Here is a 288,358-nt window from a genome sequence, read left to right on the forward strand (position 1 = left end):
AGAACTCCAAACTTCGTAGTTTGGGGAAAGCGGTGGTGGTGCTGCCTGAGGAAGGAGGGCAGTTTTCCGGAGTGGGAAAGGAACAATTTCGAGAGGATTTGAGATTGGGGAAACATGAGGCTAATTTTAGTGCAGGATTCTCAGAGTTTGTAGTTCTTGGTAGTGTTACTGAGTAATTAGAAATATGTATTTTCCTTGGTAGCTCAGATGGTAAAGAATCGGACTACCAATTGTGGAGACCCGGGTTCGATACCTGGGTCGGGAAGACCCCCTGGAGGTGGAGGCATGTCAACCCACTCCAGTTATTCTTGTTTGGAGAATCCCATGGACAGAGGAGCCTGGAGGGCTGCCGTCCAGGGGGGAGGGTGTGTGTGTGTGGCGGGGCGGGGCGGGGCGTGGGGAGCGCCGGGGTGTCGCACAGAGTCAAACAGGATTTATGGGCTAAACAAGGCGACAACAATCTGCCATTCTAGAGAGGAGGGGCTGGCCACTCACTGAGTAGAGGGCCGATCAGTTCAGTCACTCAGTCGTGTCCGACTCTGCGACCACATGGACTGCAGCACGCCAGGCTTCCCTGTCCATCACCAACTTCCGAAGTTTACCCAAACTCATGTCCATGCCATCTAACCATCCTATCCTCTGTCGTCCATTTCTCCTCCTGCCTTCGATCTTTCCCAGAATCAGGGTCTTTTCCAATGAGTCAGATCTCCGCATCAGGTGGCCAAAGTATTGAAGTTTCAGCTTCAGCATCAGTCCTTCCAGTGAATATTCAGAACTGATTTCCTTTAGGATGGACTGGTTGGATCTCCTTGCAGTCCAGGGGATTCTCAAGCGTCTTCTCCAACACCACAGTTCAAAAGCATCAATTCTTCCGCACTCAGCTTTCTTTATAGTCCAACTCTCACATTCATACATGACTACTGGAAAAACCATAGCTTTGACTAGACAGACCTAATGGGAAATTAATTCTCCAAATAGTGAATAAAATGGGAATAAAAAAGATGTAGAAAGAATATGGATATGAATCCTGACTTTACTACTTAATTCCCAGGGGATTATGGACAAGCTACCTTACAGCAGCGGTCCCCAACAGTTTTGGCACCAGGGACCAGTTTCATGGAAGATGACCATGGGGACCATTTGGCACCAGGGGACCGGTTTCTGCAGAAGGGGTTGGATGATTCAAGCGCATTACATTTATTGTTCACTTTATTTCTATTATCATTACATCATCTCCATCTAGGATCATCAGGCATTAGATCCCAGAGGTTGGGGGCCCCTACCTTACAAGATTGTGTGAGAATCAATTTAGCTGACATCAGCAAAAATGGTACAAGGTCCATCCCTACCCCAAAACAATTTTGGGGGACTGTGTGTGGGAGCAACATGTGGGAGCTTAGTTCCCTGACCAGGGATTAAACACTTATCCCCCTGTAGTGGAACCTCGGAGTCTTAATCACTGGACCACCAGGGAAGTCCCAAAACAGTTTCTTAAATTTATTTTTGAAACATCTTTTAAAACTTGACAAAACCTGTCAGAAAGTACCTTACCAGATCCTAGAAGATAGTCAAAGGTTTACAACAAACAAGCAGATGTATAAATGTTATAGACTGGGGTCCTTGGACTCTCTTTAAAATGTTTGTTTATATATTTTTTTAATCTTTGGCTGCACTGGGTCTTCGTTACTGCGTGGGTTTTTCTGTAGTTGCGGCGAGGGGGGCTATTCTTTGTTGGGGTGCACAGGCTCCTCATTGTGGTGGTTTCTCTGGTTGTGGAGCATGGCCTTAGTTGCTACAAGGCATGTGGGATCTTCCTAGACCAGGGAGGGTACCGGTGTCCCCTGCATTGGCAAGAGGATTCCTATCCACTGTATGACCAGGGAAGTCCCCTTGGACTCCTTATCGATAGAAATTGATGAGGTCAGACTTGTGCTGCAGTAAGAGGACGTGAAAACAAACATCAGGTGCCCCTGCTCCAGGAGCTGGGGCGACCTGGTTCTTTAAATAGGGTGAGGGTAGGAACTGATCCGAGGAGGCTTTACTTGGGTGGTTTGCCCACCCTTGCAAGGATCCTGCACAGGACCCTTCTTTTGCTCTCAAGAGCGCAGGGCTGGAGCAGGTGGGATTAGAGCAGGTAGCTGGCAAGGGCTGCAGCACCAGTCAGAGCTGCGCTGCCTCTGATGCGCTCCTCAGCAAGTGCACCTATGCCTCCCCTACCCGGTTTAGGGGTCTGAGCCTGTTCTGTGCCTCACAGTCTTGCAGTTGCCTCAGGTGCTGCACCTTTACCCTATCATGGAGCTATGGGTATGTGCTGGGCTGTGTGCTGGGGCAGTCCCAGGAAACCAGCCAGAACCCAGGCAGCGTCGGTCTGCTTCCCCTTGTTTCTGGAGTAAGCAGGCTTGTGCATGTCCCTCACAAGTGGATTCTAGGGTTCTTATAGCCTTTTTATTCCACTGGTTTTCACGCCACCTAAGGGGGTATGTCTTCCCAATGTCAGACACCAGGACTAGGGTGCCCAATAGTGGCTAAAACCACCCCCTCACCAGGAAAGGTCTTCAGGCCCATGATGTCATCTCTCTCCTCTTCTGTGTCCCCTTCCAGGGTGCAGGTCCTGAGCCAATTACTTCCCTTCCTTGATTCTGTGTGTATCTTTCTTACAGGCTTGGTTTTACAAGACTGTCTGTCTCCAATTTGTCTTCAGTGAGGATTGCTCCACATGTAGATCTATTTTTGATGTGTTTGTAAGGGTAGGCGAACTTTGTGTCCTCCTAATCTGCCATCTTGATCTCCCCTCCCTGGAATCAGTAATCTTATTTCTGAAGGGTAAATGTGCTGCTTTAAAAATGTGTAATAAAACATTTAAAACCCATAGAATGCTGCAAGTTGATCTGAAGCATAAAAACCCATAGAATGTGTCAAGAACCATCACACAATAATTACAGTAAAGTCTTAACCATCATTGTATTGCTCTGCTGTGATCCCAGCAGATTCAGGCTAGAATCCTCTTTATTTCTACTCCGAATTATTGCTTGGACATTCTAGAATGTAGTGCAGGTGATAATCCCTTCATTGTTTAGACTCACAGGTTTCCATGACCTTTTGCTGCAAGCCCAACCCACCAGCACTAGTTCTGTCCATATTAAAATGACAAGATTTTTTTTTTTTAAAGATGTCTTTCTGCATCCAATGTAGTTGTTAGAAATTTTGTTACTGAGGTAACATTCTGGAAATCTGAGCCTTAGGACCTTAGTGAGGAACTCTACTTCCCACAGGTAAAGTGGGCTGTGGCTTTTCTTGCCTTTGCTTAGAGGCTGGGTACTCGAATCTCTCAGGTCCCTCCATCCCCTGCTGGGGTCACCCGGTGTAGCCTGGACAGCATCAGCATGGGAAGCCTCCCATAGCCAGGCCTGAAATTCTGTCCTTTCTGGACAGAGCGGTCACTCCTATCATAACTAGCAAAGAAAATTCCTCAACTCTCTGAAGATTTTTCATGCCCAATTAAAATAGTATTCTTACCAAATGACTTGAGAATTACATATTATTTTTATATCTTGCAGAACCATCTGACATGACCTATTGAGCTGGACTTTGGCAGACAAACTGAGTTCATCAACAGTTGGAAGTCATAAAATTGAAAGGGCCTTGATGGATTTGTTTATGGTATAGATGTGATGATGGCTTCTTGGGTGAGGACTTCTCTAGACTCATCAAGTTATATGTATTATATATAGCTTTTTGTATGTCAGTCAGTGTGGTGGATTTTAAAAAGTGAAAAAATTTCCTAAATTTTTACCACATGGTAAGTGTCATACTTTTACATATATATATGTATTTTTTACTATTTATGTACAGCTGTGTCAAGTCATAGCTGTGGCATGCAGGGCTCTTCCTTGGCACACAGACTTCTCTCTAGTTAAGGCCCTAAGGGCTTATGTATGTGAGATATTAGTTTCCTGACAGGGATTGAGCCCACATCCCCTGCATTAGAAGGTGAATTCTCAACCAACCACTGGACCACTAGGGAACTCCCTAGACATATTCTTTTGATCTAACATTCCTGATAATTTTATGAAGCAGACACAGTTGTGTCCCAGTTTGCATGGGGGACGGGTTCCAAGACCCCCACGGATACCAGAATCCCTGAATGCTCAAGTCCCTCATATAAAATGTATAGTGTTTGCATGTAACCTACTTAGATCCTCCCTATACTTGAAATCACCTCTAGATTACTTATAATACCTAGTACATGTAAATGCTATGTAAATAATTGTAGTGTTCAGGCCTACTGTTAGTTGCTCAGTTGTCTGACTCTTTGTGACCTCATGGACTACAGCCTGCCAGGCTCTTCTGTCCATGTAGTAAATAATTGTGGGTGCACAACAAATTCAAGTTTTGCTCTTTGGAAATTTGTGTAATTTTTTTCCCTGCTGTTTTTCCAATCTCTGTTGAGTTGAATCCGCAGACGTGGAACCACAGTTAGGAGAGCCAAGTGTGTTATTAACATCCCCATTTTGCAGATGAGAACAGTTTCTGAGAACAGAACTCCTCTGATCCCAGGCTGCCTGACTCCAAAGCATGGGCCATTGGCCATTATATTACAGTGCCCTCTTGCCTCCAGTGATGACATAAAAGATTGTATCAGAATGGATAATTTGTGGCTAAAATCCCTTGTGGGAGCGCTTAGTCTGACTTTTCTCTACAGCAAGACTTGAAGATGCAATATTTTTCATTGTCTGGTAGTTCCTCCCCTCTCCCCCTTCCACCTTGTAATGGATTTTAAGAACCTTTAAAATTAGTGGGCACCTGGGCTACAGGTGAACATTTATAAAACATTGATCTAAAAGTCAGTTAAGACTTGAATGTAGTAAAAGACTAATTTATTCAACCAATAACCAATGTGATACTTGGACTGAATTAGAATAAAAATAGAATAAAATATAGGCAAAGAAAGTAGGAAATATTTTAACTATTTTAAAAAGATACACACTTGAAAAAAAATAAGACTTTTGGGCAAGCTTTAAGCCAAAGGACTATAATAAATGAGGATGAGCATTTGGTTCCTTGTGTGCCATCTAGCTGTTTGACTTTGGAAGTCTTGGGCTTTGACTTCATCCATAATTAAAAAAAGACCAAAAAAAAAAAGAAAACCATGATTTCGGGAAGAAGGACTATTTTTGAAGTAGCTAGCAAAATGCTTTAGGGAAGCCCAATTTTTTCGAAGTGTCTTTAAAGTAATCTTTAAACACATATATGTATTTATTTATTTAGCTGCACCAGGTCTTGGTTCGGAGAAGGCAATGGCACCCCACTCCAGTACTCTTGCCTGGAAAATCCATGGATGGAGGAGCCTGGTGGGCTGCAGTCCATGGGGTCGCTAAGAGTCAGACACAACTGAACGACTTCACTTTCACTTTTTACTTTCATGCATTGGAGAAGGAAATGGCAACCCACTCCAGTGTTCTTGCCTGGAGAATCCCAGGGACTGTGGAGCCTGGTGGGCTGCCGTCTATGGGGTCGTAGAGTTGGACACTACTGCATCGACTTAGCAGGCAGGTCTTGGTTGCAGCATGTGGATTCTTTTAGTTGTGGCATGTGGGATCTAGTTCCCTGACCAGGGATTGATCTGGGCTCCCTGCAGTTAGGAGCATGGAGTCTTAGCCATTGGATCACCAGGGAAGTCCCTGTTTTTTAAAATTATCTTTAACTCAATGGTAGTGTAATAGGAAAGAACTTTCATAGTCTATTACAAGTTAATCACTAAAAAGATGTTGCCTACCAGCTTCAGTCAGTTCAGTCGCTCAGTTGTGTCTGACTCCGAGCAACCCCAAGGACTGAAGCATGCCAGACTTCCCTGTCCATCACCAACTCCTGGAGGTTGCTCAAACTCATGTCCATCGAGTCAGTGAAGCCATCCAACCATCTCATCCTCTGTCATACTCTTCTCCTCCTACCTTTTATCTTTCCCAGCATCAGGGTCTTTTCCAATGAGTCAGTTCTTCACATCAGTTGGCCGAAGTACTGGAGTTTCAGCTTCAGCATCAGTCCTTCCAATGAATATTTAGGACTTATTTCCTTTAGGATGGACTGGTTGACTCTCCTTGCAATCCAAGGGACTCTTGAGAGTCTTCTCCAACACCACAGTTCAAAAGCATCAATTCTTTGGTGCTCAGCTTTCTTTATGGTCCAACTCTCACATCCATACATGACTACTGGCAAAAACCATAGCTCTGACTAGATGTACCTTTGTTGGCAAAGTAATATCTCTGCTTTTTAATTTGCTGTCTACGTTGGTCATAGTTTTTCTTCCAAGGAGCAAGAAAATTTTAATTTTAATTTCATGACTGCAGTCACCATCTGCAGTCATTTTGGAGCCCAAGAAAATAAAGTCTGTCACTGTTTCCCCATCTATTTGCCATGAAGTGATGGGGCTGGATGCCATGATCTTAGTTTTTTGAACACTGAGTTTCAAACCAGCTTTTTCACTCTCTTTCACTTTCATCAAGAGGTTCTTCAGTTCCTCTTCGCTTTCTGCCATAAGGTTATTATCTGCAGATCTGTGCATCTGCATATCTGAGGTTATTGGTTTTTCTACCGGCAATCTTGATTCCAGCTTATGCTTCATCCAGCCCAGCATTTCGCATGATGTACTCTGCATACAGCCTTGATGTACTCCCTTTCCAATTTGTACTCCCTTTCCAGTCCTTTGTTCCATGTCCTGTTCTAACTGTTGCTTCTTGACTTGCATAGCGGTTTCTCAGGAGGCAGGTAAGGTGGTCAGTCTGGTATTCCCATCTCTTGAAGAATTTTCCAGTTTGCTGTGATCCACACAAAGGCTTTGGTGTAGTCAATAAAGCAGAAGTAGATGCTTTTCTGGAACTCTCTTGCTTTTTCTATGATCCAACAAGATGTTGGCAATTTGATCTCTGGTTCCTCTGCCTATCAGCTTAAATTATACATAATGACTCATCTCTAGGAACACTGCCTTCCAGGTAATTGGTATTAAGCTAAAATACCTTTGTTTAGCTAAAGTACCTTTGTTTTTGTAGAACTCGTACCAAATATATATTTTCCCCAATTTCAAGCTTCCTGACTAGAAACATCCTGACCAGGCCCAGCCCTGAATGACTGCAGGAAAGAAGAAATTAACACATCTCCTCCAGATGCTGAGGGGAACCAGGAGTAGGTGACTTTACCGCCCTGCCCTGCCTCTGGAGGCTTTTAGTGCAAAAGAAGTTGGAAGTCTAACTCTGCCAAGATGGTTCTTTACGGGCCCAAGTACACCATTTTCTCTGTTTTCTGGCTTTTGGAATAAAGTTATCATTCCTTGCCCCAACAACTGTCCATTACTGCCCTGTCCTGTCCTGCAGGGCCAGCAGTAGGCGCTAGTTTGTTTTCTTATACCGGTTATTACAAATGGCACTTCTTTTGATTTCTTTCCCTGGAGAAGGAAATGGCAACCCATTCCAGTACTCTTGCCCAGAAAATTCCATGGATGGAGCAGCCTGGTGGGCTACAGTCCATGGGGTCGCAAAGAGTTGGACACTTTAAATATTTATAAACAGGCACAAAGCCCAAGTTGTGTACACAATGCTACCTTGCATTGCTGAGTCCGCTTCTATGCAGCATTCTGCGATGGCAATTAAGAAAACAGTTTTCGAGCTTTGCACGCCAGTGTTCAAAATACTTATTTTCAACACTGTGCACACGGCCAATTACGCATTAGGCAGCAAAGATAAGCGATAAAGACAAGCAGTTAATTCATCACAAGGTTGTCTCTGCCATGAAATAGTATGGCTGACTGCCTTTACTCGGTCCCGCCTGGCAAAGACAACAAAACTCTAAGAAATCTAGGCAGAAAGGCTTCCTCCACCGATCAGAGCATCCGCAGCCTCATGTTTCCGGGGACGAGGAGACTCACTTCTCGCGAGAGCGCTAGCGAAGCTTTCAAAGGCCAAGGGAGAGGGTCGCTCGGACCCGGAAGTGCTCTGCAGCAGCCATCTCCCCGCTGTTTAGCAGCCCACTACTCCGGCCCCGAGCCCACGCCTGGGCGGAAGGTGCCAGGCCGCGAGCTCCCACTAACGGGTGTCTTCCGGGCTTCTCTGGGAGTTGTAGTTTGCGTGTGTCCGACGGCGCGCTCGCGCAAGCGCAGGGGGACCGAAGGAACTACAGTTTCCAGGAGCCTTTGGGTCTGCGGGCGGAGCGGCGGCGGCAGTGGCGGGTGGTTTGTAAGTGCAGCGTCTCCCCCGCTCCGGCTCTGGCTTGAGAGGCCTGAGGGGCCCCGGCCTCCGAGCGGGACTTCTCGTGGGGAGGGACTTAAGGAGCTGGTTAGTTTGCCGTCCTGAATCCAAGCGGGCCGGCGGTGCGCGGAGGGACCGGCTCGGCCAGTGGGGGCGCGCCACTGGGCGCGGAGGGGCCGTGCAGGGTGCCCTGTCCGCGGTTATTCAAAGCTGTGGGTTTGAAGATTTGCTGTGGGTCGGTGGGTTTCAATGACGTGTTCTTTGGGAGACCGGAAATTCACCTCCCTAAGCAACAAATTGGTTTTCAAGACCTGAGGGTGGGTTTGAATTGTTTGCGTCTACATTTTCTGCTTCGCGTTGCCGAGAATTTGACTCCTCCCCCGGTGCTTTAAAGAAAGCTTGTGTAGCAGTTTTTGGAGGTCTTAAGGCTGTCTGTCTGTTTCACACAGATTTTGATAATAGGAAAATCCGAGTTCACATGCTGATAGTCCTAGGCATTTTGCTGAGTATGCTCCCTTTACCAAGGCCTTAGTATCAATAATAAATAACAGGTTATGCTGAAAAAACAGGATTTCTGTGCATCATGCTGACAGTAAATATACTTTCAGGATCATCGTAATGAAATTGAAATGGAGCAGTGGAGGTTTCTTTTATAGGTGGAGGAAAGATGTATTACCCAAAGCGGGGTCCACCTGCTCACTGCTCAAAGCCAATAAAGAGGCAAGTTTTGTGGAAAGAAGACAGGACCTTACCCACCCCCTCTCCATTAGGTGGATGGAGGCACCTACATGGAGAAACAGCACAGTTGGCTCTGACAGTCATCTTGAAATCCGTCATGACGGTCCTCTGATTGGGGTCATCTTGTTTGTTTTAAGTACAGTTAATCTTCAGTTTCAGAGTCGGTTTGTTCACATTTTCTCAAGGCCAGGTCTCAGAATTGTAGCAGCTGTGTCATGGCTAGTGTCTGGTTGGTCATCATGGAGTTAACGTCTTCCACCTGGTGGGAGTTTCAGTCTCTCCAAGACCGCTCACCCGAATGGCTCGCAATATTATCACTAACCCATGACAAGGAACTACAGGGCCTTGATTTTGCTTAATGACTTAAGCTGTTACTGTTTTGTCCTGTTTGCTTTTCTTTACTTCTGCTTTTCCTTCCTTCTCTGATTGAACTTATTCTTTGGCTGAAGTTTTTCCACAGACAAAAGGCAGGCTGAGGACCCCTGGGCAAGGATCACAGGGTGTTTCAGATGCAGACGCCTGAGTGTTGCATCACAATGGTGATGCCCCTTATCAGTGCATCTAGACAAGTCTCAGAGGGAAAATGCACTTGTCAGTCTGGGAGGAAAATTTTCTAGCCTTTTTTTTTTTTTTTTAATAAAATTTGAGTATAGTTAATTTACAGTGTTGTGTTTCAAGTGAATAGAAAAGTGATTCAGTTATATATACGTACATATTCCTTTTCAGTTTGTTTTCCTTTCTAGGTTATTACAAGATAGTGTAGTTCCCTGTGCTATACTGTAGATCCTTGTTTACCTGTTTTATGTGTAGTCGTGTGTATCTGTTAATCCTCATTTCACTTCAGTCGCTCAGTCCTGTTGGACTCTGTGACCCCGTGGACTGCAGCACACCAGGCCTCCCTGTCCATCACCAACTCCCAGAGTATACCCAAACTCATGTCCATTGAGTCAGTGAGGCCATCTAACCATCTCATCCTCTGTCAGCCCCTTCTCCTCCTACCTTCAATCTTTCCCAGCATCAGGGTCTTTTCACATGAGTCAGTTCTTCACATCAGGTGGCCAAAGTATTGGAGTTTCAGCTTCAGCACCAGTCCTTCCAATGAATATTCAAGACTGATTTCCTTTAGGATGAACTGGTTGGATCTCCTTGCTGTTCAAGGGACTCTCAAGAATCTTCTCCAACAGCACAGTTCAGAAACGTCAATTCTTTGGCACTCAGCTTTCTTTATAGTCCAACTCTCACATCCATATGTGACTACTGGAAAAACCATAGCTTTGACTAGATGTACCTTTGTTAGCAAAGTAGTGTCTTTGCTTTTTAATATGCTGTCTAGGTTGGTCATAACTTTTCTTCCAGGGAGCAATCATCTTTTAATTTCATGGCTGCAGTCACCGTCTGCAGTGAGTTTGGAGCCCCCCAAAATAAAGTCTGCCATTGTTGCCACTGTTTCCCCATCTATTTGCCATGAAGTGATGGGACCAGATGCCATGATCTTCGTTTTCTGAATGTTGAGTTTTAAGCCAACTTTTTTACTCTCTTCTTTCACTTTCATCAAGAGGCTCTTTAGTTCTGTTAATCCTAAACTTCTAATTTATTCTCCCTCCATCTGCTTTGGTAATTATAAGTGTTTTCTGTGTCTGTCTGTTTCTGTTTTGTAAATAAGTTCATTTGTATCATTTTTAAATATTCCACACATAAATGATATCATTTAATCTCTGGATCCATCTATGTTGCTACAAATGGCATTATTCCATTCTTTTTTTATGACTGAGTAATATTCAATTGTATATATAGACCACATCTGTATCCATTTATCTGTCAACGGACATTTAAGTTGCTTCCACGTCTTGGCTGTTGTGAATGGTGCTGCTGTGAACATTGGGGTGCATGTATCTTTTCGAATTAGAGTTTTCTCTGTATGCCCAGGAGTGGGATTGCTGGATCATATGGTAACGCTGTTGTTAGTTTCTTTAAGGAACCTCCATTCTATTCTCCATAGTTGCTGTAGCAATTTACATTCCCACCAACAGTGTAGGATGGTTCACTTGGTAGATTATGAACACAAAAACAAAATGCCACTAATAATGAGAGGAATGCCAAAATAGTGATGTCAGAGACCTCTAGGGATACAGATAAGAGACTGCCTCGTGGGCGGGAAGGTAGTTATAGGAAGAGGAGGAAGGGACAACAGGAGACGGTGCCAGATAAAGCCTTGGGGTGGTGGTGACTTGTTCTGGAACTAGGAGGAACACTGCTTCCCTGGTTGGGCAAAGAAGCAGTATTGGACTACAGTCAGAAGCATTGAAAGTGGTTAAAGCGGGTAGTAGTGGATATAGATAGTGACTTGTTTTTCTTTCTTTTTTTGTTTTTCTTTTGGTAATCAAATAACTGAGACGAGCTTTAACTCCCTTAGGTTTTTTGTTGTTGTGTTGTGCTCCTTCGTGTCTGACTCTTTGTGGCTCATGGACTCTGGCTTCTCTGTCCATGGAATTTCCCAGGCAAATACTGGAGTGGGTTGCCATTTCCTCTTCCAGGGGATCTTCCAGGGATCGAACCTAAGTCTCTTGCAAAGGCAGATTCTGTACCACTGCGCTACCAGGGAATCCTGCTCCCTTAGTTTTAGGTCTTGATTGATTATCACTTGTGTAAATTGATCCATAACTGATTGAATCAGAGGGAACTTTGATTTTTGATCCCCTCAGTGTGGATTATTTTGAGGACATTTAAAAAAATATGTAACTAATTCCTTGATTGCTTTGCTAAAGTCTTTTATATAAGAAATACTCAGTAGATTTTTGTGCTAGGTTGAAGTTTGGGTAAAGTAGCTTGTTTTCTGTCTTCTTTCTGCAGGTGTTGGAAATTAATAACTGTTCCATCTTTTACATTATTTAAATACGGTACTGCCATTGGACCAAAATGTTTCTGATGCCAACCTCTTCAGAGTTAAACAGTGGGCAGGACTTCTTAACCCAGTGGATGGCGAATCCTTCTCGGGCTGGGGTCATATTAAATCGTGGATTTCCTATTTTAGAAGCAGAGGAAGAGAAGCCAGCAAATGTGAACTTTTCTACCAGCTTTCCTATTAAAGCCACAAAATTTTCAAATAGTTTCAGCTTTATAAGGGAAGAAGATTCACTTCATGAAGAACAGAAATTGGAGCCTAACAGCCCGTACAAGTTACAGTCAGATAAACCTGAACCACAGAGAGTCTTTGCTTTAACTAAAGAGGGGCCACAGCTAGTGGCACGTCAGGATGCTCCTGGACAATGGGAAGATAGCAAAAATGAGTTTATCGCAGATCTTTTGAGTGAATTAAAAGAAGTGCCTTATAAAGACCCACTTGTTAAAAAGCTTGAACAGGTAAAATGGGGTTTGACCTGATATGTATGTGTATGATTGCACAGTTATTGCAGGTTTCTGTTTACAATGAAAAGTCATCTGTTCCAGGTCTTTGTTTATCTTTTACTCATAATATCATACTTTGAGGTGAAACATTAAAACATGATTGATATGTAAGATACAAATATAGCACTTAACAGTATCTTCCTACCTCATTTTGTAAAAACTAATTTAGAAATGATTGATCAAATATTAGTTGATTTTAAACGGACTGATACCGATCCTACTTTAAGAATCAAAGGATTCATGTGGTTTTTGTTTTTTTTTTTCTCAGTTGAGAGTTTATAGAGTTTTGGTGGCAGATTAAGTTACTTAGGCATCCATCTTTGGAACTCTTTATTAGAGAAGATATGAGAAGGGAGCTGGGAGGGATTAAGATTAATGTTAAGGAGCAGAGGTCCATAAAGAAATAGTAATTTTAATTAAGTTAATTTTATGTCTAAAAAGCTGAAAGAAGAGCAACAGAAGAAGCAGGAGCAGCTGAAGAGGCGGCAGCTCGAGCAGTTGCAGAGGCTCATGGGTGAGCAGGAGGAGCTACTTGCCTTGGTGTCTGGGCAGCAGACACTCCCAGGTATTATTTACTGAGGCCTTTGGTCAGTACCATGGTAGGCAGTTATACATGTTTCCTGTCTTTAGTTGTTTGACAGGTTATTTCTACCATTTCTCTGTTATGTTGCCAACTCCAATTTCAAGCCAGATAGACAACTATGGGACGGTAGTGGTGTAATATAATACAGATGAGGGATCTGTGCCATTCTGGAACATGTGTGCCGTACTTAAAGACATTGACATTTATTTATAAAATAAAATCTTAAAAAGACCCAAAAGAATAAAAGATGCAGAGCTGAATTTGACCTAGGGCTACTGAGGTACAACCCCTGCCTGATGAATGAAAAACTGATCAGGGTCATAAAAGTGTGTATGTGTAGAAGCCATTCTGCTACGCTAACGAGCCATAGCAGAAATACTTTCTGGAGTAGTACAGGACAGCTTTTCTGTTGAATGCTAGATCAGTTAATTTGAAAGCATGATGTACTTACGGGGACAAGCAAGCAGTTGGAAGTTGATCTGGAGCAGTAGTTTTGAAAGTTTTTTGACCAGATTGCATAGTAACAAAAACATTTAAAATCATGACTCATAATTTCGGAGAAATTTCATGAATCAGTTCTTAATTCACATGCCTGGAAGGTAGCAAGGACATTTCAAAATGGTTTGTGTCCCATGGTCTGAAAAACAGTGGTCAGGGGCAGTGTGCTTGCTTCTTGGTGCTGCCTTTTAAGAGACACACTTTGCTGATTAAATGGAGCACCTGTTCTGTTGAGAGGCTGTCCTAGACGTAGAGAATACAAAGAAGAAAGATCTTGGTAGGTATGCATACAGATGTGGTTGGATGGTACCTTGGGTGTGGTGGTAGCACTGGTGACAAGGAAGGCAGCAAATGAAGAATGGCTCAGGGAATTCAGATGTTTATCTTAGACAATATAGAGAATATGGTGTGTATGTGGAAATAACTGAGTGGTTCAGGGTTCTTTTATGGAGGACAGAAAAATAATAATCACTATCACTTATAAAATAGCCTGTGATAGTTTTCTGGTAGAAATAGCATATGGTAGAGCAATAGGGAAGCAGATTTTAAAGTTCCTAGTGTGAGAACTACTTCTATGGAGTTATGTAACAGTTGTTTTTAGTTCTCAACATTTTTTGGTCAGGACCCCATAACACTCTTAAATTATTGAGGACTCCAAAGAGTTTGTATTAGTATATGGGCTATAGCTATTGATATTTACTGTGTTAGAGATTAAAACTAGGAAATTTAAAAACTAATTTATTTAAAATAACTGTGTGCTATAAATAACACTTTTTAACAAAAAAATTTTTTCTAAAAAGTAGTTGAGAAGAATGGTTCAGTGTTTTTGAAAATCTCTAACTTTTGACTTATAGAACTCAGCTGATTCTCATATCTACTTTCGCCTCCCATCTCTTCATTTATGTTGTTTTGGTTGATGTATGTGAAAAAAATCCAGCCTCACAAGGACATGTGATTGGAAAAAGGAGAAAGCTTTTTCAAATAACATGGTTATTTCTTTGATATTCCACCAAACTTAACAAGTGGTCATTTCTTAGCTGTTATTCACTGTATGGAATCAATCATATTAATGAACTTTCTATGCTCTAATTACATTAAAATACATTAAAGTATCTTGACATTTTGGATTCATCATCCGTGCTTTGGTGAAATCGTGCATTGGTTATTTGGAAAATAATAGTTCTCTGAGTGAGGTAGGTTCTAAAAATATTGATGTATTTCATTATGAAGTATAAAAATTTATATGTATTAATGCTACCACAGATATCATCATAAAAGTCTTGAAATATAAAGCTTTCAAGCTCAGGGTGATGGACATATTTTCCAACATTCTGATTTTTACTTGAAAGTTCATACTTTATCATTGGCAACAAATACTGTCAGTTTCCTTGAAATGTATGGCTCAGTTGTCTCATTTTTGAGAAAGTGTTCTGCGAAGTACTGTGGTTTAAATCATCATAGTTCGTCATTCTTTCAAGTAGAAATAATCCCTGAAAGATCAGTTAGTTGAGCTTATGGCTGAAAAAATTTCACAGCCCATGGCTTAGTTTACAGCGGAAGTGATTTATGCACACTTCTCATTTTGTCCTATAAAATGTTCAGAAGACATGAACTCAAGAGTTAAAATTTAACTAAAAAATTAATAATTTTCCTGCTTGCTTTGTCTGGAACATTCTTCAGTAAAGCTATTGTTAGTTTTCGAGCTGAGAGTGTGGTGGTGAGCACAGTGGATACTGCTGTTCTGCTTTTGAGTGAGGTCCCCAGGAAGCTCCCTCAGTGCATGTGATCAGGGTACACGTCAGCACAGTGAAAAGGCAGATACTGTCTCAGTAGTTCTGAAGATAGCTTGGACGTTGGTGGATGCCCTGACAGAGTCTTGGACACTGGGAGTGTACAGACCACACTTTGAGGACTGCTACTTTGGGATTTTGCTCTTCTGTCAGAGATGTCTTTAGGCTGAAGTGGGATGACCATTAGTCAAAAATATTTAGATGGAAGAATATTGTTATTAAAGAAGGCAGGTTGAATCTGATACTCAGTGAGGACCTACCTGACTTCCAGTTTTATTTGTGGGCTAGGGGTGAAGCAGAGGGTATAAGACATAGGTGGCATGCCTTTTATGAAGTACTTCCCACTATGTCTTATTTTTTTGGCCATGCCACATGGCTGGTGGGTCTTAAGTTCCTGGACCAGAGATTGAACCTGCATCTCCTGCAGTGGAAACACAGAGTCATAACCACTGAACTGTCAGGGAAGTCCCCCCCTCCGTGTGTCTAATTCTAAGTTTAATTGAAACAATCTGGGAAAACAGGAGTAGTAAATTTCAAGGGGCTGGTACAGCAGGCAGGATAGCTAGTATTGCCATTTATTCTCTAAGAATTCTATCTTCGAGATACATGGAAAGGGAATCTTTTGTCTGTTTACTGGGTGATTTCAAAAGCAGAGACTTAAACAGAACAGGTAAAAAGCATTACAGGAAATTTAGGGACTACAGAAAAGTACAAAACAAAATCACCCATCATTCCACCACCTGAGGTCACCAGCATCTTAATGGGAACATAAAGGAAAAATGTTTTCATGTGTTGTAACGCAGAGCAGTTATTGATTGTGAAGGAACAGTTCAGATTATTTGTAACTGTCTGCACCGGTGCTCTGCATTTAACTGTTTGTCACAGGGCTTAGAGTTGACAGCTCCAGGCAGTGCTCACGGATGGAGGGTGAACGATGCCTTCCACAGTTAGGCCAGCTGCAGCTCTGGACTGTGAACACTGCACGTGTGTCGTGGTGTAAGTGCACTTTCAATCAAAAGTATGCAAAAGTCACTTTGGACTCTTAAAATTTCATGACTTTGTTAAACATAGTTTCCTAATAATGAGGGAAAAAAGTACTTTTCTCACTTCGGAGAAATCATAGGTGCCATTAACAGGTAGAACAGAAAATGTTATAGAAAGTCATCAGTTTTGTTTATTTTCTTAATGTAAGGTTTAACTCCACTGCCTGATGACCAGAGCCAGAAAAAGTATAGACCTCCGGGAAATTCAACCACTGTAGAGAAAACCACGCCCTTCTTGCCATCATATATCTACCAGAATCAAAGCCAAGAAAAAAAACACCCTTCTAACATTTTATCGAGTGAACAAAACGACTTCTGTAGAACTACTCATCAGGATTTTGTTTTAACTTCAAGAAGTGGTGCTTCTCCCAGCGTGTTTTATGAGGCACAGTGTCAGGAAGCACTTGTGAAAAAAAATGATTTGAAGGAAGAAAATGATAACTATTCTAAAGGTGAGTTACTTATCTTTCTCTCTTCTATAGTTAATGGACAGTGTCACCTAGTTGTTCTAAGACCAGGCAAGTCCTGCATATTTTTCTCCTATTCGTGTCTTTTTTTGTCCTCCTAAATATTTGTGTATTTATTTGGCTGTATTGGGTCTTAGTTGCCACATGCAAACACTTAATTGTAGCATGTGGGATCTAATTCCATGATCAGATTTGAACCCGGACCTCCTGCATTGTGAGTGCAGAGTCTTAGCCACCAGACCACCAGAGAAGTCCATGCTACGTCTTTAAATCAGAGATCCTAACTTCTGTACAGCCACTGAGCCTGGTTTGGACACAGAATTTGTGACTTTCCAGGAACAAGTTGCAGATGACTCTTGTTGACTTCAGACCTTGTCGTGGTAGCAGCCAGTCTTCAGAAAGGGAGGAAGCGATTTCTGTGTGGATCATTTTTCTCAAGAGCTTAGGAAAAGTTTGAAATCGATTTAAAAAGTGTGTGTTGGTGGTGGGGGATAGGATAGAAGATGTGACAGGTGAACAATAGATTAGTGATGGGACTTACTACTTGTAAGAGAAATCCCTCCAACCCCAACACCCTTACTGTATCTCTGTGTTCCCAGCACCCGGTACGCTCCTGCCAGAGCACTGGTTCTTAGTGTCTGCTCGTTCCAACCTCACTGAGTGCTCAAGGCATTTCTAGTGTAAAGTCCTGTTTCTGTGCTCACTCCCTGGCCTTTTTTTTCTTTCCATATTTTGTAATCATAGAGTGAGTATTGTGTAATAAATTATGTTCTTTTCCCACTCCATGTGGAAAGTGCTCATGGCACTTTCTGTAGCCTTCATAACCATAATTTTAATGTTATCATTATACAGATCATCAAATAATGTCTTTATTTCATGTTCTTTATAGTAGGACTGAATCATTTCCAGTATTTTTAATTTTAATTTGCTTTTCAACTTTAATGGTGTTTTTATGTATATGTTCTTTAGAGTCAGATATAGAAAAACACAAATGATATGACAAAAAGTCTTTACTCAGTACTTAGTATTGGGCACCTTTTGTGGATAATATCTTATTCCTAGTTTAGAGTAATTTCTTGGTATAAAAAGGTCAAATGTCTTTTCCTTATTTTTTATACAGTACATTCCCTTAACCTTTTCATCTTTATTTGGTGGCACTGTGCAGCATGTGAAATTGCCCTAACCAGGGATCAAACCCTTGCCCCTTGCAGTGGAAGCATGGAGTCTTAACCACTGGACTACCAGGGAAGTCCCACTGACCGTTTATTTTTGGCAAATTTCAAACATCCAGAAAAGTTGAAAGACTGCTGCAGTGATGACCGTGTACCCACTACCTAGATGCAGCAATTGATATTTTTCCATATTTACTTTGTCTATATTTGTATGTTATATATATCTGTATCTATACTTAAATTTATCTATTTATATCTGCACATATTGATAGTTTGCTCAGTCATTTCATCTCAAATTATATGGAGACGTTATTTTATATAATTTCAAATATCTGGAAAAAATTAGGACATTCTTCTATATAACCACAATACTATTAATATTTTTGTATCCAGGGACCTTAACTATGGAAATGCAATTTAGAATGCTCCCTGCGATCCCAAAATTGCCTCTTTAAGGTGTTTTTTAAAAGTAGGATCCAGTCAAGTTATTGTATTACATTCAGTTGCTACAATTCTTTGAGTCTTTTATAACTTAGAAAATTTCTCCCCCTTAACATTAACTTTTTGAAGGATGTTGTGTTTTAATTAGGGTTTTTTAGTTTTCTTTATCATATTAAAGAAGTCCTTGAGTGTTTTAAAATCTTTGGTGTACATTGTTTACCTAAATTTTTTTTTTAAGCATAGTAACTTGTAAAATTCTCACATTTTAAGACTTTAATCTGCTCTTTTTATTGAACTAAATTGCTCCTAATTTTTATTCTAGGAGAAGGTATTTTACCATGTTTGGAGAAAATGACGGAACAGATTCAGGAAGGGAACGATACGAACTTAAAAAAAATTGGTGATTCCTCAGAAGTGGTTAATATTGAAGAAAGGTATCATTCGCGTTGAAAGGAATTTAATATGAGTCATTATTATTGGTATTTTGTTTGAAAGATCCATAGTTTTCTTGTTTTTGCTTGGACGTGCTTTTAAGTATAGGATTGAAGATCCAGCTTATTCCATATTGTTAGCAACAGTAAGAGGTTGGGAAGATAATCAGTTAAAGTAGCCTTGACGTTGTATTGGGAGAATCTAGCAGTTTTTTCCAGAGAAGGCAGTGGCACCCCACTCCAGTATTCTTGCCTGGAAAATCCCATGGATGGAGGAGCCTGGTGGGCTGCAGTCCATGGGGTCACTAAGAGTCGGACATGACTGAAGCAACTTAGCAGTAGCAGCAGCAGCAGCAGTTTTTTCATCTAAAAAACTAATATTCTCTCAAATAGGTAAATCCTGTTTTGGAGAAGAGAAAGATCATATATTGGAGTTTCACATATGGTATCACTTATAAATAATAATTGAGTGTGGTTATAGAATATTAAATTTATTTTTATATCAAAGATAAAATCAATAGTGAGGTGGTTTATTATTTTCTTAAATAGTTTAGTATATGTTATGGGATGCTAAATGACTTGTTAATATTATTAAGGATCTTAAAGAATATTTATTTAATGAACTATTCTTGGAAACATATCTTAGTTATATAATGAATATGTTACTTTAAAAGTTAGTCTGAGGTCAGTAGGTGGACTTCAGAGGGGCTTTTTCAAATCACATATAGAGACATGTATTTCTGTATTTGGGAGATGGAGTGGAATTGTAGCTTTTAATAGATTCTCAAATGGAATTTGTGATGTTGGAAAAGGTTAGTTCTCAGAGGTGTCTATCAGCCACACTAAGTGTAAAGTATTCACCACATCATGGTTTTCATGTTACATAACTTTATTTTTATGATTAGGCCTATTAAAGCTGCTATTAGAGAAAGGAAACAAACTTTTGAAGATTACTTAGAGGAACAGATTCGGTTGGAAGAACTAGAACGGCAACAAAAACAGCTAAAGGTTAGCATTTCTACTATTTTGATCAAGTTATCTAAGGCTTTAGAGATTTGTTTATAATTTGCTTAAAAAATAGCTTTGAGATTACTTGGATATACCAGAATTAATTCAAATATTCTTTTATTTTAGGAAGCAGAAGGATCTTTGCTTATCAAAGCAAAACCAAAACAACCATTCTTAAAACGAGGAGAAGGTTTAGCCAGATTTACTAATGCTAAATCTAAGTTTCAGAAGGGAAGAGAAAGTAACCTAGTCACCACTCAGAGCATTTCAGAGGACCAGCCTGTGTTTAAATCAGAGAAACAACAATTCCAGCGGAAAACTGCTCTTATAAATAAAGAAATCTGTACAGAGAACCTTCCTGTTAAAAAGCACAGTAAAGTCAGAGCCAAGTGTCGTTCTCTCACACTCAGTCAGAAGCCAAAAGTGCTTAAGAGTAATAGTAGGAAAAGTCTCTCTCCATCAGGATTGAAAATGCCAGCAGGGAAGAAATGTGATGGGCAATTTAGAGAGCAGATCAGTTTAGGAAAAAAAGTGGAATCTAATAATAAAGAAAATGTACCTGAGTGTACAAAACCTTGTGATGTTGGTGGCACAATCTGGAATAAGGCACGCAGTAAAGACAGACTTCCCACTTCCACAGGACTCATCAGCTGTATGGCTTCTCAGAACCCAGCAAGTGAAAGTTTGAAAGGGTCAGAATCTTCTCTTGATGATTCTCTTCAGAAAAAGTTAGAGAATTGGGAACGAGAAAAGGAAAAGGAAAATTTGGAATTAGATGAATTTTTGTTTTTAGAACAAGCTGCTGATGAAATATCATTCTCCAGTAACTCCTCATTTGTACTGAAGATCTTAGAGAGGGACCAGCAGAACTGCAGAGGTCGCCGGCTGTCTTCTACCCCTGTCAAAAGTGTGCGGGAAGAGAAGACAGCAACACTGGGTTCTGTTAGTCAGCATAACCAAAACGAGGATCCGGGCCGTGCCCAGTGTGGAAGCAAGGCTGAGTGCGAGGTTGCTGCCAGACGACGTGATTCAGTGTTCTCACCTGGAGCATTGTGGGCGCCGTCCTGTGAAGTCAGGAGGAGAGTGTACCAAACGAACCCTCCTGAGAGGCAAGCCAGGTGGAGTGCAGGCGATGGTGAAGGTGTTACAGACAGTGATCACAGCACCGATTTGGAGGAACAGCTTGACGTCACTATAAAGCCATCATCTGCGGGTAAGGAAAGGAGTTCCAGCAGCAGAGAAGATAGTCCGAAAGTCTGTGATGATAAGGGACCTTTTCGGGACACCACGACTCAAGAGGAAGAGAAAAGGAGAGATGTTGATTTAGATTTGTCTGATAAGGATTATAGCAGTGATGATTCTCTCATAATAGAAAGCTTGAAAAATAAACTTTCTGATTCCTCCAGAAGACACTCATCTATAAGTGTGAATAAAATTGACTTTGATGATGAAAGAACTTGGACTGACCTTGAAGATAATTCATTTAAACATGATGGTGTTCTTGGGAATGAAGCCATTTATGGGACTCCCCAGACAACCTGCCCTAACAAGAGTGAAATGTGTGTACTGGACAAAACGATAAAAAGGAAGGTCGTGCCAGTCAAGAAGGGAGAAGACTTGGGCAAATCCAGTAGGGGCCCAAGCCCTCCTCCTACCTCAGGTCTGATGATGGAATTCTTTCCTTCTCTGAAATCAAAGTCAAAGTCACACTCACGCTTGGGAAATGATCCCAAGTTAGACACAAGTCAAGACCACCCACCTGGTATGTTAGAGTATTGTAATGAAATGTTGTTAAGTTTAAATTTATTTTATCAGTATGTTGTCAGAATGTTTCTTAAAATCTTAATCTTTCTAGATGCTTAGTAGATACCTAGTAGGTGTTTGTTAAGGTTTGATTTCTTTTGTGAGCTTAAATAATGTAATAGTCACACACACACGTGCACACGCACACACTAGTATAAGAGATTTGGAAGAATTGTGATTGCAGATTTTTTCAAATTTTAACCTGTGTCTTCTTGCCAAGGCTTTAAAATTAATTACTGTAAGGTGAGATAACGTTTAAGTTTCTTTAATAACCAGGGGCTATTGGGCTTCCCTCATAGCTCAGTCGGTAAAGAATCTGCTTGCAATGCAGGAGACCGGGGTTTGATTCCTGGGTCAGGAAGATCCCCTGGAGAATGAAGTGGCAATCCACTCCAGTATTCTTGCCTGGAAAATCCCATGGACAGAGAAACCTGGCAGGCTGCAGTCCATGGGGTTGTTAAGAGTCGGACATGACTTAGTAACTAAACCACCACCAACAACCAAGGAATACCCAACTTGTGGTTGGTGCTACTGTTACCTCCACTTGTGCACACCATTTTAAATCCGTTTTTTTTAATGGTCTCATGCATTAATTTGCTAAATATGATGAAGAAGAAATAGAGTAAAATCCGAGTTTCCTCTCTTCCCCAGCCCCAGACCTGGGCTCCCAGAGACACCAGCTTTCCCATTTCATTTGTGTATTCTATGAAGATTCCATGCATATGAAAGTGTATGTGTGAATGTTTATATAATTTGCCTTTCCACACAAATGTAAACACACTTTGTATATACTGCTCTGCTCCTTGCTTGTAATACATTTTGAAGCTTGTACTAATACACATCTGTCTCATTCCATTTCATGGCTGTAAAGTATTTAGTTGATGGGATAGACTTTCTAAACTTATATTGAAAACAGTTTTCCATTCTTTTATGTAAATTATAAACTCGAATGTCTAGCAAAGCATGGGTGCTTTAAAATATAAGCTATTTTTTAAAAATAGTATTTTTTGCAGGAAGTTTGGAAGTTTAAAGTATAGAAGCAAAAGTGTTTAAACTATCCTAAGGTAACTGATGTATTTCTTTACATTTGTTTTTCCTATGTATTTTTAATATGGTAGAGACATATAATTGGCTTATCCTTTTTGACCAGATGTATGCAGTGCTTTGGCCATATCATTAAAACTGTTTGTGTACTTTAAAAATGGTTGCAGAGATATTAATGTAGCATAATTTTATTTAGTAGTTTCACGTTGAACATTTCAGTTGTTTTTCACTATTAGAAATAACACTGCAATGCACATTTTTGTGTAGAATGACTTGTATGATTTTATAAGTTCATTCTTTAACTAGATTTTTAGAAGTGGGTCAGAGGGGAGATACATATATTTTAGTCTTGTCATATAAATCAAGGTTATTTTCCAAATGGGTGGTTGAAGGACAAAAGTATAGGCTATTCTGTTAAGTAGCATATTTGATGTGGAAAAGGTCTTAATTTGTATTTCTTTTATTGGTGGGGGATAAACTTTGATTTTGGTGTTGATAAGTGCTTTAGATCTCTTGTGAATGCTTATTCATGTTCTTAAGCTGTTATGTATATTTGTTCAAAAATTTATTTGAATGACTTTTAAAATATGTAATGTTAATTTGTCATCAGATTGTTTTTTGAGGTAGAATGATTTGATTCTTCAAGTTTAGATTGCCCCATCTGTAAAGTTAGGCCATTGTAAATTTTTCTGTCTTTTAGAAGTATTGTTCCTAATGCTTTTCAATAATACAGGTATTGAGAATATTTTTGGCTCTTAGTGTAATAGCTAGCTAGTGTTCTGCTGCTGAAAGCATTTTGTGAAGTTCAGTATTTGTGGCTTATCTTCTAGGTGGCAATGCTCGATCTCAAGTTTTGAGAGAGAAAATTATTGAATTGGAAACAGAAATAGAAAAATTTAAAGCTGAGAACGCATCTTTAGCTAAACTTCGCACTGAACGAGAAAGTGCCTTGGAAAAACTCAGGTAAGTGGGGGGAAATGTACAGTGATCCAGTTATATCTTTAAGATTGTATCTCAACTATTTGAAACAATTCCTGTTAATTTAGCAAGAGAAAGAAGTGAAATACATACCACAAAAGAATTTAATAAATTTAGATAAAATGACCTATTGTGGTCAAAGGTGTGTTAAAAGGGGAATTCTCTTAGTGATGAGGTCATAAACTGAAGTTTTGTCTGACAAGCAGTTTGGAGCTGTGAATTCAAGCACCACCTTGGCCAGTGTATTATGTTCTAGGGCTGCTGTGACATAATGCACACAAACTGGGTGGCTTAAAACAACACAATTTTATTTTCTCACATTTCTGGAGACTGAAAGCCTGAAGTCGGGCATCAGCAGAGCTGTGCTCTCTCGTCTCTTCTCTTGGTTTCTAGTGATCCTTGGCCTTCCTTGGGTTGCAGCTGAACATGGGGTTGTTTCTGCCTCTGGGTTATTGAGAATAGTGCTGAGGAGCCACCACGCTGTTCCACAGGGGCCACGCCAGTCATGTCGTGCATATTTTACCAGTTTGTGTCATGTTCACCATGCTGGTCCACAGCGGCTGCGCCGGTTACGTTGTGTTCATCTGCACGAGCCAGCTCTGCATCCTGGGGATCAGTCATGGTGTGTTAATGCCTTTACTGTGCTGTTGAATTTGGTTTGCTAGTTTTTTTTTTTTTGAAGAGTTTTACACCCTTATTCATCAGGGACATTAGCCTATAGTTTTCTTTTCTTGTGTTTTTGCCTTTGGTATGAGAGTGAAAACTAGCTTCACAGAATGAGTTTGGAAGTGTCCCTTCTTTTTAAAGATTGGTATTAATCCTTCTTTGAGTGTTTGGTGGGACTCACCTGTGAAGCCACCTGTCCTGGGCTTTCCTTTTGTGGGAAGTTTTTGATGACTGATTCAGTCCTCTTATTTGTTATTGGTCTGTTCAGGCTTTCTCTTTCTTCTGGGTCCAGTTTTGGTAGGTTGTATGTTTCTAGGAATTTGTCAATTTCTTCTGAGTTATCCAGTGTTTTGGAATATAATTGTTCATGTGTGGTCCTTTTTATTTCTGAGGTATCTGTTAAGGCCTGTATTTCTCTTTTTTTCTTAGTCTGACTAGGGGTTTGTCTCCCCTAATGCGTGTGTCATTCTTTTAGTCACATCACTTAAGTCCTGTAGGCTTTCTTCACTCCTTTTCATTCTTTTCCCTTTTTTCCCCTCTGACTGGGTATCTTCAAGTCACCAGCCTATGTGGTCGCAGATTTTTTTTCTTTTGCTTGAGTCTGCTTTTGAAGTTCTCTGTTGCATTTGTCGCTTCATTTCTTTTATTCTTCAGCTCTATAATTTCTTTCTTTTTTAATAATTTCTGTTTGTTCTTGTTTTGTTTTACATGTTGTTTCCCTGATTTCATTGTTTATCTGTGCTCCCTTGTAGCTTACTGAGCTTCATAAAACAATTACTTTGTGTTCTTTGTCAGGTGGTTTGTAGATCTCCATTTCTTTGGGCTGGTTACTGAAGCTTTATTAACAGTTTCCTTCGGTGGTCTCATGTTTACCTGATTCTTACTGATCTGTGTAAACTTGTGTGGATGTCCTTGTATTTGAAGGAACAAACACCTGCTTCCTGTCTCTAGAGGCTGTTTCTGGCAGGTAAAGACCTTGTCCTTCTGGACTCCTGGACTGATGGGTGCCTCCAGGATCACGGTGGGATTGTAGCTGGCTCACTGTGCTGGATCCACAGTGAAGGGGTTCACCATTTGATAGGCTTGTCGCCAGGGTTGCAGTCAGCTGTGGTTCCTGCCAGATCCCCAGTGGACAGAACTGCTTCATGGACCACAGTCAGGCAAGACTGAAGCCACGTCATGGGCTGCCTTCTGGACCACTGCTGGGTCTGTAACGGGAGGTGTGTTTCCAGAGGTCAGCACAGGTGTGGCTCCTGCCAGGTTCCTGAGCATCTTCCCACTGGGCCCCCGGTCCGACAGGACTGCCTCTGTACCCAGAGCAGGGCTGGAGCTGGGTCACCGGTTTGTGTCAGGATCTGTAGGCAGGACCATGGTCTGTGGGTCTACTTCCATGGGCATGGGTGGGCATGGCTCTTCCTGCCTCCTTTGGCAGTGGAGCTGTGTGTAGTGCAGTCAGTCAGGTTGCCATTTGGTAGGTCTGCATGGACCTGCATTCTCAAAGTGCTGTCCTTGATCTCAGGCTTCACCAGGGTTTCCCAGTTACCTCCCAGGGTCCTTGAGTTCCCACTTTTGTCTGTAGGTGGTGATCAGATTGTTGTTTGTGTGGGAGCATGTGAGTCGGGACCCCTTATTCCACAGTCCTGCTGTTGTCGCGCCATGTGCTCTCAGCACAGCATCCAAAGACCCTGGGTTATGACAGCCCCAGACCAGTGTGCTGCTGTGCTCAACACCAGAGTCCTCACCGTGGTCCCAGAGACCATGACCTTTAGTGGTCCTCCCAGCCCCACCATGTTTTTGACATTCTCTCCTACTGTTCTGTCTCTTTAGCCACACTGGCCTCCTGGCTGGTCTTTGAACACGAGTCATGTTCGTACCCTGGGGCTTTTGCACACAGAGTTTCCTCTTCCTGGAATACTCTGTCCAGATATCTTCATGACCGATCTCTTCCGGTCCCTCAGATTTCACTTCACATACTATCTCAGCAAGGTGATTCCATCCGTAATTTCAGTCCTCTGACCTCCATATTTTCTAACCTCATTCCTTGCTTTATTCTTAACATTTCTAGCGTTCCATATATTTTACTTTTTTATCTTTATTGTCCTCTGTTGCTCCCACTAGAATGTAAGAAGCTTTGTAGGACTAAGGATTTTATTTTTCTCACTGTGGTTTCTCCAATTCCTAGCATAGTGCCTGAGTCATAGGTGGTTCCCAGAAAATGCTTGCTGAGAGGGGCTTTACTGAGTTGATTGTTGTTTCACTACTGTTGATTGAAGGTGGAGTCACCGAAACCAGCAGCTTCTCCATTCCAGGCTGTCACTGGGGCTTCATTTTGTGCCACATGTGGATCACTATATCGAGGTGGTCTCCTTAGATGATAATGTGGTTTGGTCATTTTAGGAAAGAAATTGCTGACTTTGAACAACAGAAAGCAAAAGAATTGGCTCGAATAGAGGAGTTTAAAAAGGAAGAAATGAGGAAGTTACAAAAGGAACGCAAAGTTTTTGAAAAGTATTCTACAGTTGCAAGAACTTTCCCAGATAAAAAGGAACGTGAAGAAATTCAAGTATGTCAGTTATTTATATCATATTCATAAGTTATTAAAGGTGGCAGTCTTGTAAGAATTTTAGAATTATTTGTGTCAAAGAGAAATTGGGTATCAATGTATTAATCATCCATTGGCTCAGCAGATAATCGAAGATACCAGGAATACCTTCTGTAGTCACGGCTTTTCATTTTAATTTTTATTAAATTTTTTACTCTTTGGCTATGCCATGGGGATCTTAGTTCCCCAACCAGGGATTGAACCCTCACCCCCTCCATCTTAACCACTGGACCTCGAGAGAAGTCCTGTACTCTTGTCTTGTGAAGAGTAAAATATGTCAGTTCTTTTCTTACTAAAGACTTTCCCAGAAAAGACTACGATAATGACATGGATAAATTCAAAACGTTGATTTTGAATTCCTTTTAACTTTACTGAGGAATAATTGAAATATATAGCTATGTGTTTAAAAGTATACTGTGTGATGATTTGATGCACATATACATTGTGAGATGATTACCAAGGTCAAGTTATCTCTGAGTGAGTGGGTGTGGAGAATGCCGAAGATCTGCTCTGAGCAGCTGTCTGGTGCACAGTGCAACTTTGTTAACCAGTCACTGAGCTGTACCGAAGCCCCTCAGAACTTACACTCTTCTTGCAGCTCAAAGTTCATGTCCTTTGACCTCCCTTGCTCCATTTCCCCTCCCTCCAGCTCCCGGAAAGAGCATTCTGCTCTTGGAAGTCAGCTTTTCCCCACTAAAATTCTATGTGTAAGTGATACCATATAGTATTTGTCTGCTGCTGCTAAGTCGCGTTAGTCGTGTCCAACTCTGTGCGACCCCATAGACAGCAGCCCACCAGGCTCTGCCATCCCTGGGACTCTCCAGGCAAGAACACTGGAGTGGGTTGCCATTTCCTTCTCCAATGCATGGAAGTGAAAAGTGAAAGTGAAGTCACTCATTTGTGTCTGACTCCTAGCAACCCCATGGACTGCAGCCCACCAGGCTCCTCTGTCCATGGGATTTTCCAGGCAAGAGGACTGGAGTGGGTCGCCAGTGCCTTCTCCGATAGTATTTGTCTATTTTTGGTTTATTTGGCTTTGAATTCTTAAATTATTTAGGTTTATGAGTTACCATTTTAGAATAGTTTATTTTTGCTCATGATAACTGGTTACCAGTTAGAAATTGCTCACTTCTTGGTTGCACCCCACTGTTTTATAAATAGGAAGTTCAGGGAGGTAATGACCTTGCTTCATGTGTTTTCATGGCACAGAACTGGCATACGAGCCTTGACCTCACCTGGGCCCTGGAGTCTGTCTCTCTGACGTCGAACCCTGGGAAGGGCCTTGACCTCACCTGGGTCCAGCCTCCGTCTCTCTCTGAAGTCACACCCGGGAGGGGCCCCTGAGCCCTGTTCCTTCCCCTGTTGCCTTTGCTGCTCTGTTGACTGCTGTGAGGCTGTGATAGGGGTGGGTGTTCAGGCCCACACGTGTTCACGAAGTGGTGGGCCGCCTCAGTCGGAGTGAGCTTGTGGGTGGTGGCGATGCTTTCTTGATTTGACTTCCCTCCGTTCTCAGTCACTCCCCGTAATTTGTACCCACATGGGTGCAGGTGGCTGATTTCTGTTTGTACAATTGCAAGTAGCTTCCTCAGACATTTCCAGGAGTTTCTTCACTTAGTCATTCAGTGCATCTGAAACAAGTCATTTTCTCAGAACCAGTTCTCAGGAATTTCAGATACACCCAGTTTCAGTCTCAGGAATTTCAGATAGACCCAGTTTCAGGGCTGGGAGTTCTGACTTCATTTATTCCCTTTGTCACTGCTCTTCCTTCAGTTAGTCATGGATTCCTCTTCACCAGATAACCCCACTTGTCTCTTTCTATTTCAGTTAATATCTTAGTTTAGATCTCAATTACCTCATGGCTTCTTTGTGATGTCTGACATCCCCTGCCCCCCGCCCCCCTCCCCTGCCCCCTGCCTCCTGGAATCTTATTGATGGTATGAGGTGGGACTCCAGCTTGAACCCCGTTCCTTTTCCTGAGGAACCCGATGTTTCTGAAATGTGATTCGCTAAGTCTTCCCTTTTCTGCTCTTTGTGCTGGGCTAGTGATCCTAGTTTGTTGATGTGTTGTCTCTCCTGTTGCATTGTTTTAATTCTAGTAATGGTGTTTTTTTTTTTTTTGGAAAGGTTTTGAAGCGGCAGGTATCTGATTTACAGGAAGATCTGAAAAGAAAGGAAGCAAAGTGGTCCAGTACACATGGCCGTCTTAGAAGCCAGATAGAAATGTTGGTCAGAGAGAACACAGACCTCCGGGAGGAAATAAAAGTGATGGAAAGGTTCCGACTGGATGCCTGGAAGAAAGCAGAAGCCACAGAGAGCAGCGCCAGGATGGGTCAGTGTGTGACCGCCTCAAAGAAAGATGGGTTCTTGGTAGGTTTTGTCACCTTGTCTCTGTTGTCGTTTAGTCTCTCAGTCGTGTCCGACTCTGTGCGACCCCATGGACCGTAGCCCACCAGGCTCCTCTGTCCGTGGGATTCTCCAGGCGAGAATACTGGAGTGGGTGGCCATTTCCTCCTTCAGGGGATCTTCCTGACCCAGGGATTGAACTGCGTCTCCCATGTTACAGGCAGATTCTTTCCCACTGAGCCACCAGGGAAGCCTCTGTCACCCTGGGGAGATGCTGACTATTTGGGGAGTTGGATTCATAGAAAGATATAGAGGGTGGGAGCCAGGGCCAGGGGAGGGGAGGAGGAGGAGCTGCTGTTTCCTGGGTACAGACTCAGTTTTGCGAGGTAAGAGCTCGAGATGGTGCGACTGCACAGCAGTGTGAGCGTACCTAAATACTGAACTGCCTTCAGAAGGTTGAGATGGTAGTTCTATGTGTATTTCACCACAGTTAAATTCTTCTTTTGTGCATTGTAAAGATTTCAAACTCATTTTTATGATTCTTTAAAACCACTGTACCATGAAGGAGGTCCCACTTTTAATCTTTTTTTAAAAAAACTTTTTGTTTATTTATTTATGGCTGTGCTGGGTCTCTGTTGCTGTGCACGGGCTTTCTCCAGTTGCCGCGAGTGGGGGCTCCTCGAGTTGTGTGGGCTGACTGCAGCGGCTTCTCTTGTGCATGGGCTCAGGGCGTGCAGGCCCAGCAGCTGCAGCCTGAGGACTCAGTGGTTGTGGCTCAATGGGCTCAGTTGCTCTGTGGTGTGTGAAGTCTTCCCAGACCAGAGGTCAGATCTGTTTTCCCTTGCATTGGCACATGGATTCTTAACCACTGGGCCATCAGGGAAGTCCCTCATTTTGATAATTCTTGTAGAGGAATTATAACACAATAGGCAGGTAATCTCAGTTAAAACAGGGTAAGTAAATTTTATGCAGAGATCCTCTTTTTTCTGTGCATATGATCCTTTTGAAACAACTGTTTTTTTACTTATCTATATTCACGGCTGTGATATGCAGACACTGAGGCACTGGGGATCAAGCAGTGAACAAAACAGACTTCTTGTCCTCTTGGAACTTGTATTCCAGTGGTGGGAGAAAGATGAGTGTTGGACATGGTGTGTGAGGTTGTGATGAGGACTAAGGAGAAAAAGCAAGGAGGTGGGATACCTGTTGGGGGAGGGTGTTGCAGTTTTCTGTCCAGCATCTGGGGAAAGCTCTCCTGAGAAAGCAAGGTTTGAACAACAGCCAGGAGAGGGCGCAGTGAGCCAGGATAAGTCCGTTTGGGAGTCCCGAGGCTAGAGGAGCCCTGTGGCTGGTGTGGCTGGAGCAGAGTCCATCCTGGAGAGCAGAGCAGAGTGTGAAATTAGAGATGGGCTGGGAGTGGCCGGTGCAGCTTTCCTTAGGCCTTAATCACTTCCCAGAGTGCTGCCTTTTCTTCTGAGTGAGATCTCGAACTCTCAGAAGGATGCATGGGAGGGGCGGCCCCCCTGCTGCAGACGTGAGAGTGGACTGAGGTGTGCTGCGGGCACCATGAGGAGCATTGGGGGACTGTGGTCTTAGACTGGTGGCTGAGACTGTGGAGCGGTTGGGAAGGGTGGAGATGTGGGTGGGATTTAGTGATAAACTGGGTGTGGGGTATGACAGCAGGAAAGTGGGCTTCCAAGTTGAGGGTCATTTTTTTGGGGGGGGGCCATTTATCATGAGTCCCCTCAAAAGAGAGTACATGTTTCTGGGAGCGTGGATGTTAGGAGCTCAGGTTAGGTCAGGTGAGTTTGAATTGTCTGCTGGACATCAGGTGGACACGGGGTGGAGTTGGGTGTGTATCCAGAGAAGGTCAGGTCTGGGCTAGAAGTTTGGGGCCCTCAGAATGTGTGGGAGAGACCACTAGGGCTGAAGGTATGGATGGTGAGGAGAAAGAACCAGAGCTGAAGTGGGGAGGTTAGTGTGGTGTCCTGAGGGCCAAGTACAGCAGGCAGAGAGGCCTGAGCCTCAGAGGCTGCTGCTGAGTAAGGTGAGGGCTGAAAGTAGATTCTTGGATTTGCCAGAGGAAAGCCTGACTGGGTGAGAGAGTGAGAAGCTTCAGACAGAGTGTAAAGCTTTGTGCAGAAGTCTTATAGTAAATACAAGGAAATGAGGTAGTAGCTGCAGGGGAGTTTTTTATTTTTGTTTTAAGATGGGAAAATTAACAAGTGTTTATGTATTAGTAGGACTGAGTAGGCGGAGAGGAAAACCTTGAGGAGACCATGCGAGGGTTGTTGAAGCGGTGTCCACACGGAGAAGGGCTGGGGTTTGAGGGGTGGGAGCACTGGTGTGGACGTCTGTGCCTGGTGATGGGGCGGCTCGGGGGTGGACCCATAGCTGCACGTGGGGGAGCCCTTGGTGGGAAGTTCCCCCAACCCTTTACCTTTTCTCAGAGGAGTGGGAAGCCTGGCTCTCTGCTGAGAGAGGGGATGGAGGAGGCTCTGGGAGCTTTGAGGGGAGGGAGGGACGGGAATTCGGGGTCCTCAAGAGCGCAAAGCCAGGGGGAAATGTGGTCTGACTCCACAGAGGTTAGAGATGGTATGTTTCAAGTAGGAATTGTTTGTTATTTTTGCTTATTCAGCTTTTCGAGTGTAAATGGTAGACAGTTAGCAGAGGTTATGTCAGCCCAGTGAATATCAGAGTGAGGGGGCGTGAAGTTGACAGTATATATAGCAAGAGTGACTGCAGTGAACCATGATTTCAGTCTGCTCAAGAAGGGCAGAGGTTTGGGGAGATGCAGGAAACACGATCAGTGGATCGTGGGACCCTGCATGCTGTAAGCCCTGGAGGAGGGAGGGTGTCAGCGGGGTGAGCTGGGAGGACAGGATGTGGAGTCAGAGGGTAAGATTCCCCCACTCCCAACCATGTTATTATGAAAGCTGAGCCAAACAAATTTGAAAGAATAGTATGATGAATACCTGAACACTTCATCTAGATCCAGTCATTGTTCCCTTTTGCCACATTTCCATGTAAAGTGTTTTGCTGAACCATTTGAAGGTAATGGCAGAAATTGTGGCATCTCACCTCTAAATACTTTGGCACTTTATTAAATGGCACTGGCTTTTTGAATGATTATTATTTTGTAGGTTGCTCTGAAATTGATACTTTGGCAGCTCTTAATAATTGCAGATGTTGATAATGACTAGTTCTCCTTTGTCCACTGGAGTACCTAGCTGAGGTGGGAGAGAGTGGTCTGGAGGCGGCAGCTATGGCATTATCTCCTGACAAGCAGGGTACGTGGATGAGACTGACTGGGCAGGAGAGAAGGAGATCTGGCTGGAGGAGGAGATGGGAGCAAGGAGGACATCTCCCTTGACCCCTAACCCCGGGGGGTGGGAAGACAGGGTGTGCAGTCTCCTGGTGTCTGACCATGAGTTCCAACCCTCTCCTCTGACCGCTCTGGTAACGTCACAAAAACTGTTTCACATTGTCTGCTGTGCCTCACTTGAGGAGTGAATGTATTTCCAGAGGTGGCGTGTGAGGATGTGTGTAGTCCATTCCTGGTAGCAGCTGGTTCTCCGGCCTGTTCACTCAGTATACATGAAAACAGCATAAATTGAACACACTTAAAGTATTCCCTTTGCAAGCTGAGTTCTGTTACTTTCTTTCCTTGTACTAATGTGTAGACTAAACTAATTTTATATTCAACATTTTCTCATACTATAGAATTCATCAGTTCGATTTCAAAAGAGTCAGATTTCTTCAGGAACCCAGGTAGAAAAGTACAAAAAAAATTATTTGCCAACACAAGGTAAGATAGTTGCATGATCTTTTTATAAAATATTTTAGAAACTTAAAGAGTGGAGAATTTACACCAACTTAATAGAAATAAGATATTGTAAATATAATTGAAGCCCCTGTGTATCCTCCTTCCAGTTAATTTGCACCCAGACCACATTCCCTTTCTTATTTTTCATTCTTTTAGTACATTGTGTCCATAAATCAACGTAGTATTGTGTCATACTCCATCTGTCTGCCATTTGCTTTCTATTTTAAGACCTACCCTCAGTAATACATATAAACTCCAGCTGTACATATTCCATGTATATTTGCCACAGTTAAGCTGTCTTGTTGATGGGCATTCACGTTCTCCATGTCTGTCACAGAATGAATAGGACAAGTCTTGGTCATGTGAGCTTCTCTCAGACACATGTCAGGGGTAGGATATTGGGTCACATCAGGTTTGTCTCAGTTGAGGAGATGTTTGGGTTCGATCCCTGGGTTGTGAAGATCCCCTGGAGAAGGGAATGGCTACCCACTCCAGTATTCTGGCCTGGAGAAATCCATGGACTGTACAGTCCTTGGGGTCGCAGAGAGTCGGACACAACTGAGCAACTTTCACTTCCCTTTGCAGTTTTTTTTTTTTATTGTCAACAGAACATGCTCTTTGTGCTTGCTAACACTTGATCCGCTTAGACTTTAATTTGGCCAGTGAGATGGGTGTGAAATGATGAGTCACTGTCATTTTAATATGCATTTCCCTGATTACCGATGAGGTAATGTGAGCATCTTTTGATATTTAGTGGACATTTGAGTTTCCTCTTGTGAACTGCCTGTTCATCTCTTTTGCCCGTTTAAAACTGTGTGTGTGCTTGTCAGGTTTTGCATATTAAAGTTAATTATAAGCACTGCCAGTATCTTCTGCCCATCTATATTTAGCTTTTTGGTTTTTGTTTCTTTATACATGTGTTTTCCCTTTTAATACTGAATTTAATCAAAAAAATGGTTTTGCTTTTTGTGACTAAGAAATCCTTCTCAAACATCAAGTCACAAATACACTATTTTCTTCTATGAACTTTTGTTTTCACAGCTGGGTTTTTAATCTGCCTGGAAGTTTTAGAAAGTATTTCTGTAAATTAAATTTATAGAAATGGATATAACGTATGTGGTTTGAAAATTATAAAGGAAATATGAGTAACCACTGCCCACAATAAGAATTAGCAACACCTCAGAACTGCCCCCTCTGTGATCATATTACATTGCTTTTCCTTGAAAATAGTTTCTACTTTCATAGGTATAGTCCTAAAAAAAAGTTTTACTTTTTTTGAGCTTTCTGAAGAGTCAGTCATGCTGTATGTATTCCATTATATTCTTCTTTCACTATGTGTTTTTGAGATTCAGTCTTGTTGATCTAGTTCACTAATTTTCACTGCTAGGTAGTATTAGTATTCCATTTATGAATATATTACAGTTTGTTATTTTTCTGTTGATGGTTAAGTTTTTCTTAAGTTTTGGGATGTTAAACAATGATGCTGTGAACTTTCCTACTCATTTCTGGTACACATTCATTTCTCTAAGACATATACCTAGGGCTAGAGTTAAACTGAGTAATTTGTAGGAATATCTTTAACAGATATTGCCAAAATATTTCCCAAAGTGATTTTACTCTCTCACCAGCAATGTAAGTGCTTGCTTTGCTCCACATCTTGTTATTACTTGATTTTCAGAATTAAATTCATGCCAGTCTGTTAGGAGTGTATCTGAATCTCATAGTTTTAATTTGCATCACCATTACTAAATATGTTGAACACATTTGCCTGTGTTTAGTAGCTGTTCAGAATTCATCTTTTGAGAAGAAATTGATGAGATCTTTATTTTGTGGAGTTGTCTTTTTCTTTATTGTTCGTGGGAGGGTCCCCACATCCTCATAATCCTGTAACAGTTTCATGTATTCCAGGTATCTTCTCCCAGTGTATAGCTTGTTTTTTTACTCTTAATATGTTAAAGATATAAAAAGTATCTTTTTAAATTGAAATATATCTGACATATAACATTGTATAAATCTGAGGTGTACATCATGTTGATTTGATGGATTTAGATATTGTGACTGTCAATGTGTCCATACCTAGCACCTCTATTAAATCACATAATTATGATTTCTTTTTTAGTGGTTGGAATAATTAAGATCTAGTCTTCTTAGCAAGTTTATGATTATAGCATAGTATTGTTGTTCACTACACTGTGCTTTCTATTTCTAGGACTTATTTACAGCTCACTGCAAGTTGGTATACCCTAATTTCCACCTCCTAGCCCTTAGTAACCACTGTTTTATTCTCTGTTTTAATGTGTGGCTTTTTGAAATTCCACATGTACGTTATACCATACAGCAATATTCCCCGGTATATATGTACCACATTTTCTTCATTCATTCATGGAAGGGCACTTTAGGTTATTTCCATATCTTGACTGTTGTGAATAATACTGCAGTAAACATGGGAATGCATGTATCTCTTCAATATCCTGTTTCCATTTCCTTTGGATATATATACTCAGAAGTGGAATTGCTGACTTGTTTGGTAATTCTGTTTTTAATTTTTTGAGGAAATGTGCATACTGTTCCCTAGTGGCTGTACCAATTTGTATTCCCACCACCATTGTACAAGGGTTTCCTGTTCTCCACATCCTTGTTACCTAACAGGGTAATACTTGTTATCACTTGTCTGGGTTTTTTTTTTTTTTGATAGCCATTGATATGCATTTCCCTCAAGATTAGTGATGTTGAGCATCTTTTCATGTACCTCTTGGACATTTGGATACCATGTTTAAAAATATTGTCTAGTTAGTTCCTCTGCCCATTTTTTTTTTTTTTAAAACAATCTCAAATTTTTAGTATATGTGCTGCCGAAGCAAGCACATAAATTCAAATTTTTATTGTCTCCTTAATAAAACAAAACATGAAGCTCAAAACTGGTTCACTTGGCCCTTTCTCTTATCTCTTCCCAGCCCAAAATACTTGCATCTCTTAATAACGAGCATTCTCTTAGTTAGATCTGCAGTTGGGCTCAACACCCCAACGTATTCAAGCCTTGGTACAGTCTTTGTAGTTTTAGCCTTCTTCTGGAAAATCGGCTTAGTCTGCCCACCGTAGCCCCTCTGCTTCCTGTCATAATGCTACTTTCCTTGGGGATGCAGAGAATCCTTGCTTTTCTTCTACTGGGTCACTTTGTGGGGCTGGTGCTTGCCATACTTAGTTCAGCAGCTTTTAGGAATGTTCACCATGTTTGCGAGAGTGCTACCAGCACAGAAAGCCCTCAACCCATTTTTAAATTGTATTTTTTTGTGTTTTTTTAATTATTGAGTTGTATGAGTTCTTTAGGGCCTCCCAGGTGGTGCTAGTGGTAAAGAACTCGCCTGCCAAGGCAGGAGACCTAAGAGACATGGGTTTGATCCCATGGTCGGGAAGATGCCCTGGAGAAGGGTATGGGACCCCACTCCAGTGTTCTTGTCTGGAGAATCCCTTCGACAGAGGAGCCTGGTGGGCTACAGTCCATAGGGTCACAGAGTCGAACATGACTAAAATGCACTCATGAGTTCTTTATATATTTTGTATGCTATGCTAAGTTGCTTCAGTCGTGTCCGACTCTGTGTGACCCCATAGACGGCAGCCCTCGAGGCTCCCCCATCCCTGGGATGAATCCCAGGCAAGAATACTGCAGTGGGTTGCCATTTCCTTCTCCAATGCATGAAAGTGGGGAACACATGTATGCCTGTGGTGGATTCATTTTGATATTTGGCAAAACTAATACAATTATGTAAAGTTTAAAAATAAAATAAAATTTAAAAAAAAAAAAAAGGATATTTAAAACTTAAAAAAAAAAAAAAAAAGAAAAATGAAAGTGAAGTCACTCAGTCATGTCCGTATATTAACTCTTAATTTGATAGATGGTTTATAAAAAATTTCTCTCATTCTGTAGGTTATTTGTTGATTGTTTCTTTGCTGGGCAGAAACTTTTAAGTTCGATGGTTTTTGCTTTTGGTGTTTGTGCTTTTGATGTTATATCCAAGAAATTATTGCCAAGACTGTTGTTAAGGAGCTTCTTTCTTATGTTTTGCTCTAGAACTTCTACAGTACCAGGTCTTATGTTTAAGACTGATCCATTTTGAGTTCATTTTGAGTGGTGTGAGAGAGATCCAATTCCATTTTTCTGCATGTGTTCAGTTTTTGCATTGCTTTATAAAGAGACTGTGCATTCCCCCCGTTGGGTGTTCTTGACTCCCTTGTTGAATATTAGTTAATTGTATATGTAGGGGGTTTTCTATTCTGTTCTATGGGCATTTACATTAGTTGATTATTGATATGTAAGGACTTATGACTGCCATCCTATCGATTGCTTTCTTTTGGTTTTCTATTTCCATCGTTTCTTTTTTCCCCCGTTTCTGCCTACCTCTGTAAACATTTTTTCCCATGGTGGTGTGCTTCATCTCTTGTTTTGTTGTATTTGTGAATCAACTCTATATTTTTGCTTGCGGTCACCATGTGACCTACATAAAACATCTCATAGATAAAACAATCCGCTGTATGCTATTAGCAACTTATCATTATAAAGGCTCCACCACCCTTTTATGTTTTGATGTCACAATTTGCCTTTTTTATGCTCTGATTTCAGTAACATTACAGTAGCTCGAGTTTTTGGTTTTTTCACAGCACTGCACAGCATGCGGGATCTTAGTTCCTCCAGTAGGGACCGAACCTTTACGTCCTACAGTGGAAGTGCAGAGTCCCCACCACTGGACTTCCAGGGAATTCCATAGGTGGTGTTTTAAAAAATATTCTTTTCCTTTAAACGTTATACTATAATTAGGTGAATTAGGTTCTTTTTTTTAATCTGACTGTACATGTTCACGTTTATTACCAATGTGTTGTGTACTTACCTGTTGTCTTGTTGCTAGTTTGCATCTTTTTGTTTCTACTTGAAGATCTCCTTTCAGCATTTCATGCAGTGTCTTATAGGTCAGGTGATGCTGAACTACCTCAGTTTTTGTCTGGGAAAGCCTTTATTTCCCCTTCATATCTGAAGGATAACTTTGCTGGATAAAGTAGTCTGGGTGGGCAGGTTTTGTTTCATACTTTGATATGTCGTTTTCCTCTCTTGGCCTGTGGGGTTTCTGCTGAGAAATCCACTGAGAGCCTAACACTGTGCCTTCATAAGTTACTTCTTTTTTTCCCCTGGCTGCCTTGAAGGTTTATTATCATTGATTTAGGAAGTTCTCACCTATTCTTTCTTTAAATAATGAAAGCTCTGATTTCTTCAAACTCTGTGCCCCTTTCTGCCGCTCCTCTTCTGGAACAACAGTTAATCAAGTATTTGCCCTTCTAGTGGGAATCCAATAGCTCTCGTTGGCTCTCTTAGTTTCATTTCCTTTTCTAGCTGTATTATTCTTGAATTTGTGTTTCCCAAGTCACTTGTTCTTTCCATCTGGTCTGCTGTGCAGTAGATGCTCTCTGTTGCATTCTTCACCTGTCATCGGATTCTTCACCTCCAGAATTTGAAGTAGCAGATACTTCCTTAACAAAGCTTTTATGACTTCATTGGTTCCTTCAATTCACCAGGCTGGCTGCTAGAAACCTTTCGTTTTCCAGGAGGTAGGGCCATAGTTCAAGTTTGTGCTTCCTTCCCTGTCCACAGATTGACTGTGGCCTATCTTCTGAGCACTCCAGCAGACACACAAGGAGCTGGCAGCAGTGGAGGTGTGGGTTCAGGATCCTGAGGTGCCTGTGGGCCCAGGGGGCGATCCTTGAGTGGCATGTGTGGACCGACGGTAGACAGCAGGAGCTGCATCCTTCCGTGCCCATTATGTGCTTACCTGCTCCCCTCCTCTTTTCCTGACTCCCCCTAGTTGTGGAGGCCCGGGCCCTCCTCAGAAGTTCAGCTGCTCCTGGAGAGAAAGCAGCTTCTGAGCCACATGGCAGGTGGCTGGGCAGCCGCTTCCACTCAAGCTTTCTGTGTCCTCCTCTGGAGAGGTGGTCTGCCACCACCACACAGCTCAGGTCCACGCACTGTCCCCTGGGCTGGGGGCAGCTCTCTCGGGTTCCCCTCTGCTCTGCGTATAAACTCGTCTCTGTCCTGCCCTGCTAGCCTGCTCGTCTACCCTGGACGTCTTCAGGTCCACTCTCTGCAGGTTTTTCCTCCCATAGTGAGTGGGGATGGGGCGGGTTTGCCGAGTCCCTTGGGTCCACAACTCCTACTGAGGTCTGGTCTATCTTCAGATGCACAGGTGGGCAAGAATCCCCCCAGATCCCTGGGTGTAAGGCGCTGGGGCTCTTTTGTTCAGTTACAAATGTCAAGTTGTTAAGGGGAAAGAGGAATGGCTTAGCTGCCGTGACGCTGATGTCACCTTAAAAGTTGCCCACTTTCTTTCTTTAACGTAGTTGAATTTCACTTCTTTATGGGTAGTCCTCTCGCCTATAAAATGAGGATATTAGTCTCTTCGGTGGAGGGTGGTTACAGGATTCAGAGGTGATGTTAACACAGAGCTCAGACTGCAGGGTGGTTTTTGTGCCTGTGACGTGGGGGAAGTTGGTCATTTAGCCAAAACCTGTGTGTGCTCCTTGATTCCTTTTCTCTTTACTCCCCACCCCCCTGCATTCCCATCCATCCTTAAACGCATCTCCTCTGATGTTGATGTTTTTCTGAATCAATTAAGTAGGTTGAACCGTATGAAATTACTAGTACCTGGCAACTTGGGATCCTTGGGTCTGTTATTTGACACAGCACACACACTGCCATCTCCACAGATGCCCACAGCCTGCTTAGTGGGCCCTCTACCTCTGCTCTTCTCCATTCTTGGAGCATTCAGGATCCATTCTGGTTTTTTACATTTAAGTCAGATCCTGGCACTTGAGCTTGAAACCCTTCAAATTTAGGACTACTATCCATTGGTATATAGGAAGACAGTATTAGAACTTTAGTGCCTTTTTAACCTAATTTCAGTTTGTTGTTGCTGTGGTGTCTATGTGTGAGCACGTACACGCATGTGTGCTTATTTTATAAATTGTGTACTCCTAATACACAGTATAATTGGGTGTATTGGTCATGATCTAGAAAGTTTAGACCACAGCCATTAGGTCTATCCAGTTTCTTTTTCAAGCCATATTCTCTGTCTTTCTGGATGCTTCCACTCTTTGTTCTCCATTTCTGCCCTCTTAACTAAAGCCCTTGTCTGCAGAGCACCTTCAGGTTTATCTGTTAGGTTGGTTGAGCAGTTGTCTCTTTGTCCAGAAAGAGGTTGTAAACTTTCAGAAAACGGATACTGTCTTTGTCTTTCTTGGTCATCAGGACTTAAGTATTTGAATAAGCATCTGAATTTATATAATGAAGAACTAGGAATTAGTAAAGAAAAATACTAAAACTTATCTTAAATAACAGGTAAAGAAGAGTGAACTAAGGAAATGTTTGACCACAGTATTGAGTAAACTAAAATCTTTCAATTAAATAATCAAACTAACTCTGACAGTAATATTCTAACAGGTAATCCATCTCAAAGATCCAAGTCTGAGCCTCGTGATTTAGGCAGCTCGGAGAAGGGACAGGTAAATCTTTGTTCTTATATATTCAGACATATTTCTTAGGCTTACAGTTGATGAGTGAACTGGTTTAAGTTTCCATTTATAAAGGAAGCTTTTTACTTAACATCATAAAGGTTTTCTATACAACACCAACACTAGCCATAGAATCCTGTAATAGTGAAATCTGGCTTTTGGACATAAGTGTTAAGTTTTAGCTGCTTGAGATTTTTATTACATGTCATATAGCACAGACTAAGAGCCTCCTGTCCTTATAGACGGCCTCACCCAGGGAGCTGCCTGAACCAGTGAACTTTCCAGATCCTGACTATAAAGAGGAGGATGAAAAAGAAGAAATTGAGGGAGAAATCAGCCATCCTGATGGAAAGGTTACTTTTTTTTTTTTTTATAAAAAATAGACATGGGTTAAAATATAGTTGAAACAGATTCTAAAATCATTGACTGTTGAGACTTGATGGGGCTTAAGGTCTTCAATGCTTTGGCTCATGTCCTCAGGCTGAACCTTGGGACTCCTCTGAAAACACTTGATAAATGAAAATGCATTTAGTTGCCATTTCTGAGAGATGCAACAAGAGGAGGAGTACAGTCTCATTGTTTAAGCTTCTTGTTCTTTCCCCAGATACGGCTGAAAGCCTTGGTAATCCCTAGTACTCGTAAAAGCCTCAGTTCAGTTCAGTCGTTCAGTTGTGTCGACTCTTCGCAACCCCATGAATCACAGCATGCCAGGCCTCTCTGTCCGTCACCAACTCCTGGAGTTCACCCAAACTCACGTGCATTGAGTCGGTGATGCCATCCAGCCATCTCATCCTCTGTTGTCCCTTTCTCCTCCTGCCCCCAATCCTTCCCAGCATCAGGGTTTTTTCCAGTGAGTCAACTCTTCACATGAGGTGGTCAAAGTTTTGGAGTTTCAGCTTCATCAGTCCTTCCAATGAACACCCAGGACTGGTCTCCTTTAGGATGGACTGGTTGGATCTCCTACCCCTCCTTAAATGTTTCCTGGATTAGCTGCTTCTCTGCCCCAGCCCAACAGTATTATTCCTGTGCTTGGGAAAGGTTCTGAGTGGGAACAGCCTGGCTGGGTGCTCCAGTTAAAGAATGAAGGACAAGGGAAGGGACAGAAACAGGGTTTGTAACTGAGGTGGTGGTTAGGGGATTTTTCCTTAGGTTTCTAGAACATGTACTTTTTTAGGCTCTTTGATCCACTTTAATAGAAATGAGGTTGAAGTTCACTGAATTGTGAGGAATGAGTGAAGGACAAAGACCAGCAATCAGAAGGAAGTTGTTACCTCTATCCTAAAGTAGTTTTCCTGTACACTCTTTCAGTTCAGTTCAGTTGCTCAGTCGTGTCTGACTCTTTGTGACCCCATGAACCACAGCACGCCAGGCCTCCCTGTCCATCACCAACTCCCGGAGTCCACCCAAAGCCATGTCCATAGAGTCGGTGATGCCATCCAACCATCTCATCCTCTGTCGTCCCCTTCTCCTCCTGCCGTCAATCTTTCCCAGCATCAGGGTCTTTTCAAATGAGTCAGCTCTTCGCACAAGGTGGCCCAAGTATTGGAGTTACAGCTTCAACATCAGTCCTTCCAGTGAACACCCAGGACTGATTTCCTTTAGGATGGACTGGTTGGATCTCCTTGCAGTCCAAGGACTCTCAAGAGTCTTCTCCAGCACCACAGTTCAAAAGCAACACTTTACTTTCGGGTAACAAATTGTTGATGAGGAAGGGTTTTCTATTTTAGAAGAGGAATGAGAAATTAGGATATCACCAGTGTAGAAGGTCTAATGAAAGGAAGGGTCTTGGCAGCAGTCATCAGTGGCTGCTGAAACCTCAGATGAAAGGTTGACGGGTCTTATGCCGCTGCCCAGTTAGTGCTGAGGTTGTGAGGCAGCCGCATACTTACTGATTTCTGGACACGCTGTCATACAGAGCCCACTGCTGTACCTAAAAGGCACTCGTCAGAATAATTCACCTGGAATGTAATCAAGCCTTGAGAGTAACTACTGGGTTTTTTAAGGAAAAATAGGATATGAGAACATGTTAACTGACAGAAAAATAGAAAAGCAATTGGCCAGACCCAGAATGTGGTCAGTACTATATGTTCAGTAACTTCGTTCTTTCAACAATTGGCATTAAAATGGGGAAACGAAGGGACCATTAAAAATTGAGATCAGAGAGACACATCAACCCAAGTGTGTGTGGACCTTGTTTTCATCCATATTCAAGTAAACCATACAAAGCCTTTTTTTTGGGCGAATTTATGAAAAACAGTGTGAAGGTTATGATATAATGAGGGAATTACAGCTTGTTAGGGATGATAATAGTTTGGTTACTGACTGTTCCAGGAGAGATTTGTTGAAGTGTTTAGAGCTGAAGTGATAATCTGAAGGTTGCCTAAAAAAACAACTGAAAAGTTTGGGGGGAATAGGTGACTTAAGAATGGACATGATGTGCTAATAGGTGAAGTTGATTGTTTTGAATTGGAACTTTTCTCTCCGAGAAATATTTTAATTTTTATCATGAAAAATATCAAAGTAGGCAATTTATAAGAATTAGGGACGTTTTTGTCACGTGGTCTCAGGAAATTTTTGCTAGTTTGGTTTTCTTTTTTGTAGATAGAGAAGGTTTATAAGAATGGGTGCCACGTTGTGTTGTTTCCAAATGGAACGCGAAAGGAAGTGAGTGCAGATGGGGAGACCGTCACTGTCACTTTCTTCAACGGTGACATCAAGCAGGTCATGCCAGACGGGAGAGTGGTAGGTTTCCACAGGTGTTTTCTCTGTAGCATAAACACCCCTGAAGAAGCGGCAGCGCTGACTCCTTGTCTTTACAGGTCTACTACTATGCAGCCACGCAGACTGCCCACACCACATTCCCAGAAGGGCTGGAAGTTCTACATTTCTCTAATGGCCAGATAGGTGAGAACCTGCTCTGCCCTCTCATTCTATTAAATTCTTCCTTCCTTTAAAAATAAAATATTTATAATAACCCCCTTTCTTACAGAAAAACATTTCCCAGATGGAAGAAAAGAAATCACATTTCCTGACCGGACTATCAAAAACTTGTTTGCTGATGGACAAGAAGAGAGCATTTTCCCAGATGGTACAGTTGTCAGAGTACAACGGTATGTTACCTGTCAAGTTGGTTTCTAGTTTTCAACTTTCAATCAGTAATGAAGTTTAAAAATCTTAAACTTTAATAAGTCATTCAACATTTTAGTTGAGTTCAGAATCTGAGAGCAGGTAAGATGTGTTTGCAGCACTTTAGAATTTTAGACAAGTTTGAGACCAATGGATTCTAACATTTTGCTTAGTCTTTAGCCTAGAGATTTGAAGGATGTCTAAAGAACACTTCACGAAAGGAGGATGGCAGATACTTATTTAGAAATAAGTTTGGTGAAATTTGAAAACGGTGAGTGAGACACAGAAGGGAAGCTTCCCTGTCAATTTTTAAGAATAACTGGACTCTGTATTTTGATTTTCTGGGTCTCCCTGTCCCAGCCTAAGCACTTTACTCTTCTGGCCTCTCTAAGCCAATTCCAAATTAACAATTTCTTTCTTTATCCTTCTGAATGTTAAATTTCTTGAAGTCAGAGATGACTTCTTTAATCCACAGTGAAGAGTTTGTGAGATCCAGTCCTGTTTTTAGTTTCACCCTCCTTTCCTGGAGTGTAGCAGTTAAGTACCCATTAACTTGAATTATGTGATGTAAACTTGGCAATAATGTAGGAACTCCTTATGGTCATGACTTTTTCCCTTAATGTGGTCTGAAATCTGGTGGTCTTTATCTGGTGCTCAACTAAAGAAAATTTGAGGAAAAGCTTATGTGTACAGTATAGATTTCAAAAACTTCTCAATTTTGACTCTTATGAAAACTTCCCTAGAGCCATCTATTTAATCTCATGGCCAGTCTTTTCTCATCTATACTCAGACATATCCCATGTTATTAGTTCATTCAGGATTATCATTTTTAAATTGAGGTGTAACTGACATATGACATTAGTTTCAGGTGTACCACAAAAATTTACTAGATATTTGTATAGCAGAATGATCACAAAAGTCTAGTTAACATCCATCATCACACATAATTACATGTTTTTCTTGTGATAAAAACTTTTATTCTCTTAGCAGTTTTTGAATGTGCAATTCATTCAGGGTAATTGTGCTATTTTTGTTTTTCACTTATAGCAGTGGTTTTCAAACTTCAGGGTGCATCTGAATCTGGAGGGACTGTTCAAGGGCTTGTTGCTGGGCCCCACTCAAATAATTGGCATTTCTAGTGAGCTCATGGGTGATGCAGACACCATAGGGCCACACGTTTACTAGAGCAGTGGCTCTCTAACCTTTGTATGTGGCAGAGAGCCACATATGTGTTCATATGAAATTTGAGAAATAACCAAAATAGAGAAAAACATTCTGTGTTGAGAAGTTGACAACTTCTCAACTTTGCACCCTAGCTTTGTTTTATAATGGGACATTATCCTTAAAATAAGGACCAAGGATATTCTTGGAGAAGGAGTAACTGCCAGATTTCTCCTGCTGTAATCTTCATGTTTTTATAAAGGAATTAAATTCTATTTAAAATTTACAGAGATGGCAACAAAATCATAGAGTTTAATAATGGCCAAAGAGAACTGCATACGGCCCAGTTCAAGAGACGGGAGTATCCAGACGGCACTGTGAAAACTGTGTACACAAACGGGCATCAGGAGACCAAGTACACATCTGGTCGAGTAAGAATGAAAGACAAGGATGGTAATGTTCTCATGGACACAAAACTGTCATGAAACTCAGTCTGACTCAATGTGACTCATCATGAAATGACACTAACTTGATTTTCTTGTTAAAAAGAAATGTACATTTCTTGTGGATTCTGTGGTTTAATTTATATATTCTGTGTGTGTGTGTGCATCTGTGTGTGTATATAAATAAATAGAAAAGACTTTGGAGTATAAAACTTCTTGCTTTTTATGTTTGAAATGAACAGGGCAGCTTTCATTTTTAATTCACCTCCCTTGTCTCCTATGGTCATAAGCAGCATAGACTTTAATAAGGGGATGCTTTCTGTGGTTGGTGATGGCTATGAAAACCAGGAAGTACAAGAAATACAGTATCACATAGTTTTTATCACACAGATTTTCCTACTGCCTGTCAGCCCTATCAAGGTTATGCTCAGAAACATCACTGAAGGAGGAATCATTTCTCCACTCACTATTACTATACTCAATCAGTGCTGAAATTAAAGCATTATAATATCTACCACCAAGGTCAAAGAATGCGAAGTGAAAACGGAATATAGAAGTAAGTCAATCAGTCAAACAGGTAGGAAGAGTTCATTCTGCTAGTGCAGATCTCATGGGAGGAGAAAGCAGCTGTAATGAGGGTGATACCTGGTCAAAACAGGACACGTGAGAAAGGCGGGGCCTGAGAAACAACCAGGCAGTGTTATAAGTTTTCAGAGAAAATAAGGAATTATATTTACGTAACCTCAGGATTTAGAAAAGCTGGTTTTAGAAAAGGCGGATGAACCAGAGATCAAATTGCCAACATCCACTGGATCATGGAAAAAGGAAGAGAGTTCCAGAAAAACATCTATTTCTGCTTTATTGACTATGCCAAAGCCTTTGACTGTGTGGATCACAAAAACCGTGGAAAATTCTGAAAGAGATGGGAATACCAGACCACCTGACCTGCCTCTTGAGAAACCTATATGCAGGTCAGGAAGCACCAGTTAGAACTGGACATGAACAACAGATTGGTTCCAAATAGGAAAAGGAGAACATCAAGGCTGTATATTGTCACCCTGCGTATTTAACTTCTATGCAGAGTACATCATGAGAAACGCTGGGCTGGAAGAAGCACAAGCTGGAATCAAGACTGCCAGGAGAAATATCAATAACCTCAGATATGCAGATGACACCACCCTTATGGCAGAAAAGTGAAGAGGAACTAAAAAGCCTCTTGATGAAAGTGAAAGAGGAGAGTGAAAAAGTTGGCTTAAAGCTCAACTTTCAGAAAACTAAGATCATGGCATCTGGTCCCATCACTTCATGGGAAATAGATGGGGAAACAGTGTCAGACTTTCTTTTTTTGGGCTCCAAAATCACTGCAAATGGTGATTGCAGCCATGAAATTAAAAGACGCTTACTCCTTGGAAGGAAAGTTATGACCAACCTAGATAGCATATTGAAAAGCAGAGACATTACTTTGCCAACAAAGGTCGGTCTAGTCAAGGCTGTGGTTTTTCCAGTGGTCATGTATGGATGTGAAAGTTGGACTGTGAAGAAAGCTGAGCATCAAAGAATTGATGCTTTTGAACTGTGGTGTTAGAGAAAACTCTTGAGAGTCCCTTGGACTGCAAGGAGATCCAACCAGTCCATTCTAAAGGAGATCAGTCCTGGGTGTTCTTTGGAAGGAATGATGCTAAAGCTGAAACTCCAATAATTTGGCCACCTCATGCAAAGAGTTGACTCACTGGAAAAGACTGATGCTGGGAGGGACTGGGGGCAGGAGGAGAAGGGGACAACAGAGGATGAGATGGCTGGATGGCATCACCGACTCGATGGACATGAATTTGGGTGAACTCTTGGAGTTGGTGATGGACAGGGAGGCCTGGCATGCTGCAATTCATGGGGTTGCAAAAGTCGGACACAACTGAGCAACTTAACTGAACCTCAGGATAGAAAGCCATTTTTGTTTCTGGTTGGGGGGTCCATGCTGTACAGCTTCTGGGATCTCAGGTTCCCCAACCCGGGAATGAACTCAGGTCACGTCAGTGAATGTGCCAAATTCTAACCCCTAGATCACAAGGTCCACCCTTGAGAAAGACTTTTAAATGAGATACAGCACAAATCTTAAAGGTTAATGAGTCAAAAGTTTGTCCAAAGATACCCCAAAAAGAAAAGTCACAGACTAGGAAAAGATACACATATCTGACAAACGATTAATAACCCAAATACATTAAGAAGCCTTACTAGTTAAAATTACAAAAGATATGAATGAGCAATAAGCAACTAAACCAGTGAATGCATATGACAAAAATGATGTATCTCTTGTATCATAAACTGGCTAATAATGGTCTGGCCACACTGCATGTCAGCAAGGAACTCAAGACTACTAATGGTAGAGTTAGTTTGAAAAACAATTACCTCAGGACTTAGTAAATTGCATTAGTATATTCACTGGAAAACCACTCATAGGTACAGAGAGGGTCTTACTGTAGAATAACTCTAATTGAGAAAAAACTGGTAACAACCTCAAGATCTAACAGAATAAATTATGTGCATAGAGGGATGTAACAATGCAAGTGAATATAACAGCTATGCATATCATTGTGGATAAAAGACTCTTAAGTAGGGGGAAAGGCAACTGTGTGATACTTAAAAAAATATACGGAACTGTATATTGTTTATGGATGCTTACATATACAGTAAAATTATAAAGACATATATAAGCATGTGCTAAGTTGCTTCAGTCGTGTTCTACTCTTTGCAACCGCATGGACTGTAGCCCACCAGGCTCCTCTGTCCATGGGATTCTCCAGGCAAGAATACTGGAGTGGGTTGCCATGCCCTTCTCCAAGGTATATAAGCACAATAAATGCCAAACTCACAGTATTCACCTTGTTTGTAGGTAAGAGAATGATTGGGGAAGGGTAGAACAGGTGCCTACACTGTGCTGACAGTGTCTTATTTCTTAAACTGAATATATAGGAAATATTTTTCCTAATGTGGCTAAAATATAAAAATTAAAATAAGTAAATACTTGGAAAGCAAATATTTATTAACTTTTTTCAAACAGTTCTTAACAGTTCAACATGTAAGGAAGGAAAAAAAAAAAGCCCAGCAATATTGCAGAACAAGTGAAGGAAGTAAGCCTGAAATGGTCTACAATGTAACAGAAAACTTTCTTCTGGGCTGCTACAGATGCTCTGTACTGTATACCTGAAAAACAGAATGTGTTATTTTAAACCTGTGCTTAATGTTCAAATCTAGTTACTAAATCGTGTGTTACACTTATGTGAATGAATAGAGTGTGAGCTGTTTACCGATTAACCCTAATAATGTTTGTTATTAGGACACTGGTTATCCAGTAGTACCGTATGCAGAGGTAAGAGTTATGAGCTTGAATTATTTTCAGTGCTGGTCTCCTCCTTACGCCCCAAAACTATTTGGTACCATGATCAATCAGGACAGCTGTTCAATCCCAGCATTTTCACAACTATGGAACCTTTCTGATACTGACACTCAGTAGTTTATAGTTTAGAAGGGCTTATTAAGGAGAAATCTAGAAGAGAGATTCTTGTTGAGCTTGGTTGTCATTCCTTTGAGAAACAGTGTGAACCTCTGCTGTGTCAGTGCTGTGCCTGAAGCTGACCGTAAGGATGAACAAGAAATCATGGTACTTACATCATTCATCTCGGTCTGCAAGCCCCATTTCTACTAATGACATATGAATTGGATACTGTTTATCTTCATATAAAGTCACCATTTGTTCTGGTACCTGAGCCTAAAATGAAAAGATCTTTGTCAAGAAAATACCATCATGTCTTTGCTGCCTGTTCCTCCTACAGCTGGCAAGAGAGACAAGGCATTCTCTAAGTTTATAAATTTGTACTATGTCCTTTCAAAGGTATTTGTGATGGTTTCTTGCTAAATTCCATTCTTTCTGTCTTCTACTTTATTTGAAATGGAACTCATCCCCAAAGTTTTCCTGGATTGAGCCAGTGGGCTCTCATAGTACCTTCCTTGTTAAAATTCATTTGCACTGTACACATAAAGCATACCTTTATGCACACACCACATTTTGATTGTTGTTCATGAGGTGAATACACATGTATTTGTAAGAACACTTACTTGGTCTGCTAGTATTTTCACTGGCTTCTTGAGAGAAACCTTGCATAAGCTCTTTACACTACTGCACACACAGGAGTGTGATATGTACAGAGATTTTCAAAAAGCACTTTCTAGTAACCGCACTACTACATTAAGAGCTCATTTTTGCCACAGCCAATATATCAGAAATCCCCAAATCTCAGGTCCTCAAATCAGAGCAAGTTGGGCTGAAACAACAGTGGTGAGGATGAAGCTGAACTGAAGAACATGTTTGCATCTAAAGGGACAGCTGCTGCACCACTTGTGTTGTCATTCCAGAAGATTTTGTAATATTTAAATATATAAAATATTAGATTTTATAATACATAAAATATATAAATACTAGATTTTATGAAACTTAAAAACAGCAGAGTTTTGGTGTATAATTTTCCAGTTTTAAAACAGCTGTGTTATTAAACATGGGTACAGGTCAGAGTCTGTGGGTCTCCCTTTTGTGTCTAAGCCTCTAAAGTAGAAAGCATATTAATACTGAGCATGACCTGGGTTTTCTTATTTGAACCTTTTCATACAGTTCTACTACATTAAACAATTCAAACTTAGTATGAGTACTCTGAAAACCACTTTCTCTGATTTTGACCACAATTCCGTTGTAATTTTTCCAACTTTTAGGACGCAGTTTAAATGTTACTTTTCCCCTGTGGTACTCTACTGGGCAGGGGCTCAAATACCATATTTCAGTCTCTTCAGATAGAAATCATCCTGCTTCTCCCTACGTCTCACCCCAAAATACCTGTACTTGTTTGATAACACTTCATTCATTCTACTTGTATTAATGGTTTACACGTTCCCCTCATTGAACTCAGTTCAGTTCAGTCGCTCAGTCGTGTCAGACACTTTGCGACCCCATGAACTGCAGCACACCAGGCCTCCCTGTCCATCACCAAATCCCAGAGTTCACTCAAACTCATGTCCATCGAGTCGGTGATGCCATCCAGCCATCTCATCCTCTGTCGTCCCCTTCTCCTGCCCCCAATCCCTCCCAACATCAGAGTCTTTTCCAATAGAGTCAACTCTTTGCATGAGGTAACCAAAGTACCGGAGTTTCAGCTTTAGCATCAGTCCTTCCAAAGAACACCCAGGACTGATCTCCTTTAGAATCGACTGGTTGGATCTCCTTGCAGTCCAAGGGACTCTCAAGAGTCTTCTCCAACACCACAGTTCAAAAACATCAATTCTTTGGCGCTCAGCTTTCTTGACAGTCCAACTCTCACATCCATACGTGACTTCTGGAAAAACCACAGCCTTGACTAGACCGACCTTTGTTGGCAAAGTAATGTCTCTGCTTTTCAATATGCTATCTAGGTTGGTCATAACTTTCCTTCCAAGGAGTAAGCATCTTTTAATTTCATGGCTGCAATCACCATCTGCAAGATTGCCCAGAGAAATATCAACTCAGATATGCAGATGACACCACCCTTATGGCAGAAAGTGAAAAGGAACTAAAAAGCCTCTTGATGAAAGTGAAAGAGGAGAGTGAAAAAGTTGGCTTACAGCTCAACATTCAGAAAACTAAGATCATGGCATCTGGTCCCATCACTTCATGGGAAATAGATGGGGAAACAGTGGAAACAGTGTCATTGACTTCAGTTCAGTTGCTCAGTTGTGTCTGACTCTTTGCGACCCCATGAACCGCAGCACACCAGGCCTCCCTGTCCATCACCAACTGCTGGAGTCCACCCAAACCCATGTCCATTGAGTTGGTGATGCCATCCAACCATCTCATCCTCTGTTATCCCCTTCTCCTTCTGTCCTCAGTCTTTCCCAGCATCAGGGTCTTTTCAAATGAGTCAACTCTTCACATCAGGTAACCAAAGTATTGGAGTTTCAGCTTCAACCTCAGTCCTTCCAATAACATCCAGGACTGATCTCCTTTAGGATGGACTGGTTGGATCTCCTCACAGTCCAAGGGACTCTCAAGAGTCTTCTCAACACCACAGTTCAAAAGCATCAATTCTTTGGCGCTCAGGTTTCTTTATAGTCCAAATCTCACATCCATACATGACCACTGGAAAAACCACAGCCTTGACTAGACGGACCTCTGTTGACAAAAGTAATGTCTCCACTTTTTAATATGCTATCTAGGTTGGTCCTAATGTTTCTTCCAAGGAGTAAGTGTTTTTTAATTTCATGGCTGCAGTCACCATCTGCAGTGATTGTGGAGCCTGGAAAAATGAAGTCAGCCACTGTTTCCCCATCTATTTGCCATTAAGTGATGGGACCAGGTGCCATGATCTTAAGTTTTCTGAATGTTGAGCTGTAAGCCAACTTTTTCACTCTCCTCTTTCACTTTCATCAAGAGACTCTTTAGTTCTTAACTTTCTGCCATAAGGGTGGTGTCATCTGCATATCTGAGGTTACTGACATTTCTCCTGGCAGTCTTGATTCCAGCTTGTGCTTCTTCCAGCCCAGCGTTTCTCATGATGTACTCTGCATAGAAGTTAAATACGCAGGGTGACAATATACAGCCTTGATGTACTCCTTTTCCTATTTGGAACCAGTCTGTTGTTCCATGTCCAGTTCTAACTGGTGCTTCCTGACCTGCATATAGGTTTCTCAAGAGGCAGGTCAGGTGGTCTGGTATTCCCATCTCTTTCAGAATTTTCCACGGTTTTTGTGATCCACACAGTCAAAGGCTTTGGCATAGTCAATAAAGCAGAAATAGATGTTTTTCTGGAACTCTCTTGCTTTTTCGATGATCCAGCGAATGTTGACAATTTGATCTCTGGTTCATCTGCCTCTTCTAAAACCAGCTTGAACTTCTGGAAGTTCATGGTTCACATATTGGTGAAGCCTGGCTTGGAGAATTTTAAGCATCACTTTACTAGTGTGTGAGATGAGTGAAATTGTGCAGTAGTTTGAGCATTCTTTGGCATTGCCTTTCTTTGGGATTGAAATGAAAACTGACCTTTTCCAGTCCTGTGGCCACTGCTGAGTTTTCCAAACTTGCTGGCGTATCGAGTGCGGCACTTTCACACCATCATCTTTTAGGGTTTGAAATAGCTCAACTGGAATTCCATCACCTCCACTAGCTTTGTTCGTAGTGATGCTTCCTAAGGCCCGCTTGACTTCAGCCGCTGTAAGGATCAGCGGCTGTGCTTTGCTGGAGCAGCCGTGAAGAGATACCCCACATCCAAGGTAAGAGAAACCCAAGTAAGAAGGTAGGCATTGAGAGAGGGGATCAGAGGGCAGACACTGAAACCACAATCACAGACAACTAGCCAATCTGATCACACGGACCACAGCCTTGTCTAAATCAATGAAACTAAGCCATGCCGTTTGGGGCCACCCAAGACGGACAGGTCATGGCGGAGAGGTCTGACAGAATGTGGTCTCCTGGAGAAGAGAATGGCAAACCACTGCAGTATTCTTGCCTTGAGAACCTCACTGACTTATCTGTTCTTTAGTTATAGAATATTCATCTGGATCATTTTATATCTTAGTCATTACATCCCTGATATTTTATATCATTGGAGGGCTAATCAAAAGCTTAAGTATAAATTATATAAAACTAAGACATTGTTTGAAGCAGCCTTAAAATTAATCCTATAGTATTTACAGCATTATAAACTTTAAAGCATTTTACATGTAAAGCACTTTAGAAAATTACTAAGGATCCTTGAAATACCTTCAAAAGAATCTTGGTCAGTTAAGACAGATACTTACCATGGAAGAAGCATAAAGCTGTTTTCCTTGTAGACAGTCTATCATGGCCCACAATGCTTCCATGCTCCACTTCGGACAATATGGTATTCTTGCCTTTCCTACATCTCTCAAGGGTGGTTTAAACCCTGCCAAGAGAACCTTTATGGCTCGGGCTGGATACTGCATAAGATGAAGAGGGATTTGACGCAGTCTGTCACAAAGAAATTCTAAAATTAAAAATTTTTTTTTTTTTTTTAAGAATTAAAAACCCTATTTAAAAAAATGTTAATGTCACAATTAGGGGAAAACTTTATGATGTTGGATTTGGCGGTGATTTCTTTGATATGACACCAAGAGCACAGGCAACAGAAGAAGAAAATTCAATTATATCAAAACTTAAAACTATGCAAAAGGCACAATCAATAGAGTGAAAAGGCACCTTGCAGAATGAGAGAAAATATGTTCACGTTAAAAATGATATTTCTCCAAAGAGCTGTAAATGGCCAACAAGCACATGAAAAGATGTTCAACATCACTAATCATCAGGGAAATGCCAATGAAAGCCATATATGATATCACCTCATACCCATTAGCATGGCTACTATTAAAAAAAAAAAACAAAATACCGCCCAGAAGATAACAAGTGATAGTGAGGATATAGAGAGAAACTGGAATCCTTGGACATTTGGTGGGAATGTAAAATGCTGCTGGGGAAGTTTGGTGGTTCCTCCAAATACTAATAATAATTAGCATATTATCCAGTGACTCCACTTCTCAGTATACTGAAAGCAGGGTTGTAAAGAGATATTTGTATGTACATTTTCATAACATCATTCACAGTAGTCAAATATCCACTGATGGGTGTGTGGATAAATAAAATGTGTTAAATACATATGATGGAATATTATTCAGCTGTAAAAAGGAAGAAATTTCTAACACATGCTATAACATGGTTGATCCTTGACATTATGCTAAGTGAAATAAGACAGTTAGAAAAAGATGTGAGATATTCCTACAATAATCAAGTTCATAGAGATGGAAAGCAGAATGGTGGCCGATGGGCTGGATGAAGGGACAATGTGGAATCATTTAATGGGTACAAAGTTAGATTCAGTTTTGAAAATGAAGAGAGTTCTGGAGATTGGTTGCACTAACCATGTAAACTGAGTTAACACTACTTAACTATACATTTAAAAATGGTTAAGATGATAGATTTTATATGCATATTATATCATTATTAAAAAAATAGTTACAAATAACAACAAAACTTGGAAAAATAACAGTGTTGGCAAGGATGTGGAGAAAATGGAACTCCTGTGTGTTGCTGGTAAAAATGTTAAATAGTATAGCTGATATGGAAAACTTTGGCATTTCCTCAAAAAGTTAAACATGAAATTACCATGTGATCCTGCAATTCCATTTCGAGGTACATATCTTAAAACAGTTGAAAGCTGGAATTTAAATGGATCTTCTTTTTATGTCAGTGTTCACAAAGTATTATTCACATACCAAGTGTCCACCAAGAGATGAATAAACAAAATGTGGTGTATATGTACAATGGAATATTACTTAATTGTAAAAATAATGAAATTCTGACAAGCTACAACTGGATGAACTCTGAAAACGTTATTCTAAGTAAAATAAGCCAGACATAAAAAGGCAAATATTATATCATTATGTTTGTATGAAGAATTTAAGTAGATTCATACAGAGCAGAAGAGGACTCACTGGGAGCTGAGAGAAAGGGAACAGAATGTTACTAAGGGGTCCAGAGTTTTTGTTTGGGATTATGAAAAAGTTGTGAAAATGGACAATAGCAGTGGTTGTACAACACTGTGAATGTATTTAATGTCAATTAATTGTATACTTAAAAATGGATGACAATAATTTTTTTTACATTAAAAACTTTGATACAGTAAATTTTGTTATGTACATCTTACCACAATAAAGAATAACTTTTAGAGTAAAAACAAACTCCCAATAGTAGCTCTAAAATAGCTTTTTGAAGTAAAATATTTTTAATTATTAAAAAAAAATAGACTAAGTTTACTTTTTTGTTTTTTAACCTGTTTACTGTCAGCTTTTCAGTTGATCCATAATCAACAAATTGTACCAGGACAGCTAGAGGATTAAATTCTTTAATGGAAACAATCTTTGCTCTATACCATAAGCCATCATCATATTCTGCAAGGCAAGGCATTTCTGAAAAGACAGAAAAAGAGGGAAATTACATTGCCTTTTATTTTCTTAAAAATATACATGCTTTGAAATACAGTAAAGTACAAAGAAGACATAATCCCCATATACCTGTTATTCAGAATTAAACACTAAACAGCCATATGTTGGCTTGTGCTCTTTTTTTCTGTTTATATACCCTGTTTTCCTAATTCCTAAATTAGGAAAATGTTTGAAGAAAGACATTTATCCCTTTCTCAGAGTTCCTAGTTCTACCTCCCATGGCTTAGACCATCCTCCCTCTCCTCCCACTTCTTATATGCCTCCAATTTTTTTCTTTTGGGCAGCTGTCTTCTGCGAAGGATAGTAAAATGGGTTCTATTATTCCTACTTTTAATTTTCCCCTCCTCCAATGCAATTCCATTACTCTCTAGTTTAACATTTTTCAATGGCATCTTAACTGTTTGCAGTACCAAGTTCTTAGACTGCAGTTTACAAGGTTCTGAACCGTATACTCCCAACCCACTCTGACCACATATCCTCAACATCTTACCCACACAAATTCCTTATTTAACTCCTTTAATATAGATTCCATATGAATTTAACAGGCACTTGCTTATGAATCAACTTTCACGTATGCATACTTAACTTTAATTCCAGAATAACTATAGAAAAATGCACAAATATATGTATAGATAGCTCCATGAATTACCGTATCATGCACAGATTGTGTAACTTCCCTTGAGAGAAGAACACGAAGAAGGAATTGTTTCTTCTAGACTATAAATTAGTTTACAAAAAGAAAATATGATAATGAGCTTATTTTTTCACTCATTCAACAAATATTTATAAGCACCTACTCATGCAAGTTGCCTTCCTCAAAAGCTGGGGACACTGCAGTACAAAGTATTCCTGCTCACAGTGCCCCTTCCTAGGAGAGGAGGCAAGGGAGAAGAGGTGGTGGAGAGGGCAGGGTAGGGGAGGGAGGTTGACGGGTGGGGAAGGAAGAGCACCAGGGAAGAAGACCTGCGGTAGGGGAAAGTAGAGCAGAGGTCCTGCTATACATTCTAGAACTTTCCAGGCAGGGAAAAGGGCAAGTGTTGTTTATCAGCCAAACATGGGTCATAAGTGATTAAAATCTTATTAAGTAGCAGATAAAGACATTAGGCTCTAGCTTTCCTTTGCTAAAGTATCCTCTGATAAGTACAAACTACAAGGATGAACGTACCTCTATACATGACATGGATAAAATGTACAGACACCACTCAGTATTTCAGGAACTGTCAACACAGGTAACGAAATGCATTTTCCTCGTAGGAGAATTCCATGTATTTAATAAAGGATGGTAATATATATTAGAAAGGGAAAAAGCACAATTTCATCTATACTGACAGGACAGGACAGAATATGAATTCCCCTGCCCTCACACCAAGATTCTCTATTTAGGTGGCTTGTAATGAAATTAAGTGCCATTTAGGTCTAAATAACAACTCACAATTTTGAGCTACTGGCAAAACCTCAAGCTCAGAAAAGCCATCTTCATGCAATCAAGTGTTCACAGGCGGCCTGAGCTTTGGAAAATCAAAGTGCCCTAAAGCATGAGGCCAAGTGTATAAAGTGAGGGCAATAAAAATACCAGTTAACCTTAGAAACAACTCAATCTCATCAACATTGAAACAAAACAATGATTTCATTAGGAATCCCACTTTCCTGAAAGACTGGTACCTGTTCTGAAGTCTGTCAAAGGAGGGAATGTCTCCATACTCTTATTGAACCTCCGCAGTGCCTCCTCGAGGCTCTCTGGCTCAGATTCCCAGCCGACTCCACTGTCTTCTGTGTCACTGTGCTGGTTAAACAAACTACAACTTTCGACAGAATCAAGGCAAATATATACCTGAGTTGGGGGAAGGGAAGGGAAAAACATTCAAATTCTGTAACTTTCCGTATTCAAGATATGGGCAAAAGTACTGCAGGAAAGCCTCCAATAATGGCCTCATGGTCCTTATGGAGTTAAGTCCTCATATCAAACCAGACTTGTTCTCTGTGGCTGAAAAATGCCATAGCATGATGGTATGTGACTACTGAGCTTAGACTGTAAAAGATGTGGCCTCTGCCTTGGTGGTGCCTGGCCCGCCAGGGGGCACGCACATGCATGTTAGCAGGCCCAGGAGAGGCCCACAGAGCAGGAGCCCAGCACCAAGCTCTGGAATTGGATCCTGCAGTAGCATACCCCTCTTCCCACACCTTGACTGCAACCTTGAGACCCTGGATTCCTGACTTTCACGTGTGTTGTTTTAAGCTGCTAAATTTGGGGTAATTTGTTCTGCAACAATAATAACTAGTTAAAAATCATTATAAAAACCAACAATAGGTTACACTACTATGTTCCCTGATGAAATTATGGAGCAAATTCTCCTTGCTTGTGAAGGAATAGTTTACTGTGTAAAAACAGCTGAAGGACTGCTCTGCCACTTAATCTGTCATTTCTTTTTCTCTTGCTAGTCAAGTATATATAAATGAATTTTCTTTAGTGTACTTATTCACTCAGTCAATATTTATTGAGTGCCTACTATGCATCAGGCAGTATTCTAGGTATTCCAGGGACATATCAGTGCCCAAAAGACAAAAATCCCTATCTTCATGGAATTACATTCTAGTAGGGAGATGTAAACAGACATAGTAAGAAAGTGGTGGTGTGTTAGAAGGTGATAAATAGTATGAAAAAACAGAGCAGGGTAAAGCGTACTTAATTAAGTTCAATGTAGGAAGAGGACAGGGGAATGAGATGTCTGAGATTTCTTCGGTGGCAGTAAATTCAAACTTAAAAATCTAAATATTTGATTTAAAGAGCTATACATTACTGGGAAAACCCAAAAGTGATTAAGAAACAGTTGCCTTACTAAGTATAAACAGATGTTTGAAGAAGAAACTATAGGGTAGGTAAACTAGAGGTCAGCAATTGTTAATAAAGTCAGGAAGATAGAAATGTGAAGAATCCATCCTAAAGTTAAGACCATAACCAACAGTGTTACTGAAATTACATACTTCACTGGGTGAGACAACGTGCTTTACTTGAACAGCATAGAGTTCCTCAGGGGGAGGTAGAGATGAAGACAAATATGGTGGTAAAATAGGAGTCTCTGTTTCAGGCAAAAGCAAATCCTAAAACAGCACAAATAAATTCAAATTTCAGAATGACTATTACAGAAAGCCACTACATTATTAAAGTTCATTACAATGCCAGTTTACTTTCTTAACAAAAAGTTAGCTGAGACTATCACAAAACAATTTTGTTGTAGCAGGACCAAAATGTGGTAGGCAATCAAAAGATCTTTAGAATGCTTTTGTCTCCTGCCTAAAAAAAAAAGATGTTAACTACCGCCCCCGCCCCCCCACCACAGGAATGTTTCTTTACATATTATTATAATATTTACACATACACATAACATTTTAGAAGAAACAAACTGACACTGCTCAGTGGGACTGGGGTGTGTGAGGTGTAGAATGGGGGCAACTTCTTTCCTTTTCACATTTCTGTAGTACTGCATTCATTTTTAGAGTATGTATTTTATAATAAAAACTAAAATAATATATGAAATGCCAAAAGAAGATTTAAGTTAAAAATCATCAGAAAAGTGTGCTCTCCCTTAAGCTCTATAAAAGGATAAAGAATAATTAAAAGTTATATGATTCCAAAGAGGATCACGGCAGTCAGCAGTTGTTAAAAGCAAATATATATAAAGAAATAGGTGACTTTTATTAACTTATAAAAATCCTGAATATGGTACTCAGTATAAATAGTAAAATAATCACATTCAAATTTGTAGACTCACTTATTATGTAACAATTCCAAACTGGTGGCAAAACAAAACATACTTGAATCACTCAGCTGATTTCAGCAAAAAGTGACTATCCACTGTTAAAATTTTACTGATTTGTTACAAAACACTTTACAACAAGCATATGTTATTTTTATAATTATAGAAATTATTTTTGTAAGTTTTTTTATTTGGCTGGCTGGGTCTAGATGCAGCATGTGGGGGTCTAGGTTTCCTGACCAGGGATTGACCCAGCGCCCCTTGCACTTGGGAGTGCAGAGTCTTAGCCACTGGACCACCAGCGAAGTCCTTATAGGAATTAAATTCTACTTATAAATCATAAAATTTTACTTATCAAAACACTTTCTGCACAGCAAAAAGCACAAGTGACAAAATAAAAATTTTTTTATTTTGTTTATCCGTTTATCTGTTTTTATTTAAGCTGGACTTCAGGATAAACTGGATTCACCAATATTTAAAACTTTGGCGCTTCAACAGATATCATCAAGAAAGTGAAAAGACAACCCACAGAATGAGAGAAATATCTGCAAATCATGTCTGATAAGGGACTTGTATCTTCATACCTATCCTAAGATGGCTAGGAAACAAGTCAAGATAACAAGTGTTGGTGAGGATATGGAGAAAATGGAACCCTTGTACAATACTAGTACTAAAGTAAATTATTGTAGTCATTTGGATAAGTTTCACAGTTTCTTAAAATGGTAAACATAGTCATATGACTCTGTAATTCTCATGACTTAGTAATTCCACTTCTAGGTCTATACTCAAGAGGAGTAAAAACCAACATTCACTTAAAAATTTGTACACAAATGTTCATAGTAGCTTTATTTACTATCTGTAAAGGTAAAAACAATCCAAATGTCCATCAACTGATGAATGGATAAACAAAATGTGGTATATCCATATAAAGGGATATTATTCAACAATAAAAAGGACACATACAACATGATTCAACCTTGCAAACATTATGGTCAATGAAAGAAGCCAGTAAAAAAGGACTATGTACTATAATAATTCACTTTCTATGAAACGTCCAGGACAGGCAAACCCACAGAGACAGTTTCCAGGAAACTGGGGGGTGGAGGGGGGTAGGAAGTGATTGCTGCTGGTGTGGGGCTTCTCTTTGAGATGAAATGTTGTGGAATTAGATAGCTATAATGATTACAAAACTCTGTGAATAGGTTAAAAAACCACTGACTTGTACACTTTAAAAAGTTAAATTTTATGGTATATAAATTATCTCAATAAAGCTGTTACAGAAGAAAATGCTTACTTCCTGATCTGGAATGAGATTCTTCGTATTGAAGTATCCAAATTTTCAAAATATTTAGACTGAAACTTACCTCAAACCTTATTTCCCATCTCTCTTCCTCATACTTTTTATTGTAATCTGTTGGATTCTGAAATAATATAGTATTATCAATGAAAACTTTACCTATATAATATTGTTTTAAGACACTTTCATATTTCATCCCACAAAAACCATGTGCATGTTCTTGTTGGCATTCATTTTCACTTAACTATGGGAAAATTTAGTGTTTTGAGTAATTTAATATTGCAATAAGAAGAATCCTCAAATTATGCCAGAAGCATGTTAACAACTGTAATTAGTTTGTAAGAGTGGGAGCTCTTACCTTTCATTTTAAATGGCCACAGTGAAGAGTACATACATCTGGCAAAGACTAAATGATGAACAGATGAAACACTTACACAAACACACAGGGGCACACATGCACACAAACCATACACTTCTCTGCTCAACAGAAATAGCTGGCTGTGTGGATTATGTGTACAAAGTTATGTAATAGTTTTCCATTTGAGAGAAAAAAGTAATTTCCTTCACTGCACTGACCACCCACTGTCTGGTTGTGTACTACAGGTAAAATGAATATTTGAAAACCTAATAAGTGAATTGTAAGTCTAACAATATCTTGCTATATAAAATGTTCATGCTATTATTTATGGTGTGTACCCTATTTCGATAAAATATTTGTGGCAGCCTGCAATATGAAACCATATCTATAACAGGCTAATTTTTTTTAAAGATATTAAACACAGAGGCACCAGCCAACTGGAATGGGCTGTTTACTGAAGCTAAGCTTAAAATCTGGCTCTGAGTTCCTACAAGTAGGCAAAATGAGGGAAATGTTATAATATCAAATATGAGGAAAAAACATTTTATCTTGGGAGTCAATTTCTGGCAGCGAATTTCATTATGATTTTATCATTCACATCTGCATTCAAACAATGCCAGAGAACATGAGCTGCTTATTAGGTTTGAAGATACAGAAATATTAAGTGAATTTTAGTGCAATTGAAAAGTTTTTTTTAGGACATTTATAAAGCTTTCTCAATAAAGAATTACAAATCCTCTAGGCTCTCTTAACAAATCAGACATGTAGGACTATATGGAAGACTTGAGGCATGAGACAAAATATGACAAATTTTCACCATATTTTCCTTTATAGTATACATTTTTACAGAAACATACTTTACTTACTTCCTTAAATATTTCCTCAGATTGTTCAAAGGTACAATATTTATGGTGTGCCAAAAAGAAAGAAAGTGACATTCCATCAAAATAGAGATGAATAGATAATTTCTCCCATGGATTTTCTGGTAGTTCCTATTTAAGTTCAATAAACGAGATCATTACTATAAAAACAGTCTGAAGATTAAAACTTTATATTCAGGAAAAATGGAATTGGACTTCCGACAATCACAGTATTTCTTGTTTGACTAGTGACTCATTCTGTAAAATTTCCTTCCTGGTATTTTGGCAGATAATGAAGCAATAATTCTACTACTTTGGTTGTTATAAAATACATTTACATGCCTATACGTAGTTATCAGAAAATTTTATACATCATCTCTGCTGCTGCTGCTAAGTCACTTCAGTCATTTCCGACTCTGTGTGACCCCATAGACGGCAGCCCACCAGGCTCTGCTGTCCCTGGGATTCTCCAGGCAAGAACACTGGAGTGGGTTGCCATTTCCTTCTCCAATGCATGGAAGTGAAAAGTGAAAGTGAAGTCGCTCAGTCATGTCTGACTCTTCACGACCCCATGGACTGCAGCCCACCAGGCTCCTCCGTCCATGGGATTTTCCAGGCAAGAGTACCGGAGTGGGGTGCCATCGCCTTTTCCTATACTTCGTCTCTAGATGATACTAATAATTTATAGTAAGTAGAAGAAGAATGAAAAAGTATGCTCAGGGGTAAAGCAATGAAATTTAGTTAAAAATCCCCAAACAGCAGGAATCAGAAGAAATTAACAAGTCCAGGAGTCCTATAATGGTTTTAAAACTCATGGGTCCATTTACAGATATCAGGTACCTAACATGCATCTGAGTGATGAGCTGACCATCCCTCACTTGATACCAGCTTGGTCCAAACTCAGGTCTCTGCTGAGTTAGTGTACTGCCTCCCAGCAGATCGCCTGCTTATACCTCTCTCTCCTGTCCAGTTTCCACCATTCACAATGAAAACAGCACAACATGAGGTCAGATCACATCCACTGCAGCTCTCTGAGCTCTCTACTCCAGCTCCTTTCCAGTCTGCTCCCGCTCCCTGAAGGCTCCACGCATCTTTGGCCTAGAGCTCTCTGCACCGTTCTGCTATCCGCACGGCGTCTCTTCTCACCATTTAAAAGTTTTAATCAAGTTTTATCTTTTTAGGGATGTCTTTCCTGACCACTGTATTAAAATGTCATCCCTCCCCTGCCCACCCCTCCCTATATGTGTGTGTTTGTGTGTGTGTATATATTTTGTTTCCCATCACTAAAATGGAAGCTCAACGAAGACTGGACTCTGACTCTTGCTGCACCTGCAAGCCCAAAGACAGTGTCCAGCAGGTAAAGCACCCGGTCAGTGCCATCAGTTGTCAGGCAGAGTGGCACTTCTGGGGGAGGTCAGCTACAGTGGCAGGGATGCAGGCAGCACCAGCATGGTTTCTGAGAAATTGAGGGCCTTTGGTACACTCCATGCTGTTCTCCAAGGCTAAGCCAAGAAGCAAAGTAAGCCACCTGCATAAACTCAACAGTGCCATCTCTGAGGGACCTCCATGACAGCCCACAGAGGCTGTGAACAACCGTACAGGCTTCTCCACCATCTTATTTGCGTCCGTTGCTCTTTTAAGATCTTTGTCAGCCTATCATCACCTTTCGTAGAGAAATACTTCCTTACGGTTTTATATCTTCCTACTGGAATCCTCAAACAAGATCCCCGTTAATCTTCTCTTTACCTCACTGCTCAGGAACCTCCAACGGGCCTCCTGACTGATGTCTGCTTCTCGTACACGCTATTCCCACCACTGTTCCTCACAAAACTTCCACTGTTGTAGCAAACACATCTCCTCAAGACATGTCCATTTCTGTCCCTTTGCCTACCTGAACACTGCATTTCCCTGGTCAGGAGAACTTCACTGACTTTCCCATTCCTACATTCCTATTACACTTCACTGTTTTTACCAGTCACCAGTTCCCAGCAAGTTCTTTGTGGTGTAGTCTTCAGGTTTTTGTCCTGTGTCTCACTGTTTCACTAAGTAGACAAGGCCTTTGACGATGAGAATTACCTGCACCTAACATAGTGCTACACACACAGCACCATCCTGAAAACTATCATGTGTGTTTTTATAAACAGCTCCATTTCCTCCCATGTCAAAGTAAGTTGTTAATAAGGGATCTTCCAAATTACTGACTTTCTTGCTTCTGGGAAGTTCTCAGGAACTTTCTCAAAATTAGTTTTATTTAAAACGAGCCTAAGAACCAAAGTGGTAACTTCTTTTATATTAATGAGTAGTTTACAATCCCACAGGAACATAGTTATTCATTAAAAAAATCTCACAAATTATGTTACCTGTAATGCTTTATGACAGATAAACTAAATCAATGATATATACTTTAAATACAAATTACCATAATGTGAATTTCCACCTCTCTCTTTGAAAGCAGCTCCTGAAGGAGTTCTACTGCATCTGGTTGCCAGACATTCCCAACCTATTTGAGATTAATAAACTCAGGTTCTTTCACAAGATAAGAGCAGAAAGTAGATGAAGCTACATAAAAGTAGCCATAAACAGATAACACTAGAGGAGGACAAAATATACAGGCAGTTTGTAGAGAGAATCATGGGTGTATAATAAAAAAAAAAATCTTAAGAAACTAATAATTTGGAAGCAACCTAGATGTCCACTGGCAGACAAATGGATAAGAAAGGTGTGGTACATACATACAATGGAATATTACTCAGCCATTAAAAAGAATGCATTTGAATCAGTTCTAATGAGGTGGATGAAACTGGAGCCTATTACACAGAGTGAAGTAAGTCAGAAAGAAAAACACCAATACAGTATACTGACGCATATATATGGAATTTACAAAGATGGTAACGATGACCCTATATGCAAGACAGCAGAAGAGACACAGATAAAGCACAGTCTTTTGGACTCTGTGGGAAGAAGGCAAGGGTGGCATGATTTGAAAGGTAGTGTTGAAATGTGTATACTATCATATGTGAAGTGGATTACTGGTCCAGGTTCGATGCATGAGACAGGGTGCTCAGGGCTGGTACACTGGGATGACCCTGGGGATGGGATGGGGAGGGAGGTGGGAGGGGGTTTCTGGATGGGGAACACGGGCACCCATGGCTGATTCATGTCGATGTTTGGCAAAAACCACTACAATATTGTAAAGTAATTAGCCTCCAATTAAAATAATTAAAAAAGAAACTAACAATTGGTATCAGGCTCCTCAAATATTATTCTCTTAAAGCATTTTATGATTTAAAAATATAAACCTACATCCCCCAAAACAGCATGTTTAGTGATGGTGCTGGTTGCTCAGTCATGTCCAGCTCTTTGTGATCCCACGGACTGTAGTCCACCAGGCTCCTCTGTCCATGGGATTCTCCAGGCAAGAATACTGGAGTGGATTGCCATTTCCTTCTCCAGGGGATCTGCCCAACACAGGGATTGAACCTGGGTCTCCTGCGTTGCAGGAAGATGCTTTACTGTTTGAACTACAGGGAAGCCCTAAAAAAAAAATCATAAAACTTAAAAAAAAAGACCAACATGTCAATGCAATGTTTGTATAATGACTACAATGAGAGTGAAAGTGTTAGTTGCTCAGTTGTGTCCAACTCTTTGCGATCCCACAGACTGCAGCCCACCAGGCTCCTCAGTCCATGGAATTCTTCAGGCAAGAATACTGGAGCGGGTAACCATTCCCCTCCAGGGATGGAATCCAGGTCTCTCACATTGCAGGCAGATTCTTTACTTCTGAGCCAGCAGGGAAGTGACTGTTACCTTTTATGTTGAGGTTCACATAGGCAGAACAGGGGCTTTCTGCCAAAAGCCCATGAGAAGTCCCAGCTTAGTTCCAGTGCCCTGTGAGTGAACATCTGGAAGCAGATCCTTATCTGTCAGTTCTCTGGATCTGCATTTTTGGTGCACATCTTTGCTGCTGTGTCACCAGTGATGCTAAGCTAAAACCACTCAGCTAAGCTGCTCCCAATGCCTGAACCACAGAAACTGTATGAATTTTTTAAAAAGCTTATTGTTGATTCAGATCACTAAATTTTAAGCTTAATTTGTTATGGAGCAAGAGATAATATGCTATTCCTTTCTCTGCTCTAGCTTCCAATTTCTTGAAACAATAACTAAAAATCAATAATCTCAAATAAAATTCTCATCTATGAAGAAATTGTATCTCTTAAATTTATTCAATGTTTTTATACCCTTTAGTATAATCCTGTAGTTTTCTTCATAAACACCCTTTAGTTGTCTTAGTAAGCTTATTTCTAAATATTTTATTATTTACTGAAAGGGATTTCATTTAACATTCCAATTTCTAAAAATTATTATTAATAAAAAGGCAGTACTTAAAATTAACCACCCTACAAATCACTGTTTACTCACAGGTATGGTGTTATAGAGCTGACAAGGAATACAAAATTGCGGTGTATCAGGATACAGTAAAATAGGATAAAGATGACACTGTGGAATCTTCTCAGTGAATCCATGATCTAAATATTGTACCTAACATAGAAAAAAATAAAACTTGTAATTAAAATTTACTACTAAAAATCAGGGGACAGAAGGAACTCCTTCTTTTATTAAAAAGAAAACATTCCAGAAAGAGAGATAAATCTAGATTTTTTAAAATCTCCAGACAAAAAAGTAACATCATCATTTCCTCATCCCAGAGTGTTATCAAACCTGTCAAAAGGTTTTCTTACACATGAACATTTTTTCTTGAGAATAACCAATTTTTTGGAGGATGTTTAAATCTTTTGTTTTTCCAAGTATTTTAGAAGTTCTGATTTCCACTTAATGAAAGAGTATTTCTCAAATTCTCAGTTTTCCTCAGACAGCTTCAGTTTGAGAAACTGCATGTATTGTTCCCTTCTTGGAGAATCACATGCATAACAAAGGTTCTGAGAAGTTCTATGAGAAAGAAACTTGTTTTTAAATCATCCAGTGATCCTCAAACTTTGATCCTCAAACTTTTGTAAAGTAACTTTCTAAAGACTTCATTTTTATTTTATTTTTTTTTTATTTTATTTATTTTTTTAATTTCAGGTATACACGTGCTCCCCATCCTGAACCCTCCTCCTCCCCCTCCCCATACCATCCCCTGGGCCGTCCCAGCGCACCAGCCCCAAAACGAGATGCCAGTCCAGGTTCAGTGCACGATGCTGGATGCTTGGGGCTGGTGCGCTAAGACTTCATTTTTAAAAGAATTTTGGGTTTACAGCAAAATTTAGAGAAAAGGTACAGAGATTTCCCACATAGCCCCTCACTTCCCATCCCACCTCTCACACTCTAACACCCTGTACAACAATGGTAGTTTGTTATAATCATGAACCTATATGGATACATCATAATCAAGGTCCACCGAGGTTACATCAGGGTTCATTTAGTGGTATACACCTTATGGGACTGACACTGTGAAAACACAGGGTGTTTCATTGCTCTAAAAATCCTCTATGCTCCACCTATTCAGTCCTTGTTGTTCAGCTGCTAAGCCGAGTCCAACTGTTTGCGATCCCATGAACTTCGGCACGCCAGGATTCCCTGTCCTTCACTATCTCCCTGAGTTTGCTCAAACTCATGTCCATTGAGTCAGTGATACCCTCCAACCATCTCATCCTTTGTTGCCACCTTCTCTCTTGCCCTCAGTCGTTCCCAGCATCAGAGTCTTTTCCAATGAGTCAGCTCGTTGCATCAGTGGCCAAAGTATTGGAGCTTCAGCTTCAGCATCAGTCTTTTCCAATGAATATTCAGGACTGATTTCCTTTAAGACTGACTGGTTTGATCTCCTTGCTGTCCAAGGGATTCTCAAGAGTCTTCGCCAGCACCATAGTTTGAAAGCATCAATTCTTCGGTACTCAGCATTCTTTATGGTCCAACTCTCACATCTGTACATGAGTACTGTAAAAACCACAGCTTTGACTATATTACTAACTAAGTGATGTCTCTTTTTAATAGGCTGTCTAGGTTTGTTATAGCTTTTCTTCCAAGAAGCAAGCGTCTTTCAATTTCATGGCTGCACTCCCCATTCCCAGTGATTTTGGAGCCCAAGAAAATGAAATCTGTTACTGTTTCCACTTTTTCCTCATCTATGTGCTATGAAGTGATGGCACCAGATGCCGTGATCTTAGTTTTTTGAATGCTGAGTTTTAGGCCAGCTTTTTCACCCTCCTCTTTTACCCTCAATCAAGAGGTTCTTTAGCAATGGTATCATCTGTATACCTGAGGCTATAGATATTTCTTCTGGCAATCTTGATTCCAGCTTGTGATTCATCCAGTCTGGCATTTTGCATGATGTATTCTACATGTAAGTAAAGTTAGAAAGGTGACAAAATACAGCCTTGTTGTACTCCTTTCCCAATTTTGAACCAGTCTGTTGTTCCATGTCTGGTTCTAACAGTTGCTTCTTGACCTGCATAGAGTTTCTCAGGAGACAGGTAAGGTGGTCTGGTATTCCCACCTCTTTATGAGTTTTCCAGTTTGTCGCGATCCACACAGTCAAATTGGCTTCCCTGTGGCCCAGCTTGTAAAGAACCTGCCTGCATTGCAGGAGACCTGAGTTCCATCCCTGGGTTGGGAAGATCCCCTGGAGAAGAGAATGGCTACCCACTCCAGTATTCTGGCCTGGAGAATTCCATGGACTCTATAGTCCATGGAGTCACAAAGAGCTGGACACGACTGAGTGACTTTCATACAGTCAAAGGCTTTAGTATAGTCAATGAAGCAGATGTTTTTCTGGAATTCCCTTACTTTATCCATGATCCAATGAATGTTGGCAATTTGATCTCTGGTTTCTCTGCCTTTTCTAAACCCAGCTTGCACATCTGAAAGTTCTTGGTTCACATACTACTGAAGCCTAGTTTGAAGGATTTTCAGCATAACCTTGCTAGCATGTGAAATAAGCGTAGCAGTACAGTAGTCTGACCATTCTTTGGCACTGCCCTTCTTTGGGAATGGAATGAAAACTGACCTTTTCCAGTCCTGTGGCCACTGATGAGTTTTCCAAATTTGCTGACATATTGAGTGCAACACTTTAACAGCAGCATCTTTTAGGATTTGAAATAGCTCAGCTGGAATTCCATCACTTCTGTTAGTTTTGCTTGTAGTAATGCTTCCTAAGGCCCACTTGGCTTCACACTTCAGGATGTCTGGCTCTAGGTGAGCAACCACACCGTCACAGTTATCCAGGTCATTAATACCATTTTTATACAGTTCTTCTGTGTATTCCTGCCACCTCTTCTTAATCTCTTATGCTTCTGTTAGGTCTTCTTTACCGTGTCCATCCTTGCATGGTATCTTTAATTTTCTTGAAGCGATTTCTAGTCTTTCTCATTTTATTGTTTTCCTCTATTTCTTTGCACTGTTCACTTAAGAAGTCTTTCTCTCTCTCCTGGCTGATCTTTGGAACTCTGCCTTCAGTTGGGTATATCTTTCCCTTTATCCTTTGCCTTTCACTTCTCTTAGCTATTTGTAAGACCTCTTGCATTTTTTTTCTCTTTGGGATGGTTTTGTTCACTGTCTCCTATACAATGTTAGAAACCTCCATTCATAGTTCTTCAGGCACTCTGTCTACCATATCTAATCCCTTAAATCTATTCACCTTCACTGTGTAATCATAAGGGATTTGATTTAGGTCATACCTGAATGGCCTAGTGGTTATCCCTCCTTTCTTGAATTTAAACCTGAATTTTGCAATAAGGAGTTCATGATCTGAGCCACAGTCAACTCCAGGTCCTGTTTTTGCTGACTGTATAGAGCTTCTCCATCTTTGGCTGCAAAGAATAAAATCAATCTGATTTCAGTATTGACCATCTGGTGATGTGCATGTGCTCCTGTATCGTTGGAAAAGGGTGTTTGCTATGACCAGCCTGTACTGACAAAACACGCTAAGAGTTTTGACAAAACTCTTGGCCTTTGCCCTGCTTTATTGTTCTCCAAAGCCAAACTTGCGTATTACTTCAGGTATCTCTTTACTTCCTACTTTTGCATTCCAATCCCCTATAATGGAAAGGACATCTTTTTTTTGGTGTTAGTTCTAGAAGGTCTTGTAGCTCTTCATACAAGTTCAACTTTAGCTTCTTTGGCATCAGTGGTTGGGGTGTAGACTTGGATTATTGTGATTTCAAATGGTTTGCCTTAGAAATAAAATCGAGATCATTCTGTCACTTTCGAGACTGCACCCAAGTACTGCATTTCAGATTCTTTTGTTGACTATGAGGGCTATTCCATTTCTTCTAAGGGATTCTTGCCCACAGTTGTGGATATAATGGTCATCTGAATTAAATTTGCTCATTCTCATCCATTTTAGTTCACAGATTCCTAAGATGTTGGTCTTCACTCTTGCCATTTCCTGCTTGACCACATCCAATTAACCTTGACTCACTGAACTGAACTGAACTGAACATGGACTTAACATTCCAGGTTCCTGTGCAATATTGTTCTCTACAGCATCAGACTTTCACCACCAGACACATTCACAATTGAGTATCAAAATATTGCAGGGTACATAATTCTAAGCTGATTTTTTTCCCTCCCTCTCAAGATTTTAAATGTTTAAAATTTTTTAATGTTTCAATCCACTGTCGTGTCATAGTTTCTGAGGAGAAGCTGGACATAATTTTTACTTTTGTTTTTCTATAGGTGAAGTTATTTTTTCCTCTGATTTCCTTCAGGGTTTTTCTCTAATTTTGACTTTCTGTCATTTGAAGTGACAGACCTTTTGTTGTGCATTTATTCCGCTTGGCGTTATCTGAACTCCAGGATCTGTGGTTTGGTGTCTAGACATACATTTGGGGAAATTTTCAGTCATAAGTTTTCAAGTATTATTTTCTCTCTTCACTTTCTGGTATTTCCATTAATCTGCATGTTACATGCTTGCAATTGTCCCACAGTTCTTAGGTATTTGGTTCTTTTTTTTTTTCTTCAGTTTTTGTTCTACTTTTTAGAGGTAGTATTTCTAGCTCTCTATTTACACTACCTATCTGTTCTTGTATGTTGTCTACTTACTCCTTAGCATCTTAAACATGCCTGTTTTTTTTTTTTTTAAGTTCCTGTTCTGATAACTAACATCCCTGGTTCTGATACTTTCCTTGTCTCTCCAAATTGTGTTATTCTGCCTTTTAGTACGCCTAATATTTTAAAATTTAGACATGACCTATAACATTAGTTTCAGGTATACAATGTAATGATTTGACATTTGCATATGTTGAAAATGATAATAGCAGTAAGTCTAGTTAACATCCATCACCACACACAGTTACAAAACATTTTTATTCTTGTGTTAAGAACTTTTAAGATCTACTCTTTTAGCAATTCTCACATGTACATGATTATTAGTTATAGTCACCATGCTATACACCTCCATGAATTACTTTATAGTTAGAAGTTTGTACTTTTTAACCCCCTTCACTCATTTTGCCCATCCTGTCACTGACAACCACCAATCTATTCTCCATATCCATGAGCTCAATTTTTGTCATCTTTTAGATTCCACATAAAAGTGAGATTCTTAAGTATTTGTCTTTCCCTGTCTTATTTCACTTAGCATAATGCCTTTAAGGTCCATCCATTTTGCCACAAATCACAAAATTTTCTTCTTTTTTATGACTAACATTCCATTCTATATATACACATCGATCTCTTCATCCATTCATCCATCAATGGACACTTTGGTTGCTTCCATATCCTGGCTATCGTAAGTAATGCTGTAATAAACACAGGAGAGCATACTATATTTTCACATTAATATTCCTGTCTTCTTTGGATAGAGTTGGATCATATAGTAGTTCCAGAGGTGTCTCAGGAGGCTCAGTGGTCAAGAATTCACCTGCAGTACAGGAAACCCAGGTTCAATCCCTAGGTTGGGAAGATCCACTAGTAAAGGAAATGGCAACTCACTTCAATATTCTTACCTGGAAAAATCCCATGGACAGAGGAACCTGGTGGGCTACTGCTACTGATCATGGGGTCACAAAAGAGTTGGACACAACTCAGTGACTAAACAACAACATAGTAGATCTTTTCTTAATTTTTAGAGAGTCTTCCATACTGTTTTCCACAGTGGTTGCTATCAATTCACTAAAACCAGGCTGTTTTCATTTTTATTGGGGTATAGATTTACAATGTTGTAATATTTTCCATTTTTTTTTAATGTTAAGTCCTATGAGTTGTTTATATACATTAGCTATTAATTCCTTATCAGTCAGATCATTTGCAAGTATTTTCTTCCATTCAGTACATTGTCTTTTTCTTTTGTCAATGGTTCCTTCACTGTGCAAAAGTTTTTAAGTTTCATTAGGTTCCATTTGTTTATTTTTGCTTTTAGTACCTTTAAGTGACAGATCCAAAAAAATATTGCTACAATTTACACCATAGTGTTTGGCCTAGGTTCTCCCCTAGGAGTTCTATAGTATCCAGTCTTACTCTTAGGTCTATAAACCACGTTGAGTTTATTTTTGTATATGATGTTAGGGAATGTTCTAATTTCATTCTTTTACAGTTTGGTTCTCCCAGCACCATTTATTGAAGAGACTGTCTTTTCTCCATTGTATATTTTTGCCTCCTTTGTCATGGATTGACCATTAAGTGGTTTTATTTCTGGACTTGAGTTTTATGAGTTCTTTATATATTTTGGATATCAACCCTTTAGGGAGAGGGTGGGATGATTTGGGAGAATGGCACTGAAACATGTATAATATCATATATGAAACAAGTTGCCAGTCCAAGTTCGATGCACGATACTGGATGCTTGGGGCTGGTGCACTGGGACGACCCAGAGGGATGGTGCGGGGAGGGAGGAGGGAGGAGGGTTAACCAATACAATATTGTAAAGTTAAAAAATACAATAAAATAAATATATTATTACAAAAAAACATAAAAAATATTTTATTCTATACAGTAGGTTGCCTTTTCATTTTGTTGATGGTTTCCTTTGCTGTTCAGAAAGTTTTTAGTCTGATGCCCACCTTGCTAATTTTTTTGTTGCCTTTACTTTTGATGTCTTCAAAAAATTACCACCAAGACCTTAAGGAACTTATTGCCTATGTTTTCTTTTAGGAGTTTTATTGGCTTCAGGTCTTATGTTCAAGTCTTTATAATCTATTTTGAGTTAATTTTTGTGTATTGTTTAAGATAATGGTCAAGTTTAATTCTTTTGCATGTCGCCGTTCAGTTTTTCCAATACCATTTATTGAAGAGACTGTCCTATCCCCAATGAGTATTCTTGGCTTTATCATAAATTAATTGTCCATATGTGGTTTAATTTTTAGGCTGTCTATTCTATTCCACTGATCTATACATCTGTTTTTATGCCAATAACATGCTGTTCAGTATTTTTTCCTGATGGCTGGACATGTTCTGTGTAAAAGGCCTTCAGTAACATGGCAGGAAGGTGCGGGAGAAGGGGAACTGTTCTATAGTCTTACGATTAGGTCTTAAGTCTTTCACTGAGCATATGATGTCAAACTATGAACTTTACAAGTGTTTCTCAGTCTTCTGTTCTCCGCTCCTTAAGTAGGAGATGATGGACATAGTGGGCTGGAGTTGGGTCTTCCTGTGTGGAAGTCTAGAGTTAACTAGAATTGGGTTATTTCCTTTCCCCCATGTCCACTTGCCTCTGATAATAGCCCCTGATGAACTACTTTCTCCTGAGTGCAGGCCTTATTAAGGAGAACAGAATGCTCTGGCATATTTCAAAGTGTACTCCATCTCTGATCGCTCGAAGAGGTTTTTCAGTTTGTTCAGCTTTTTAGTTGTTGATAGGATGGTGTGGCAACTTCAAAACTCCTTAAATGTGGAACCAGAAATGAGAAGTCCTCAACAACCCATTTTTTAAATGCTTTCATTTTCACACTTCAATTTCTAAATTGTTTCAAGAATAAGGGATGTCAGTAAGTTATTTGTTACCCCAACATACTGAAATTAATGTATCACTGTTTAATTGGGCTCAAGAAAGCCCAAGGTAATTAGCATTAAAAAAAAACTGAAATAGTAACTGATCTCCCCTTCTTCCTGGATGAGTGAGCAGATGATGAAACAGTGACAGCAACATCCTTGAACATATCCAAATGGGCAGTGTCTGTCTACTGCTTCTGTTTGAAATGATGCTGTGTTTTGGTTGTGGCCCAAAGCTTTTAAGTGGTACTTGCCATCTTCTTTCTTCCATGACACTCTTAACCATTCAGATATGATGGAGCTGGTTACTACTTGAGTTGAGTCCTGCTTGCCTCTCCTCAGTCATCTTTGTATGAATCCAATGGTTGTGTTTTATCTTTTTAATCAATTTTTAGCTGATGTTCATGAAGAGCAGTGAGTACCTAGAACTATGCCACTAAAGAAAGGAAATCCTATCTAAGAAGGTGTATTTCTGTACGAGAGCTGTGTCATAACCATCATTTGGGCCCTCTGCTAGAAAAGCAGAATCAAGTCTCAAATAATGCCTTTTAAATTATATCCTCTAGTATCACAGATGTAGGACAGTACTGTATCAAACCTCTGGGAATGTAAAATATCTTGTAGCTGCTTTATGATATGTAGTAGTGACTATGCTTTATCAGATCTGTTTTTAATGATGTTATTCTCGAATGTTTTCTTTCCAGATGATGACTGAGAAACATAATTTTAAAAAATGGTGCCAGGTACCACAACAGTAACAGAACTTTGTTGTTTTCTGAGGTTTTGTTTTTTTACCTTTTTTTTTTAATGGAGTGTGCTAGATGTCTCTATAATTTTGTTCAGATGATTGCATAACTTTGAAAAGCTGTTGCTGTTATTGATGCATAACATACTGCTATTGGTCTTTTTATATAAATAAATAAATATAATTTGAATTTTTGGAAACTTTGGCTGTGCTGTCAACTTTGGAAAAAGTATCCCAGTTGTACTGTGTTGGGTTGGCATTGTACAGAAATTAATAGCCATATTGGTCTAGAAACATTAAATATAATTTTTTCCATTTGTACATGGGTAATGCACTATATTAAATATATAAGGTCTTATCTACATGAGTTTGATTACAGAAGGTAATAAAGTATTCTCTAAATAAAAAAAATATAAAAACTGAAACAGAATTGAGTAAAAAAATATCTGAGTACATTATAGGTAATTAGAGTAAGTGCATGGGTATGTTGTAATGTTTATTTTTTAATGTGGATCAGAGAATAACCTTAAAAGATTACAGTATCAAAATATTTTAAAATAAATTTTAAAAAGATATATTAGAAAGTATGAGAAAAATACAGTTCACCACTATCTTGTTTATTTGGATTCCATATATGTAAAATTCATGATAACAATGAATTTTTGTTATCAATGTAACAATGATAACAATTAAAACTGAATTTCAAGTTACTTTTATATTAAAGAAAAAGGGTTATCTGAACAATTCAAATGTATGTGAAAAATGGACTTATCTGCTTATAAACACATGCATCTGTAAGTATCCATGCATCAACACCTAAATACTAACCCAAAATTTGAAACCATTTAAATTCTATTAAAAACATGTAAAGTTTGTATTCCAGCATATAAAGCACAAGACTTAGATCAGAAATTTAGGAATCAGAGGCTTAGATATGAATTCCAGCACCACCACTCACTGACAGGTTGACTTCGGGAACATCACTGAACATAAAAATAAATTATGTTACTGGTAAAATGGGAATAATAATCTACATCTATGATAGTTAGAAGTAAACAATAAAATATAAACCAACACAGACATGTGAAAAAAAGCTTAGAAACCTAAAGTGCTATGTACTATCAGGTATCATCATCAAATAGATAATAATCTCCTGTACAAGTATTAACAAAAGACTTTTCTTCTTAATTTTTCCACCCCTCCTAAAACCAAAATCTTTACAGGCCAAATGTCTCTTGATTTCATTGCTATACTTGGTAAGTACAACGTAAGTAGAGGCATTTTCATCTAGATTTTTACATACACTTTTTTTCAAAGTACAACTGACTCTTGGACAACACAGGTTTGGAACAAGACAACTATGAAGGTCCATTTACACATGGATTTTTTCCAATAAAAACCTACTACAGTGCTATCAATACACGATCAACAGCTGGTTAAATCTGTGACACAGAATTGTGGATATGGGAGAATGGAATAAATTATACTCAAATTGACTACACAAAATGTTGGAGCCCCCATCCTCAGTGTGTTTAAGGGTCACCTGTATGCAGCTCTTTCTGAAGATTTTGGATGAAACTCAAGTACTATTCTTAGTAGTTTGGAAAGGTAAATTAACCCTTAATATTAAAGGGTAAATTAGGAGTCCCATAAACAAATTTGCTAAGGAGATATACAAAATACTGGAAAACAAGTTGTTTGACTTAATACCATGTACACAAATAAGGCTGACAATTATAAATAATTAAATTTTAATGACCATTAAAATATTAGTGGCAAAATTCTTATCAGGAAATTTTTTTTATTATTCAGGTTAATAAATATACTTGAAAATAAAAAAAAGAAATCCTCATTACAAGTAAATATATAATGTATTTAACTGATTCGCCTACACGAATGAACTCAATAAAAGATGTTTTAATCACAATTTCATGTCTTTCCACTTAAAAGACCATTTAATATTATAGCATTTAGCCTTCAAATAGTCACAAAAGAATTTCAGACTCACCCTGATAGTGCTGCCGATGACTTCCATTACCTTGCCTCGATACCACATCGTATCTGATCCCCTTACTGCACAAGCTTCTCCCTTCTTCCAGAAATAAGGTTCCAAAAGACCAAGGCACTTTAAATTACTCTGAATTTCATCCATCATTTTTATTAGTTCAAATTCTGAAGAAATTATTAAAAATAGAAAGCATTTAGGAAAAATTCCCTACCATTCTCAAATGAAGTCATCATCAAAATTCAGTTACTTTACCACATATGTGTATATTAGTCCCTCAGTTGTGTCCGACTCATTATGATCCCATGGACTATAGCCTGCCAGGCTCCTCCATCCATGGGATTCTCCTGGCCAGAATACTGGAGTGGGTTGCCAAGTTCCTTCTCCAGGGGATCTCTCGGACCCAGGGATCAAACCTGGGTCTTCCACATTGCAGGCAGATTCTTTACCATCTGAGCCACCAGGGAAGTCCCACTTTACCACTTAGATAAAAGGAATTAAAATCAGTCCCTACATAATAGAACTTTAATACAAATCTAACTCAGTCAGTAACTTCTCTATGTTTCAAAACATACTACTGACTGCTACTGCTGCTGCTAAGTCACTTCAGTCGTGTCCAACTCTGTGAGAACCCCAAAGATGGCAGCCCACCAGGCTCCCCCATCCCCAGGATTCTCCAGGCAAGAACATTGGAGTGGGTTGCCATTTCCTTCTCCAATGCATGAAAGTGAAAAGTGAAAGTGAAGTCGCTCGGTTGTGTCCGACTCCTAGCGACCCCATGGACTGCAGCATACCAGGCTCCTCCATCCACGAAGTTTTCCAGGCAAGAGTACTGGAGTGGGGTGCCATTGCCTTCTCCATACTACTGACTAACAACATGTAAATTATTATTCTGATCTCTGGTTATAAGTGCAAGCATTATTTTGGAAGTGCAAAAATCCATAAAACTCTTAAACATATACCAGATAGCTCTAATATAAAACAACTAGTGCTTTAAGTTAACATCATTTTGACAGCACACCTAAGTGAAACAGAACACAAGTTATATGTTATTTGATGCCTAGATACAGCGTAATACTGCAGATATAAAATTAAAATTCTATTACTGCTACTTCCAATTAACTGGCTCATTATTTCCACAATAAATATATATCCCCATAACTTATACCAGAAAGGGTAAGCTCTGGTGTCAGTTCCTGTAACAGTTCAACCACTTTAGCTGTGAGTTCTTAAACATAAGCCTCAGTCTGGGGGAGGGGCTTCCCTGGTGGTCCAGCAGTTAAGACTTTGCCCTTCCAATGTAGGGGGCATGGGTTCAATCCTTGGCTGGGGAATTAAGATCCCCCATACAATCCAGGGTGGCTAAAAAAAAAAAAAAACCAACTCTCAGTCTGTTCTTCTATAAACTAGGTGTAATAGTGCTAACCCACACTATCAGTATCAGGGGATTGGATGGAAGGCATCTGGCAACCAGTTCTACCTATGATTATTTGTACACATCAAGACAGTTTCTGGGTTAAGTACTATTGCTAGAGGTCTGAAACACTACTCACTTTTAGAATTGCCAATTACACAGATTTAGTCTGGTTCTCAAATTAAAAAACAATATTCAGGACTTTAACAAATGAGACAAAAAATTTCAACAAATTCATAGCCCCCATACCTCTCTCCATAGGTGGACTTACTATGAAGCTAACAGAGTTTAAGTCCTGTGAAAGCTAAAGTTGCTGTGAGTTACTGAGTGTTCTGGACACAATCAGGTTGTAGAAAGAAGTGTGAGCACATAAGTCTAAAGAGGTTTCAGGGACCACCTGAATCTCAAATGGCCCTGAATCTCCAGTCATTGACTGTGATTTCTTTTCTCATTCTAAATGAATTTGAACTTTTGTATTCTTTTTTCTTAGCCTACAATCTTGTTTAAGGGAACCACCTCCATGCTCATCTTAGGCCCAACGTTTATCCATACCCAATGTCTCATTAAATGATTTTTATGTGCTAGGCATTGTGTAAAGCACTTTTTGTGCATTACTGCATTTAATCCTCACAATAACTCAGTGAATGAAAATAAGGTTCAGAAAGGTTAAATATCTGCCCAAGGTATTTCAATCCATGTGGATCTTACTAGAGAATTCCCTAGTGGTAAAAGCAACTACTTTTACAGAAGAATCCTATATAAAGTGCAAGTTCTTACCTGATAATTTAGGTACCACAAATATAGTTCCATCATCACCAATGCAGCTGACTACTGCCTCAAATACTTTCTGGTTAGGAATAGCTGGTGGTTTATAGCATCCAGTGGTTCTTGGCTCTAGAATTTTCTCCCTAAATTCAGTCACCTTGGGTTCACTGATACCAACAGCAGCTTTCTTGTCAGGGTCAGAGTTAATCTTAATACATTTAGTAACCACTGATTCTCCTTGTTCCTGGGGGATTTCCAGAGACTTCTGGGATAATGAATGGCTGTTATCTAATTTATTAATTCTGTAACATGCAAAAAATAATAATATATCCAACCATGAGCAAATAAAAATATTCTGGGAAAACAATATAAAAAGAATCATTCAAATATACTTGAAATGTAAAGAAAACATTTTGCTCTAGTTTAGGATATCCTAGTATAATTTGCTACATAAAAATGAGCATAGTTTAAGTTGTAATGAGAATTACTTTAAATTATGAATGAGCTTGTTGAGAATAAAGCAATTGAATTTCACTTAAATGCATTAAATTACCATCTGACATTTACATGCTATTCTCTCTTAAAATCTTCTATTAAGTATATCTCAAATACCACAATTAATTAGTTGTTACTGGGAAATACAACAGCTTCAAGTTGGTTTTAATTTAGCCCAAAGACAGATCAATACATGTGGCAAGTTAACAACATTCGTAAAACAATATTAAGATAATAAGTCCCTTAAAAACAGTTTTCTCATATTATTCAGATATTAAGTATTAGTGGTAACATGCTATATTCACTGATAATTGTTTTACTTCCTGTTATTCTCTTCCAATTAAAAAAGCCTATAAAAATATCCTAGAAGGAAACAGACATTGTTTATGTTAGAAAAATTATAGATTTTTGTTTTTTCCATTTTCCTGTACTTTCTTCTAAAAGGAAATGAGCACTGATAAAACAGTTACATAATTTCTCAACAAACATCCCCAGCCTTGAGATAGTAGTTTTACTGCTGAAAAGTAGAAAAGAACGTTAAATTAGTGGCAGATACTGTTGGTAATATTAACTTGCCCAGCACTTTTCACTTTATCATTTCCTGCAGCAAGGAACTGTGTTAGCCTGTAGTCAGTGAACACAAGACTAGCTGCAGAGCCTGGCTGCTTGCCAGTCAGCATCTACTACATTGGCCAAATACCTTGGGTTCTGTACTATTTCTGATCTCTCATTCTCTTTTCATTTCATTAAGATTGGGGTCCTGATCCAAGTAGGGTAAGAGATAATAATCTAAGATGAAAAAAGAGATCTGGCCACGAATGGCAGATGGTTGCTACCTAGAACATGTATTTACAACTCTGATCTACTTCTACCTCTAAAAGGAAAGAGATAAAAAGAGGAAATTAGGGCTACTACAGTTAATAGCCTGATCCTTCTCCCCTGGGACCAAGGTATTTAAATCCAAAACTTAGTACCTGAAAGGATCTTTACGTGTAAATATTGTTCAATTACTTTTGTTTTGCTACCCAATTCTACTCATTTTCTACCTATTTCACACAAATATATTTGATATAAACTTACCAAAATTTCTAACATAAAGTTTAAACATTTCTGTCTAAGCAAATGAGGCCAAAGAGCACAGATTTGGTACCCACTGTGTAATTCTCTTTTCCTTTGGTTTAAAGTGTAAACGCCAGAGCAAAGGGGAAAGTATAAAAGCAAAAATGTCAGTAGGGATTTAAACATTCAGCAATCTTGAGTGAATTTATTTGTAAGCTGACTCCTCAGGGTTAGGTTATATATAAATCATTTTCAAGAACAAACAAGAGGCAATTTAGGTTGAGCACACACAGATATAAAGATTTACACAGGCAAAGAAGCAGCGTCCATCACCAACTATTTTTTAAAAACAGTCTATACCTTGTTTCTCTCAAAGCCAAACCCTTTTTAATCAAATATTTAGAAACATCAACACGCTCTCCTTTTTCATCTCTGCAGAAAATTTTCACAGGTAAGGGCCATGTTGTATTGTTTTCCTGCAGTGATTTAAGAGCAGAATAAATATGAGACTCAAAAATGCAACTTCTTATAAACATTATACTTTTAACAGGTATTCCCTCCACATTTCTCCATGCCAGAAAGAAAAATTTCCAACCAAGTAATTTTGATCTCTGAACACATCAGAGAGAAAATAGCATGGAAAAGAGTCAACAGAGAAAGACAGTTGTTTTATGAATTCTATCATGAACACTTCATAGTCAAGGTGAAGTTTACCAAAAGGAGGAGAAAAAAGGATGACTGAAAACTTTTTTTTTTCCCATTCCAGGTTGAAGAGAGGAATACACCCTCAGTTACAAGCTCTCTATTCTCCTAAATACTTTTTAAGTTATAAAACTAAACTATATACAGCCTGGGTGAGACCCCCCTGAGGGGGTTTTCTCCAAAGAGCGCGCTCTGCATATTGTGCACGCAGTCTGTTTTAAAATCTCCACTGTTCAAAAAACTTTTTATCTTCCTCAGGCTTAGACAACACTTTGAGAGGCTTTGGGGGCAAAGTGGGGAACTCTTGGGCCCTGGAAGGCGCAAACGGAGACGGCGGTGATCGCCTTAAATCAAAAAGTGGTGGATACGTTTTTTTTTTTTTTTTAAGGTTTTCGTAGAGGGGGAGGGAGCTCGCCAGGGCACCTGGTCACAGTGTCTCTTACAGTCTCTCTCTCTCTCTCTTCCTCTCTTCCTGCTTTTCTCACTTTTCTCTCCCCCTTCCTTTTTCGCTACCCTTCTCTTTCCTTCGTTTCTTTCCCTTTACCCTCTTTCTCTCTTTTTTTTTCCTCCTCCCTCTCTTTCTCTCTGTATCTCTTTTTCTAACTTCCTTTCTTCCTTTCTCAATCTTGCTGAGATCCCTGATTCCTTCTCTGTTCCTCTCTCCTTTTCACTCTTTAGCTTTTTCTCTATCTTTAGATCTTTCTCTATTTTCTTTTTTTCTTTTCACTTTTTTTTTTTTTTTTTTTTTTTCTCTTTTTATTTATATATTTATTTATTTTTGCTTGGGTGAGGCCCCCTGAGGGGGTTTTCTTCAAGGAGCAGGCTCTGTATATTGTGTATTTTTTAAAAGCTCCTTTGTTTAAAAGAAGTCTTTTTTATCTTTTTCAGCTTTAAGCAATGCTCTGGGAGACTTTGGATGTAAACTGGGGAATTTTTAGGCCCTGGGAGGTGCAAGCGGAGGTGGAGTAGTCGCCTTAAATCAGAAATTGTTGGATAAATTTTTAAAGGTTTGTGTAGAGGGGGAAGGGGCTCGCCAGGGCGCCCGGCCGCAGCGTCCTATAAGCCCTCTCCTTCCTCCGGAAGGTAGAGCACAGTCTCCCTCCTTTTCTTTGTCAATGGCAGAAAATATGATCTTCGCAGAAGGTGGAGACCCACTACCATGTACCGCTATAGCCTCTCCCATAGACTATCCCACAGCCTCATGACGAGGGTCCAGAACATTTTTAATCATATTTATAGGATAAGCTTTTAGTTGTTTTTTACCTTCACCCAAGTATCTAAATTAACAGTAGCCTCTTTAACAGTTTCAAGATTACTTGTATAAAGAGTTGCCATTCTTAGTTTCGTGTTACCCATGTCAGAAAATTAAGTATAATAGAAGATAAAGCTTTTAGCTTTTAAAAGATCAGGCTCTTCTTTGGCCTTTTAACTTCAGAAACCGTTTTCTCTCTCTAAGTCTAACTCTTTAACACTTTCAATACTTCCCACTCCTCTCACCCTGTCTATCCTACAGGGGGGTCCGCGGCACCCTTGAGTGGGGTCCTAAAAAAAAAAAAACAAAAAACTAAACTATATTTTCCCAGGTGTGCCTTTTTTTTCCTATGAAAAGCCAAAGAAAGAACTACAAAACACATATTCTGCTTTCTGTGGAATTACAAAACAGGGAAGTACACACAGAGAAAATTAACATAAAATTACTTATAGGAAAATTCTAATTGTTAATGCAATAAAATGGATCAAATGGCATTACTGCTATAATGTATCAAATTAAAAAAAGGTTAAGGAGGCAAGAAATACTTCTTAGTTCTGAAAAGATTTATCCTATATATGTATCCTTTCTCAAATCCATATTCATACAAACACCTTTCAGACATACAGTTAATATGATTTCACCAGAAGCCTAACTTTCCAACTTGTAAAGAATATAAAAAATTCCCAAACAGGCATTATAACTTGAAGACCAAAAAAGGTTGCAAAAAAACGTCCAAACAGGAAATTCTCTGATGGTCCAGCAGTTAGGACTCTGCACTTTCAGCGCCAAGGGGCCCAGGCCTGATCTCTAGTTGGGGAACTAAGATCCCATGTGCCATTCAGCAAAAAAAAAAAAAAAAAAAAATCCAAATATCTATTATTTTCTCAACAAAATAAACAGACCTGTACAAAACACCAATGAAATAACCAATATATACCTACGCTACCTGTTCACCTTGTCACACACCTGTATGATAATGGTTGCTACAGCTCCAGTGAGGTACAATGAGAGGCAGTCACAGGCTGTCGCTGTCCACTTGTCACTCCCACCTGTTGGTCTAAAATAAAAAAATGACACCTTGTCTTACAACAAATAGCATAGGATAAACAAACATAAAAGAATCATCATATACATATATATTTGAATCAACAACATACGTAGTGAGAAATCAATTTAAACATGGCTTTGTATTATTTTCTTAAATTTCTTCCCCATTTTCATAGCCTTTTGTTCATCCCTCTAGTCTCCTTACAGCCCAAATTACATGCTAAGTTATTTATATACATCTGTTCTGAGGCTGCACGGAGAACTCTTAAAATTTAAGTATGCTCTAAGTTTTCTAAAGCTATTATATACATTTCATGTGTGCTGAAAAAAAGTGAAAGTTAGAAGTGTTAGTCACTCAGTCATGTCTGACTCTTTGCAACCTCATGAACTGTAGCCTGCCAGGGTCCTCTGTCTATGGTATTCTTCAGTCAAGAATACTGGAGTGGATTCCCTTCTCCAGGGGATCTTCCCGATCCAGGTCTAATTACACCTTAAACTCAGAGAGCAGGGATATACGTTATATGTACACATATTTGACCCTTGAACAATGTGGGGTTAGGGGTGCTGACCCTCCATGCAGTCAAAAACCCGTGTATAACTTTACAGCTGGCCTTCCATAAGGCAGTTCTGCACTCAGATACAACCAACCACAGATGTGCCACTAGTGCCAAACTATGTATAAGAGGACCTGTGAAGTTCACACCTGTGTTGTTCAAAGGGCCATCTGTACACCATGTGTTGTATGTTTTATATGTATTGTGTCTTAGTCCATCATATCTCCAATGCCTATGATAGTTCACACAGAAGGCACACCAAAAATTCGTAATGGAAATACAAATAGAACAGCCCCTTTGTAATGATGATTTCTCTGCCCAAATATTTTTGGAAGATTTTTTCTGGAATTTAAAGCTAATATGAATTGCTACTATGAATATTAGCTTCATTTATAAAAAATTATTTTTAATATTCATGGTTAAAAAATGTCCAATAAATACTTGACAGATCAATGAAGAGCAGAATATCAATTTCACCATCTATTTTAGTTTGCAGAGTGGAAACTGAGTGACTTTAGATGTTTCTAACCATGAAATCCATGTTCACAGAATAAACAAGTACCCTTGGAGGATGGCATGGCAACCCACTCCAGTATTCTTGCCTGGGGAATCCCATGGACAGAGGAGCCTGGTGGTCTACAGTCCATGGGGTCACAGGGTCAGCCACGACTAAAGTTACTTACCCCACATGCACCACTAAAGAGATATAGATGGAGTTTAATCAGAGTTGCCCCATCCTCTGAGTAAAGAACCAATCTGGTAAATCTTTTCACATTAGATGGTTTACAACAGTGAACTAATGACATCAGCTGTGTATGTAGTTTGACCAAATAGGATTTAGCAAAACTATTATGAAGCCCAAACAGTGCTCTTATCAGCTAAGAAACTTATATTATCAGTGACTTCTTGAATTAGTTATGGTTTTTTATTTATGATGGTATACAGATAATATCAGTATACACACAACATTAAGGTTTTCTATGACCTATTATGAACATACATTTTAAAATATTAACTTTTGGACACCTTGCATGTCGCATGATGTACTCTGCATATAAGTTAAATTGAGCAGTGTGACAATATACAGCCTTGATGTACTCCTTTCCTAATTCAGAACCAGTCCGTTGTTCCATCATGCGAAATGCTGGGCTAGATGAAGCACAAGCTGGAATCGAGATTTCTGGGAGAAATATCAATAACCTCAGATATGCAGATGACACCACCCTTATGGCAGAAAATGAAGAGGAACTAAAGAATCTCTTGATGAAAGTGAAAGAGGAGAGTGAAAAAGTTGGCTTAAAGCTCAACATTCAGAAAACGAAGATCATGGCATCTGGTCCCATCACTTCATGGCAAATAGATGGGGAAATAATGGAAACAGTGACAGATTTTATTTTCTTGGGCTCAAAATTCACTGCAGATGGTGACTACAGCCATGAAATTAAAAGATGCTTGCTCCTTGGAAGAAAAGCTATGACAGACAAACCTAGACAGCATATTAAAAAGAAGAGACATCATTTTGCCGACAAAGGTCTGTCTTAAACAAAGCTGTGGTTTTTTCAGTAGTCATGTATAAATGGGAGAGGTGGACCATAAAAAAGAAAGCTGAGTGCCACAGAATTGATGTCTTTGAACTGTGGTGTTAGAGAAGACTCTTGAGAGTCCCTTGGACTGCAAGGAGATCCAACCAGTCAATCCTAAAGGAAATCAGTCCTGAATATTCCTGAAAGGACTGATGTGGAAACTGAAGCTCCAATACTTTGGACGCCTGATGGGAAGAAGAGACTCACTGGAAAAGACCCTGATGGTGGGTAAGATTGGAAGGCAGGAGGAGAAGGGGAAGACAGAAGAGGAGATGGTTGGATGGCATCACCGACTTGATGGACATGAGTCTGAGCAAGCTCCGGGATTTGGTGATGGACAGGGAAGCCTGGCGTGCTGTAGTCTATGGGGTTGCAAAGAGTCAGACACAACTGAGTGACTGAACTGATGGAATTGTAAACTTAAAAATGTAAATTTTATGTTAGTGCATACTTTACCACAATAAAAAGAAATCTATACAAAAAGATTTCTCAGAAGGGTAGTAAAACATAGCAGTTAGTATGTTGGTTCTAGAATTGGAACTCTTATAATCCCAGTTCAACAGTTAGATGTATTACTCTGGATTATAAAATATTTAACCTCTTGAAGACTCAATTTTCTTGTCTCTAAATAATACCTTGCTGCTGCTACTGTTGCTGCTAAGTCGCTTCAGTCATGTCCGACTCTGTGCGACCCCATAGATGGCAGCCCACCAGGCCCCGCCATCCCTGGGATTCACCAGGCAAGAACACTGGAGTGGGTTGCCATTTCCTCCTCCAATGCATGAAAGTGAAAAGTGAAAGTGAAGTCGCTCAGTCGTGTCCGACTCTTAGGGACCCCATGGACTGCAGCATACCAGGCTCCTCTGTTCATGGGATTTTCCAGGCAAGAGTACTGGAGTGGGTTGCCATTGCCTTCTCCAAATAATACCTTAATCATAGCTTAAAGGTCTGCTGTGATGATTAAGCAAAATAATGCCTGTTAAGGCCATTAATACATGGTCCAGACATGCTTAAAGCTATTATTCTACTCTTGAAATGGTGGTATTCCACTGTAGTCCTTAAGTCATCTGATTCAAGCTGTCTGCAGGAATGCATTCTCTACCATGTTGGGTACGGTAAAGGGATTGATAGAATTCTGTTCTATCAATGAACAGAGGGTAGAGCCTCCACAACAAAGGGTAAAAGGACAGCATCAAGAAAGGTAGGAGAGGCAGAGACACATTCTTGCCAGGTAAAGACCCACACCCCAGCTGCTGCGATCCATAACCAGGAGGAATCACAGAGATATGAGTCTCTTCTCTGAGGAGCCAGGGATTCGAGCTCTACATGAGACACCCAAACCCCTAGATTCTACACAGGAGAGATTCCCAAAACACCTGGATTTGAAATCCAATAGGGAATATGACCAGGAAAACTAGAGAAGAGCAGAGAACAGAAAAATTGCTCTTAAAGGGCCTGTGCCCAGACTCAACCTAAAAACAAGTGCAAAAACACCATACTGAAAACTGCATGGACAACATATGAAGAGGACCCTCTTACTAAATCTTAAAGCATCTGCTGGAGAGACAGGAACCACCTGGGATGTCTCCCAGGGATGGAGACACTGGCAAGAACTTTTTTTGTTATCTCTGGCTACCTTGCTCTCGCCAGTACTGGAATTCTCCCTCTAACCTGTCAGCACCAACAGGTCTCCCATGCTGAAAGCCCTGCCCACTACACTCCTGAGCCTCAGCTGGACCTCAGAGACAGCCAAACAACAGGTCTGTCCACCAGTGCCCAGCTGCTGCTGCAGCCCTGCCGCCACAGAAGGAGATACCTACAGAGGGGTCACCTCTAGAGTGCCGGGCTGTGGTGGCCAGGCAGGCTTGTACCCCTGAGTCCCACTGGGCATCTCCTACATAAGGCCACTCTACCAAGACTGGAAGAGACAACTGATTTACCTACTATGTAGAAACAGACAGAGAACTAGGCAAAATGAGACAGAGGAATATGCTCTAACCAAAAGAATAAGATTAAAACATCAGAAAAAGAACTAAACAAAACAGAGATAAGCAATCTCCCTGATAGAGACTGAAAAGTAATCATAAAGATGCTTACCAAACTCAGGTGAGGCTTCCCAGGGGGTGCCAGTGGTAAAAGAATCTGCCTGCCAATACAGGAGATACAAGAGACGAGGGTTTGATCCCTGGGTTGGGAAGATCCCCTGGAGGATAGCTTGGCAACCCACTCTAGTATTTTTGCCTGGAGAATCCCATGGACAGAAGAGCTTGATGGGCCGCAGTCCATGGAGTCACAAAGAGTTGGACATTACTGAAGTGACTTAGTACGCATGCAAACTCAGAAGAAGAATGGAAGAACACCGTAACAACAACAATAAAGAGGCAGAAAGTATAAGAAAGCACAAAACAGAAGTTGTAACTGAATGATAAATGCACTAAAGGGGTTCAATAGCAGACTGGATGAGGATGAAGAGTGAATCAGCAAGCAGAGGACAAAGTAGTGGAACTCACCCAGACAGCAACACAATGAAAAAAAAAAAAGAAAATAACTTAAGGAACTTTGGAGGCAACAAGAGGTGGAATAACATTTGCATTATAGGAATCCAAGACAAAGGAGGAGATACAGAACCAGAAAAATTATTTGAAAAGTGGCTAAAATTTCCCTAATCTGGGGAAGCAAACAGATACCCAGGTCTAGGAAACCCAAGAGAGTTCTAATAAGATGAACCCAAAGGATCACATCAAGACACATTATAATTAGAGTGGTAAAAGCTAAGGATAAAGAAAAAATCCTAAAAGCAGCAAGAGAAAAACATCTTGTTATGTATATGGGAATCCCCATAAGGCAGTGAGTAGACTTTTCAGCAGAAACTTTTTTATTCCCATCTTCATTTGTATCTCAAGTTTCTTTTTTAACAATTTGAAATTAATCTAGATACCTGTCATACTCACCTATCGCTATCTCCTTAATACCACCAAAGTTTATGTGCTTTGTATTTTTTCCTTCCTGCTTCTCAAAACCTTAAAATTAACTAGATCTTTATGAAAATTTCAGAATATGTCAGAAAAATAAAAACAGATCAGAATCCAAAAAGAAAAATATTTAAAATCATATTCAGTAATGAGAAATTTTACTCAGCTAAAAACTACCTTATATCAACAAGAGAGCATTCCAAAGATAATCTTCCCATTGTCTTTAGGTTTTCTTGAAGTTCTCTTAAACAGTTAATGTTCACTACTAGTTCAACACCCACGTCATACAGCAAGACCTATGAAAACAATAACTTTTAAGTCTATGGAAAAATAATGCTTAATTTTTTTTTGCAAACTGAAAAGCATGAAAATACAAAATGCATTTACTTTCTTGATTATATTTTTAACTCTGCATTTACCTCTACCAATGTGTCTGTAACCATTCTGATGATCTGGCCCCTTCGCCACTGATTTTTATCTGGGATATTCACAGCACAGTGCATATCATTTTCCCATTTAACAGGTTCCCATTTTGAGTTTTCATAAGTAGCAACCATCTTTTCTCCTAAACTATGTAAAGAAAAAAATTTTTTTATCTCTGAAACTTTCTTATAACATACAATTCTCTGACCTCCCTCCCTTGTTCTATTCCAAACAAACTGGATGCCTCCTTCCTCCTTGAGCACCTGAGCACATTTCTACTGCAGGGTCTTGAACTAGCTCTTCCCTCTGCCTGACATGAGTGCCCCCCAGGCATCTTTAAGGCTCGCTTCCTCATTGCCTTGAGGATTTATCTCAAGTGTCACTGACTCTGTGAGGTCTTCCTGCCCAGGTGCTTTATTTTTCTCATCTTCATCATTATCTCCTGCTGTAGGTAACTTTCTTTGTTCACTGTCATTCCCTCTACTAGAATGTAAGCTCCATGACTGCACAAACTTGTCCATGTTTTTATCACTGTTTCCCCAACAGCTATAATACTGGCTGTCAAATAACAGGTGCTCAATAAGCCTTTGTGGAATATATAAATCTTAATACAATAAAAATAATCAGTTAATATACTATTTGTATACTGTTAACTAGTTTTTAAGTGACTACTTAGCTGACATAATTTTGTACTTTTAAAATTCTGCATTTATGAGTTCTAGATCTTTGAAATAAAATACGGAAAAGAGAATAAACTATATGCACAATATATTTTCCTTGGATGTTATACCTATGAAGCAAGTTTTCTGTTAATAACCACTGAACATAGATCTTCTCAGGAGACACTATATTGCAGATGTGCACAGGCAGTTCCTTATTATAAAGTGACTGCAGATCCTCACTAGGTAGAGATTTTGCAAACAGAGGATTTATTAAGTTGTTTACTTCATTTGAAATAATTTCTTCTGGAGAAGGATCCCACACTTCAATATGCTTTTTAGAATTATCTTTGAGGGTATATCTGAAAAAAAAAAACAACCCATTAGCAATATGAATAGTTTGCAAAATATTTATATTTGTATTTGGTTAGATCTAGAGATGAACAAGTTTTAGTTATGATTCACTGCTTTGCAGTTTTGATATTAACAGCAATTTTAATCTTTTTAAAAAAGAGTTCTTAATGACTAACAAAGGACAAAAAGGAAAAAAAAACATGTAAAATCCAGGGTTTCCACTTTAAAAACAGTTTAAAATACCAAGTGTGCTAATAATTTCATCATTCCTTACTGATATTTTGTACTCACAAAAGAACAGAATTATTCAGGATTTTTTTTGGTAACTTGAATATTTCTCTTTGCCTAAAAGTTATCAAACTGTTTGTCAATGAGAATACAAGTGGAAAACAATTGTTATTTTAAAATCTGTTAACAAGCAAAATTACTGAATTAAGTGTTTAGAATGTTTAATTAATCTGAACAGTTCAGAATCTAATCACAGATAATTAATGGCAAAATTTCTTCAAAGGAAAAATCTTAAATTCTTTCATAAGCTGGAGATTGTGCTAACCAAAGGGGCTAAGTTTTTCCTTCTGAATCTATTGGATAGTTTTCATTCCTTATTTGACATGAACTCTGAGCCTAACTAGCTACTCTTGCCTTCTTGAAATGTTCTTTCTTTGGTTCCTGGTTTTTCTCTAATCTCAGGTTCCTGATCTACCATTTTTCTGGGCTTCTCTCTCCTGTAAGTGATAATGCCCAGAGTTGAATGTTCATCTATGGAGATTGAGATGATTGATGAAAATGATGGACTCATTTATCATGTATATGTTTACTCCCCATCTGAATCACCCAATCAGGTCTCTCTCTCTTCTATGCTCCAGATCTTGATACTTATTTCTTTCATTCAACTAATACTTAATGGGTACATACTGTGAGCCAAGAGTCCTAGGTTCCAGAGATACAGCAGTGGACAAAATAAGCAGGGTCCAGTCCTCCAGGATCTTATGGTATTATGATAGTGAGTGATTACATAATTACACAAAAAATAAATTTCAAAGAACAAGGGCATAGGCCAATGAAATCTAACCTATTCTTGGAGCTGGAGAAGGTTTCTCTGATTAAGTGACATTTCAATTGAGATTTTAAAAGGACAAGCAGAAGTTAGGGAGGCATTCCAGAAACCAAAGGAAAAATATGTAGCTTTGGCATAGTAAAGTAATAGGTCATGGCATGAACCTTGAAGCACACAGGGGCCAGATTATTTGGGAAACATTATGTTTTATTTTATAAAGGATAGTATGCATGTATGATACAGGTGACCCCAACAAACTAGTCTGTGGGACTTCAATTTCCTTTCTTCTTACTCCTTAGGTGCTCAGGGAAAACATTGATCAAGGGAAACTCATGTTCTAATTTGAGGACAGGCAACAGATATAATCCGCTGGAGGAGGGCATGGCAACCCACTCCAGTATTTTTGCCTGAGAATCTCATGGGCAGAGAAGCCTGGTGGGCTACAGTCCATGGGGGTCACAGAGAGTAGAACACAACTGAATGACTTACAGACACACACAACAGATACAATGGAAACAGTAAGACTGGTAGCAGTCTGCAGGAATCAGCAATCTGGGTATTGAAGGGCAAGGAAACTGACTGGGGCTGCCAGAGCAGCAGGGTGGGTTTACAATAACTGGTTCCCTGGGAAGGTTTGCAAAGCAATGTGCTTCCCCTGCCTCAATTATTTTTAATCAGAGGACAACTGCTTTACAATGTTGCATTGATTTCTGCCATACATCAACATGAATCAGCTGTAGGTATTCACATGTTCCCTCTGTCTTGAACTTCCCTCCCTGTCCGATCCCTCTAGTTTGTCACACAGCTCCAGGCTAAGCTCCCTGCACTATATAGCAACTTCCCATCACCAATCTATTTAACAAATGGTAATGTACATATTTCAATGCTACTCTCTCAATTTATCCCACCCTCTCCTTGCTCCACTATGTCCGTAAATCTGTTAATTGTGTCTGAGTCTCTATTCTTGCCCTGCAAATAGGTTCATGGGTACCATTTTTCTAGATTCCATATATATGTGATAATATATGGTATTTGTTTTTTTCTTTTCTGACTTACTTCAGTCTGTGTAACAGGTTCTAGGTTCATCCACCTCACTAGAACTGACTCAAATTCATTCCTTTTTATGGCTGAGTAATATTCCACTGTATATATGTACCACAACTTCTTTATCCATTTACCTGTCGACAGACATCTAGGTTACTTCGATGTCCAGGCTATTGTATACAGTGCTGCAGTGAAGACTGGGGTACATGTTATCTTTTTCAATTATGGTTTTCTCAGGGTATATGCCCAATAGTGCGACTGTTGGGTCATATGGCAGTTTCATTCCTAGTTTTTTAAGAAATTGCCATACTGTTCTCCATAGTGGCTGTTATCAATTTACATTCCCACCAGCATACAAGGTTTCCCTTTTCTCCACATTCTCTCCAGCATTTACTGTTAGCAGATTTTCTTACGATGACCATTCTGATGGGTGTATGGTGACCTCACTGTAATTTTGATTTGCATTTCTCTAGTAATGAGCAATGTTGAGCTTTTTTTGATGTGTTTATTAGCCATCTGGATGTCTTATTTGAGGAAATAAGTGTCTGCTTAGGTCTTGTGCCCATTTTCTGATTAGGTTGTTTTTCTGATGTTGAACTGCATGAACTATTTGTCTATTTTGTCAGTTGCTTCATTTGCAATTATTTTCTCCTATTCTGAAGGTTCTCTTTCCATCTCGTTTATGGTTTCCTTTGTTGTGCAAAATCTTTCAAGTTTAATTAGGTCCCATTTGTTTATTTTTGTTTTTATTTCCATTACTGCAGGAGGTGGGTCATAGAGGTTCTTGCCATGATTTATGTCAACATTTTCAAAAGTATTTTAACTTAAATTAGTTAAGATCACTGACTCCTACTCTCATTTTTTGGTCTGAGTATTCTAAGGGGTTGGCTAAGGGGAGTTGACTTCGAAACACATTTAATTTGGATTTAGTGGGATACAGTTTTGTGGTTGACCACCACTTCCCTGTGGAGTTATGCTACTGCTAACCATCTTAGTATGGGAATGGATTCCAGAAATACTCCTAAGACCTTTAATGTCACAACATGAAAATATAAGGTTCAATATAAAGCAAATATACCACTATGAGGAGGATGCTGGAGACAAACTATTTAACGAGTACAGTGAGCCACTACATGCTTGTTAATCTGGTGTAACAGTGCTTCTTTTTTATACTTAAACATGTCCCAGTTGGACAAGAATTAGGGTTACCCTATTAATAAGTGAATTAAATCAAATCAATACATTAATAAGTATCAGTTTAAACTATATTAAAAATTCATTAAAATAAAACTTGAAGTGTCTTGAATATTACATACATAATGTATATATAATATATATATGTGTATATAATGTATATAAGTAAATATTGTGCAGGTATAATGATGTAACAGATTACAATCTCAAGAGATAACCCTTAAACCTGCAAAGAACAGGGCTTTGAGGAGAGCAGCTGTAAGAGGTGTGTTTCCTCCAGCAGTCCTTAAATCTTTACAGAATCACAAACCACCATATTCTGACCCACAGACCTGTTCCAGGGAGCCCTGACACTTGATACAATGCAAAAAGGGGGTGCAAGCAGGCATCTTTAACACAAGCACAGGTGCCCATAGGAACCAGAAAAGTGACTAGAATGAGTGCAGTTGTGAGGCGGCACATTGTATATAGGGAAGGGGAAACCCATGGGGAGCTTTCTTTTTTTTAGTTTATTTTATTGAAGTATAGGTGATTTACAATGTTATGTTAATTTCTGCTGGCCAGTAAAGTGATTCAGTTATACATATACATAATTTTTTCATATTCTTTTCATCATGGTTTATCCCAGGATATTGAATATAGGTCCCTGTGCTATACAGTAAGACCTTGTTTATCCATTCAATATACACTAGTTTGCATCTGCTAATGTGGGGAGCTTTCTGTTTATAAATTTGGCACCTAATTCCACTTTGAAGAAAATGCCTGAGGTCAGCTGAGGCTCTCCAGTCATTGGTGGCTCAGCTGGTAAAGAGGTGGCTTTACCAGTGGTAAAGTGCAGGTGGCTCCTGCAAAGCAGGAGACCCTGGTTCAATTCCTGGGTCAGAAAGATCCCCTACAGAAGAGACAGGATACCCACTCTAGTTTTCTTGGGCTTCCCTGGTGGCTCAGATGGTAAAGAATCCGCCTGCAATGGGGAGACCTGGGTTTGATCCTTGGGTCGCAAAGATCCCCTGGAGGAGGGCATGGCAACCCACTCCAGTATTCTTGCCTAGAGAATCCCCACAGACAGAGGAGCCTGGCAGGCTACAGTCCATGGGGTCGCAAAGAGTCAGACACGAGTGAGCAACTAAGCACAGCACACAATGTATATATAATACATAAAAAGAAATAATATTCAGCTAAAATTAACTATGATTTTTAGAAATTTACATGACACTACCAATAACTGAGCTATGGTTCTAAAAAAACTTTAAAAAATTACCAATAAACAAATTTCAATCAACCACACTACAGAAAAGACATTAACTTTTCTGTTCTTGCCAAAGGAAATATCACCAAATCTGCCATTTCATGTGGTAATCAGTACACAGTTAAAAAATCTGTAGAAGTATTTTACAGGTGATTTTGAATTTTCTAATATTCATTGTATTTGTCAATTTTGAAAATCTGTAATTTGTTGATTTCTTTTAACAGTCTACATAAATGATGTAATTTTGCATACTTTTCCTGAATGGGGGCCTCCCAAATGTACAAATTTCAGGCTGACCCATGAACCTTGGATTTGGCCGTTGAGGACTACAAGGTTGAACATTTGGGAGTGAGGAATCATGCCTGCCTCTCTCTTCACCCCTCTTCCTTAGTTACTGCCATGCCTGATCCTGAGGCTCCATCATGTGAGCCCTGCAGTCCTCCGGCCAAGGGCATGACCTACAGCTCACTGATCACTGCACAATGCTTTGCTTCCTGGGGATCCTCCCTCTGCTTTAACAGCCACAGGACCTCACACAACACGCCCAAAGAGGGTGTCCCTCCACTCTGTGTGTTGCCTCCACTCTCCCCACAAACCTGTGTCCTGTTCTCAGCAGAAGCACCCAAGATGTCCTTCAGTAAGTGATTGGATAAACAAACTGTGATACAACCAGACAATGGAATATTATTCAGTGCTAAAAAGCAATGAGCTATCTAACCAGAAAAAGACACAGAGGAACCTTAAAAGCATATTACTAAACGAAAGAAGCCAATCTGAGAAGGCTAGATACTGTATGATTCCACCGTGGAAAAGACACAACTATGGAGGCGATAAAATGATCAGTGTTTGCCATAAGCTAGAGGGGAGGGAAGAATGTTAGGCTCTCACAGATTTTCAGGACAGTGGAAATACTCTGAATGACACTACAATGGTATATTCAAGTCACTACATACTGTCCCAAACCCACATAATATACATACAGTAACCCAAACTTTGGACTTTGATGATTCTGACATGTCAACAGTTTCACTGTTCCTTGTAAATACACCACTTTGCTGGTTGATAACGGTGGGGAGGCTGTGTCTATGTGGGGGCAGAAGCATAAAGGAACTCTGTATTTTCCACTTTATGTTCTGGACCTAAAATGGCTACAAAAAATAGTTTATTCAACAAAATAAAAAGGATGACAACCCTAAATATGAAACATGTAACTATAAAACATAAGGAGAATACACAGGAGAAAATCTTTACAATCTTGGCTTAGGCAAAGATTTCTCAGCTAAATACAAAGTGCCTGAATTATAAAAGAAAAAATTGCCAAACCGAACTTCAAAACCAGAACATTCGGCTCTTTAAAAGACACCTTAAGAAGCCAGATTGGAAGAAAGTATTTGCAAAGTACATGCCTAAAGAAAGACATGTCTAGAATATATAAACAGCTCTCATATTTCAATAATAATAAGCAACAGTTTTTAAAAAGGGCAAAACATCTGAAAAGATACTTCACCAAAGAAGAGATACAGATGGCAAATAAGCGCACGTTAAGATCTTTAATGTCATTCAGTTCAGTTCAGTCATTCAGTCATGTCTGACTCTTTGCGACCCTGTAAATAGCAGTACACTAGGCCTCCCTGTCCATCACCAACTCCCGGAGTTCACTCAAACTCATGGGAATTAAAAATGAAAACCCCTATACTCCTATAAGAAGGGCTAATATAAACATAAAATGACAAGTCAAGTGCTAGCAAGAATGGAGAACAATAAAACTCTCATAAACATTTGGCAGGTTCTCATAAAGGCAGAAATAAATTTACCTTATAAAGAGCAATTCTGCATACATACATATAGCTCCACAAACACCTGTATGCAAATATTTACAGCAGCTTTATTCATGAAATTTCCCCAAACTGAAAATAGCCCAAATGTCCATCAATTGGTAAACATATAATATTACGGTGCATCCATACAATGAAATACAAGTGAGCAAAGCAATGAGAACTACTGCTGTAGGCAACATGACCTAATCTCAAAAGCATTATGCTAAATGGAAAGGTTGTTGTTGTTTAGTCACTCAGTTGTGTCCGACTCTTTGTGACCAAATGGAAAAGCAAGACACAAAAAGGCCAAGTATTGTATGACTCCGCTTATATGAATGTGTGGAAAAGACAAAACTATGGAGACAGAAATTTGATCAGTAGCCGCCAAGGACTAGGTATGGAGGAAGGAGACTCAATACATAAAGAAACAAAGTGAACTTTGAGGAGTGATGGAAATAGTCTGCAACTTGACTGTAATGACAGCTGCATGATTATATGTATTTATCAAAATTCATAACTCTACCTAAAAAGGGTGAACTTTTTTATTGTGTATGTTATATATTTCATAACCCTATGTAAAAAAAAAGAAAACTCAGTCCAATACATTTAAATATTTCTTCTCCTTTCTCTCCCTCCCATGCTTAGGACCTATAGTGGAAAAGGCCAGCCCTCTCTTTCTACTTTTGGTTCCACCAGTGTTGGGTGGGGGTAGGGGCGGGGGCGAGGTGGGCAGAGCCAGACCACACACTGGCCATGTCACGGCAGACCTCTGCTGGGTGTCGCTGCTTCTCTGGCATACCCTGACAGGCATCACTGTGGGTGTACTCAAATACTGGCTTTCTTAAGGGCTGTGTGATGGAGTTTCTTCAGGAGACCCCTCAGGGGCCACTGCCCTGCACAAGTCCCTACCGTAGAAGAACTGCTGTGTCCTGACTTCAAACCCTCCCACCTTTCTTACCACCACTCTGCCCTTCTGCTTCTGGGTCACCTCAACCACAAGGCTTTTAAACAGGACAGGCCTTTTAACCAGACCTGTCCTGGGTAAAAGCACAATGGTCAAGCCTGGTTCCCCTTTAAAGTATCCACTTGTGCCCAGGAAAAATTCCTATTTCTCCAGATGAGAATGCAGGCTACTCTACTATTTTGGTCACTCTCTACCCTGCCATTTCTCTTTGTGATTCTCTTCACAAACGGTTCAAGAGGCCACCTAAACAGACATCCCACCTAAAATAAAATGTCAGTCTCCTTTTCTCAGATGCACCCTCTATCTCCAGAAACCATTCTTGTAGAGCCCCATAGGGATTAAGAAAAAAGCCACTCTACTCCCACCTAGACTAAAGACTCCAATTATTTTTTTTTCTCATTTTACTAACCCATTAATAGGGAAAAACTCCTGTCTATAGTCTAAGCAGTTCTCCAATGGGGAATGATATGCCAGTTTTCCTTCTTGTGAACAGTTTTACGTATCAACTAAAAATAAAAGTTTACAGGTCCACTTACCCTACTTCATAAGATGCTAGGCCCTCTTTGACTAGCTGGTCATTAATACTGGTGGGAATCATTCCAGGAGCACCAAGAAAATCAAAAAGTTCAACTAACAGCACATTATCTTCCAGAATTTCTGTAAAAATATTAAGACTAGTTTGGGGAAAGAAATAAATACATCACAAAATATACTAAATGAAGCAATTTTAAAAACCTGAGAACTTAATTTCCTTCATTTTGCATACATGAGGCCTCCTGCTCAACAATGTCCATTTCTCTCTAGGGGTAGATACATCACTTGTCATACATGAAAGAACTGCCAATGTTAATAGAATTTTCATTTTAGGTTATTATGTACTGTTCTATAATAAACCAAAAGCAGCTTGAAGCTTTTAGATTCAGAGAAAAACACAGTGACATACATTAATTGCAATAGCATTCTGTTGTGGTTTTAAACTGTTTTACTGGATTCTGCCAAGTTCCAGAGGGCAAAAGATATAAATAAAAATCCAGGCCACTGCTTATTTGTGAAGCTTTACAGCTTTTCTAAGAATGACACACACATGTGTGCATGTAAACACACACACAGAATCGCACAAAGTTTCAAACAACAAAAACTCAACCTAGAGTATTAACTGGAATTCTTCCCCCTCCTTCTGCTTTTAGGACAAACCATCTAATTTTTTACCTGTTTATTAGGCCTATTTCCTAAACGAAACAGGGAGTCAGCTTAGGGTCAAGTTACATCTCATGTGCCTATTTACTTATTTTGAGCACACAGAACCTGCTCAGTATGCACCTGAAGGAGTGAGAGAAATTTCTTTAAGAAACACACACTTCTATGCACTGAGATCGGCTAATGTCTACACTTCTATACAATAGTAGTAGCTGGCAGGTGCAAAGAAAATGATGATTCCAAACAAAAAGATAAACTATTATCAGCAGTAACATCCTACATTGCCTAGCTATAAGAATACTTGTTGGCAGGCTTATTTCCTCCAAAAGTTTAAAAATCATTCCTGACTACTTTTTAATGGACCAGATATATTATCTAGAAACAAAATGATAAGCAACTCAGAACCTTCAGTTAAGCTCCTCACTTTTCACCTTCTATGTTCCCCTTAGCACTTTGATTTCATACTTCCCTTGCACAAGTTCTTTATTCCAGAGGGCCAACTTTTCCTGTGTTCCATACCTTCACCATCTTACCTACTCTGCTCCTAATTAAATGTCCTTTGTTTTATAAGGTAACAACATATACTAATCTCATCACTGTGCAGGTTGATAGGGAAAGATGTTTTAGGTCGAGTGGGGCCTTCTGTCACTCCTTAAATCAAATACACTACACTTGTGCTCAGATTACTGGCCTAACAATTAACTGAGAACGAAAAAGGGAGAGTCAAGAAAGAAACCCGAGTCAAGTCTTCATGGATTAGCCTTGGGAGGAGACATTAAACAAAGAAGCTAAAAACCAACAAAATAAAATACCAAGAGGAAAGCTAAAAGGACAATTAAAGGACTTTAAAGTTAGAGCCAGTTCATTAGAAAAGACCCTGATGCTGGGAAAAACTGAGCACAGGAGGAGAAGGGGATGACAGAGGACAAGATGGTTGGATGGCATCACTGACTCAATGGACATGAGTTTGAGCAAGATCAGGGAGATGGTGAAGGACAGGGAGGACTAGCGTGTTGTAGTCCATGGGATTGCAAAGAGTTGGACACAACTGAGTGACTAAACAACGACAAAGTCAGCTCAAGTTACTCAGAACTAAAAGGCCCTAGAGGAAAACAACAGAATGGGAAAGACTAGGGATCTCTTCAAGAAAATTAGAGACACCAAGGGAATATTTCATATAAAGATGGGCTCGATAAAGGACAGAAATGGTATGGACCTAACAGAAGCAGAAGATATTAAGAAGAGGTGGCAAGAATACACAGAAGAACTGTATGGAAAAGAGCTTCACAACCCAGATAATCATGATGGTGTGATCACTCACCTAGAGCCAGACATCCTGGAATGTGAAGCCAAGGGGGCCTTAGAAAGCATCACTACAAACAAAGTTAGTGGAGGTGATGGAATTCCAGTTGAGCTATTTCAAATCCTGGAAGGTGATGCTGTGAAAGTGCTGCACTCAATATGCCAGCAAATTTGGAAAACTCACCAGTGGCCACAGGACTGGAAAAGGTCAGTTTTCATTCCAATCCCAAAGAAAGGCAATGCCAAAGAATGCTCAAACTACTGCACAATGGCACTCATCTCACATGCTAGTAAAGTAATGCTCAAAATTCTCCAATCCAGGCTTCAGCAGTACGTGAATCGTGAACTTCCAGATGTTCAAGCCGGTTTTAGAAAAGGCAGACAAACCAGAGATCAAATTGCCAACATCTGCTGGATCATCAAAAAAGCAAGCGAGTTCCAGTAAAACATCTATTTTTGCTTTATTTGACTATGCCAAAGCCTTTGACTGTGTAGATCATCACAAACTGTGGAAAATTCTGAAAGAGATGGGAATACCAGACCACCTGACCTGCCTCTTGAGAAACCTATATGCAGGTCAAGAAGCAACAGTTAGAACTGGACATGGAACAACAGACTGGTTCCAAATAGGAAAAGGAGTACGTCAAGGCTGTATACTGTCACCCTGCTTATTTAACTTATATGCAAAGTACATCATGAGAAACACTGGGCTGGAAGAAACACAAGCTGGAATCAAGATTGCTGGGAGAAATATCAGTAACCTCAGATATGCAGATGACACCACCCTTATGGCAGAAAGTGAAGAGGAACTAAAAAGCCTCTTGATGAAAGTGAAAGAGGAGCGTGAAAAAGGTGGCTTAAAGCTCAACATTCAGAAAACTAAGATCATGGCATCTGGTCCCATCACTTCACGGGAGATAGATGGGGAAATAGTGTCAGACTTTATTTTTCTGGGCTCCAAAATCACTGCAGATGGTGACTGCAGCCATGAAATTAAAAGACGCTTACTCCTTGGAAGGAAAGTTATGACCAACCTAGATAGCATATTGAAAAGCAGAGATTACTTTGCCAACAAAGGTCCGTCTAGTCAAGGCTATGGTTTTTCCAGCGGTCATGTATGGATGTGAGAGGACTGTGAAGAAAGCTGAGCACCAAAGAATTGATGCTTTTGAACTGTGGTGTTGGAGAAGACTCTTGAGAGTCCCTTGGACTGCAAGGAGATCCAACCAGTCTATCCTAAAGGAGATCAGTCCTGGGTATTCATTGGAAGGACTGATGCTGAAGCTGAAGCCAATACTTTGGCCACCTCATGAAAAGAGTTGACTCATTGGAAAAGACCCTGATTCTGGGAGGGATTGGGGGCAGGAGGAGAAGGGGATGACGGAGCATGAGATGGCTGGACGGCATCACCGACTCGATGGACATGAGTTTGAGTGAACTCCAGGAGTTGGTGATGGATACGGAGGCCTGGTGTGCTGTGATTCATGGGGTCACCAAGTGTCGGACACAACTGAGCAACTGAACTGAACTGAACTGAACTGAAAAGGCCCTTAATTTACTACCTATATTAGAAAAACCAGACAAAAAACTCTATAGACTAAGGGTACAACTTCTATAATCATATTCTTCTTCTACAGGACTACTGCATCAGAATAACATCTTATACAAAGTGAATTAACACATTCTAGGTTATAACTAAATAATTAAATCATTTCTAGGTTATGTGGCCTTGAGCAACTGATCTCTAAGCTTCAATTTCTTCATTATAAAACAGTCTAATAATCTCATGATATTTTGGGTTTGCTAAATGAAAAAGTGGGTATCATAAAAAGGGCCTTTGAAAGTGCCATATAAGTCAAACCTAAGTAAACATAGTTGTATATATCCTGCACTAGTACTGTTCAGATCAACACAGCCAGTGTCAGTCACAGCTCTGGAAAACATCAAAATCTCTGATAACAGCAGCTTTCAAATCCTCCATCCAAATCCCTTGGGGTCATACATGTTTCACAATTCTTCAAACTGAGAAAAACTATACAGAATATATACTTCTCATTTCCTAATACCCCCAGAAATTCTGAGGCAGCAATCATGACTATCTTGAAGTATAATATATGATCCATACTCACTATAAGGTAGATCAATATTAGATTTTCATGTAAACTCAGGTTTTGCCATTAAATTTGTTGAGTTACAAAACTGAGGGCTAGAGCTTAGCCTGTGTTATCAGACCCAAACTGTTCAAAAGATAAACAATTTTTTCCAAAATAAGCTGAGAATCTACAGTTAAATTCACCTGAGTCAAATAAAACAAAAATTATTTTCTAGTTATCTCCCATTTCCCTTCACTTTCCTGAAAATTAAACCTTAGCATCCATCCCTCCAAGATGAGGGACAGAGACCAGCACAAAGGAAAAGAGAAATAAGAGAAGTTAACTCCTGGCTTTAGGGTTTTCAAGAAGACATGTTGAGGATGACTTGATCTTCAGTGGAAATTTGCCTCATGTGCTGATTTTATACTCTTGGGCCTGCAGAAGATATTCCATTGTCCCTAGTTCTCAATCAATGTTACCTCTCACAGCTCATATTGACAACACACTGAATTTATAAGATCTAAAAAATGTTATATATCATACTGTTAGTCTTATTTAAGATTATGATCACACGGCACCCAATAAAAATGAAGAAAGCTTACTAATGATGGAACATGTCATAAACTTATCTTGAGTCTTTTCTTCAAATTTTTCTTTAGCATTTTTTGACCACTGCACTGTCCCTTTATATGGTTCAATATAGGCCAGCTTACATTTAATTGCCTATGTCAAACAAAATTGCATCATTAAGAAAGTAATGTTAACTTATGGTTATTTTAGAATTCAAGTGTTAAATGTGTACAAAACCAAACTTTGCATTTGAATTTAATACATATTTAGAAAACAAATGTCCAAATATCTCTAATAATACTTATAAATGCAAACAGCTGGAATCAACAGAGTATGGGATTACAAGGTACAAACTAATATGTAGAAAATCAGCTACAAGGATATATTGTACCACAAAGGAAATATAGCCAATATTTTATGATAACTATAAATGGAGTATAACTTTAAAAAATTGTGACTATTTTGTACACTTGTAACTTGTATAATACTGTACACCAACTATAAGTCAATTAAAAAAATAAAATTCCCAATAGCTTATTAAAAAATACCAAAACCAAAGATGAAACAAAAAGCCCCAGAGTACTTTGTTGAATGAATCATTTTATACTCAGATACTGGAATAATAAGCATCCACTGTAAGAACTGCAGATATTAATACTATGATACATTGTTAAATGAAAATGCAGGTTATAGGACTATATATAGTCTAATCTCATAATTGTTAAAAACACAGAAGATGCATCTTAGAAGTATATATATCAAAAATACTGAATAATTCTGAGTGATTCCTCCATTTTATCATCTATATTTTCAAGTTTTTCCTGTATTATTTTATCCATTTTAAATGAAAAATACTGCTTAACAATAATTCAAATACTAGGAATATATAAATTAGGAAATAAGCCTCCTTAACCATACTTATCTCTGGGGAGTAGGATTCCAAGAGAAGGGTAAGTTTTTTACTTATTCTTCCAGACATCTTTCTCTTGCACATGTTACATATACTTCAACATAAACGGGATCACAGTAAAACCACTTCTGCAATGACTTTTTTCACATAATACATCATATTCTTACTACATTGTACAGTTATTTCAAAATAATACATTAAAAGCTGCAGACCAGTACTTATAAAAACACACATATTATACACATAATTATAATTAATGCTTGTTTGCTAAGATACATATTATTTAATAGTAATTACAGAAACTTTGATAGCCCATGAGTCAGAAATTATTTACAAAAAAACTGTAGTTAAAAGAACATTTCTATAGTAAAAATAACTTCAAAAATACTTTCATGTTTGTACTGACATTCTAAACCTGTGATTCACAGTAAGTAGATTACCTTCTCTGCAGGATTCAGAAACTCATCCTTTATCTTACGCATGTCTTTAAGTGTTATTTTTGCTGTATTGCCAAAGTCCACATATTTAACTTCAACTTCACGATGTCCAGGCAATCCTTTAAAAATTATGAAACTGGAAATCACAAACTTGGAAAAAACATGATCTAGCAAAGTTTAGACTGATCTACAATCAACTAGATTAGAATATCTTTATGTTTAACATACAAACAATATTTTTTTAATGTAAAAAATATTTCTAATATTTTCACACAAAACCAACCATACTGTATAGTTGGTTCAGACTTGGTGAATGAGAAACTAACAATTTAAAGATATCAAAAGATAACCAAAATCAGGATAACAAAGTCATCCAATGCTATGTGTTACAGCCTAAAAGTTAAGAATTAGATCTGGAGTTAAGACACTTAAATGACATGTGACTGTGAGGAAATCTAATTAATATCTCTAAGATACTACCCTGAGCAAATTACTTTTTTTCTCTCAGCCTCATTATTTCATCTGTAGAGTGGGTGCACCAACAGAGTCAGATCTTAAGACTGTTTTTGATGATTCACCTACTTAAAATACACTTGGCAAAGCACCAAACACCAACTAAGCACTTAATGTTTGTTAGTCAACATAGGTAATTAAACAAGACAAGCAACTTAATGATCAAGGCACAGATTGATTCATATAATAATATCTAACAATGAAATTTTAAAAAATCATCTGTAGATATTGTGAAAAATGAGCAGAAACAGACCTTTATGTCAAACTAGTTTTCATATTTTAGAGATACCAGAGAAATCTCTGGAACATTCAAATAGACTGAAGCATGAATAAAGCTCTATCTTTTTATAAACAGTCATTTTGAGTGTTCAGCCCCTCTAACGGAGAAGGCAATGGCACCCCACTCCAGTACTCTTGCCTGGAAAATCCTATGGACGGAGGAGCCTGGTGGGCTGCAGTCCATGGGGTCGCTAAAAGTTGGACATGACTGAGCGACTTCACTTTCACTTTTCACTTTCATGCATTGGAGAAGGAAATGGCAACCCACTGCAGTGTTCTTGCCTGGAGAATCCCAGGGACGGGGGAGCCTGGTGGGCTGCCGTCTATGGGGTCACAGAGAGTCGGACACGACTGAAGTGACTTAGCAGCAGCAGCAGCAGCCCCTCTAAGCACATGTGTTTACAGTGCTACAAAACTTTTTGCCATTACTTTCAAATTTATAAACTTCTACAGAATACAATTTCAAAATGGAAAAAGTTCAGGTATTCTCTGCTCCTAGGGAGAAGTGAAAGCAAATGGAACAACACCAACACTACCTAAGATGGCACTCAAGCAGAACCTGAAAAGACGTATGTACCTTAAGTGTAAGGTAAAGAGGTGAGGAAAATGCTCCATGAGAGTAAACCTAAAAAGTAAACGGGATTCAGAAAACTAGCAGCTGAATCTAGGAAAACAAGTGACATAACTCCCCAGAATAACAACAGTGCAGTAAGCCTAAATGACAAGCAGTCTACATGGAGCAGGTGATGGAATGATGTTTTCACTGTTACAAATGAAAAAATCAAACCAACATTATATGAAAAGTCTTATCATGTAGAAAATTATTTTAAACTATTAGGAAAATGTAGCCATAAATTTTTTAAAAAATGAAAAACTGATGGAATTATCAACTCAGAATTAAAGTTATACTTTATGGAATAGCACTGAAAACACTTGCACAGAATATGAATTAAACTAAAAACTGTGGTATAACTATGGAGGAGAGAATGGGGACAAAACAGCTATAAGAGATCTAAAACTCATCTAATACATTTACTACCTAAGACTGAAGTCTATCTACAAAGTATTATACATTATTTAGAAGAAATAACAGATAAATGACAAAGAAAGCCAAAAGAATTAAAAGTATTTGTCTTTTCAGTGGAGAGTAGAGTATGTGTAGGTCATTTAGAACTATTTTTTAAATAAGGCAAATGTTAGAAAACAAAATAATGGTTAAAGTCCTAGTCAAATCAAATGAAATCTAAGGAGCCAGAGTTTCATCTATCAACATTATCACTAGCTTTCTAAAGCTAGATGACAGAGCAAAACTGTAAGACCAGACAATATCACTTTAATGATTTAATTTGTACTGACTCAAATGACATCAATTTTTAAATGAAACATCTTCCTGAGGAAATAGTATGCAATTTCCTACCAATAACTTTTGCTCGGTACCAAACTCCATCTTCAAATTTAGCGACACAGGCTTGACCTTGAACTGGACAGAGGATTTCCAGATTTTCTGCATCTTCACTTTTATAGAATTCCTCAATTCCCTTTAATAGAAATAAAAAATCCAGGCTCTCTATCTAAGAAAGAGAGATTAAAGCAGGGATTACAGCATTATAGTTTCACAGAAACTTAAAATTTAAATGTTCCATATATTATAGGCACTGCTCATAAAATGATCAAATATTAGAATTGAATAAGACATAAGCAGCCATGTAATTTATGTTTGAAATATTCTGCTACAGAAGTAGTACATAGGGGAGGAGCCAAGATGGCGGAGGAGTAGGAAGGGGAGAACACTTTCTCCCCCACAAATTCATCAAAAGAGCATTTAAACGTCAAGTAAATTCCACAAAACAACTTCTGAATGCCGGCAGAGGACATCAGGCACCCAGAAAAGCAATCCAACTCTTCGAAAGGAGGTAGGAAATAATATAAAAGACAAAAAAAGAGACAAAAGAGGGAGGGACAGAGTTCCGTCCCAGGAAGGGAGTCTTAAAAAGAGAGAAGTTTCCAAACACCAGGAAACCTTCTCACTGCCGAATCTGTGCCGAGCTTTGGAAGCACAGAGGGCAAACATAACAGGGAGAAATAAATAAACAATTAAAACTCGAAGACTGCGAGTCCTACGGGTAACTCCCCCAGCGGAGAAGCAGCGCAGACGCCTGCACGCGCCATTAGCAAGCGGGGGCTGGGCAGGGAGGCGCAGCGCGGGCTGCATCGCTGAGAGTAAGAATCTGGCCTGAATACCCTGAGCACTATCTGAGCGAAATAATTTGGGCTAGCAAACCAGACTGTGGGATATCTACCACGCGAAAAGCCAGCCCCAACCTAAGACTCCGCCAGGCCCGCGCACGGAACTAAGAATTGAACAGAGATAGACGGCTGCAGATCTTCCCCCTCCGGTGACAGGCAGCCAGAGCCAGCCAGAGCCGGAAGGGGGCAATCGCAGCCCCAGAGAGACATTATCTATAAAACTGTAAGCAGGCTTCTTTGCTAACTAAAACTTCTTGGGGGTCTGGACGGTTAACATCTGCCTGAGAAGGTGCGCCGGTTTTACACCCAGATAACCGACTGGTGGGGAGGCGATAAGTCGCAGCATTGGCGCTCGCCAAACACCTCATCACTTGAGCTGCTCGGACCTGGGAAGAGCACAAAACTCAGGCCCAACTGAGTCTGCGCCTCTGAGGACTACCCGAGTGCCTGAACCTGAGCGGCTTGGACCTGGGAGGTACATGCAACCCAGGGCCAGCCTCGGATTGTTCCCGGCGGAACAACCTAGAGCCCGAGCAGTGTGGGCAGGGAGGCTACACGCGCCGTGAGCGGGGGCAGACCCAGTGTGGCTGAGGCACTGCGAGCGCACGCCAGTGTTATTTGTTTGCAGCATCCCTCCCTCCCTCCCCACAGCGCGACTGAACAAAGAGAAGAAATACAGCTCCACCCATCAGAACACCGACACAAGCTTCCCTAACCAGGAAACCTTGACAAGCCACCTGTACAAACCCACACACAGCGAGGAAAAACCACAATAAAGAGAACTCCACAAACTGCCAGAATACAGAAAGGACACCCCAAATTCAGCAATTTAAACAAGATGAAGAAACAGAGGAATAGCCAGCAGATAAAGGAACAGGATAAATGCCCACCAAACCAAACAAAAGAGGAAGAGATAGGGAATCTACCTGATAAAGAACTCCGAATAATGATAGTGAAATTGATCCAAAATCTTGAAATTAAAATGGAATCACAAATAAATAGCTTGGAGACAAGGATTGAGAAGATGCAAGAAAGGTTTAACAAGGACGTAGAAGAAATAAAAAAGAGTCAATATATGATGAATAATGCAATAAATGAAATTAAAAACACTCTGGAGGCAACAAATAGTAGAATAACAGAGGCAGAAGATAGGATTAGTGAATTAGAAGATAGAATGGTAGAAATAAATGAATCAGAGAGAATAAAAGAAAAACGAATTAAAAGAAATGAGGACAATCTCAGAGACCTCCAGGAATTAAACGCTACAACATTCGAATCATAGGGGTTCCAGAAGGAGAAGACAAAAAGAAAGACCATGAGAAAATACTTGAGGAGATAATAGTTGAAAACTTCCCTAAACTGGGGAAGGAAATAATCACCCAAGTCCAAGAAATCCAGAGAATCCCACAGGATAAACCCAAGGCGAAACACCCCAAGACACATATTAATCAAATTAACAAAGATCAAACACAAAGAACAAATATTAAAAGCAGCAAGGGAAAAACAACAAATAACACACAAGGGAATTCCCATAAGGATAACAGCTGATCTTTCAATAGAAACTCTTCAAGCCAGGAGGGAATGGCAAGACATACTTAAAATGATGAAAGAAAATAACCTACAGCCCAGATTATTGTACCCAGCAAGGATTTCATTCAAGTATGAAGGAGAAATCAAAAGCTTCTCAGACAAGCAAAAGCTGAGAGAATTCTGCACTACCAAACCAGCTCTCCAACAAATACTAAAGGATATTCTCTAGACAGGAAACACAAAAATGGTGTATAAATTCGAACCCCAAACAATAAAGTAAATGGCAACGGGATCATACTTATCAGTAATTACCTTAAACGTAAATGGGTTGAATGCCCCAACCAAAAGACAAAGACTGGCTGAATGGATACAAAAACAAGACCCCTACATATGTTGTCTACAGGAGACCCACCTCAAAACAGGGGACACATACAGACTGAAAGTGAAGGGCTGGAAAAAGATTTTCCATGGAAATAGGGACCAAAAGAAAGCAGGAGTAGCCATACTCATATCAGATAAAATAGACTTTAAAACAAAGGCTGTGAAAAGAGACAAAGAAGGTCACTACATAATGATCAAAGGATCAATCCAAGAAGAAGATATAACAATTATAAATATATATGCACCCAACACAGGAGCACCGCAGTATGTAAGACAAATGCTAACAAATATGAAAGGAGAAATTAACAATAACACAATAATAGTGGGAGACTTTAATACCCCACTCACACCTATGGATAGATCAACTAAACAGAAAATTAACAAGGAAACACAAACTTTAAACAATACAATAGACCAGTTAGACCTAATTGATATCTATAGGACATTTCATCCCAAAACAATGAATTTCACCTTTTTCTCAAGCGCACATGGAACCTTCTCCAGGATAGATCACATCCTGGGCCATAAAGCTAGCCTTGGTAAATTCAAAAAAATAGAAATCATTCCAAGCATCTTTTCTGACCACAATGCAGTAAGATTAGATCTCAATTACAGGAGAAAAACTATTAAAAATTCCAACATATGGAGGCTGAACAACACGCTGCTGAATAACCAACAAATCACAGAAGAAATCAAAAAAAATCAAAATTTGCATAGAAACGAATGAAAATGAAAACACAACAACCCAAAACCTGTGGGACACGGTAAAAGCAGTCCTAAGGGGAAAGTTCATAGCAATACAGGCACACCTCAAGAAACAAGAAAAAAGTCAAATAAATAACCTAACTCTACACCTAAAGCAACTAGAAAAGGAAGAAATGAAGAACCCCAGGGTTAGTAGAAGGAAAGAAATCTTAAAAATTAGAGCAGAAATAAATGCAAAAGAAACAAAAGAGACCATAGCAAAAATCAACAAAGCCAAAAGCTGGTTCTTTGAAAGGATAAATAAAATTGACAAACCATTAGCCAGACTCATCAAGAAACAAAGGGAGAAAAATCAAATCAATAAAATTAGAAACGAAAATGGAGAGATCACAACAGACAACACAGAAATACAAAGGATCATAAGAGACTATTATCAACAATTATATGCCAATAAAATGGACAACGCGGAAGAAATGGACAAATTCTTAGAAAAGTACAACTTTCCAAAACTCGACCAGGAAGAAATAGAAAATCTTAACAGACCCATCACAAGCACGGAAATTGAAACTGTAATCAAAAATCTTCTAGCAAACAAAAGCCCAGGTCCAGATGGCTTCACAGCTGAATTCTACCAAAAATTTAGAGAAGAGCTAACACCTATCCTGCTCAAACTCTTCCAGAAAATTGCAGAGGAAGGTAAACTTCCAAACTCATTCTATGAGGCCACCATCACCCTAATACCAAAACCTGACAAAGATCCCACAAAAAAAGAAAACTATAGGCCAATATCACTGATGAACATAGATGCAAAAATCCTAAACAAAATTCTAGCAATCAGAATCCAACAACACATTAAAAAGATCATACACCATGACCAAGTGGGCTTTATCCCAGGGATGCAAGGATTCTTCAATATCCATAAATCAATCAATGTAATACACCACATTAACAAATTGAAAAACAAAAACCATATGATTATCTCAATAGATGCAGAGAAAGCCTTTGACAAAATTCAACACCCATTTATGATAAAAACTCTCCAGAAAGCAGGAATAGAAGGAACATACCTCAACATAATAAAAGCTATATATGACAAACCCACAGCAAACATTATCCTCAATGGTGAAAAATTGAAAGCATTTCCTCTAAAGTCAGGAACAAGACAAGGTGCCCACTTTCACCATTACTATTCAACATAGTTTTGGAAGTTTTGGCCACAGCAATCAGAGCAGAAAAAGAAATAAAAGGAATCCAAATTGGAAAAGAAGAAGTAAAACTCTCACTATTTGCAGATGACATGATCCTCTACATAGAAAACCCTAAAGACTCCACCAGAAAATTACTAGAACTAATCAATGATTATAGTAAAGTTTCAGGATATAAAATCAACACACAGAAATCCCTTGCATTCCTATACACTAATAATGAGAAAACAGAAAGAGAAATTAAGGAAACAATTCCATTCACCATTGCAACGAAAAGAATAAAATACTTAGGAATATATCTACCTAAAGAAACTAAAGACCTATATATAGAAAACTATAAAACACTGGTGAAAGAAATCAAAGAGGACACTAATAGATGGAGAAATATACCATGTTCATGGATTGGAAGAATCAATATAGTGAAAATGAGTATACTACCCAAAGCAATTTATAGATTCAATGCAATTCCTATCAAGCTACCAACAGTATTCTTCACAGAGCTAGAACAAATAATTTCACAATTTGTATGGAAATACAAAAAACCTCGAATAGCCAAAGCGATCTTGAGAAAGAAAAATGGAACTGGAGGAATCAACCTACCTGACTTCAGGCTCTACTACAAAGCCACAGTCATCAAGACAGTATGGTACTGGCACAAAGACAGAAATATAGATCAATGGAACAAAATAGAAAGCCCAGAGATAAATCCACGCACATATGGACACCTTATCTTTGACAAAGGAGGCAAGAATATACAATGGATTAAAGACAATCTCTTTAACAAGTAGTGCTGAGAAATCTGGTCAACCACTTGTAAAAGAATGAAACTAGAACACTTTCTAACACCATATACAAAAATAAACTCAAAATGGATTAAAGATCTCAACGTAAGACCAGAAACTATAAAACTCCTAGAGGAGAACATAGGCAAAACACTCTCCGACATACATCACAGCAGGATCCTCTATGACCCACCTCCCAGAATATTGGAAATAAAAGTAAAAATAAACAAATGGGACCTAATTAAACTTAAAAGCTTCTGCACATCAAAGGAAACTATAAGCAAGGTGAAAAGACAGCCTTCAGAATGGGAGAAAATAATAGCAAATGAAGCAACCGACAAACAACTAATCTCAAAGATATACAAGCAACTCCTACAGCTCAACTCCAGAAAAATAAATGACCCAATCAAAAAATGGGCCAAAGATCTAAATAGACATTTCTCTAAAGAAGACATACAGATGGCTAACAAACACATGAAAAGATGCTCAACATCACTCATTATCAGAGAAATGCAAATCAAAACCACTATGAGGTACCATTTCACACCAGTCAGAATGGCTGCGATCCAAAAGTCTACAAATAATAAATGCTGGAGAGGGTGTGGAGAAAAGGGAACCCTCTTACACTGTTGGTGGGAATGCAAACTAGTACAGCCACTATGGAGAACAGTGTGGAGATTCCTTAAAAAACTGGAAATAGAACTGCCTTATGATCCAGCAATCCCACTGCTGGGCATACACACTGAGGAAACCAGAAGGGAAAGAGACACGGGTACCCCAATGTTCATCGCAGCACTGTTTATAATAGCCAGGACATGGAAGCAACCTAGATGTCCATCAGCAGATGAATGGATAAGAAAGCTATGGTACATATACACAATGGAGTATTACTCAGCCATTAGAAAGAATACATTTGAATCAGTTCTAATGAGGTGGATGAAACTGGAGCCTATTATACAGAGTGAAGTAAGCCAGAAGGAAAAACACCAATACAGTATACTAACGCATATATGTGGAGTTTAGAAAGATGGTAATGATAGCCCTGTATACGAGACAGCAAAAGAGACACTGATGTGTGGAGCAGTCTTATGGACTCTGTGGGAGAGGGAGAGGGTGGGAAGATTGGGAGAATGGCATTGAAACTTGTAAAATATCATGTATGAAACGAGATGCCACTCCAGGTTCAATGCACGATACTGGATGCTTGGGGCTGGTGCACTGGGACGACCCAGAGGGATGGTATGGGGAGGGAGGAGGGAGGAGGGTTCAGGATGGGGAACACATGTATACCTGTGGTGGATTCATTTTGATATTTGGCAAAAAAAAAAAAAGAAAACTACATAAAAAAAAAAGTACATAAAAATTAACATATATAGACATAACAAAAATTTATAAAAACCCACAGTCTTCCAGATATCTTAAGATATCCTTCCAGATTTTTTCCTTTTTTTTGGCTGTGCCATGCAGCATGTCAGAACTTACTTCCCTGACCAGGGACTGAATCTGAGCCCGCAGCAGTAAAAGCACGGAGTCCTAACTACTAGACCACCAGAGAACTCTTGCTTCTAGATCTTTTTCTAAACACATTTTCCATGTTGTTTTTTTTTTTTACCAAAAATCAGACCATACCATACAATTTGATAATCTGCATTTTTCTATCAATTTTCACATTTTCTGTTTCAGCAAGTGCTCCTACTAGTACTTTTAAACCATACTATATTTCCCTAACTGACCAACTGTGGTGTTGGAAAAGACACTTGAGAGTCCCTTGGACTGCAAGGAGATCAAACCAGTCAATCTTAAAGGAAATCATTTGAATATTCATTGGAAGGATTGATGCTGAAGCTGAAGCTCCAATACTTTGGACACCTGATGCAAAGGGCTGACTCATTAGAAAAGACCCTGATGCTGGAAAAGATTGAAGGCAGGAGGAGAAGGGGACGACAGACAAGGAGATGGTTGGATGGCTGGTATCACCAACTCGATGGACATGAGTCTGAGCAAGCTGCAGGAGTTGTTGACAGACAGAGAAGCCTGGCATGCTGCAGTCCATGGAGTCGCAAAGAGTCAGACACGACTGAGCAACTGAACTGAACTGACCAAACCCAGTAGCCAATCTAAGACTATGTTTGGTCATCTAAATAAGTCTTTTTTTTTTTCTTTTTTTTTTACTAGCAATTTATTTATTTTATTTATTTATTTATTTATTGGGGCACAGATTAGTTTATTAGATCGTGGAGAAGGCATGAACAAAGATCTTATTCTTTTTTTTTTTTTTTTGCCTTTCTTAAATTAGTGTAGTGTTCTTTTAAAAATGATCCTGTCTTATTAAAAAAGATAGTCTGCTATTTTTCTGTAGAATGCCTCATCTTCTGGATTTATGTGGTTATGTCTTTATCCTATTATTTACCTTCTTCCTCCACTGAGTTAGGGTATATGCCCTGAATTTCCTCAAAACAGAAAGTTATATCTACAAGTTTGATGGATTCAACCCAAATCTTTTGGCTAGAATACATCATAGTTGAAACACATCAGAAGACAGCATTACTCACTGTTAATAAGCCAAGATTCATCCATGGAATGGGGTGGCAACTCTCATCCCTTCTCTGCACAGTTACATGTTTCCCTTGTGATCACCAAGTAATTCATGCATGTTACTTTGCCATTGTATAAATGTCCAGTTTCCCATCAGCCATCCATCTAATGGTTTTAAACTGAACTGATAAATCTTTAATCAGTAATTTCAGTAGAGTTTGTGAAAAGAATGCATAATGCAGTAGAGGTTTACTAATAAACAGGATTATCTGGTTATTTTAAAACACAATTCCTGAAGTTCCTATACTACTTAAAACATAGTAAAACAAAACCAAGGACAACTGTTTATTTCTCCAAATACCAATTCTTAAAGTTAAAGAATATTTTAAAAACCATCTCAAATGGTCAAAAAATGAGGTTTTTCTCTTTTGTGAGTATAATAATGGAAGTGGAAATTTTCTGAAATTTTTGTTATTTCACTAAAAAATTTTAAAACTATTTAAAGCCTTCTAAACCTTTATTTCTAAGTAGGTAGTATTCATATTCTTCCACTAACTGGCTATTCAAAGGGAACACTGAAATATTCAACAGACAACTGACAGTAGCAAAATTCCAGACTCTGAAGCTCCAAGCTCTCATTTCCTCATAGAAACACTGATAAAACGAGAAACCATCTGAACCAACTTTGTTAGGGCTCTGGAAAACAGTTAAGGCTTACAGCATTGAAGCAAACACCCAATTAAGCTTTCAACATTCAAGGAAGTCAACATAAACATTTGCCAAACACAAACTAAAAGAACACAGACACTTCAGTGACCACACACAAGCAATAGTATTTGCAAGAACAGTTTGAAAAAGTCTCAAAAGAAAAAAACTACCACAGTTTTCAACAGTTTAAAACAAATCCAGTTATGTATGAGTACATGTGTGTGGGGGCTATCTGATTTTCAGAGGTTTACTGTATTATAATAGTTGATGCCTAATTTTCAACAAGAAATCAGAAGACATACAAAGAAATAGGAAAATATGGCTCATTCCAAGTAACAAAGTTCAGTTCAGTTCACTCAGTCGTGTCCGACTCTCTGGTGAACTGCAGCACACCAGGTCTCCCTGTCCATCACCAACTCCCGGAGTTTATCCAAACTCACATCCATTGAGTCGGTGATGCCATCTAACCATCTCATCCCTCTGCCGTCCCCTTCTCCTCCTTCCTTCAATCTTTCCCAACATCAGGGTCTTTTCAAATGAGTCAGCTCTTCACATCAGGTGGCCAAAATACTGGACTTTCAGCTTCAGCATCAGTCCTTCCAATGAATATTCAGGATTGATTTCCTTTAGGATTGACTGGTTGGATCTTCTTTCAGTCCAAGGGACTCTTAAGAGTCTTCTCCAACACCACAGTTCAAAAGCATCAATTCTTCTGTGCTCAGTCCTCTTTATAGTCCAACTCTCACATCCATACATGACCACTGGAAAAAACATAGCCTTGACTAGACGGACCTTTGTTGGCAAAGTAATGTCTCTGCTTTTTAATATGCTGTCTAGGTTGGTCATAACTTTTCTTCCAAGGGATAAGCATCTTTTAATTTCATGGTTGCAGCCACCATCTGCAGTGATTTTGGAGCCCAAAAAAATAAAGTCTGACACTGTTTCCCCATCTATTTCCCATGAAGTGATGGGACCAGATGCCATGATCTTAGTTTTCTGAATGTTGACCTTTAAGCCAACCTTTTCACTCTCCTCTTTCACTTTCATCAAGAGGCTCTTTAGTTCTTCTTTGCTTTCTGTCATAAGGGTAGTGTCATCTGCATATCTGAGGTTACTGATATTTCTCCTAGCAATCTTGATTCCAGCTTGTGCTTCCTCCAGCCCAGCGTTTCTCATGATGTACTCTGCATATAAGTTAAATAAGCAGGGTGACAACATACAGCCTTGATGTACTCCTTTTCCTATTTGGAACCAGTCTGTTGTTCCATGTCCAGTTCTAACTGTTGCTTCCTGACCTGCATACAGATTTCTCAAGAAGGAATACCAGACCTAGTATTCCCATCTCTTGAAGAATTTTCCAGTTTGTTGTGATCCACACAGTCAAAGGCTTTGGTATAGTCAATAAAGCAGAAATAGATGTTTTTCTGGAATTCTCTTGCTTTGTCTATGATCCAACGCATGTTGGCAATTTGATTTCTGGTTCCTCAGCCTTTTCTAAAGCCAGCTTGAACATCTGGAAGTTCACAGTTCACATATTGTTGAAGCCTGGCTTGGAAAATTTTGAGCATTACTTTACTAACATGTGAAATGCGTGCAATTGTGCAGTAGTTTGAGCATTCTTTGGCATTGCCTTTCTTTGACCTTACTTTAATGACCTCATTTTAACTTGATTATCTCTATAAATACTCTGTCTCTAAATAAGGTCATGTTTTGAGTTTCTGGGGGTTACAGCTCCAATCTTTTAGGATTGGAGGAGGCATATCTTTTAGGGGGAGGCATAAATCATCCTGTAATACTTAACTGGTTGGATTTGTAGATTTGTGTATGTCATCAAATTTGGGAAGTTGTTGGTCGTTATTTCTTCAGATAATCTTTCTGTTCCAACAAGGTGGTTGGATGGCATCACCGATTCAATGGACATGAATTTGAGTAAACTCTGGGAGTTGGTGATGGACAGGGAGGCCTGGTATGCTTCAGTCCATGGGGTCACAAAGAGTCGGACACGACTGAGCAACTGAACTGAAAGTAGGTCTTAATCCAGTATGACTAGTTTCCTTATTCAGTTCAGTCAGTCAGTTGTGTCTGATTCCTTGTGACCCCATGGACTGCAGCATGCCAGGCTTCCCTGTCCACCAACAACTCCCAGAGCTTGCTTAGACTTATGTCCATTAAGTCGGTAATGCCATCTAACTATCTCATCCTCTGTCGTCCCCTTCTCCTCTTGCCTTCAATCTTTCCCAGCATCAGGGTCTTTTTCCAATGAGTCAGTTCTTCGCATCAGGTGGCCTAAGTATTGGAGTTTCAGCTTTAGCATCAGTCTTTCCCAATAACTATTCAGGACTGATTTCCTTTAGGATTGGCTGGTTTGATCTCCTTGCTGTCCAAGGTGCTCTCAAGAGTCTTCTCCAACACAGTTCAAAAGCATCAATTCTTTGGTGCTCAACTTTCTGTTTATGGTCCACCTCTCACATTCATACATGACTACTGGAAAAACCATAGTTTTGACTAGACAGACCTTTATCAGCAAAGTAATGTCTCTGCTTTTTAATATGCTGTCTAGGTTGGTCATAGCTTTTCTTCCTATGAGCAAGCATCTTTCAATTTCATGGCTGGAAAAAAGGAGTAAAATTGGGCAAAGAGAGACACACACACACACACACACACAGTAGAATGCTCATAAAGGTGAAGGTAGAAAATGGAGTGAAGTAGAAGCCACTGAACACCAGTATTTTCCAGCTAACCACCAGCAATTAGGGAAATAGATTCATTCTCACTTATGACCTTCAGAAGGAACCAACACTACTAACAACTTGACCTCAATACCTCTAGACTTCAGAACCATGAGACAATAAACTTACACTGTTTAAGCAACTTAATTAGTGGAACTTTCTTATGATACTCTAAGGAATTAATATAGATATTGAAATGGGAAAGCAGGGTGCTGTTGTAATAAATACCTAACATTATGGGAGAAGCTTTGAAATTGGGTTATGAGCAGAAAGAAGAGGAAGAATTATGAGGTACCTGAATGAAAAAAATCCAGATTACCCTGGAAAGATTACTGGTAGAAATATGGATGCTAAAGGTGCTTCTGGTGAGATTTCATAGAGAAATGAGGAATATGATACTGGAAACTGGAGGAAAGGAAATCCTTGTTACACAGGGGTAGAGAACTTAGCTGATTTATACTGTACTGGGTAGAAAGTTGAACTGGATATTTAGCTGAGGAGATTGCTAAGTAAAGTGTCAAAGTGTCAGCCTGGTTTCTCCTTGCTGCTTATAATAAAATGTGAGAAGACAAAGATAAATTGAAGAATAAATTGTTAAACATGAAGGAACCAGAATCTGAAGATTTAGGAATTTCTTAGCCTATTTGTATTTCAAAAAATGAGAAAGCAAGCTCTGGAGAGAACATCAAGGGTATGGCTGGACAGTGTCTGCTGAAGGGAATATGGATGTTATGATTTATGAAGCTAATCAATCATCTCAGCAGAAACACTGCCAGCCTGAACTGAAGGGGACAGAGGTGAGAGGAAATGAAGCAGAGAAGGGTGGTGGGCTTGTGAGATTCTATAGGCAGGAAGAGAGCTGACAGAGTGATCTGGTCATGAACATATGTTTCAAGAAAACAGAGGAGTGATTTTGAAGGTGATTCAGAGGCTCGAGCATGTGCCACTGCTACTGCAGGCCCAGAGCACACAGACCTGAAAGGCAGGGCTGTCTTCTCCTCTGTTCCAGGGATGGGGCCTCCTTCTATGTTTCAGAGTTAGGACAACTCCTCAATTCCATTGGATGAGGCTGCTTCAGGGTTGAGGGGGAAGGGCCACACCCAAGGGGGACTGGAGGACAGAACATCCAGCAGCCAAGGATTATTCTAAAGTCGTAAGATTCTAATGGAATTCTTCCTGCTAGGATTTGTGAGAATAGACTTACTGTCTATTCTCACAAATTTAGAGATAGAGAGGAGTTCTGGCCTAGCTTCAGTTAAAGAATTCTTACTTATACCTGATTGAGCTAATCAGAATTTAGTGATTTTATGTGAGATTCTAGACTTGGACTTGATGTAAGATAATTGATTTTTTGGAACATTGGGATGGGGTGACTGCATGTGAGGAGGAAATTTTTGATAGAGCAGAGAGTAGACTGCTTATGAGTTGGTTTGTGTCCTCCCCTCAAAATATACTAAAGTTCTAACCACCTCCCCCAGGACCTCAATGTGTCCTTATTTGGAGATAGAGTTTTACAGATAGGATCAAGTTAAAATAAAAGTTTTAGGCTGGAGTTAATTCAATATGATTGGTGTCTGTATTAAAAAGCTGAGACAGACAAGTTACACAGAGAGATTGCCACATGAAGGAAGCAGAGACTGCGATGATGCAGCAGAAGCCAAGGAGTGCTAAAGATTGCCAGCAAATCACCAATCTAGTCCAGAGACATGGGACAAATCTCTGTCCCGCCCCCACCCCCCACCTTCCCCGCCAACCTCAGAAGGAAGGAACCAACTCTGATGACTCCCTGACCTTAAACCTGTAAACTCCAGAACTGGGAGTCAATACGTTTCTGCTTTTAAAACTACCTACTTTGTGGCATTTTTTGGCGGGGCACCATGCAGCTTGTGGGATCTTAGTTCTCCAACTAGGGATTGAATCCAGCCCCTGCTAGTAAAAGAACAGTCCTAATCAATCAATGAACCACCAGAGAATTCCCTGTTGCACTTTGTTATAGCAGACTTAGAATGTTAATATACTCAAAAAACCCAAGTTAGGATAAATTCAAAGAGAGACACACTAGATGCATGATGAACAAACCGTCAATAGCCATACAAAGAGAACCGTGAAAGCAGTAAGAGAAAAGTGACTTCTCAGATATAAGGGATCATCAATAAGATGATCAGCGGATTTTTCATCAGAAACCTTGGAGGTCAGAATGTAATCAGAAGATACACTTAAAAGAGCTAAAGAAAGAACTGTCAACTGAGAATTATAGATCCAGCAAGACTATCCTTCAAAAATGAGGGAGTAATAAGCCATTCACAGATCAACAAAAGGTAAGGAAGTTCACTACCACTAGACCTGCCTTATAAAAAGGGCTAAAGGGAGTCCTTCAGAAGGAAATGAAAGGATGCTACAGCATAACGTAAATTCACATTAAGATATACATATCTGTGATTAACGTAAACACACAAATATGAAAGCCAGTATTATTAACTTTGGTTTCTAACTCTACTTTCATTTTCTATAAGATTTAAAAGACAAATGCACACAAATAATTATAAGTCTACATTATTGAGTATTTGATGTACAAAGATTAATTTTTTTCCCAAGATTAATTTTTGAGATTGGTATTATTTAAAAGGGAAATGGAGCTATACAGAAGTAGGGTTTTGTGCAGTTAAAGTTGATATTAATTCAGATTAGATTTCTGTAGGATGTTTCACATAACTTTAATTACACATAATTTTTACATATAATTACACATAACTTTAGGATGTTACATGTAATCCTCATGGTAACAATAAACACAGATATACAAAAGGAACCGAATGACACTACAGTTTGTCACACCCATGTTCACTGCAGCATCATTCACAATAGTCAAGAGGCAGAACCAAGCCAAATGTTCATCAATGGATGACTGAATTAATAAAATGTAGTATACACATAAAAAAATGTAGTATACACATACAATGGAATATTTAATTAGCCTTAAAGTAAATTCTATTGCATGCTACAACATGGATGAACCTGGAGGGCATTATGGTAAGTGAAACAAGCCAGTGACAAAAGGACAAATACAGGTATCCCTGGTATCTGAAAGTAGTGTTCTTATGAAATCTTTTGTAAGCCAAAATGTAGTAAAGCAAAGAGGCTGACTTTTCTTTGATAAGACCAATGTAGGTTTTTCAGAAAAATGAAATTTGTGTAAACTGAACTTCTGAAAAGCAGGGTACTGTTTGATTCCACTTATATGAGTATCTAAATAGTCAAATTCATAGAAGAAAGTAGAACTGTGGTTGTTAGCAGTTGGGGGTAGAATGAAACAGGCAATTACTGTTCAGGGAGTACCAAGTTTCAGTTTTTCAAGATGAACAAATTCTACAGATCAGCATGCTGTACAATAATGTGAGTTAGTGAATACTACAGAACTGTATATTTTGAAGTGGTTAAGAAAGCAAACTTTGTATATGAAGGACTGACAGCTTTTCTTCTAAGAATGATAATAAGAATGCATGCATGCTTTTGCCATTGCTATTTAATATAGTTTTATAAGTTCTAGCCAGAGTAATTAGGCAAATATATATATATGTATATGGCATTTACAGTAATTAGGCAAATATATATAAGCCAACCAAATTGATAAGAAACAGGAAAATGATCTCTTTTCTAGGTAAAAAACCCTAAAGAGGCCACAAAAATACTAGCAGGTCTAATAAATGGGCTTCCCAGGTGGAGCTAGTGGTAAAGAATCCGCCTGCTAATGAGGAGACAAGAGACACAGGTTCGATCCCTGGGTTGGGAAGATTCCTTGGAGGAAGGCAAGGCAACCCACTCCAGTATCCTTGCCTGGAGAATTCCATGGACAGAGGAGTCTGGCGGGCTACAGCCCATGGGGCCACAAAGAGTTGGACACAATTAAGCACACAAAGATGTAGACTACAAAATGATTACAAAAAATCACATGCATTTCTACACACTAATAATGAACAGTCCAAATGGAAATTAAGAAAACAACTCATTTTACAGTAGAATAAAAAGAATATACTCAGGAATAAATATAACTGATCATACGGACTTGTACACTTGTTGTACAGTACACAGCACTGCTACAAAATAAATGGAAAAACATTCCATGTTCATGAACTGGAAGATTTAACAGTTAAGATGTCAATACCCAGGGCTTCCCTGGCTGTCCAGTGGTTAAGAATCTGCCTTCCAATGCAGGGGACACGGATTCGATCCTGGCCTTGGAGGATCCCACATGCCATGAAACAACCAAGTCCGTGTGCCACAACTCTAGAGCCAGCACTCTAGAGCCTGTAAGCTGCAACTACGGAGGCCCATGCATCTAGAGTCCATGCTCTGCAACAAGAAAAATCTCTACAGTGAGAAGCCTGCACACAGCAACAAAGAGTAGCTCCCACTTGCTGCAACTAGAGAAAGCCTTGCAACAATGAAGACTGAAATAAAGTCATAAATAAAATCTTTTAAAAAAGGATGTCAGTACCCAAAGCAATTTACAATTCAAAGCTATCCCTATCAGAATCCCAATGATGTTTCATGTAGAATAGAAAAACTCATACTAGAGACTTCCCTGATGGTCCAGTGGTTATGAATCTGTTTGCTAATGCAGGGGACATGGATTTGATCCCTGATTTGGGAAGATTTTACATGCTGTGGGGCAACTAAGCCCATGTCCCACAACTACTGAGCCCGTGTGCTGTGACTATTGAAGTTCACACACCCTAGAGCCTATGATCTACAACAAGAGAAGCCACCACAACAAGAAGCCCTCACACCAAAACTAGAGAGTAGCCCCCACTTGCCTCAACTAGAGAAAAGCTCACACACAGAAGTGAAGGTCCACTACAGCCATTAAAAAAATAAGTAAAATTTTTAAAAAGAGAAAAACTCATCCTAAAAGTCACATGAGATCTCAAGGGACCCCAAAGTTCAAAAACAACCTTGAAAAAGAACAAAGTTGGACAGCTCACACATTATCATTTCAAAACCTGCTACAAAGCCACAGTAAATAAAACTGTGCCACTCAGCAATCAGATGAGAAACAAAAGGTACCCAACTTGGAAGGGAAGAGTTAAAATTGTCACTATATGCAAATAACATGATCCTATAGAAGACCCTAAGGACACCACACACACAAAAAAAACTGTTCAAAAATAAATGAACTCAGCAAAGCAGTAGGACACAAGATTAACATCCAGAAATCAGTTTCATTTCTTTACACTAACCATGAAAATATCAGAAAGGGAATGTAAAAACACAATACCTTTTAAAGTTGCACCAAAAAAAATACAGCTATCAAGAAACTTGACCAAGGAAGAGAAAGACTTAATATGCTGAGAACTATAAAATATTAATAAAGGAAATTAAAGAGGACTCAAAGAAATGGAAAGATAATACCATGCTCTTGGATTGGAAAAATATTGTTTAAAAGGCAACACTACCCAAAACAATCTATAGATTGAATGCAATCACAATCAAATTACTCATGACAGTTTTCATACAACTACAACAATAATCCAAAAATTTACATAGAACCTTAAAATACCCAGAACTGCCAAAGTAATCCTGAGGAAAAAAAAAGAAAGAGGCATAACTCATCCAGATTTCAAATAATACTACAAAGCTCCAGTAATTAATGGAAGGACTGATGCTGAAGCTGAAACTCCAATACTTTGGCCACCTGATACGAAGAGCTGACTTATCTGAAAAGACCCTGATGCTGGGAAAGATTGAAGGCAGGAGGAGAAGGGGACGACAAAGGATGAGATGGTTGGACGGTATCACTGACTCAATAGACATGAGTTTCGGTAAATTCTGGGAGTTGGTGATGGACAGGGAGGCCTGGCATGCTGCAGTCCATGGGGTCACAAAGAGTCGGATATGACTGAGCGACTGAATTTAACTCAACAGTAATCAAAGTTGTATGGTATTGGTAAAAAATCAGACATATGGATCAATGGAACAGAACAGAGAGCCCAGAAATATATACACATGCCTATGATCAGGTGACAGGCTTTGAGTGAGTCCGGCTCAGTCCTGGCTCTACTCTTTTGTAGCCATATGACCTCTGCAAGTTGCTTCAGGCCTTTGGTTAGAATTTCCACTTCTTAAAATGAATGTAATAGTATCCTCCTCATAAGACTGATGTAAAGATTAATGAGTTAATTCACACAAAACATTATGGCCCTTACAATGCATTAATTCATATAGAACATGGACACAAAGAGATCAATAATGACGAACCTTAATGCTGGTAGCTATCTAAAACAAACCCATCAATCATATATCCAAACAGACAATGGAATGCCTTTAACTGGAATCTATTTTAATGTTCAAATTCAGAATATTACCTAGCAATAAATAAATCCTCATACATTATCAGAAATGGGTGTTATTTTATTTTGATCTGCCAGTTCTATATGCTCTCCTGCTTTCTAGATTTCAGAAGGTAGCAAGAAATATTTATACATTAGGGATCCTTCATTTTCCTTCCCCTTCCTATTTTCACTAACTTGCAGAATGACGATTTCCTTCAATTTACTATGAATCATGTGAGTTTCTTGTTTAAAGTTGCAGCTACCAAGAAACTTAAAATTTATAGAAGGCTGACAGCAGTCTGTTTGCTCTAGAATGCATACTGGGCACTCATTTCCATTATACATTTTACTTAGTATTTGAAAAAATACGTTGTCTCAAAGGACCATTATATACTTACCAACTGAAGATAGAAATCAGAAGGACTATTTATATGACAAACCATAACTGAAACATCTGTCATTTCTTTAGGCAAAATAGGTGGAGGATAGTGTAAGGTCGTATTTTTTCCAGAATGACTTCTTGGTGTTTGAGATCTAAACCTAATTAAAAGCACAATTAAAAGCATAAGCAAGAGCCATTCTCCTAAGATCTCTCTTCTCTCAGTGAATTGATCTGAAGAAAAGACCTGCACATATACTGATTTATCTACCAAGAATATTTTCCCAACCTTTCTCTTCTAATTTATAATATTTTGTGGCATTATCTTTAATTATCAAATAAGCATAAATAAGAGGTCAAGTCTCAAAACTCAATAATTAATCTTTAAGTTTGTGTTGGAGCATTTTTGAGTTGGGCCTACATTTAGTACTCAAAGTTTCTACTCTTTTGGTTGACGTGATACTCATGGTCTATGGCAGCACTCAAGGAAGGCCAGCTGAGGGTTTTCTGTGGCCCCTTCCAGCTACAATAGCCTACTTAAGTTTTACAGAATGCAATCTACTTGGGTCACTTCCAGACTGTTATTGCCCAGGACAGAAAGTATCTTCCATTATCTCTGTGGTTACTTTTATCTCTTTGTTCATCACAGACAAGAAAGAAAAGAAATATAAGTATCTACTCGAGATTCATATATTAATATACAGTAGTGATCATGATCTTACTCCAAAGCTTAGAAAATTTAAATAAGGAACTGTTAAACACTAGCTACTTGTAAGGTTAGCTAGAGTCTAAAAAAAAAGTTCACTATCTTACCAGTAACTTCTATTTTGAGCTACCTTAATATCCCTATTTCCTTAAATCAAATGATCTGAATCCAATTTTCACACAACTGTACTTGGAAAACTCTGACAGAGATACCTTTAAATTCTCAGAATATGTTACGGTGTGCTCCCTGATAGTCTAGTGCTTAGGATTGGGTGCTCCCTCTTAAGAGTATGTTATAGTTCACTTTAGAGCCCATGTTTTTTTAAAGGTAAAATCTGCTATTCTGATCTACAGCTATAACCTTGAAGATATTTATGTTTTAATAAGTTACCTACCTTGCTAGTTCCATAAAAACTAATGCATCTCTAAGAGACACAGGCATATCACTGCTTATTTTATTTGTTGGTGGTTTTTGCAGATCTACAATAAGCACACCATCTTCTTCTTTAAAAACTTTCATTAAAACAGCCTTCTTATTTACCATTTTCAAAAATTCTATTTTAGCTTCTTCTCCCCAGCCTTCACTCTATGGAAAAAGTAAAATTTCAATGTGTTCAGTAATTATAATTAACTCTAAATGGTACAATATTGTAGATTTATCTTTCTAACAGTAAATTTGAGCAAAGGCACTGAACCAACCATAGATAGAAGAAGATAGAAGCAACTGGGCTCACAAACCCAAGGAGGACAGTCTTTATGTATATACAATGTACAGATCATACTTGGATTTTATTAACGTGGTCTCAAGGTGACCATAAGCTGTTGTACTTCAGGACTTAGTTTTACTTGTGAATATTAATATGAAAATAACAAATAAAAATTTAAAGATAAAAGAAGTATTGACATACAAAATTTCCCCTTAAACGATGAGATCCAAAAGGTAATTCTAAAAGTATAATGGAAGCCATGTAATACATTAGATATTTATAATCATCAGATGCTTAGTTTCCATTACTAGCAATATACGAGGCACATGCTACTTAAATAATAAGGAAAAATACTCACCCATTGAAAAAAATTTAAAAAAAACTGTGCTCACTGATCTTTGGATCTTTAAGTACGCATACATTTCACGGGTCAAAACCACATATTCCTTAAAAATAAAAAATTTTCTAAAGATTTTATGAACATAAAAAAGTAAAACCTACTCAGAATAGATAAGTGCAAAAAAAAAAGTTTTATCCTTCATAGGATAAAATCGAAACCAAAATAATTTTGAGGAAAACATCAGTGCTAATATTTTTATATGTTTCCTTTTATTTCTTTATTCATTCTTTCAAATATTTGTTGAATGCCTACTGTGTGCTAGGTGATTTGCTAAGTGCTGGAATACAAAGATGAACAAAGGCACAGACTCCTGTTTTCAGACTTTCTAATAATACAACTGCTTAACATGTATTCTTACACACAATTTCTGTCTTCTAGGAGTTTCAAATCTTTCTGGGGAACAAATATTCATAAATAATACAAAAGCAGAATGCAATATAGTTAATAAGTAGTGAGCAAAGAGTCATGAAAATAGAGAAGAAATGTATAGAAACATATGCCATACCATGTCAAATTTTTTTCTCTCCATATTTATTTGACTCTAAAATTTAGTGGTTTACTCAGATATTCACCCATCATTAAGTTCATATACACATATTAAGTATAATCTCCCATTAAGATCAATTCTGATTGTAGAAATGGAAGTTCAATTCCTTTTTCACTTGCACCAATAGTTTATTATGCAAAAGGTATTTAACAAGTGAACTGGTGCCATGAACCTACATTCAGTAATCTGAACCCTAAAGCATAGTTAAAATTGGACTATTTGGCCCCCAAACAAGAAATAATTAAAAAAAAAAAAGAAATAATTTAAGTCTCACTTACTGAGTTCTGTGGAACAATGTCTTTCAATGAACATGGATGTGCTAGTGGCTGGACATCTTTCAGCAGTTCTTCAATATATGGCTCAGACTTTCTCAGAACCAGACATAAGTCATTTAGTATGATATGCTGCTTAGCAATGTGCTCTGATCTCACATGAGAGTCACCAACTCTGGGAAGAATTCAAGCAATAGTTAATGAAAATAATGCTTCAAGCCCAAGCTTGCCTTAGCCCACAAAAGGTATGCATTTAGAATACCTTAGAATTCTACACATTCTCTTTTTAAGTTAAATCTTCTAGAAAGTTATATTCTGATTCATACTATCTCATAATATAGATTCAACCTATCTTTTAAAACCACAGACACTATTTTTACCTACAGAATAAATCTCAACAGCCTTTATCTGGATTATCTTTCATATATATAAAGGCATAATGACACACCCAAACAGCAATATATTTGTTTATAAAGTTATGACAATTTAATAAAATGACCATGCAAGAGTTAATACCGGTCCTTACTACAAGAACCTCTTCAATTTGCTTTATTTTGCTGTAAGACTAATGGAAACATTTCTGAACACCTAGAATGAGCTAGACACTATGCCACTTTAATATGAATAATGAGATTAAATAAATATGATTGAAATTTTTACTCAATCATCTGGCAACTAACGAACATTTAAAAGAAAGAAAATTTTTGTGCTTCATTCTCTGCTTTGAAGCAATGTAGAAGATTATTTAAGTTTGAAACATCAAAAAGTTCTTTTTCTAAGCTCCCCATCTAGTAGCACTGATAAAGTATAATACTTTGCTAATTTAGTAATGAGTAAGACAAATTTCAAAGCAAAATAAAAAGTATATGACTTGGAAGTGAAGAAGGATAACTTATTTCTACCTCTTCCTAATTTTCTTTATTCTTTAGTATTACCCCATCACAAGTGTTTCTAAGCAGGCAAGGAATATATAATACTTATAACATACCCTGCAACAATGAGCACTTCAGAATTTCCAAAATCTACCATGAATATTTGTATTAGTGCAACTTCACGGACTGAGAATTTGGTTGGACTACAAAGTTTTCTAATACTTTCACTTCTCATTGGAATTAATTCAGTAATAGTTCCTCGACACCACATTCCATTTTCAATACTGTTGATAAATATTCTTGCACCTACATAATGGAGACAAATGATTATCAATGTCTACAAAGAAAATATCTAATTACCTCTAATTTACAAACAAGTACATTAGATTCTATCACAAAAAAGTCTTAATTCACTTATTAACTGGTGATATACTACTGAGTCAGTGCTATGAGAGGGATCAAAGGTAGTATATTTTGGCAATTTCTGTTATACAGAATCTTGTGAACTAGACAGGAAGGTGAAAATACAGAGTATCAAGCCAGCAGTCCTTTACTGAGGACCTGTGTTTTATGAACTATAATAAAGATGAGTAAGACTGTCCTGCTCAAGAAAGGAGAGGAGCCCAAATCCCTTAGGGCATGGTGTGGCGCACCCCACCGCATGTCAGGACTGTCGGGACTGGGTTTCAGTGTGGAGAACCCTTCATCCTGGGACATGGGGTCTGGCTGGAAAGGCGGCCACTCCCTCGACTGTCTTGCATGGCACATTCGTGGGGAACCTGGTACTAAACCATTCGTAGATGACCTGCTTCTGGGACGGGGTTTCCAACGAAGCAGAGCAGTTCCCTTGCTGTAATCTATACAAAGTCAGCCCTCGACACAAGGGTTTGTAAAAAACAGAAGAAAAAAAAAAGAATAACAAGAAATCTAATTTTTTCTTAAAAAAAAAAAAAAAGAAAGGAGAGGAGACATGCAAGTAAATGACTATCAATCACTGTACTTATAACAGTAAAGATCATCCTTGTACATGTACACACACACATGTACAGATACAGACGTACTGAAATCTATAAAATACTTAGGTAGCATAAAGGAAGATGCAATGACCTTCTCTTGGTTAAAGGGGAGTAAAAGTTAGGAAACCAAGAAAGGCAGAGCGTGAAAGGCAAAAATTAAGAAATTAATACACAATGGAGTTCAGAAAAGGGGAAAGTGAACCAAGGATTGAACAGCAGAAGAAGACCTTATGGAAGGATCAGATGAATTACAAATTAATAACTAGAAAAAAAATCAAGTTAGAATGAAGCCTGCATTTTTACTTTTACTATCAGCTCAGCAATGTTCTCAGTAGTTTGTGTCTGAATTTACCTTCTCCCCACAACAACCCCACAGATATGCTGCTTCCAGCCCATAGGTAAGGAAACCAGGCAAAGAGAGGCTGCAAATCCAGCCCAAGCCGCATGGCTACTTACAAGAGGGAGAAAGAGAACCCATGCAATCTTGGAGCCCATTCTCTTAACAACTGAGCTAACATCAGAGATGAATTTGGTAAGATTTGTTCATTTACCCTATAGAGAGAGGCTGCAAAATCCCCTCTCCATTTGCTAATAAGAACAGGATAGCTCAAGGGCACACAGGGTAACCTTTCAAGTTCTACCAAAACTTGTACTTGGCCTTGAGACTTTCACCAACCTTCCTCTTATGTTGATACATTATATAACCAATATTCTTAAACTATATTCTATTAAACTATTCTTTGTTGAAATGGATGAGATAAAAGCCTATTGAAGCCTTTTGCTGTTCTTTATAATGAAAAGCTCAGACAGAAAAAGGGAACAAGAGGATACTCAGCTAAAGCACTGTATTACATTTCTTCCCTTAACACTAATTTCTCAAAAGATAATGAGTATATAAACTATGTATATCTACCTTGAAATAATTATCCGTGACAACTTAAAGAATGATATTTTGACTTTCTTAGAATATTTTCTGAAACTAAACTGAGCTCTTTTATATATATATTAAATTTAGAGAATTATTTGCAGTCATTAAAAATTTAACTATATATAAGTTTACCACTATACTTCCCTCCTTAGACATTCAAATTTAAAAACTGTTAACTTTAAAAATTATTATTCATTTTATCAGAAGTATATGATGATTCTAATCTTCTGATATTCTGATAAGCTACAAAGATCAGCTGAGAGTTAGCAACACGTTTAAAGAACTACCAATATAAAGTTGGGGCTTCTCTGATGGCTCAATGGTAAAGAATCCACCTGCCAATCCAAGAGATGCAGGTTCGATCCCTCGGTCAGGAAGATCCCCTAAGAGAAGAAAATGGCAACTAACTGCAGTATTCTTGCCTGGACAGAGGAGCCTTGAGGCTATAGTCCATCAGGCCTCAAAGAGTCAGACACGACTTAGCGACTAAACAACAACAGCAACAAATATAAAGCTGAATAGATAATATAGTACTTTTTGATATCAGTTATATACAGGCATTGAATGATATTAATAGAATGAGAAAATGCTCTACTAATAAATCAAATCACAGCTTCATTAGAATATAATCATATTTAGTCAACATTAAAGAAGATATTTGTAATGAAAGCCTGTACTGTATGTACTTAGTCACTCAGTCATGTCTGACTCTTTGTGACTCCATGGACTGCAGCCCGCCAGGCTCCTCTGCCCATGGGGATTCTCTAGGCAAGAATACTGGATTAGGCTGCCATGCCCTCCTCCAGGATCTTCCCAACCCAGGGATCAAACCCAGGTCTCCCGCATTGCAGGCGGATTCTTTACCATCTGAGCCACCAGGGAAGCCCATGAATACTGGAGTGGTTAGCCTATCCCTTCTCCAAGAGATCTTCCCGACCCAGGAATCAAACCAGGGTCTCGTGCATTGCAGGCAGATTCTTTACCAGCTGAGCTACCAATGAAAGCCTAATTTATGGCAAATTATACACAGAATTAAGATGCATTGATTAAATTTACCAGCTACCTTCTGTATGGCACTAGGAAATAAGATGCACTGCCCTGCATCTATCTCATTCAGATGTTCAATGACATCTTCAACATCCACATGAAGATAGCAAGGGATGATATGCATACTACAAGAAACACTTAGAGAAATACTTTTCTCTAGAGACAAGGGGACAAATTATTTAACCCATTATGGACTTTATAATTTAAAAAATCTCACCATACTCCATAATGGAGTTTTTGTGTATATTTCACTCAACAGTCAATTTTATGTCCATCAACAGATGAATGGATAAAGATGTGGTACATATATACAATGGAACACTACTCAGCCATAAAAAGATCAAAATGATGCTATTTGCAGCAACATGGTCAGATTAGATTATCATGCTAAAGTGAAGTAAGTCAGACAAAGATAAATACCTCATGATATATATAACTTATATGTGGAATCTAAAATATGATATAAATGAACTCTAGTGAAACAGAAACAGATTCACAGACCTAGAAAACAGATTTGTGACTACCAAGGAAGAGGGGGGCTGGGAGAGGGATGAAGTAGGAATTTGAGGTTAGCAGATACAAACTATCACGTACAGAATGGATAAACAAAAAGGTCCTAGCGGGAACACAGGCAATTATATTCAATATGTGGTGATAAACCATAATGGAAAAGAATATGAAAAAAAGACAGCAAGTTCCAAATTACTATGACTCCAATTAAACTTGGCAAATGATATGTATTAAAAACATTTGAATTATGTATACTGTATACCATAATAGTATTACTACTATGATATCTCTGAGCAAAAAAATTAATATTTAGCTCATTTACCTAAATAAAATTTAGCTTATGTTAAATAATTCCAAAAGCTTTATGCTTGCTCAAATCTGTATTATAAAAAGTCTACATGAGTTGCCAAGTATTTAACTAAGCTTTATATTTTAACTTGAAATAATATTTCATTACCTAGCTCCAAAACATCTGAAGGATCAAGGTGTAAATTCTTATTGCAAAACTGATTCACCTTCCTTTCCAACACTGTTGCATCTTTTATTTGTGAATACTTCCGAATGTAGAAGTGGCAAGGATGTATTACATGGCTTACAAAAACCAGCTCTGGAGAACCTGGATGAGAATTTTCAAACCACATTAATAAACCAAAAGTTAGGAAAGAATTCACAAAAATTGAATGCAGTATCTTCTAAAAGAATGTGTCCCGTAGCACTGCAAACTCTAGAATACTTAAGCCTCATAAAAGAGTAACCCAAATCCCAAATAGTAACCCAACGGACAAATAAATTCCACTTTCACAATGATTTCTTTAGCAACCTGAACTGTAAACATTTGCAAAATATGTTAAATAAGTGGAATTGAAGTTCACGTAGGTACCTAAGTTAGTTAGGTACCAGATAGAGTACATGCTATAACCTACGGCATTACATCAAAACTTCAGAATTTATTCATAAACATAATTAGAGCTTCAGAACCCCAATGACAATGATGTTTCTAGTATTGCTACAAAAATCCTGTATAAACTACACTAAACTGAAGGAACCAATAATTAGCTCATGGCTGCTTTGACTCCTAGATCTTATCAGGCCAGAGAAGTATGAAAAAATGTCTTGGAAAACCAACATAGTGAGCAGCATTTAGAGGGAGATGTGTATGTTTTGGTGGAAGTAAGGGTGGGGTAGAATAAAAAAGACAGAAACTTTTTTCATACAGTAGTAATTAAGCCAAGTGTTTTTACCGATATGAAAAGATCTCCAGAGTATAATGTTGAGGAAGGAATTAGGGGACTTTCCTGACAGTCCAGTGGTTAAGACTCCATGCTTCCATTGCCAGGGGCACAGGTTTTATCCCTTGTCAGGGAACTAAGATCCCACGTGTTGCATGGCATGGCCAAAAACAGAAAAAGAAAAATAGAAAGAAAAAAGAGAAAGGAAGGGAAAGAACACAGCAGTGTGTATGGCAAGCTATGTTTTATGTACAAAAACAAAAGCTAAGAGTCAGAAACATAATATATGTGTATTTGTTCAAATATGCATAAAGAAGCTCTAGAAAGGAGGAATAGACTAAATGGAATGGGAGTAGATTAGGGGAAAAGGGTCACAGGGTATTTAATATATTTAATTTTTAAACAATGCAGATGTTCTAATAAATCTAGTAAAAGTGACTAGGAGGAACTGAAGTATAGATACAAGATAAAAAACTGAACAAATAGGTCATTTTACCTATCCAATACAGATCATGAAGAATAACACCCATACTGAGGATGAGGTAAAGCAATAAGTATGTGTTACTGGGGAGACAGCTGAGGGAAGTGTTATAAATTTCAGAAATGTTTTTGCCAATAACAGCCAGGATTTTTAACATTAAAAAAGAAGTTTTGGGAATTTCTTTGGCAGTCCAGTGGTTAGGAATTAAGAGTTCCCACTGCCATAGGCCTGGGTTCAACTCCTGGTGGAGAAGCTAAGATATCACAAGCCAGCACAAAAAAAAAAAAAAAAAAGAAAAGTTTTAGTTATTAATAAAATTCATTTTACTGTTTCACTCTCTGTAAGTTACTTATATAACTTTATACTTTATATAAATTTATATATAACAGAATACTTTTTATATACATCAAACTCTGCTACATCAAGTTCAGAGTTGTTAAAGTACCTGTTTTTGATCCAAAAGAAACAGATGACTTTTTCTGAAGAGGCTTTGTTGGGTATCTAGGTGTTTTAGCAAAATAATCTGTGAAGCATGCTTCATCAAAATAGGAAATAAAGGCAACTGTGTTAGTTTTATTATGTTGATAACGGCATACTTAACACACTGCTTGAGAAGCTGTACTTGAATTTGGCAAAATACTGGATTGGTTGAGACCCTTATGTATCAGCAAGCAAAGTCCTGTTAGTTTTCTTAACTTACTGAGATAACCAATGATAATAATAATATAGCGGAAAAAAACAGCTTGTCTCTTTTTTGGTATCATTTTGGGAAGTCAACCAATGGAACAGAGTGGGAGTGGGGGCAGGGGGGAGGGAGGAGAAAACCAAAGCTGATTCTTGAAAGTGGCCCTAAAGACAACTGACAGTGTAACTACACCCAGCAGTATCTCACTGGCGTTGATGGTGAGAATACCAACACTAGAAATCTAATCAAACAATCATGATACATTTAAACGTTACCAAATAGATGCTTCTATATGTTACCTGGGTCTCCCGCTTCACCATTGGAGCCACCAGCAAAGCCCAATATTCATGATAGTTCATTTTCATAAAGGATTACATCTCAGGACAAAAATTTAGGATATTCTGTTCTTAAATTTAAGGACAATGTCATCAGACTGCTTCTACTAACACCATTTACTTATAGTATTTTCATCTTTTATAGAGGTTTGTATGTGGAACGCTGATTCCCTGGTGGCTCAGACGGTAAAGCGTCTGCCCACAATGCGGGAGACCTGGGTTTGATCCCTGAGTTGGGAAGATCCCCTGGAGAAGGAAATGGCAACCCACTCCAGTACTCTTGCCTAGAAAATTCCATGGATGGAGGAGCCTGGTGGGCTACAGTCCATGGGGTCACAAAGAGTCGGACACAACTAAGCAGCTTCACGACTTCATGATGTGGAATGCTAAAAAGTCAAATACACTCACTAAACCAAATATTAGAGTTTAGCTGTATTATTGCACTAAAATTAAAAATTATCCTAACTTTGGAAAATGTGAAAGGAGTGGCATGGGATCAACAGCTTTACTCATAATGAGATGTAAGATAATAGACATATGTTTGTTAAGGTCAGGGACAAACAGGTATTAATTTTGTTTCCAATTCCAGACATGATTTATTGTTTCCCTGTTTTTGTATTTTTACTCACTTTCCAGGTTTTCTTCTTCTTCAATAATTTCTTCAATGATCACATCAGGGCTAGATCCCACCTGAGGTAGAGCAGCAATGGTTTTAGGGAGTGTTGCTGCAACAACCTCTTTCTGTGGCTGGAAGTCAGCTGCCAAATGCATGTCATTGTTTTCCCATTGTGAAGAAGTCAGTGGGGCTTCATTAGTTAGGACAGAAATGTCAGCCTTTTTCTTTTCTAGTGATAGGTATGTACCACCATAAGAAAATTCCTTTTTACAACTGTATTTCTTTTGACCATTCTTTTCCATTTCACTTTCTTGAGGATCACATCTGTTTAAAAATAGAGAGGCTACATTAAATCATAATTTTTTAGATCTACTTTAAAACCACATGACAGTACTGCAACACATACATATAAAGAGTTCAAGTTGTACAGGTGTCCCATGAGTATTTTTAAAAACAGCAACACTGAAATAATTTACATACTATAAAATCCGATAATTTCTACTAAATTTAGAGTTGTGTAACCATCATTATAACTTCATTTTACAACATTCCCATTATCCCAAAAGAAACTCCTGCCCATTCCCAAGAAGTCCACAAGCTTTAAAAGGTCAACAACAGAAAATCAATGAGAAGTTGAAGAAAGAACTTGCCACAGTCAAGTCACAACTATCTGATCCTAAAAGAACAGTGGATATGGTTTTCAATTTTAATTGTTCAAACTTTGATTTGGCTTTGGTGTTTGATTTTAAATTATGCTAAGATTATTTCTCTCAATTCACTAGCTTAAAAATAAAGTGTAGGAAGCACTGAGAGGTACAATCCTGAGACAATTTCTAGAAACCTACATAGAGGGTTAAAACAATGATTAGTCTGAATCCTTTGGGTATGATTATTCAACAGCCACTAACCTGCAGCTGATTATTCACTTCACTCCATATTTTTCTATCTTCAGAAATCCACACAGATAAAAGCTATCAAATCTATAAGTATAGAAATTCTATCAAAGAAATGAGATTGAGTCTCAGAAGCCTTTATTCTAGTTAACCCATGAAAGTTTTAGTTTCTTCACAGATCACCATATAAGAAGCCAAATGAAATCAGAAATAAGAACCTACAAAGCCAACTGAATTCAGCAGACCTATTTTATCTGTCTCTTAATACATGTTGACTAAAGGTCCAAACACCTCCTAAGTATACATATACGTACACAACTTTGTAATCTAAAACATTTCTTTGTATCTTATCTGACCTTACATTTAACATTGTCAATCAACTCCTGCCTCACAAACCTCTCCTCCTTTGACTTTTAGAGTATCAGTCTCTCCTGCTCCCTCTTCGTTTCCTATGGTTTGCAAGTTACTCTTTCCCTGTCTTGAAATTTAATATTTTTCTAGGGCGCAGTCCTTGACCCACTTCAATATCTGTTTTCACTATGCAAACCCATTCTTTAATTACCACCTGTCATCAGTAGAGGCAGGCTACAGTGATATTCCCTAAAATCTAGGGAGAAATTTAAAAGACTTCTGAGTAAAACTTAAAACCATGGCAAGATCAGTATAGACGCTTAAAGAAAATACCTTTTGGTATCAAAAATATTTGACAGTAACCATATTCAAGTTATGAAAACATCTAGAAGAATGTACTGACTGGAAAGGATGATCATCCATGAAAATGCAGAAAGTCAAGTCACAGAGGTATACAGGGGCCAGGGCTCCATGTGTGGGCAAGATGACTCGAGCCAAAGGCCTGGTACTTGAGGCCTCTGGCAAGGTCTTCCCTGTGGGGTCAAGGAACACAGCAGGCTGACTAGTACCAACACTCTTCACAGCTATTTGATATATCTTATTCCCTTTATTCCAAAAACACCACGAAGCTTCTGATGATTTGGCTTTCTGTGTCTGTTTGGATATTAGAAAAGAATGCCAACATAAGTATTCTATTAATAGTTCCTGTGATAATACTATCTGCCCCTTAAGTTAATAAACTGGCATTCAGATCATGTGTCAGTTTTGTGAACTTGGTTTACATGAGTTTACCTGGTTTAGAGTAGATCTGCTCATGTCTGTTTCTGAGCTTGTAATGCTGTGGGCCAGGCCCTCATTAGTTCCCCAAAGTAATGAATGTGATGCTTCTTGAGGGATGATTTCCTGAGGAGCCATACCACCTTCAAATGAATAAACTTATTTTCTTTTGGGGGTTTCTAAACCATTTATATTCTGACTACTCCTAAACCAAGAATCAAATCCTGTAACTTCCCTCCACAGGTTTCTCCCCAGATACCTAGTAAAAAACAGGAACTCAGCATATCCCACTATCTTCCCCTCCCAACTTTTCTTTGTATATTTCCAATCTTGGTAAGTAACACCACAATTCATCACCTCAGTCACCAAAGATACACCTATAAATCATTGGAATGCTTCCCTTTTCCTCATTCCTCACACTGAAACGATTACTAAGTTTCACCACTTTTCCTTATTTAGCATTTGTCATTACCTATTCCTTTCCAGTGCTACTACCTACATTTGATTTCTCATCATTTGCTAGGCCATATAATATATATATATATATATATATATAAATATATAATATTATATGCTAGGTCATATAATAACCTAAGCCATCCTTCAGCCTCTAGCCTCATATTCTTCCAAAAAATTCTCTATGGTCACTAGAGTTATCTTTTACAAATGTAACCTAAGTACTTTTACATTCATTCTGAAAATATTTTAATGGCTATTACTTACACCTGTGCTATCCAACATAATCTTCTGCGATAATGAAAATATGCCGCATGATATTTGATATGATAGTCACTAACCAAATATAGCTACTGAGCACCTGAAATGTGTCTAGTGCAACCAAAGAACTAAAATCTTCATTTTATTTAGTTTTAATTTATGTTTAAATTTAAATAACCACACATGGTTAGCAGCTACCATACTGGGTAGCACAGGTCTAGGAAATAAAGTTCAAACACCACCAGAGCATACAAAGTTTTTAGGATTCAGCCTCTTTGTATCCTCTGTCAAACAAAATTCTACAGGCAGGTTCCTGAACACAGTATACTATCTCACTGCCCATAAATTTTTTTCTGCTAAGATGCTGCCTCCCTACTGTTCTCCCTTTCAACTGGTACTCATTTTTCATGAATGGGGGAAAATAAAAATCTGCTCTTTCCAAGTCCCCTGGTACCCTGCAAAGAACTGATCATTCCCTTCTTTTGCATCTCCATTAGACTGCACATTTTACTATCAAAGCAATTATGCGCTTTACTGTTTACATATGTCATTCTTTATTTACTGTAACTTCTCTGCATAAATCTTAATACTTAGGGTGTTATGTCTCAGTGGTAAAGAATCTGCCTGCCAATGGAGAAGATGCAGGAGATGCAGGTTCAGTTCCTGGGTCCAGAAGATCCCCTGGAGAAAGGAATGGCTACCTACTCCAGTATTCTTGCCTGGGAAATTCCATGGACAGAGGAGCCTGACAGGGCTACAGTCCATAGGGTTGTAGAGAGTCAGACATGACTGAGTAAACACTTTCACTTTTCAACACTTAGAGGCTAGCACATCAGTGTTCAACGCTGGCTGAGTAAATAAATCTCAAAGATGACACATACATCATTGGATACTAATCCTTTCTAGGTCTTTTAATTCTTAAATATTTTATGTAGCATTAATTTACAGAAACCATTTTGCCCTTACATTACTTTTCAGCTTTTGAATCAACATTATACTAAAGATCAATTTTTTTGTTTGATCTAATATTTCTGTCCCTTAGGCCATATCAGACACTAATGGCATGTTGCCATTCTTATACTTACCTTGTTGAATCCTCAAATTCAATCTTTCCCATTCTGTTGAACATACAGATGATCTCACTGCAATCCATATTCAACCTAAAATTAAATACTTAGCATAAAAAGTGTTCTAATGGAAGTTTATTACTTTCTCTAATAAAAATTAGCTAACATTAAAAACTCTGAAGTAGATGGGGAAACAGTGGAAACAGTGGCTGACTTTATTTTTTTGGGCTCCAAAAGCACTGCAGATGGTGACTGCAGCCATGTAATTAAAAGACGCTTACTTTTTGCAAGGAAAGTTATGGCCAACCTAGATAGCATATTCAAAAGCAGAGACATTACTTTGCCAACAAAGGTCCATCTAGTCAAGGCTATGGTTTTTCCAGTGGTCATGTATGGATATGAAAGTTGGACTGTGAAGAAAGCTGAGCACCGAAGATTTGATGCTTTTGAACTGTGGTGTTGGAGTAAACTCTTGAGAGTCCCTTGGACTGCAAGGAGATCCAACCAGTCCATCCTAAAGGAGATCAGTCCTGGGTGTTCATTGGAAGGACTGATGCTGAAGCTGAAACTCCAATACTTTGGCCACCTCATGAAAAGAGTTGACTCATTGGAAAAGACCTCGATGCTGGGAGGGATTGGGGGCAGGAGGAGAAGGGGACGACAGAGGATGAGATGGCTGGATGGCATCACCGACTTGATGGACATGAGTTTGAGTGAACTCCAAGAGTTGGTGATGGACAGGGAGGCCTTGTGTGCTGTGATTCATGGGGTTGCAAAGAGTCGGACACAACTGAGTGACTGAACTGAACTGAAAAACTCTAAAAGAGCATTTAAACAACTTTTTAATTCATAAATCACACTTAATTTGGTTGCTAATCTGGGAAATATTTTTGACCCAAATTTTCAATTTATAATTGCTTGTTATTTTAATAAATATAGGTTCTAATACATATTTATGGAGAGGTAAATGGCAACCCACTCCAGTGTTCTTGCCTGGAGAATCCCAGGGACAGGGGAGCCTAGTGGGCTGCCCTCTGTGGGGTCACGACTGAAGCGACTTAGCAGCAGCAGCAATACATATTTATACTTAATTATCAGACTCTTTTGAATTATAGATTTCTTTTATATGAATTACAATTACTTACTTGGGAGAGTTCCTTAGTTTTAGAGAGCTGACTTGTGACAAGTCACTCTCAAATGTTAACTTCAAAGTCCGGATGATCTAGAATCAAAAGAGAAGTATTGCTCATATGTGTGTTTTGTTTTGTTACAAATACTGTTGAAACAGAGTAAGATTTCAGAGGGAAAACTATACTCTTTAGGTATTTCATTAATGTGCTCAGGGTCTGATCTTAGGCAAGCAAAGGGAGGGATGCAAATTTCCCCAAAGAAATTAAAAATCTTTTGGAGATGTGTATTAAGATATAACAACAAAAGATAACAACTAATTAATACATGGGATACAGCTACACGATCAGGGGAAATTCTGATGACACTCGTTGTGCGCCTGCGCTGCTGTCCTTGAACGTTTTTCTCTTTTTCTGCCCCCATCTTCCTAACGTGGCTAACTAGGGTGAAGACCAAATTTTACTTTTTTTCACCTCCTAATGTTTCATGTGTAATACACAGGAATAGACTACTACTGTTCTTGTCACTACAGCTAGATGGAGGCCTGGTCAAGTAAGACAGTGCAAAAACTTTAAAAGTTCAAGACTTTGGAAGCAGGTAAACCAAGAGCTTCTATTTTACACCTCAGTTCAGTCCAAACATCTGATTATCTATGGGGAATGAGGTCCTGAAGATTCCAAGACAATAGAGTAGGATCTATACCTCAAGGGAACAAGACAGAAATTAGCAAAGAGGACTGATGGTAACCCTTTCCCAGCAAACAATCTAGCAAGAAACATGTTTCTATTCCTGCCCAACTTGAGGCACAAGAAACATGTTTCTATTTCTGCCCAACTCCAGGCACATGATTAGATGACAGGACAGGGTTGAAGCACCTTGTATCCTGACTCACAGAGTCGGGGGTTGGGAGAAAAACCTAAACAGCATTTTGATAAATTTTTAAGAGTTGATAGTCATACCTGTCTATAAAAATAGAGTCCTATTTATTTTGCTACTCTTATTTGTTGTTTTTTATTCAAGTGTCCTAGAAACAACTTTCAACTTAATATCATCCTACTTGTTCTCAGATGTGTGTCATAAAGACTTTACTGTACCATTTCCCTAAGTGGTAAATAATAATAAAAGGTCAAACAAAGTTATTAATGTTTATCTTAGAATTTAAATGCCTAAGAATTCTAAATTCATGCCAATAAAGTTAGGATAATCTGAAAAGCAAATTCTTGCAGTTAAGTCTTAGATATCATATTCCAAAGCAGGTAAAGTAAGCTACCACAGGAATAATTCACATTATGAACTATTAAAATTACCTGATTTAGGTCACAATATATCCTTAGAGAAGGTGCAGATTTTAATTCTCTTGCTATCTTCATAGCTGCATCCAAATCACTTTTTTTTGCTTCAATGTAGCTTTTAGTCACTATTATTTTTGATAAATAATTGTCTGTATTTCTTACTAATTCTTCACACAGGCTCTTCTTCCTTCATTTAAATTAGGTTATTTTTCAATATTTCATATACAATTTTATGAAAGCAAATTTATCATAACTCAAAAGTACTGAAAAGGTAATTTCAGTTTCATGAGCTTAAATTTTAATATGGTTAATGAGACATTCAACTGAACTAAAATCTATTATAGTTGAAAGCTATGTATATGTAACCAGAGAAAAAGTAACTTTTGTAGAAGAATATAGTTATGTTCCAGATACAGGTGTCACAGAACTACAGCGGTAAGACAAACCCTAGACCAATCTACCACTTTTAAAAGTAAGTGAATCCTGGCTATCTTGCAGTCACTTGTGCCATTACAAAGACATATCCGTATTCATTTCTCACGAGGATCTATCTGCACATTTTAAAATTTCATAGGCAGATACATATTACATGAATTTGAAATAAGACTTTAAAATAGACTTCACCAAACCAAAACTCAGATATCAATTAACTATAATCTTCAAAGCTATCAGTTATGAAACTGAAGAGTTATTCCTTCATTACTCAAAAATTCCACCTATAGTGGAATTACTTTATCATGGAAATTAAGATATTTTGTACCAAAAATTATTGCTCATTTTATTCATCTTGTAAATGAATAAAATGATTTCCTCAAATCAAATCTGGCCTCAAAAAAGTGGAGTTTGCCACACTGAAGAGTAATAAGAATGTGCCACAGGCTCTGCAAGGACTTCCCTGATAGCTCAGACGGTAAAGAATCTGCCTGCAATGCAGGAGACCCGGGTTCAATGCCTGGGTTGGGAAGATCCCCTGGAGAAGGGAATGGCAACCCACTCCAGTATTCTTGCCTGGAGAATTCCAAGGGCAGAGAAGCCTGGCGGGCTACAGTCCATGGGGTCAGAAAGAGTCGGACACAAGTGAATGACTAACACACACACATGCTCTGCAGGTGAAGAAGTATTCCAAAAAATTTTTAGTAATTACATATAAATTTATGAAAATCATTTATTTAGGAGATAAATGGTCATTTTGATAAGTTTCAGATGACTCTCCCCAAAATTCATGCCCACGAAGTGATGTTAGCAAAATGGCAGACTAGGAGACTTGAAGTCCTTGTTCTTCAATGGTGATGTCAAATGACAGCTAAGAATTGGTTACAATAACCTTCTAGAACTGGAGAACGGACAAAGGTATACAGCAACAACACAAATGTGCAGTGGAAAAAAATCCACATTCTTTATCAGCAGGACATTTCATTTCTTGTCCTTTCCCAGACCCTTCCTCCGTGTGGTGCAGTCCTGGTCTGGAGGCAGCAGCATACTTCCTGATTCCTTCCCTCCAAAGGGAGTATGCTGCTGCTGCTGCTGCTAAGTCGCTGCAGTCGTGTCCGACTCTGTGAGACCCCATAGATGGCAGCCCGCCAGGCTCTCCCGTCCCTGGGATTCTCCAGGCAAGAACACTGGAGTGGGTTGCCATTTCCTTCCCCAGTGCATGAAAGTGAAAAGTGAAAGTGAAGTCGCTCAGTCATGTCCGACTCTTCGGACCCCATGGACTGCAGCCTACCAGACTCCTCCGGCCATAGGAGTTTCCAGGCAAGAGTACTGGAGTGTGGTGCCATTGCCTTATTTGCAATGTCCTACTTTGTGGCGGGGATGCACGGGGAGTGAGGAGATGGAGGGGCGGAAGGGAAGGGGGGCTGCCTGAAGAACCCTTTCACTTAATTTGACACTCAGGCAGCAAGAGGAACCAAGACCACCCAAGAAGGTTGCAGAAAGATTCCTCAAGCATACAGGTAGCATACTCCAGGTTAGGCCACATGTTAGGTCAAAAACAACAAGTTTTAATACTTTTAAAAGACAATGTAAAAGTATCCTTTCTGAATACAAAGGAATGAAAACTAGAACTCAGTAACAGAAGGAAACTGGAAATTCCACAAATATGTGGAAATTAAAGAACATACTCCTAAACACAAATGGATCAAAGCAAAGTAACACAAGGAGAGTATTTTGAGACAAATGAAAATGAAAAATCAAAATATCAAAACTTATGGGATGCAATTAAATTGGATCTGAGAGAAAAATAAATATATAGCTGTAAGTACATGAAAAAAGGCATTGCAAAAAAAAAAAAAAAAGGCATCACAAACCAACGACCTAATTTTACACCTTTGCTGTTGTTCAGTCGCTAAGTCATGTCTGACTCTTTACGATCCCATGCACTGCAACACACCAGGCTTCCCTGTCCTTCACTATCTCCCAGAGTTTGCTCAAATTCATTTTACTGGGTCAGTGATGCTATCTAACATCTCATCCTTTGCCACCCTCTTCTTATTCTGCCTTCAATCTTTATGTTTACACCTTAGGAACTAGAAAATAACAAACTAAACCCAAAGCTGCCAGAAGGAAGAAATAATAGGATTAGAGCAGAAATAAGTAAATAGCTAGGCAAAAATAGAGAAAAATCAATGAAACCAAAAGATGGTTCTTTGAGATTAAAATTCACCAATTTTAGATACACTGCCTAGAAAAACAAGAAAAGAATAAATTTACTAAAATAAAAAATAAAGTAGGCATTCAGCTCAGTTCAGTTGCTCAGTCATGTCCGACACTTTGTGACCCCATGAACCACAGCACGCCAGGTCTCCCTGTCCATCACCAATTCCCGAAGTCCACCCAAAACCATGTCCGTTGTGTCGGTGATGCCATCCAACCAGCTCATCCTCTGTCGTCCCCCTCTCCTGCCCTCAATCTTTCCCAGCATCAGGGTCTTTTAAAATGAGTCTGCTCTTTTCATCAGGTGGCCAAAATACTGGAGTTTCAGCTTCAACATCAGTCCTTCCAATGAACACCCAGGACTGATCTCCTTTAGGATGGACTGGTTGGATCTCCTTGCAGTCCAAGGGACTCTCAAGAGTTTACTCCAACACCACAGTTCAAAAGCATCAATTCTTCTGCACTCAGCTTTCTTTATAGTCCAACTCTCACATCCATACATGACTACTTGAAAAACCTTAACCTTGACTAGACGGACCTTTGTTGGCAAAGTAATGTCTCTGCTTCTGAATATGCTGTCTAGGTTGGTCATAACTTTCCTTGCAAGGAGTAAGCATCTTTTAATTTCATGGCTGCAATCACCATCTACAGTGATTTTGGAGCCCAGAAAAATAAAGTCAGCCACTGTTTCCACTGTTTCCCCATCTATTTGCCCTGATGTGATGGGACCGGATGTCATGATCTTAGTTTTCTGAATGCTGAGCTGTAAGCCAACTTTTTCACTCTCCTCTTTCACTTTCATCAAGAGGCTTTTTAGTTCTTCTTTGCTTTCTGCCATAAGGATGGTGTCATCTGCATATCTGAGGTTATTAATATTTCTCCCAGCAATCTGGATTCCAGCTTGTGCTTCCTCCAGCCCAGCGTTTCTCATGATGTACTCTGCATATAAGTTAAATAAGCAGGGTGACAATATACAGCCTTGACGTACTCCTTTTCCTATTTGGAACCAGTCTGTTGTTCCATGTCCAGTTCTAACTGTTGCTTCCTTACCTGCATACAGATTTCTCAGGAGGCCGGTCAGGTGGTCTGGTATTCCCATCTCTTGAACTATTTTCCACAGTTTGTGGTGATCCACACAGTCAAAGGCTTTGGCATAGTCAATGAAACAGAAATAGATGTTTTTCTGGAACTCTCTTGCTCTTTTGATGATCCAGCGGATGTTGGCAATTTGATCTCTGGTTCCTCTGCCCTTTCTAAAACCAGCTTGAACATCTGGAAGTTCATGGTTCACGTATTGCTGAAGCCTGGCTTGGAGAATTTTGAGCTTTACTTTGCTAGAATGTGAGATGAGTGCAATTGTGCAGTAGTTTCAGCATTGTTTGGCGTTGTCTTTCTTTGGGACTGGAATGAAAATTGACCTTTTCCAGTCCTGTGGACACTGCTGAGTTTTCCAAATTTGCTGACATACTGAGTGCAGCACTTTCACAGCATCATCTTTTAGGATTTGAAATAGCTCAAGTGGAATTCCATCACCTCCACTAGTTTTGTTCATAGGCATAGGATAATCAATTTTACAGAAACTAAAAAAATTTGAAGGCAATGCTATGAATAACTATGCCAAGAAATTGGATACCCTAGATGAAGTGGACAAATTCCTACAAACACACCACCTACCAACACTGAATCATGAAGAAATAGAAAATCTGAGCAGATCAATAAAAAGTAACAAGACTGAATTAGTAATCAAAAGCTTCCCCCACAGAAAAGCCCAGACCAGAGAACTTCACTGGTAAATTATACCAAAAATTCAAAGAAAAAATAAATAAATAAAATCAATTCCCCTCCAAAATATTGAAGAGCCACAGGAAACACTTTCCAACTTATTCTGAGACCAGCATCACCTTCATACCAAAGCCATAAGAAAACACTACCAGAAAACTATTGATCAGTGTCTCTTATGAGCATTAAGTCAAAATCCTCAACAAAATACTAGCAAATTCAATCAGCAGAACAGTGAAAGAATAATACATCATGCCAGGTGGGATTTATTCCTGAAATGAAGTATGAGTACCAATTAATGTTATATAGCATATTAACAGAAAGAAGAAAACCCCCCACAAGATCCTCTCAAATAATAGAGAAAAAGGATATGACAGTTTCAACCCCCTTTCAGGATAAAAATACTCCAACAAGGAATTGAGGAAAACTACACCAACTTATAAAACTTACATAAGAAAAACCCACAACTAACATTACACTAGATGATGAAAGACTGACAGCTTTTCTTCTAAGGTAGTAAGAAAAGGGTGTGAGAGTTTACCACTGCTATTTAATATACTATTTTAAGTTCTAGCCAGAATAATTAGTCAAAAAAAGACATAAAAGCCACCCAAATTGACAAAAAGTAAGAAAGTGATGTCTTTTTGCAGATGACATCATCTTATAGGTAAGAAAGAAAGAGAAGAAAGTGAAGTCACTCAGTTGTGTCCAACTCTTTGCGACCCCATGGACTACAGCCTACCAGGCTCCTCTGTCCATTAGATTTTCCAGGCAAGAATACTAGAGTGGGTTGCCATTTCCTTCTCCAGGAGATCTTCCCGACCCAGAGACTGAACCCGGGTCTTCCGCATTGTAGGCAGACACTTTACTGTCTAAGCCACCAGGGAAGTCTTATAGGTAAAGATGTCACAAGAATAGTAGTAGGGCTAATAAATAAATTCAGCAAAGATACAGGATACAAAATGAACACACAAAAAATCAGATACATTTCTACATACTGACAGTGAACAGTCCGAAAAGAAAATTGACAGAACAATTCATTTTACGAAAGAATAAAAATAAGACTGGACTCAGGGATAAATGTAACTGAGGCTGCAACAGACTTGTACATTTGCTGTATACTACATAACATTGCTGAAATTAATGAAGCCAAAATAAATGGAAAGATCTCTTATAATCATGAACTGGAAGACTTAATATTTGTTAAGATGTCAATACCCAAAGCAATTTACAATTTAAAGCCATCCATATCAAAATTCCAATGATGCTTCATGCAGAATAGAAAAACCCATCCTAAAAGTCACAGGAGATCTCAAGGGACCCCAAACTTCCAAAACAAACTTGAGAAAGAACAAAGTTGTAGAGCTTACACATCCTGATTTCAAAATTTGCTACAAAGCCACAGTAATTAAAACACTGTCCTACTGCCACAAGAACAGACAGATGGACCAATGGAAGAGAATAGAGAGCCCAGAAATAAATCTTCACAAACATGGTCACTGAGTTTTGACAGGAGTCTCAAGACCATTCAATGGAGAAAAGACCCATCTTTCCAACAAATGGTGCTGGGAAAACTGGATGTCCATATGGTAAAGAATGAAGCTGGACCCTTCCTTTACACTATATAAAAACATTGGCTTAAAATGCCTCAAAGATCTATATGTAAAAGCTAAAACTGTAAAACTCTTAGAAGAAAACACAGTTGGAGAAAGTTTCATGATTGAAGATTTGGCAACAATTTCTTGGATATGACACCAAAACACAGAGAAAAAGAGATAGAATTTTAGAAAATTCTAGAAAAATAGAAACAAAAGAGAAAATAGATAAATTGGACTTCACAAATTAAAAACATGTTTGGATCAAAGAATGCTATCAAGAGAGTGAAAAGGAGGGATTTGCCTGGTGGTCCAAGGCTAAGACTCCAAATGCAGGAGACCTGAGTTCAATCTCTGGTTGGGGAACTAGATCCCACATGCCACAACTAAGACCTGGCACAGCTAAATAATTTAGTTCAACAATAACAACAACCTATGGACTTGAAGAAAATATTTGCAAACTATGTGACCAACAAAGGCTTAATTTCTAAAGCATACAAACAGCTTATACAGCTCAAAAAATTAAAAAATGGGCAAAAGACCTAAACTGACATTTCTCCAAAGAAGACCATTACTCAGATGGTCAACAGGCACATGAAAAGATATCCAACATCACAAATTATTAGAAAAATGGAAATCAAAACTACAATGACGTATCCCACTTCCCACAAATAAGAATGGTCATCATCAAAAAGTCTACAAATAAATGCTAGACAGTGTGTGGAGAAAAGGGAGCCCTCCTATACTGTCAGTGGGAACGGAAACTTGGTGCATTCACTATGGAGAACAGTATGAAGGTTCTATAAAAAACTAAAAACAGTAACCATACAATCCAGCAATCCAATTTCCGGGCACATATCCAGAAAAGATGAAAACTCTAAAACTCAATACATGCACTTCAATGTTCAAAGTACTCAAAGTAGCAATATTTACATTAGCCAAGACAAGGAAATAACTTAAATGGATAAAAAAGATGTGATATATGCACATGATGGAATATGACTCAGCCATAAAAAAGTATGAATCAATGCCATTTGCAGCAACATGGATGGACCTAGAGAATATTATACTTAATAAAGTCAGACAAAGAAAGACAAGTGTCATACATCACTTTTATGTGGAATATAAATGAACTTACTTACAAGTCAGAAACAGACCCACAGACATTTAAGGGTAGAAGAGACAAATTAAGCATTTTGGATTAACATATACACACTAGTATATACAAAGTAGATAAAAAACAAGGACAGACTGTACAGCACAGGGAATTATATGCAATATCTTGTAATAACCTATAATGAAAAAGAATATGTATAACTGAATCACTCTGCTGTACACCTGAAACTAATACTGTACTTCAAATGTAATTCAAATTCAAACTAATACTGTATTTCAATAAAAAAATTTTAAACCACAAACAAAAGGCAAGCCACAGGAAGAGAAAATATATGAAAACAATACATCTCATAAAGGACTGATATCCATAATGTATAAAGAACTCCTACCCCATCAATAACAAAATAAACACTACAAAAATGGGCAAAGGACTGGAATACTATTTCTCCAGAGAAAATACATAAATGGTCAACTAATAAGCACATGAAAAGATGTGCTCCATAATACTAGCTATCATGGAAATGTAAATCAAATCCAAAATGAGATACCACTTCACATCCTCAAAATGGTTATTCTTTTCAAAAAAAAAATAAAATGTTGGTGAGGATGTGGAGAAACTGGAACCTTTGAGCACTGCTGGTGGAAAAGTAACATGTGCGGCCATCACAGAACACAATTTGGTAGTCCTTAAAAAGTTAAACATAAAATTATTGTATGCCACTAAACTATACATTTTTAAATTTCAATTTTATTGGACTACATTTGATTTTCAATGTTATATTAATATTAGTTAATAATACTAAACTAATATTAATATTAGTTTCAGGTATACAGCAAAGTGATTCAGTTATACATATAATCTTTTTTTAGATTCTTTTCTCATATAGATTATCACAGAATACTGAATACATTTCTCTGTACTATACAGTAGTTTCTTATTTATCTTATATATAATAGTGTATGTTCATCTCAAACTTCTGATTCATCCCTCCCCCCACCACTAAACTGTACACTCTTAAACAGTTACAAAGGTAAACTTTATGATGTACATTTACCACTATTAAAAACATTTAAAATGCATGCACATGACTTATCACCTTTAAACTCCACTTTGGCCACCTGATGCGAAGAACTGACTCATTGGAAAAGACCCTGATGCTGGGAAAGATTGAAGGCAGGAGGAGAACAGGACAACAGAGGATGAAATGGCTGGATGGTATCACTGACTCGATGGACATGAGCTTCAGCAAACTCCAAGAGTTGGTGATGGACAAGGGAAGGCTGGTGTGCTGCAGTCCCCGGGGTCACAAAGAGTTGGATATGACTTAGCAACTGAACTGAACTGACCTATCACCTAGATACTATAAAAACCAAATGTGAGATACCATAAATATCAAGGAATAAAGAATATCAACTGATTCATTCAGAGTGATGAACCTGTGTTCTGGGCATTCCAATTAGAAATTAAAAAAAGAAACAAGAGTCAAATAGACAAGCACCATTTCTAAATACCAATTTATCACAACTTCTATGAGTCTGTCTCTTAAAATGCAAAATGTGATTAAAGATTACTTGAGATCATATATATCAACATTTTTAAAAAGGATGGATATGTAACAGTATGGTATGTGTTTCAAAAAATCATTATTATTTGCTCTTGATGCAAATAAACACATAAAAAAATGATGGCATTATGTACATGAAAATGTATGTTTGCATTTTCCCAAGTATGCTGAATTCTACAATAGGATTCAGAAATAGACAGCATTTCTCTGTGCTAACTGCTTTAAGAAAGAAATTATTTAACAGCTTTGGGAACAGAAGGCAAATAGCCTAAATAAATAAATTTTCTTCATTTCGAAGCTGTAAACATCAGCCTGTAAGGGAACCACCCATTACCTTCTAAACTTGTTTAAAATCTACTAATTTTTTTCAATCTATGCAGAGAAATAAAATGACAAGTTGATATTAAAAGCTTCAGTTGCACTGAGTCTGTATTTTTAATTTATTACCTGGAATCAAGAGAAGTGAAAAGCTGATCAAACTGCTTCTCTAGAACCTCTTTAAGACAGACCGTCTCCTCTTTTGTTTGACTGTGCATGTGTTCAAGCATCTGGGAAAAAGATAATACAAAGACCTAATTTGGTATTTTTATTTTGTGGGAATTGTGCTATTCAACATAATTTTGAAAAGTAAAAGGTACTTTTTGGACTCTTCAAAATAACAACAGAAGACATCAGATGATAAAAATGGGAAAAATCACATGGTTAAACTTTAAATCTTTGTTCTTGTCAGCAAGATCACATCTTTGTTAGTACTTTGTACTGATAAAATTAGCAAAAAGGACTAGAAAACCCACTAAGTTTTCTGAACTTCTCATCACTTTTACTCAGTACAGGAAATGGATCATTTTGGATAGCTAAGTTTCTCTCTGGCAGGATTCCTTAAATTTATAAAAACTTAAAATATAACATTAGGGGCTTCACTGGTGGTCCAGTGGTTAAGATTCTGCACTCCCAATGTATGGGGGCATGGGTTCGATCCCTGGTCAGGGGACTAAGATCCTGCATGCCACACACTAAGGACAAAAAAACCTATATATATATATATATATGCGCACACACATATTTTAATTAAAATGTTAGCTATTCCACAAATTTCCTTGTATTTTAAACAAAGACTCATCGCTTGAGATCTGTGACCTTTTCTTTAAATCTTTCCTTTTTGAAACGGTAATGTCTATCCTATGCCTGCTCAACAAATGCATTAATATTTTAGAAGTAGATAATTTACTAGTTTCACACATTCACAGCTGGAGAGGAATTTTGCCCCAGCACGAGTCATACCCTGAATCTCACCCATACCTGATTTAGGAGATACTTAGATGAGATTTTGGACTTAGATTTGATGCCAAAATTGGCTAAAAATTAGGGGGATATGAGATGTAGTAAATGTATTCTGCAAATACATATGTTGAACTCTTAAATTCTATGTTAGCTACAATCTTTTGAATGCCTTGGTGAATTTGCTGTTGGTAGGTGCAAGGAGCTTGTTCTTTGTCAATAAATGAGGGAAGTCTCTCTCTTGGGTTGATGGGCCAAGAAAGAAAAGAACCTAAAACTCTGTATAACAGTATACAGCCAAATAATGAGCAGTATCAGAATAGTGATCTGCAATGCTTCCAAGACAAAAAATTCAGCTCACAGCAAACAGAGCTTCAATTTCAGCAGGCTGACAACACAAATGGTATGAAGCTACTCCTAGGAGGGCATGAGTTTTCCATTCTTTTTTATGTTTCTCTCTCACTGGATTATCATATGTAAGCTCTATCTATCATGCTAAGCTCTACTACCTTCAGTGATATACATCAAAAGGGAACATGTCTTAATTTAGGATACAGCATACATTTAGGATCATACAGAAAGCTTACTTTTACAGCAATACTTAGTTGTTCAAAATTTTGGCCTGCTATCTTCAATGCTTCATCAATCTCTTCCACAGTTTTACTTTCCTAAGAAGGGAGAGAGGAATCACATACAAATACAAAATATAAAAACAGATGCTTAGATAGACTGTAACAGTTGCAAAAACATCAAGCTACCATTTTGTTTACAAAAGCAACCTAGATCCATTACAGCAATCTGAAAACATGCAACAATGAACATTTTAGAGTTCTGCTGATAGTATTCCAGACTTTTTTTTTTTAAGGTATCTTTCTGAAAAAATGGGATTATATCCTATAACCATTTTGCAACTCAAAACTACCTGAAAATAATGATCATGATCATAAATAATACATGTAAACAGTAACAGTTTTTAAGAAAATGAAGATTATAATCAGGCTATGTTAATATTTAAACACTGGGGACTTCCGTGCTGGTCCAGTGGTTGGGAGTCCATGCTACCAATGCAGGGGGTGAGGGTTTGGTCCCTGGTTGAGAACTAAGATTCCGTATGCCGGGTGGCATGGCCAGAAAAAAAAAAAAAAAAAAAAACACTAAAATTAACGTACAGAAATTCCTTGATAAAAACAAAAGAAAATTCTTTTTTTTTTTTTATTTTATTTTTAAACTTTACAATATTGTATTAGTTTTGCCAAATATCGAAATGAATCCGCCACAGGTATACCTGTGTTCCCCATCCTGAACCCTCCTCCCAAAAGAAAATTCTTATGGGAAAAAAAAAGATTTAAACACGGAAGACAGTGCTCTTTCCTCCCCCAGCCCACCAATAATCTCCTTAACAAAACGACAATATTCTACTCAATAGCACTTTGGAATTTGTTCTGTTTCTAACCTTCAATTAAAAGAATATATTATTTAAAGTTATCAAAAGCCATAACTGATAAAATTCAGTCTTCCAACAAGAATTACATCATCATCAGTAAGTGCCACTAGGTCTTTTAGCTGCCATTAAAAATAACTGGAAAATTATACTTAGAATTTGGAAACTTGTATCTTATACAAGTTTCATAAAATCTGAATTCAATCTAAATATCTAAATAAATAAAATCTCAATATCAAGAGCACTAACAGCTGATCAAAGGCAGAATATGTTGACTTGGAAAGAAAACAATTGTTGAGGCATAGTTTAGAATAAAATAAAGAGACTGAAGCAAGGAGTGAAAGTTTACCTTTAAACTTCCCAAAAGAATCTGAATTATAGGACCCTTGAGAGCACAGGAAAGTCAAGCTACTAGAGAAAAGTAAAAATGTTTGGCCTTATCTCACTTCATGAATTACATTTTTCATACCTGTATTACAGCTGATGGGTTCAAAACAGTCCTGGGTGTGGAGGCTGAATGTTCTAAACTAATAGTTTGTTGATGAGCAGTCTTTTCAAAGTCCTGAGAACAATTCCTCATCCTGGAAAATGTCAAGTACATTATTTTAAGTATCAACATTAACATAATGGTTTTAATCTTCTATTTTGATTTTTACCCTCTATTAAAAATAATTCTTATGATGACTTATAAGGACATTTACAATGAGTTCTCAATTATCTGTGAAAAGCAAAGAGAGGAAAATCATGACTAGACATGTTTTCATATAAAAGCTAACTTTAACCAAGAATTCAACTTCTTAACCAATGCCTGAAAATAATAGCTTATAGTATAAATTGTGCTTTAATTTCTTAATCCTTTCTCCTTCCCTGATTTTTTTTGGTAGAGATGTTGATAATCACTCAACTGTCTTAAGCTCAATTAAAGCAAGTAAGTATACAAACAAATGCCAGCTATTAAAAAATGTACTTACAGGCCTGGCTAATGAGGTACTAAATTTACTAGGTAATTTCAAATGAAAAGCAAGCTGCATTTCTTGTCCATAGATGACAGAGTTTTTGCCTATTTTTTATCTTTATATCCCTACGTTGGCTGGCAAGAATAAGTTAATCATAGCCTAAAACAGCTTATAGAAGAAACTATGATGATTAGTCTCGTAGGAAGAAATGATACACAAAGTAATTTTTAAACATTTGATTACTTAAAAAGTGGATATCCATGTTCTTGAAAACATGTGAATGCATTAGCCATAAAGAGTCCATCATTCAATTCCTGTTTCAAAATACTAAAGAAAAACCAGGAAGGCAATGCATCATGTATGAAGGAACACTTCTATTTTAAAGCATATCACTATTTAAACCAAACTCTACTGAAATTAGGAAATAAGAGTTTTTAACCTAAGTATACTTGACATGGAGAACTAATTTGAAAACTGGCAATTTGGAAAAAACTGGGATACCTAAAACAGATTCATCTACTTATGAAAGTAAAATTTCACTTTGCAACCATATTTGACACTACATGCCATCTAGACAAAACTACAATCAGATTTGGCTTTCATGTTTAAAAAACAAGAAACCTTCACAAAGAAATTCCAGATTTCTGTTTTGTCTTGAGAAGGATAACCTGGCACCACTGGGATATCTTAACACATAGCAGAAACTGGCTAGAGCTGAGCAAGGGCTCCCTCCTCTGAAGTGGGTGCATAATCCTTAGCACTCTTTAAAAAAAAGTCAGCCTCCCTCACCTGGTAAGTCAACTGCTAGATTCCTGAAGATGTCCCAATTGTTATGGCCACTGACTCTCATGCAGCCACAAAGATTCCTAAAGATTTATTCTAATCATTCCACTCAGAGGTTACGGAGGAAGTGATTGATGGAATACAAATAGAGGAGGTGGGAGCAGTACTGGCATTCAGTAAGCCTGAGTTCTACCTCTGGCTCTATCAATAAGCAGTAAGTAGACTTTAGCTAAGTCGTTTTATTTTCTAAATAAATAACTGTTCTGTTGGTTTCTAAGCACCCATTTAAACCTGGACAGAGGACCTGCAGCAGGCATGTGAAAAGTCAGGAATGCTAGCCTAAAGGATTTTGGATTTTATTGGCTAGGCCATGAAGAACCAAAGAGCAGCAAATAATCTGGAAGAGCTGAGATATGCAAAAGAGACTTAAAGAATTAAGTAGGGTGAAGAAATGGTAATTGTGAATTGTTTCCCCTCACTTTAAATGAGTACATACTAATGCTGCTTCTTTAGGAGTTGGATTCTCCACTTCATTAACAGCTCAGACAAATTATAAACTTAAAGAGCATTCTGTAAACAATGGGTTAGAGATACTGATATAAGAATGACCTTTTATCAATAACTCTAAAATAACTTTCAGAAATACAATGAATTTTAAATACTAAAATAAGTGCACATGGACCATACTTTTTAGGCGGCAATTTTTCCATAAAAGAATCTTCTTTAATACATCCATCTATTGGGCAGTATTCTTGTTTTGTACTTATAGTTGTAGCAACCTTAGGACAAAAGATTAAAAAAACCAAAAAATCATTCAGTAAATTGTTTATACAGAATTCAAAAAAACTAGTGTGCTATTCATAGAAAAATGAAAAGATCCTTACATCATCTTTAAGTCAAAGAAAAACATACTTAAGTGACATTTATATCCTATTTTAATTTTTGAGGAAATCAGTAATTTGGCAACTATCAACTAAATAGAACTAAAAATAAATAAATAAAATAAACAGAACTAAAATATTTTCAGTTCAGTCGCTCAGTCATGTCCAACTCTTTGAGACCCCATGGACTGCAGCACGCCACACCTCCCTGTCCATCACCAATTCCTGAGGTTTACCCAAACTCATGTCCATTGAGTCGGCAATGCCATCCAACAATCTTATCCTCTGAGTTCCCCTCCTCCTTCTGCCTTCAATCTTTCCCAGCATCAGGGTCTTTTCCAATGAGTCAGCTCTTCACATCAGGTGGCCATAGTACTGGAGTTTCAGCTTCAACATCAGTCCTTCCAATGAACACTCAGGACTGATCTCCTTTAGGATGGACTGGCTGGATCTCCTCACAGTCCAAGGGACTCTCAAGAGTTTACTCCACCACCACAGTTCAAAAGCATCAATTCTTCGGCACTCAGCTTTCTTTAGAGTCCAACTCTCACATCCATACCTGACTACTGGAAAACTGCAGCCCTGACTAGACAGACCTTTGTTGGCAAAGTAATGTCTCTGCTTTTTAATATGCTGTCTAGGTTGGTCGTAACTTTTCTTCCAGTAAGCGTCTTTTAATTTCATGGCTGCAGTCATCATCTGCAGTGATTTTGGATTTCAATTAAATAGACAAAAAAGCTCTTTAACTCTCTGGCTGCCTGAAGATAGCTGCCATCATGAGTGACACAGTAACTATTCAGACCAGGAAATTCATGACCAACCGACTACTTCAGTGGAAATAAATGGTAATCTAGGTTCTTTACTTTGGGAAGGCAACAGTAACTAAAACAGAAATTCAGGAAAAACTAGCCAAAATGTACAAGACCAGATGTCATTTTTGTATTTGGATTCAGAATCTATTTTGGTGGTGGCAAGACAACTGGCTTTGGCATGGTTTATGAATCCTTGGATTACACAAAGAATGAGCCCAAACACAGGCTTCTAAGACACGGCCTAGATGAGAAGAAAAAGACCTCAAGAAAACAGCAAAAGGAATGCAAGAATAGAATGAAAAAAGTCAGGGGGAATGCAAAGGCCAATGCTGGTCCTGGCAAGAAGCAGTAAAGATTCTGTAGTGACTGTATCTGTGGTGACTGCAGATTTTTCATGAGAGAGAATAAACTAAGACCTTAAAAAAAAAAAAAAAAAAGATAATCCAATAAATGGTATGGATCAGCTAATCATTCTGAAGAAGAAAGTTACATAACCACCTTACATCATCTAAAATATATTAGAAAGGGACCTAATAGGGACCTTCCTAAAAAATAAAAGATAAATGTATTAAAAAAATAAAATAATGTATACCTCTGAGATGAAAGTTTTGACTAATCAAAGAAAACTTAGAAGCCATGAAGGAGGGGGATAAAACAAATGAAAAAGGAAACATTTCTGAATGGTTAAATATAAAAAAATTAAATGTGAAAAACTGGGAGAAAAGAGTTAAAACACAAAGAACAAAGTGTTAATATCTCTATCACATGAAGTAGTCTTACAATTTAGGAAAAAGACAATTCAAAAGGAAAATATGGAAAGGACCTGGAAGGATCTCTTAAAGATTTTCCATAAAGAGCTGAGAAGTTAACATGAAAGATTGATCAATTTCACTAGTATTCAGGGAATTTCAATTTAAAACAGATACCCATTTTTTGTCCATTAAACTGCCAAACATTAAAAAAATATGACAAATACAAACATAGATTTTTTTAGACATAATAATTAACAGAACCTGCTGGTGGAACTTTTTTTTTTGGGGAGTGAGTTTGAGGAATTGTGCAAAACCCTAGTGAAAAAATCTGAAGCCACCTAGTGTTTATCATAAAGAGATTATATTATAGCATTGATGTACCATGGTTTATTGTACACCCATTAAAAATTATGTAGGAGACATTCATGACAATAGGTTAATGCTGGAAGGAATGTAGCAGACTACTAAATGTTAAAGTGGGGTTAATGTTTGGTGGGGAAGAGGATGTTCTGGCAAGCTTTTAAGTATAATGTACCAAAGACAGTTATCTATTATTAGATAATAAAGGAAAAGTGTTACTTAAAAAAAAAAAACAAAAACAGATTGCATCAAATATTTTTAAGAGCACTCCCTAAAAATCAGGGCTAAAATCTTAATTTCTATCCACCTCCTCATTTACGCCCCGTTGGCCTGGCATTTCATAGTAAGAGGTTATTGTTACTACCAACAGATTTGATACAGGACATTTCACCCAGAAAATTTAAGAAAATATTAAATAAAACTGATTTAAAAGATTTCAGTTAAAATTGTGAGAGTCTTAACTTCTGATATATACAATAAATATTTTATTCCCCCTACTCCAGAATAGCTTGTTGCTTAAGTTTTATTTATGGTGGTATTTTTGCTTGTTTGTTTTCTGCTACGTGTAACAGAAAAATAGTGGGCAAATTTAGACAGCATTTTCTCTGTGGCTTCTGACTTCCCTGGTGGCTCAGCTGGTAAAGAATCCGCCTGCATTGTGGGAGACTTGGGTTCCATCCCTGGGTTGGGAAAATACTCTGAAGAAGGAAACAGCTACCCACTTCAGTATTCTGGCCTGGAGAATACCATGGACTGTACAGTCCATGGGGTTGCAAAGAGTCCAACCTGACTGAGTGACTTTCACTTTCTTCTGTGGGTTCTGACTTCAGTGATGAATAACAAGGCTTCTCCACCCAAGATTAAACAATTACCTATAGTCTCTTCTAGTTTACATTTTCAATTTGTAGGTTATTCCAATCCACATGTGATTTTAATATATATTAATCACCTATGATGGGTTAATTTGTCATTTTCTCATGGCCCAATATATTTTTAGACTTATGATCTTTAGTCCAAATGATCAATAAAATGCCAGTATTTCTGTAATGGAATCTAAGTATGGTCATATTATTAAACAAAACCTGTCATATTGCTGTATATAACTATAGAATGGTTATTATTAACCATTAATAGGACTGGAATGCAAAAGTAGGAAGTCAAGAAACACCTGGAGTAACAGGCAAATTTGGCCTTGGAGTACAGAATGAAGCAGGGCAAAGGCTAATAGTTTTCCCAAGAGAACACACTGGTCATAGAAAACACCCTCTTCCAACAACACAAGACAAGACTCTGCACATGTACATCACCATATGGTCAACACTGAAATCAGATTCATTATATTCTTTGCAGCAAAAGATGGAGAAGCTCTATACAGTCAGCAAAACCAAGACCGGGAGCTGACTGTGGCTCATATCATGAAATCCTTATTGCCAAAGTCAGACTTAAATTGAAGAAAGTAGGGAAAACCACTAAACCATTCAGGTATGACCTAAATCAAATCCCTTTATGATTATACAGTGGAAGTGATAAACAGATTTAAGGAACTAGATCTGATAGACAGAGTACCTGATGAACTATGGACGAGGTTCGTGACATTGTACAGGAGACGGGATCAAGACCATCTCCAAGAAAACGAAATGCACAAATACAAAATGGCTGTCTGAGGAGGCCTTACAAATAGCTGTGAAAAGAGAAGCCAAAAGCAAAGGAGAAAAGGAATGATACACCTATTTGAATGCAGAGTTCCAAAGAATAGCAAGGAGAGATAAGAAAGCCTTCCTCAGTGATCAGTGCAAAGAAATAGAGGAAAACAATAGAATGGGAAAGACTAGAGATCTCTTCAAGAAAATGAGAGATACCAAGGGAACATTTCATGCAAAAATGGGCTCAATAAAGAACAGAAACAGTAGGGACCTAACAGGAGCAGAAGATGTTAAGAAGAGGTGGCAAGAATACACAGAAGAACTGTACAAAAAAGATCTTCACAATCCAGATAATCACAATGGTGTGTGATCACTGACCTAGAGCCAGACATCCTGGAATGTGAAGTCAAGTGGGCCTTAGAATGCTTCACTTCGAACAAAGCTAGTGGAGGTGATAGAATTCCAGCTGAGCTATTTCAAATCCTGAAAGATGATGCTGTGAAAGCGCTGCACTCAATATGCCAGCAAATTTGGAAAACTCAGTAGTGGCCACAGGACTGGAAAAGGTCAGTTTTCATTCCAATCCCAAAGAAAGGCAATGTCAAAGAATGCTCAAACTACTGCACAATTGCACTCATCTCACATTCTAGCAAAGTAAAGCTCAAAATTCTCCAAGCCAGGCTTCAGCAATATGTGAACCATGAACTTCCAGATGTTCAAGCTGGTTTTAGAAAGGGCAGAGGAACCAGAGATCAAATTGCCAACATCCACTGGATCATCAAAAAAGCAAGAGAGTTCCAGAAAAAAATCTATTTCTGCTTTATTGACTATGCCAAAGCCTTTGACTGTGTGGATCACCACAAACTGTGGAAAACAGTTCAAGAGATGGGAATACCAGACCACCTGACCTGCCTCCTGAGAAATCTGTATGCAGGTCAGGAAGCAACAGTTAGAACTGGAAATGGAACAACAGACTGGTTCCAAATAGGAAAAGGAGTACGTCAAGGCTGTATATTGTCACCCTGCTTATTTAACTTATATGCAGAGTACATCATGAGAAATGCTGGGCTGGAGGAAGCACAAGCTGGAATCAAGATTGCAGGGAGAAATATCAATAACCTCAGATATGCAGATGACACCACCCTTATGGCAGAAAGTGAAGAACTAAAGAGTCTCTTGATGAAGTGAAAGAGGAGAGTCAAAAAGTTGGCTTAAAGCTCAGCATTCAGAAAACTAAAATCATGGCGTCCAGTCCTATCACTTCATTTTTTGGGGCTCCAAAATCATTGCAGCCATGAAATTAAAAGACGCTTACTCCTTGATAGAAAAGTTATGACCAACCTAGACAGCATATTAAAAAGCAGAGACATTACTTTGCCAACAAAGGTCCGTCTAGTCAGGGCTACGGTATTTCCAGTAGTCATGTATGTATGTGCGAGTTGGAATATAATGAAAGCTGAGTGCCGAACAATTGATGCTTTTGAACAGTGGTGTTGGAGCAAACTTTTGAGTCCCTTGGACTGCGAGGAGATCCAACCAGTCCATCCTAAAGGAGATCAGTCCTGAGTGTTCATTGGAAGGACTGATGTTGAAGCTGAAACTCCGATACAATGGCCACCTGATGTGAAGAGCTGACTCACTGGAAAAGACCTTGATGCTGGGAAAGAGTGAAGGCAAGAAGAGAAGGGGACAACAGAGGATGAGATGGTTGGATGGCATCACCAACTCGATGGACCTGAGTTTAGGTAAACCCTAGGAGTTGGTGATGGACAGGGAGACCTGGCGTGCTGCAGTCCATGGGGTCTCAAAGAGTTGGACACGACTGAGCAACTGAATGGTATAGAGTATCAGTCAAAAACAGAGATGTTATTTAAAAAACCCATGCCACTATGAAAGATAAAGACTGATTCATATGTACTCAAACTCAGAAATAAGAACATAAGCATACTCATTAACTCTGAATGGAATCATTATAGGCTTAAGCTTGAAATAGCATCACCTGGGCCTTCAACAAAAGTCTAATGTGACTATAGGTATTACTTTTTAGAGCATATACATTATTTAAAAATAATAAACTTCAATCCGGAAATAGTCTATAAATTCAGACTTTTCACTAATTTAGACTTGATTCTTCCCTTATCTTTTCCCAAATACAAGATACCAGCAAAAATGTAAACTTTAAAAACTAACAGGGACTTTCCTGGTGGTCAACTGGTTAAGAATCTGCCTCCTAATGCAGGGGACTTGAGTTCCATCTCTGGTTGCGGAACTAAGACACCACAGGCTGCAGAACAACTAAAGGCACTTGCCTTAAGGCTTCCCTTGTAGCTCAGTTGGTAAAGAATTTGCCTGCAAGGCAGGAGACCCAGGTTCGATTCATGGAAAGGGAAGATATCCTGGAAAAGTAAATGGCAACCCACTCCAGTATTCTTACCTGGAGAATCCCATGGACAGAGGAGCCTGGCAGGCTACAGTCCATGGGGCTGCAACTAGAGAGTCCATGGGGCCGCAAGCCAGAGCCTTAACTAGAGAGCTGTCGAGCTGCAAGGAAGACCCAGTGCAGCCAAAAATAAATTATATAAAAAAAAAAAAACTAATAAAAGAGTGGTAACAATTTCAGGAAGGTTTCTTGAAGGATTCCTTTAAACAGTGGCCAGCTTTAGTGCATTTGAAGACTGAATACAGTCCTCTGTCAATTATGTGGCTTATAATAGCACAGGGAGAAAGGGGAAAAGGCGGGTAGGATGGGACAGACCACATGTCTCCCAAAGTGAGAGGCAGAACTAGTCAAATGATACAAAATAGATTTGCTACAATCCTAAAATCAAAAACCAGTATTTGTAACAGCACTGTAAAGCCAAGTATACTTCAATAAAAAAGCACACATAAATGTAAATTTCAAAATAAAAAACTAGTATTTGTAAATACAATATAAACACTTGATTAGATGTTACGAAAACACTAAAAATAATATGTTAGTATTTTAAGAGACCATTAAACACAAAGTCATTTGCCACAAAAGGCAAGAGGTTACTGTTCTAATAAACTTGCTGTTTTTTTAATATCAGAACAGGATAGACATGAGCAGAGACAGTTACAGTGGAATGTCTCTTTCTTTTCCCTTAATTCACTCTTTACCCACCATAAGACTCAATCTGTCAGGGATACTGTATTTCAACCAGGAGCTAGGCTCCCCTTTGTCTTAACTATGGAGCTGCTGCTGCTGTTGCTAAGTCACTTCAGTTGTGTCCGACTCTGTGCGACCCCATAGACGGCAGCCCACTAGGCTCCTCTGTCCCTGGGATTCTCCAGGCAAGAATACTGGAGTGGGTTGCCATTTCCTTCTCCAATGCATGAAAGTGAAAAGTGAAAGTGAAGTCGCTCAGTCGTGCCCGACTCTTAGCGACCCCATGGACTACAGCCTACCAGGTTCCTCCGTCCATGGGATTCTCCAGGCAAGAGTACTGGAGTGGGGTGCCGCTAGCTACTGTCAAAAAAAGGGAGAGGGACTAGGAATTTCCCACAATAAAAGCCATGATTCATAAAGTACATAATTCCAAAACAAATATCTTCTAGTGTGTAATGTGTCTGCTGTAATTTAAACCTGCACAAATCACATATTTGTATGTTTATATACATATTATTATATATGTATGTGAAAGTTGGACCATAAAGAAGGCTGAGTGCTGAAAGTGAAAGTCACTCAGTCCTGCCTCTTTGCGACCCCATGGACTATACAGTCCATGGAATTCTCCATGCCAGAATACTGGAGTGGGTAGCCCTTCCCTTCTTCAGAGGATCTTCCAAACCCAGGGATCGAACCATTGCAGGCAGGCTCCCACATTGCAAGCAGATTCTTTACCAGCTGACCCACCAGGGAAGCCCTGAGTGCCAAATGACCGATGCTTTTGAACTGTGGTGCTGAAGAAGACTCTTGAGAGTCCCTTGGACTGTAAGATCAACCAGTCAATCCTAAAGGAAATCAATCCTGAATACTCATTGGAAGGACTGATGCTGAAGCTCCAATACTTTGGCCAACTGATGTGAAGAGCTGACTCATTAGAAAAGACCGTGCCCTGTTTCTGGGAAAGACCAAATGCAGGAGGAAAAAGGGACAACAAAGGACGAGATGGTTGGATGGCATCACCAACTCAATGGACAGAAGTTTGAGCAAGCTCCTGGAGATGGTGAAGGACAGGGAAGCCTTGTGTGCTACAGTCCATGGGGTTGTAGAGTCGGACACAGCTGAGCAACTGAACAACAAAAACAATATGCATTATTATATATATTCTTGGTAGCACTAGTAGCAAAGAATTGGCCTGCCAATGCAGGAGACATAAGAGATGCAGGTTCAATCCCTGGGTTGGGAAGATCCCCTGCAGAAGGGAATGGTAACCCACTCCAGTATTCTTGCCTGGAGACTCCCATGGACAGAGGAAGCTGACGTGCCTCAGTCTATACAGGAGCAAACAGTCGGACATGACTGAAGCAACTCATTACTCACATATGTATTTTTATCATGGTTAACCTGCAAACCAGTTAATCCACATCTAAATAATCAAGGGTCAACCATAACACTTATTTTAAAACTTGGAGAGAACTTACACATAATTCAGATTTGACTTTTACAATTCTATAAGAAAATCTGGTATTATTTCCATCTCACAAATGAGGAAACTCAGGATTAGGGCACAAGAACTAGGACTGCATCCCAGGTGGTCTGCCTCTATATTAACTATCTGCCATGCTGCCACAGAAAATAATCGATACAAATCTTCAAAATCTGATCTCTCAAGTGGAACATTAAGAATTAAATAGAGATTAAGAAAACTTTCTAGGAACATACATATATAAACCGAGCAATACTTATATTTGTAGTAAATGCAAAGAAAGTTCAGTAAATTTTATTTTAAATCCTTAATTTGTTCTCATTATCTTGAGTGCATGGGTTTTAGTGCAACTGCATTATTTTTAGCACTTCTAAAGTTAACTTTAGGATGTTGTTTATTTTTTAACACATCTCTACAAGTGTAAATTTAATGACACACAAAGGTTGAGAGGCAGAGGAAAATTCTAAATTTGCTTACATGATATCAGTTTAGAAAAAGGGGATAGAGATTTTAGTACTTCCCTGGCAGTCCAATGGTTAAGACTCCACTTTCCAATGCAGAGGATGGAGCTAAGATCCCGCATGCCCCGGGGCCAAAAAAAAAAAAAACCCCCCATAAAATAGAGGCAATGTTCTGGCCCATTCAATAAAGACTCTAAAAATGGTCCACATCAAAAAATCTTTTAAAAAAATACAGATGTAGACTGATAAGTGTATGACCCTAAGCTTGCATTCTTTTTGATCACTTTGAATAGTTACAAAAACGTACGTGAAAAGCCTTATCTTTTGCTAGGTTTCTTTATTTAAAAGACTCAGCAGCAAATATCCAAGTTTTTAGTTCCTAATTAGAAGTATGTTTTATTTCTCTACCATTTTTACCTGTAACATTATGTTGTAATGTGATCGATATGAACAATAAAACTTACCTCACAATCAGGGCATGTGATTGTGCTGTATTCTTCAGTCATTAATAAGCACAGGTCACAAAAAGCATGTCCACATTGAAGTTCATGGTGGTGACCTACTGACGAAATTCTTCTGTGAATTAAACTTTTCAGTTTGTTAATGATGCATATTCAGTATAACCAAAGGGAAAAATTAAAAGGGATTCTCTTCTATAGAAAAATATATCTATTTAGTTAGAAATGGATGACATTAAAATTCAAGAGAAACAATACAAATCAGAAGGGAGAAAAATCAGAAGAAAAGAGAAACCAGGCAGAGATAATTAATATTGCTTGGATTCATTTAGATAGTTATTTGGTACCTATAATACTTTGAATCTGCCAGCTCTTACAATCATATAAAGAAAAAATCATATAAAAAATCTGACATACTCCATTTGATCATTATAATTATCACAGCTAAATAGGCTGTAGATATCATATTTGACAACCTAGAGATGGATAAACATTTTGGTGATCTGGGATAAATGGTATAATCCAGATCTAGTTCTGTTTCCAAGTCTAATGTTCTTTCTACTTGATCATACTTCCGTCTGCGAATTTATACTTCCCATCCTGTAAAGGGGACAGTGAGGGTCAATTTGAGAAACTGGCAAGACCTCCTCTTTGAACAAAATAATGCCATTTGCAGCAACATGGATGGACCTAGAGATTGTCATACTGAGTGAAGTCAGACACAGAAAGACAAATATCATATGATATCAATTACATGTGCAATCTAAAAAAAAGGGGGGTACAAATGAACTTACTTACAAAACAGAAGTAGAGTCATGGGTGTAGAAAGCAAATTTATGGTTACCACGGGATGGGAAAGGGTAAACTGGGAGAAGGGGACTGACATACACACACTAAAGTTGGCTTAAAGCTCAATATTCAGAAAACGAAGATCATGGCAACCGGTCCCATCACTTCATGGGAAATAGATAGGGAAACAGTGTCAGACTTTATTTTTCTGGGCTCCAAAATCACTACAGATGGTGACTGCAGCCATGGAATTAAAAGACGCTTACTCCTTGGAAGGAAAGTTATGACCAACCTAGGTAGCATATTGAAAAGCAGAGACATTACTTTGCCAACAAAGGTTCATCTAGTCAAGGCTATGGTTTTTCCTGTGGTCATGTATGGATGTGAGAGTTGGACTGTGAAGAAGGCTGAGTGCCGAAGAATTGCTTTTGAACTGTGGTGTTGGAGAAGACTCTTGAGAGTCCCTTGAACTGCAAGGAGATCCAACCAGTCCATTCTGAAGGAGATCAGCCCTGGGATTTCTTTGGAAGGAATGATGCTAAAGCTGAAACTCCAGTAGTTTGGCCACCTCATGCGAAGAGTTGACTCATTGGAAAAGACTCTGATGCTGGGAGGGATTGGGGGCAGGAGGAGAAGGGGACGACAGAGGATGAGATGGCTGGATGGCATCACTGACTCGATGGACGTGAGTATGAGTGAACTCCGGGAGTTGGTGATGGACAGGGAGGCCTGGCGTGCTGCGATTCATGGGGTCGCAGAGTCGGAGACGACTGAGCGACTGATCTGATCTGATCTGATATATAAAATAGATAACTAACAAGAACCTGCTATATAATAGCACAGGGAACTCTACTCGATACTTCTGTAATGGTCTACAATCAGAAAAGAACCAAAACAAAACAAAACAAAAAAATAGAGAGTGGATATATGTAGATGTGTTGATATAACTAATTCACTTTACTGTACACCTGAAACACTGTAAATCAGTTACATTCAAATTTTAAAAAAATCCTCTCTTAACGATCTAAGACATTGGCAAAGACAGAAGACAGGACAGAAGTCAGATGCTACTACTATCACACACAAACATGACCCATATAAAGGTTATTTTTCACAGATTTAGCATTTATGAAGGGAAATACCATCTAATACCAACATTTTAATACTCTAAGTAGAATCTGAAGTTTATAGTAATAAATATATGTTATAGCTATGTCATTTTAAGTCATTTAAAAAGATTTTGCAAGAAAAATGGGAAAAGAAACTAGATAAAATGAGGCTTCATTTACTATAAAATTAAGTGTTCCTGCTGATTTATATTAAAACAATTGCATTCTTTTGATAAAAAGAAATTTAGTTTTTAAGCTAATGAAACATCTAAAACTTGTTTAAAACCAGGGTAAATTTCAAAGCTCTAATTTAAATTCCAGAGATACTGTTACTAAGGATATCAAAACTGTTTTACCTTTTAAAGATTTCTGATACTGTACAAGTCGAAATAACGTGGGCTGCATTACAGTTTACAAAGCACTTTGATAATTCCACATGCAAAGGCACCATCTTTCCAATTGAGTACTTCTCAGCATTATAATACAAATGTATGAAAGAACAGGTGATTTTAAAATGTCATGTTCTAAAACTTTATTTTGTAATACTATATCATCAAATAATGGAGATTTTCTATGAAACAGCAGCAATCGAAATTCGGGTAAGAGAACTTGCCTCTCCCCAAGAAAACACAACCAATTTTCTCTACGCTCAGGTCTCCCAAGCAGAGTCCATCCTGGAGCGACTGAGAAAATGGACTTTCACTTTGAAAGTATAAAATGTAACAGTTACACAGGGTGATAATAAGACTCTGGCAGCTCCAAGAGTTAAGTTTCAACAACACACCCCTGCAGAGACATAGCACTCTAAGGCCTGTGAGGTTAGGATCAAATAAACTGAACCTGTTTTCACTTGAGGAGAGTCTCAGTGAGCGGAGTATGGGCGCGCGTTCTCCCTGGATGGCCCAAGACTGAACACAAGATGCACAAAACCTAACGGGCTGTCTTCTGAACAAGGCTTTAGGCCAAGAGAGCAACAAGTCCCCCGCCCCCACCCCTAATATCCGTTTTTAAATATCAGGAACCTTTGGTTACCACAACAAAACTATGCAAGAAAATGAAGTTTCGTTGCTTCTTCACCACAGAATGACGGTTAAATTCTCACATTACCCCTTTCTCGAACCTGCGACCCCATCAGTGGGGCAGTCAGTGCGCAGCAGGGGCGGAAAGCCGCTCTCGAGGCCTTGGCGTCAGGACCTCAAAGGCGGGCTGCGCGCTCGAGGCCTGGGCTGCCCCGTGCTCCCTCGCCGTCGCAGCCACTCCCTACTCTGCCTGTTCCTCAGCTCCCGTGACGGCAGGCGGACTGACCCCCCGCGTCTCACCCAGAGCTCTGGGCGCCCTTCTTCCACACCGGCTACACAGGGCCTCGGTGGCTCCCCGGGCCCGGCCGTGCGTCTCCACCTGCCCGCAGGAGGACACGGGGCGCCTACCCCTCAACGCCTCAGCCGCCATCTTCGTGCCTCGAATCCCAGGCCCGCGTCGCGTGCAGACCCGGTATCCCTTGCGGCAGAGACCAATCGCCGGAGGCGGTGGCTCCAGGGAGCCAATCGGCAGCGAGGAAGCTCCAGCCCACCCATCCCCCCGCCCCAGACCCTCCCAGCAGGAGGCTGTTTGCTGTTTTACTCCGGATGCTGAAAGCAGATTGCACGTGGTCTTCGGGGACCGTTTTGTGGTCTGATTTTTGTCCAAAGCTCAGTGCCTTATCACTCTCACTGCATATAAATCGGATTTCACGCATTACTCCTTACTTTGCTTTTGACTTTGCAGGTGGCGACGTCGTCCCCCTTCCCTAGTGGATCATAGTGGCTTTAGTGGAGAAGCCAGTCTAGCTACCCACCGGTGAGGAGATTTGTTTAACAGTTTCAAACTAAGGTGTGGTCGTTATTACTAACAATTGTTGACCCTACTGGTATTTACAAGGCCTTGTGTTGAGAACGTTTAGGGATACAAAGAATTTATAAACTAACAGGTTCCTGCTTGAGTGATATGTCATCCTCTACCTAAACGGGTAACTTCCACTAAAGCAGTTTGTATTAAATGCCAGAGGAGACTTAGAGAAAATAAGAATTGTATGCGTTGTGTGAAAAGCCTTTGTAAAGAATATAAGGTTTATACTAGACTTTAAAACCTGAGTGAAACTTACAGAGATAAACGGAGGAAATGAGGCTTTCCAGGGAGAAAGAACTGCAAAAACAAGGGATTGTAGGTGAGTAGATGCTGTTGCCTATTCGGTATTTAACTTACAGACCATTTGCCTAGATTAGTTAATACTGCTTTAAGTGAGCTTTTTGGAGAATTAAATTGGAATTGAATTTTAAAGAGTCTTGAATGTTGGGTAAGGACATACCCTTTAAACAGTCCAGTGCTGGGGAAATTGTGTGAGCAAGAAACCAGGTGATCTGGTAGCAATTTGGCAAGTATCAGTGTATTGTGGAGGAAGCACGTGGAGATGGCAGGGTTCCTTTAGCTACTAAGAGTAAAACCAGCATATATTCTTCATTTTCTTTTTCCCTCTATGTGTTTTGTTTTGGAAATAGAAGTATTCTGTCCAAAGCTCATCCCTGGTTAACATCCAAAATATACAAACAGCTCATACACCTCGTATCAAAAAACCAACAACTGAATTCAAAAAGGATACCCTGAAGAAATGTCTTTAGTGAGAGTATCTTAATGGTGAATGCTCCAAGCTTTTATTTGGATGAAAATATTTTCATCTTCATCCTTGAATGAGCATTTAATAACATAATGTTCTAAATTGAGTTATTTTTTCTCAGACGTTGGAGATAACATCATACTGATTTCTGTTGGTCCTTAATAATCCCAACCCTTAGTGCTTCTGCTGTGGCCTCCCTGGATGGCAGTTTATTTACAGTCTGTCTTCCTGCCCCACCAATACTATCTCTGAGGGGACGCCACATTGCTCACCCTCAGTGTTCCTTAAACACTGTAGCCTTCTGCCCTGTCCAAGCAGGTGCTTCATTTGTCGAGCAATGAAAGCAAGAGGGAGAAATCCCATGTTGCAAATATAAAATGTAGGGCAAAACACCAACTAATAAATTATAGTATTTTCAGGCTTCAGTTCAGTTCAGTCGCTCAGTCGTGTCCGACTACTTGTGACCCCATGAACCACAGCACGCCAGGCCTCCCTGTTCATCACCAACTCCCGGAGTCCACCCAAACCCATGTCCATTGTGTCGGTGATGCCATGCATCCAGCTCATCCTCTGTCATCTCCTTCTCCTCCTGCCCTCAATCTTTCCTAGCAGCAGGGTCTTTTCAAATGAGTAAGCTCTTTGCATCAGGTGGCCAAAGTATTGGAGTTTCAGCTTCAACATCAGTCCTTCCAATGAACACCCAAGACTGATCTTTAGGATGGACTGGTTGGATCTCCTTGCAGTCCAAGGGACTCTCAAGAGTCTTCTCCAACACCACAGTTCAAAAGCATCAATTCTTCAGCACTCAGCTTTCTTGACAGTCCAACTCTCACATCCATACATGACCACTGGAAAAACCATAACCTTGACTAGACAGACCTTTGTTGGCAAAATAATATCTCTGCTTCTTAATATGCTATCTAGGTTGGTCATAACTTTCCTTGCAAGGAGTAAGCATCTTTTAATTTCATGGCTGCAATCACCATCTGCAGTGATTTTGGAGCCCAGAAAAATGAAGTCAGCCACTGTTTCCACTGTTTCCCCATCTATTTGCCATGAAGTGATGGGACTGGATGCCATGATCTTAGTTTTCTGAATGTTGAGCTGTAAGCCAACTTTTTCACTCTCCTCTTTCACTTTCATCAAGAGGCTCTTTAGTTCTTCTTCACTTTCTGCCATAAGGGTGGTGTCATCTGCATATCTGAGGTTATTGATATTTCTCCTGGCAATCTTGATTCCAGCTTGTGCTTCCTCCAGCCCAGCGTTTCTCATGATGTACTCTGCATATAAGTTAAATAAGCAGGGTGACAATATACAGCCTTGACGTACTCCTTTTCCTATTTGGAACCAGTCTGTTGTTCCATGTCCAGTTCTAACTGTTGTCTCCTGACCTGCATACAGATTTCTCAGGAGGCAGGTCAGGTGGTCTGGTATTCCCATCTCTTTCAGAATTTTCCAGTTTATTGTGATCCACACAGTCAAAGGCTTTGGCATAGTCAATAAAGCAGAAATAGATGTTTTTCTGGAACTCGCTTGCTTTTTCAATGATCCAGCAGAGGTTGGCAATTTGATCTCTGGTTCCACTGCCTTTTCTAAAACCAGCTTGAACATCTGGAAGTTCACAGTTCACATATTGCTGAAGCCTGGCTTGGAGAATTTTAAGCATTACTTTACTAGCATGTGAGATGAGTGCCATTGTGCAGTAGTTTGAGCATTCTTTGGCATTGCCTTTCTTTGGGATTGGAGTGAAAACTGACCTTTTCCAGTCCTGTGGCCACTACTGAGTTTTCCAAATTTGCTGGCATATTGAGTGCAGCACTTGCACAGCATCATCTTTCAGGATTTGAAATAGCTCAACTGGAATTCCATCACCTCCACTAGCTTTGTTTGTAGTGAAGCATTCTAAGGCCCACTTGACTTCACATTCCAGGATGTCTGGCTCTAGGTGAGTGATCACACCATCGTGATTGTCTGGATTGTGAAGGTCTTTTTTGTACAGTTCTTCTGTGTATTCTTGCCACCTCTTCTTAATATCTTCTGCTCCTGTTAGATCCCTATTGTTTCTGTCCTTTATTGACCCCATCTTTGCATAAAATGTTCCCTTGGTATCTCTAATTTTCTTGAAGAGATCTCTAGTCTTTCCCATTCTATTGTTTTCCTCTATTTCTTTGCACTGATCACTGAGGAAGGCTTTCTCATCTCTCCTTACTATTCTTTAGAACTCTGCATTCAAATGGTTATATCTTTCCTTTTCCCCTTTGCTTTTCACTTCCCTTCTTTTCACAGCTATTTGTAAGGCCTCCTCAGACAGCCATTTTGCTTTTTTGCGATTCTTTTTCTTGGGGATGGTCTTGATTCCTGTCTCCTGTACAATGCCACGAACCTCTGTGACAAAATGCTTTACTCCACAATACCTCAATTTATCTACCTCAAGTCTATAGAAGGGAGTTTCTATCCCTTTAAAATGAATCAGGCTTTTGCCTCAAATTTCCATTAAACTTTATCTTAGAACCTCTGGACCAAGGAGATAACATCCCCTGAGTTGGGTTCTGGTATGTCAGGTGGAGGGCTGGAACCCAGGAATGGCGACAGAGGAGAGACAGCCTGCCCTGAGATCTGGTCTGAAGTGGAAACAGTGGCACTGACAAAAGTACAGAATAAAGCTGGTCCTGGAGTTCACATGAGCACTGGATGGTGGAGCCCAGATCCCACATGGCAGCTAGAGCAGACAGTTACCTAACTGTGCCAAGGCCTGGTGCCCCTGAAAGGAGTAAATGTGTTTTTTCCTTCTTTTCAGTGTGAAAGGATACTTTTCAAAGAAAAGGTAAAATCATGGCTCTCCTCTAGGTATAAAATGAACAAATGTTAAGTTTATTCTGCTCATATTTGGGTGTGGGAACTAAGCAGTTAGAACCGGTTCAAGGGAGCAGAGATGCACAGGTTTATCTGGAGTCAAGGATGCCAGAGTATTGTGCAAATGCAGCAAAACTGGCTTTTCCAGAGGAGGGAGTGTTGTTCTTCATGTTTACATATCACAGACTTGGACTATTCTGAGTTGCACTCGGTTCTCGGTTCTCCGTAGCCTTAGATCCGTAAAACCCACCTGAAGGGTGTGCTCAGCCCCGTGTGCAGATTTCTATCCAAGCACAGACTCCCCTGACTTGACCTCACAGATTCTAAAGTTGACCTGCTTAGTGGAGGGAAACTGACAGCACTAGGAGCTTCCCTGGTGGCTCAGATGGTAAGGAATCCACCTGCAATGTGGGAGACGTAGGTTCAATCCCTGGGTTGGGAAAGTCCTTTGGAGGAGGGCATGGCAACCCACTCCAGTATTCTTGCCTGGAGAATCCCATGGACAGAGGAGCCTGGTGGGCTACAGTCCATGGGGTCGCAAAGAGTAGGAGATGACTGAGTGACTAAGCGCAGAGCCTCTATGTGCTAGACGATCCTACCAGGTTAACACTACAAACTGATGGGTGGTCATAGTATTAATGAGACAGTGTTTCTAGAAGGTCATCACATCAACCAGGACATAATAGGAATTGGTAACTACCAGCTGCTGATACTGTCCTGTTAGGAGACATAAGTCCACTGGGGGAGTGATGACTGCAGAATGAATGAGGAGATCTGACAGTCTTTGTAAACACAGAGTCAGGAACAACCAGCATATAAGCACTTGCTGTATTTTAAAAGTCACCTGGGAAAGTGTCTCCTTCTTCATCTTCATTACAATGTTGTCAGTTAGGGAAGTTGGTGGTCTTTCTAGGGCCCTGATTTGAGCACTCCTGATCCATATCATCAACAGGTAACCTTCCTTATGACATTCCTTCTTGGAAGCTAAAGGTATACACACACACACACACACACACACACAGCTTCACACTTGGGCCTCACCCCTATCACCACTCTGCCCGGTCTATCATTGCTTCCCTCACCTCTTAACTCACCTTGTGTCCATTCTTGTCTGGGTATCCTCCTAACCTCCTCAGAGAAGCCACACTGATCTGAACAAGTGAACTGGAGCAAGTCTCCGCCTTTGCTAATAATCTTCAACAGCCTGGTGTTGTGTTTGTAATGAAACCGAGTCTGCTTCCCATGGCCTGAGACCCTATAAGATCATATTGTTGCCCATTTCAACAGCTGCCTGATGAACCAGTCTTCCTGTTCTTGCTACATGGCACCACCCCTTCCTCCTGGACTTCTCCTCTCTGTGCTTCTTCACCTCAGAAAGGACTTTCCTGACCACCTCTTTAAAGGGGTCTCACCCACCACCCCATCTGATAACCATCTAAGCCTCTTATATATATATATATATATATACACACATGTATCTATATGTATATATATGAAGCCCATGGCTCAGTGGTAAAGAATCTGCCTGCAATGCAGAAGATGCAGGAGACATGGGTTCAGTCCCTGGGTCAGGAAGATCCCCTGGAGGAGAGCATGGCAACCCACTCCAGTATTCTTGCTTGGAGAATCCCATGGACAGAGGAGCCTGGCAGGCTACAGTCCATAGGATCACAAAAAGTTGGACATGACTTAGTGACTGAACAACATAGTAGACAGATCTTTAATACCCTATTGATAGCCAAGACATTCACTTTATTGTTGCTGGTAGGAATATCAATTGATATAGCTTATATGAAAATAAATTTATCAAGAGCCTTAAAAATGCTCTTAATGCCTCAATCCATTTTGATGAATCTATTATAAAATAATGAGATGCTGTATAACATTTAGTGACAAGATAAAACCTTAAAACAAAAATGATTACCAGTAGGAAATAGATGAGCCATCGCACAGAGGGGATATAGTTAAAACACTCTCAGTATGGAATAATGTATAGTCATTAGACTCACATCCTCAATGTTAACTAAAAGAGCAGAATGGAAAGCTTTATATTTCAATTCTGCCTAGAAATAAGTATATGTTTAGAAAAAAGACTTGATGGACATGAGTTTGAGCAAGCTCTGGGAGTTGTGATGGACAGGGAAGCCTGGCGTGCTGAAGTCCATGGGGTCGCAAGGAGTTGGACACAACTGAGCAACTAAACTGAAAGAAATAACTACTCTTTTGTTTAGTTATAGAACTTGGTAGTTAGATTCTCGATGGTTTTAATTTTATTTTTACTCTTGGATATTCCAAATTTTCTAAAATGAATTACAATGTCAGGACAGAACATTGTTTTAAAAAATACTCTATAAACCCAGCCTTATCTCTACATCTGAGTTACTCTGCCATATCAATCAGATTTAAATTAACTGTTACTTTCTCTAGAAAGTATCCAGGCCCTGGTGGGTCAATGAAGTCGTCCCTCCAAAACAACAACACAAAGCAAAACCCTCTGAGGTTTTATTGCCTCTTTTCTGTTTACAACTCAATAAACAATGAGTTTATTGATACACCAGTCTCATTTCTGTGATTCTTTAAATTTTTTATTTACTCATTTCACAAATATTCGAGTGTTAATTTTTTACAAAGATAGGTATGTACAATACTAAAGTTATTCCAGACAGGGTTCCTGCTGTGAAGAGATTTCTACTTCAAACTGAACTCCTCTCAAGCTTAATCCAACCCCACGATAAACCTCTTGCGGCTTTGTGCTCTATCTGCAGCGTCCTTCACTGGCTCTGGCAGGACAACAAGCTGCCAGCCATCACAGCAGGGGGCCATCAGACAGCCTGGCAGGAAGAAAAGTGAGGACAAATGGTTCATAGTTGAAGTTTTGGGACCATCGCTGCCCTGTCAGGACTGGAATGAGAAGGCTGTCATAACACTGCCTGGAAAGGGTTCCGGGTCACTGAACCACTGACATCATCAGAGTAGTCCAGGGATAATCGTGTGATAATTGTGGCTGAACACAGAGATCAAAACCCTTAAGATTAGACTCATTATTTTAACTTAAATACACACACACAATGACACAGTGCATTATCATCTATTTACATGAAGTTACAATGACAGCTCTGAGAATATAGCAGTGAATTGTGGCTCCAAGACTCCCTTTGCTTGATCTAGAGACACAACTCAGCACCATCAGCAGCAGGACGTCCTTGTTTGTGTGAACGATGGAGGAGAGGCGATGGGGCAGCCCACTGAGTACAAAAAGTTTACCAAGTGTCATTCCTGTTAAATGAGTGTGTGCTGGGTATCAGGTGATGATGGAAGGCCTATGAAAATGGCTTCCTCTCTCGCTCTGCTGCTGGACTCTCCGAAGAAATTCTGACTTAAATGTGTGCACATATCAGAGAGGGGGCAGAGCAGGGATGTTGTGAGGGAAGAGTTCAGACTTTCCTTGGAAAAATTAAAGGACCAAAGAAGTAAAAAAAAAAAAAAAAGTTGAAATTACATCTCATTTTTTTTTTTCTGTCCTATGCTATGCATTTTGTTTCTATTATTGTTTAGTCTCTTAAGTCGTATCTGACTCTTTGTGACCCCATGCACTGTAGCCCACCAGGCTCCTCTGTCTGTGGGATTCTCCAGGCAAGAATACTAGAGTGGGCTGTCATTTCCTTCTCCAGGGGATCTTCACAACCCAGGGATCAAACCCATGTCTCCTACATTGGCAGGTGGATTCTTTACCATCTGAGCCACCAGGGAAGCCCTGCTCTGCATTTTAGACAAACTCAAATTAATTAGAACACCACTCTCAGGCCTGGTTTTATAAAAGATCTTTTACTTAAAAATGAGGCCTCTCTGGGATACTAATATGGGTGTAGTCACATATGTTACACATGAATAAAGAAACTTACAGCATGAAACAAAAAATGTGTTGCAGAGTGCTATGAACTGTCTAATAAAGAATAAATATTATGTGTTAAACCACAAGGTTCCTCCACTGAGGTTCAATCCTGGTAAATGAAAACCCCCTTGGGTTACGGGAGCACCTGGAGCTCCGTTCTGGAACTAGTGGTGGGTGGAGGGTACCGTGGAGGAGGGAGGGCAACGAAGGACTGTGAGGAGCTGAGAGGCGGGATGAGGACTCTTAAGGATGTCTCAGGGTCAAACTGATGTCTTCCAAGTTGCTGTGATGTAAACCTGCCATCACCTCATCCTTTTGCAAACCTCTAGCTGAACTAGCCTTTTCTGAGCAACATGACTGTGAAATAATAAATTCTCTGGGAATTCACAGGAAGGGAGGGCGCTGGACTTTTAATAGAGTGTGGAATGGAGGTGTGAGCAGTGCTATCTAGAGCTTAAGAGTCAGGGAGACCCTTAATCCAGCAGATGTCTGGATTACCTGACATTGTTTAACATGAATGAGCTCTACAGACATTTAAACACACCATTCTTCCCTACACCATTACCTTGAAATTCATGTATTTTTAAATAAGGACATTGATATATAAATTAAAATCACATATAAACACTGAAATCTGTTTTAAATTACAAAATATTAGTGAGTGTCTTTCCTACAGTTCTTTCTTTTCTCGAACACATTCCGACGACATCCCCACGGCAGCAGTCACCCAGCTGGCGCCAGAAGGTGAAGAACATCGCCATGTGCAGCTGGAGGGGCTTGGGAAGCAGGTGTCTTAATAATACATGTTCTTATCCCACCAGCCTAAAGGAGAAAGCAGTAAGTGAGAAACAGAGGAAGGTCTGCTGGAGCAGATCAAGAGCCCCCAAGTCCCCCATACATTAGTACTCACTTCCAGGGAAGAGTCTGATGAAAAACTTCCGCACCTCATCATACACCCAAATCAGAACTGCATGTGGCACAGCCACAAACCAGTACTGAGGCCTAGAGGGAGAGAGTGGGTGGCGTGAGACCCACACACCCACCCTTAAGTGGCTGAGCGCCTCATTCATTCCCCTTTCTAGACTGGACAGAGCAACCCCACTGGGTCACACAGCATAGAACCCCAAGGTTTCTTATTTAACTGGACTGTGACCACTAGAAACAGTGTCTGCCTGAGAAGGGATCTGTTGGATGAAGGTAGAGATGGGATGGTGAGGGATGGAAAACCCACCTCCTCTTCTGAAAAAACTAGCAGGTCAAAGCCTCATACTGATTAAAAGAAAGAAAAAAAGAACAGTTTCACTTTCTCTCTTTGGAAAGACTTGAGGGGAAAGACTTGTTAGGCTGTGACAACCAGATTGGGGCCAGTTCCTCCCCGTTGTTGCAGGGAACCTCACCGGAGCATCGTGAAATTCAGGGCCTGGATGGTTCCAAGGCCATAGGAGAGGATTAATGCGATGATAATCTGTGAGGCAATCCCCACCCAGATAACTTTATTTCTGTAAGACACAAAAGCAAACAAATTCTGAACTCCCAGCCCCAGGCTCACATGCCCACATGCAGTCATCTGGGCAGCAAAGGCCCAGGCTGAACCCCCAGGACAGTTGCACCAGTACCTGAAGAGACCTTGCTGGAAGATGGAATTCCTCCGGGTTTTCCTGATGATCAAATCTGCTATTTGCTGAATCATGATGCTGACAAAGAATGCTGTGTAGCCCGTCCATTCTAGGTATTTCCTCTGGAACCTTGTCTGTCAATGGCCAGAGAAGAGAAGACCATGACGCCCCAGATGGACACCTCAGGGAGGTGTTGGTGCCTGTCTACGAGCCTTGACTCTCTTTCCCCTCCCCACGATTGAGAGAGGGTTACTTTCTGTGTTTGGAAAGAAATCTATGGATTAGATTTACGGATTTTAATGGATTTGGCCCAGCTGTGGCACTGCTAGCTGCTCCTCCTCCACACCTGAAGTGTGCTAATCGTTGAATCGTGTCGGACTCTTTGAGACGCCACGGACTGTAGCCCACCAGGCTCCTCTGCCCATGGGGTTTACCAGGCAAGAATACTGGATGGGTTGCCGTTCCCTTTTCTAGGGGATTTTCTGAAACCGAGGATTTAAACCCAGGTCTCCTGCATTGCAAGCAGATTCTTTACCATCTGAGCCACCCGGGATGCAAGCTAATGTAAACAGGTGAGCTCTAGACCTCCAACTTGAGAGGAGCCGAGCCCGGCAGAGGCAAGCCACTGTGACCACAGGGCCCTCAAGGAAAACTATCACTTCCCCTGTCTCCTTACAGCCATCCAGGGAGGATGCCGCCAGCAACCTGGCCCTTACCCATTCCTGTCCGTAGCTGTCTTCCAGGTCATTCACATTGTCGTTCTCCCACTCCACCCGCAGGTGGAGGATAGCGCTGGGTAGAAAGCCCTGCTGCGCGTACACGGTGAAATACGTAACAAAGGCCCCGAGGGCCTGCATGAGGCCTAGAAGAACAGGAGAGGTTCTGTACTGACCCCAGAAGTGCCCTGCCTCACTCTCCTCTGGGCTCCCCCAGCAGCCCACCCCGCCCCACAGGGGAAGGTGGGTCTCTGGGCAGCCCCTCCTCGCACCGATATGCAGGTAGGAGTACAGGGCGAGTGGCGCATTCACCAGCCTGTCCTTCTTCTTGTGGCGAGGCTTCCTATTCATAATGTCACTTTCAGCTTTCTCGTAAGCCAGGGCGATGGAGGGAATCTAGAGGGGGAGAGCAGCATGAGGCCCGACCCTGAAATGCTAGATGGAAGGAAAGAGTGGCAGCACAGCCAGGGGCCTGATGTGGGGGGGTGGTGGTGGTGGTGGTGGTGGTGGCAGTGGTGCTGGTGGCATTACGGAACTGGTCCATCCAGGGTGCAGACAACAGGGTGTGCTGTCTGCAGAGAAGACAATCCACCTGTGTCTGATCGCCTGACCATCACCCTGTGCTGCCATCTCTAAATGACCTAGTTATAAAGCACTTTACCTTCCCACCACTGACCAGTGGTTCTCTCCCAGGTCCTCCCCCTGGAGGGCAGAGAGCCCAAATTTCTAACAAGTTCCCTAGTGATACTTGGAAGAACCATGGCAGTGGAGATAAGAAGAGCAAGCTTGCTGCACGCTCTGGGGCTTCAGCTCCCCTCTAAGGTAGAGATGCCCTAATATCCCTGGACCGTGGAGGCTGCCCAGGTGTCGTGTGAAATGAGGGGTAGGCAATGACCTGCAGAGCTGTGAGTTTTGCTTGCTCCCCAAAGCCTCTGTAAGCTAGAGCCATGGGAGTGATTGTCACAAAGCTTCCTAAGGGGATTCGTTCTAGCACAGGGGAGGTTTTAGGTGATATTACTGTAGGTCTGTGTGAGGCTTCACAGTGTTATTAATGGCGGCTTCTTACTGTGTTTGGTGAGGGGCATCCAGGTCACAGATTCTTTTACTTAACAAGGGGCAGCTGTGGGTTATCACTTCAGCCACTGGGCCCCAAGCAGTACAGGGACTATTTTGGTGACAGCTCTTCAAAAAAAAAAAAGGGGGACGCACATGAGCTGGAACTGACCTATGCCCTGTTTTTTTGCAAAGGTGAAGAACTCATGTGTTGAAAAGTTCTTTTATGAAGTGAAGTGGTTTTAATTTTCAAACACTTGATAGATCTCTCTGGTCCTGTGCTTTGAAGTGTGGTTGGTGGACCAGCAGACTCAGCATCACTTAAGAGCTTGTCAGAAACCATCACGTTGAGGTCTGAGAAGCACTGATTAATCCATCTCCTGCCTTTGAAGGTAATGACACTGAGGTTTCCCTCACCTGGGGAAGTCATCAGACCCTGTTCCCTTTCTGGCTACTTACTATGTCTGTGCCTAAGTCGATGAACAAGATAGTAATGGTGCCAATGGGCAGGGGAAGCCCAGCAATGATGTAGATGAGAAAGGGGCACAGCTCGGCGATGTTCTTGGTCAGCGTGTATGCGATCGTCTTCTTTAGGTTGTCAAAGATCAGGCGACCTAAGCAGAAGACATTTCTCCCTATAGGACTTGCGCCTCATTTCATGGGTGGCCCCAGCCCTTGCTAAGACCACTCAAGACCCTACTCACCTTCCTCCACCCCTGTGACGATGGACGCGAAGTTGTCATCCAGCAAGACCATGTCGGCTGCATTTTTGGCTGCATCAGAACCTGCTATCCCCATGGCGATCCCAATGTCTGCCTTCTTCAGAGCTGGGGAGTCATTAACTCCATCCCCAGTCACAGCGACCACAGCATCCTGCAGGGATGGCAGAAGGTTGTGGGAGACGGGTAGAGGAGGTTAGTGAGCAGCCTGGAGGTCTGCTGCATCAAAACAAAGGCCCGTTTTGGGTTGGAGGAAAAAGTTTAAAATGGGAAATCCCAGAAGTAAGAACAAGCTCCAAATAAGATGTGTTTGAATGACCAAAACCATATGAATCCAAATTGTAAAGGTAGGCCCCTGGGGAGCAAGCAGGAGGGTCCCTGGGTGGACAGGGTCAGCCCTGATAGGTGGAGATGTGGGGTGGTGACCTCACCAGAGCCCTAAGGGGGGGCTAAGGCTCAGTGCTGCTTCTCCCCACAGAATGATGACAGACCTAGAAGGTTCCCCAGGTGCTGCATTCACCCACCTGCCTCTGACAGCCCTCCACGATGATCAGCTTCTGCTGGGGGGATGTCCGGGCAAAGACGATCTCCGAGTGGTTGGCTAAGAGCTCATCTAGCTGTTCCGGGCTCATGTCCTTCAGCTCCATGCCGGTCACCACAGCGGCCTTAGCATCCCTAGATGGGCAGGAGGAACTGGGTGAGGGCCTAGGTGGAAGCTGAGGTTAAAATGCTATTCTGGGCAGGAGGTGGGGTGAACCTCTTTGGTTTTACCTGGAACCCCAGGTCCTGACTCATCTGAATCATCTGGTGGGATGATGGGGTGTGTGGGTCTCTTTTCAAGACAGTGAACTAAGGCTGACAGGCATTGCCTTGTGTCACATGACAGTAGGAACAAGTCAAGTAGCCATTTCTTACAGGCATGGGTGAGAGGTGGCACTTCCTAGGGCAAAGCTTTACTCAAAAGAAAAGGAGGTAAAAAAACTGCCTATTTGTACATTCTGAATCCAAGAATCCAGCTTTTGCCTGAACATATGGGTGACAGCTCTTTGTTTATTTCAGACTCACGGTGTCTACTATGCAACCAACTATGTAGGGAGAAAAGTTAACTGAGGTCTTCCTGAGGAAAGCTTTTATTTGCTGCTTATAAAAGTGAGGTTCTAGGAACTACTGAGACTGCAGACCTGACCATACTGTCCCCTGGAGCACTGTCCAAAGGAGCATCCAGCAGAGCCCAGATCCCCACTTAGTCTGCAGGGCTAGGGGCAGCCTGTACCATACGGCCCCTCTGACTCCCCCACAGCACCCACGCTCTCAGTTCCAATTCCCCGGCTCTCAGTTCTGAACCCCTGACTCTGCAAGCCCTCACAGATCCCACCACCTTTGCCAGGGGTGGGGGCCTCTAGCCTTCCCTTCCCTTGGCGAACATTTCAGCCTTCAAATCTCAGCTTAAACGTTTTTAAGCACAAAACACTGCATGCCTTTTTGTTTACCTTTTTAAAGTTTTGAGCTCTTTTTAGGTCTGCTTCTCTTTTTTTTCTATTGGTGCTAAATATTGAAATTCTAGCACTTGACTCAAACTATAGGTTTTCCTATATTCTGGTAAAAAAAAAAAAAAAAAAAGAGGGGGAGGAAGAAGCAAGAAGGAAAGCCTTGTTTCCCTTCCTCCCCTAGCTATGAAAAGTTCTTCCCTGATCATGAAGCTGCAGTTGATAAAGTGGACAATTGAAAACATTCACAAAGTAACCAACCCTCTCTCCTGTGTGGTGACTTGTAGGAAAAAGTAAAATCCTACTATTTCAAAAAACAAAACAAGTATAACGTCCTTTCACAGACAGACATTATCACCGATGTTATCTACACAAAGGAGCACTGGGCCACCTTAGGCTCCAGACACAAATGTGTGCCCAGAGGCTGCTTACCTGCTTGGTGTCCTAACTGGTAATTTGTTGCCCTGGCAGTCACTTATCACCTGTCAGCTCTGTGTTCCTAACAGGTATAACTGTTTGGGCAAACTAGGATATGTTCTTGGGTCTTTTTCGCCCACATGCATCAAAGTATAATAAAGCAATGACATTTATTTTCCAACTAAGACTTTGGAGACTTTGATTTAAATGATCAACAGTCAGGTTCCCACCGCCAGCACCTCTGTGCCTGTGCTTATTTCACTGAGTTTGTTGTTGTTTATTGCTATTTAGTTGCTAAGCTGTGTCCAACTCTTTTGTGATCCCACAGACTGCAGCCTGCCAGGCTCCTCTGTACATGGAATTCTTCAGGCAAGAATACTGGAGTGGGTTGCCATTTCCTCTTCCAGGGGATCTTCCAGACTCAGGAATGGAACCCATGTTTCCTGTGTCTGCTACAATGACAGGTGGGTTCTTTACCAGTAGACACCAGAGAAGCCCTCCATTCTATTTACAACCAAATAAAAAGCAAAGAGAACTATGTTTCCATAGCAACACATTATGAAGCCTAAATATTAAACACGGAATAAATAGTCAAGATGCAGACTAGGGGCTCAGAGAGCACAAAGGGTTCTCAATGTTCCTGATTATAAACTGCACCAATGACAGGTAATTTCCTATAAAGTTTCTGCTTCAGTTTCCTCACTCTAAATTCATCACTGAAGTTTTCAGATCTACTTCACTGGGCTGAAATATAGGTCATTTTCATGGTCTCAATACAGTGGCTGGCACATATCAGGTACTCAATAAAATTTTGAGTAATGACTGGATGTAGAAATTACAGAGTAAACCAGCCAGAAATGATAGAGTAAACCAGTAGATCACGTTTGGCAAAAAGGGGTCTTCTCCAGACAACTCTTTAGAGGCAGTAGGGCCTGTGGTAAAGGCCTGAGTTCTGCTGTGTGGGTTCTGAACTCACTGCTTGTTAACTTGCTCCACAGGAAGGTTGAGGCGTTTGGCAATGTCTTCCACCGTCTCACTGTTGGCGGAAATGATACCGACGCTCTTGGCAATAGCTTTGGCTGTGATTGGATGATCGCCTGTAACCATGATAACCTAGAACACAGACAAGGAGACAGGCATGTGGGTGGTGAGGGACTCTGCTGCTCAGGCGAGCAGGGATGACTTGGTTTTGCCCACTCCACCATGGCAAGGGGCCACTGTGGCTTGCAGTCCTTGATCTTTAGGTCAGAGAATCACCTGTCTCAGAAGGACACATGGATCCCACTGGATCTACCCTTGTTTCTAAACCTTACATTTCCTCCTCGGACCTAGAGGAAGTCCTTCCCTTTGGCGTAACTCTGTGAGTGGGCTGACGGATAGCTCCTTCAGCATCTTCATGATGCTCCACAGCCTTGGAATTAACACAATAATGGAATTCAAATTTTGGCTTATCATGAGGGAAATGGAATATGGGAGCTGGACCTCAAGATTAAGTAACAAAACCTTTTATTGTCTGTCGTGGTCTAGGGTGATGTGGTTACTTCATGGCTTTATGCTCATTGCAATTGCACTTGTGGTTTATTCCACACAGACACAATGACTATGCTTTTATGGGACAGTTACTGAAATCTTAGTACAGTGAAAGTAGAGACTTAAAAAAAGGGGAATTATGACATTTAGGGGAAGAGACCTAAATACTGACTCTCCTATGACAGACATTCCTAGAAAGGAACTCAGCATCCGTGGAAGATGTGTGAAGTCAGGGATGTGCAAGTCCCACCTTGATCCCTGCGCTCCGGCACTTGGTGACAGCATCAGGTACCGTGGACCGAGGCGGGTCAATCATTGACAAGAGGCCCACAAAGCAGAAGTTGGATGTAGGGAAGTTCATTGCGTCTACATCAAATGAATACGTTTCTGGAAACTCGTCTGTCGGTAGGTAGAGGTGACAGAAACCTGAAATGGGTATGAATTTAGGAGCTGGTGAAACTAGGATAAAAAAATGATGAAAAAAAGAGGGAACATTTTCATACAGTTTCAGTCCTTTGTGTTTTACCAGTTTAAGAGAATGGATGTCAGTAAATCTGGCGGCTCAGATGCTAAAGAATCTGCCTGCAATATGGGAGACCTGGGTTCAATTCCTGAGTTGGGAAGATCCCCTGGAGGAGGGAATGGCCACCCACTCCAGTATTCTTGCCTGGAGAATCCCATGGACAGAGGAGCCCGGCAGGCTACAGCCCACGGGGTTGCAAAGAGTTGGACATGACTGGAGTGACTAACAGACTTTAGAGTTTACCATAATTGTTCAGTTCCTTCAGTTACATAACATGTTGTTTTAGGAAAGACATGTTTCATCCCCAAATCATCTACTCTGTGCCCGTTAGGTATGCTCTGGAGACAGAAAGCCCAGGAGTGGACAGCCTGTACTTCTGAGGAGGTTGCAGTTTACAAGTGGTGTGGGGGTAGAGACAGAGACATAAAGAGATGAAGAATGGGGAGCTGTGCCCAGAGGGTCCCCTCCATCCATTCCCATGTTTGTCTCATGCTGTTCCCTCTATGTGAGTACATTCCCCCCACAACCCTTCACATCTATCACTCAAGGTCCAGACTGTAATGTAACTCCTCCCATAAAATCTTCCCAGACTTCTGATCTGCAAGGGCCCCCACCCTCCTACGCCATCACACAGTATCCCCTGCATGCTGACCACATTCTCCTTTAGGATATGAGTGGACGCCAGGGCTATCCCGCTATACCCCAAGCCTGCTTCGTTTTGCCTGCCAGTGGGATCCCGCTCTCTCACCCAGCACGCGCTCCCCTATGCCGCCCAGCTCCATGTAGGCCGTGTGGAAGGCCTCGGCAGTGCTCCTGTCCAGAGGCTGCTCCTGCCCGTTGACCATGATGGTGCTGCACTTCTCCAAGACCCGCTCGGGGGCCCCTTTCATCACCACGAGGAAGCGCTTGTCATCTGGGTCCTCGGTCTCATGGATGGAGAGCTGCGGGGGAGGGATCACACATGCTCAGTGCGGCATCGCGGGTAAGGACACCGTCTTCACTGCTGCTGCTGCTGCTGCTAAGTCGCTTCAGTCGTGTCCAACTCTGTGCGACCCCATAGACGGCAGCCCACCAGGCTCCTCTGGTCCCTGGGATTCTCCAGGCAAGAACTGTCTTTACTACGAAGGGCCTAAACTGGACAGAGCTTTTCATGAGCAAAACATCGCTTTCTCTGTGGTTTCTGTTTCTACTCTCTGTGATATGTAAAGGAAGAGTGTTCTCTGCAGGCATGTTCTGTCCTTTCTACTTCATGCCCAAGTAATATGCAGAGACTGAAGGACTTCCTGGCAGTCTGGTGGCTAATACTTCGAGCTGTCAATGCAGGGGGCCTGGGTTCCATCCCTGGTCAGGGAACTAGATCCCTCAGGTCACAACTCAAAGAGCTCACGTGCCAGAGCTGTTTTGTTTCTTCGAGTTGAGTGATGCCCCAGAGACCTTCCAAGGCCTCCTCCTAAACCACCCTGCTCAGTGCCGAGTGCTGCGCAGGCGTGTGAATATAAGGTGACTCTAAAGCACCTCAGAGCTCCTTGGACTCTTCTGTGGGACCCACTCCTTTCTAGCAACTCCAGGGAGCCCACTTTCTCCATTAACGATCTGTACAGGAGGCCTCACAGAACCTGTTCTTCCTCTCCCCAAAGAAGACGGAGCCCCAGCAGGATTCGAGTCTTGTCTGTGGTTAGATGGCCACCCGCCTAGGCTGAGCACACCCCTGGGGTCTGCCCAAGTCCTGGCTCTGGCCCTTGCTGGCTGTGTCCTCTGTTTCCTCATTCTTGACTACCTAGTAGAATTGTGAGGAGTGTGGAAATCAGCAGTTGATAGCCATGATTACTACTGTTATTTTAGGATTGCTAGTCATTCTATTTTCACTTATGTTTTGAACAGAGATCTGAGTTCCTCTACATCTTACATCATATATTTTGTTAGTTGTCTGCTTTGCTAACCATGACTCTTTACTGGTTAATTATCCACAAAGACGTTTGCTCCACAGTAATTTTCCAGTTCTAAATTCCTTCCAAACACAATGTGTGCGTAATCACTAGAAACTTGCACACAAACGTGGTCATCCTACTTACATAATTTAATGTTATGCAAAGACTAAGTCCTAGAGAAGGAAATGGCAACCCCATCCAGTATTCTTGCCTGTGAAATCCCATGGAGAGAGGAACCTGGTGGGTATGGTCCAAAGAGTTGGACACAACTGAGAGACTAAACAACAACAACAAAAGACCAAGTCACAACACCCCACTCTTGCTTTGGAGTCTCCGGGGAACTCCACCTGTAGCAGCACTTTGTTCCCTGCCTGACCTGAGGAGGGTGGACATGGCTGCCTGAGGGCTACCCTAGTGGGAGGGGAGATAACCAGGCAAGGGTGGCCAATCTCCCCCTGAGCAACAAGGGGTGGAGACTCCTGTGCACTGCCGGCAGGGCAGACATGGAAGGCAATGCTTTCGGTCCTCACTGGTCCTCACAAAGGGCAAGGTTCACCCAAATGGCCTGAACTGACCACCTGGCCTTTGTGTTGTGGTAGAAAAAGCATAGACTCAGGCATCAGACGGACATGTGAAGACTTAGATGCTCAGGTGGCTCTGGCCACCTCAACACTTTCTAAGGCCCATTTCCTTGCCTGCAGTTGGGACTTCACCTGGTCCTACCTTCAAGGCTTATGGTGAAGATTACATGAGACCAGGCTTGGAGAATGCCTGGCTTCTCCTGACTGCCCCCCTCACTCAGCCTGTCATGTTGGGGGGTGTGGCTGCTGGCTCTCCCTGTGCCCAAGTCACCAGGGTGGGCAGTGGTGCGTTTGTGTGCATGTTATACAGAAAGGCCACGTGTGGGAATGGCAGGCCCCATAGAAACCTTTATCTTTTCTCTCCTCTACTTGTTCTGTGTTTACCAGATGTTCAGGCTCTGCATCTCTGAGGACTGTTTTTAAAGTCAAGTGTCATTCAAAACACATACTGACTAAAGGATACCTACAAGTGGAAATGCTGCTCTAGTGATGATAAGGATTCAGTGGCTACTAAAGCCCATGAGCCCTAGAGCCTGTGCTCCACAACAAGAGAAGTCACTGTAAGGAGAAGCCTGCACACTGCAACAGAGACCCAGCACAGCCAACTATAATTAAAAACCAAAAGATTCAATTGTGAGGGGAAAGTCACCTGAAATTTGTTGGTTGAGTTAAAAGGGATTTCAGCTACTTTGCGGTTTCTTTTTCTAATATCCATCACGTTACCCAGCATGACCTCTGAGAACTTCAAAAGAGCAGTTTCTGAGGCATCTCCAACCACAATTTTCTGTGAATCAAAAGATATAAGTAGTTGCAGCACATAATCAGGTTCTTCTGTGGTTATTTTCAACCAACCAATGTGCAACCTAAGCTTACCAAGTACCAGAGGGAGAGAACAGTTATCCCATAAGAGACAGATTTACTACTGTTAGTGTTAATTGTGTCTGACTCGGGACTGTAGCCTGCCAGGCTCCTCTGTCCATGGGATTCTCCAGGCAAGAATACTGGAGCGGGTTGCAATGCAGGACACCCAGGTTTCATCCCTAGGTCGGGAAAATCCCCTGGGCAAGACTACTGGAGTGGGTTGTCATTTCCTTCTTCAGGGGATTTTCCCAACCCAGGGATCAAACCTGGGTCTCCTGCATTGCAACCCGCTCCATTATTCTTGCTTGGAGAATCCCATGGACAGAGGAGCCTGGTGGGCTACAGTCCAGGGGGTCGCAAAAGATTCAGACACGACTAACGCTTACAACTGTTAACTGCAGGGCGCCACCTGCTGGCGATAGGGGAGTTCAGACAAGTTAGAGCCCTGAGAGTGGGAGTTTTCATGGGAAAAAAGCAATGAACTTGATCTTGGAGAGGGGCAGGGGGTGTTCCCTGGAACTTTGATTGTATCTTCTTAGCTGGTAAAGAATTTAGGGCAGTAACTTAAAGGCACAATCATTTTCAAGAAAGAGACTTTTCAGAAGACCTAAATGAATATTTTGAGAACTTTTAGATTTCTTAAAGTTAGTGACAGTGAAAAGGGTTCCTACAGGTCTTGTGGTTAGATTCGCTCTCACAGAACAAATGCTACTTAGTTGCAGAGATTAAATAAAGCACCAGATCAGAACAGAGAAGGTGACTTCACTCTGCAAAGTGCCTGCGGCTGAGACTGTTTGTGGGGTTTCACCTTCATGATAGGGACGCTCTCCTGTCCAGGTCTGAACTCAGCGCGGTTACACAGCGTTATGATCCTTGACAGGGAGGCCCAGGTCGCAGAGCTTTGGTCAAAGACTTGATCTGGAAAGAAGAACCATGGATGCCGAAGGTGCCAGGCTTGTGCCAGTGAGCAGTATTGTTCACCCATGGCCACAGACCAGCTGTGCTGAGCCCACCATGCAGGGCCAGGCTGGATGCACCCCAAGGCTTACTCGATTGGTTTTCACTAGTGTCTGCCACGAAGATCTGGTGGTCGAACCACAGATGGGCCACTGTCATCCTGTTCTGGGTCAGGGTCCCGGTCTTGTCTGAGCAGATGATGGAGGTGGAGCCAAGAGTCTCCACTGCCTCCAGGTTCTTCACAAGGCAGTTCTTCTTGGCCATTCGTTTTGCTGTCAGTGACAGAGTCACCTAGACAGAGGAGAGAGAGAGAGAAGCTTTGAGAAAAACCACCATGCTGAACTTGGGTTCAATAATGTAGGAACAGTTACAGTTGGACTAGTTTCAGGTATAGTTACAGATGCAGTAAAACTGCACCAGACCCAGTGGCTGAGAAGGCATATAAAGCTTGCATGTGCTCTCTCTCTCTCATGTCCCTTTACTCCTTGAGGAAAATGATCCTAAGGGATCCACAGGTAGCAAAGCCTGGCAAGTGTCAAGTCAATACAAAGGGGGCTTGGCTGCTGAGCGCCCGTGGATCACAAGCAAGAGCGTTATAAGACAGACTTCAGCCACTATGTGCCAAAGAGCTTGCCCCAAATGGCTTACCTGTTGCTTTGGGGAATCAAGAAACACTTGTTTCACTTTAGGATCTCCAAATGTTAATAAAGATTCTTGGATCTCTCTGAAGCCCCCAGATCTCAAAAGGGTTCTTTAGGCTCCAGCTTGGTCAAATTACTGTCTGCTGGAGTCAGAGGAGACAGGCAATAACACTTCTGTCTGTCTTTGCTTAGGACGGTGCCAGGAGCAGAGGTATGAATCCTCCCCACCTGGGGGCCTTGTTTTAGGATGAGTTAGGTCCTGACACAGGGAGAACCAAAGTTAGACCAGGGGCAGAGCGGAAAGTGCTGAACTGCTCTGCAGGATCAGACAGGGAGTTTGTGTCTCAGACTGCCTCTGAGAGGGTGAAGTGATGTGAAAGTGTACCTACATCCCTCAGCTGTAGAAACTGCCAAAGTATTTTTTTTTTCTTTTAAAAACTGTGGAAATGCAGGGAAGGTGTCAGGCTTCTAGAAAATTTCTAAGTGGTGGTTCAAGATTGTTTTATCTAGATCTTAAGGGGCAAAATATCATATGGGATTTGCAGATAGATCTCTGAAAATGAAAACACAAGTTTTCAAGGACAATTCATTCAGATACTAACAGATGACAGTTCTCTTTGTCCCTCTAAGAGACAGAACATCCTATGACTGGCCCTGATGCAGCAGACTCAGCCGCGGCAGAGCAGGATGGCACACTAGCAGGGTCAGGGTACGGCCACTAGCAGCACAGACTCACAGTGACAGTGGCCAGGAGACCCTCAGGCACATTGGCCACAATGATGCCAATGAGGAAGATGATGGAGTCCAGGACATAATACTTCATGGACACTGCGATGATGAAGAAAATGACGCCGATGGAGACTGCCACTCCTGCCACGATATGAACAAAGTGCTCGATCTCGATGGCAATGGGCGTCTTCAAGTCCTTGACTCCTGAAGCCAGCGAGGCGATCTGCCCAATGATGGTGCGGTCACCCGTGTTGATGACCATGCCAGTCGCTGTGCCTACAGGTGGAGCAGACATTTTATTCCAGGAGTCCTCAGCGAGGAGGGACCATGGCCTCGCATGCTCCTCTCTTTGGTGGCTCACATGGCCAATCAGCACATGACACTACAAAGGCCAAACACCAGCTCTCTAGACTCCTCAATTACACATTTTCTCTTGGAAAAGTTTAGCGGCAAGAGATGGTAGAGAGAGAGAAACATAAAGCTTGACAAAGGAGAAAGGCTATGAGAGGAACCTGCAGTCCTGCAAGCTACCAGACCTACCTTCCAGACAGGTTGTGGAGAAGAAGGCAATGTTCTTGGTCTCCAGGGGACTTTCATGTGTGAACTCACAGGAGCGGGCCTGGGGCTCTGACTCCCCGGTGACAGATGAGTTGTCCACCTAGGAGTTTTGAAAAGAGTTCAAGGTCAGGCAACGTGTTCCCTTCTTTGGTTACACTGAGACCTGGAAAGACCATAGCACCACGAGTGTGACCCTCAGGGCACCCATGACACTGACCTTACACCCCTGAGTGGACAGAATTCTGACATCCGCAGGGACCCGGTCTCCACCTTTAATCTCCACTATGTCCCCCACCACCAACTGGTCAGCAGGAATTGTCTTCTTCTCTGAGTCTCGAATGACAAGTGCTTGCTGCAGAAGAAAATCATGACCCAGGCTTCAGATCCCATCCGGGAATGATGCTGGCCCTCCTGCATGCTCCTTGTCCCCCACAGGCTCAGGAAGGAAGGCACAGGAGTGCATAGCTGTCAGAATAGCAGACAATGAAGCCAAGGCTTCTACTCAGGTCCTAAAGACCCTAAGAACTATTTTTCTTGAGTTGGAGCTCACGGAGATAGCCTTCGATCCAGAAAATGCTGCCATGGGAGGTATAGCAAAGCCACTGTCAGTTCTGGGCCTGACAGACAGGGGGACCATTAGGATGAATCATCCTGCTGGGAAGTCCAGGAAGAGTCCTGAAGTTGAGCTAAAGGGATCAATCATCTCGCTCAGGTCATATAGCCTTTAATGGAGTGAGAGATGGGTCTCTGCTTCCTAACACAAGAGATTCCACCCAGAGATCATGCCTCTCAGAAGCTCTGCAGCCCAGTGAGGGTGTGGTTCTGTTTGCTGACAGTGGTGTCCCCAGAGGACCCCTCCCAGGTTGCTGGAGGAGGAGGGATCTGAGGCCTCCCACACTGGCAGCATTCGGGGGCAACATGCAGTGAGGCTCAGAAATGGGAGTGAAAAGACTGATGGTTTAAAGAATGACAGGTTGGCTCCCTTGGCTCATGAATAACTTCTGTCTGAATGGTTCACCGAGCTGAGGAGCAGCCACAGGAGATGCCAGGCAGTGGCTCGTTTTTCTGTCCCATTCTGCTCTTGACTGAGCATCTTCCTCCACCTTGCCTCACTGACCACACCCAGGAGGGAACGGGGGCTCCAGAGAGATTAGGCCAGTTGCCCAAGACTCCGCAGACAGCAGGGAGGGGTCCTAGGCCGCCAAGCCATGCCCTCCCGCTCCCCCCATCTGATGCTTGCTTGTCTCAAGCCTGGAGACACCAGGGAGGCTGTCACACTTGCCTGCGGGATCATCTTGCGGAAACTGGACATGATGTTGGTGCTCTTCGCCTCTTGGTAATAAGCAAAGACCCCGGTTAGAATGACGACCAGGGCAAGCACGGAGCCCAGGTACACCTGGGTGAGGAGGGCAGGCATCAATCAGAGAAGCAGCATCAGGAATGAGCCCAACCTGAGGGTCAGGGTGCTCCACGGGCCAATCAGAGAGATGGCAGTTGTGTCCTGATATAACTTGCAGGCCATACAATTCACCCATTTGAAGTTTATAACTAAATGACTATTAATAATTAACACAGTTGTGTAACAATCACCACAATCCATCATTCCAGTAAGACCCCTTGTACCCACAGCAGTCACTCTCCCGCCCTGGCCCAGCCTGGGCAGCCACTGATCTGCTGTCTGAATCCAGCACTGGCCTGTTCTGGACATTTTACACCAATGGAATTGCACAGAATATGGCCTTTTGCACCTGGCTTCTCTCTCAGCATCATGTTGGCTGCTCTAGCTCTGTGGTTTGAAAATGAAAGTTGCTCAGTCGTGTCCAACTGTTGTGACCCCATGGATTATACAGTCCATGGAATTCTCCAGGCCAGGATACTGGAGTGGGTAGCCTTTCCCTTCTCCAGAGGATCTTCCCAACCCAGGGATTGAACCCAGGTCTCCTGTATTACAGGTGGATTCTTTACCAGCTGAGCTACAAGGGAAGCCCAGCTTTGTGACCCCTAGCTTTGTGGTTTGGTCCTACCTTACTATTAGACACACAAGTTCTCCACGGTAAAGGGAGAGAATTAGCTTTGAGGAGATAAAGCCCAAAACACCTCACATGGATGTCAATTTTTTTTCCCCACATAGGAACCAATCATGTATTGCTCTTTTAAAAACTGATGCTCACACTGCTCTGAGACACTAGAGAGTCAGATATACTTTCTATTTTATACCTGGAGAAGTTATTGATTTTCTCCAACTTATGCAGTGATTGGTCAGTGGTAGACCCCTGACCCCAGCCCAATGCTTTGCCCAGGGAAGGCCTTGCATTACAGTGCTGACCCTCACCACCCTACCCACCCCCACCCCCATCACCAGCAAACCCGGGAGGAGCCCCCAGCGCCATACATTGTCCAGGGAGGAGGCGTGATCATTGGAATACTGAATCCCGTATGCGATCCAGCACAGGATGGCTCCTATCCACAGGAGGATGGAGAAGCCCCCCACCATCTGTTTGAGGAACTTGATGATCTCCGAGGTTTCCTTGGGGGGCGTGAGGCTATTGGGCCCATGCTGAGCCAGCAGTTCAGCAGCCTGGGCACTGGAAAGACCCTGAGAAAGCAGAGGGAAAAGAAACAGGAGTTAGACGTTTCTCCCTCCTCGGGCTGGATGTCACATTTCTGCAGACTGTGGGCAGCTGTGACTATGTCCCAGCTCAGTCACTGTGCCATCTGGGGGTCTCATTGGATGAACTCCACCATTCTCCCGGCACATCCTGTAAACTGTGGGACAGGGTGTATGCCCTGACACCTTCCCGCCAGTGTTCCTCTCTTGCCCCTGCGTCCTCTGAGCCCAGGCTCCACTGCTCCTTTTTGCCTTCCTCTCTGTAGGCCAGTGAGTCACACAGTACATATTTCTGTTCACTCAGAACAGATGTATCCAAATCTCCTGGTGTTAAGACACCACATCTTTAAGTTTGAATTCACAGAATAAAGCAGCACTTCTGCGATGGGAGATTTTAGGAGGAGTGAGGTGTCCCCCATTCTTGGAGGAGGCCTGGACACGACCTGAATACTTCCTGGGCACAGGGTTTGAAAGCAACCCTGGACCATGACAGTGAGGAGGCACTCAAACCTTCCAGGGGTCACCACGGCTCAGCTGCAATCACAGTCAAAGAACTGTCTGTGACCAGACACACAGCCCAGCAGAGGGCCTTGTCATGCCTGCGGCTCAGGTCTGCTATTCTTGAGGTTAATGAGCCTCCTCTTGCAAGGTGAGCACGTAGAGATCACTCACAAGCCTCAAGCACACAGCCTCTTTGTATGGTCCCTGATCCCCTCCCCTGTCACTGGTTCTCTGATGACTTACCGTAATGATGTTTGTACTATATTTTGTCTCCAGTTCCTCTTTGCTGAGTTTGTGGTCATGCTAAAGTCCATGAAAAGAACAGAGTGAATTAGATAATTCCAAAAGACTTGAACCCTATACCCTGACAAGCCCATGAAATCTGGGAGAAACACTGAGGATGGGAGAGGGGCCAGGAAGTATAGAAAGAAGGAACCTTTGTCCCAGGGGTTCCTGCAGTGAGAGAAGAGAACTTTGCTTCAGGAGAGCTCACTGGCCAGTAGATTTTCTGGCCATCCCTGGAGAGTTCAGACTTGACTTGCCATTTACCACGTGGTAGCTGTCCTTAGTTTTTATGAGTAAAGCAATGCATTTCACCTCAGTCTGGTCTCCAGCACATGCAGATCCTAGCACACCCGTCATCCAGACACCAGTGATCTGGAAACTCAACTCAGACCTGAACTGCGGGATTAATGCGGAGCGATCAGCAGTGCCAAACCATTCCACGTGTACTGACAGTTCCACACAGCCCTCACTAGGCAGGCCATCTGGGAGAGAGAAATGGGTCTTTCCTTCCTTCAGCACTTGAGGCTCAGCTCGCTATCAGACAAGCCCTCAGATTAAAAACCTGCCAAATAAATACCAGGGGGCGGTGGGGGGGCCACACTTGCTAACTCTGCCACAGAATTATTAAACTAAAGCAGAGCTTCTCAACCTTAGCATTATTGACATTTTGGGTCAATAACTCTGTTGTGGGGACTTCTGCCCACCAGCACCCTCCCTTTGAGAAGCGATAACCATAAATATCTCTGGACATTTGCTGTGGCACCCAGGGAGCAAGTTCCCCTGTCCTGTTCTGTCCTGTCCCTTTCAGAATCTCTGGGCTAAAGGGCTAGAAATCTCTTCCTGTGGCAAAAAACCCAGCACTCAGGATCCTAAAACTCTGACTGTCAGAGACAAAAATTTATACTGTGGTACCAGAACCATCTCTTTTCTTAAAGCAAAAATGTTTCACGTTACAGAGTTAGGGTTTTGTCCTGTGCTTAGTCAGATTGGGCCTGCTCTTCTATTCACTGTACCAGTACCCCCTGAATATGACATTTCTGGGGAGCCATAGGATTAAGACATGGTTCTGTGCATAGTATGCCAAGTTCTGGGCAGAGAAGAGTTAACATGATTAAAGTCGTTGCTTTCATGGACTGATCTCACACTCTAAGGGGCCATACTGTACCATCCTCCCCACTAGCCTGACTCTCTGGGGATGAGAAATGGGAGGGTGCGGATGTGAACTCTGCTGGAAGAGCACAGGGCAGCACCAGGTGCCTCAGGCTTGAGTCACCTGCTTGTTTCTTCAGAAGCTAGGGACACTGCATTACTCATCAAGGTTCTAATTTTCTGGAGGGGTTGGGATGCAAGGGCACCCAAGTACGAAGTCACAAATTACAGGATTCCTGTAAGAAGGTTGCGAAAAAGAGGGGAAAGAAAGCTGTTTCTCAGCAAAGAAGCAAGGGAATACTCCAGTCAACACCATGGAATTATTTTTCTATATTTTCCAAAAAGGCTCAAATTTCAAGGAAGGTTCTCATTGTAATTAACAGGCATATGATAGAATGGATATATATTCATGTTATAAACAGTAATTTCAAGTAAGACTAGTTATATCTTCATCCTGAACTGCTAGATACATGTAGGAAATAAGAATGACTATCTTAGCCTTTCTCCAGTTTCTCTGTAACCCTCTTAACAACTCTAAGAGGTAGGTACTATTTTTAATTCCAATTTTTCAAAACAGGAAACTGAACTTCAGGAAAACAGATTTGAATTCAGATCCAAGTCCAGGGTCATCAGAACGTACATGGACAAACACCTTGCGGCATGTGTTGTTTAACGAGCTCTCCAGGTAAAATAAAAGAGCTCTGATTTGCAGCAGTCACATCTCAAGCTACTAGTACAGTACCAGTTGGCTTGCCTGAATTCCGGAATGTTTAACAACCTGCTCTGTGGCACACAAGAGCTCACAGCACTACCAGCTGCTCAGAGAACCACAGCTCTAAAGTCTGCAGTGAAGTGCAGAACAACCCGCATAATCTCAGACTCAGGGCAGGTTTCCATTGGCATTCCTGAGATGTAATCAGCCACATTTCAGTTCTGGGGATGTTCTTTCCCAGGGTGGCCAGCTTTAGTAGTAACAGGACTTCACATCCACAAAGCACTGCCATTACCAGAGACTCTCACCTCACTTTCCCCCTGACAGACCCATGAAAATGGTTTGTTTCCCATTTTACATAAAGAAAACGGAGCTTCAGAGAAGCTAGGTAGCTTACTCCCTGAACTGGAACCTCAGCTGAGCCCAAGGCTGCCTGAAGCCAAGACCAACTCTTCCTAACTACTGAAATCCTTTCTCATGGGGCAAATATACCCAGAAACCTAGGAAGTTTAGGGGCTTTCAGTTTTCCTCCTGGATAGTTCTGGCTGATGAGATAGTTTAATTTCATAGGCTACTAATATCTCAATGAACCAGCAGGGGAGAGGTCTGGGCAGTGCCTGTGGCGACTGGCTTCAGAGGAGCCCTCCCTGGGCGTGCCTACAGCCTGAATGCAGGAATCTTTGGAGGGCCTGACCCCTGGGCAGATACAATCACACCATTTTTTTTTTTTTTTCTTAAAACAAGGAAACACATGTCAGGGATTTTGAAATTCTTAAGACTGAATTTTTCTTTTGTAAGAAGTGGGTTATAGGGGCAAGCTGTCACCAGGGCGGACAGTGCTCAAGGGCACCCATTTGCTTAGGGACCAAATCAACTGACCAGATCAAGTTCTTTCTTAAGCTCCTCTTTCTGGTGGTTCTTTTTGCGTTCCAAGCACTTGTTTTTCAGGCCCCTGGACTTCTTGCCATCCTCCTTGTCTGTTTTCTCAATGTCTTTGGTTCCACTGAGCTCCACTGAATAAATTTCTCTTTTCTGAAAGAGAAGCAGAGGTGCAATGTTGGCCCAAGGTAGATGGGTTTTCTGAGGCAAAGCAGGGGCCCTCATGGTGGGTGGAACTTACAAGGAAGGGGCCCTCCCCCCATCCCCCATTCCCAGTCCCTCCACCTGGGAGTTCCCTACAGCTCCTCCAAACAGCGCCTGCAGCGCCTTCTCTCTGCTCTCCTCTTCTGAGGAGGGCTGGCTGGGTGGGTTCCTCAGAGGACCCCTCCCTGGGCGAGGAAGTTCATTTCCCCGACTCAGACAAGATCCCTCCGAGGAGGGGCAGGGTCTCTCTAGTGCCTGGTCCCCACGGGACACCAGGGCGCCCCGTGTCTGGGTGGGGGCGCCTGGTCCCCATGGGACACTCCAGCGCTCCCGGTGTCTCGGAGGGGGCGCCTGGTCCCACAGAGACACTCCAGCGTGCTCCGTGTCTCGGTGGGCACGCCTGGTCCCCGAGGGACACTCCAGCGCGCCCCGTGTCTCGGAGGGTGTACCCACTGAATTCCTGAACCGCCGAGGGCAGGACGGCGTCAGGACCATAGAGCATCCACTCCGTCACCAGCCCTACGCCGCCCTCCTCCGGCTCCGCGGCCCCTTCCCGCGTTTGGGTCAGCATCTTTCTTCACCCCACCAGCCCGAGTTCCACGGCCTCCCGACCGGCAGCGGAGAGAACTGAGCAGAGCCCACCCGCCCCTCCTCCCGCCCCGGCGGCACGCACCCGGTTCATGGCGCGGGTGGGGGGGGGGGTCCCGTCCGGAGGGCGGGCCGGGCACGTGGCGGGGGTCCCGTCGAGCGAGGACCGGGGTGCGGGGTCGCGTTGGGCTGGCGGCGGGGTCCTCGCTCCTTCGGGTGCGGAGCGCCAGCGCAGCCCTGCAGGTGGCTCGGCCTTAAAAGCCCGGCCCCGCCCCCGCCAGCGCGCCCCACCCCGAGCCCCGCCCCCGTCCCCAGCCGCGGGCAGAGAGCCGGGTGGGCGTCGGGTCCAGTGGGCAGTGCGGTTCGGCCGCCCGGACCTGCGGCGCAGAAGGCTCTGGGGAAAGACCCCGCCCGCTTTTCCCCTTGAGACTCGTCAGATTGTGAAAAGTCCCAAGCCGGGTGGGGGTGGGGGGAATTGTAGCTCCTCGCATTGGTCATTCTCTGGGTGTCCTGGCATCGAAAGGCCCTGGACGACCCGAGAGCGGACTTCGATGGTCGCCGTTGGGTCAGAGCGAAGTGGGGAGTAAACGAGAGCCCCCACCCCGACCCCCAGAAACAGCCCAGTTACTTTCAGGACCCAGATGCGGATGAAGGGGTGTGAGGCCCGAGGGTTGAACGAGGTGCCTTAGTGGCACGCTGGGCCGGGGATCAGCACCCACCCTCCACCGATGGGGGTGAAGACCTCTCCCTCTCTAAAGAGGGATGTCCACATCCGCCGTTATTTCTCCCTCTCCCTCCCATCCTCTTCCTTCCCTTCTTTTCTTTCCAAAAAGGCAGAGTTGGAACTCAGTCTCCACCCCCTACCCCTGTGGAGCGGGGGCAACGGCAATGAGTCATAACTAAGTCCTCAGGGACAGGAAGACTCCGGCAACATCTAGTTACAGATACCTATCACAGGTTCCTTAGCGTCCCACCTCCAGCAACTGCGTGCTTCTGTGGAGTCTGTGTGAGGAGACACAGACTCAGTATGAAACTTGCTTCCACTCTGCCAGGAAGCCAAGAGGAGGGGTCTGCAGGCGCAGAGTGGCTGCTGCTGCTCTGTGCTTCTGGAGCCCTGGAGTAGAGAATCAGGACACCCAGAGAGAGGCCCTTGGGTTCAAGCCTGGAGTTCAAGTTTCAGGAGCAAGCCTGATTCACACTGACTCACTTAGAGGGTCAGGAGAGAAGGAGGTGGGGAGGGGGGGTGCCGCGGTTAAAAATGAGTAAGTTGGAGCAAACCCCTCTGAGAAGACGGCTGTTAGTCTTGCCAGCGTCAAGTTTGGAAGATTCTCAGTTGCCACCAACTGGATGGCAGAGAACACTGTCCTGCACAGATCTGGCTACTGCTGTTCTGCCCTCGTGGCAGCCTCTGATGCCTGGGTATGACCTCTGCAACTCCCTGCACGCCCACCCTAATACCCTAACTCCTGCTCCATGCCCCTCTGCTCCTGGAGGAGGGTGGCCTCCAGGCCTGTGTGATGCAGGCACCTACAGCAGTCCTCACCTGCTAGAGACACAGACTCACCACTCTCAGGTCCCAGGGGCTATCAACCTTGACCTCCACCCAGTTCTGGTGAGCTCTCTTGGGCTGGCTGGAAAGATCAAGGTCCAAACTGGGACACAGTCTCAGCCCTGGACTGCAGTAGCAGCTTCTAGTGAAGCGGTGGTCTCCTGTCCTTGAAAAGAAGCCCATACATGTTGGGTCTCCTCGTGGACTGATCTGAGTGACAGATATTACATACTGGGACATGCTACCGTGATACATGTAACTATTCCTGGCTCATTTTAGCCCATTAATACACAACATATTTGAGACTGCACTAGACATAGGGGAGAATTGGTACTAAAATTATGTTATTCTCTGCCCTGGGGGAAGTTAAACTTGAGTTGAAGAGGCAAAATTAACAAATTGTAAATAACTGTAAATGAGCCAAGACAGAATTTAGCACTAAAGGATCTAAGCTCTACGTGCTTCAGGATTTTGAAGATGGGGAGATTTTATTACTTTGAGTTAGTTTTCCAGGTTTCTTCTCTCCCTTAGCAACCTCCACGGAAGGTGGAGAGAAGCAGGTGGGTCTGTGCGTGTTGGTTACTCCTCCTGGTCCCTGAGAGGCCCCTCCTGGTGCAGTTCGGGGGCGGGAGAGGACATTGTCTTCTGGCTCCAAGGTGGAGGAAGAGGCGGTCCCCTTCTGGCCTCATGACCGGCGCCCTCTCCAGCGGTGTGGCAGCTCCACACACCTGCCCGTCCTGCAAGCTTGTGACTGGGCAGCGTTTCCCCACCCGCGAGGGCCGCCTGGAGTCATAATTAAAAAACAAAAACAAACAGAACTTCGGCTGGCCCTGCTTCAGCACTGTTTCCTCATTTCTTCATTTTTATGGGCGTATGAACATCCTGCAGGAAGGAAACTGGCTTCCAGAAGTCAGCACCTGTGATGTGGTAATGGCCCTGCCTGTGGTGCCCAGGGCCAGGTGGGCACCGTGCCCTGGGAGAGGGTGTGGGGCTCAGGTGGACATGGCAGCCACACTCGCCTTTCTCCTCCTGGATATGCTCCCCTAGATGTGAGAGCACCATGGCCTTTGTTCTGTGACTATTTCTTGGTAGTAAGATCCTTTTTCAGAAAATTACCATTTTCCTTTTAATAAGTGGTTGGAAAATATTAATTTCATTTCTGAAGTCTTTGATTTTTGTATTTTAATTTTAGGGGGAACACAGGTTTTTGCCGCTTGAGTCTTCATCTTTGTCATGGAAGTTATAACATATACACATGTATAACGTATGACACATAATATGTATGACATGAAGGATGTCAGTCATACAAATATACTGGATTAACTTTGCTGGAATTTGCCTCTTCTGATGAGTGAAGTGATGTTCTGTTGGCTACTAGCTCCCACATTCTTCAGAGTTAGGGAGCCAAATGCAGACACTCAGTATTTATTCCCGAAATACTTATTGGAGGTTTGTACTATGCATATCAGCATCACACCAGGCCCTTCCTCTGAAACAGCTTTCCACCTGGTGGAAGATACAGCAGCCCAGGTAAGAATATCCACAGTGGACAGTCAAAGGCTGACGAGGACCAGCACTAAGTCAATGGGCAGAAGCCACTTCCAGAACAGCCGAGGAAGGCGTGAACAGTGTGATGGGATGACAGGCACTTCCTGAAGTGGATCCAGTGCAAGTGCCCTGTCAAGGCTGGGTCACCTGACCTGAGTGGGGGCAAGGGGTTCCCAGGGGAGCATATCCTTTCAGGGAGTAGCAGGGGGGCGAGCTGTCAGGGTGGGCTCCATCCTCAAGCCTTGGAGACCTTGATGGTGAGAGATTCTGCAGCAAAAGTGGAGGGCCCTCTGCCCAGAGCGGGGCCAGGCTTGGAGGCTTTACTGTATGTTCCCATCAGCCTCCTGACAAGGAGGGGCCTGAGCCTGTCTAAGTCCCAAGCAGCTGTTCATTCAGGTAAAATTTATTTGTTCTATCTCAAGTCTTTGAAATGAAACAAGAGAAGGAAGAGCAGACAATGGTGATTTCATCTAAGTTAGAGGAGTTTCTAGGGTCTTCCCTCTGGGTGCCCCCAACAAATATACATTTATCCTGTGTTTCCAGGCTAAACTGAGCTGTTCCCAGAGCTGTAGGGGAGGGGAGCCATGGAATTAATATCGTAAGAGATGTGGTCCATCTCACCCACAAAGATCAGCTTCGATCTCATAATGTGGTGAGGGGATGTCATCCTTTACAAAGACCTAAGTTAATTTAAAAAGAGTGTGACCTATTCCTAGTGATGTTAAGAGAACTGTGTTCATCTCCCCCAGTTTTCCTCTCTGATCTGTCTCTGTGAGATGCCAGGTCTTGGGGTGAGAAGAACAACCTGGTCCTTATGGAGTCACTGTCCATATAAGTCAGGCACAGAGAACAGCTGCTTCATTATCTTGGTGTCTCTTGTTCTCTCTGATGTACTTTAAATACTTGTCTGTGATAACCCACTGTCTTAAGTCAGCACGAGGTAAGCTGGTATAACTCTATGAACCTATCTATCCTGAGATCAGCACTTCAAAATTCCAAAAATTTACTCTAGAAGTAGATGGAGGGGAAAAGAGAGAGAGAGAAAGAAGGAACACAGCTCACTTCCCTAGTTTCATTCACAACAAGGCCCAACTTAACTCTTGAGGATCCAGAAGGGTGCACAGGAGTGGGCCATCTACAACACAGTGCAGAGTTCACCGTGATGCCAAACATTAGATGTTCTGTACACAAGCCTGAGGGAAGAAAAGCAGGTAAAGAGGCCAAGAAACTGCTTTCTGGGGATGAGCGGGAGAAAACTGGCAGCTGCTTGGCTGCAGGTTCTTCTGGGAAGTTCCCCAAACAGGTGAGTGGGCAGCTGAGGTTCTGCAGTTGTCATGCAGTGGGCAGGAGGCGTCAAAGTTGTGGGGTGAAGGGCCTCTGGGCCCCAGGAGAAGTGAGGAGGCAGGAGGAACATGGCTCGTTTGTGCGGCTCCTACTGTGGCTACTGAAGTGTCCCCTGAGGAGAGGAGGCCACGGGCTGCCAAAGCTCATATTGTGTGGATGGACCTGCCACCAGCATGTCAGCAGGGGAGCCGGCTCTTTGGGGCTCACTGCCTCTCTGGTGACTCTGCTGCCACCAGCTTCCAGCCTTCATAGACTGTGGGCAGGCCTTTCTTCTCATTTTAGTCTCTCTTTCCTTCCTCTTGGGGTTGCTAGATAAAATGCAAGCTCCCTTCAGAGCTGCTTTTCAGTTAAGTGAATACTTTTTTTAAATTTTAGTATGTCTCAAATATTACAGGGCTTCTCAGGTGGTGCAGTGGTAAAGAATCTGCCTGCAATACAGGAGACCGGGATTAGATCCCTGGATCAGAAAGATCCCATGGAAAGGGAAATGGCAACCCACTCCAGTATTCTTGTCTGGGAAATCCCATGGACAGAGGAACCTGGCGGGCTACAGTCACAAAGACTCAGACATGACCGAGCAACTAACACAACAACAACAAAACACCACAGACGACATACTTATACTGAAATTATTCATTGTTGAGCTAAAGTGCAAATTTAACCAGATGTTGTTTGCGGACGTTGGCAACCTCTGCATGCCATGTGGCTGGCCCTTTACTGCTCGTCAGCACTTCCAGGGACCCTGGCCTCAGTGCTCCCCATCTTCCACTGCTCCCCTAAACATGAAAATAAAATGTTCAGACTTTCTCTTTTTGCCATGCCAGTCCCCCCTGCTGCTGCTGCTGCTGCTAAGTTGCTTCAGTTGTGTCCAACTCTGTGCGACCCCACAGACGGCAGCCCACCAGGCTCCTCCATCCCTGGGATTCTCCAGGCAAGAATACTGGAGTGGGTTGCCATTTCCTTCTCCAATGCATGCATGCATGCTAAGTTGCTTCAGTTGTGTCTGACTCTGCGACCCCATGGACAGCAGCCAAAAAGGCTCCTCTGTCCACAGGATTCTCTAGGCAAGAATACTGGAGTGGGTTGCCACGTCCTTCTCTACCAGTCCCCCACCTACAAAAGCCCATATGAACCGTGTTTCTTTTAAGATGGTAAACTTGAATAAGCCTGGAAGTAGTTTTTGTTTGTTTTTTTAATTAAAATATCACTTTAGCCAGAAAATTCTTACCACTGTGCAGAGGTCATATTTTCGAATCTGAGGGAATTTAGACGGTCTCAAGATCAACGTTCAATTCTAGAGGCAGCCAGCAGAGGGCGCACATTCCACAACCACATCTGGACACAGCATCCCGGGTGAGACGGATCGCCTACCAGCAGGCCACTTTCAGTCACTCAGGCACCAACAATTTACAGAACACCCACAGGCCTGGCTGCTTCGTGCCAATAGTTCATTTCTGACACAGCAAAGGACAACTTGGTAAAAGACAACCCTCTAATAAACCAGAAAAAAAAAAAAAAAAACTACAGTAAAAGGAAACAAAACTCGGATAATAATTACTGCAAAGAAGCAGTCAAGCAAACTTTGGCATTTCCCTGGTGGTCCAGTGGTTAAGACTCCCAGCTCCCAATATAGGGGGCATGGATTTGATCCCTGGTCGGAGAACTAAGATCCTGCATGCTTCTTGGCAAAAAAAAGATGTGCGTGTGTGCTAAGTCACTTCAGTTGTGTCTGACTCTTTGTGATCCCACAGACTGTAGCCCACCAGGCTCCTCTGTCCATGGGATTCTCCAGGCAAGAATACTGGGGTGGATTGCCATGCCCTTCTCCAGGAGATCTTCCCAACCCAGGGATTGAACCCACTTCTCCTACATCTCCTCATTGGCAGATAGGTTCTTTACCACTAGTGTCCCCTGGGAAGCACCCTCCCCCCAAAAAAGATGTGATTGCCTGTTAAATCAATAGACTTCAAGTAAAATAGGTTACTCCCATAATGTGGTGGGCCTCGTCCAATCACTTGAAGGACCTAAAAGTGAACAGATGGAATGAAGAATTCCTTCTTCATTTCAGCTGGAGTAGTCCAAAGGCATCTGTAATTCCTCCAGATGCCTTTGGACTACTCCAGCTGAAACATCAGCTCCTCCCTGGGTCTTCACCCTGCCAGCCTTCCCTGTGGACTTTGAGTCTGTCAGCTCCTCTAATTGTGTGAGAAAATTCCTTACAGTAAATCTCTATTTAAACATCCTTTTGGTTCTGTGTCTTTGGGGAATCCTGAGTTAATGCAAACTTCTTAAGCTCATCAGCCTAGCAAACCTCACAGAGAGCTTCTAGCATCTGGAGAAGAAACCCAGTGTCAGGGGCTATTTTTGGTTATTTGTCCACAGCCTAAAGGAAATGTGTGTGACAGGCTGCCTCTCAGAAAGGGGTATATGGGGAAAAACTACTGATGGCTTTCCAGGTGGCACTGCTGGTAAAGAACCCGCCTGTCAATGCAGGAAGCATAAGAGATGTGGTTCGATCCGTAGGTTGGGAAGATCCCTCTTCCTTCCTTCAAGCCTGCAGACTTCTCCATGGATCCAGCTGCCCTCAGAGCTCTTTTGGGACCTGGTCCTACAGGCCAGTGTGAGAGCTGAGGTTGAGACCCCTCACTTCACCTCCACTGGTGCTGTGTGGGCAGGTATTAGTATGACATCTGCAGTAGGCTTGATGAGTTGGAGGAAATGAAGAAGTGACAGGAGTGCTTTTGTCTAAACATTTAAAAAACTATTTGCGTACAAATATCCACAGTGGTGATTTCTAAATGTTAAACATTTGGAACTATATGGATGTCCGAAAAGGAGCTACAACTTAAAATTATAGTATAGTAACATGAATGAATGTTACGAATTAATTGGAAAATACGGCCATCATGTAGAAAATATCAGTATAAGGACATGCTTAAATAAAGTTAGATGAAAATAGTAGAAAATAGGCTATGTGTACAATGATTACCATTATTGTAATAATAATGGAATTATATGTATGTACGTTAGCAAATGGGCTTCCCTGATAGCTCAGTTGGTAAAGAATCCATCTGCAATGCAGGAGACCCCAGTTCGATTCCTGGGTCGGGAAGATCTGCTGGAGAAGAGATAGGCTACCCACTCTAGTATTCTTGGGCTTCCCTTGTGGCTCAGCTGGGTAAAGAATCTGCCTGCAATGCAGGAGACCTGGGTTCAATCCCTAGGTTGGAAAGATCCCCTGGAGAAGGGAAAGGCTACCCATTAGAGTATTCTGGCCTAGAGAATCCCATGGACTGTATAGCTCATGGGGTCACAAAGAGTTGGACACGACTGAGTGATTTTCACTTCACTTCACGTTAGCAAATATGAGAGAATTTGAATGAGGTTGGTAGTTTAGAATGTGATATTCATGGGGTTCTTTTTACCCACTCTTTTTGCAAATTGGAAACCTCCTGAGTATTTGAAGTTGGGGGGTCATCATTTCACGTCTGGGGCTAGAGTCTGTTTAATGTGTCCACCTGGCAATGCTGAAGTCCCCGGTTATTCAATCTGATGCCCTTCCAGGTACAGTTGTGAGGTATTTGGAAGAGGTAACTGCAGTCAATACTCAGTTGACTTTAGGCAAGGGCGGTGGGCCTGGGTCATCTGACTGGGCCCCATGCAAGCAGACTGAAGGCCTTACAGCTGCTCTTGTGGACACCAACCCATCCCCTGATGGCCTTCAGACTTGCCCTACCAGCCACCACAACGTTGTGAGCCAGTTCTCCTCTTCATCTGTCTCCTACTGGCTTTGTTCCTCTGGTTGAATTTGGGAGCTGCCAGAAGTACTTTCAAGATGGCAGATGGAAACACGGGGAACCCAGAGCCAGTGAGTGATGAGGCCGATCCAGACCTGCAGCCTGGAGTTATCTCTGCTATGCAGCCTTGGCTTCATTTTTCTGACTCGGGGCAAAAGGGAAGGGAGGCCTCATTGAACCTTCTTTGTAAAGTTCCATATGAAGTTTTACGAGAGCTGGTAGAACCGCCTCTGAAATGCTAGAAACTATGTGTCCAGCCCCCTCCCTGCTCCATGCTCAGAGGGCAACACAGGCTCTTGAGGGATTGCTCAGAGACAATGTTTCACTGCTGCTTACCTCAAAGGCAGGCAGATGCCCTGCAGGGTCCAGGCCTGATGATCAGTGTCCCAAAGAAAAGGGGGTCTTGGGGGACCTCTGGATAATTTTAAAATAATTCTTGAGTTTTATCACTTGGTGATTAGCATGATCATCCCTCCTTTAAAAATAAAGGAAAATTTAGGGATTTCCTGAGAATTTTCAATCCTCACAATTGCACTCATCTCACACGCTAGTAAAGTAACGCTCAAAATTCTCCAAGCCAGGCTTCAGCCATACGTGAACCGTGAACTTCCTGATGTTCAAGCTGGTTTTAGAAAAGGCAGAGGAACCAGAGATCAAATTGACAACATCTGTGGATTATAGAAAAAGCAAGAGAGTTCCAGAAAAACATCTATTTCTACTTTATTGACTATGCCAAAGCCTTTGACTGTATGGATCATCACAAACTTTGGAAAATTCTGAAAGAGACGGGAATACCAGACCACCTGACCTGCCTCTTGAGAAACCTATATGCAGGTCAGGAAGCAACAGTTAGAGCTGGACATGGAACAACAGGCTGGTTCCAAATAGGAAAAGGAGTACATCAAGGCTGTATATTGTCCCCCGGCTTATTTAACTTATATGCAAAGTACATCATGAGAAACGCTGGGCTGGAAGAAGCACAAGCTGGAATCAAGATTGCCGGGAGAAATATCAATAACCTCAGATATGCAGATGACACCACCCTTATGGCAGAAAGTGAGATCAATCGCTCTGTCCTGTCTGACTCTTTGCGACCCCATGAATCACAGCACACCAGGCCTCCCTGTCCATCACCAACTCCTGGAGTTCACTCAGGCTCACGTCCATCGAGTCAGTGATACCATCCAGCCATCTCATCCTCTGTCGTCCCCTTCTCCTCCTGCCCCCAACCCCTCCCAGCATCAGAGTCTTTTCCAATGAGTCAACTCTTCCCATGAGGTGGCCAAAGTACTGGAGTTTCAGCTTTAGCATCATTCCTTCCAAAGAATACCCAGGACTGATCTCTTTCAGAATGGACTGGTTGGATCTCCTTGCAGTCCAAGGGACTCTCAAGAGTCTTCTCCAACACCACAGTTCAAAAGCATCAATTCTTCGGCGCTCAGCCTTCTTCACAGTCCAACTCTCACATCCATACATGACCACTGGAAAAACCATAGCCTTGACTAGATGGACCTTTGTTGGCAAAGTAATGTCTCTGCTTTTGAATATGCTATCTAGGTTGGTCATAACTTTCCTTCCAAGGAGTAAGCGTCTTTTAATTTCATGGCTTCAGTCACCATGTGTAGTGATTTTGGAGCCCCAAAAAATAAAGTCTGACACTGTTTCCCCATCTATTTCCCATGAAGTGGTGGGACCGGATGCCATGATCTTCATTTTCTGAATGTTGAGCTTTAAGCCAACTTTTTCACCCTCCACTTTCACTTTCATCAAGAGGCTTTTGAGTTCCTCTTTACTTTGTGCCATAAGGGTGGTGTCATCTGCATATCTGAGGTTATTAATATTTCTCCCGGCAATCTTGATTCCAGCATGTGTTTCTTCCAGTCCAGTGTTTCTCATGATGTACTCTGTATGTAAGTTAAATAAACAGGGTGACAATATACAGCCTTGACGTACTCCTTTTCCTATTTGGAACCAGTCTGTTGTTCCATGTCCAGTTCTAACTGTTGCTTCCTGACCTGCATACAAATTTCTCAAGGGGCAGATCAGGTGGTCTAGTATTCCCATCTCTTTCAGAATTTTCCACAGTTTATTCTGATCCACACAGTCAAAGGCTTTGGCATAGTCAATAAAGCAGAAATAGATGTTTTTCTGGAACTCTCTTGCTTTTTTGATGATCCAGCGGATGTTGGCAATTTGATCTCTGGTTTCTCTACCTTTTCTAAAACCAGCTTGAACATCAGGAAGTTCACGGTTCACATATTGCTGAAGCCTGGCTTGGAGAATTTTGAGCATTACTTTACTAGCGTGAGATGAGTGCAATTGTGCCGTAGTTTGAGCATTCTTTGGCATTGCCTTTCTTTGGGATTGGAATGAAAACTGACCTTTTCCAGTCCTGTGGCCATTGCTGAGTTTTCCAAATTTGCTGGCATATTGAGTGCAGCACTTTCACAGCATCATCTTTCAGGATTTGGAATAGCTCAACTGGAATTCCATCACCTCCACTAGCTTCGTTCGTAGTGATGCTTCCTAAGGCCCACTTGACTTCACATTTCAGGATGTCTGGCTCTAGGTCAGTGATCACACCATCGTGATTATCTGGGTCGTGAAGATCTTTTTTGTACAGTTCTTCTGTGTATTCTTACCATCTCTTCTTAATATCTTCTGCTTCTGTTAGGTCCATACCATTTCTGTCCTTTATTGAGCTCATCTTTTCATGAAATGTTCCTTTGGTATCTCTGATTTTCTTGAAGAGATCCCTAGTCTTTCCCATTCTGTTGTTTTCCTCTATTTCTTTGCATTGATCGCTGAAGAAGGCTTTCTTATCTCTTCTTGCTATTCTTTGGAACTCTGCATTCAGATGTTTATACCTTTCCTTTTCTCCTTTGCTTTTCACTTCTCTTCTTTTCACAGCTATTTGTAAGGCCTCCCCAGACAGCCATTTTGCTTTTTTGCATTTCTTTTCTATGGGAATGGTCTTGATCCCTGTCTCTTGTACAATGTCACGAACCTCATTCCGTAGTTCATCAGGCACTCTATCTATCAGATCTAGGCCCTTAAATGTATTTCTCACACCCACTGTATAATCATAAGGGATTTGATTTAGGTCATACCTGAATGGTCTAGTGGTTTTCCCTACTTTCTTCAATTTCAGTCTGAATTTGGCAATAAGGAGTTCATGGTCTGAGCCACAGTCAGCTCCTGGTCTTGTTTTTGCTGACTGTATAGAGCTTCTCCATCTTTGGCTGCAAAGAATATAATCAATCTGATATCAGTGTTGACCATCTGGTGATGTCCATGTATAGAGTTTTCTCTTGTGTTGTTGGAAGAGGGTGTTTGTTATGACCAGTGCATTTTCTTGGCAAAACTCTATTAGTCTTTGCCCTGCTTCATTCCGTATTCCAGGGCCAAATTTGCCTGTTACTCCAGGTGTTTCTTGACTTCCTACTTTTGCATTCCAGTCCCCTATAATGAAAAGGACATCTTTTTTGGGTGTTACTTCTAAAAGGTCTTGTAGGTCTTCATAGAACACTTCAATTTCAGCTTCTTCAGCATTACTGGTTGGGGCATAGACTTGGATTACTGTAATACTGAATGGTTTGCCTTGGAAACGAACACAGGTTATTCTGTCCTTTTTGAGATTGCATCCAAGTACTGCATTTAGGACTCTTTTGTTGACCATGATGGCCACTCCTTTTCTTCTGAGGGATTCCTGCCCGCAGTAGTAGATATAATGGTCATCTGAGTTAAATTCACCCATTCCAGTCCATTTCAGTTCGCTGATTTCTAGAATGTCAACATTCACTCTTGCCATCTCTTGTTTGACCACTTCCAATTTACCTTGATTCATGGATTCCTTGATTCAAGTGAGTTCCTCTTCACTTTCTGCCTGGCTTAGTTTCATTGAGCCAGGCAGGCAGAAAGTGAAGAGTAACTAAAAAGCCTCTTGATGAAAGTGAAAGTGGAGGGTGAAAAAGTTGGCTTAAAGCGCAACATTCAGAAAACGAAGATCATGGCATCTGGTCCCATCACTTCATGGGAAATAGATGGGGAAACAGTGGAAACAGTGTCAGACTTTATTTTTTGGGGCTCCAAAATCACTGCAGATGGTGATTGCATCCATGAAATTACAAGACACTTACTCCCTGCAAGGAAAGTTATGACCAACCTAGATAGCATATTCAAAAGCAGAGACATTACTTTGCCAACAAAGGTTCGTCTAGTCAAGGCTATGGTTTTTCCAGTGGTCATGTATGGATGTGAGAGTTGGACTGTGAAGAAAGCTGAGCACCGAAGAATTGATGCTTTTGAACTGTGGTGTTGGAGAAGACTCTTGAGAGTCCCTTGGACTGCAAGGAGATCCAACCATTCGATTCTAAAGGATATAAGTCCTGGGTATTCTTTGGAAGGACTGATGCTGAAGCTGAAACTCCAGTCCTTTGGCTACCTCACGCGAAGAGCTGACTCATTGGAAAAGACTCTGATGCTGGGAGGGATTGGGGGCAGGAGCAGAAGGGGATGACAGAGGATGAGATGGCTGGATGGTATCACCGACTCGATGGATGTGAGTTTGAGTGAACTCCGGGAGTTGGTGATGGACAGGGAGGCCTGGTGTGCTGCAATTCATGGGGTCTCAAAGTGTCGGACATGACTGAGCGACTGAACTGAATTGAACTGAACTGAGAATTTAGGGATTTCCCTGTTGGTCCAGTGGTTAAGACTCTGTGCTCCCAATGGAGGGGGCCCTGGGTTTGATCCCTGGTCAGGGAACTAGATCCCACATGCTGTAACTAAGAGCCAATGCAACCAAATAAAATTAAAAAAAATTTTTTTTTAAGAAAGGAGAATTTAGTTTTATGATGAGCATGGGTTTTTCCATTATTTTAGCAACTATATGAAAATGATATAATCTGTACTGTTTTTTCTTATCTCTTGAAAGTAGTGGGATAATCCTTTAAGCTAAACTATCTATTTGACCAATTCACTAAAATGTAAAGAAGGAAAATCCATGGCTCTTAACTTGTCATTTTGGTAGCATTAATCACTGATGAACAAATCATTGTTTCTAATGAGGAGCATCCATTCTTGTGTTTAGTGTAGAAAATTATCTTTTTCTGAAAGCCTGGTGGAGAGTGGAAACAGCATTAACCAGATAGGAAATGTCCTCACGTCCTCACTTCACAAAAACATTTTATGATGACCCTGGCTATATAAGGAAAGCCTTATAAATTTGATAAGGGCCTTTGTATGATATTTTTGGATGTCATGTGTAGTATGAATAAATCTCTTTTAAAGTAAACACAACACACAACATTCTATGCCTAACAAAGCAGGGGAAGAATTCATTTTACATATTCTCCACCCTCAAAATTAAAGTGCTCTGTGTTAGGCTATGAGGCTTGAGGGTACTACCCAGCCTTATCAAGTAATGGAGGCGGGTAAAGCCACATAGATGGAAGCAGTGGATGTAGAGCTGGGCATCATGGGAAATCTGCAGTTGCAGAAGGAAGACAAGCCACCAGTATGGCTGCTGAGTGGGAAACTCAAACTGTGAAGGGGTGACTAGAATCATTGGTTAGTGTTCAATTGTTTGATTTCCATGACACACTTTTTAGTAGTCTTAGAGAAAACATTTTCAGATTAGCATATTATTCCTCCTACTCCTCACTGTAATAGAAAACAGTGGGCAATTAGTGAGAAAATACTTTTAGAGATCACTTTATTAAGAAATTAAGTTTTCCTCAAAGACCTGTACATTCAATCTTTGGAAGCACCCACTTAGATATCAGATTTTATCTGAATTTATGTATTATGTTCTGTGGTTTAGAAGTTGTTAATATTTACATTAATCAATTAAATACATGATTGGTGACTCAAAATACTCTATTTAAAAATGGTCAGAATAAACAACAGGGCTTCCTAGGTGGTGCTAGTGGTAAAGAACCTGCCTGCCAATGCAGAAGATCTAAGGGATGCATGTTCAATTGCTGGGTCAGGAAGATCCCTTGGAGGAGGGCATGGCAACCCACTCCAGTATTGTTGCTTGGAGAATCCCATGGACAGAGGAGCCTGGCCGGCTACAGTCCATGGGATCGAGAAGAGTCGGACACGACTGAAGTGACTTAGCATGCATGCATGCACACACACATAGCATTATATTAGTTTCAGATATAGCATAGTGATTTGATATTTGTGTATACTGTGACATGTCTACTTATTATCCATCATCCAACATAAACATTTTTGTGTTTGTGTGATGAGAAATTTTAAGATCTACTTTTTAAGCAGCTCTCAAACACACAGTGCAGTATTATCAACTATAGTCATCACACTATACATCACATCCACATGACTTATTTACTGTGTAACTGGATATTTATGCATTTTGAACCCTTTCATCCATTTCTCCCATCCCCACCCAGATCTGATTCTGGCACCCACCAACTTGTTTTCTGTTTCTATGACTTTAGACTTTTTAGCTTCCACATATAAGTGAGATCATACAGTATTTATCTTTCTGTGACTTATTTCACTTAGCATAATATCTTTGAGTTCCATCCATGTTGTTGCAAATGGCCAGATTTTCTTCTTTTTTATGGCTGAGTAGTATTCCATTTGAACTGTGATGTTGGAGAAGACTCTTGAGGGTCCCTTGGACTGCAAGAAGATCCAACCAGTCCATCCTAAAGGAGATCAGTCCTGGGTGTTCATTGGAAGGACTGATGTTGAAGCTGAAGCTCCAATATTTTGGCCACCTGATGTGAAGAGCTGACTCATTTGAAAAGACCCTGATGTTGGGAAAGATTGAAGGCAGAGGGAGAAGGGGACGACAGAGGGTGAGATGGTTAGATGGCATCAATGACTCAATGGACATGGGTTTGGGTGGACTCTGGCAGTTGGTGATGGACAGGGAGGCCTGGCATGCTGCGGTTCGTGGAGTTGCAAAGAGTTGGACACTACTGAGTGACTGAACTAAACTGAGTATTCCATTGGGCTTCCCAGGTGGCTCAGTGGTAAAGAATCTGCCTACCAATGCAGGAGACGCAGGTTTGATCTCTGGATTGGGAAGATCCCCTGAAGGAGGAAATGGCAACCTACTCTAGTATTCCCAAGAGGCAGGCAACGAGGTGGAAGAGGTGGCTCCTTTCCACCCAGCCTCTGGGCCCATGGCCTTTTTCTGGCTAGAGTTTGGAGCTAACAGTCACCTTCTTAATAGGCATCTTTATACTATTCATTGGGGGAAAATAGTTGTCTAGAGTCAGAGGTATTTGCCCAGGGGATAGTGCAATAGAGTGAAAAGAACACTGGAGAAGAAACTGGAAAGTCTGTGCTCTGCTGTCAGATAGGAACTGTGTGACTCACCTGGTTTCCTCCTGGAGTAGTACCTGCCTCCACAGGATGCCTGAGGATCAGATGAGACAATGATGGAATGTCTTGTGTTCCGTAAGAGCTTGTACCTGGAGGGTGGACTCATGGTCCTGAAGGCTGGCTGTGCTGTGCACCTACCACCAGCTCTCAGCTTCTCCTGCTTTTCCTCTTTGATTGTTGCTGCTCCTTTTGTGATGGAACATCCTGTGGCAGTAGGAGGGCTCAGAACCTGGGGATGGGGGGAGGGCAGCACAGGTCCGTTCACTGTGCTCTGCTGGCATAGCTCCGGGAATGGCTGATCAGGGTGGGAGGAAGTGGAAGCCATGATAAAAATCACTTGAATTTTCTGAGTTCCAGCTCTTTATGGTTTCATTGAGCATGCATGAAGCCTTCAGAGCTGTGTTACACACACCCTCTCGTCAGCTGGGGAAGAGGCGTCAACAGCTTGCACTCCAGGGTTACCGCACGGCTATTACTTCCACAGCAAGACTGGACAGATGATGGGGGTCAGGAAAGCATGTTGGCTCTGGAGACTCATGTCCTGGGGCACAAACCATCTAAAACATTCAGTGAATTATTAGAATCCACGGGGTGTGGTTTGGAAAGGATCTGCAGGTCCCTGTATTGCTCCAATATATGAAAAGTGCTTGAAATTCTATCCTGATAGTTTCTTCCTCATGGATCTTGAAGGCACTTGATGTCTAAGAGCCTTACGTGAAACATACATACCCTTCAACATCAACTAGCTGGTCGTTTTAGAGGGAAACCGGTCAGCTAAAGGCAAGACCATGACAGGATGGCACAGGTGAGGTTATGAGGCACAGACATAGGGAGAATGGGCAAGATAAACGTTGCTTACTTGCTAGTTTTGTTGAGGGCACAAAACAGCATGGAAACACACAGAGTGGGGAGAGGGCAGGAGCAGGCCCATTTCCGTGCTCAGGGTCTGGTGGGCACAGTGCTTATCCTAAGGGGCCATACCCTGATGTGGGCTTCTGGAAAGACTTTGGGGTGCTGAGCTGCCACACAGACACATATAGAGGCAGGTACGTTGGCAATGGGGCTTCCCTGGTGGCTCGGATGGTAAAGAATCTGCCTGCAATGCAGGAGACCAGGTTATGAGTCTTCTTGGAAGGTTCCCTCTACTTCTGTTGAGTGGCACAAGGTGTAACACTGCAGAACTAGGGGTCCTGGGCCAAGTCTGTTTCCATGAATCTCAGCCCTATATCCCTCTGGCTCAAACAAGCTGTTAAACTGGTCTTGAGAGGCAATTCCACAATAGTTAGCATAATTTGACACTGAGGTATGTTCATGGCAGAGAAAGTGGGGGAAAGGGTCTTGCGATGCCCATTAAATCCAGCAACTGTGGAAAGACCCGCCCCTGCTCACCTGAGCCAGGCTCCAACCAGCCTCACCCAGCCAGCAGCCACAGGAAAGCTGGAAAATCTCAGAGCTTTCACCTGGATCTTAGGCTTTCTTTCTTTTTTTAATACTATCATTAAAAATTGTTTCTTTAACATACATTTGTTCATCTTTATTTTTTCAGTTTAAGCATTTTCATTCTTATATTTTCTTGCTCTTCATTTCTAGTCCTCTAATTTCACTTTTCCATTGCTTATTGTCTTTACTTGTGGGAGGCATTTACTTTATCATCTGTGTTCTAGAAGACACCTGTCTGCATGCCTGGAACCAAGATGTGCTTTAGCAGGGAAAATTGTGTACAGATTGACCCACCCATACATGCATGTTGTACACAACTCCCGCTGGCAGATTCTTGTTAGAATTTAGATGTGATAATATGGCATTCCCCTGGACACTCCAGATTTGTAAAATAAGCATTAAACTCTTTCCTTGCTGGAGCCCATCATTTTGAAAGGTTTAAAGTCATGCTTCCTGGTGGGGGAAACAAAGAAGTGGAGAACTGCTTGGCCCACCAGAGGCTTCCCAGCCAGGCTGGCGATGTGGCTGTTGGATAGCAAGGCCTTACAACTCCAGTATGAAAAGGTTTGCAGCTGTAGAAAGAAGGGGATTCTTCAGGAGTTGTTTCATTGAGAATCTACGTATTCAGCTGATCAGTTGATCAGTGATCAAACAAGAAGGCTTGCTGAGGGCCTGTTGTTATGCTAGGCCTGTGGTAGACTATACAGGTTACTAGACAGATCTAGAGAGCCCTTAGATACATCAGTGGGGCACGTGAGCTGTAGGACAGAGTTCAGAGTGTACTACTGGAGGTTACCGGAGGTTACTTAGCCTTGCTGGGTCACATGCAGCTTGGCAGGGGCCCCTCCTCTATAAGCTCCCACAGGACCGAGGCTGGTAGGGTCTCCAAGGTTGGTTTAGAGACCATCTGGATTGCAGCAGCAGGAAAGGAAGGGCACACTGAGTGCAAGTGTGGGAGCTTTCTATGGGCTGGGCCCAGAAGTGGCACATGTAGCTTCCATTCATGCTCATTGGCTAGGAATTTAGTTATGTGGCCACATCTGACAGCAATAGACGAAATGAGTTCCAGTTCTGTAGCTGGGAAGGTCAAAGTGTGAGTTCTCGCTCATGGCCAGCAGTGTGCGCTGCCTCAGTGACTACAGTGAAGCTACCAGTGATCTCAATTCTCTTCTTTGTATTTTCACATTTATTATTGTATGTATTACTTTTACAATCAGAAAACAAGCAATATATCTCACTTAAAAAATGTAATCCACACAAGGAAAACATTTTTTTTTCTCTATTTCTTTTATTTTGTTTCTACATAAGATGATGGATGTTCACTAAATTTTGTGGTCATCATCTCATGATGTATATATGTCAGATCATTATGCAGCACACCTTAAACTTACACATGCCGTGTATCAATTATATCTAAATGAAACTGGAAGGAAAAATTAAATAGAAAAATAATCCAGGTGTTTGGAACTGTGTGTGTGTGTGTGTGTGTGCTCAGTCATGTCTGATTCTTTGTGACCCTGCAGACTGTAACTCGCCAGGCTCCTCTGTCCTAGGAAATTTCTAGGCAAGAATACTGGAGTGGGTTGCCATTTCCTTCTCCAAGGGATCTTACCAACCCAGGGATCGAACCCACGTCTCTTGCATCTCCTGAATTCGAAGGCAGATTCTTTACCACTAGCGCCACCTGGGAAGATCATTATTTTCTCTAAAAACAGTTAAGATTGTTGTTTGGATCCCCAGGCAAGACTATAAAATTCTATAAAATGTACAAAGTAATTAAAAATATAAGGCCAGTCTAATGATTAGCTCTGCCATGTTTCTCAAAGGGATTCACGTTTCCCTGTGGAGCCGGCCTGAAATCTGCTCCAGGAGGAGGACGAGGTAGGAGGGAGGGGGTGAGAGGTGAAGGAGCGGCAGCAGGAGGCCCCGAAGTGCAGATGTGGAAATCTGGGTCCTACCGTTCCCCACTCTGGGTTCTTCCTCCCTGCTTCCCCTCGTGCCTCTGGGCAGCTGACATCTGGCCCCATGCCTGCTCTCTCATAATCCCTGCTCCAAAATGACCTCTTCACATTTCCCAACAAATTGCCTCTTCTCTCACTGACCCCAGTTAGGGCTTGTGAAAGTGAAAACATTAGTTGCTCAGCTGTGTCTGACTCTTTGAACCCCATGGATTGTAGCCCGCCAGGCTCCTCTATCCATGGTATTCTCCAGGCAAGAATACTGGAATGAGTTCTTATTTCCTTCTGTAAGGGATCTTCCCAAACCAGGGATCAAACCTGGGTCTCCCACATTGCAGACAGATTCTTCACCATCTGAGCCACAGGTGGTGCTTGTGGGGAAAACCTTTTCAAATTAATTTTGAGAGAGAGAACGCAACTTAGATTTCTCAAAGTCGCTGAGACTTCAAGAAGAAACTCAGTTAAGCCTCTGTCCATCGGAAGGGTTTTAGGCAGAGTGAGGTGGTCACAGTTCTTACATCATGTGGGAGAGAGATTTTTGGTCAGAGGACCCACCCCAAGCTCACACTTGGGAGCTCATCTCCTTAGCAGCTTCTTGAGGCTTTTTCCCTTTGATGGAGTCCTGCTGTCTCCACATCTCTCGGCCCTGCGTTATCAGGGCCAGGCCCCAGCAGAGGTGGTCAGTACGCTTCCAGCATCCTCTCTGCATCCCTTGCCTTCCTCATCTCCTTCCAGTCTTGCTGGGCCTTGTGATGAGTGCTGCTGGGCTGAGTGGAAAGCCCAAGCTCATTCTGGAGAGAGTAGTTAAGAGCCAGTGTGAGCCTTAAACTCAGGCTCCTTCTTTCATCTTAGTGTCTCCATGTGAGGAGCTGGGGTGGCGGGGTAGGGGCTGCCTAGGAGGCCCCTGGGCCCATGCCTGCTGTGACCTGATGCAGAGAATCCTTGGTCCTGCTGCTGACTGGGGTTTCCTTGTTTCCACGTAGTCTAGCCTGACCAGATGGACGATGTAGACAGTGGGGAAGGGATTTACTGAGGGTGGAGAAATGGAAAGGGCAAGTCAGTTCACCTTGCTGGGACCTGAATCTGAGGAAGGCTGGGACTGTCCCTTAGGAGGATGATCTACACACACAGTGTAAGTGAACGCATCGGTTCTGGGAGGGTACACACCAGCTGAGAGTTGTGGTCCCATCCTGGCAAAGGCCTGGGACTGGCCACAGTCCTGCCTGCTCTGGAGGGTCAGAGTCTTGTCCTTGGAGAGTTTTTTCTAAGGAGATCACTTTTGCAGGCCAGCTCAAGCTGGATTTCAACCAGGGTTATCATTTAGGTGGACCAGACTGGACTCGCTTTCCCTCCCATCAAATAAAATGTGTTATGGTAATAGGAGGCAGTAGATATTCTTGCAGAGATAAGCAGAGCTCCATTTTACCTAAAATTACCTTTCACTGAGTAACTAAGTGTAAGTTAAAATATTTCTGGTCAAGAAACGCTCTTTTGAGAGTGATATTTTTGTTTTCCTGTTATGAGAAACAGGAAAGTTATCCTGTTCATAACATATTCCCGGTGAGAGGACCCTCAGATGGTGCGAAACAATCCTATACACCCCCTACCCACAACCCCCCCAGCTGTGGGCCGGCTGTCTGGAGTGTGCACACCTGGGCCATAGCTGCTCACGTGTTAACATTTTATATGATTATGGTTGGAAGGATTATAACCAGGATTTTGGGTGCAACCTTATCATGGTGATGGGTGCTACAGATGTGCGTGATAAAGCGACCAAAGAGAGCCAATGTGGTGAGCGTCTGGCCTGCTTCTCTGGGAAACCTTTAGGAAGAAGATTGTAAACCAGACAAGACAGTCTTCCCGCAGGTGACTGAAAACACTCCTGCTTTCATGGAAGGGATACTTGCTAGTGGGCACGCTTACTCCCACCCCCACGCCCACCTCCATCTGTGGCCCAGAGGCAACACGTGGCCCAGAGGATGGGGTGGGGCATGGGATTTGGGGTAGGCGCCTGGACCAGTTGGGAGGCGGAGAAATGGGAGGGATGGGAGAGATGGGAGATGGACTGGGCCGCACCAGGGCAGTGCCTGTGGCCTGGGTAGGCGTGGTGGGGGTCATTCACCCTGGAGGAGTTCCCCAGGACCCCACTGCCCAGAGCATCCCGTCCTATGTCCTATGGGAGCATTTCCTGGAGGTGACGGGGACCGCTCTGCTGAGTGAGTTTGTTTCAGGGAGGGCAGCACTGCCTGGCAGGGCTGAAGAGCCGGTCTGGTTCTGGCTGAAGGTCTGGTTCTGGCCGAAGGTCTGGTGATCCGCTCTGGCTATGAGGAGCCCCAGGGAAGGGCCCTGTGGAGGCGTGAGCCCTTGGTCAGCTGGAAGGTCAGGAGCAGGAGGCCCACACTGGAGCGAGGACAGGGGTGCTGAGCCAGGCAGCAATGGACGCATGAAGTGGGGGCCACAGGCTTACTCTTGGGCTATAAGTCACCATAAAGGCTTTATATTAAACAGCTTCTTGTACTTAGATTCTCACCTGTGCTCACCTCACCCATGTACCCAAATGAATTTTAGGTATATTAAAATCACTATCAAAAATACAATAATGAACAAACAAACAAAAATGAATCCAGAATTGTATTTCAAAAAATGAGCAATAAAGTTACAAAAGTGATCCAATTGCAGAAAAGCTTCAGTGTAAGTAATCACTATGGCAAAAAGAGAAAAAAATGTGTTAAAAATAGAAAAAAAATCAGTGTTTAAAAGAGAAAAAAAAATCAGTGTTATATCAGAGGATGTAAAAAATGCACTCAAATATCCAAATTTTTCTCATGTAAATACTCTTTAATCTGTTAAAGGGTAAGTCCTCAAAACCTATAGCAAACGTCATTCAAACATGAATGGTGAAATCTTAGAAGATTCTCAGAAGAATCAGATATACAGCATCACTGTTATCACTGCTACAATTAAACATTGCACTGGAGTTTCTACCCAGTGTAACATTTATACTGTAATATGAAATACTTGTGTGTTGTTGTTTAGTTGCTAAATCATGTCTGATTCTCTTGCGACACCATGGGCAATAGCCCACCAGGCTCCTCCTCTGTCCATGAGATTTCCCAGGCAAGAATACTGGAGTGGGTCGCCATTTCCTTCTCCACAGTATCTTCCCAAAATAGGGATCAAACCTATGTTTCCTGTATTGCAGGTGAATTCTTTACCACTGAGCCCCCAGAGAAGCTGTTATGAAATACTTATCCATAGGGAAAATCTAAGAAAATCTGGTCATGAACTTTGGCTACTAATAAGTGAGTTCAATGATTTGTTGGACAGATTATTTATGAATTCTATAATAGAGAGAAATTTGGAAAATCCCCCAAATATTTTGAAATTAAGTGACATACGTGTAAATAACCCATGGGTAAAAGCAGTCACAAGGGAAATTAGAAAAACACTTTGAAATAAATAAAAATTAAAATTAAAATCACAACATATCATTTGTGGGGGTACAGCATAAAAGTTGGAAATTTTTAGCTTTAAATGTGTATATTAGAAAAGAAGGTCTAAAATCACTCTCTAAGCTTCCGATTTGAGGTGCTAGATGAATAAGTTAAACCCAAAATAAGTAGGAAGGGAATAGTGAAAACAGAAATAGAAGTCTGAAACACAAAACAGACAAGCTACATAGAAAATAAAACATAAAGCTGTTTTTAATTGACTTTAATAAAAATGGATAAATCTAGCTAGACTAGTTAAGAAAAAAGAAAAACGATAGATATTAAAATTTAATAATTTTGAAAACTTAAATGCAGTGGATCAATTTACTGAAAGGTTCAAACCAAATCACTAAAAATTTAAATTGCCACCTGTTTAGCAAGACATGGAGCTGCCAAGTGCATTGCAGGTGGATTGTAAGATAAGATAGCTGTTTTGGAAAATAGTTTTGCAACTTTTTTGCAAGTTAGACATATTGCCTAGCAATTCCACTTCTAGTTATCTAGTCAAGAGAAATGAGTGTTTGCTTACATAAAAACTTGTACATGAATGTTCATGGCAGCTTTACTTAAAAGAACCCCAAACTGGAAACAACCCAAATGTTCATCAATAGGTAAATGGACACACAATTTAGGGTACATCTGCACAGCAAAAGCAATGTAAGGTAGAGGAATTGAAAACATTGTGCTGAGCAAAGGAAGCCAGGGACAAAAGGTTATGTGCTGTATTACTTAATCTCGTAGAATTCTAGGAAAGGCAAATTGGATCTGTAGTACTATGAAGCAGATCAGTGAATCTGTAGTACTCGGGATTGTGGGTAAAGGCTGGGAACCACTTTGGGGCGATGGAAACATTCTGCATCACAATTGAGGTATTGGGTTATATGAATGTATATGTTTATCAAAACTTGTCTAACTGTATGCTTAAAATGTGTGCATTTTATTTTATGTAAATTATACTTTGTTAAAGTCAGTTTTAAAAAATTAATAACATCTTAATGCAATAACCAAGTAGAAAATGTAGTAAAAAAGACAATAGCTACAGATTATAATACGAGGTTCTTCACATTAAAACAAACAAAAATGTGTCAGAACTTTATGGAATTGATTATAAAATATTATTGAAGGACATGGATGATCTCAGGAGAAATAGGCCAACTTTCACGAATATAGAGATCAATATCCAAGAAATGTATCTCCAGAAATTGATCTGTAAATACAATTCAATTCCAACAAAAATTCCAACACATTTTTTGGTGGAATATCACCAATGAAAGAGTAAATATCTAAGAATAGGTAAAATGTTTCAGAAAAAAAAGGAATTAAGAGGAAGAACTTGAATTATTGGATGTGAGAAATTATCGTTAACCTACAATATTCAGAACATAGCAATAATGAATCAAAATAGGCAAATGGGAGAGAAGAGATAAAAAATAAACCAATGGAATAGAAAACAAATATGTGTATATAGGAGAACTCAGGTAAGATAGAAGAGGTATTAAAAATAGAGTAGATGGACTTCCCTGGTGGTTCCGTGTGTAAGAATCCACCTGCTAATGCAGGGAGCATGGGTTCGATTCCTGGTCCTGGAGGATTCCACAAACTGTGGGGCAATTGAGCCCACATGCCACAACTCCGAGGAGGCTGCACACCACAACTGGAGAGTGAGCCCTGCTCACCACAACTGGAGAAAGCCTGCATGCAGCAACGAAGACCCAGTGCAGCCAAAAATAAATAAACAAATTAGTTAAAAGCAAAACAAACAAAAATGGAGGGGAAGGAATATTATTTGTAAAAAAAAAATGAAATTGGATTCCTGCCTCAAAGCACACATGAACAAAGAAACAAGAACAGACAACAGGGCTAAACTTGGGACGCAAAAGTAATGGAAGAAACCACAAAAGAAAACACATTTATCTCTACAAATTTTAAAACTCTCAGTGCCCAACAATGGAAGGGAATATGCTAGGACACATTATTAAAGTGACCTTCAAATTCTCTTGTGCTTTGAGAATGTGGAAACCAAGCTAGTGGCCCAAAGAGCAAGTGGAAAGTGGCACCAGAAAAAGCCGGGGTCTGTCCTTGATTGATGTAGAACAACAGACTGGTTCCAAATTGGGAAAGGAGTACATCAAGTCTGTATATTGTCACCCTGCTTATTTAACTTATATGCAGAGTACATCATGCTAAATGCCAGGCTGGATGAAGCACAAGCTAGAATCAAGATTGCCAGGAGAAATATCAATAACCTCAGATATGGAGATGACATCACCCTCATGGCAGAAAGCAAAGAGGAACTACAGAGCCTCCTGATGAAAGTGAAAGAGGAAGGTGAAAAAGTTGGCTTAAAACTCAACATTCAAAAAACTAAGATCATGGCATCAGATCCCATCACTTCATGGCAAAGAGATGGGGAAATAGTGGAAACAGTAACAGACTTTATTTTGGGGGGCTCCAAAATCATTGCAGATGGTGACTGCAGTCACGAAATTAAAAAGACATTCACTCCTTGGAAGAAAAGCTATGACCAACCTAGACAGCATATTAAAAAGCAGAGACGTTACTTTGCCAACAAAGGTCCATCTAGTCAAGGTTATGGTTTTTCCAGTAGTCATGTATGGATGTGAGAGTTAGACTATAAAGAAAGCTGAGCACCGAAGAATTGATTCATTTGAATTGTGATGCTGGAGAAGACTCTTGAGGGTCCCTGGGACTGCAAGGAGGTCAAACCAGTTAATCCTAAAAGAAATCAGTCCTGAATATTCATTGGAAGGACTGATGTTGAAGCTGAAGCTCCAATACCTTGACAACCTGATGGGAAGAACTGACTCATTGGAAAAGACCCTGATGCTGGGAAAGATTGAAGGCAGGAGGAGAAAGGGTCAACAGAGGTTAGATGGCATCACTGACTCACTGGACCTGAGTTTGAGCAAGATCTGGGAGTTGGTGATGGACAGGGAAGCCTGGCGTGGTGCAGCCAATGGGGTCACAAAGAGTCGGACGTGACTGAGTTACCGAAGTGAACTGACTGTCCTAATTGTGATGGGGAACCTAGAACAGGAGGTGGATGTGAGGAGGACAGCACCCCCCCACGGGGACCGCCTGAGTGGGTTTGAAGCTGTCTGTGGTGGGATCAGCGTGTTGAGGGGCAGGGCGTCTGTACTGCTTGTCCCTGAAGGACTGAAAGCCTGAGGGACCAGGACCAGGCGGAAGGGAGCCTGGGCATGGGCAGGCAGGAGTGTGTGGAGGTGAGGGCTGGGCAGGGATGCTGTATGCAGACTTGGAGAGAAAGCAGATGGGGTGTGCCCTGCACAGCTGGGGGGCCGCCAGCCTCTGTCACTTGGTGGATGGTGCTGCTGTGGGGCCATCTTCCTCTCTGCGGGGACAATGCAGTCACCTGCCTCAGGTTTGTTAGTGAGACATGGAGCAGAGCAGAAAGGATGTCAACCCACCAGCGAGGGGGACCAGTGTGCCCTGGGGACCCAGCCTCCACCACCCCCACCCTTCTCCCGCAGCCCTCTGGTGCCCAGCATCATGGGTTTGCAGAGACACTGAGGGCTCAAGAGTGAAAAAAGCTGCTGAGAACAGGCTGGTCCAGGACTGTGAAGAGTCCACTTGCACAAACACCCACACCCACCTGGGGACACACGTCACCACAAACCACAGAGGCCGTGCAGGGCCTCCTCCCTCTTCCCACAGCCAGGCCTCTGGGCACCTCACCTCCCTTTGCTTCCCTGTCCACCCACTTCAGGCTCCAGAGATAAAACATTTGCATAATGTTCACTAGTAATTATTTACCAATGGTGTTTTTCTTGTCCAACTCTCACCCAGTTAAATCTACAGCAGAAAATACTCGCTGCTCTATGTTCAGTTTTTATAAAAATAGTTCGAACCCAAGGAATAGCCAGTGAATAGAAACTGATTCATGATTCATCCTGTCTGCTGCCTGAGTCGGCCCAGTGTGCTGTGCGGTGCTCCTGCTGGGAGGAGCAGAGTGCTGGGCCACTCAGCCTCAGAATGGGCCTCGTGACTGTGTCATGACCCTCTGCTGACTGAACAGAGTGGAACCAGTGGACGATTCCATGGGGTGGCCATGTGTCCCAGCCAAATAAATACATTAAAAAAAAAAAAAGACCCTTGAACAAAAAGACCCCTGAAACCCCCGTTTCAGACTTCATTTAAGCAACAAAGATCTTGGAAGGTTTGTGTGTTAAATAGCAGAAGTTATTTTAAATATGAAACTGATCTTATCAATTTGTGAATTGGTTTCAGAAAGAAACGCTCTTATTGAAACCCTAATGATATAAGTGGAAACACATATGCAGTCATTTAAACATGACTAAAGCATTCTTTGGCTTCCCTTGTGGCTCAGCTGGTAAAGAATCTGACTGAAGTGCGGGAGACCTGGGTTTGATCCCTGGGTTGGGAAGACCCTTGGAGAAGGGAAAGGCTACCCACTCCAGTATTCTAGCCTGGAGAATTTCATGGGCTGTATAGTCCACGGGGTTGCAAAGAGTCAGACACGAGTGAGCAACTTTCACTTTCACTTAAGGCACTCTTTAGAGGCCCTTTCAGGGATAGTTATATATTTATTGCTTAGTATTTTTATTTTTAAGACAAAAGCTAGATGTACTTTGAAATATATGCTTATTACTTTTGTTATATGATTAAAGTCAATATTGGAATAGAACATATAAAATTAAAACTTTGAGTGAGGAGAATATTTCTTTAATTCATTTTATATCAAACTCCTGATTTTGAGAAGAGTGTTTCCACTATCATAAATGGGGGCATATTTCATACTTGAAAATGTCAAAATTGGTAGTAAATCTGGCAGATCTGTTCAAGGTTTTTTTTTTTTTTTTTTTAATGTATTTATTTGGTTGCGTCAGGTCTGAGTTGCAGCATGCGGGATCTTTGCTGCATCACATGTCCTTGTCACAGGGGATCCCTAGTTGTGGCTCCAGAGCGAGCAGGCTTAGTTGCTTCAAGGCATGTGGGATCTTAGTTCCCCAACCAGGGATTGAACCCGTGTCCCCTGCACTGCCAGGCAGATTCTTAACCACTGGACCACCAAGGAAGTCCCCTGGTGGTTCAAGGGTCTTTTAAGAGAATAAAAACATTTCTACCCTGGCTGAGTGACTGTGTAACAGTCATATCCAAGGTCCTGTATAGCTCTGAAGTGTTTTATGTAACTATGTTGCTATGACATAATAACTAGGGTAATTTAACTATAATTTCAAAATAGCTTATTCCAGGGCTTCCCTGGTGGCTCAGTGGTGAAGACTCCACCTGCCAATTCAGGAGATCTGGGCTTGATACCTGATCTGGGAAGACCCCCACATGCCAAGGAACAGCTAAGCCCACGCCTGACAACTACTGAGCCTGTGCTCTAGAGCCCAGGAGCCCACATGCCAATTCAGGAGATCTGGGTTTGATACCTGATCTGGGAAGACCCCCACATACCAAGGAACAGCTAAGCCCACGCCTGACAACTACTGAGCCTGTGCTCTAGAGCCCAGGAGCCCACATGCAGGCTACTGAAGCCTGCATGCCCTAGAGGCTGTGCTCAGCAAGAAGAGAAGCCCTTGTGATGAGAAGTCTGTGTATTGCAATCAGAGACTAGCCCCTGCTCGCCACGACTAGAGAAAAGCCCATACAGCAATGAAGACCCAACACAGCCAAAAATATATCAATAAATAATTTTAAAAAATAGAGTTCCAGAAATATGAATCTGTATCGCTTTTCAATGCAAACCACTTCTTAAGCAGTAGTTGCTCTAAAATTGGCAAGCATTTTGGAGAGAAAAAAATGTGAAAAAAATGTGGGGGAAGGAATGTGTGGATAATTTTGAATGTGAGAGTTACCCCTGTGTTCATGGCCTGAACAGGAGAAACTACTTAACAATAACAAATAATTGTGTCTACAGGTCCTGTCTGTGGGAAATTGCACTGGTTGCTTTTGATAAGAACAAAGCTTGAGGGAAAACGATTACACTTTCTCTTCTATGAAATGGGGGTGCAGAGTGAAGGCGGGGCAACATCTCAAAAACCATCAGCCTCAGTGTGTCCAGTCTATCCTGACAGACGTATAATCACAACAGAAGTCCGTGAGTACGGAAGAGAGGAGAGCCAACTTCCTAGTAACATGGATTTGGTAAATGCTAATATAAACAAATGTACAATTGATTTTCATCAAGCCATGTGACTTTTCCTAGTCTCTCCTCCACTCCTCTCCTTTCCTGACTCCTTCCCCACCTTCCTTTGCTTCCTCCTTTCTCACACCGGTCACCTTCCTGAAGCTCCTTCTACTCTAGTACCCTTCTCCTTCCCAGTTCTGCTCTCAAGGTCTGTTGGGCGGATGACAAAATGGAAATTCATCCTCAGTGAGCAGAGATACACCTGGTCAACAGCACGACCACAGTTTCAAAGTATGATCCCTTTTTTCTTCACTTCTTTACTTAGTCCATTAAAAGCCTTTGGATTTCTATTTATTTATACTTTTTGGGACTTGAGGTTCTCGAATCTGAAGATTTAAAAATCTTCTTGGCCACTGTCCCTTTGAACGTGGCTCCTTCCCTGTTCTCACGTGTGCTTAGTCGTTCAGTTAAGTCTGACTCTCTGCGACCCCATGAACTGTAGCCCGCCAGGCTCCTCTGTCCATGGGATTCTCCAGGCAAGCATACTGGAGTGGGCTGCCATTCCCTGTTCTCTGCGGAGGCACCCAAGAAGGATGGGCTTTCTTTGGTTCCACCATCTGGCCCATCAATTGCAGATTCTGATCTCTCCGTCTCTCAGCTATGTTAGCTGTGTGTATTCTATTATTTAACCCTATGTTTTTTCATTTCTGAAAGTTCTGTTTGGTACTTTTTCAAGTCCTTCTCCTCCCCCTGCCTCCTTATTTTTAAATAGGACCTTAGTCTTTTTTAGAAACTCGATTCATTCTTTTGTATGTTTTAATGGTTTGGCACACTTTTATGTTCTCGTCCATGCTACCGTTCTATTACTTCCAATGTTTACCACTCTGATCTTTCTGTTCATTTGTGTGTTCTCACACCCATTGGCTGTTTCCCCATGTGTTTCTTCATTTTTGGTTGTGAGTTTGTTTAGTGGGGTTTGTTTCTGCCATGAAAATCCCTTGTAACTTTGTTGTGAAAATCCTCTCAGACCAGTTTTGCAACCAATTTTGATAATATCATGGCTTGGGGATCCCGGGGTAATGTACGTTCAAGCTGCATCTCTCTTTAAGGAGAATGCCTGGGGTCCTGGACCTTCAGGGAAGCATTCTTGTCCCCAGTGCCTGGAGCAGATACCCTTCTTTCCAACAGCCTGTTCAGAGTCTTGCCTTGCCCACCCTTCTTATGTTGGGAGGGGTTTTGGAACTAAGGATTTAGGCTGTGTTATGCAGTCGCCCTCCTTGTGAGGATTTAAATCTTGTTTTCTGTTTCAAACCTGAGGAGATTGGGACCAGCGTGCCCTGAGGGCAGTTGCACACTTACTGTGCCAGCTTTGGGTTCCTTCCTAGTTTATGGCACCTGGGAACTACCCTCCCCAACCCTGCCCACACTTCCTTCTGTCTAAGGATCAGCCTTGCCATTAAAAGTTGTTCTATTTTTAGCACTGCTAAGGATCTGAGGCCATTTAAGTCAGCTGCATTGCCAGATATAGAAGCCTTACCAATAAAATGGGATAAAGCATATGTATTATGGTTGTTTCTGCTTATGAATGGTGATTGACAGGTGGAGCTGCTGGTGTTTTAAAATATATGTCACATTATTCTATGCTGTAAAAGCTGCATGTCTGTATCCATATAGTCAGGTTGAGATGTATGCATATAATCAGGTCAAGCAGACTTTCTGGAGGCGTGAAGATGCTCTCCCCTCAGCTTCTGCTGTGTCCCTGAGAGGGGGCAGGGTGAAAGCAGGTCAGAGCAGGTGCTCTGGGGTTCTCTACCTCTGGGTTTCAGACCCACGCTTTTCACTAATCTTGCTTGAGATGGTGGACAGATTGTTTTCTGAACTTCAGTCTTTCCAGATATAAAATTAGAACAATAATACTTGTCTTATCTGATCATACATGCATGCTTGCTAGTTGTTTCAGTTGTGTCTAACCCTGCGACCCCTTGGACTAGCCTGCCAGGCTCCTCTGTCTATGAGATTCTCTAGGCAAGAATACTGGAGTGGATTGCCATGCCTCCTCAGGGGATCATCCGGACCCAGGGATTGAACCCATGTCTCTTATGTCTCATGGTGAGGAGTAAATTTCATACTGTATATAAAGTGCTTAGAATATAAGGTGCCTTCATACCAGTCAGAACTGTCATCATCAAAAAGTCTACAAATAAATTCTAGAGAGGGTGTAGAGAAAAGGGGACCCAACCTCACTGTTGGTGGGAATATAAGTTGGTGCAGCCACTGTGGAAAACAATATGGCAGTTCCTCAAAAACAAAAAAAATAGAGCTACCATATAACCTTGGGAAAATTAGAGATACCAAGGGAACATTTCATGCAAAGATGGGCACAATAATGAACAGAAATGGTATGGACCTAACAGAAGCAGAAGATATTAAGAAGAGGTGGTAAGAATATACAGAAGAACTATACAAAAAAGATCTTCATGACCCAGATAATCACGATGGTGTGATCACTCACCTAGAGCCAGACATCCTGGAATGTGAAGTCAAGTGGGCCTTAGGAAGCATCACTACGAACGAAGCTAGTGGAGGTGATGGAATATCAGTTGAGATATTTCAAATCCTGAAAGATAATGCTGTGCAAGTGCTGCACTCAGTATGCCAACAAATTTGGAAAACTCAGCAGTGGTCAAAGGACTGGAAAAGTCAGTTTTCATTCCAATCCCAAAGAAAGGTAATGCTGAATAATATTCAAGCTGCTACACAATTGCACTCATCTCACATGCTAGCAAAGTAATGCTCAAAATTCTCCAAGCCAGGCTTTAACAGTATGTGAACTATGAACTTCCTGATGTTCAAGCTGGATTTAGAAAAGGCAGAGGAACCAGAGATCAGATTGCCAACATCCACTGGATCATCAAAAAAGCAAGAGAGTACCAGAATAACATCTACTTCTGCTTTATTGACTACACCAAAGCCTTTGACTGTGTGGATCACAACAAACTGTGGAAAATTCTGAAAGAGAAGGGAATACCAGACCACCTTACCTGCCCCCTGAGAAATCTGTATGCAGGTCAAGAAGCAACAGTTAGAACTGGACATGGAACAACAGACTGGTTCCAAATTGGGAAAGGAGTACATCCAGGCTGTATATTGTCTCCCTGCTTATTTAATCTTTATGCAGAGTACATAATGTGAAATGCTGGGCTGTATGAAGCACAAGCTGGAATCAAGATTGCCAGGAGAAATATCAATAACCTCAGATATGCAGATGACACCACCCTCATGGCAGAAAGCAAAGAGGAAATAAACAGCCTCTTGATGAATGTGAGAGGAAAGTGAAAAAGTTGGCTTAAAACTCAACATTCAATAAACAAAGATCATGGCATCCAGTCCCATCCCTGCATGGCAAATAGATGGGGAAATAATGGAAACAGTGACAGACTTTATTTTCTTGGGCTCCAAAATCACTTCAGATGGTGACTGCAGCCATGAAATTAAAAGACACTTGCTCCTTGGAAGAAAAGCTATGACCAGCCTACACAGCATATTAAAAAGCAGAGCTATCACTTTGTCAGCAAAGGTCCGTCTAGTCAAAGTTATGGTTTTTCCAGTGGTCATGTATGGATGTGAGAGCTGGACTATAAAGAAAGCTGAGCACCAAAGAATTGATGCTTTTGAACTGTGGTGTTGGAGAAGACTCTTGAGAGTCCCTTGGACTGCAAGGAGATCCAACCAGTCCATCCTAAAGGAAAATTAGTCCTGAATATTCATTGGAAGGACTGATGCTGAAGCTGAAACTTCAATACTTTGGCCACCTGATGTGAAGAACTGACTCATTGGAAAAGACCCTGATGCTGGGAAAGATTGAAGGCAGGAGGAGAAGGGGTTGACAGAGGATGAGATGGTTAGATGGCATCACTGACTCGATGGACCTGAGTTTGAGCAAGCTCCGGGAGTTGGTGTGAGACAGGGAGCCCTGGAGTGCTGCAGTTCATGGGGTCGCAAAGAGCTGGACATGACTGAGCGACTGAACTGACTGACTGATATAACCTAGCAATCCCACTTCTGGGCTTTAACTGATTAAAAAATATACATGTATCCCTATATTCATAGCAGCAATATTCACAATAGCCAAGATATGGAAGCAACCTAAGCATCCATCGACAGAGGAATGGATAAAGAAGATGTGATACATACATACAGTGGAATATTTTTGTTGCTGTTGATCAGTTTCCCAGTCATGTCCAACTCTTTGCGACCCCATGGACTGCAACATACCAGGCCTTCCTGTCCCACACCATCTCCTGGAGTTTGCCCAAGTTCATGTCCATTGCTGGAGTAGACAATGGCACCCCACTCCAGTACTCTTGCCTGGAAAATCCCATGGAAGGAGGAGCCTGGTAGGCTGCAGTCCATAGGGTCGCGAAGGGTTGGACACAACTGAACGACTTCACTTTGACTTTTCACTTTCATGCATTGGAGAAGGAAATGGCAACCTATTTCCGTGTTCTTGCATGGAGAATCCCAGGGATGGGGGAGCCTGGTGGGCTGCCGTCTATGGGGTCGAACAGAGTAGGACATGACTGAAGCAACTTGCAGCAGCAGCAGCATGTCCATTGCATTGGTGGTGCCATCCAGCCATCTCATCCTCTGATGCCCTCTTCTCCTTCTGCCCTCAATCTTTCCCAGCTTCAAGGACTTTTCCAATGAGTCAGCTGTTTGCAATGGAATATTACTCAGCCATAAAATAATGAAATAATGCCATTTGTAGCAACATGAATGGACCTAGAGATTATCAGACTAAGTGAAATGAAGAAAGTCAGAAAGATAAATACTTTATCTTTGTTATATCACTTACACGTGGAATAAAAATGTGGCACAAATGAACTTATCTATGAAACAGAAACAGAATCATGGACATGGAGTACAGACTGGTGGTTGCCAAAGGGGAGGGGATTGAAGGAAGGATGGAGTGGGAGGTTGAGATTAGCAGACGTAAGCTCTTGTATACAGAATGGATAAACAAGGTTCTACTGTATAGCACAGGAAACTATTTCAATATCCTATGATAAGCTAAAGTGGAAAAAGAACATAAAAATTTATCTATATGTATAACTGAATCATTTTGCTGTACAGCAGTAATTAACACAGCATTGTAAATCACCTATACTTCAATAAAAAAAAAAGACTATATGATGCTTGGATATAATAACTGCTCCCAGTAAACAGCAAGTGTTCTTGTCATTATTCCCTCTCCTTCCTTGAGACTAAGACCAATGACAAAACCATTTCTAAGCCTGCTAATGCCTCAGATTTACAGTTCAATTTTCTGACTCTCTTTTTTATCTATCACTTGAGTCATTCAAGGTGAATAAGTGTAGGAGCCTCTACGTTCAGAGATTTGGTCCAAACCCAGCTTGCTTGCGTGCTGGTTTTCCGCATGCTGGCCGTGGGTATGTGACAGTCTCCCCAGGACTGATGTTCCTTTGCTGTACAGTGAGGACGTGAGCCTCTTGCTTACAGGTGACTGTGCAGGACACGTGTGGAGGGGCCTGCTCTGCTCTCCACCAAGTTGGGTCCAAGCACAGGACGGCATACCCTCGGCAAGTAGGGCCTTGGATTCCTTCATGCCTTCCAGTATCACCCCAGCACCTGCTCAGTGAACACTGGCTGAATGGATGGAACCAGTGATGAAAGCAGGAAGGAGAAATAATACCCAGGACAGTTGGGACAATGGTAAAGCCTACAGGAAGTAACTTTGAGTGCAGCCACAGGAAGTCCAAGAATGGGGACACTGTGTCCATCTTCTTTATCTTTCCACAGTTCTGGGAGAGGCTGACATCAGGGACCTGTCAGCCACCTGACTCAGGCCCTCCTGGAGGTGGGTGGAGAGGCCCAGAGGGAAGTTGAGTCACTGGACAAAGGGTGTGGAGACCTTGAAAGACTGTCCTTATTTTCTTCTACTTTACATGGCATCACTGACATGAGTTTGAGTAAGCTCCAGGAGTTGGTGATGGACAGGGAAGCCTGGCATGCTGAAGTCCATGTGGTTGCAAAGAGTTGGACATGACTGAGCAGCTAAGCTGAACTGACTAACTCTACATGAGAATCTTGAACTTTACATTTCCACTTAAATTGGAGGGAAAATACTGGAGAATTACTGAAGATTAAAGCAATTCTTCCTTCTCAAGGGCTCCAGTGTTTCAGGGACAGGAACCAGTCACACAAAATCAAGACAGAGTCACTTGGACGTGAATTTGGAGTCACATGAGTTGGTTGCTCAGATTCCCTAGCTTTGAAATGTCTGCCTCCATCTACAGTCTCCTTTGATGGCTTCTGTTTCCCAGTGGTGCCTGCCCTCCGTCCCCTCCCAAAGCTTCGCACCATAAGTGTGTGAGCATGCCCGTGTTTACAGAAGGGAAGCTGAGGATCAGAGGATCCAAGGGATTTTCCCAGGAGGAGGAGATGCCTACATTTAGGATTCCCTTTGTCACACAGCTCCCGGTTCACTGTGTCTTGCTGCTTGTCACCCTGGAAAGTCCAGGGGGATCTGTGGGCCAGGCCTCTTCCTCCTCTGACTCACAGTTGTGCAAATTCAGGGGAGCCACCTCCTTAAGGAGTTAGGCTTCTTCATCTCTTAAACAAAGTTGGATGAACTTTAGCACACCTTCCAGCTTCAGCCTCTGTGATTTTCTTGACCCAAGTGTTAGGAGAAGGCAGATTTCTGCCAGGCTGTCTCCTGTGTCTCTTCACCCCATCAGCCCTCACCTGAAAGCCCCACAAAACTGAATGAGATAGAAAGGTGAGGGAGGGTACTAACACTTGAAAGGAGCTGATTCTGCACCAGTGTTGTGCTGTGAGCCAGAGTTCAGATCTTCATCAGGCATGATACTACTTTCCTTTAGATTAATCCCTGGTATTTATAAAATCTTCATTATTTCTGTGATTTGTGGTCTTTCTCCTTTGCAGGCGGTAAAGAATCTGCCTGCAATGCGGGAGACCTGGGTTCGATCACTGGGATGGAAAGATCCCCTGGAGAAGGGAAAGGCTACCCACTCCAGTATTCTGGCCTGGAGAATTCCATGGACTGTGTGGGGTTGCAAAGAATTGGACACGACTGAGCGACTTTCACTTCACTTCATCTGCCTCTAGAATGCATTCTCCCCACCCACTCCCCACCATGGAAGTCAAGCTAGAATAATCCACTTTGCATGGCATCCACAAGAATACCTGCTATGCTGACTTTTTAGTAAAGAGCTGGAGAAAGAAGCCTGGGTGGAAAGACTGGCTTAAAGAGAATGAGCAGGAATGAGTCTCTTGTAAAGAGTGGAAGATGATTTTCTGACTTACTAATCTGGACCATCTAGGGACCAAGATAATGAAACCTTGCGTCTTTAGGTGAAAAGGGATTAAAAAAAAACTTTATTGTTTGTTTTGATGACTTCTCAGGAACCTTTGTGCTGTGTGGGATGTTTTGCTCCATGGTCACTTTTAATGCTGAATTCAGGGTTGGGGTTTGTGATGACCTGTTCCCCCCAGAAGAACACTGGATAGAGAAGGATCTAAGGAGAAATGTTGCCCTCAGCCTGTAAATGCTTTAAAGACAACTGGCAGTTCAAAATCACATCCCACATGGTTTCTCTGTCTGAATTTTTATAAAAAGTCTTAAGAGACCCGACCTGAATACAATTACAAGAAATCACTGGAAGAGCCCCCAAACACCCATGCTTGGCAACCCCTGGTGAAAGCTGGGTCATTTCCGGGTCACATTTCATTGAGATGACGTCAGGGAGTGCTCCAGGCCCTCCCTCCAGAGGGGAAATGTGCCAGGCTTCTGCCTCTAGAAACTATGGGTCCCAACAGGGGAGAACTTAATGAGGGTTTTATAACAATAACTCAAAGGTGGAGTCTCTGACAAGATTAGGGTGTGGGCAGGGTTTTCACTGCCTTAATCTCATTTTAGGTGGTCATGTCTCCTAATCTTGACACTTTAATCTTGCCTCAGGTGGTTTCTCAGCTTCTCCTCCCTTGATTAGTAACAGTTGGAATCCACCCTTTGGAACTCCGGAAAGATCATAGAGGCTGGAGTCTCCTCTACAAGAAACGGGGGACAGACAGGCCGCCACACAGGCCCCTTTGGTTTCACTGTTTGTTGCGAGCTGTTCCAGAGTCTTCGAACATCTTGCAGAGTTCTCACCGCAGCCTGTGAGGCAGATTCCTCACTGCCTACATCTTTGTTGTTGTTCATTTGCTAAGTTGTGTCCACCTCTTTTCGACTCCACAGACTGACTCCATGGACTGCAGCACATTAGGCTCCTCTGTTCTTCACTATCTCCTTGACTTTGCTCAAACTCTTGTCCACTGAGTCAGTGATGCTATCCAACCATCTCATCCTCTGTTGCCCCCTTCTCCTTTTGCCTTCAATCTTTCCCAGCAGCAGGGTCTTTTCCAATGAATCAACTCTTCATATCAGTCGGCCAAAGTATTGAAGCTTCAGCTTCAGCATCAGTCCTTCCAATGAATATTCAGGGCTGATTTCCTTTAGGATTGACGGGTTTGATCTCTTTGCAGTCCCAGGGACTCTCAAGAGTCTTCTCCAGCACCGCAATTTGAAAACATCAATTCTTCAGTGCTCAGCCTGCTTTATGATTCAACTTCCTGGCCCATGTCTTGAAGATGAGCAAACTGAAGCCGAGGAGGGCCAGTTATTTGTCCTGGGTCACACAGCAACAGGGCTGGAGGCGGGGGCTGGTTTTGGGGGCAGAGAGCATGGAGAAGCTGGGGAGATGCTTCGCCCAGTGCCTGTAAGGTGGGAACAGTCTCTGAGCCCTCAGAGCTATACATTTATTTCCTTCCACAGGAAAGAAGACTTTGCTCCAGAATCAGCTGAACTGTGGCAAAGCCATCTTGCCTTTGCTGGTCTTGATGGCTGGAGAGAGATGGCCTTCCTTTTGCAGCCTCCTCTGTGCTGACAATTTTTAAAGAGATGGGAATACCAGACCACCTGACCTGCCTCTTGAGAAACCTATATGCAGGTCAGGAAGCAACAGTTAGAACTGGACATGGAACAACAGACTGGTTCCAAATAGGAAAAGGAGTATATCAAGGCTGTATATTGTCACCCTGCTTATTTAACTTATATGCACAGTACATCATGAGAAATGCTGGGCTGGAAGAAACACAAGCTGGAATCAAGATTGCTGGGAGAAATATCAATAACCTCAGATATGCAGATGACAACACCCTTATGGCACAAAGTGAAGAGGAACTAAAAAGTCTCTTGATGAGAGTGAAAGAGGAGAGTGAAAAAGTTGGCTTAAAGCTCAACATTCAGAAAACGAAGATCATGGCATCTGGTCCCATCACTTCATGGGAAATAGAGGGGGAAACAGTGGAAACAGTGTCAGACTTTATTTTTTGGGGCTCCCAAATCACTGCAGATGGTGACTGCAGCCATGAAATTAAAAGACACTTACTCCTTGGAAGAAAAGTTATGACCAACCTAGATAGCATATTCAAAAGCAGAGACATTACTTTGCCAACAAAGGTTCGTCTAGTCAAGGCTATGGTTTTTCCAGTGGTCATGTATGGTTGCGAGAGTTGGACTGTGAAGAAAGCTGAGCACCGAAGAATTGATGCTTTTGAACTGTGGTGTTGGAGAAGACTCTTGAGAGTCCCTTGGACTGCAAGGAGATCCAACCAGTCCATTCTAAAGGAGATCAGTCCTGGGTGTTCTTTGGAAGGAATGATGCTAAAGCTGAAACTCCAGTACTTTGGCCACCTCATGGGAAGAGTTGACTCATTGGAAAAGACTCTGATGCTGGGAGGGATTGGGGGCAGGAGGAGAAGGGGAAGACAGAGGATGAGATGGCTGGATGGTATCACCGACTTGATGGACGTGAGTTTGAGTGAACTCTGGGAGATGGTGAGGAACAGGGAGGCCTGAGGTGCTGCGATTCATGGGGTCACAAAGAGTTGGACACGATTGAGTGACTGAACTGAACTGAACTGAACTGTACTGAGGATGAAGTGAGAGTCAGCCTTCCATGGAGTTGCTGCCAGTCTCTGGCTGAGATGCCCTGGCCCCCTAGAATGAGAGTGATTGGCATGAAAGAACAGGAAGAGACAGTGCTAGGAGCCTGGTCAAGCATCTCTGTCCCCTATTCAGGGAATCATGAAGCCAGACCAGCCAGTACTTTGCCTTCTTCCTCCTGGTGACTAGTGCTATAGTCAGCAACTCACAACTTGGGGGATGTCTCCCATTGCTCCTGCAGCTAAGGATGCCTGAGACCCCAAGCACAACTGCGGATCCTTCCTGTCGTCATCTTCACACCAGCACTGTTCTTTTCAGAGCTTTGTGGGCTGGTATGATGTTGGTGCAGATTCAGAAAACCCTGACTGACAGTTTTCCACCCAGTCTTTTGCTGCCTCTGGGGCCTGTGGCAAGTTACTAAACTACCTCAGTGTTTTCATCTTCATTTTTTATTTTTTCAGCTGCACCCCATGGAATGTGGGATCTTAGTTCTCCATCTAGGGATTAAACTTGGGCCATGGCAGTGAAAGCGCTGAGTCCTAACCACTGGACTCCCAGGGAACTCCCCAGTGTGCATCTTCAGAAATGGGGATAAGAATGACTTCCTTGTAGGGTTTTGTGAGTATGAAACACTATCTTGCACATCATAGATGCTTAATCAAATTTATCTTCTTTTCATCAAACAGCTAGGTTGAGAATATACACACCTAAACTCAGGCAAGACCAAGCTCAAGCTGAATGTCAGACGACCAGTATGGTGGTACCTCAGGGAGGGGAGAGGGCTGATGGTGGAGTGGGGGTGGGGGAGTGTTCTGTGGTCTCTTTGGAGCATCATCTCAGCTATAGTCTGTCTCAGGATTGGGGACTGTCTAGGTTCAAGGATCAGACATAATGAGGCAAGCTGATAATATAGCTACACTCAAAATCCACTCAAACTGTTTGATCACATAGTGAAAGTGAAGTCGCTGGGTCGTGTCTGACTCTTTGCGACCCCATGGACTGTAGCCTATTAGGCTCCTCTGTCCATGGGATTTTCCAGGCAAGAGTGCTGGAGTAGATTGCCATTTCCTTCTCCAGGGGATCATCCCGACCCAGGAATCCAACCTGGGTCTCCCACATTGCAGGCAGACGCTTTACCGTCTGAGCCACCAAGAAGATCTTGATCATAATATTTAGTATCTATGCACGGCTACCGAAGAGATGCACAACGTGTGATTGGTGAGCTCTTTGAAATTATGAAATTTAATTTTGTGTGAATAAGTTTATACTAAGGCTTCCCTAGTGGCCCAGATGGTAAAGAGTCTGCCCACAATGCAACAGACTCAGGTTCACTCCCTGGGTTGGGAAGATCTCCTGCAGGAGGAAATGGCAACCCACTCCAGTATTGCCTGGAGAATCCCATGAACAGAGAGCCTGGTGGGCTACAGTTATACTATTTTGCCTAAACACTCTTTTCCTATGTCTGAACAAGGGAATGATAGTGTTCACTTTGACATTTTTACTTATGTCGTGTTGGAGCAATGTACCATAGTTTGTTCAGGCATTCTCTATTACTCTATCTCTGGTTTTTCTAGTTTTCTACTTTTGGATAATGCTATGATTAATATCTTTACAAAGATTAGATTTTTTTTTCAGTTATTTTATTATCCCCTAGAGGAGGAAATGGCAACCCACTCCAGTATTGCCTGGAGAATCCCATGAACAGAGGAGCCTGGTGAGCTATAGTCCATGGGGTCACAAAGAGCTGGACATGATTGAGCGACTAACACTTTCACTTTCTAAGAAGTTTAGATAGAGTATGGTACAATAAAAGTTCAATACAGTTTTAAAGTTAAACACATTAGGTAAAAAGTATTAAAGCAGAAAACAACACATAGATAGAGGGATTGATAGCACTTGTGCATATTTATGGCTGTTAACAGGTCTGCATGTGGTATTTATTCTAAATTATGCTAATGTATCTTATCACCAACTAAACAAATGCTTTTGCCCAAGCTTGTCTTTCGTTTCCAGCATCGAAAGAATGGAGTTGGCTCCATGCTGGTCTCCTTCTGTAGTTGGATTCAGCTGACCTGTGGGAAGCAGGATGGGCTGGTATGAATAAGAGCGAACAGCACAGGGAAGGGCAGCCAGGAGGAGTCCAGTCCGATGCCATTAGGGCTGGGGACTTCACTGGGTGCCTGGGCTCTGAGGTGTCGGCCAAGCAAACCAGATGTTATGCTGAAATAACTGGCCCACTCAGGAGAAAGCCTGTCTCCCTCTTGTGGGGTGACAGCTGTACTGGCCTTTGGCACACTTGTGTCCACCTGCCCAGAGCTCAGGCAAATCCAAGAGGGAACAGAGCTCAGGCAATCAAAAACATCATTCCTATTACTTCCCTGCATAAGCGGAGAAGTAGCTGTTTCCAGACTGGTGAAAATCTGTCTACATACAAATAAAAGGCCAGAGGGGTTTTTCTCAGTTTGTTGATGGAAGTCAGGACGACTGAAATACTGAGAAAACCCAAGTGTGATGTGAAGAATACTGTATGTTCCCGCTGTAGATGGCCCCAGTCTAAAACACTTGATGTAAGCACTTGCAGGGCTTCCTTTGGGGAAATGGGATCGCTGTTCCCTTTGTCTGGGCCTGGGCTTCTGCTCACAGTGCTGCCTGTCTAGTTTGGTTCACTCTTGGTCCGAGGCCCTGCAGTGAGTGGGAGGTAGACCCCAGGAAGGAATGCACACTGCACCCTTCCCTCAGAGGGAGGTTTTCTAGAATTTGTCCTCAGTATGCCCTAGCAGAATTCTGTACAACTATGTACCAGATCTCACACACCGCTTGACGTGTAAACTTTTTCATTTTTAGTTTAAATAGCTGAAGCATATCAATTATTCTGTCATATTTCTTTGAGGAGGATACACACACACACACATATATATAGTTTGTATATATTCAAACTGAAATTATTTTTTTTCTGTAACTGTAAGATTCTAAATGCTAACATTTTTCTTTCGGATTGACATACAGTTTTATTAGGACCATTATGGGGTGTATTTGATTAACCAACATGAGCTTGTTTGGAAGCACCTCTGTGGGTGCCTGGGGGCAGGGGCAGGGGTCACGATGGTGCCCTCACTGCTCTGCTTTCAGGCGGGTGGCCTCAGATCACAGCCCCTGAGGCCCTAGGACCTGACATTGGCTCCCTGAGAACTCTCTGCCCCTGTGGGCTGATCTGTGGGCAACAAGGAGTGGGTGCAGGGCCAGAAACACATAACAGCAAAAATAAAATAGTATTTCAATAGGGAACACTCATGGAAGTGCTTGCTATGTATCAAAGCTCTTTTAAAAATTTTATGTACGTTTACTCACTTAACCCTGAAAACAATACCGAGTTTGGTATTGTTATTTAGGTCATTTGACAGAACAAGGAAGGGAGAGGTTGGTTCTTACAGAATGTTTACCCCACTCAGGTCAGGGCACTAAGAAAGTGACTTGTCATGTCTCATTTTATTCCTGACGTGCCTAAGTGGTTTTTGCACTATTATCCTTTTATAGACGAGGGCACCTCACCCAGAACAGGGACCCACTGTCCTCAGACCCCTCAGGGAGTGTCAGTTTGGTCCCCTCCTCACCCCCAGGTAGGAGCAGAGGTGGCAGGTCCTCACCCTCAGGGTGCAGCTGAGCGCTGGTGAGAATGCTGGTGACGGGAGGTGGCAGGAGGACATCAGTCCTCGGAGTTTCCTGATGTCGGAGCAGAGCAAGCTGAGAGGCTGGGCTGTCAACAGCACGGAGAGAAGGAATGCAGCAGGTGGGGCAGGGCAGCGACTCAAGGCGGGTGAGCTCTGGGGACTGTCCCTCTTCTGTGTAGGACCCGGGCCAGGAGCAGCTCCAACACGGAAGTGCTCTGGTGTTTTCCCCAGAGACACTGCCCACGCTGGGGAAATGACAGGCCCTCTTGGCCAAAGCGGCCAAGGCCCAGGGTTCACCCTGAGAGGAAGGTGGGTGGCTGTGCAGAGCGTCAGGCTGGGACAGGACTCAGGCACACAGAGGAGGGAAGGCTTTCTGCCAGCAGGATCCTATGACCGTCTGCTAGGAGTGTGCATTATTTTATGGGTTCAAATTTATGTAACTATGAAGTGTTCATTGGAGAAGGAGATGGCAACCCACTCCAGTGTTTTTGCCTGGAGAATCCCAGGGACGGGGGAGCCTGGTGAGCTGCCGTCTATGGGGTCGCACAGAGTCGGACACGACTGAAGCGACTTAGCAGCAGCAGCAGCAACAGCAGCAGCAGCATGAAGTGTTCAGTGAGATCGAAGAGGCTCTTCTGATGGACATGAACGTTTTGAGCAGGAGGGTGGACACAGGCCCCTGCCAGCATCTCACTTGTCAGCTGGTGGCACATTATTGAGACAAGTCCAGATTCCTGCAGATCCACTATTACAATTTACAGAAGTCTGAAAATGTCTTGCTTTGCGATTTCAGAATATTTTAAAATTAGAGAGGGCAGGAGATATATCTTGCAATCTGTATTAAAACACACTATCCTAGTAACTGTTAGAACTTCGATGGTCCCCAATGATTTGTATGTTGACTGTTATATCTTTGAATGTATTTCCTTAATTTTCATTTTAGAAACGGTTGAGAAATCATACTTAGAAAGTGAAAGTGAATCCCTATAGGGCCTTCGATGCCAGCACAGAATGTTCTCGAGGTTTCTGAGGTGCAGCTTTGGGGCCCTGTGGTCCAGGCCTGTGGGTGATAGCGGGCTGCCCATTGCCCTTGCGTGTGGGCTCCAGCAGCTGTGAAACCCTCAGTAGAGTCGCTATAATGCAGTGGTTAAGAGCCTGGGCTCTGTTGTTGGATAGACCTGGTCTGAACATGAATCTTCCCACTTGGCAGTGGCCGCAGCTGTCCTTTCTTGTGTGTTGAACGGAACTGGTGTCCCCCATTGTGTGGTCTCGTGAGGCAGCGCCCTGAGAGCTCTTGGCCCAGCCTTCACCCTCCAGAGAGCTCTTACTGAGGGGCGGGGACAACCTCCTGGGTGCTTCATGGGCTGCACGGGCTTAGAGACGGGGGCTCGTGGGGGCTTGTGCTACCTGAGCCCCAGGCTCACAGGCACGGCCTGTTCTGGACTTTCGGTGTCGAGTAGCTGCTCAAACTTAGGGGCAAATGAAATCCATGACCCCCGGCCCTCCCAATGCTGGAGGCCACATTCTGCTATAGCCTTGACTCCAAGTGGGGGCCACAGATGAGCGGCCTGAGCGTCTCAGCCGGAGCTTGCTAGAAACACAGACGCTCCGGCCCCCACACTCAGAAGCTGCCTTCCAACAATTCCTGGCAATTCTCCTGCGATGTGCTTACCCCTCCTCTCTGAGACTCAAGGGGTCACTGTCCTCCAGACAAACAAGGACAGCCTTGGGGGCCCCAACCTTCCCATGCCACCCTGTGGGGACCTTTGTCCCCGGGCCTCTCAGTGTCATTGGCCCATGTCAAGTCCAGGCCCAGCATCCTGAAGACCTGGGCCACCTGATCCCCCTGGGGTCTCTTCTGTGAATGGAGGCTGTTCCCCTTCTGGGGTTCCCTTCTATGAATGGAGACTGCTCCTCCTTGGGACTCCCTCTTTGAATGGAGGCTGGAGTCCACTTTGCTAAGTGTCTGACTGCCCCGATGGTTGATTTAGGACCCACAAGAGGTGGCTGTGGACTCAGGTCTGGGTGGACATGGCTCCTTCTCCAGCTGATCTTTCAGACCCACAGGTGGGAGCAACTCCCCACCCCCCCACCCCAGCCATTCTTCCTCACACCTCACCTGCAGGCCTGGGTCCACTCACACACACACACACACACACACACACACACGCACATGTCTGGGCTGTGTTTGGGTGTTTGAGGGTGGTGGAAATGGGATTTCTAGGTCACCTGGGGTCCCTACATCAATCCCTGAGGCTACTAGGCCTGAAACACTCTCTCTTCCCCCTGCTTCTTTTCAAGCATCCACATTTCCTACCTTTGAAGGCTTGGGTCAAGTTCCAGCCCTCCCAAGAGTTGTCCCAGGGGTCCAACCCTGGAGGTCCATGTCCCGCCCCTCTGAGCATCTCCCTGTCTGTCCCTGAAGCTGGCACTAGTGATTCTGCATGGCTTCCAGTTGTGGTGTGGCCCTGACGTGACCATGTGATCTCGGGGTTAGTCTGTATCCATAAGGTCAGTTACATGCATGAAGCATGTGTGGGTCACCTGATGTCTTGTATGTGAGAAGCAGTGTGCTGAGTGGTGTGTGTGTGTGTGTGTGTGTGTGAGAGAGAGAGAGAGACTTTGCCTCTAAGGAAGCTACAACCTAGAAGAGAGGCCAGGACATGACTGGGTAACTAAAGCAGGTATCAGATGAAGGGCAGAGAATTAAAGGAGGGAGAGGTCGAGAAAGGGTGGGAAGGAGCCTGGTGGAGTGAGTGGCCTCTAGAGTAGTCTTAGGGGGTGAAGAGAGGTTTGCAACCAAACCAGTTTGTTTGTAGCAGAGAAAGGCTTCATGGGGCAGCCAAGCAAGGAGAAGGAAGACCACATTTCAGATCTGCCTCTCAGAAGATGAGGGATCTGAGATATCAGGTAAAGTAGCTGGCAGGTCTCAGCTGAAGGGCAGAAGCTTGGAGGGAGAGGAGAGGTGAGGTGATCTGTATCCTGCACGAGCCCAGGTTTAGACTGGCTGGTCCTAGCTAGTCTTAGCCAGTCAGCACTGCCCAGAGCCTACTCCAAGTTTCTGAAAACAACTTGGGCCCCCATTACTGTAGTGACCCCTATGTCAGTAGCCTCCTCCCCAGGGGTGGTTAAGCAGCCTGGTGATACATTACCTTGGCTTGGAGGGTGTACAACTGGAGAAAGAGGGGGAACAGTGAAAGCAGGCTTAATCAGTAAGGGCATGTCACAAATGGACGAGTTTCTAGCAGCTGTCTCCTTATCTGCTGCTCTGTCAGACACTCTTCTGTTAACCCTGAGGGCATGGCTGAGTCTCCTCTGGTGCTGGAGGCCCTCAGGGCAGGTGTGACTGCTCCCCTGGCTGGCGCCAGGAAGGGAACACCATCAGTTCCTGGGGCTCTCGGCAAGGACACAGCAGCGAGGGAGGCTCTGTGCAGGAGCTGCACCTGTGTTCTCCTCCCCTGAAGCCAGGGCTCCAGATGAGGCTTTTGGAGGGCATTTGACCTGGACCACAGAGATTTGAGGGGCAGGCTCAGTGATGAGAATGCACACCGATATCTCACCTGTGTGACTTTATTTTCCTTCACCCCAAGGATCACAGGCAGAAACCAACACAGGCTGCCTGCTGGGCTTTGAAGGAGCAGGTCCCAAAGCTGAGCACATACGCCCCCTTCCTGCCAGCAGACAGCAGAGGCGCCTGGCCAAGCCCGTGGAGAAGGAGCCCTGCCCCCTCTGACTCAGGGCCTCCCCAGGCTCAGCCGGCTGCCAGCCGCCACCTGGACGAGCAAGGATAGTTCCCACTCCAGCTCTTCTGCCCTGCGGGCCACCCAGGCTCTCCTGGCCTCCAGTGCCAGGGCCTGGCTGCTCTGCAGGGCCCAGGGTCCCAGGTTCTTTCCGCTGGGGACACCTGCCTTTCCCTGGTGGGGTCTATCTTCATGCTGCTCAGAGGGGCAGATCCTGGGAACCACCTGTAAAGGACACGAATGGAGGAGGAGATGGGACTCTGCAAGCCCTGAGCCTACCCTGTGACCCCCTGTGACCCTGGTCTTTCTGACAGACTCTGGGCAATACCCAGCTGAACCCTGGGGAAGACGCCAACAGGCTACGTCCAGGGACTGGCCTCATGCTCATTCATGCACAACAGCAACTAATTATTTCATTACATAATCATCATGTTTAATAATTTGGAACAATTATTAAACAATTAAATCTTTTCATAGCCCCTCAGCTCATCCTGTTTGTCCCTTCTTTAATACCGGGATATTAACACAATGTCTCTTTAAGCATGAAAATCTCCAGTTCCTTTATTCTCATAAACGCTGTCACCTGAGCCCCTCAGTGCAGCGGTGCTGGGTGCCTGCACCTCATCCCGTGGCTGCCCCCAGGAACCAGCCCTCCAGCTTACTTGGTCTCTTGGGATGGGTCTGGCTGTGCTCAGGGAAGGAGTGACAGACACACTGGGTGGGGACTCAGAGTGCCGTCTGCATTTGGGCTTCTCTGGAGCTGCTGGAAGGGTCTGTGTGTTTTGTGGCTGTCACATGGCACATGGTGCCTTGTGTGCACACAAGATAAAATTTCCTTTGCTTGTTTGTGAGCATAGATGTCCTTTCTTGTGCTTTGGTCTTGAGAGGACAACTTGACTGAGAAGAACCCATTTTTCAGACCCCCCAACATCCAGACTCAGGTAGGAGGTCTGTACTCAGGGAGCATCTTGGCTCCTGGGGTCTCTGGCAGGTGAGACCTCCTTGGTTGTGAAGAGGGAGGCCTTGGTGAGCAGTGTTTCTGGGCAGTGAAGCCTAGTGACAGGGGTGCATAGTCTTGCACACCCTGTAACCCATGGCATTGCCTGTCTTCAGCAACTCAGCAAGATGGGAACTAGTGGGACATGGAGGAGGCACTGGGCTTGGGTGCAAAAGTCAAAGGAACACCAAAACCTCAGGTCAGGAGAAACAGTATTCTAACACAGCATCAGGAATCCAGTTGTCCACTCGAGGCCTGCTTTAGTGACGAGGTCAGTGCATACACAGCTGAGTTGTCACTGTGTCTCATGCCTGTGCCTCTCCAGCTTTCCCAGGTCTACACCTCCAGGGATGGGATGGGAGTGCATCTCACAGAAAACTCTTTGTTTAGGCCACAGCTGGAAAAGCTATTAATATTTCCATGGTACCCTTTCATGCCCTTCCCCAGTCTTTCCAGGCCATCAATTTACTTAGAGACCTGAAAATGAAAGGTAGCCGACATGCTCCCCTGCCTATACATGTAGCTCTCCCCCAGGGTGAGCCCTCTATCTGCCAAACACAACAGGCAAAACTGGTGGGCCTTCTGGTCCGAGCTGGTTGTTTTGTTCTGAACTCGTTTCTATGGAAGACACTGTGACCCTGTGGGCCCCACATCAGGAGACCCAACTGTCCGTGGACACCTCAGGAACTGAGGTGGTGGTCTCATGGGCTTACCACACACGGACTGCCTTTGCTAGGCGGCAGTTGGCTTGTTCTGTCCTCTTCTTTCTGGAGCGCTAAGGCTTGAGCAGTGAGCTGGAAGAACTCCTCATTCAGCTCATCCAAATTGTCTTCCACCTGCTGTATCTTCCTCTAGAAACAAGGGACACATGGTCCTCATTACTGTCCCTTTTATTCTAATATCACTAAAAACCCGTTGAGCTGCTCCATGACAGGTGGGGGCATCAATGCTGGACGTGTGGAGTTGAGATACATCTGCTCTTGAAGAGCTCAGTACCTAAGGAAAAGGGAACGCAGGCCTACAGTCTGGTGTAGTGACAACTGTGTGGAGGGATGTGCAGGGCCTACAGGAGCAAAAAGCAGGAGGCCTAACATAGGCAGTTGTGATCAGGGAGAGCTCTCTAGAAGACGGGAGACATCGCAACTGAATGTTAACAAAAAGGAATTAACTGGGTGGACAGCTGAAGTAGGGCATGCTAGGCAAAGGCAACAGCATGTGTGGAAACACAGAGATATGAGAGAGCACAAGGAACTTTCATCTATCTCTCAGTTCACCCAGTTCCATCCACGCATCTTTCCATCCACCCATCCATCTATGCATCCATCCATGCATCTATCCATCAGTGGATTCATACATGGATCCATTCATCCATCCATTTGTACGTCCATCCATTCATAGATAAAGATTTATTGAGCACCCATTATGTGTCAAGCCAACGGTTGATTATGGAACTCCATTAGTGAACTCCCATGAGGTCTATAAGGAAAGGCAAACATAGAACAAGGAATTATCAGTGACAAATGTTACCCAAGGAGATGTTCAGCTTGGTGTGGGAACTAGTCAAAGTTCAGTTTGGTGGTTGCATGCATTAATAATTTGTTTGGAAAAGTGGACAGAGATGAAGCTGGAGACATAGGAGTGGTGGCTGGGGACAGCAGGCAGTGAAGGGCCTTGTGTACTAATTGTGGCTACAATGGCAGAGATTTTCTTATTAATTTTTTGGGAGAGTGAGTGTTTTCTGATTAAAAATTGCTTATCTCAGACACTCTTATAGGCAGAGATGATTGTGTAGCTGAGTTTTGCCCAATGCTTTCCTGAAAGGTTTAAATTTTGTACTCTTCAACCAGTGGAATATGAGAGTGTTTATTTCTTTATTCCTCACAATTACTTTAGTTAGATTGGTATCACCGACTCGATGGACATGAGTTTGATTAAGCTCCAGGAGCTGGTGATGGACAGGGAGGCCTGTCGTGTTGCAGTCCATGGGGTCGCAAAGAGTCAGACATGACTGAGCGACTGAACTGAACTGAACTTGGTCAGATATTTTAGGTAGATAAAAAAGGGTATTTAGTTTAATTATTTTTTTTTTCTGATTCTTTGAACATTCTAATACAATTTACTTGTTTGTGTTTCCTTTCTCTAAGGCCATTTGCACATTTTTTCTAAAACAGTGAAAGTGTCTACTAATGGTAACATTTTGACCTAGAGGTTTTATATTATTATGTGATCATATCTTACCTTTGGGATTTTTTTTCCCCCATTGTTTTGAAAATTGTTTTAACCTTCACCTCATGCCCTTGTAAACATTGTAGAAATCAATGAATACTTGTTGATTAAAAGAATGCTTTTCTTGACCAGTATTCTCCAATTCTAATTTCCTGTGTCTCAGAGTCATACACGGTGTGTAGGTGACAAGCAGGCTGGAGGGTGGGCAGTTTCCCTACATCATCCCACGTTGCTGGGCTGTGCCCCTCCCCACACTGCCCGGCCCCTACCTGCAGCTCAGGAAGGGCTCCCTGCCTGTGCGCGGGGGCAGGGCTCACAGGGCCTCCTCCTTTGATGTCATCCTGGGGGCGCCATCCAGCTCTCGGCTGCCTCTGGGGGCTGAGAAAAAGAGGGGTGAGAGGCACCCTCTCAAGCCTCTACTGCTGGTGGTCCACCCCCTCGGCCGTGTTTAACATCTCCCCAGGGAGTCTGAGATTAGGGAAAGACGAGATATGAGACTTAAACATGAAGGACACATACATAGGTCCCCTGAAGCTGGATGACAGGACCCAGGCAGGCTTCTCTGCCCACGGGTGGTGACTTCTCAGTGCCAGGAGCACAATTCACGGCCGGCACATGTCAAGGAGGCACACTGAGATAAGAAAATCTCTCTGCCTTCCAATATCTGCCTAAAAACAGGACTTACTTGTTGAAGGGGTCCCTTCCCCTCTCTACCAGGAGGCTCAGAGGGTAATCACTGGAGGCACACTAGACCCTCACCAGCCCAGAGATACCTCCAGAGGAATTTACATAGACACTAGTCCCCCCACCATGACACTCCCCTGTATCTACCATCCCAAGATCTGTGGCCCTAGAAACCCAAAGTCCTTTACAGTTGTCTTGTCACTTCTCTAAAATGTGTTCTTAGAGTTACCACAGTTCCAACCTTCCCTTCAAGTTATTCTGCACTGAGGGCCCCACACATGGGCCATGGACACGTGAATGAGCTTCTGTTTTCTCTTGTTGCTTGTGTGAGAACCTGAGATGGGTAGAGGAAAAAGATTTTCCCTCCTCTGCATCAGCTGGCTGTGCCCTGTCTGGCTATGTGCTCACCTGGGTCCAGGGACTGCTGTCTGCTGTTGCCCTGCTAGGCCAGGAGGAGGCCTGTGCTAGTCCATGTAGGTGCCTGGACCTGCACACCCTCATACGTCTCCTTTATTATGCTGTTCTCAAATTGTCCATCTGTTTCCTGCTACGAGCCTGGTCCGTACATGGATGTCTTCTTTAGAGTCCCCTTGGGCCGCTTAATTCCAGATCTCAGTTTTCACACCTTGAGGCAAGATGGCTGGATGGTGTCCAGGGAGCTTTTGGGCCTTGGGGATGGGCCTCGGGTCTCAAGCCAGACCTGAGTGCTCTCACTATCGTCTCAGGTCTCGGTCAATGCTGCTGTCCTCCAGGAAGACCCTTCCCCAACACCTGCTACTAGGACCACCCTTATTTAAAGCTATCTTATCTTTCCTGATCCTTACAAATGTCTTTAAACTTCTAGAAGTCTTTCATTATAATCACTTGTTCCTCTAGACTCCTTCAGCCCTGCATCAAAGGCAGCAGTAAACATTCTCCTGACATGGAACAACAAACTGGTTCCAAATTGGGAAAGGAGTACCTCAACACTGTATATTGTCACCCTGCTTATTTAAATTCTATGCAGAGTACATCATGCGAAATGCCAGTTTGGATGAAGCACAAGCTGGAATCAAGATTGCTGGGAGAAATATCAGTAACCTGAGATATGCAGATGACACCACCCTTATGGCAGAAAGCAAAGAGGAAATAAAGAGCCTCTTGATGAAAGTGAAAGAGGAGAGTGAAAAAGTTGGCTTAAAACTCAACATTCAAAAAACTAAGATCATGGCATCCGGTCCCATCACTTCATGGCAAATAGATGGGGAAATAATGGAAACAGTGACAGATTTTATTTTCTTGGGTTCCAAAATCACTGCAGATGCTGACTGCAGCCATGAAATTAAAAGACGCTTGCTCTTTGGAAGAAAAGCTATGACCAACTTAGATAGCATATTAAAAAGCAGAGACATTACTTTGCCAACAAAGGTCCATCTAGTCAAAGCTATGGTTTTTCCAGTAGTCAAGTATGGATATGAGAGTTGGACTATAAAAAAAGCTGAATGCTGAAGAATTGATGTTTTTGAACTGTGGTGTTGGAGAAGACTCTTGAGAGTCCCTTGGACTGCAAGGAGATCAAACCAGTCCATCCTAAAGGAAATTAGTCCTGAATATTCATTGGAAGGATTGACGCTGAAGCTGAAGCTCCAATACTTTGGCCACCTGATGGGAAGAACTGACTCATTTGGAAAAGACCCTGATGCTGGGAAAGATTGAAGGCAGGAGGAGAAGGGGTCGACAGAGAATGAGATGATTGGATGGCATCACCGACTCAATGGACATGAGTTTGAGCAAACTCTGGGAGCTGGTGATGGACAGGGAAGCCTGCTGCAGTCCATGGGGTTGCAAAGAGTTGCACATGACTGAGCACCTGAACTGAACTGAACTGAAACATTCTCTTGGGTGATCCTCATAGAGCTGCTGGGAGGTATTTTCTCATGATCCCCAGTGTCCAGTGTCCAGGGCAGAGTCCAGTCAGGGATTCAGGTCTCTGGACTCCTGACCTGCATTTCCTTTTTGTGATTCTCTTTCTGGCAACCTGGACCTCCAGGGGCCCCAGCCTGGCGATGTGAGCAGGAGAGTCTGGGCTCTTCTCTTTCCTTCAGGAGACTTCAATCATCTGTATAAGCTCTCCAGGACTTTCAGTCAGGAAGCCAAGAGGAGAGATGTCTCTGGGAGGATGGGCTGTGGTGGCTTTGGTGCAGGGATTAGAGGGGTGAGCATTCAGAGTCAGCAAGTCTGAGAATCAGATGCCCTGGGCTGCAATTCCAGGTCCTCCTGTAACATAACCTTTCTGAGCCCCAGCTACTTCACCTTTAAACTAAAGGATAGTACCACTTCACAGGGTTTTTGTGAGGATCAGATAACAGACAAAGTGCTTATCTCAGTACCAGTAAATACAGTTAATGATTTTACCACTTCCTCTCCTCAACTCAGAGGAACAAAGGAGACTGTGGGTCTCCGCCTGAAGAGAGATGGGAGTTAGAGGAAGGAGAATCAGAAGGAGGAGCAGGAATATGAAGTCTGGGGTCACCTGGAGTGAACGTGGCCTCTTTCCCATGGGTGGGGACAACCGCAGTGAGTGACATGAGTTCTGATGAAGTCCTCAAACTGGCAAACCCTTGGCAAACCTGGGTGGCCATGACAATGGGGACTAACTGGGGGCAGGGAGCCCCAAAGACTTGTAGCTGGATCAGAACGGTTTGAGGCTCTAAATCAGGTGGTGAAAAATAAGAACCTCAGAACCCTAAGCCAGGGGGCTTAGCGTGTCCATGCCTGCCCACCTTGGACTTCGGTGCTCCTCAGGGGAGGGCAGAGGCTGGGGCTCAGGGAGCACATCATTCACCAGCTGAGCATCTTTTTGACAGGCGGAGACAGTCTGTCCACCAACCCAACCAGAGGCCTTGGAAAAGACAGACAGTCCTGTAACTTTCCTCTATTTCTGGGCCCGGAAAAGAACAGCGAGGGACCAGGACGTCATTGCTAACTTGACATGGACAGGTGTGCCGACCTGAGTATGGGATGCCATGTCTCTGGGGAGCCTGGCTGCTGACTGCCAGGTGCTCCTAGGGGCCCCAAGCAGCTGCCCAGAGTCAGTTAAGACCTGATGAGAGTGGTGGCCTCCCTTGTCTTTGCCCCCAGGCCCCCTGGGACACATGGGCCACCATGGACTCTGCCCTGCTGCACAGGGGTGCCACACTGAGGACCCAGAGGCCCTCCAAGTACTCAGTCCCTCAGACGTGCTGCCCTCAGCAGGAACTGGGGGCCGGGCCCCTCTTGAGTGTCCTGTGAGAGGCCAGGTCAGCTAGCGGATGGGGAGGCATTATCTCCAACATGCTTCTTGGAGGAGGCTCAGAAGCGATGGAGCAGGGTCACCTAGAGCACAGGCCACGTACCTTGGGTTCTGACCAAGGGCGGGGCGCTTGCAGACCGTGAGGCCCAGGTGCGTGTGAGCCTGTGTGTGATGCACGTGCACACATGAGTGTATGGGTGTGAGAGTGTGGTGAGTGCGAATGTGTACTGTGTGAACATGCATGTGACTGTGTGTGCACGTGTGTGATGCATGTGTGTGTGTGTGGCTGTGTGCTGTGCACACATGCATGTGAGTGTGCATGGTGTGTGTGATGCACACATACACATGAGTGTATGGGTGTGAGTGTGGGGAGTGTGTGCCCGTGTGCCTAATGAGTCTGAACAGTCAGGCTGTGGTTGCCCTGGGTGTTCACCTTTCTCAGGGCCCCAGTTGGTGGCCCACATGCCTGAGAAAGTGCAGTTGCCAGGGCTGCGATGGCTTGGTCCAGCTCCACATGACAGCCTGGGGGGGACACACAGTGGGTGCAGCCTGGGGGGAAGAACACAGAGAACCCCTCAGACATCCCCTCATCCATCACAGCTGCCCTGCCGGACATCTCACCCCTCCCTGCTCATGGAGTTGGTGTGTGTACCCCACCTTTCCTCTAGGCAGTCACTGCGCCGGCTGGACACCCAGGGGCAGAGCCTGGAGGAAGCATCCTGCTGCCTTGAGTCCAGATGGTGTCCCCCTTTCTGTACATCTCATTCCTAACTGCTTCTAAACTCAGAGATCTGCCCCTCTGGTATTCACGCCTCTGTCCAACTCAGAATCCTGCTGTAGTGTGGGCCCCCAGGTCGCCAGGCATGCGCTGTGGCTGCACACCTCCCAGTCACACAGTGAGTCTCCTGGGTTAGAGGAAGATTTTGGTTTTTTGTCTTTTTGATTTGCTAATGCTTTGTCACATATTATTTTTGACAATTTGGCCAACACAAAGGAAAAATGGAACCCCAGCTTTCAGCTTGCAATAGAACCCGCCTTCTAACCCAGCTCCCATCAGCGCCCAGGACAGAGGGCAATGACTGGTCTCAGGCAAAGTTCAGAGGAAGTGTTCCTTTTCCTCGTGATCACTCAGCTGGATGTCCAAGCCCAGAAGGTACAGATGAGGAGTTTAAGAAGAGATGATTTGCAGGGAAGGTCAAGGAAAGCTCTGGATGTCATTGCTTAGTCCCTAGGGTCCTCCAGGCCACACACTTGCACACGCACACTTACACACACACATTTACACACAGTCACACCCACTCACCCCCCCACACACTGATACACATTCACACACACACACTCACACACATGCACACCCACCCACACCCCACACACATTCACACACACTCACACACTTACAAACACACCCTGCCCCACACGTTCACACACACACTTGACACACTCACATACATTTACACATACACTCAGCCCCCACACTCACGACTCCCACATACACTGATACACACTTACACACTCACACACACATGCATCTGCCAGGGAGGGTTTCTGGCATCTCTGCCATGCCTTCTGAATCTACCTCTGCCCTGGGCTGGGACCTGGAGGACTCTGACTGTGGAAAAAGTGACACAGCTGTCTGGACCTCAGCCCCCACACTACTTTCCAGGGAGTGGACTTCACTGAGGAGCTACCTGCCTCTCCCAAAGGGCCAGGGAGCTCCGTGGGGGCTGTGGCTGGGCTTGGAGCCCAAGTCTGGTGGTTACTGGCGAGCTCGTGGGGTCTAACAAGGCACATTCCTGCATGCTGTCAGCTGCAGGTGGAGGCATATAAGTCCTGTGCAGCAGGGAGTGGGCTTCTGGGCCAGCTTGCACTCTCTGTGGATGCTGGGAGGGTCCTTTAGCCTCTTTAGGCCTCAAATTCCTTATCCATACAATGGGGATGTGGTAATACCACTCATAGGTTTCCTGTAACAACTGAACGGGTAAGTGGAGGTGATGTGAGTACAGTCATCACACAGGGCAGGACTGTGAGGACAGTGCTGGAAGCTAGGCTCCAGGGCCTTTGTGGCCGCAGGGAGTGGCACCATATCCACTTCTCTGTCAGACCCCTGTGCATGCTAGTACCCTCCCATCCTGGGAGCGTCTCTCCCTGGCCCTGTGCCCAGGACCATCTTCTTTGATCAGGTTGGATGCTCTCTGGTTTTGGCACCGAGTGGGATGAACCACGTGAAATACTGTTGGGCCTTGATATCACAGCTTTTCACCTGCTGCCCCACCCCTGGGTACTGGCCTCGCACCTGGCGGACGCTGCTTGGGCTCCCCAGGAGAAGCTGTGTTGCGGCTGCTCCATGAGTCTGTGCTCTGTCCAGTGCATGTCCTGGCAGCAGCCCTGCCTCCTGTCTTTGGGTCTCCAGCCCTGCCCAGCCCTGGCCGCTCTGTTGCACTGAGGCCTTGCAGGAGGTCCTGGAGGAACCAGGGCTGGGTCACCCTCTCAGGTTGGGTGTGGCCCTTCATCTCAGCTCAGGCGATTCACAGAAGGGTGGGTGGCTGTTCCTGAAGTGGGTGGGTGGGTGTGGGGGGAGACGTGGGAGAGGCAGTGGTCCTGGTTATCAGGGGCTAGGGCTAACCTGGAGCCCCCGCAGTTGCAGGCTGGCGCCCCTGTAGAAGGCCAGTGCGTCGCTCCTGTGCCTGCTCAGCTGGGCTGCCACATGCAGGCTCTGGTCCTCCAGCTTGTCATACAGCGTGCGGACGCTGAAGTCCTCCAGGGTGTGGGCTGCAAGCGGCTTCCCTGCAGGCAGGGGCCCTGGACTCAGCAGCTCCCTTCTCCCATGGGGCTCTGCAGGCAGGATGCAGGGGCAGAGGAGCATGGAGGCCTGCCTGCAGGGGAGGCCGGCTCAGCAGAGGAGCTGACAGGCAGGTTGGTCGTCCCATGAAGGGACCCTGCAGGGCAACGCCCATCCCCCTAGCCTAGCTCCTGACCCGCACAGTGAGGACCCAGAGCTCTGGCCACTCTTCAACCTCACCACCTGAGGGAGCCCAGAGAGTCACTCACACCTCCTGGGGCCTCAGTCTGTCTGGAAAATGGGAATACAACAACCCTCCAAAGGCCCATTTCTAGGTTTTGTGGTGAGGCTGAGAGGGATGGCATGGACTGCCATTAACTGTCAGTACAAAAACCAGCTGCTCCCCACACGTGCACCTGGTGGGGGGAGGCCTGGGGGAGGAGGGCGGGGTGGGGGTACCTGGGCCCTGGGCAGTGGCTTTCTTCCAGGAATCAGCTCCTTTCTCGGAGCCCCAGGGACCAAGGTCCTCAGAGAATGAAAAGCTGCAGAGAAGTAGTAGCCTCAGAGCCTGCACACACAGCTGGCCCCCGGCTGGTCGGGGGCTGCGGGAGGTGAGCCCGCAGGAGGGGACTCACCGGTCCCCAAGGGGCACAGGCTCCACAGGCATGAGAGGCTCCCTGAGGCCTCTCCACCGAGGCCCCTGAGTCCTCACAGGGCAGGCCTGGGCCAACAAGGAGGGTCTCAGCACGAAGCCCAGGCTGGTCAGCAGTGCGGTTGCCAAGCCAACAGCCAGCAGCACCCCTGTGGGGGTGGGGGTGGGTGGGGAGCTGTGACAGCAGCAGTCCCCACTTTCTCTTCCTGCTGCCTCCGGGCTCTAACCCCCCTGAGCCCCCTGTTAACAGCCCTCACTCCTGCCTCTGGGTGTAACCCAGTCACCATCCTACTGGGGGTCCTCCTCCACCCTGGATCCTTTGGGGGTGGGGTGGGGGGCCTTCCCAGGAGGCTGCTGCTCCGCCCTCCTCTGGCCACCCCAGGGCCAGGCCCTTGAACCTCAGTTGCTATGGGCCACCTGTTTCCCCCCCGGCCCCTTGGACAGGCTCAGCCTGGACAGCAGACCTGGGTCATGAATATGGAGGGAAGAAGGCGGGAGACCCACAGAGGAGGCAAGAACAGGCACCTCTGGACACCTCCACTCAGGGACCCTGTTCACTGAGGCAGGGACCCCAGGACCCATGGGAGCAGGGGGTAGAGACAGGAGGCCCAGGAGAGAATTTCAATATTCCTTGCCTGGCAGAGGAAGGCCAGGTTCAAGGACAAGTTTGTTGTCTTCGAGGCTGTGCCCAGGGTCGCAGGCTGGAGCTTGGTCCCCCTGCCCCCTGCAACCCCGCTCCTCTGTTTTGTGGTCAGTACCTGAGATTGCCACCCAGTCTGGGCCCAGGTTTGGTGGTTGGTGCCTGAGGACACCATGCCTGGCAAGCTGATAGGGTGAGGAGGGCTGCACGGGGGGCAGGCCTGGGTCGCAGGCCACTCCTTGCTCCTTCACCAGCACCACGGCCAGGCTCTCGGGCAGCCCGTTGTCCTGAAACACGTACGTGCCCGGATCTACAAACTGGTGAGCAAACCTGGGGGTGAAGGGCCAGAATATGGGGACAGTCTGAGGGCCACGAGCCGTGGAAGGGGCTCCCCCTAGAGTAACGTGGCCCAGGGAAGCCGCCCATGATCCCCACCCCTGACATGGTCTGAGGCCCCCACTCTCCCCCGTGCCCTCCTGGCGCCCACCCTGGAGAGGCTGTGACCCTCACTCCAGGAACCAGGTAGCCTCACCACAGTCACCTGGAGAAGCTGAGGTGGGTCTCCCGCACCAGGCGATCGAGCTGCCTGAAGGCCCCGAAGTCCCAGTGGGGGTTGGTGTTGAACAGGTGCTGTGTCTGGTACACGGGGTAGTGACTGGCCGAACGATCTGTGGAGTGAGCCGCTCGGCCTGAGCTCCAGGGGCTTCTGAAACCACAGCCCCGGGCAGCCCACAACCTGTCCCCAGGACGCTGACCTGTGAAATAAACCTGGTGCCAGGTGAGACCCTTCCCTCTTGGCCCACAGAGAGAGAGGCCCCCCTGGGGTGAGCACAGCCGCACGCCCGGTGCCCTCTGGGGTGGGGTCTGTCCACCTCTGAACCCTGGCAGGTGGCACAGGGCAGGCACACAGCCAGTGTTCAGCTCCTGCTAGGGAGGCAGGTGGGCGGAAGCATGGGTCTGGGTCTGGCCACTCCCTCTGACCAGGCCTGTCTCCTGCCTCTCAAGACGTCACAGAAGCGAAGACTGAGGTTGAGAGGTAGGGCTACCCAGGCCTGTGGGATTACGGGTGAGCTGGGCCTGGAAATGTCCAAGCCGGGGTTCATTCTGTGTGAGTCCTTTTCCTTTCCGGCCCCATTACCCTTGCACTGCTTCGTGTGGGGGAACTTGGGCAGCTACTCCATGCGTGAAACCAAACCCTCGGTCTGCTTCTATGCGGGCTGGGTGCTTGTTCTGTTCAGATCTGATTTATGCTGAGATCTTCAGCCATGCCTGGAGAAATACCTCCTCTTGAACCTTCAATGTGTGGCTGTGTGCTGTCTCTATACTGATTGCTAAAGCACTTAGAAAGATAGTTTACATTTGTGAGCTCTCTGCCCCATATTTTTGCTCTTGAAATCCATTCTTTAAAAAACATACTGGAGAAGAAAAAGAAGGCCGGTCAGGCACTGGCCACCCTCTCGCCTCTGTCTCAACCTACTTACCTCGTGTCAATGATGTCGTGATGTGTGTGTGTGTGTGTGTGTGAGCGGGTGGGGCGCTCAGCCTCACCGCAGCCCCCAGGGAAGCACCAAGTGGGAGAACGGCAGAGAGTCAAGTCTGCTGAGGGCCTGACCAGTGCTCAGTGTGTGGAGGGTGAACGCTGAGCCTCTTCCACCAGTGAAGCTGTTTCAGAGGAGAACTCAGGCTTGTGCTATGAGGTTCCAGTGGTGGGGGAGGGGTGTCACAGAGAGGCAGGCTTCAGAGCATTATGGGGAAGACAATCCTTATAAATCAAGACATCCAAGATGGACAGGCTACTGAGCAGGCGTAGGGTCTGACCCTGGCACAGGGCAGCCCTGCAGGCGGGCTGGAGCACAGGTCAGAGGTCACCTTGGTGAGACCCCTCTCCTCCCAAGGTGCAGAGGTCTGGCAACCCCACTTGGAGCTGGAACAGCAGGTCCGAGATATGGAATCCAGGCCCCAGTGAAATGACCAGTCAGGTCAAGAGCAAGGGCGCAGCCCTGGCCTGTGACTCGCTGCTGCAAATCTGGGTATTTGAGGTCACTGGACACCTGGGCGGGGAATGGTGAGAGAGTCAGGGTGGGACTCACTATAGGGAAGAATGTGAAGCTGGAAAAGAACCATGTCCCCCGCAGCCAGGCAGACCACTGGGTTTGGAATGTGGGGGTGGATGCTGGGATCCTGGGGGGCACGGTGCCCCGGGCCTGGGGTCCAAGGTTGCCTCTGCTGCCTTGGGCTGGACACAAGTGGACCTGGGAAAGTTCAGGGGAGGAAAGCTGGAGGACTAGGGCCTGCCTGGGGGCCCCACGCTTACCTTTGTGCCCCACCCCCAGTCTAGATTCCCTTTAAGGAGAAAAGATCATCTTCCCACATGACCTGTGACCCCTGACAGACTGGGGGATCCCTCACCCCTCCAGACCCCACCGGGAAAGCTCACCGAGGAGGAAGGCATCAAGTGTGTCCCCACTGGAGATGACCAAGCCAAGGAGGCCGCGGGGGCTGCACAGGACGAGATGGACCCTGGCACTGCCCTGGAAGGACGGGTCTGGGCCCAGTGTGCTTGTTAGCTCCTAAGGACAAAGCACAGCACTGAACACCTTGGGTGAGGGGCAGGGAGACTTGCAGTGTTGGATGGACAGAAGCCCAGACCAACCCCTGGTGAGGCTTGACGAGGCTCAGCGGTGCCCACCCCATCTCCCCCAGGACATGTCTCCTTCCTCACTGAACTTGCCCAGGTGACGTCCTGACCCTGGGCTCTTTCTTGTCTTCAGGAAACACCCCTGACTCAACTCAGGCCTTTTTCTCTCTTTTCTCTCTACCTGCAAAGGTCCTACTTACAGAGCAACTCAGAAACCTCACCCCATCACCCCAAATCTGCTGTCCAGTCCCGGGCCAGATGACCCTTCCAACCCTTTCAGTGGCGAGCAGACACAGTGGTCTAGAACCTCTGGTGCAGAAGCATCCAGAGTGAGCCGGACCTGCGTCCAGGCCCTGGTCCTCTGTCTCAAGGCCCTGAAGAGAGCCAGGGTCACACCCTGGTGACCAAGAGACAGGCCTGCTCTGTAGCTGGAGGTCTCGGCTGGACAAGACTCTGGTTGGGTGGCTGCAGGGTCACACCATCTCTGTGATGTGCAGAATGCCTACTGGGAAGTGAAGCTGATGGTTTCCAAGGCCCTCTGGTGTTCAGATGGGATGGTTGACACTGACATGAGGAACACCACTACTGCTTCCTGCCTGCCCTTCCCTGCAGCCGCAGATGGACATTCATCCAGGTAGCCAAGGACCAGGCGGGTGGGCTGGTTCACAGACGGGCAGTCTCTCTGCCTCCTGGCTTTTTTATATGGCTTTTGAGTTTTCTGCAGCCGCCAGGCCTGGGCAGCTCTGTCTTTTCTTCTCCAGTGGGCAGAGCTGCCCTTCCATTCCAATCCTTCCTTGAACTGGGCTCACCCTCTGGATGCTGCCTGCCTCGTCCTTCATGCTGAGGATCAGCTTCCTGCTGGGCCCCCAGGCCAAGGAGAGCTGGGCGGCCCTGGCCAGACACTGGGCATCACAGAGCTCCTCTGCAGAGACGTACTCTTGGCACTGGCAGCTGTGGGAGAGGACAGGGTCTGTCTTGGGTGGTGTGGGGCCCCGTGGTCCCCTCCAGAGGGATGTGAGCTGCCTGCTCTCCCTGAGCTGGGGCTGTGCTTTCTGTGGGGAACCTGCGGTGACTGGACCACACATGCTTATGCCCTGCTCCTGCACTGGCTGGAGCCTCTCCCAGGATGAGAGCCACGCTTGGGATGAAAACCTTGTCCTGGGGGCGGGGTGGGGGAAGGCTCAGCACTTTGGCTTGGCTTCCTCCCAGTAAGAGGGATGCGAGAGCCAGCAGTTCAGCCAGAACTCTCTTGTTTATCTTCCCCTCCACTGCCCACCTAACTTGGTGCAAAGGTCAGCTGGCAGTCTAGAACTCGGGGCCAAATTGGGAACCCCTTGGCTCAGTGTCCAGTCCGGGTCAGCTCCTGGCAGTTGTTGGGGGCTGGAGCCTGGGGTGTGGACCTCACTGTCCCTGCTCCAGCACCTCCTCAGCCCAGCTGCTTGTCCCCACCGCTCTGGCCTGGTGCCCTGCTCGCGGTGCGCTCGCAGGGGGCTTTCTGGGAGGAGCTTGTAGCATGTGGTTTAACCTGGGTCCTGCCAAGACCTCTGGGATGGACCCTCTGGGAACAGTCAGGACCTGCCTGGGGTGGTGGCTTCACTGTGGTCTTAGCAGCTTGTCATCACTCACATGCCCAGCCTCGCGTTGAGCTGGCCTCCTGCCGGGTGACAGAAGGAAGAGCAGTTGTGCTGCTGGGGGGACACGCAGGTGCTGGTGGCAGCCAAGAGGACTTTCCCAGGCAGACAGCGCTCCACGACCTGTGAAGGGGGAGGAGGGCCCTGACCTCAGCACCTGCAGCCTGGGGGCACCAGAGAACATTCCAGAGACAGTGCAGTGTCTTGGGAAACCAGCCCTCACAGGCCCGAGTAGGCACACAAGGAGCTGGCCAGTTGGTGACATAGACAGACGCCCCGATGGCTCTAGAGAGCAGCTCCTCATCCAAGCTAGGGCCCTCAGCTGAGGTCGGATGTGGGCAAGGCCCGGGAGCTAGGCTGGTGAGTGGTTTTCAAACTTCAGTGAATATCATATCTATTTGGGGGCTGGTGGAAACTCAGTTTGCTGGGTCCCACTCCTGGAGTTCCTAAGTCAGTGGGTCTGGGGTGGGGCTTGAAGGTTTGCATTTCTAACAAATTTCTAGGTAATGCTGATGCTGTCAGAGTCAAGATCACACTTTGAGAACCACTAGCTTCCAAGGTGGTGCTTGTGGTAAAGAACCCACCTGCCAATGCAGGAGACATACGAGAACATGGGCTCAGTCCCTGAGTTGGGAAGATTCCCTGGAGAAGGGAATGGAAACCTACTCCAGTATTCTTGGCTGGAGGATTCCATGGACTGAGGAGCCTGGTGGGCTATAGTCCATGGGGTCCCAAAGAGTCGGACATGACTAAAGCAACTTATCATGTACACAGTCTACAAGAAGGCAGGGGAGAGGAGCTCAGACAGGGATGGACCTCTGGAAAGTGAGAACAACATGACTTTGGGCTCCTGGGCACGCTGGAAGCCAGCCAGGCTGGAGCCATGGCCGGGGCTGGTGCCTGTTTCCATCTGGTAGGGATAAAGCAGCCTCAACCTGTTCTCCTATCAAGGAGTAGGGTTTTCCATGGGGAAGGGAGAATTGCCTGAGGAAGGGTATGGGTGGGAGGAGGTGGTGAGAGAGCAGTGTTTCAGTTGGAGCTGTTGTCGGACCCGGGTGGGTAGGCAGCCCTGGGGTCCTGGCAGTCGTCTTGTATACTGACTTAGCTGTAGTCAGCACAGAGGGGTCAGCCAGGGTCAGCACAGAGGCTTCTGTATCACGAGCTGGTTGAGCAAAGTGTCCCCATGAAGAGGTTGCTGTCTTTTAAGAAGAATAACTGACTCAGTGGACACAAGTTTGAGCAAACTCCAGGAGATGATGAAGAACAGGAAAGCCTGGAGTGCTGCAATTCATGGGGTTGCAAAGAATCGGACTTGACTTAGCAGCTGAACAACAACTGGTCGGATCCAGAGCCTCCAGAGATGGCTGTGAGGGGAAGGTGCCCACGTCTCGCTGCCAGCAGGGATGTGTGCCTGGTGAGGGACGCTGTTCCTCCTCTGGCCTCCTGGACCACACAGGATGGTCACCCACCGCAGGGGAGACTCCCAAGACCCTTTGCAAAACTGAGGCTCTGTGGTTTTTTGACAGGGAGAGAGCCCAAGGTCTTCCCACTTACGCAGGAGGTCATCCCCACCCTGGAATGCAGAGAGACTGTGTGGATAGTGCTCCCCTCCCTCTGTCTGCCCTACCGAGGCCCCAGGGCTACCTGGGGCTGACAGTCCGCTTCACTGCTGCTCTTGTCATCGTCATAGGACTTGTATCCCGCCTGGCAGATGCAGGAGCCGTCTGACTTCTGAAAGACCCTGTTCAGGCCCCGACACGTGCAGTGGGAGGCACCTGGGGAGAGAGGAGTCCCTGGCACCTGGCAGGGAGCCAGACAGGTGGGGGATAGACACCTGCCTTTGCAAAGTACTGACCTTGAGGGCTTTTGAGGGGTTGAATGAGATCTTCCAAATCTTAACCCTGACTTCACATTAGAATCATCTTTTAGAACTGTTTAAAAGCTATCAATATCTGGGTCCCCTTTAGACCAATTAAATAAAAATCTCTGAGGTGAGGGCCGGACAGCTACCTTTTAAAAAGTGCCCAGAGAGCTTTATTGTGCAGCCAGGGCTGAGAATTAGTGGCATGTGGGATGTTAGCTCCTCAGCCAGGGCTTGAACCCACATCCTGTGCTTTGGAAGCATGGAGTCTTAACCACTGGACTGCCAAGGAAGTCCCTGCTTAGCATATTTGATAAATTAAATGATGAGATGGAGAATTTCACGGGGGAACAGGAAACTATAAAAGACTAACAGAAATTCTAGAACTGAAAGATTCAATAGCAAAAAATAAAATATCTTTAGAAATATTTAACAGCATATTATATGGAGCTGAATAGTCCATGGAGCTGCAAAGAATTGGACACATCTATATGCAGCTGAAGAGAAGATATAGTAGAATATAGGTCTGAAAAAAAGCATCCAAATTGAATGTCAGAAAGAGAAAATAAAAGATGAAGAATGCAGAAAATAGTGTAAGACACATGTGCATGGTGAAAAGAGATAACATATAATTTGAGAGCCAAAGGACGGGAGAAAGGACAAAACAGAGTAAATACTTAAAAATATTAAAAAAAAACATAATGGCTGAGAATGTCACAAAATTAAAAGACATTCAACTACTTGAGAAGTACTAAAGAAACTCAAATAGGATAAATACAAAGAAAAACTGCAGGAGAAAGCTTCAGGTACATTCCTAGAAACCAAAGATAATGAGAAAATCTTAAACTACCCAAGAAAAAGGAAAATTACCTGCAGAGAGTAAATAAGGCACATATGTAAGACTTCTCAACAGAAATAGAAAGCCAGAAGCAATGGAACTGTATTTTTAAAATGCTGAAAGAAAATAACTGTCAAGCTAGAATTTTCTGCTTAGCTAAAATATGCTTTAGGCTAAAGCTGAAAAGAGACACCTTTAGACAAATAAAACATTAGAAGATGGAAATTTAAAACGTAACAGTGTTTACAATAACAGCAAAAGGTATCAAATACCTAGGAATAAAGTTAATTCTCTGATGGCTCAGCAGGTAAAGAATCTGCCTGCAGTGCAGGAGACAGGAGACACAGGTTTGATCACTGGGTTGGAAAGATCCCCTGGAGGAGGAAATGGCAACCCACTCCAATATTCTTGCTTGGAGAATCCCATGTACAGAGGAGCCTGTGGGCAATAGTCCAAAGTGTTGCAAAGAGTAGAACATGACTGATGACTAAGCACAATTAATTAATAATATAATTAATTAATATTATTAATTATATAATTATTATATAATTAAATATATAATTAATTAATTATATGTGTGTATGCTAAGTTGCTCTAGTCATATCTGACTCTTTGGGACCCCATGGACTGAGTGGGTTACCATGCCCTCCTCCAGGGGATCTTCCTGATCCAGGGATCGAACCCATGTTCTCTTATGTCTTCCTCATCAGCAGGTGGGTTCTTTACCTCTACCGCCACCTGGGAACCCCTTAAAATAAATCTTAATATAGAACCTCTATATCTCCTATTTTGTTCTTCTTTAAGTTTGTCTTAGCTACTTGCAGTCCTTGAATTTGCATATAATCAGATCACACCCATGAAGATCTTGCTGGAATTTCTCTTGGATTGCAAAGAAACAACAGATCCTTTGGGAGAGAGCTGACATCTTTATTTTATTGAGGCAAGGGAACATTTCATGCAAAGATGGGCTCGATAAAGGATAGAAATGGTATGGACCTAACAGAAGCAGAAGATATTAAGAAGAGATGGCAAGAATACACAGAAAACTGTACAAAAAAGATCTTCACGACCCAGATAATCACGATGGTGTGATCACTGACCTAGAGCCAGACATCCTGGAATGTGAAGTCAAGTGGGCCTTAGAAAGCATCACTATGAACAAAGCTAGTGCAGGTGATGGAATTCCAGTGGAGCTATTTCAAATCCTGAAAGATGATGCTGTGAAAGTGCTGCACTCAATATACCAGCAAATTTGGAAAACCCAGCAGTGGCCACAGGACTGGAAAATGTTAGTTTTCATTCCAATCCCAAAGAAAGGTAATGCCAAAGAATGCTCAAACTACCGCACAATTGCACTCATCTCACACTAGTAAAGTAATGCTCAAAATTCTCCAAGCCAGGCTTCAGCAATACGTGAACCATGAACTTCCAGTTGTTCAAGTTGGTTTTAGAAAAGGCAGAGGAACCAGAGACCAAATTGCCAACATCTGCTGGATCATGGAAAAAGCAAGAGAGTTCCAGAAAAACATCTATTTCTGCTTTATTGACTATGCCAAAGCCTTTGACTGTGTGGATCACAATAAACTGTGGGAAATTCTGAAAGAGATGGGAATACCAGACCACCTGACCTGCCTCTTGAGAAACCTATATGCAGGTCAGGAAGCAACAGTTAGAACTGGACATGGAACAACAGACTGGTTCCAAATAGGAAAAGGAGTACGTCAAGGCTGTATATTGTCACCCTGCTTATTTAACTTTTATGCAGAGTACATCATGAGAAACGCTGGGCTGGAAGAAGCACAAGCTGGAATCAAGATTGCTGGGAGAAATATCAATAACCTCAGATATGCAGATGACACCACCCTTATGGCAGAAAGTGAAGAGGAACTCAAAAGCCTCTTGATGAAAGTGAAAGAGGAGAGTGAAAAAGTTGGCTTAAAACTCAACATTCAGAAAATGAAGATCATGGCATCTGGTCCCATCACTTCATGGGAAATAGATGGGGAAACAGTGGAAACAGTATCAGACTATTTTTTTGGGGCTCCAAAATCACTGCAGATGGTGACTGCAGCCATGAAATTAAAAGACGCTTACTCCTTGGAAGAAAAGTTATGACCAACCTAGATAGCATATTCAAAAGCAGAGACATTACTTTGCCAACAAAGGTGCGTCTAGTCAGTTCAGTTCAGTTCAGTTCAGTCGCTCAGTCGTGCCCGACTGTTTGTGACCCCAGGCTATGGTTTTTCCAGTGGTCATGTATGGATGTGAGAGTTGGACTGTGAAGAAAGCTGAGCACCGAAGAATTGATGCTTTTGAACTGTGGTGTTGGAGAAGACTCTTGAGAGTCCCTTGGACTGCAAGGAGATCCAACCAGTCCATTCTGAAGGAGATCAGCCCTGGGATTTCTTTGGAAGGAATGATGCTAAAGCTGAAACTCCAGTACTTTGGCCACCTGATGTAAAGAGTTGACTCACTGGAAAAGACTCTGATGCTGGGAGGGATTGGGGGCAGGAGGAGAAGGGGACAACAGAGGATGAGATGGCTGGATGGCATCACTGACTCGATGGACATGAGTCTGAGTGAACTGCGGGAGTTGGTGATGGACAGGGAGGCCTGGCGTGCTGAGATTCACGGGGTTGCAAAGAGTCAGACACGACTGAGCTACTGAACTGAACTGAATCCTAGCACATGGCTTAACTTTCCTTACTTATGCTCTTATTACTATCCTAGGTAAAGTCTTCTGGCTTTGTCTGTGGACATCAGCCCTCATCGGGGCAGGGCTGGAATGAGCCCCCATTGAGGCTAGATGTGTGTGACCCATGGGACCTAAATTTCCCTCTGTGGGACTATCTGATTAAGTCTTCTGCTGGCACAATGGACCAACAAAAGCCATGTGAAGGCCACGTCTTTGAAATGAAGGCAGGTGAAGGGGTCGGCAAGGAGTCCCTGGCTCACAGCTCTGCCCCTGACGCCCTGCATGGCTTCAGAGCTGCAGCACCAGATTGGGATCCAGCCGGGCGATCTCAGGGTCCCAGCCAACACCCCATCCTGCCCTTTGGAGCAGGCCTGGCTCTCAGCCTCTCTGAGGGTGATCCTCCTACTCCCTGTCTGTGTGTTGAAGTCATTGCCCAGACTCATCTCATCCATGCACACGATTCCACTCAGGGTTAAGGTGGCTTCCTGCAAACTTACACCATTGGCCCTCAAAGCTGCAGGGACAGGAGACCTGGTGTGTTTGGAGTCCTTGTCTACAGACAAGGTCAGCTAGCCAGCTGGCTGCCCGAGACTCACCTGGTGGAGAGAAGGCAGAACTCCCACAGGGCAGGCAGCCTGCCTGGCCTGGCTGGGCACTGAAGGTGCCTGAGGGGCAGGGAAGGCACTCTCTCACGCTGTCTGCCTGGTTGCTGTTCCGGAAGGTTCCAGGTGGGCAGGGCCTGGGGCTGGGAGTCCCGGCAGGACAGTAGTGCCCCACTGGGCAGGGCTGGCTGTAGTAGCTCTCTGTCCCTGTGGGGAGTGGAGGGGTTTCTGAGCCGTAGGCTACAGCGAAGGCGGGGACAGATGCCAGGTGGTCCGTGTCCTATTCCTGGGCCCCAGCTTCACCGTGTGCGTGTGTACAGTGCTGCGCATGGTCTGATTCGTAGGTCTTCATCCAGCATCCGGACAGATGTGATGCCTCCCTGCTCCCAGTCCTCCTTCACCTGTGTCCTCTGTGGGTCTGAGCTACAGGCCTGTCCCCCACACACTCCTAGGGTTCTGCTGGCCTCTCCGCCTGCCACCTCTGTCCGCCCCACCAGGCTCAGCCCATTTATGACCAGAGGTCCAAACTGTGCCCCCTGCTTCCCACTCTCACCCTGGTGGCAACTGAATCCGGCGGGACAGGGCTGGCAGGGCAGGGTGTCCAGGGCCCAGCTGTGGTAGGTGCCCGCTTCACAGAGCCGGCAGCAAGTCTCCTGGGAGACCCTGAGGCCACTTCCATTCAGGGCCTCAGAGCCCCCGGGGCACGCACGTGGATGGATGCTGCCAGGGGGGCAGTAGTGGGGAAACACGCAGCTGCACAGACAGAGTCCAGGCCCCAGTTTCACAATGATGGGTCTGTGTTGTGGCTTCTTGTCTCACCAGTAGAGTCCGACCTCCCCCAGGTATGGGCCTTAAACTGGTAAGCTGGCAAGGAGAGGAGGGCCCCACTATCACCCCAGATGGGGACCTCTGGTTGCTTTGTGTCTGATGGGCCTAAGCACGTTGTGGTGTCTTTCTGGAGGGGCTGAGCTGTGCCCAGGTAGCCAGGCCGTTGGGCAGCATCCATGTCCATGCTCCCTGCCCACCTCACCCTGGACACGAGGATGTGTGGACTAGATAAGACTGGTGGGGCAGCTGGGGGAGTTAGTCCAGGACATAGGAATGGGGCTGCCAGGTGAAATACAAAGTGTGTGGTCACACTTGAATTTCAGATAAACAGTATAAATGCTCCCAAGCATTGCATGGGCCATAGTTACATGAGCAATTTACTCAGTTTACCTGAAATTCAAATGTAACTGGGTTTCCTGCATTTTAATTTATTTACTTAAACCTGGCCGCCCTACAGGATGACCCTAGACCCTGATTAAGGGTATCTCAGTGCAGTTTGCTTCCTCGCCCTCCTTCCCTGGGACAGAGGCGGAGAAGACAAGTAGAGGGCCCCCGGTGCTTGTCACTGAGCCCCGCTGTTTGGCCTGAATCCTTTAGGAACCTGAGGGCGTTGACCCCTGTTGGAGAGCCCGGAGGCTGAGACATGCTGGGGAGCCTCAGACTCAGACGGCGGGGTTGGGGTACTCACAGCTGACCTGGGCCAGTGTAGGTTGAGGAGCCGGCAGGGCAGACATAGCCCCCAGGGCAGAGTGGGGGGACCCCAGTCTGGGGCCCACAGTAGGAGCCAGCCCTGCAGGTGACCTCGGCCACAGCACCTGAGGGAGACAGAGACAGGCTGAGAGCCCTTGGCCTTGGGGGGATCCAAATGCACGGAACCAACCAAAGACTGGGTGGACACTGGGGGACCAGGCCGATGGTTTGCTAGGGCCAGCAGGTGGCCATGCAGTGCCTGTGTGATGTTCCTTGGGCCTCTTGTGTGAACTGGGGTGCAGGGCTGGGGGCAGGGGCTGGGAGGGATGAAGCACTGCAGTCTCACCTGCAGGGCACTCGGTTCCAGCTCTGCAGGGGGTTGCAAACACATTTGCGTGGCCACTCTGCTCAGCCTCTGGGCAGTAGTGGCCAGGGGGGCAGAGTTCACAGTCTCCCCGGGATGATGCCCCTGGCTCTGTCCGAAATGTTCCAGGTGGGCAGAGAAGGGCACCCTGACCACCTGGACACCAGTGGCCTGGAGGACATGAGTGGTCTTCGATGGAAGAGAGACCTGGGGCAAAGGCAGAAGGCAAGGAAGGTGCCCCCCAGTGCCTCTTGACTCTCCTCCCTAGAGGCCTCAGCATCCGGCCTGGGGGCGGCCTCTCACCTGGGGACGGGCAGTGGTAGCCGGCTGGGCAGGGGAGGCACTCTGCCAGACTCTGGGCCCCTTCTGCTGCCAGATAGGTGTGCTCCGGGCAGGCCTGAGGGGCTCCTGGGTGGGTGTTACTGCCTCCGGGGCAGTAGTGGCCAGCTGGGCAGGGCTGGATGGCCGAGGCCCCTGGAAGCAAGGGCAGGGCTCATGTTCCCTGCTCCCCAGCCCTTCTCAGGAGCTGTACACTCCAAGCTCACAGGTGCCTCACCCGCTTTGCACCAATGCCCAGCAGGGCAAGGCCCACAGTCTTCTTGTTGCTTGGCTCCAGGGGCGGCTGTCACAGTGTGATGTGGGCACGGGGCGGGTTCTCCACTGCCCTCTGGGCAGTAAAAGCCTGAAGCACATGGATGGTGCTGGGTCCCACGAGGCAGGGAGACTCTGCCCCGTCGCAGGTGGGGCACAGCACTGGGATGGCGGGAGCCTGTGTTTGGAGCAGGGGCTGGGGGACTCTGTTGCCCAGGAGTTGCGAGGTCTGGATGCCAGTCCTGGTTCCCCTGGCTTCTGCATTTGTCAAATCAGTGACCATCCGGATTGCAGTGGGTGTGTACCATATAGGATGTTACATACATGTGGTATATGAAATTACACACATGTGTATCATGTACACATTAGATGTACAAAAACCAGGGTCGACTATTTTTAGAGTCTGTTTGTGACACACGGAAAAGCTTCTCTGCTAGGGTGGGCCATGTGGTGAGGGCTGGATGGTCTTCCCTCTGCCTCTTTCACATCCCCCAGGGGTAGGAAAAGGGGGCTGTTACCTTGTGGGCACTGCTTGGCACACAGCTGTCCCTGGGAACATGGGTGCTGGGGCTCCCTGGGGCCTGGTGTTGTCACTGCAGAGGTCCCAGGTGGGCAGAAATAACCAGCAGGACACTTCCCCCTCACCTGTCCGTTTCTACCAGCCAGAGAGAGGGGAGGGCGTGAGACCAGGATGGAGTGGCCCTCCTGAGCCCAGTTTCCCAGTGCTGGGGGAAGCCCACCCTGGCTTCGGGCACTCTCACTGTGACCCAAGGTGTGTGTGAGAGATCTTTGAACTCTGCCCCAGAAGCACGTGTGACTATATCCAAGCATGTGACAGAAAAAGTGAGCCCCTGGGTGTGAGCTCACACCTGGAGCCCCACCCCACCCCACCTTCTGGAGAAGCTGGGTGTCTGGGTATCTTCCCTCCATCTTCTTGATCGCAGGGCTTCTGGGCAAGCCCAGGGGATAAGAGCAAGGCAAGCCCTCCAGGACAAGCTGGAGGCCCTGTGGCACTTGCTGTGGCGTGAGAGGCTGGGGACAGCAGATACTATCCCCACGTGTGCTCAGGGTCTTCCAGGCCCAGGATCGAGCCCCAGGCTGGCCTCCAGCTCAGGAGTGTGAGAAGGCAGGCTAGACCTAAAACTAGACTTCCCTTCCCGAGATGGGAGAGGAACCCCCAGGTAGAGAGGCTCAGGAGCCTTGGCTGTCGCCTCACAGGCAAAAGACACTCCACTGGGAAGCAGGTTCTGCTTCTAGCAGAACCTCCTCTGACGACATTGTTCCCAGCCTCCAGAGCTGCCTTGAGTAAGTGTGAGGACTCTTCCTGACCAGAGACCGCCAGCGTGCTTTTGCTTTGTCTGGCTGCTCTGAGCAGCTGGGCCTGCCACTAAGGTCTCGGGAGATGCTGGAAGAGAGGGAATCCCATGGAGGTTTTGTGTCTCTGAACCTGGGGTGCAGCGTTCTTGCCCTGACTCCTGTTGCTCCACTCTGCAGACAGGTGCAACCTTGCATGTGTCTCCCACAGAGAGGGGGTGTCAGGTATCAGGTGGGATTTGGGCCACCTGCTCATTTGTCATGTTTAAAGAAGATGCAGATTCTCTCTCTAGCCCAAGCTCCTCAAGCTACAGAAAACTCGGAAGCAGAGGCACAGGAAGAATTGCAACCTTCCCATGAGCATCTGCGTGTGATGCTGGGTGTCTGCACAGGACGCTGGTATCGTCCAGAGGTACGAAAGGTGTTACCTGTGAGGAGCTGCCCTGTTTTTAGGTCGGAACTGAGCAGAGCTATTTTCATTTCATATCGTTTCTTATTCAGTTTGAATATATATCATTTATTTTAAAATCTAGGTCTGTACTAATTGTCCTGACTTTCTAACTGTCTCTATGCACTTGTCAGGCTTCCCCTTTCTGTTCAGGCCATGCAGCCAGTGGTCTTACTGGCTGCCCCGGCCTCCACAGTTTGGAGACTCTGGGACAGGCTAAGGGATCCTGGGCCTCTTCATTCTGAGGGTGCACTTTGATGGCAGTGGCAGGGGGTGAATTATTGGGCTGTTACTGACCTGCAGTAGTGACCAGGGGGACAGACAGAGCAGTCACCCTCTTCCCGGAGGCCTGGCATGTCCTTGGGAGTGAAGGTCCCTGGTGGACATGGAGGTGGGGACCACGTTCCTGGAGAAGGGAAGCAGCTGGTAAAGGTGGCCAGTGGATGGCCTGGGCCACGTCTGTGCCTTGGTCCTTCCCAGAAGGGTGGGCTCACAAAGGCGTCTCTGTCCCAGGCCCCCCACCCGTCAGTGCCTGCTGCCCTGAGGGCACCGAGTTTCTCAGGCGGCTTCTTCAGAGCTGATGGAGTGGTTACGGTGGTGCCCTCAGTCCCTCCCCCTGGGGTCACTGTCTCTTTACAAGAGGAACTCCCATGGAGGGTTTTCAAGGAGCCGTGGAGTGGTTTTGGGGGGAGGGGCTGTCTGGCTCTCTGGCGGCCTCCGTGCGTGCATCAGAGTCCTTGGGCCTCCCCCCCAACCCCGCCTCAACCCCTCAACCCCCCAGGCCCTCTGCTCCGCTGGCTGTGGGGCAGCACTCCCGTGGCTGTTCCATCCTCCATGACGCAGCACCCCCAACCCCATCACAGCCTTGGCCTTTGTCCTGGCGGGCGCCCTCTGGCTTTGCTGGCCTCAGTGTTTCCTTGTGCATGTAGGCTGGGCTGGTAGATACTAGTGCACATGCCCTGAATGGAAATAAATTTCCTGACAGAGGAAAAGGTTTAGAGGGAGCAATTGGAGTGGCAGTAAGAAGCCGAAAGGTGCAGGTTTAGTTTGGGGGGACATTAAGAGTAAGAGCATCAGCACCTCAGCAAGGGGGTGCTGATGGTCTGGGTGGGGGTCTGGGTGGTCCAGGAGAGCCGTCTCCCCCCAAGAGGTGTGTGTGTGTAGTGTCCTGTATGTGCACTGTGTGTGGTGTGTGTACACTATATGTGTACTATGTGTGGTGTGTACTATATGTGTGCTGTGTGTGTGTGCACTGTGTGTACTGTATGTGCACTGTGTGTGTCTGTGTGTGTGTGTGTACTGTGTGATGGTGTTTGTGTGTGTACACTATATGTGTACTGTGTTTGTGTGCACTATGTGTGGTGTGTGTGTACTGTGTGTGTGTACTATATGTGTGCTATGTGTATGTGTACTGTGTGTCCTGTATGTGCACTGTGTATGTGGTGTGTGTACACTATATGTGTACTATGTGTGGTGTGTGTGTACTATGTGTGTGTGTACTATATGTGTGCTGTGTGTGTGTGTACTGTGTGTACTGTGTGTGTACGTGTGTGTGTGTGTACTGTGTGTATACACTATATGTGTACTGTGTTTGTGTGCACTATGTGTGGTGTGTGTGTACTGTGTGTGTGTACTATATGTGTGCTATGTGTATGTGTACTGTGTGTCCTGTATGTGCACTGTGTGTGTGGTGTGTGTACACTATATGTGTACTATGTGTGGTGTGTGTGTACTATGTGTGTGTGTGTGTACTATGTGTGTGTGTACTATATGTGTGCTGTGTGTGTGTGTACTGTGTGTATACACTATATGTGTACTGTGTGTGTGTGCACTATGTGTGATGTGTGTGTACTGTGTGTGTGTACTATATGTGTGCTGTGTGTGTGTGTACTGTGTGTACTGTGTGTGTGTGTGTGTGTGTGTGTACTGTGTGTATACACTATATGTGTACTGTGTTTGTGTGCACTATGTGTGGTGTGTGTGTACTGTGTGTGTGTGTACTATATGTGTGCTGTGTGTGTGTGTATTGTGTGACTAGTATGACATGCAATCACGGGACAACAGGCCACGTTATTTGAATTTGGGATGTCCTAAATATTCTGGGCTATGAGGTTGGTCATTTAAAAGGGGTATAACTTTCACACCACAGGCACAGGAAAGACAAATGTACACATCATTTGCAGATCAAACACTTGTAAATGTAACATGCTTACTACCCTAAAATGGGCAGGAGAATTTTCTCCCACGTTTGCCTGAGACGTGACAAAGCTTATGGACTTTTGTGGACACCTGCCTGTGTGCTGGGCAGCATGTGTTTGTGTGTGCACATGTACTGTGTGTGCATGTTTGTGCATCTGTAGGTGTTTGCGTGTGCACCATGAGAGTGTGTGAGAATACATGTGTGTATGTACAGGTACTTGCGTGTGGACATGCTGGTGCAAGTGTGGGCTCCTGCGCAGTGTGTTCTGGGCAAGCAAACCTGCAGTTGCTGTGGCTCTGCCGTCTCGTCTGTCATGCCCCCAGAACCCTGACGTCACCGCAGGGCCCCTCTCCAGGCGGAGCTCAGGAGGCCACCCCAGACTGTCGCCCCAGACTAGCACAGCTAATGATAGCAGTCTGCCACTGTCTGTGGTCCAGGTGCTCACTGGGGCTCCCAGGGTGGGTGCAGGGAGGAGGTGGGCATGGAGCTTGGGTGAGTCAACAGAGGGTGGGAAGAGAAACAAGAGGGTAGGGGGAGAGTGAGGTGTGGGGTTGGGTGGAGGGAGGGCCGAGGCTGTGAGTGAGCTCTGCACACTGGCCTTCCTAGCGCGAGCTTGGTGCCTGACGCACAGTAGGCCCTCTGTGGATTGTGAACGAATGAATGAATGAAATGAAGGAAGGAAGTAGGTAAGATGGGGGAGTTACTGGGAAAGAAGAGAGCCCGGGAGGCATGGGAACTGGGGGCTGCTGGGCATACCGGCTGGGCAGTAGGCGTGGGCTGGGCAGAGCTGGGGCGCTCTGGTTCCAGGATGCGGGCAGTAAAAGCCAGGTGGACACTGGAGGCAGGTGTCTGAGCCCAGGGAGGACTGGTACTCTCCGGGACGGCACAGGGCAGGCCGAGCAGCCCCGGGTGGGCAGGAGTGGCCCTGGGCATTGGACAGAGAGCAGACCTCTGAGGGCCAGGCTGGGTGTGGTCAGGGGCCCCGGCTCGGGAAGGGCAGTGCCTTGTCTTTCCTTCTCTGTTTAGGCCTAGGTGCCCGGAGTGCAGGAGAACAGGAGGCTGGATGGGGTGGCTGGGGAGCAGAGTGGGGTCTGGGAGATGGAGCTGCAGCCTCACCTATGAGGACCTGAGAGCTCCTGCTTGAGACTGGGCCTTGGGGGTGCCTGGGTCCCCTCCTTTCGTGCCCAGGGAGGTACCTGTGGGCAGAGCAGAGCAGTGGGACTAGGGGCCCTGGCGTCCAAGGGGCATTGAGAGCCAGCCGCACAGGAGCCAGGGGCAGAGCCAAGGCCCAGGCTCGGGCAGAAGGAGCCAGCTGGGCAGGGCTTGCAGCTCTCCTCAGAGACACCGCCTAGAGAGAGAGGTTTCCACACTGGAGAGTCGGTCCTGGACAGGCTCCCTGCCAAGCCCACTGCCGTCTGCCAGGCCAGCACTTAGCCAGCACCATGGGTGTCAGTGAAAAGGCAAGGCCAGGGCCTCCCCCAGGGCACCGCTGGTATTCTACAAGCAGAGCCTTGCATTGAGCAAGCCTGTCCTTGGTGTGTTGCCTGGACTCGTATCCACCCAGGGAGCCCCAAGGAGCTAGACCGACAGATGCTCCTGCTGTGCTGTGGGCGTGGCCCTGCGGGGCTGAGTGGGAGTTGAAGAGGGAGGGTCCCATGGATGGGGGGTGGGAGGCACGGGTCAGAGGCTCACCTGGGCTGCTCCTTGTCTTCCCCACGGGGCAGGGAACAGGATGCAGGGTCCCCTGTGGGCAGTAGTGGCCTCTAGGGCAAGGCCCGTTGAGGGGGAAGGCAGAGTTTCTCCAGGGAGTGGAGCTAGAGGCGCCTCCCTCACAGTAGTAACCGGCTGAGCAAGGTCCTTGAGCAGAGAGATGTAGGCTTTTAGGGTAGCCAACGGCACTGCAAGCCCATGTCCCAGCCCTCCCGCATCCCTGCCTTCAGCCCCCAACACTGGAGGCAGGAGAAGGTCAGGAATCAGGAATGACTTCCATACGGAGCCTGGAGTGGGGCAGCAGAGATGACAGATGGCGCTAAGCTTGGGTTTGTAAGGATCCCGCTCTCCACAGCTGCCATAGGTGGTGGGATGTTCTCAACCCCATTTTACAGGGGAGGAGACTGAGGCCCATGAGGTCAAGTGACTCATCCAGGTCACTCCTGCACTGAGCAAGGGATGAGAACCCTTGCTCCCAGCCTTGAGGCCCCGCGGGGGAGGGAGGAAGCAACAGGGTCCAAGGGAGGAGGTGCAGGGGGCTGCACTGAAGCCAGCCCCTGACGTCCACCATGGCCCTGCCAAGGCATGTCCTGAGGAGGCTGTGCGGGGCTGCTGGTACCTACCCTCAGGCTGCCCGTTGCCCTCCCCAGGGCAGTACGTCCCTGCAGGGCAGGGCTGGCAGGCCCTGGAGGAGAGAGCACCTTCCCGTGGATTCAGGGTCCCCTCTGGGCAGGGATGAGGAGAGGGCGTCCCTGATGGGCAGTAATGACCTGTGGGGAGGCCAGAGCAGGAAGCTCTCAGTGTCTGGCTCCAAGACTTTCCTCACTCCAGGCAGAGCACACAGCCAGAGGGCAGGGGTGGGGGTGGGTGTGTGACTTGCCCAGCGGATGGAGGAGGCTGGCAGGCTTGGAATCCAGGGTATGGAAGTGCTGGTGGAGGTCTGTCCGGGGTGTGCGGGTGTGCGTGTGTGCGTGTGTGCGTGCCTGTGTGCCCTTGTGTGTGTGCCTGTGTGCCCTTGTGTGTGTAGGTGTGCATGTATGTGCCCTTGTGTGTGTGTGTGTGTGTGCCTGTGTGTGTGTGCCCTTGTATGTGTGTGCCCGCGTGTGTGTGCTCTTGTGTGTGCATGTATATCCCCTTGTGTGTACATGTATATGTATGTGTGTGCCTGTGTGTGTATGGTGTGTGTGCGTGTGAACGTGCCCTTGTGTGTGCATGTGTGTATGTGTGTGTGCCTGTGTGCATGTGCCCTTGTGTGTGTGAGTCTGTGTGGTGTGTGTGTGTGTGTGCACACAGAGGCAGCAGCACTGTCTCTGGGGTCATTACTTAGTGAGACGTAGGAGACGTGTATGGTCAGGGGTGAGAGAGAAGCAGAGTGCTGTCTGGGAGAAAAACAGGTCATGTAAGCCCCCAGGTCTCTTCTGGAGAAATGGCCGCACCCACGACAGGCAGCCTGGCCACCCGGACACACCACAGTCTTCTCTGTGGTGCTTGCTGAGAGCAAGTCAGCTGCCCACCCCAGGCAGAATTCTCCCGGGCCATCTGGTCTCATTTTGCAGATGGCTGGCTGCCCCAGGTCAGCAGCACTTAGGTTAGCACAGGGACTGACCAGACATCTGCCTTCAGGCAGGCCTGAGCTCTCCCCTCTGTCATCTCTGGGGCCCCTGCTGGGAACTGCCTTCTGGGCAGGAAGGCACAGCTGTGGGTGGGGCACTGGCACCCCGCCCTTAGCATGGGTAGCCCCACTTCACAGGTGGGCTGCTGGCTGCTGGGAGGGACTGTGGTTTTACTGTCGACTGGAGAGTCCCAGGACGGAGCAAAGCTGAGGGAGATGGTGGTCCTGCCTGCACTGAACCCTCAGGGGTACCATCCACTGGGGTCATGCCCAACGTCCCTCTGTCCCCAGAGGTGGGCCTGGGGGCATTTGTTACCCTTGGGGCAGGTGACGGGCTCCACGGTGGCAGCCTTCTGGCAGTAGGTACCTCCCGGGCAGGGCAGGCAGGTGTCAGCACCAGGCAACGGGCTGAAGGTGCCAGGTTCACAGGGCAGCTCGCTGTGGGCCCCCGCGGGGCAGCGGAAACCAGGGGGACATCTGTATCCATGGGTTCCGTCGGAGGGTGAGGGGATGACACTGCCCCCCAGGCAGATGTACCTGAGAAAATGGGGGACCATGGTGAACTTCCTCCAGGATGACCTTGGCATTCCGGGCAGGCCAGAGGTGGAGCTCACTGGTGGCCTTGGCCAGTATCCTGCCCTTTGGATGACAAGGGGGATGCACCTGCCAGGAATCTCAGACACCTGTTGGCAAAGGGTACTAGCCGATGGGATAAAAACCAAGATCTGGCTCAGGCTGCAGAGGGTGTGAGGACACCAGAGCTCCTTGAACCCTGGGAGGTCGATGCTGGGAGGGCCCGTGGGGTGTGTGCAGTTCAGTCCCTGAGGGATGGAACACTGGGGGCATGAGTTCCTGGGGGAGGTGGTCACCTTGACCTGGGCTCTTCAGAGGGGCTGGGAGAGACCATGGGAATTTAGGGTTAGTGTGTGAACTGGGGCCCCTGGAACACCTCGCTGGGCCCCTCTTCCCCACTCAGGACGCTGCTCACCCCGCATCACAGACCCCTGCATCCAGGATGTGGGACAGCCCTGGACGGCTGCAGTAGTGCCCTGGAGGGCACGGCTGGCACTGCTGCTCACTGGCCAGGCCTGGGGCCGCGGAGTAAAACCCCGGCGAGCAGGGGACTGGGAAGCCTGTTCCGCGGGGGCAGAAGAAGCCAGGGGGGCAGATGTCATTCCCAGAGAGGCTGGGGGCCTCCACCTGTGCATCCAGAGAGAATAAAGGGTGTCAGGACCAGCTGTGGTCCTAGCTGTAGACTCCTCTGCTCCTGGGGGAGAAGCTGACAAGAGGCTGTAAGAGTCTCAAATCTCCCTGGTGACCCGCGCTTTCCACCGTAATGGCTACGACCTTTGGGGAGCACGGAGGGCATCACAGCTTCGCTGCAGGGCCTCCCCTCTTCCCTTTCTGTCCCAGCCTGCTCTCTCCTCTGGCCTTCACGTGGAGTCAGTGACTTCCAGAAGGGGATGTCTCTGTTCTAAAGGGGCATGTGTGCCCAGGGTCATGAAGCCAGTCAGTAACAAAAAGAGAATCAAAGCCAGTCAACCAAGCCCATCTGTCCATCTGTCTGCCCAACTGGGTCTGTACACCCACCCTCCAACAGCCTCTCCACTGCCCTGCTCTGCAGAATAATCCAACACAGTGATGGTTGCTTTGTTGCCACGTGGCCTTGAGAAAGCCCACTACCCCATGTGTTCTTCAGCTACTTCCTGCCTAAACGGGGTCACCCTGGGGCCTCCCTCAGGGCTGCTGTGAGGCCTGCTGTGTCAACGTGTGTGTAACGCATGGGTGCTGCCACCCAGCACATGTAAAGGCTCTGCACATGTGACCTGCTGCTACTGCCATGTGTCTCAAACCAAAAAGATGCCATCTGCTAGAAAGTGAGTGATTGAAAGAAAAAGTTTCACTGACATTACGACTGCCAGATGCCAAGGATTATTATAAATGCTGCTGGTTTAGAGATGGTGAGTGGTGAAGAAGACACATGTCTTAGGATCACTCAACTAAGCTGCAGGCCCCGAGCCAGGCCTGGGGACACTTGGTGGGGAGGGCCCGGCTCGCAGGTGCTTCAGTCCTGCAGGGAGAGCCTTCAGCTCAGCAGGAACCGGCTGGCTCTGTGGACCGACATACGCAGGTGCTACAGGTGGGCCAGAGCCCATCTCGGGGCCGGGCCCCATCAGGTACCTTGTGCTGGATGGGGGTGGGGGACACTGCGCCCCCTGAGCAGTAGTGGGTGGGGTGGCAGAGCCCTGATGGCCGAGACAGTCCTTCCGAGGAGCAGAACATCCCTAGAAGGAGCAGACCCAAGGGCAGTGTCAGTGGGCCTCCCTCCTCCCGCTATCTGCTCCAGCAGCCGCTGTGCCCTCCTGGGCTGTGCCCCCTGACCCTCTGACCCCCCCGACCCCCGTTGTCCCCCCGATCCCCTGACCCCCTGACTCTCCCGACCCCCCTGACTCTCCTTGACCCCCTGGCCCCCACCTTTCCCCCAATCCCCTGACCCCCCGACCTCCCTTCCCCCCAATCTCCTACCTGCTGACTTCCCTTGACCCTCCTGACCCCCCTGAACCTCCTGACCCCCTGACCTGCCATAGACCTTCACAGGCACTTGGGAGGGAGGGCTGTCCTCTCTCTCCACAACATCAGGCCTCTGGCGGGAAGTTGGGATTCGTCTTGTCCTGAGCACTAGAGGTGGACGTGGTGGGGCAAGGGGAGGCCCTGGGAACCCAGGGTGGGGGCTGCGGGCCCCTGGGGGATGGCGTGTCAGGGCCCATGGGTGGACCTGGACTTTCCAGGTGCTGCCCTGACAACGGCCAGGGGCCAGGCCCTTACTCTCAGGAACTTCCTGCTGCCTTTTCTACTCTTCCTGTTCTCTCCCAGCCTCTTAGTCAGGCTTCCTGAGGGCTCCTGTCCAGAGTTCACCAACCTGCTGGGCACAACTCACAGTCCAGCTCTGCAGTGGCCCCTTGCCTGGGCCCGAAGGTCCCTCTAGGGCACGGGTGGGCAGTGGCTGAGTGGGAGCCGGGGGGGCAGAAGTAACCCTGGACGCATGGTTTGGGGGCTCTGGCAGAGGGACCTGGGGGCAACAGCAGGGTCACTCTGAGATTGTGGGAGACCTGCCCCCCCGAGCAGCCTGGGTGGGAGACTTGGGACCTGAATCTGCAGGCAGGTCCTGAATCTGCCTTGACCCAGGCACAGCACTTTATTCTTAGTCTGATTTTGGGCATGTTGGCTGGCAGGGGCCCCTCAGTGGCTGATGGGCAGCCATGGTAGCAGGTGCATCATCAGAAAACCTTTGTGGCCCCTGAGACCTCAGTCTCTGGGACCCTGGCTGTTGAGCATAAAGCTCCCTTTGTCTAGGACATGGCATTGCCCACACTGATCACACTGGGGCCACACTCTGGGTTTCCTCAGTGGCCTACAGATCCCCTGCTCAGGCCTCCCTGTAGCCGCCTGCGTTTAGAGATAAAGGCCACATCATAGCAAACACCCTCTCCCAGCAACACAAGAGATAACTGTACACATGGACATCACCAGATGGTCAATACCAAAATCAGATTGATTATATTCTTTGCAGCCAAAGATGAAGAAGAAGAAGCTCTATACAGTCAACAAAAACAAGACTGGGAGCTACTGTGGCTCAGATCATGAACTCCTTATTGCTAAATTCAGACTTTTTGAATAAAGTAGGGAAAACCAAGAGACCATTCAGGTATGACCTAAATCAAATCCTTTATGATTATACAGGGAAGTGACAAATAGATTCAAGGGATTAGATCTGATAGACAACTCTGTCTATCAGATAAACTATGGACAGAGGTTCGTGACATCATGCAGGAGGCAGTGATCAAGACCATTCCCAAGAAAAAGAAATGCCAAAAGGCAAAATAACTGTCTGAGGAGGCCTTACAAATAGCTGAGAAAAGAAAAGAAGCTAAAGGCAAAGGAGAAAAGGAAAGATATACCCATCTGAATGCAGAGTTCCAAAGAATAGCAAGGAGAAATAAGAACGCCTTCCTCAGTGATCAATGCAAAGAAATAGAGGAAAATAACAGAATGGTAAAGACTGGGATCTCTTCAAGAAAGTTAGAGATACCAAGGGAACATTTCATGCAAAGATGGGTACAATAAAGGACAGAAATGATATGGACCTAACAGAAGCAGAAGACGTTAAAAGAGGTGGCAAGAATACACAGACGAACTATACAAAAAAGATCTTCATGACCTAGATAACCATGATGGTGTGACCACTCACCTAGAGCCAGACATCCTGGAGTGTGAAGTGGGCCTTAGGAAGCATCACTATGAAGAAAGCTAGTGGAGGTGATGGAATTCCAGCTGAGCTATTTCAAATCCTGAAAGATGATGCTGTGAAAGTGCTGCACTCAATATGCCAGCAAATTTGGAAAACTCAGCAGTGGCCGCAGGACTGGAAAAGGTCAGTTTTCATTCCGATCCCAAAGAAAGGTAATGCCAAAGAATGTTCAAACTGCCACACAATTACACTCATCTCACATGCCAGCAAAGTAATGCTCAAAATTCTCCAAGTGAGGCTCCAACAGTATGTGAATTATGAACTTCCAGATGTTCAAGTTGGATTTAGAAAAGGCAGTGGAACCAGAGATCAAATTGCCAACATCCACTGGATCGTTGAAAAAGCAAGAGAGTTCCAGAAAAACATCTACCTCTGCTTTATTGACTATGCCAAAACCTTTGACTGTGTGGATCACAACAAACTGGAAAATTCTTCAAAAGATGGTTATACCAGACCACCTTACCTGCCTCCTGAGAAATCTGTATGCAGGTCAAGAAGCAACAGAACTAGACATGGAAAAATAGACTGGTTCCAAATTGGGAAAGGAGTACATCAAGATTGTATATTGTCACCCTACTTATTTAACTTATTCGCAGAGTACATCATGAGAAATGCCAGGCTTTATGAAGTACAAGCTAGAATCAAGATTACCAGGAGAAATTTCAATAACCTCAGATATGCAGATGATACCACCTTTATGACAGAAAGTGAAAAGGAACTAAAGAGTCTTTTGATGAAAGTGAAAGAGGAGAGCGAAAAAACTGGCTTAAAACTCAACATTCAAAAAACAAAGATCATGGCATCCAGTCCCATCACTTCATGGCAAATAGATGGGGAAACAATGGAAACAGTGACAGAGTTTATTTTCTTAGGCTCCAAAATCACCACAGATGGTGACTGCAGTAATGAAATTAAAAGATGCTTGCTCCTTGGAAGAAAAGCTATAACCAACCTAGACAGCATATTAAAAAGCAGAGACATCACTTTGCCAACAAAGGTCCATCTAGTCAAAGCTACGTTTTTTCCAGTAGTCATGTATGGATGTCAGAGTTGGACCATAAAAAAAGCTGAGCACCAAAGAATTGATACTTTTGAACTGTGGTGTTGGAGAAGACTCTTGAGAGTCCCTTGGACTGCGAGGAGATCCAACCAGTCAATCCTAAAGGAAATCAGTTCTGAATATTCATTGGAAGGACTGATGCTGAAGCTGAAGCTCTAGGACTTTGGCCACTTGATTCAAAGAACTGACTCGTTGTAAACGACCCTGATGCTGGGAAAGATTGAAGGCAGGAGGAGAAGTGGACTACAGAGAATGAGACGGTAGATGGCATCACTGACTCGATGGACATGAGTTTGAGCAAACTCTGGGAGTTTGTGATAGACAGGGGAGCCAGGTGTGCTGCAGTCCATGGGCTCGAAAAGAGTCAGACATGACTGAGCGACTGAACTGAACTGAAGGCACATCCTGACCTCGGGTGTGTAGGTACATCCTGGGGAAACTGAGTGGGACCACAGTCCATGACACCTTAGGGTCCTCGATTTCAGACTGTCCTGTCCTGAGCCTTGTGCCTGCTGTTCTGGGCTGAGCCCTGGGCATGTTGGGGGCCCCCATGCAATAACCCATCCTGGTTTAAGAGCAAACAAGCCCTCCCCTCAAACCTGCCTGTTTCAGGTTTATCCCTTCCTTTATCCCGCTTTTGGTTGTCAAGGACTGCACGTGAGTCATAACTCTACGACTGTGACAACCAAGCTCCTGTCGTAAGAATTCCTGAGGTGCACATGCAGGGGAGGGCACCAGGGCCCATGCCCCTCATTCCCCCTGCCCCGCCCATGGCAAGGCGCTCCCCTCTGTAATGAGACTGGCGGATCCAGGCCCCCAAGGGGCCCATGGAGAGCTCAGTGATCCTGTCTCTGGCACATTGCCTTGGGGCCATTCCCCAATAGGGAACTCGAGCTCACCCTGGGGAGCTCACCTGTGCCCGAGGCCTGGCAGTAGAACCCAGCAGGACAGGGCTCACAGGACCCCTGGGCCTCCCGGGGCTGGAATGTTCCATTCTCACAGGCCCTAGGCTGGGGAGAACCTTCTGGACAGGAGAAGCCGGGAGGGCACCGGAAAGATGAAGGGGTGGCTGAGGTCTGGCCAGGGGGACAGTAGTAACCTGCCGAGCATGGCCCGTCCGGGAAGCGTTTCCCAGCCCCTGTGGAGAGAGGGTGGAGAGCGGGGCTTGGCTTCAGGTGAGAAGGGGAAGAGGAGGGGGAGGCTGGTGGTTGAGGTGCCAGGCCTGGAGCCAGACTTGTTCCGTGGCTGCTGCCCCTGCAGCTGTGCCAGAGGCCTCTCTGAACTTCAGTCTGTGAGCGAGTAACCCTGCTGTGAGCATAAATGAGCCAAAGGTCCCACCTGGTCATGCAGAGCCAAGGTGAGAGTGCTGACTGGGGCCCAGGACACAGGCCAGTCTTCGGTGGGCAGAGCCCGCGGCTGGTGGGCCCACACCTTGCACCCTGGCCTTGTCCCCAGATGCTCTTACGGGGCTCGCCGGGGGCCTGGGGACCATCTGGGGGAACACACTCTGCCCTTCTGCTCCCAGCCTCACACACCACTCCACCTCCTGCCCACCTGTGTCTTCTGGGCTGTTTATGTATAAACGGACTAGATGCTATCACTGACAACTACTCCTCACACTTCCTCTCTCCAACATGGGTACAGCTGTGCTCACCCTGTCATCCCGGGGCTCAATCCTGGGGTGTCCTCCTGAAGCCCTGCCCCTAGCTGCTCCCTGAGCAAGGCTAGTGACCTTCAAAGCCCGTGCTTACCCCACGGCCCCTCCCAAGAACACTGCAGGAGTCCGGGTGTGCCTGAGCTGGGGTGCTCCTCTGTTTCAGTGTATCCCCCTCCCCTCTGTGAACTTCCAGGGGTCGGGGCCAGTCACTTTTGCCCTCCCCTCCCATCCCTGTGCCCAGGCCTCCAGCAGAGTCCCTTGTGGGGGCTGCAGGTCATAGTGATATGAGAGGGTGTCTGACCTCAGGCAGACTGTGTCTTTGGGGGAAATGGAACCATTTAGGACCCTCAAAGTCCCTGGTAAATGGCGCTTATCACCTGAGTCCAAGCAGAACTGTCCAGCAGGGCAGGGCCTGCAGTCCTGAGTGCTGCGTGCGCCAGGCCTCTCCCTGAAGGTGCCCCTGGGACAAGGGTGCTGGGTGGGGCTCTGGGTGCCCAAAGGGCAGTAGTAGCCGGCTGGACAGTCCACTGGCCAAAGGGACATGGCTCCTGGAGCTTGGATCCCATAGGGACAGAACCTGTAGACATGAGGTGGTCAGGAACAAAGGAACAAGGACTTCTATAGCCCCAGACTTTCTAGGAAGGGGGCTCGCCCAGAGCTCCCCGGACGTGGAGGGTTTGGGCAGAAACAGTTGAGAGTTCAGAGGAGATGGGCACTGAGGCAAAAATGTCCTCCTCTCTCAGAGTCTTGTTTGAAGCCTGCAGCCCCCCACGCCCCTGCACTGGCATTAGTGTCTTTTATGATGGGTTTCACAGGGTGACGGGGGCCCGGAGTGCCCGTGGCCACCAGTTCCTGCAACATGCGGGGGCTCCTCTGGCTCCTGGGGGGAGTGGGGGCAGGAGAAGTCAGGAGTCACCTGGATAGAGGAGGAGCCCAGCCCAGCCCAGCGCCTCACTTTCCAGCAGGGCAGGTCTTGCAGAGACTCTGTCCAGGCTTGTCCTGATATTGCCCTGGGGGGCAGAGCTGGGGCTCCAGGCTGCCTGGGGGGCATGAGTGCCCAGCGGGGCAGAGAATGCCTGGAAAAGCCAGGGGAGACAGTTACTTCCTCTTGGGAGAGTCCCCATCTCCTTCCAGTCAGAGTCCAGAGTAGCCTTTGCTGACTCTATCCGGTCAGTGAGGTGGAGGCAGGTGTGTGATCTATGGGGCCTGGGACCCTCACAGCTCAGTCCCCCAAGAGCCTGGGTGGTCCACTGCGTGGAGGGGCTGTGTGGGTAGGAGTTAGGCCTGCAGTGGCCTGGGTGAGCAGGTGCAGGACAAGTGCTCCAGGCTGGGCCGGAGCCGGCATGCAGGGCAGTCTCAGGTTGCACTCACTTCTCACAAGAGGGGCTCCTCGGTCCTAGTCCTATGAGGTGTCCCTGAAACCATAGCTTCTTGTGGGAACTGCCGTGTGGACTAAGCCCCTGGGAGACCACTGTGCTCATAGAACATGGAGCACTGGAGAGCAGTAGGAAGCCCACCTAGGCTCACACAGTAGGTTTCCTGAGGACCCTGAGGGCATGAGGTGCTAGTTGTAGTGAAGCTCATTTGGGAGCCAAACTGTGGGGAGGAGAAGAGAGGTGGGACTGGAAGCCTGTGCTCTGTGTCCACATTCTGGAGGTGAAACTGTCTTTATGCCAGAGCTTCCAGATGGGGGCAGTTGGGGGGGGTGCCTCCTGAGAACTGCAGCGTCAGAGGAGCCTCATCCTTGGTCAGGAGCCCCCTCCCATGCTGTTGCTCTCGGGCCGTGCCTTGCACATTAGCTGTCCTCCCCACACTGGTGGGGAGGCTGCCTAAGAATGGAGGTCACCACCAAGCAGTTTGCAGGCTGGGTCCTACCCCCTTCTTGAGCTTGGGCGCTCGGGGAGCCTGTCTGGTGCACGGTGTCCCCAGGTGTCCACAGGTCACAGGGCTCCAGGTCACAAGGGCCACCTCCCTACTGCCAGGCTATGGAAGCCCGAGTACAGGGGGAGAGCCCACCGGCCTCATCTCCCCTCAAGGCCAGCCCATGGGGGACCCCACGGCACCCCCTTCCCAAGCTGTGAACAGCGGCCCCCTTACCTGGAAGGAGAGCCCACAGGCCTTGTCTCCCCTCCAGGCTGGCCCTGGGCACCCCACAGCACCCCTTTCCCAAGCTTACCTGGACTATGCCCAGAGACGGAGGACCCGGGGCAGAACCAACCTCCTTCACATGGAGTGTCTGGGAGCTCAGGCCAGCCCGGGAGCAGAGCCAACCAGCTGGGCATGGCTGGCAGTCCTTCCACGATGTGGCCCCAGTGATGGGCAGGAGAGAGCCTGCAGGTTCAACGCTATGGCCACCACTGGCCTCCGGGAGGGACACTAGCACTGGCCCGTCTCGGATTACAGGGCTGCACCCTGCTCTGCCCACTCGGCATCCCAGACCAGTGCCCCCTGTGCAGCACCTCCGTGTCTCATCGTCCACCTACCCTGCCAGCACCACACACTCTCACCGTGCCTCTGTCATCCCCCTCCCTGTTCAGGCCTCTCTCAGAGCCCTGGATCTGGGCTCTAAGTCTCTCCACACACAAGCCCTGGGTATGTGGATCCAGAGCCCCGAACGATGCTCTTTAGGTGCCACCTGGGGCATCTTCCATGCCCTCCCTGAGGCCTCCCCAAGGCTGGTCTTCACTCTGCTCCCCTCCTGGGAGTGAGCAGACCCCTCACTGCTGGTGCTCATCCACCAGTGACTCACCCGGGGGGCACGGAGTAGGCCTGGGGCTGCCCTGGGGGCAGAAGTGGCCCAGAGGACAAAGGTCTCCTGTGGTCCCATCGCTGGGATTTGGGACAGATGCTCCCTTGGTGCAGTAGAACCCTGCGCTGCAAGGTCCAGATGCGGCTGCCAGGCCAGGCAGGGGACAGTAGGAGCCTGTAAGGCAGAGGGGAAGAGAGGTCCCCTGGACGCTGGGAGCAGCAAGATGGGGGCCCCCACACCCACCCAGCAGAGGTGGGTGGCTCTAATGTACACTGTGGGCCTTGGCCGGAGCATCCCCACATGGGACGGGCCTGCGTGCCTCCCTTGCTGGCCATGGAGGAAGTGGCCTAACACGGCTGGAATGGGTGCCTCCCTGTCCCCGTACCTGGCTCACAAGGGCTGCAGTCTGACCACTGGGTGCCCCGTCTCTGTGGCCTATAGGTGCCCCGGGGGCAGGGGAACTGGAAAGCAAAGGCAGTGGAGGCAGGACAGTAGTGGCCGGCAGGACACTGGTTCCCAAGCACAGAGGAGGTGTTGGCCGGGCAGAAGAAGCTACAGGGACAAGTCAGGGGTCAGAGACCTGTGCGGCCTGTGACTCAGTGTAGGGAGGAGATGGTGCCTGGGCTTGCCTTCCTTCCGTGGCTGCAGAGGACATCCCTGCATGGGGACACAGCTCTCAGCAGCGCACGGGGCATGCGGGAGGGCTTTGTGTGGACCTTAAGTGACTTAAATTACAGCCAGAGAGGCCCAGGTTTGAAATGAGGCATGACCTGGTGATACCAGGAGACAAATAAGGGGAGAAGAAAAAGTGGAAGTTCTGTGATGTTGAAAGGGGCCTGCCAGCTGCCCTGGGATTTGGGAGGGGGATACCTGGTGCACTTACCCCTCAGGACAAGGCTTGCAATGCTCCTGGGCAGCCTGGCCATTGTGGGTGCCTGCTGGGCAGGGCTTGGGGGCTGCAGTGCCCAGGGGGCAGAAGTGTCCTGGAAGGGAAGCAGACCCGACAGTCAGGGCCAAGACAGGCCCACTCCCTAGTGCTCAGAGCAGCTCCATCCTAAACCCAGTTCCTGGAGGGTCTGGGGCACCCTCAGCCCTGACTGGGGGCCACCTTGGAGCTTGCTCCTTCCCCACCTTCCTTGGTTCCTCCTCAGGCCAGCCCTGGGGGTACCTGCAGGGCAAGGGCCACTGGTCTGGTCTCCCAGGGAGCCATTAGGGACGAGGGCCCCAGTGAGGCAGAAGAAGCCTGTGCTGCAGGGCCCAGAAGGGCTGGCGAGGCCGGGAGAGCTGCAGTAGTAGCCAGGTGGGCAAGGGGAGCAGGCAGCCTGCAAGAGATGTGCCTGTGAGGCTGTGCAACAACCTTGGATCTTAGAGGCTAGACCAAACAGGCCCTCTTCACACCCGGACTTTTCCCTGGGCCAGGGTCTCCTACCTCTGAGCTGAGCTTGCTGTGTGGGCTAAAAGTGCCAGGTGGGCAGGGCTGGGGCATGGCTGAGCCCCTAGGGCAGTAGTGTCCCGGAGGACAAGGGCCGGCCCTCTCTGGAACCAAGAGACAAGTCAGCCGGGTTACTGAGAAGGACGGGGTGAGACGGTACTGGAGCAGCTGTACCTGCACCCCTGGTGCAGGTTCTGGGCCCAGGGGGGTTGGAGGTGGTTCCGGGGTGGGCCCTCTGGGAGGCACACCAGGAGGGCCCTCCTGTGCCTACACCTCAGCACCTGCCCGTCCACCACCACCCGTACTGCTGGTACCAAGGGGAAGAGGCCTGAGGAAACTTGTCACAGCTGGTGAGGTTGGCAAGGGGTCCCTGAGGGAGGCGGGCCTTTTTGGAAGGCTCAAGGGTAGGGGACGGTCAGTCTGGGACTGAGGAGGGGCCCCTGGAGCACCACCTGCTTCACTCTCGCTGCAGAAGCCTTTGTAGGCCTCCCTGCACTGGCAAGTGCGGCGGTGTTCTCCTGTTTCTGGAGCCGCTCAGCCGTGCCTTCCCTCCTCCCCTGGCCTCCTAAGGGCCAGGCTCTGAGACGCCTGCCACCAGGGTGGCTGGGTAGAGGGGGAGGGTAGCAGGCCCAGGTGGCTACCACTGAGCAGACTGGGTTGTTGGAGCTGGCACCTGGGCCTCTCCAGGGTGGTGTGGCCTTGGGCTCCTGGGGTAGTGCAGAGCGGCTGGAAGCTGGACCAGTGGGTTAGTGGGCGCCAGCTGGGCTACTGACTGTGTGATCTGAGGCGAAGCAGACCCTTTCCCTTCTCCTGAGGCCGGGGTTGGACTGGATCCCAGGCCTCTGTCCTTTGGGCCTTGGACACAGAGCACTGGGAGCTCCATGAGACATGGTGAAGCTTTCTGTGTTTTCCCAGGATGTGTGTCCATAGACTCTGTCATTTTCCCCAGGACATTTGACCCCCTAGAAACTCAAAATACCAAATGACCTCATGGCTGCTCATGAGAACCACTTAGGAAGATTATAAAATTGACCGTGCCTGGCCTGGGCCCCACCCCAGACACTCTGGTTTGATGGCCTGTCCCTCCCCAACCCCACAGTAAGCACCAGGTGATTCACATGCTACCCCTAGAGCAAGCTTCCTCAGGCCTGCCCTGCCCTGGTGCTTGCCCCTGGCCTGGCCAGTGAGGGATATGGGGGTCCCTGGGAGTCCCAACAAGTTGGACAGTGGATGGAGGGGACAAATGCCAGGGCTCAGTTCACTGTTATCATAGGCTCTGCCAGTTCTGAGCCAGAGCATGGGAACAAGGTCAGCAACTAGGTCCCTGGAGAGAACAGACACATGAGCCCATCTGGGTGACCGGTGAGTGAATGGAGGGCCTTGCATCTGTCTCTGGCCTCCCAACTGAGGCCCCGGAAATGGAGCGAGGCTCAGCGTCCGGCAGGGAGGGGCCAGTTACCTTCAGTGCCGGCCTCTGGGTTGGGCCGGGTGGACCCTCTGGAGCAGAAGAAGCCCTCCCAGCACTGCCCGCCGGCCTCTGTGGCGTTGGCCCTGGGGCAAAACCTGCCGCCATCACAGGCTCGACACGCCTGCAGGCTGCTCAGCCCGGGCACAGGGCCGTAGGTGCCCGCGGGGCAGGGCTGCCAGCTGAGCTCTGTTCCTTCAGGGCAGTAGAAACCTGTGAAGGGGAAGGGCTGGGACCAAGGCTCAAGGAAGCGGGCAGGGAGGACGCCCGAGGGAGGCCGGGTCGGGGGTGAGCTCCTGCCATCTTGTAATCAGAATAGACAGCCCTCCCTTCATCTGGGGGAGCTGAGGGCGATGACAGGCCTGTCGTGGCCGCCCCCCACGCCTCCCTTTTGCTCTGGACCCTTTGCTCAGTCGGCTGGGCTGCTGGCAGGACACTGACCTCTTGGACACAGCTGTGGCCTCAGCCCGGGAGCACAGTAGTGGCCGCTGGGGCAGATGTGACACTTTGTGGGGTGGGTGCCAGAGGCATAGAAGCCAGGAGGACACGGAGCAGCTTCAGTCAATCCTACAGGGCAGAGGTGCCCTTGGGAGCATGACCTCCCAGAAAGCCCCTCCATGGGGGTGATGGGGACAGTTCCTCCAGTGCAGGACATGCTGGGAAAATGAGGGGCAAGCAAAAGGGCTGTGTGTAAAACAGAGAGCTAGTGGGAATCGGCTGAATGGTGCAGGGAGCTCACTCAGTGCTCCAGGGTGACTTGGGTGGGTGGAGGAGGAGGCGGTCCAAGAGAGAGGGGAGATTTTATATATATATATATATATATATATATATATATATATACTTAGCTGACTTAGTATAAATATACCTGATTCACTTCATTGTACAGCAGAAACTACACAGCACTGTAAAGCAACTATATTCCAATTTTTAAAAAAGGACCTTAGCAGAGGAGAGTTGCTGAGGAGCTTACACCCATGGGCAGCAGGTGGACCTCGAGTGTGGGCCTGGGTCCCTTCCCACTCTGCTTACTCCTGGAACCTCCAGCCTCACTGGCCCCTCCCCCGAGCCTGGTCCCCAGGATGGGCAGCCTGGTTCTGATGTGGGGGGGTGGCGGTGGATGATGGCAGAGATGAGACTTGCTGCCACAAGTCCACCCCGATGTCCTTCCAGTGACCTTGTATGCAGAGCAGTTGGGTCCCAGCACATGGCACCCTCTGCTTGTCTACACGTGGCTGCAGGCCCCACAGGGTGGTGGGAGAGGCTCCTCCCTACCGGTAGGAATTTCCTCCTCTTGTTCTCAGACAAGAAACCCTGGACTAGAGCCAACAACCCTGGTTGTTGGCTCTAGTCCTTGTCAGAGGATATAAACTGTTTGCCCACCCTGGGTGGCAGAGTGATGGCCAGATCAGTGGGTGGCTGCGAGGGCAGAGTCGCTCTCCGGAGCAATCCTGACACCCTCCTGGGGTTCTGTTCCCTTCCTCAGACCAAGTACCAGGTGGGCATCGGGCTGGAACAGGAGTGCCTGCAGGAGTCAGAGAGAGAGAGGAGAGGGGAGAGGCCTGTGGGCAGTCAGACCAGGTAGACTTGCTGCCCCTTCTCAGCTTCCAGAGGGCAGGGACCAGCTTTGCTTTGGAGCCTCTGGGCCAGCTTCACCTGTCATCCTGCAAGCAGGGGACAAAGTGGGGAGCAGTCCCAGGCTTGAAGGAGCATCCTTGGTGGGGAGTAACTGAGACACAGGGGTGAGGCGGGAAGGTCAGCTACACTGTGAGGTTTCTGAGCTCAGGCTGGAGGAGGGGTCTTGCGGAGGGGGAAGGTGAGGGCTGTTGAGCAGAGAGGAGCTTCTGGGGGAGACAGCTCTGTGCTCAGCCCTTGTGGCTCAGCTGTGCCCTTCATTTGGGGCCCCTGTGGCCTGGGCTGGAAGCAGGGTTGAGCACGTGGAGATCCTCCTCCCACCAGCAGAGGACTGGGAGGGAGTGGCCTTGCCCTGCCATGGCTGATGTGGCCCGGGGGTGGTAGGTACCCTGGAGGCAGTAGTGCCCAGCCGGACAGAGGAGGCCTCGTGCCCCATGGGTGGGGTCCTTGCTCATGGCTCCTCCCATGCACCAGTGCCCTGCAGCACAGTCTCCTAGAGAGAGGACATCTTATTGGCTGTGTCTGCCCCTTACAGCATGAGGCTTTCCCCACACCCAGCCGACCCCATGGTGGCTGCAGACAGTGGGAGTCCCTGGCCCTCCCCGTCCAGTGTTGAGCTCCCGCATCAGAGCAGATGTGGGGCCTGTCCCCCACAGGGACGGTTAGCAGCCAGGCTTGGATTTTCCCTGAGGATCATTTC

At 43.5% G+C, this 288,358-nt stretch overlaps 3 protein-coding genes and 2 pseudogenes across 8 annotated transcripts; 2 read left to right on the top strand and 3 right to left on the bottom strand.

Moving 5' to 3' along the window:
* The first annotated feature begins 5,779 nt into the window (after positions 1 to 5,779).
* CPAP (centrosome assembly and centriole elongation protein) lies at positions 5,780 to 45,555 on the top strand. Of its 6 annotated transcripts, none has more exons than XM_070380565.1 (17): positions 5,780 to 8,324; positions 11,826 to 12,335; positions 12,822 to 12,945; positions 16,444 to 16,746; positions 18,697 to 18,808; positions 19,711 to 19,813; positions 19,940 to 21,575; positions 23,491 to 23,623; positions 26,702 to 26,867; positions 29,031 to 29,273; positions 32,973 to 33,057; positions 40,556 to 40,617; positions 40,869 to 40,979; positions 43,228 to 43,368; positions 43,446 to 43,530; positions 43,616 to 43,736; positions 45,203 to 45,555. In XM_070380565.1, exons 2-17 carry the CDS (start codon positions 11,892 to 11,894, stop codon positions 45,396 to 45,398), a joined length of 4,065 nt encoding a protein of 1,354 aa, XP_070236666.1. In that variant the 5' UTR covers positions 5,780 to 8,324; positions 11,826 to 11,891; the 3' UTR covers positions 45,399 to 45,555. The 6 variants fall into 6 exon arrangements, 5 of the variants coding, with proteins under 5 accessions (XP_070236666.1, XP_005888793.1, XP_070236668.1 ...); XM_005888731.3 differs by having other exon boundaries at positions 5,780 to 8,225; XM_070380566.1 differs by lacking the exon at positions 5,780 to 8,324 and adding an exon at positions 8,338 to 8,554.
* LOC102269786 (large ribosomal subunit protein eL42-like) lies at positions 33,115 to 36,305 on the bottom strand (annotated as a pseudogene).
* Positions 45,556 to 49,020: 3,465 nt separating the features above from the next.
* Positions 49,021 to 166,829, bottom strand: RNF17 (ring finger protein 17). The gene is made up of 36 exons (XM_005888714.1): positions 166,700 to 166,829; positions 163,489 to 163,583; positions 154,193 to 154,284; positions 152,236 to 152,347; positions 150,913 to 150,993; positions 149,495 to 149,595; positions 140,356 to 140,527; positions 139,066 to 139,142; positions 137,939 to 138,013; positions 134,129 to 134,439; positions 132,925 to 133,014; positions 131,227 to 131,385; positions 127,385 to 127,574; positions 126,403 to 126,571; positions 124,866 to 125,056; positions 123,785 to 123,926; positions 105,653 to 105,806; positions 103,447 to 103,562; positions 102,129 to 102,249; positions 97,471 to 97,591; positions 89,387 to 89,617; positions 88,593 to 88,743; positions 88,351 to 88,469; positions 82,984 to 83,074; positions 80,424 to 80,539; positions 78,522 to 78,811; positions 76,334 to 76,497; positions 66,075 to 66,194; positions 64,075 to 64,155; positions 61,662 to 61,787; positions 60,505 to 60,561; positions 58,368 to 58,484; positions 57,048 to 57,216; positions 55,214 to 55,349; positions 53,169 to 53,358; positions 49,021 to 49,119 (listed from the first exon to the last, which is right to left on the bottom strand). The coding sequence occupies exons 1-36, from the start codon at positions 166,827 to 166,829 to the stop codon at positions 49,021 to 49,023; spliced, it is 4,956 nt and encodes a 1,651-aa protein (XP_005888776.1).
* On the top strand, positions 155,163 to 155,550 carry LOC102269219 (small ribosomal subunit protein eS24-like; annotated as a pseudogene).
* Positions 166,830 to 173,597: 6,768 nt separating the features above from the next.
* Positions 173,598 to 195,450, bottom strand: ATP12A (ATPase H+/K+ transporting non-gastric alpha2 subunit). Its single transcript, XM_005888730.3, has 22 exons — positions 195,226 to 195,450; positions 192,444 to 192,503; positions 191,484 to 191,687; positions 190,374 to 190,487; positions 189,309 to 189,443; positions 189,074 to 189,191; positions 188,541 to 188,809; positions 187,256 to 187,454; positions 187,015 to 187,124; positions 185,995 to 186,129; positions 183,585 to 183,777; positions 182,564 to 182,739; positions 181,760 to 181,896; positions 179,404 to 179,554; positions 178,865 to 179,033; positions 178,620 to 178,774; positions 177,380 to 177,503; positions 177,108 to 177,253; positions 176,392 to 176,525; positions 176,173 to 176,274; positions 175,686 to 175,777; positions 173,598 to 175,597 (listed from the first exon to the last, which is right to left on the bottom strand). Exons 1-22 carry the CDS (start codon positions 195,448 to 195,450, stop codon positions 175,569 to 175,571), a joined length of 3,177 nt encoding a protein of 1,058 aa, XP_005888792.2. The 3' UTR covers positions 173,598 to 175,568.
* Positions 195,451 to 288,358: the final 92,908 nt, after the last annotated feature.

This window comes from Bos mutus, chromosome 12 (assembly GCF_027580195.1).
Source record: "Bos mutus isolate GX-2022 chromosome 12, NWIPB_WYAK_1.1, whole genome shotgun sequence".
NCBI lineage: Eukaryota > Metazoa > Chordata > Mammalia > Artiodactyla > Bovidae > Bos > Bos mutus.

What these genes read in the sequence shown, in the direction of transcription:
- ATP12A (XM_005888730.3), bottom strand. Translation starts at nt 195,450, where the DNA reads ATGAGGGCCCCTGCTTTGCCTCAGAAAACCCATCTACCTTGGGCCAAC. An exon ending in CTCCACAACCTGTCTGGAAG is followed by an intron (nt 188,810 to 189,073) that starts GTAGGTCTGGTA and finishes CTCCACCTGTAG; the next exon opens with GCACAGCGACTGGCATGGTC. An exon ending in CTGAATTTCACGATGCTCCG is followed by an intron (nt 175,778 to 176,172) that starts GTGAGGTTCCCT and finishes CTCTCCCTCTAG; the next exon opens with GCCTCAGTACTGGTTTGTGG.
- CPAP (XM_070380565.1), top strand. Translation starts at nt 11,892, where the DNA reads ATGTTTCTGATGCCAACCTCTTCAGAGTTAAACAGTGGGCAGGACTTC. An exon ending in AAGTCAAGACCACCCACCTG is followed by an intron (nt 21,576 to 23,490) that starts GTATGTTAGAGT and finishes CTTATCTTCTAG; the next exon opens with GTGGCAATGCTCGATCTCAA. An exon ending in AAATTATTTGCCAACACAAG is followed by an intron (nt 33,058 to 40,555) that starts GTAAGATAGTTG and finishes ATATTCTAACAG; the next exon opens with GTAATCCATCTCAAAGATCC.
- RNF17 (XM_005888714.1), bottom strand. Translation starts at nt 166,829, where the DNA reads ATGGCGGCTGAGGCGTTGAGGGGTAGGCGCCCCGTGTCCTCCTGCGGG. An exon ending in AAACTAAGGAACTCTCCCAA is followed by an intron (nt 138,014 to 139,065) that starts GTAAGTAATTGT and finishes ATTTAATTTTAG; the next exon opens with GTTGAATATGGATTGCAGTG. An exon ending in AGCTTTATGCTTCTTCCATG is followed by an intron (nt 49,120 to 53,168) that starts GTAAGTATCTGT and finishes TTTTCATTTTAG; the next exon opens with GCTCAGGTACCAGAACAAAT.